The 288,358-nt window shown below is 35.3% G+C and overlaps 1 protein-coding gene and 1 pseudogene across 5 annotated transcripts; one reads left to right on the forward strand and one right to left on the reverse strand.

The window, feature by feature from the left end:
* Window positions 1-80,782: 80,782 nt before the first annotated feature.
* DSEL (dermatan sulfate epimerase like) lies at window positions 80,783-219,330 on the forward strand. 5 transcript variants are annotated; one of them, XR_012513064.1, is made up of 7 exons: window positions 80,783-80,873; window positions 81,701-86,232; window positions 90,013-101,802; window positions 119,759-119,881; window positions 188,937-189,055; window positions 196,354-196,433; window positions 216,548-219,330. XR_012513064.1 is itself a non-coding variant. In XM_074383277.1 (3 exons), exon 2 carries the CDS (start codon window positions 82,555-82,557, stop codon window positions 86,221-86,223), a length of 3,669 nt encoding a protein of 1,222 aa, XP_074239378.1. In that variant the 5' UTR covers window positions 80,783-80,873; window positions 81,701-82,554; the 3' UTR covers window positions 86,224-86,232; window positions 114,437-116,248. The 5 variants fall into 5 exon arrangements, 3 of the variants coding, with proteins under 3 accessions (XP_074239378.1, XP_074239377.1, XP_074239376.1); XR_012513065.1 differs by lacking the exon at window positions 90,013-101,802; XM_074383277.1 differs by lacking the exons at window positions 90,013-101,802; window positions 119,759-119,881; window positions 188,937-189,055; window positions 196,354-196,433; window positions 216,548-219,330 and adding an exon at window positions 114,437-116,248.
* On the reverse strand, window positions 196,669-196,830 carry LOC120361765 (U2 spliceosomal RNA; annotated as a pseudogene).
* Window positions 219,331-288,358: the final 69,028 nt, after the last annotated feature.

Below are 288,358 nucleotides of genomic sequence, written 5' to 3' on the forward strand. Positions count from 1 at the left end.
TTCCAAAAATTATGATAGCGAAAGAGATCTGACCTAACAAATCCCCACCTTGCCTTTAACCTTCAGACTGCCATAAATCATTCCTGGAATTGGGCCAAGATAACTTTGGGAGAAATTTAGTTTATATTTTAAATGATAATAGCCCTTTCCCAAAAATTGCCTTTGTAAAACTAGTGAAAGAGACCACCAGGTTAGGAGAATGAGAGGAGCTATTCTGCTAAGAGGTAGTCACAACTGATTACCAGCTGATTCCGAGGTCACAAGATTTGCAACTTCCCCAATCACTCCTGCAGAGAACACTCTTGTAGAACCTCAGATTGGCTTTTTGAGACATCTTTTCAGGCTTTGGCATTTCTGAGAACCAGATTACCCACCTGTCGCCCCCACAGAAGTGGACTCAGCACACTAGAACAATTTTCCACACCTCTGTGTTTACATCGTATTCCTGGGCAACCCCTGGCCACTGCCAAACTATCTTTTTAAAACCCTCCATATTTTGGAGGAACCTGATTTGAGTAATAATAAAACTCCAGTCTCCCTCTTAACCAGCTCTACATGTGTAAAACTCTTTCTATTGCAATCCCCCTGTCTTGATAAATTGGCTTTATGTCAGCAACAAGCAAGATGAACCCATTGGACGATTATACTAGACAAGAGAAATAAATAAAAGATACTCAAACTGAAAAAAAGTCAAATCATCCTTGTTTGCAAACCATATGATCTTATATTTTGAAAACTCTAAAGACTCAACCATAAACAAATTCAATAAAGTTTCAGGATACAATATCAGGATACAAAAATTAGCAGCATTTCTATATGCCAACAATGAACAATTAGAAAAAGAAACCAAGAAAGTAATTCCATTTACAGTAACTACAAATAAAATGACTTAGCATAAACTTAACCAAATAAATGAAAGATCTCTGCAATAAAAACTAAAAAACATTAATGAAAGAAATTAAAGAGGACACAAAGAAATTGAATGATATCCCATGATCATGAATTATAAGAATCAATGATTAAAATGTTCATACTAACCAAAGCACAATTGAATAAATGGGCTCACAACTAGCTAAAAACCTTCTGTACAGCATAGGAACAGTCAAAAAAGGGAAGAGACAACCTGCGGAATGGGAAGTATTTGCAAACTAGTCGTCCGACAAAAGATTGAAAACAAAAATTAATTTTATTTTTTTAATTGCATTTTAGGTTTAGGGGTATATGTGAAGAACATGCAAGATTGTTGTATAGGTACACACAGGGCAGTGTGATTTGCTGCCTTCCTCCCCATCACCTATATCTGGCATTTCTCCCCATGCTATCTTTCCCCAACTTATAGATACTTTATATATTATTAAATATAAAATGTATATTATTAAAGTATCTATAAAATATAAAATATATAATTTCTTTTCTCCAGATATACATATATATCTAGAAGGAAATATAAAGGAAGGAAATAAGTATATGGAAAGAAAGGAAAATCAGTACATTGAGAAAGGAAAGAAAATCAGTATATTGGAGGATATACTGGAAAAGGAAAGAAAAGAAAGATAGGAGGGAAAGAAGGGAAATCAGTGTATTGGAGACATATTTGCACTTCCATTTGTATTGCAGCACTGTTCACAATGGCCAAAATATGAAATCAACCTAAGTGTCAATCAGGAGATGAATGGATAAAGAAAATGTATATGGACACAATGCAATACTACTTAGACATAAAAAAAAAAAAAAATGAAATCCTGTTATTTGCACCAACATAGTGAAACCAAAGAACATTGCAGTATGTGAAATAAGTCAGACACAGAAAGACAAATATCAGATGTTCTCACTCCTATGTGGGAGCTATAAACAAAATCAAACTCATTGAGATAGAGAGCAGAATGATTACTAGAGGCTGGGAAGGGAAGTAGACAGGATAGAAATGTGATGAGATAGGTATGAAAGTTCAGTTAGAAAGAATAAGGTCTAATTTTCAGTAGCATAATAGGGCAAATATAGTTAATAATTTATTGTATATTTCAAAATAAATAAAAGAGTGGAATTTGAGTGTTCCTAATACAAAGAAATGATAAGTACTTGAAGTGCTGGATATCCCAATTGCCCTTAATCATTACAAATTGTATGCTTCTATCAAAATATCACGTGTACCCCACAAATATTTACAACTAATATGTATGTACAATGTTTTTTTCTAGAAAAGTAAAATGAAATGAAGTTAAAAGAGTATATAGTATACCTGGTTTCCGTCGGACAGTCCAAATTTGCACTAAACTTCAATCGTTATCAGTAGCATTTCCATTTATTCTCAGTAATATCCTGGTTACCCAGTGAGTTAAGTCAACACTTAGTTATTAAATAAAGAATACAAGAAAACAAACTGGTGATAGCAAATGTAGATGACTTTTTAAAGAAGCTTTTTTAAAAAAGAAAATAGAAAAATAGCTAAGTATGACTTGCATCAAGAGAGGCTCTTTTTGTTTATCCTTTAGAGGTGAAAATTTACTGAAGTATTTTAGGTTGATGGATATGCTCATGTAGAGAAGGAAAATGTGATACTGCAGGATAGATAAGAAAGTTTCTCAAGCACTGTCTTTTGGTAAAAAGGAAAATATCTGTTGTTCAAATGGAGGAAGGGGCTCACAGAGGAATGCTATTGATTTAAGCAACTGTGTAGAGGGCAGAGTTCATTTCTTAGCTGAAACAGAAAACACATTTGAGAGCTAAACATGAAAGCTAAGCATTCTGAAAATAGAAGACAGGGAAAGGAGATGTCCAGGAAGTGGTGAAAGTGAAAGAGATGGGGGAAGTAAAGGAGCGTTGCTGGGTAGCACTATGGGCCACTTTGGTCCAGATCATAAATTATTACAGAATTACCCAACCCTCTCATGTAAAACAAGAATGGAACAAAAGAGGTAAAGAGGTGGAAATGAATTTAAGTGCCTTTCCAAAGATGATTTTGAGGGCAATGAAGGAGAAAAATCAAAGATTCCTCCAAGGTTCTTTGTGTTATGAGAACCGCAGACCCTGTATCTTAAATTTATGAAAGACAGAGCTTACATCAGGTAAGAAATTTGATTAAAAAAAATTTACTTTGCACTATGCTTCATATCTGTAGAAAGTTGTGTTAACAGTTGCAAATGTAGATATAAAAATTTGGTAGAGATTAAGATAAAGAACATAGGCTTGACGGGCTCAAAAATGATTTCCAAAAGCTCAAAAGTGAATATTACTTGAAAAAGAAGAAGTTATACATCAGTTATAGAATAGAATGCTGAAGAATCTGTAAAATTTAGTTATATCCAACATGTAGCATAAACTCTGGCAAACAATAGACATCCAATAAATGTTGATTGAATAAAAACATGAATATATCCATCTGTACAGATAATAAGAACATAGCATGAAAAAGTGTGTTGTAAAGTCTTGCCTCTCAAGGGGTTTGATGGCTAAATGACATAAAAAAGGGAATATTGTGAATATAATAAGCATGTTTTTATTAGTGTGTTTTTAGAAAAAGTAATATTTTAATATGGTTGACAATTCTTGATTTCATTAACTACTGTCTCTTCAGAGATTTTTAGTAGATACATTATAAGAACAGATATATGAATAAATTTATCTGAAATGCAGACGAAGAATACAGAAGATTATTTTAAACAAATGTACCACTGGATTTGATTTTAAAACACTTCCCGCAATACAGAGATCATGCTATCAACCTTGTAAAGTGAATACTAAACATTGTTATTTATAATTAAACTTATACATGAATCCACAAAAAACTAAAGTTGCAAAGGGATATTACATCACTATATATTAAATAATTGACACAATTTATAATCATATTCAAAACATATGCGTCTGTGTTAAAAAAAAAAAAAAAAAAAAAAAAAAAAAAAAAAAAAAACTTAAGCTGATGGTTATTTCAGCAGAGACCAACCATGATTTCTCATTTGGGTAACTTCTAACAACTGTTTAAAATAGGTTTAACACTTCACAAATTTTAGCCAGTTATTATTCTCTCTTATACAGAATTTATTTTCACGTTCCACAAGGAGCCTGGCTCTGACTGGCACAAATGATTGAATAAGCTTTAACTACACCCCTCCAAGCCTGAGTGGTTCTATAACTGCAACTTAAGAAGAGTATATTCTTTCATCCCACAAAGACTTGTTTAAAACTTCAGAGAGGCCAAAGAGCATTTTGTGTAGGACTTGCAACAGGAAAATTTTATTTTATTTTTAAGCAAAAGATTCCTTGGTTCACTACATCTCACTTTTCCCCACTGTGTTATTTTCATGTTAATAAATAACTAAAATTTCATCGCAGCACCTTTTCCCTTAGACTACATAAGAACAGTAAGGTTCTCCAGAGAAAGACATGGCCTCAAAACCTTTATAAAGTCATTTTTGGCTCTGAGGGATGAGCATTAAGAATTCCCAGAAGAAATGGGAAGACAGTCTTGCTCTCCTATTCCAGCTCTCTTGAGAATCCGAACCTCATCTCTGAAATTGCCTGAGGACCTATTTGCCTGACTGAAGTATCCATTGCTTCTTTTGAACTATGTTCAATATTTTGAGAAGTGTATTTTTTTCAACACTTTTTTTTGTTTTTTTCACTTTTCCTGTATATTATGTGATTATTTTTTATCTTACTAGCACAACCAAGTGAAATGCACTTTAATACTAGTCTTTGAGTAGCAAGGATCAAAAGGCAAAACAGCGACAAAAATTCTTCTTTGATGTATTTTTTATGTTTCTGAAGGGAAAAAAATATAGTGAAGCTGAAATAGATTATTACTCTCCAGTCCTAATCTCTGACAGGCTGCCTTTTTCAATTAAACTCAAACATGGAGTTACAACAAAGATGGTGTACCGAGGACATTGAAATGGTCTCAGTTTTCCCCAGGGATGTCTATACACCTTACTTACTCCTATCAGGTAAGTAGCAGTGTTTGCTAACAAACTTTAAGATAAACAAAAAATAAAATTGCAATGTAAATTGATTTTAAGTAAATATTTGTTGTTAATTTCAGCAATTGTGAAAGGTTATAGTTAAAATACAGATTGAATCCAGCCTTACAACATCTATCTGTGCATTCTTATGGCTTCTCAACCAGGAAGCAGAACTGTGACACAGCCGAAAAACAGCTCTTTATTTGTCCCATTGGGCCCACTGGAAAAAAAAAAAATCTCGTCAAATAGGCATATTTATTCCAACTTTGGTGCCTGGTCCACTATAGAGACAATCTATGCAATTCCTAATGCATGTGGTTTCAGAAATAAACTGGATTTCAAGTGATCATGACTCAAAAGAAAAAGCCCCCTCTATTCCCCAAAATTTACTTCTTTGTGAGTCAGAGCTGCTAGACTCATCAGGAGCAGAAAGTCAGACAATGTAACAAGAGGCAAGACTGAACCATCCTCTTTCCTAAGCATCTCTTCATTTCACTGCTTTGAAAGTAACCCTGGAAACCCAGAGTTTTCGATTTTCTCTTTCCGTTTCCTCAGTCTCCTTTGAAGAGGTGTTGGCAAGCTGGCAGTCTAAACAGAAGAAGTGCTAACTGTCAGAGAAGGAACTTTGTGTGGGCAAAGCCTAATATACAAGGTGAAAAGATTAATTCACAAGACAAATGTCTCTAAATAGTTAGGAATGTTCTTAATTGCATAATGAATCTCAGGTGTTCACATTACAATGAGATGAGAAAAATTTGTAATAATAGCATTATTATAGTAGAACATAGGACCATTTCAATATAGAAAAAAATTCATTTATTGTCTTCTCTTATAATTATATTGCAAAAATAACAGTAATTATTTTTATTAATAGTACTTAATTATAATTGTACTTACTTTATTATTCAGTACTATTACTATTATTGCTAGTACTTACTCTGACCCAGGTACTATGCTAAAGTCATTTTATATATTATCTCATTTGATTGTCAGAATAATCCTGAAATTAGGTACTATTGTAGTCATTCCATTTATAGACCTAATTTTATAGAGCTATAAGAATTTCAAGTTAAGTAGCAGATTCAAGCTTGAAATTTGCATTAGCCAAAGTTAAAGAGGTAAGGAAGACTTTATTTAAAGCTCTTGCAGTAGGAGAGGCCAAAACTAAGTCAAACTGAATTCCTGTAAAACAAAGCGTGGGAGTGTTTTTTGCGAACTGTCCTGAGAAACGAGTCTTATGCCATTGTGCTTTCTAACTAGCTTTACTCAAAAGAAAGGTAAACTGCCTCATATCTCCATAAAAACAGGTAGTTTTACAACTTACAGTAAGGAGACTTCTGAAGTTAGGCTTCTACCTTCTCACAAAAACTGAGAGATAGGGGCTCTGTCTTCTTGGATAATTGTACAGTCATGCTTCACTTAATGATGGGGATATATTCTGAGATTTTCTCTCTGTACAGTGTACTTACGCAAACACTGATGGTATAACCTACTAGACACCGAGGCTGTAAGATGTAGCCTATTGCTCCTGTGCTACTAACCCATACAGCATGTTACCAGTGAATACTTCAGCAATTATAACACAATGGTAAGTATTTCAACATGTCTAAACATAGAAAATGTACAGTAAAAATATGGTATAAAGGATAAAAAGATGGTACACAGGTATTGGGTACTTCCTTTGAATGGTGCTTGCAAGACTGGAAGTTGCTCAGGGTGAATCAGTGAGTGAGTGATGAGTGAATGTAAAGGCTCAGGACTTTATACTATTGTAGACTTTATAAACACTGTAAACTTAGGCTACATTACATTTATAAAGAAATAAATTGTGCTACCACATGATGACAGGTACAATGTCACCAGGTGACAGAAATTTTTCACGTCCCTTATAAATCTTACAGGGATGGGAAAATCACTGTATCACATACACTGTCATAAATGTGATCTGTCATTAACCAAAGTGTCATTATGTGGTACACGACTTTATTTCAAAGGGATGACCTCCAGGTTCTTGACCAGTTCTGGGTTGCAACACTGGCAAGATGCTTTTAAAAAGGTTTACATTTCAAAGGGGCAGAGAAAGGATTTACAATTATATGTTTTCTAAAGTAAATTATCTAAGATAAGGGAGGTTAGGGCTAGAGTCTGGAAAAAGGCTGTGTAAAGTTAGTCCAGGGGTGAGGATAAGGTCTTCTGATTATTAACAGAGTCACAGCCCATCTCTACCCCCATGTATGAGAATCCATAGCAATGAGAAAAGCAACTAGCAAAGAAAAAATACTTTTAAACTTCCGGTTTATTTCTTTGCTTCATTGAGTTTCCATTCTCCTATTCTTAAAATGAGATTTATCTAGATCTGTAGATTACAAATCACACCACTTAAGCCCCAGGGATTTAATGAGCTAGGAGATACCAAAGACTGATGGGAAACTTTGATGATGGGTAACAAATTCTGATGACTATCATTTTGCTTTAAGGAGGACTGATTTATTTATAACGTTTTCAAAATGGACTTCTGCTTAAAGCTTTGTTAGAAAAATAAAGACAGAGGGGAGTTTTCTTAGCAAGAGCTAGCATGGTAAGTGCTATACAGGGTAACATTGCCTACGCCATATAATGACACCAGTTATGATCTTCCAGACCACCACAGATTCCAGAATACCCAAAGATTAAAAGACAAAAAGAAAAATTAGTAATTTCTTTATAGGAACTGCCACGTATGGATGCATGGCTACTGTAGTAACAACTTGTGGAGACATGATCCATTTTCATATATGTAACATAAAGGCACTAATGTCATAAACCTATCCTCTGCCTCAGCCCTGTACACGTACATACACACGCTCTTCTACATCAGGGTATGCCAACTATTAACCTAAGTAAAAATAAGGCACAGATCCATAGATGATCCCATCTGCCTACATGGCATTTAAAATGTATTTTTTTTCAACAAATTGAATGCATCATAATATTCTGCAGCACAGAAGATCATGAGATCAGAAACATCATTTTTTGCCAGATTCTGGAAGAATAAAATTCTAATTTATACAATAGAAAGAAGGGTGGTGAAATTCATGAAGTCTTCAAATTAAAAACACTTACATTCCTAAGTTTTACACATTGCAGCTTCTTTGTAATATAAAATACCCTCTAAAATAATTTAACTCGGCATCTCCATTTCCTTTTAATATTTCTCAAAATTAACATTCTGTGGAATATATACTATGATTATTACACTAGATATTTTTTTCACAGGATGCTGGAAGATCTCAATTATTTAATCTCTTGTCATGTTAGTAAATAAAGTTTAGCTGGTTAGAGCTCTGTAAAGACACCAATGCTCACATTTGAGCTTCTTGTGTTCAGAAAACATCTCATAAAGCAGTAAAATAAATAAACTCACAATTATCAACTCTCATGATTTCAAGAAAGCATGTCGGCATGTGGGAAATTAAAAAGGTTAAGTTATAAAAGAAAGGACCAATTTAAGGTGAGGAGAGAGTTGAATGCCAGGAATTTCTAAAAATTGAGTTTTATTGGAATGAGATCTTAGCCTTGGCTAAGATCATGGTCACCATCTTCATTCTCCATCACTGCGGAAATGCTTGCAGGCTATACCTTTTCTGGTTACTGCTATTGCTTTTAAGGATACATTTTCTCCCCACTACCCTATCATGGAAGTGAATAATTACATGTCTTTTACCTTACTTGTGGCCAGTAGCAACAAGAAATATCTGTAAAAAGGAATCTTTTTAAAAAGAGGCTATGTTTATAGTACTCTGCAATACATAGACTATTTTATGCAGCCAATTCCCTCCCCACACAAAAAAAAGTATTTTTCAGCAAAGGAAATTTTATACAAAGAGTTTTATAAATTAATTGTGCTGTTAATCTCACTCTTGGGAATAAAAAATAAAACCACTCCAATTTATAGCATTTGACAATTTCCATCCTGTAAATCATCTAATTTTTGATGTAATGTCACTGGAGACAGAGCTGGGAAGGAACATGCTGCATCCTGCAGCAGCACACCACCAGAGTTATTGGCATGTGCAAGATGGAAGGCTCAATATATTCATCCTTCACTGAGCAATTCAGCACCACGTCGCTTTAAGCAAAAAGGAGTTCATACATAGGAATTTAGTATTTGGACTTAATCATTCCCTTAGAATTTGATAACAGATGGACTTATGTTTAAATATGGAACATGGGGCATTTTAATGTGTTTGCTGTTGTTTTGTTTTGAGATGGGTCTTGCTCTTTTGCCCAGGGTGAATTGCACTGATAATTATACCTCACTGTAGCCTCAAATTCCCAGGCCCAAGGAATTCTCCTGCCTCAGCCTCCCGAGTAGCTGCAGCTACAGTCGTGTGCCACCATAATGAGCTATTTTAAAATTTTTATTTTTGTGGAGACCAAGTCCCACTATGTTGCTCAGGCTGGTCTCCAACTCCTGGACTCAAGTGACCCTCCACCTTGGCCTCCCGAAGTAGCAGGGGTACAGGCACTGGCCACTGCATTCAGTCCAATGTTGTCGGGTTTTTATTAGAGAAATGCCTTTGATACCTTGATGATAATAGCAGTATGGCCAAAAATGATTTGGAAATAGAACAGTGAGTAAAAGATCAGCCTGATAATAGAGTAGCCTAGGAGTTAATGCACACACACTGTATGTACTCCAAGTACTTATTCTCCTGACCCATTTCAGAGGCGTCTCTGAGCAAAACCTAATTTTCCACCCATTATCTGAGTAAGATTGTTTGTGATGGATCTAACCCATGAAAGATAAAAGCAAGACTGTTTTGACCCAGAACCAATTTCCTCCCATGAGGAACAAAGTGACCTTCTGAATGACTTTTATTTAGATCAATAGCCAAACCCATTGGTTAAAGGCTGAAACAGTTTGCTGTGGAATGTGTGTTTTCAGCAGACTCCTTACCCCTGGTTTTAGGTCTTTAGGTTGGCTTACTGCCATTAGGGTATCAACACTCTTTCCAAGTTACAACAACCTTCTTAGAGGTAACTTCACACCTCTCCCCAGAACAGAATGGGACTTATCTGGCAAGAACGGCTGGCTCAGCCTTCACTCCCAGACTACGGAGATGTTAAATTCCTCCTGTCTGCTCCCTTGGTGACTTGTTAAATGTACTGAAGCTGGGTCTGCCCTGCACCTTGGAACGCAGCCATATGGGTGCTAAGCACAACTCAAAAGAAAGTTAGCAAGCTCATGTATTTGCACTATCAAAACTTCTCCTCCAATGTGTCTTTTCCTGTTGGGAACCTAATCCTCATCCTGCCACTCTCCTTCAATAGTTCTGAACTCCAGTTAGGAAGAGATATAATTGATATTTCAAAATGCAGTCACCTTTTTTCATTTGCCTTCTCTGAAGTACTTTTTAACACCAATTCTGGTGCCAAAAGTATGGAGGTTTTTTTCTTCACACCAACCAATTATCTGATACCAGCTGGTTGTCCTACAATTTAAATTCTGACTACCCAGAGTAAGCATTGGGCTCTACACGTTTAAAATCTCAGGCAATAGACTGCCCTGACTTCAGAGGCCAATTGCAAGTAGTGGGTCTCCAGGTTACCCACACTTCTGCCCCACTTGGCTACAAGGTCAGGGGTCTCCATGACTTCTTGCTTAGTTTAGATAATTTGCTAAGATGGCTCACAGAACTCAGCAATACACTATTTACTATCACAGGTTTATTATAAAGAATACAAATGAACAGTCAGATGAAGAGGTAAATACAGTGAGGCCCAGAAGGGTCCCAAGTATAGGAGCATCTGGTCTGTGCCCATGAATTGCAGTGTACCACCCTCTGAACACATGAATGTGTTCACCAACCCAGAAGCTTTCTGAACTCCATTCTTTAGGGGTTTTTAATGGAGGCTTCATTATGTAGGCAAGATTGATTATTAAATCATTGGTCATTTGTGACTAACTCTGTCAGGTCTCCATATGCAAGCCTGGAGCCTGAAAGTCTGAAGTCCAGCTTGCCTCGACTAATTGTCTCCCACCCCCCACCCCCCTGCATTTGCCATTGTCCCTAATTGGAGCTTCCCCGACAAGCCCCTTACTTGACCCTGCCATCTTAAGTGTTATTATGGTAATGTGACTACTCCTCACCCCACCCTACCATCTTAACTACTCTTATCCCGTCCACCATTGTAACTAAACTTATGGTAATGTATTCTCCTTGCCCCTACTCCCACCACTGTAACCAATTTACCCTGTAACTTTCCACTGTCCACCCAAAACCTATAAAACCAACTCCTATCCCTTGCTAATAGCCCTTTGCTAACGCCCGTTTCGGACTTAGCCCACCTGCACCCAGGTAAGTAAACAATCATGTTGCTCACACAAAACCTGTTTGGGGACGGGGGGTCTCTTCATTCAAAGTGTGCATTTTTAACAGACTCACTCTCTAGTCCTTCTGCCCCCAGAGAGGCTAGGAGAGGGGACACAGAAACATAGGGCTGAAAATTCCAAACCTCTAATCTCATAGTTGGTTCTTCTGGCAATCAGCCTGTATCTTGAAGCTTTACTAAAGGGCCCACCAAGAATCACCTAATTGGCATAAGTAGGGGTGAAAAAAGTGGCTTATTAGGAATACCAAAATGCCTTCCTCACACCCCTGTCAGGAAACTTCAAGGATGTTAGGAGCTCTGTGCTAGGGAAGAGGATGAAGATCAAATATGTATCGCTGATTATGTCGCAAGATCACAATTTGTTTTATGAAAGTGTTCTCTGTTATCTACTTATTTTAATGTAAGTATAGTTTTGGAAGGAAGTAAAGATAGTAGCTTACGTTCAATCTTCAGTTTAACCTGTCAGTTTTGTCTCTGATAATTGAAATACTTACGGAACAAGCACATAAAAAAAAAATAAGAGCTTGATTAAGCATTGATGGATTACAGCTGATTAAGTTCTACCTGTATATGTATTTTTTGAAACGTTACCCTAATAACTGCATGCATTTTTAGTTTGTTCTTATTACTGCTATAAAGAAATACCTGAGACGGGGTAATTTATAAAGAATAGAAGTTAATTGACTCACAGTTCCCCATGGCTGGAGAGACCGCAAGAAACTTACCATCATGGCAGAAGGCACCTCCTCACAGGGCAGCAGGAGCGAGGAGTACCAGCAAGGGAAATGCCAGACGCTTATAAAACCATCGGATCTCACGAGAACTCACTCACTCTCACGAGAACTCACTCACTCTCACGAGAACTCACTCACTCTCACGAGAACTCACTCACTCTCACGAGAACTCACTCACTCTCACGAGAACAGCATGGTGGGAACCACCCCCATGATTCAATTACCTCCCATTTGGTCCCTCTCACTACACATGGGGATTATGGGATTATAATTCAAGATGAGATTTGGGTGGGAACACAAAGCCAAATCATATCAATGCACAACTCAAGTTGTGGTCCAGAAATGGCTTCATCGTCATCAGCATGGATGTTTCTGTTAAAGATTCCATAGCAGTTAATGATACGAGGCAGGAGCCAGTAATAATTACTTTCACTCAAGCACTCCAGGTGATTCTTACCTAATACTTGTTTCTATAGGGGCCGGGCAGAGGGGACGGGGTGGGGAGAGAAGAGAGATTCTTAAATTACACAGTAAAAAAAAAAGGAAGAAAAAATATGTGGCCTAGAAATTAATGATAAAATGGTAAAGGCAAAAAGTGATTTTATGAGAATTCTACCAGCAAAATAAAAGTTCTGGTTCTGAAGAAAGCACTTGGCAGGCTGATCTTCCGCTCTTCCATTTCTTTCGTTTGATCTAGTGGCTCTCAACATTAGCAGGCTTCCAAATCACCTGGAGGGCTTGTTAAAATGCACGTTGTTGGCCCAAGCCCCAGAGTTTATTGGATGTCTGAAATTTTGCATTTCTAACAAGATCCAGGTGATACTTATCTGCTGGTTAGGGAACCTCACTTGAAAATCACTGCTCTAGTACTGCCGCCCAAACCCTAGCTTTCAGTGGTACGAATAAACGAGGAGAATTGAGAATGCATGGATTTGGAGAAGGGAGTAATAACTGAGATGAGAAGAATAATGTTTTAGTTAGCAAGAACTGGGTCATCTAACCGGAATGCATTTCTTCCACTTACATATTCATCAAAAACATTCCAAAGATTGTGCTATAAAAATAGCAACAAACACTGTTTCAATGTCATTATTTACATTCATTTAAAAAGATCCTATTTTTTCAGAGTGTTTTCACAGGCATTAACTCATTGGATTCTCACAAGGATACTTTGAGGTTAACAAACGTGTTATATTGTACTTATTTCCATCCAGATAAAAGCTAAAGATAAATGAGTCTATGGTTTTCCAAGTTCACATCACTAAGATGCTCCAGAGATGGAACTATTACTCACGTTTTGTCCTTTCTAATTTAATGTTCTTTCTACTGCATCACTCTGGCTTTTAAATAAGGCAAACATTCAAAATGTGCAGCTACTCATATGTATAACTGAGTGCCAGTATATGAAAGCAATAATCCCTCATGGTAGGGCTAAGATTAAAGTAAGGCAAGTGAGGTACTCACCTTGAGCACAAAATTTTGGGGTTAACAGAAAACAGAATAATCAAGAAAGCAATAATTAAATGCAATATTTTAGAAAGTTAAAATTAACGTAAAAATCAATGATGAATAAAACATACAAAATTTTGAATAAGTACAGGTTATTTGTTTTACAGTAGTTATTATGGTACAGTGCAAACAGTCTTTTGACCTTGTTTTATGCATTAGGACCATTTTTAATCAGCCCTTGGTTCCCGGACCCACATGACTGTTGTGTTCCCAGCTGGGTAGGGTTATGAGTGTCGACAACAGTCTGTGAACAGATTGGGTGACATGGGGCTTTATATATAGTCATGTCTTTTGATCATAGAGCTTACATTATAATTTCTACTGGGTTTAAAATATATGAGGATATTCTGGTAAATGTATATGGGGCCCATATTTTCCCTTTTCACTTCCTGAAAGGCAGTGTCTCATGGCTCAATGCTTGATATATTGAGGACTTCTGGAGTTTCCAGCAAGATCTGAACAAGAAGGGAAGTAGTAATTTATCTCTAATGTGAAAGAAAGACTTCAGTTATATGTCCACTTTAATAGTATCAGTCTCAAAGTGGCCTAATTGCTTTAAAACCTCATTTGCCTTCTCAGCAACGGCAATTGGCAATTCAAGTTTACAATTCTAGAAGCTCAAAGAAAAGAAGTGGCTAAGGTAGGAAGTTTTAGGCAGCAGGGATCTGAGGCATCAAAAATATGTTAAATATGTTAATTTGGCTCCCTCCTGTAATTGACAACAAACATGGCATGATTGGTTGACTCAAATCTTTTTTGCTGCAAGTGGTTTCTTTGACTATCCCTTATGAAGCTCATTTGTAAACATTTTTCTATGTTAGCATAAATGATTTTGACACAAAAACCTGCATAAGGTTTTTTAATTCTCTGAAAACTTTCCCCCACCACTTCAAATATTCAATTTTGTGAATAATCAAGGTAATTACAACTGTCATTGTTAGTGTCACTTTAATGAGAAAAATAATTGTATGGGAGTTTTTAATAATGCATATTTCCAACCTTCATTTCTACGTATTCTAACTCAACAGGCCTGGCATAAAGACAAGTCATTTGCATTTTTAACAAGCAATCTGATGATTTTGATATAGGTGGTGGCCTACAGGTCAAGGTCCTTGGGAATCAGACTCTAAATTAAAGATTTGCTTATAAGAAATTTATTGGAAAATGCAGGCCAGATCAATTCCTGTGGTGAAGGGGTGAGTGAGCAGAGAGAGAGGATGTATAATAGCCTCAGCTATCCTATGAGGAGCTCTTGAGAAATACTGAGATTAAATTAAGAGCCTGGAATCTTTTACCCTCACTCCCATCAAGTAGTCTGAAGTCATTGTACACAGGCTGGTCCCTAGGAAAGCAGCTGTATCCCTGAGGAGGGAAAAAGAGACTTCCACATCTAGTCTGCACCATTATACCTCCCAGGCAAGATTCAGCTGAGGCCATGTGACTAGCACTGACCAAAGAACTGCAGTTAGAAGTGATGCCTTCATTTCACTTCTAAGCTAGATAGTATCAGAGAAGGCTTGTGGCCCTTTAACCATCTGTTCTGAGCCATAAACAAAGGAGGCCACATATTCTAGATAGTACAGCTACAATACTGTGGGGGTCTCCATGACTCTGAGTTCCTGAGCGCTACTGCAGAATGAGGCCCTTAAGCCAATTGCAATGGCAAATAAAGCACAAACTAGAAGGAAAAAAATGTTTTTAATCTACTAGAACTCTAGTATTAGTTTTATAGTGCAGCATTATCTTAACCATCCTTACTAAAATAACGACCACATTTCTGTTATAAACTGCATTGGATCAGTCTTGTCTAGTGACATCTGTGATTAGACTGAACTGCATCTCAAGGCTCTTATCAAGCTTGGCATTGGTAGAATTAGTATCTTGGAAAAGCAGATAACAATCCCCAAATGGCAAAGGAAAGGTGATCTCTTACTGGTTATCACTTTGGTGTGTGCCCTCCCTTGCTATCTGCTATAAAAAATGATGAAGCATTCCCCTATATATATTCAAGACATGATAAAAGGAAACCATATCATTGTGCTGCCCTGAATAAGAATATATATATATGATATATCTTATATCTAAATGATTTATATGTAATTTATATGTATTATTTATATATCAAAAAATATAGAAATAAATATATATGATATATATATATATATATATATATATATATATAATATTTTTAAATGAATTTTCCCTGGTGTCAGATGAGGAGACTTGCCACCTTTCTCTTTGCTTAATTTCCTTTTGAAAATTAGTAATTGTAAATTCTTTCTCTGTCCCATAGAGATGTATGTAAACATTTTTAGAAAGCAAAATAAACCTCTTACCTGTCTCATAACACAGTAATGTTTGTTCTTGAAGACCTTGGAGCCATCCCTTTGAAATGGAAACATCAAGGAAAACAGCATCCCAATCTGTCTGTCTCTGAGGGATTTGAACCTAGGCACCTGGCTCCACATTGTAACAACCTGCTTTCTAGACAGATGTGAGACATTTTGTTTTTCCTTCAGATAAACACAATTAACTAACACAGGTGGCCATTCCGATTACTACCTGAATTTGGAATAAATTACCTGTATCAATAGTGCTGCCAAGTCCTCCTACTTGATACTGTATTTTACCTTGAGAATGTGTGTGAAATGAATTGGATCTGCCAGGTTATTTACAAATTAAAATTTATTTATGTCTTCCTAACTTCTGAGTGGATTTCCTGTTATGTACATCACAGTCTGGTTAATGGTAATTTGATTTTTACAAAAGAACAAAACCCTGTCTGATTCTTTTATTCATTCGTTTAGAGGATTCAGTGGCTTTTACATGTATTTATTTATTTTTCCCAATACCTCCGATATAAGAATAAAAATGCCTCCTGATCAATTATTTTAAAATAAATTAATCACTGTTTTTTACATCACCCAAAATTTAACCGATATAATGTCTTGGTCCATTTTCCATTGCCTATAACAGAATACTAAAAACTAGATAATTTGTAAATAAAACAAATTTATTTTTACAGTTAGGAAGGCTGAAAAACCCAAGAGTCAGTGTCTGCAAGAGGTGAGAGCCTTCTTGCTGGCGAGGGCTCTGCAAAGGCCTGAGGCAGCTCCAGTCATCACACAGTGACCGGGCTGAGTGCGCTAGCTCCAGTCACTCCCCTGATACCCCATGAATCCATTAACCCATTAGTCTATTAATCCATGAATGAATTAATCCATTCATGAGGGCAGAGTCCTCATGACCCAATCACCTCCTACAGGCCCCACCTCTCAATACTGCCACACTAGAGATTGAGGTTTGACATGAGTTTCACATAAAACATTCAAACCACAGCAGTGAGCAACCCTGTAAATCAAGTGATCACATACAATCATACAGGAGTTAACAGTGCACCCAAATTGCCTCATAGAATTCCTTATTGTGTTTGCTGTGCAAAAATTTAAATAGTAAATGAGTACTTCAATGAGATGATTTTTATGGTTGTGATAGATAATTAATATCAACCTACATTACGTTTTTCCAGATTAGAAAACAATCATTTTCATTCGGTCATAGAGTACAGGAATTTAGAACTTTGACCAATTTCACATGTCACTCCCTTAATAGAAACAGAAGGGAAAACAAAAATTAGAATTACCTGTGGACATTTGCTTTGTGGACTTCTTTGTGAAGATAAAATGGCCTTCTATCCAGGCCTACATTTTCAAAAATATCTAGGGAGCCCACTATCAGCCTGTTCTGATCACTTCTGATCACCCTACTGGTAAAGGAGGAATCCCACATTGGTAAATAGTATGAGGCATCCAAACAGGACACCAACTGTGGTAAGAGGGGACAGGTGATGTCTTATTAATTACATATACTCACAGACTATGGAAGATGGATGCTATATGCTGTGCAGAGCCACAAGGTTCACTCAGATGCAGAATGAATCATCAGAGCTATGGGAGGCAGGCTTTGTAGTAACAAGGGGGTGACATAACCCTTGATTCAATTAGGAGAATGAAATTTATTTATTTAAAGAATTGTATATAATGGCAAGGAAGTGAAACCCATTTTGTTGAGGACCAGGTGAGATATAGTTGATTGAGCTGGGTGAGGAGTCTGTCCTGTTGGGGGAGGGAATGCCTAAGGAGAGCAGGAAAACTCACGGTAAGGCCTCTGGGGCCCAGTGGTGCTTACAGACATCAAAGAAGCACTTAAAATTTACGTCTTACAATACAAAGTCCTAAATTAAAACAAATTGTGCAGTTTGAACATCTAGTATATCACAAATAATGTAATCAAAATCATGGTTTCTGATGTATATAAAATTATGATTAAAAATATGGTTAATGAGGATTTTTTTAAAAAATCCTCTTGCTCATTTTACCTTATGATTAGTTGAGCTAGTAAAATAAATAGATGCACATACTTATATGTATGTGTGTGTGTACATACCTACAGATAGTAATTTATTTTATTTTATTTTTTGAGACAGAGGTTTGCTCAGTCACAGCTGGAGTGCAATGGTGCAATCTTGGCTCGCTGCAACCTCTGCCTCCCGGGTTCAAGTGATTCTTCTGCCTCAGCCTACCGAGTAGCTGGGACTACAGGTGCATACCACCACGCCTGGCTAATTTTTGTATTTTTAGTAGAGACAGGGAGGGTTTCACCATGTGGTCCAGGCTGGTCTCAAACTCCTGAGCTCATGATCTGCCTGCCTCAGCCTCTCAAAGTGCTGGGATTACAGGCGTGAGCCACCACACCCGGCTTATTAATATATTTTTTTAAACTCCATAAAGGAGAGTAACAGGACTTTGGTGCCATTTAATTCTATTTAGCGATCAAAACAAATTGTATATTACCTGATTATTGGTCAAAGGCTTTTGAAGAGTTAGCTGGGTCAATCAAATTTTGATGGTTTCTGAGTTATTTTCAAAATTTCAGTACTATTGCAACATGACCAAAGTGAAAATATATTGAAGGAGCTAATCTGCATAAGTGAAGCATGTTTCAAATACAACTGGCTTTAAAGCCACCTCCGTCTTCATTATTACATATAAAAAGCAGATTATGTTTCAAAGATCACTGCTTTTGTTTCCATGGCATTTGTAAATGTATTAATTACTAAAAAAATTATAATACCAAGAAAAACTTTTTTCAACAAAAAATTTACTGTAAAATGCATATAATTTTTAAAAATATACTGTAATAATGTAACTTCTATAGGTAATTTAGGCTTCATACAAATGTGAATAGTTTTTTGCATTCAAAAGTTTTAGGACCAATTTAAAGTGCCAAGTGAGTAAATATATTGGATTTCATAAAACAAAACTTCATTAGATTTATTTTTGTTCTCCAATAATATGTTTCAGGATATAAAATTACTGTGGTTTGTGATTTGCACCACCTGATAAATAAAACACTTATTATCCAACAACCACAGTGTTGTGAGAACTTTGTAAGGCTAGATCTATGAGATATCACTGAAAAATATTTAAAAAATTAACTTATTAATTTTTTTTTTTTTTTTTTAGATATAAGGTCTCCATGTATGGCCAAGGGTGGTCTTGAACTCCTGGGCTCAAGGGATCCTCCCAGTTTAGCCTGCTGAGCAGGTGGGACTATAGAAGAGGTCCATAGCACTGTACCATCTTAATAATTTACTTTTTTGAAAGGTGATAATCTTCTTTGTACCAATAATCATGAGAACATCTGTTCTAAAATACATATATTATCACTGAGTTAACCAAGCAAACTCCTACTTAGAAAGTAATATGTCAAATTTATAGCACAATCTGAAGCTTGATTAAATGAATAATTATATCACTATAATTATATCACTTTTTCTTGAAAAAATTCTGCTTGGATGATTTAAGAAAAAAAGAGTGAATACAAAACCATAAAAGGAAATTATGTTATACAAAGGGAGTACAAATCTTGGCTATAGCAGCTAAATTCCAGCGAGATGATGTATTCCTTTTGGCAAATCATAGCATGATTTGGTTACATATGTGAGGTTTAGGGTCCCTTATGTTTTCAAGAACTAGAAAAGAATTTGGAATTGAAACACATTTAACTGGAAAATCCAGGGTAATTGCTACTTTAAAAGGATAACAAGAAGTCCCAAAAATAAAAAGAGGAACACAAATAACCTGATAAAATCTTAGCCCATGGTAGAACACCATCAATTTATGAATTAAATACAAATGAGAATAAGGTGAAACAAAATCAAATTCAACATGGATCATGCAGTGAGATAGGCTTGATCAAATAGTAGTCCTCCTTAATTCAGAAAGCTATTTTAATTCACAGATATTCCAGTTTGTGAGGGAGGCTGGGGATGATGAAGGAAGAAAGATCAACTTAAGTGGTCGTATCAAAGCTTATAACCAACCAGTGGGCAACAAATGGGGCAGCAAAGATGGTCCCATGTCCCTCTGATGTTATATGTAGATTCTGGGAGTATTTCTCAGTAAGAACAAAAAGGACAAAACTTTTGAATTACAATAGGAAGAGGAAAATGTATTTAATTTTGAACAGAAAAGCCAGCTTAAAAGTTATCACATATGTAATCAATCTTCTTTAAAAAATTCATTGAAACTAGCCAAGAAGCAGAAACTGTTCAGTCTTAAACATTATAGCACAAAATTTCTACTAATTCGATACCAACGTCAGCATCTGACCATTTTGAAAAGCAAAATAGAGGATTTTAACATGCCTTTTTTTTTTTTTTTAAGACAGAGTCTCACTGTGTCACAGAGACTGAAGCACAATGGTGCAATCATAGCTCACAGCAGACTCGAATTCTGAGGCTCAAGTGTACCTCTTGCCTCAGCCTCTTGATAGCTGGCACTATGCCTGGCTAACTTCCTTCCCTCCTCTCTCTCTCTCTCTCTCTGTCTCTGTCTCTCTTTTTCTTTCTTTTTTGAGGTGAGGTCTCACTATGTTGCCCAGGCTGGTCTGGCTGGTCTTAAACTCCTGGCCTCAAGCAATCCTCCCACCTTGGCCTCCCAAAGGGATTACAGGTATGAGTAACTGAGTTTGGCCTCTAACATGCATATTAATATCACAGTTCCACACAGGTACTCTGTGTTATTGAAACAGAGTAAAGAAATTACTATTATCAATGACAACCTACCTGTTTCAACAAGAAAACACTTATACAACTGCTGACTTTTCATACTAATATGCTGTCCAAAAGCATGACATTTGAAAATACAGTTGACCAAGAAATATCAACTGCAAAATGAGCTCTTCTTTGATGGTATGCTTCAGCCAGATCTACTTAGTTTGTGTATATACCTATAGTGTGCATATAGCTTGTACACAGACACACACATATTATATACATATTTAAAACCACATGTACATATAGAAGTATGTGACTACATATATAAATGCATACATTACATGCATATATATATATATATACTGAATATATAACTATGTATTTATATCTATCTCCCAAATGATCTTAATGTAGCCTCAGCTAGAAATAAATTGTGGACTCTTACCTTTACTCGTTGTTCACATTTGGTAAATAAGTTCAAACCCCTAGGGAATGTTTCTTAGATAACATCTTCAATTGAGAAGTCAACAACTTAACTGTAACTTATTTTTACCAGGTAATTGCCTGGTAACATTTTTTCCTTCCAGCTTGTTCTTTTTTGAGATCAAAGGGAGCCTCTTTCATTTTATAATATGTTCCACATGAATAGCAAAGCACTAAGTGCATATGACCGAAACACTCATTTTAATTGAAAGAAAGAAGGAAATGAGAGAGGCAGAAAACAAGCAATCAAAGCAGGTTAGAGAGCTTCAGGTCATTCGTCTCTAGCCAAGGCCCATCAGACATAAATACCTACTAGGCCCTAGACTAGGATAAACCTATACCTTCAGGAAAAGCAATCAAACAATGCTATATGACATCTTCCCAGACGTTTGTTCAGTCTCTTAGACACTGGTGAGGAGAGAGAAAATACGGTATCAGGATCAATAATTTTCCTCATTGATTATAAAAAAGAACTTAAGCTATTTAGTGGGGAGAAGAATCTTTTCTCTGTAAGAATACATTCCTAACTCTATAATCAACATCTTCCTCTTCCACAAACCATATTTCCAAATTCCCATTTGTCTTTATTTACATTTCTCTACTCACTGTGACTTGAGGTTTGAGCAATTAACATTGTAAATGTGTAATATAAACTCCAAAACAGTCTTACCAAGTTTTCTATTAAAACCACAATTACTTTTGCACCAACCTAATAGTTCCATAAAAGGTACCATGTCTTCTTTGAGTGTCTCACGAATAATCATTGCCTTCCCATTAAAAACAAGAACTAGAAATAGTTCTGCAGGAAGTAGAAAATAGATCTGCAATACCAAACCTAGGCAGCACTGTGGGTCAGAACATGCATGTAAGAGGCAAATTGGGTGAAGCAGGGGTGAAACAGTGATCAGTATCAGGAGCATTAGACTTCACATCAAAGTCACAGCCTGAGCCGCAGCTCTCTTGGGAGGGGTTTCAGTCAACCTGGGAATGTGGTCTTGTACTTCATGCAAGCAGCCACACTACAAAAGGACTGAGGTGAAAAACTCATAGGTTCTTGTTTGATGTTATTACTCTTCCAGGCCAGGGCCAACACATAAAGGTTGAAAGCCTAATAGAATACGGAACAGTGAAGTTTTGTTTCTGGCCTGTTATATATAGGCCAATGCAAATTGGTTTTCCTTGCGTTTAATTAAACTATTTGATCTATAGCAACCAGTGTAGTTATGAAGAGGGGTATTCACCTGCTTGATTCATTCAATTACTCATCAAATATTTACTGATTATATGTGCAAGAAATTTTGCCATTGATTCTAAGGGATATGTAAATAAAGCAGATATATAAACTGTTTTGTATTCAAATTCTCAGAAGGTAATATATAAACACAAAAATTATAATGTATTTTTAATAATACATACAAGAATATATACTAATTATAATACTAAGCAGATCTATGTAATATAATTAGTACAGATTAAAGCATACAGGATTTAAAGGAGGATTCCATAGTTTTCAGTTTAGAAATATAAATTCAGGTTTATGTTTCATGTGGAATTTTAGTTAAGGAGAAGTGTTCGCATTAAGTTTTATTTTTTAAAAAGATATTTCAGACATAAAAAACATTGGATAAAAAAGCACATGGAAAAATTTCACCTTTGAGCTGTAATATTTTATAGTTGAGTACAGCCAGTGTCTGTTCCATATAATAGCAAATAATGAGAAAAATAATTAAATAGATTGTTCATTCCAGAGATGAAAAAATGACTGACATATTTGAGCATTATTCTGTAGGCAAAGGGTAGCCAGTAAATATTTTTGGCTCCTCTCAAATAGAGAAGTGATACAATAAGTACTGGTCTTCAGGAAATTGATCTGGCTGTCAATTGATCTGGTAGCTCCGGAAGTACACTGAGAGTGTACTCAAAGCAGGAAAGGATGAGAGCTAAGAAAAACTATGGGGACACTCCTGTAGCTTCCTCGAGTTTCTGACATTGGAATTAGGATAGTGGAAGGAGAGAGGCTGAGTAATTTGTAGATGAATAACAGATACTGTGAATGTAGAACAAATAATATTTCACCAGCGAACAGAGATGGGACTAAAAGAAAATTTTGAAAGATGATAGCTAAACAGATGACAAACCTGCCTTCAAGAGGCATTTGTAGAAACAAAAGATTCAGTCAAAAGAATTGTAATATTCCTGGAAGATAAATGAGATCCATTATGTCACTGAGACATTTGATATAAGGATTATACTACATTTTTCAAAAATTCATTGCTGGCTTTTAACAAGGAAATAAGAGATCTATTCGAAATGTTTCGGACCTCTGGTTTTCTGACATTAGAAAAATAGACATAATTGTGCATACATTTTTTTTTAAGATGAGATGGAGTTGGGTATGGAAAAGGAAAGTTTGATTTCCCTTCTACATAGAAATTCAAATCCTCAAAATTTTATCGGAATGACTGTTAGACGAAGCTACTATTCAGTTTTGTTTTTTCATTGGTTTTCATGCTTGGGTCTGTTAATTTAGTGGCTTAATAGTAGGTTGAACTCAGTCTGTGTAAAAGTGAGGGTTACTTTTGGAAAGCATCCAGAGTTGCTATGCTCTTTTTTCTGCAACCTCTAAAGAGGTTCCAGATACTGATGTCCAACTGCCTACCAACACTGTGGGCTTTCATGTTGCCCTTTGGTGATCCAGCACCCTTCTCTCCACGGTTCGTTTTGTCCTGTATTCTCCTTGAAGATTTAATTCTCTGGACTTTTACTAAGTACAGGTCTCTATCAACATGTATCTAAGTGCTCTTCCAGACTTCCAGGGCCTGGCTTCCTGTGCAACGACAGCTAATTACTAGGAAAGTCCAGAGTTTAACCATTCATTAATTTAAAAAAAGAAAAAGACTAAAAAAATATATCTCAAAATGTTAAGACTGGTTATTGCTGGGGTAGTAGGGCGTAGAACCTGTGTATGTGTGTGTGTGTGGGTGCCTGTGCATACACACATGTGTATGCTGTGGGAGCTGTGGGGAAATTCAAATGCACTAACTCAAAAATCAAATAAACTAGTTTAAGAAAATACTAGAGCAACCTAGAAAACATATGAAGGAAACCCAGGCAGTATTGGCGTGTCATAGCTTTGGCATAAGGATTATGTTCACTAGCTTTAGAGGCAACAGACTGGGAATTCTGTTCTACCCTTCATTGACTGTGATGTAAGGCAAATTACTTATATTGAATAGTCCTGTTTATTTACAATATAGGTAACAGTATCAATTCAAACTTTTCTTTAGGAAAAGGATCAAGTTATAGATATTTTGCTCTGAAAGACACTCGCCAGCATATCAAGAACTCATTGATCATTGAGTTTTACTGTTATCATAGTGGACTGATTGCTTTTATTTTCTTTTCCTTCTTCTCTTTCCTCCTTCTGGCCTTCCCCATCTTGTAGTAAAGGATTGGTTTTGTGTCTTATGTCCTCACAAATTCTCCCTTATGCCTAAATCATATGGTTTTGACATAGCTGAGACTGTCCCAGTCTTCTAGTAAAATTTTTCATCATAGAACAAATAGATCAAAGCTAATTGGCCCCTAAGGGATTTCTTTTTCACAGCTAAATTATATGGCCAAGTATTGTGATACCTATTTGGGTTGTTTTTTTTTTTTTTTTTGGCAAAACAAATCATTATAGATGCTCATTTGAGATAACAACAATACAAAAACACATTTGATACAATTTTGTATTTTAAAATTAGTTTAGATTTGTGTACACTAATTCCTTCCTATGTGTATATTCAATATATATACACATTATATTATTGTTGATAGCATTTTCCCTTCTACAGTTAACCTAAATACTTTATTCATTTGACTGCATGTTAGATGCTGTGGAAACACATTCTTTTTATGTGTTCTAACACCTGCCTCTCTATTTGCAGCCACTATGCTTTCTACCAAACACTTAACTTTTAAAAAGACAAAAAACAAAACTCGTTTTTCTGTCTTTCATTATTTTCCCCATACACATGCAAATCACTTACTTGTGTATACATGTCATTCTTTTGTTATTGTTTTATAATTATTGGAATACACTATATGTACTCTTCTCTACCTTTCATTTTTCTCACTTAATACATTATGGAATTCCCATGAATATCATGGTTCTAGTGCATTATTTTTAATGACTGATTAATCTTCCATTGTCTAATTGGGCCACATTTATTCAACAGATTTAATAATGTACCCTTATATAACTTTAATTGTTTTGTGTGTCTGCAAATAATGCCACAGTTCTTAAAGATACCACACATATGTCCTGAGTTTCTGTTTCTACGAGAAGCATTACTCTGACTAGGAATCTGGATAAAATGATGTGTTTTATGTAAATACATATTTCTGGCTTGCTTCCCTCCCCCCATAATAGTTGAAATAATTCACATTTCTACCTTGTATCAATGCCATGCACTCCAAATTTGAAAGAGCAAGAAATATTACTTTATTTGATCTTGTCCATCTAACTTTGGAGAAATTGCATTTTATTCTTATTTGCATTTGCATTTCACAAGAAACACAAAAGGTTGAGAATAATTTTCTTTTTAAAATTTCCTCTTTGGACTTGCATGTGTGCAAAAGTTAAGTAAGCATATCTTGTACTCATTTTGCTATTTGAGGGATGTTCTTTTATTTTATAATAGTCCTCTGTATTTTAAGGACATTAATACTTTATCATGTATTCATTTGCAAATATCCCAATCTTCCATTTGTTTTTTGAGTTTGTGTTAATATTTCCAAGTTCATTTATTTATTCATGTATTTATTCCTTTATTCCATCATTTTGGGAAGTCAAAGTTATCTATAGATTCCTTTATAGCTTCGGTCTTACTGATTTACTTAAAAGGGCCTTGACACCTAATAAGAATGTTCCAACAATGAGGAAGAGGTCAGAGTGACTGGGAAGGAACTGAATGAGGGCAGATGGGCAAATGAGAGTATTTTTACAATTATTATTTTTGCCTTCCTTGTCTGTAAAGTATTGCATAAATTTATTACATATTTTAATAGAAAGTGTGTCTCCACCTTCCTGATTTGAGTTTTTTCCTTCCTTTTTTCCCTTCTTCCTTTTTTCTCTCCTTCCTTCCTCCCTCCCTCCCTTCCTCCTTCCTTCCTTTTCTCCTTCCCTCCTTCCTTTTTCTTTCTTTTTTCTTTCATCTTTCACTCTTCAGTGCCCTTTGAAGAATAGAAGCTCTTAAATTAAATGTAATTCAATTTATTACTACTTTTCTTATAATCTGGCTTTTAATACTTTCATTCCATGTGATCCTAAAACTTTCTAGATTTTAACCCAAAGTTTTTATAGTTTCTCATTTCCTGTGTAAATGTGTAATCTACTTGGAATACATATTTGAGCATGACATATAAAGCACAGGAACATTTTCATGTTTTTTCTTCTTTGTGGATAAATAATTGTCCCGGTTTCACTTACTGAAAAATATTTAATTTCACCTGACTTATTTTTTTCATATGGGCATATTTCTTGGATTTCTGTAATCTAAACTGACTCTGGCTTTGTCTTCTTGCCACTGAAATTTACAAAGTCATAAAACCTCAAGTTCATGTTTTTTAGTTCAGCAAATGTCTTCAATGCCAAATCAGCTTTGATGTCTTCAGTTCCTGCTTTTATCTTATTTTCAGCTGCTTGCTTATATTTTCTCTTTTAAAAATAATGTTTAATTTTATTTACTTTTTAAATGACAGATAAAATTGTATACATTTATTAGGCACAACATAATTTTTTGAAGTGTGGAATGGCTAAATCCTAATTATTTCAAACTTTTTTGTGGAAAGAACACTTAACATCCACTCTCAGTAGTTTTCAAGCATTATTCCACTTCTTTCAATGCATTTATGATGATATTTTATATGTTTCCATATATTTTGCCTAGCACTATTGTCCATATTGAGGCTAATTCTGATACTTAGTACTTGCACCCATGGAAACAAACACTATTTTATTTCACATATATAAAGCATTAATGAGCATAGAATTTATTCTTTTGGACCAAGACAAATAGAAATTCATATTTATTTTCTTTAAAATAGCTTTGCAGTTTTATAAAATACTGTGTTATCTATATAATTAAATGCCTCTCCCCCTGACACATACACACATAAACATGTAAAAACACACCTAAACATGTGACATCCATTTCTTGTCTAATTCCTTGTCTACTTAGTTCTTGATATGTTACACCATATTGTTTATTTTTAAATGTCAAGTAAGACTAATCTTCTTCATAATTTTCTGGACGTTTTTGATATATCTTCTTTCACATGCACCATAAACTAATGTCCAATTGCCAAAACAACAAAAATAAGAACAAATTCAATGAGAACAGAACCCTTAGGATACTTCTTCTAAGTATATGAAATTAATAAATTGATTTTGCAAGAGCTGACATATTTATTTTATGACTTCACAATCAATAATGTAATATTTCTGAATATCATGTTTTATATGCTCCAATGATATACTACAATTTTATTCAATTAGAGTTTATTTACTTTTATGTTAAATCTATTCTTAAATATTTTATTGTTTTTCTTTCATTTTGAACTAGCTATTTCCAGCTAGCTAACACTAGTATAACTCTTTAATATCACTACGACTAATGATTTTGGGGGTACTATGCTCTGTCACTTTATCACAGTTACTTATTAACTCTGTTAATCTTTAGTAGAGTCTTCAGGCTTTCCTAGGCACTCATTGTTACAATTTATGATTAGAGTACTTGTCTTTTTTAATATTTACTGAAATCATTACTTTTTATCTCAATTTATTTTGCATACCTCATACAATAATTGGAAAATGGTGATTGTATTACTTTCTTAATTATCATTTCTCAGTTTTGAAAGATCCTTGTTATTGTTTTGTGTTAAATGATTTCACCATACTCAAAATATATCTTTATATTTACAGTTCACTTGGGATTTGGTAAATAATTACTAGCATATATTATTATAAATATGTGGCTTTTATATTTTAATTTACTGGATACAATTAAATATGTAATATATTTTATGATATTGAAGAACACTAATCAACTAAGAATACAATATTATGTTCTGTTATTTTCCTGCTTGAACTGTGTTTTTCTGTATTTGATTTGGGCTTTGAGATATAAATACTTAAGGAATATTGGGATATATCTTTCCTCTTTTACTTCTTAATCTTTACAGGCTTTCCTATTAAAACTATGCTTCCAAAATAAATTAAGAAGCTTTTTGTCTTTTCCCAGTATCTAAAATTTATAATTGACCACTGAGTTTTTGTTAAGAGTAGATACAGCTCAACAATAAACTTGTGTCAAATGTTAGGCCTTTAATCAATTTTTCAATTATTTCTATATATTATTTTCTATTTAATACTTCTTCATTGATTCTTTATAATAATTTATAGCCTTCCAGTTAACAGTTATCTAATTAATTTTTCTTATGCAATATCTAATATTTTTGTAGCATTCTATATATTCTCTACCTATGGTTTTGCTTCATTTTTCATTTCAAATATTGCATGTACTTTTCTATATACTTATATATATATTTGTTATTAATAATCTACTATATTTAAATATTTTAACTGTATTTTTTCTTTCATAGACTGTTTAATGTTACCAGACATTCTAATAAATTTGGGGTCAATTTCTTACGCAAATTTAAATTGATATTTCTGAAAGTTTAGCATATATAAACAAATATTGAGTTTGATATTTTTTAACTGTATTTATTTTATTTGCTTTTTCAACCTTTTTAACTGCTTATATTGAAAAAAATTTAAAGAAATATTGGTATTTCTTCTTACAAATGGATGATGTAGAAATAGCTAAAATAGGGACTTAGAAAACTGAGGTCCATATGGTCTACTCAGTGAGAAAGAAAAAACAAATGTATATTTATTACATAGAAAAACAAACTAATTATAATAGATTGTTCAATCCAAATAGCAGATGAGAATTTGTACTTTTAGCCTCAACATTTCCATTTCTGTTTTTGCTAAATAGTTGTTTTTATAATTTCTGGCAATAGATTCATTCTCATAGACTTTTATCTTGTGCTTGGAAATTCAGTAAACATTGGCATATATTAATCTCATATTACTAGAGATTACAAACACATATTGTGGGTTGAATTGTGTCCCCTCAAAAGATACGTTTGATCCTAAACCCCAGGATCTGTGAACATTATTTAGAAATTAGTTATTTGTAGATGGAATTAAGTTAAGATGAAGTCATGCTGAGTTAGGATGAGCCCTAATCCAGTTTGACTGGTGTACTTAAAAGAAGAGTAAAACAGTACCTGAATACAGAGACACACAGGCAGAGGTCAGTGCAATGACAGAGGCAGAGACTGAAGTGGTAAGCCAAGCTGTAAGCCAAGAACTACCAAGTGTTGCCAGCAGCCACAGAAGCCAGAAGAGAAGTAGGGAAGAGACTCTCCCTAAGAGCTCTCAGAAGAAACTGAGCTTGCTGATGCCTGGATTTTGATCCTCTAGCATGCAGAGCTGTGAGAGAATAAATTTCTGTTGATTTAAGCCATCTCGTTTGTGGTAATTTATGAAGGCAGTCTTGGGAAACAAATTCACCACCAAATAAATTCTAAAGTTATAGAACCAAAGAAAAGCACTAATTCAAATTTCACGACGAGAAGAATGGTATCTGTCTGGGTTATTGCATATCGTTAGCATTTGTCACAAAATATGTGATGAATAAGTATATTTAAGAAAGTGAATATGAATAAAAAGTATTGTTGCATGTTACTTTTATGGAATAATAGCTGAGTTGGAGAGAAAAGAAAAACTTTCTGAAACAGCCGAATATAGATAAATAAAGATTAAATAATAAAATAGATAGAATAATGCTAATAATGACTTTATAAAACAATATATTCGTTCAGAAGAAGTATCTTGGAAGAAATCTATCTTGAATTTTTATTAGAAACATTTCATTTACTTATCTTTTACCAAATTATTTACTATTTGTTTACTGAATGTAATATAATGATGAATATGGCTAAAGAGGAGATAGAGTAAAATCAGTAGGCATCAAAAAACAAAAAGGAAACAAATATTGCAGATAATGGGAGAAATACAAAGCCCATAATGGCTACAATAGAACGACTCAGAAGGAAATCTTTGTGAAACAAGTTAATATTGGCCCTGAATACCATATCAGAATAAAAAGATAGTCATTTGTGTTCTCTGTTCTCATATTTTTACGGAAGAGAATATAAAGTGAATGATATTAATTTTTTGAAAAAGAAGAGTCTCAAGACTTTTTCTGGAAATATATATGAAACAGAAAGCATATACACACTCTAAGAGACTTAATGTCATTGATGATACCAAGGATATTGGGGAGATTGGCAATTTGCTGTGGTGATGGGTAGAAAGGGGTGGATGCTAAATTTACTTTTACATGTCCATATGCAAGTACTAACAAGTTAGAAATCTGGTAGAACCTACATTGATTTCCTATTGTTGCTGCAAAAACTTATCACAATCTTAGAATCTTAAAATAACAAAAATGTTTTAGCCTATAGGTCTGGAGATCAGAAATCTTAAATGAGTCTTATAGGACTAAAATCAAGAAAACAGCATGCCTGGTTCCTTCTGGAGGTTCTAGGGAAGGAATCTGTTCCATGTCTCTTACAGCCTCTAGAGGCTGCCAGCATGCCTTGGTTATAGCCCCTTCCTTGCCTCATTTCCAACTTTTGCTTCTTTGTTATGTCTTATCACCTACTATTGACTTTGCTACTAATTCATAAGAAAAATTGTGATTACACCAGACAAATCTGATGAGTTAGGTTAATCTCATGACTGCATGATTCCTAGCTTAATCACATTTCTAAAGTCCCTTTTACCATGTAAGGTATCATTCATGAGTCCTGGGCATATTTGCTGGTCCACTGTTCAGCCCACTATAGAGCCCAACAGACAGGTCTAAGGATGAGACTGGAAAAGGGACAAAATTCCTAACTAAAGCTATTTGTTGGTACAGTGTTAAAAAGCATGTAGCTTCACAAAGAGCTACAAAGTATTTCCAGCCTGTAGAAGAAAATATAGAAAATGGCTCCATCCTGTTTGCCAATAAGAGTAAATATGTATTATATTTAAATCCAAATTAGAGCACTTACTAGTTGTGTAACTTTTAGAAAGTCACTAATATACACAGATTCCCAGGACCAAATTATTAACTCTTACTTCCAATAGCCTCTCTGATTTTATAAGTAAGTATTTCTTGAACTGACTATAAGATATCATGCAGCACACAGCTATATGGCTCTAATCTGAATGTACACAGCAGTACAAACTTAACAAAATTGGATCAAAAGAATGCAGACTCATTTTTGGAAGAAGCACAAAGGGAGAACTGTGTTCATTCTACTCTGGCTCTCTTCCTTGCCATGCCCTATTACATGGAATGACATTCATCAAGCTGGCACCTGGGGGGCACAGTCTGATAACTCCATTTTAGTATCCTCTGATATCTATGCAAACACCTAGTTCTGTAAAATGCACTTCCTGATTATTCTTAGACTTCATTGGCATGCATCCATGTAAACTGCCACTATTCTAGTTTAAAGGCCATTATTCCCTACCTAGGCTATGGAAAGCACTCTCACATCCATTCTGGCTTAGGCAGGCTGAGCTTTTGAAAATTTGGCACATCTTCAAAGTTTTAAAAGTCTTACCCCTTGCCTCCCTACATAACCACTTGCATTATTCTTTAGTGTAAAAGCCAACATATTGGACATCTCCTAAAGGGCCTGATTCTAGATTGTATAATGGGTATCATCATGTACAACATTGCCTTCATTCCCCCTGCTCCAAAACACAGGGCACTTCAGGTCCTTGGTCTTCTGGCTTCCATGTTCTCTTCCTGGATTGACCTTCCCTCCTCTTTCTCTAGTTAATTCGTCTTCTTTCTTTATAACTTAACTCAATGATCACTCCTCAGGCATCTGGTCCTTGACCTCCCCACAGTAAGCTACGTAACTTCAATGTATCAGGCATCTCTCACTTGTAGCATTACTGATGGTTCAATAATCTATTGTGTAATTTATGGTTTCATGAATTACACAAATAGGCTCAAATTTCCTTGACTGCAGAAACTATCAATATTTTATCTCGGAATTTTGTTTTCAGTGTCTTAGACATATCTGATGATAAATGAATTTTTTTGAAAGACTGAATGTCTCAAAAAATAACTTCTAAGTGCAGTGAGAGATAAGTAAAACATTTCTAGTCAAAGTAAGAACTGTCATTTCTAGCTAGTGCAAGGGTCAAAGAAATCTAATTAAAAAGAATAAAAGGAGAAATTGTTCATAGACACATACCACACAATGGAGAAGTGTACCTGAAGCATATGGCAGAGGAATAAAGGTCAGTGAGTACAGATTTTATTCATATTTGTCAGTGTATGAATTTTAACATCCCAGTTTGGAAAATTACCTCAAAAGTCTCTGTTCCAGAGATTTATCTATTTAGCTAATAATTCTTAGCACAAGGATCCTGGAATCCTAAGGGCTTAAAGTAGAAAAAAGAAATTAAAGTCCTTGCACAATCTTTCATTTAAGATAAGGGTATTGAGAACCAAAACATGGCATATTTGATGAAGGAAAGTGGCCATGTAGTGGAAGGGTAGATATATCTTAAATGCAATGTTAACAGCTCTTTAAAGTCTGAGCATCTTTAAGACTCGACTGAATTATAAAATTAATAGTTTGTAAACCTATTATTGAGATAACTGAAACATCTGCTAGCACTTTTAAAGCAATTATTACCTGATGATATTTTCTGAGCTTATTGACCAAAGGAACAGGCTTTCTAAATGGACCAGTATTGGTATACTTAGAATCCAGCCAGGAAAATACTAAGAAGCCTTGCTGCTAAGTTTCCTTTGCTTCAATTTTTAATGGTTATGTTTAAATGTATAAAATCAGATACATTTACAAGTGTAAAGAGTTCTAACTTTTAAAAATAGCAGTTTATCTACATCTTAGCAAAGTGGATTGATGAAAAACTTTAAAGACCTACATTTATTATTATTATGTTTTACTAAATATATTTTCATAGGCATAATTTGGAGGGAGTATTAATTAGTAAATCAATTTTCAATGTCAAACAAATACAGAGAAAAAGAGAGAGAAAATATCTATCAATATTTTAAATTTTAATTGGCAAAAATTGTAAAGTATTAAAAGTATTAAAATGTAAAATAAAACATAATGACACTTCCTGTATTAAAATATATAGCTCTAGGAAAAAAATTTTATTTTGTAATTTGAACTTTTATTCCCATTGTAGTCTTTGATGCATGAAAATAATAATAATTATAACAATCACAATCCCCTTTAAAACTTTTTATACAAAAAACCTAATTTTATAGTGAACAAGTTGTAATATTTTTACTTTTATTCTTTTGAGATATTGAATAGAGAAATCAAGTGTAAAATAACTGAAATAATTTACAAAAGACATAAATATGTTAAATTAGTAAAAATGAAGAAAATCATTTTATATTCTTCATATTTGTAACAAAGAACCCAAGATTAGTTAGCTAGCTTTCAAAGTGTGTATTTTTTGTATAAACTTAAATATATATTATTCATATTATAAATAAAATATACAAAGATAGTTGCAATGTAAATTTTAAAACCAGTATATTTTGACATGAAAAATGTACATATCAAAGTTAATAACATGTACTCCTTATCAAGTCAAAAAAAATTCTGTCAAACTGAAGAGTTTCATTCCTAGATAAGGAAGCTCCAATTCAATAGTGATTAAAAAGAATAAATCATTTGCATGATATATTCATTCAATATAATTTTCACTTTCAAAAGAACATGGATATTCCAGAAAAATTGTCAAATGAAGCAGTCTTGGGAAGGTTGAGATTTTCAGCTGTATATGTCTTATGTGATCATACTTACTTAATAGATCAATGGGGTATATAATGAATGTAGGTGCTAAACATGGGCATGCTTTTGGAATTTTTAGAATCATAAACTTGGTTTCTCATCTGGCAGGTATTTTTCCCTTATTTTCATATGTGTTTAGTGAAATAATTTAGGACAAAAACTGAAATCTGCTCAACCAGATTTTTTCTTCTAAACTGCACAGGAAAATGTAGTTGGTTTTCTAAAACACAAAATAAGAAACTGTTTTGAGAAAACTGTTGCCGAGGAATACCTGATTACTCTACATCTCTCTGCTTATGACTTCAAATACCAGGTGCATAATAAACTCGAAGGTCAGTTCTAAAAAAATATTTGCAAATATGGTTTAGATGGTACTTTTCCTACTTTATATTTGCATAATAAAGAGAGTTTTGAAGATTAAAAACCTTTTTATTCATTCACCACATTAAATGTCCAATGCCTGATAATTTAAAGAAAAAATAGTATTCTGATTACTCCCCTATTAGAAGGTTGCCTTTTTCAACAGGATGAATGGCAAGCTCCTTATGTTTACATGCAAGAGCCTTCACTGTTTGTCCCCATCCACATGATCTGCCTGTACCCTCTTACTGACATTTGCTCATGACGATCTTTCAGTTCCCTAAATTGCTATTCTTGGATGCAAGTCTTGATTGAATCTGTACCCTCTGCTAGAATTTTTCTGAATCCCTAAACCGTGGATGGAATTGACACCAGATTCTGAAGGTTTGATTGAACCTGAGATAAAATTTGTATGGCCCCATCTTGAGAAATAGATGCAAAGCAGGATAAAAAATCAGAGAGAAGACATATTAGGAAACTTGTCTTCCTAGATTTGGCCCCTGGTTTCACTACTGGGAGATGGCAGCACAATTAGGATATAAACAAGAAAAGGCAACTACTCTACATTTTCAAGAAGAAGGGTTTCAACACAAGGGATTAATTACATAGGTGATTATAAAGTTAAAAGTGCAAACGGGACAAGGAGATGACCTAGAAATTAACAAAGAAGCTGCTACCATCCCTGGACTAAAAAGCTGGAATTTAGAGAGTGTTGATCCAGTGTTCCAAGGACCAAGTAGAAGCTGACATGAAGGCACATCTGTCCATCAAGGCCTGCAACAGCATGAAGACATAACTGATTTTACAGATGCTGCAAACTACAGAGAGAAGCTAGTCCCTTTCTCCCATTTTAGGACTTTCTGTTGTTCCCTTTTACCATATTTAGTAATGGGAGTTATGCTAAGGTTCAGCCTTACTACAATACAGGAGAAAAGACTGTATCTGAGAACCAAAAGGCCAAGATTGGAGACAGTACAATATACATGTAATGGCAAAAACCACAGTTACATTTGCATCAACCTAATATTTGCTATTTAGATTCCATATCCTTTATCTTATATATAAATTCTCATATGCCTTATGCGTCTGTCTGTCGTGAGGCAATTGTCAATTTAATAGTCATCTCTTAACAGTGGTGCTGAGGCAACTGGATAACCACATGCAAGAAATAAAGTTGGACCCATACATTATACTACACATAAAAAAAATTAATGACGATTAACCTGAAATTATACAATTTGTAGAAGAAAACAGAGGAGTAAGTCTTTGTGCCCTTGAGCTAGGTGATTTCTTTTAGATATAACACTGAAGGACACAAGCAACGAAAGAAAACACGTAGATACTTTGCTTCTAATAAGAAGAAAAACTTCTTGCTGCAAAGAATATCATCAAGAAAGTGAAAAGAAAACACCCAGAATAAAAGAAAATACTTGCAATCATAAGGGAAATTATATCCAGAATATAGAAGGACCTCTTAAAACCTAGTAATGGAAAGACAAATAATCCAACTAAAAAATGGGCAGACATTGGATTTAAGGAGTCTGTCCATTTTTTAGTTGGGTTATTTAAGGAGCTTAGAAGTCACTGCTCTATTCCCGTAATTAAGAGGCTGAACAAACTGAAAAATTAACAGTTATTCTTAGGAAGGGCAGGAAAGTGAGGTCACAATGCAAAACCACTGCCATAAAATTTGGAGACACAGACAGGTGAAAACAGAGAATCACAACTTTGCAGAGCAGAAATGCAAGAGAAGCAACCTCCTTGGGAACAGGTGCTGGGGTAGGGAAATCTGAATTGTAATTGATGATTTGCTGGAGGCTTAGCGTGAACAAGTTTGAGAATTTAAAAATCTTGCGGGAACTCTACACTTATTATGAGTTTTACTTCCTGGAACATGACCTGGTTTTTGCAGTGAATACTGGAGAAAAATCCTCTCATGTTTTTAGTAGGAGTAAGAAAAAAGAAACCATTTTGAAATTCTCCAGAACACTCTGTTTTTCTTAAGAATGCCTGCTCTCAGGAGAAAATATTTCAACAGAACCTAAATTGCAGGGGTTTTTATTAAAGCCTAACTGGCCTGGGGGAAGGAATATACCCAAATCCAGCCCTCTCTAGCCTTTATGCAGGGGAAGGGAAATAAAACACTCCTGCCCCCTCTAGCCATCATATCTCTCAAAAAGAGGAAAAAACTGAGAGGTACTGGTGAAGGTCTCAGCCCAAGAGCACAAGCTCACCAAAAGACTAAATCCTAACATAAGACTACAGAATACTTCCCCTTCCACCACACATTGCTACTGCATTATAAAGGACCATTTGCCACAATTTCTTTTACATTTGATCTGCCTTTCAATAAAAATTAAAAGGCATACTAAAATGAAAAAAAAAAGTTTTTTGAAGAAACTGAACAAGCACCAGAATCAGAGTTAAATATAGCAGAAATGTTTGAATTATTAGACTAGTATTTTAAAAAATAATTATGATTACTGTGCTAAGGGCTTTAATAAAAAAATAGACAACATGTAAGCACATAAGTAATGTAAGAAGAGATATGAAAATTCACAGTAAGAATAAAAAAGAAATACTAGAGATCAGAGATACTGTTACAGAAATAAAGAATGCTTTAATGGGCTTATTGGTAGACTGGGTATGGCTGAGGAAATAATCTCTGGGCTTGAAGATATGACAAAAACTTTCAAAACTGAAAACAAAGAGAAAAATGAATAAACAAACCAGAATACCAAAAAATAAAACAACAACAGAATATATAATGTATGCATAATGAAAATACCTAAAGAAGAAATAGAAGCAATATTTCAAGCAATAACAATGCAGATTTTCCCAAAATTAATATCAGACACCAAACCACAGATCCAGAAAATTCACAGAACACTAACAATGATACATGCCAAAAACAACTATACTTTAGCATATTACATTCAAGCTTCAGAAAATCAAAGATGAAATTGAAAGTCTTAAAAAGAAGTGAGAAGTTACGTACAGAAACAAAGAATTATGTCTGACTTCTCAGAAAACATGCAAGCAAGAAGAGAGTAAAATGTTCAAAATGTTGAGAGAAAACCCACCAACCTAGAATTTTGTACACTGTGACATAATCCTTCAAAAATGAAAGAGAAATAAGGACATCCTCAAACAAAACAATGAGTTTCTTACCAGTAGAACTGCCTTGCAGGAAATGTGAACAGAAATTCTATAGAGAGAAGAAAAATGATATAGGTCAGAAAATGATATCTACATAAAGAAGGAAAGAACATCATAGAACGAATAAGGAAAGGAGAGAATCAAAGGAAATACTTTCTAACTCATTCTATGAGGTCAGCATTACTTTAAGATCTAAAACCAACAGACATTAAAAGAAATGTATTCTCATGAACCCACAGATGCAAACATTTTCAGCAAAATATCAGCAAATTAAATCTAACAATGTATAAATAAATTATATACTACAACCAAGTACAGTTAACTAATGCAACCTATCACATCAACAGGTTAAAAATGATAAATCACATAATCATATCAATTAGATGCAGAAAAAGCATTTGATAAAATTCAGCACCTATAGTAAAACTCTCAGCAAGCTAGAAATAGATTAAACCTTTTCATCCTGACATAAAACAATTACAAAATACCTACAAATAACATCATACCTAATAATAAGGAACTAGAGACATTCCAACTAACATCAAGAATAAGGCAAGAATATCAGTTTACCGTATTTTTCAGCCATTCTAGAAGTCCTAGTTAATACAATAGGACATGAAAAGGAATGTAAAATTATATAAATTAGGAAGAAAGAAATAAAATCATTTTTGGTCACAAATGACATAATGATCTACGTGAAAAATCTAAAAGAATGAACAAAAAACCCTCCAGGAACTAATAGGTGATTGCAATAAGACTACAAGATATGTGGTTAATACACAAAAGTCAGTCATTTTTGTATATATCAGGAATGAGCAAGTGTAATTTGAAGTTAAGAACACTTTATCATTTTCAGTAGCACACAGAAAATAAAATATTTAGATATTAATCTACTAAAATCAAGACAAAATGAGGAGATCTACAATCTCTGATGAAAATATTAAAAAAAAATCCTGATAGAGATATAGTCTGTACTGATGGGTAGGAAGATCTAATGTCAAAATGTCAGTCATTATCAACTTGTATCGATTTGATGCCATCTTAATTAAAATTGCAGCAAGTTTTGTTTGTGGGTATCAATAAACTGATTCCAATATTTATATGAAGGAGAAAAAAAAAAACAGAAAAAGCAATTAAAGAAGAAGAACAAAGTTGGAGGATTGATGCTATTTCACTTTAGGACTTACTGTAATTCTACAGTAAACAAGACAATGCAGCATTGGCAAAAGAACAGACAAATAGATCAATGGAACAGAATAGAGAGCCCATAAATAAATCCATGTAAATATGGCCAACTGATCTTTGACAAAGAAACAAAGGTAACACAATTGAACAAAAATTTTCAACAAATGGTGCTGAAACACCTAGATATACTATGCATGTGAAAAAAGAAGTGAATCTAGACACAGACATTACACCCTTCACAAAAATTAATTAAAAACTGTGTTAAATGCAAAATGCAAAACTGTACAACTTCTAAAAAATAACATGGAAGAAAACCTAGAAGATCTTTTGTATGGGGATGACTTTTTAGATAGAACAACACAGGCAGATCAATAAAAGAAATAATTGATAAACTGGATTCATTAAAATTAAAAGCATCTTGTTTGCAAAAGATAATATCAAGATAATGAGAAGACAAACCACTGACTGGAAAAAAGTATGTGCAAAAGATAAATTTGATAAAGGACCATTATCCAAAACATACAAAGAACACTTAGAACTCAATAACAAGAGAATGAACAAGCCCATTTTAAAAATAGGCAAAGGACCTGAACAGACACCTCACCAAAGATATTCAGATGACAAGTAAGCATTTGAACACATGTTTGATATCGTATGTCAGAGATACCTCTGCATGTCTATTAGAATGATCAAAATTCTAAACACTGACAACACCATATACTATTGAGGATGTATAGAAACAAGAACTCTCAGTCATTGCTGGTGGGAGTGAAAAGGCATCAACCTGTTGAAAAAAGTTTGGCAATTTCCTACAAAACTAAACATACTTTTACCATAAGATGCAGCAATTGTGGTGTTTGGTTCTTACCTAAATGAAACAGAAACCTGCTTCCACACAAAAATCTGCACTTGGATGTTTATTAAACCTTCATTTGTAATTGCCAAAACTTGGAAGCAACCAAGATGCCTTACAGTTGGTGAGTGGATAAACTATGACACACACAAACAACAGAATATTATTCAGTGCTAAGAATAATCAAGTTTTCAAGCTATGAAAAGACATGGATGAAAGGTAAATGCATATTAATTAAAGAAAGAAGCAGTGGCCAGTGCGGTGGTTCACACCTGTAATCCCAGCATTTTGGGAGGCCTAGGCAGATGGATCACTTGAGGTCAGGAATTCGAGACCAGCCAGGCCAACACAGTGAAACCTTGTCTCTACTAAAAATACAAAAATTAGCTGAGCATGGTGGTGCATACTTGTAATCCCAGCTACTCAGGATGCTGAAGCAGGAGAATCACTTGAACAGGGAGGCAGAAGTTGCAGCCAGCCGAGATCAAACCATTGCACTCCAGCCTGGGGACAGAGCAAGACTCCATCTCAAAAAAATCTTAAAAAGCAAAAATGAAAGAAAGAAGCAATCTGAAAGGTTTGTATACTAAATGATCCCAATTATGTGACATTCTGGAAATTACAAACTGTGGAGACAGTTTAAATGTAAGTGGTTGAGAGGGTTTGGGGTGAGGGAGAAATGAATAGCCAGAACAGAGAAGAATTTCAGACCAGTTAAACTATTATGTAGTATATACTGCTATGGTAGATACATGTCATTATACATGTGCCAAAAATTATAGAATGTGAAACACCAAGTGTGAACTCTAAAGTAATCTTCGGATTTAGGTGAAGATGTGTCAATGTGGGTTCACTGAGTTTAACAAATGTCAAAAATATACCACTCTGGGCCGGGCGTGGTGGCTCAAGCCTGTAATCCCAGCACTTTGGGAGGCCAAGGCGGGTGGATCACTAGGTCAAGAGATCGAGACCATCCTGATCAACATGATGAAACCCCGTCTCTACTAAAAATACAAAAAAATTAGCTGGGCATGGTGGCGCTACTCAGGAGGCTGAGGCAGAAGAATTGCCTGAACCCAGGAGGCGGAGGTTGTGGTGAGCCGAGATCGTGCCATTGCACTCCAGCCTGGGTAACAAGAGCGAAACTCGTCTCAAAAAAAAAAAAAAAAAAAAAAAAAAATATATATATATATATATATATATATATATATATATATACACACATATATATACTACTCTGCTGTGGGATGCTGGGGAGATTATGTATGTGTGGGGACAGGGAAAGTATGGGAACTCTCTGTATTTACTGTACAATTTTTCTATAAATATGAAATTGCTCTAAAAATTAAAGTTTATTAATTTTTAAAAGGGCAAATTATTTGAAGGATGTTGTCCAAGTTATACACATAAGACATTATACTACAGAGAATGTATAGCATGATACACAGTAAGCACATTGATACATGCTCAATATCATTAGTCACTAGGGAAATGCATATTAGAACCACAATGCAGTATCACCTCACATGCACTTAGATGGATAAAATCTAAAGGCCGTCAATAACAAGTGTGAATGAGGACATGAAGAAGTTAGAACCCTCGTACCTTGTTGGGAGAATATAAAATGATGTAATGAGTTTGGAAAACAATTCAGTGTTTCCTCAAATTTTAAACATAGTGTTACCATATGACCCAACAATTCTACTCATTGCTATATACACAAGGGAATTGAAAACGGAAGTCCCACATTTATAAAGGCATGTACATTAATGTTTATAGCAACGCTATTTATAATAGCAAAAAAATCTGTTTTAACTGAGAAATAAATAATTGAAATTTCATATATTCATATAATGGAGTATTATTTGGCCATGGAAATAAATGATGCATGGATACACCTTAGAACATGAATTGACCTTGATGATATTATGCTAAGTGGAAGAAACCAGGCAAAAATGAGCACATATTTTATGATTCTATTTATATGCATTTTCAAGAAAATGCAAATGTACATAGATTAAAAGGATATGATTTTTTAAAACTGAAGGGAGGAATTGAATTGGAGTGGGGTTATGAGAAGTAACTACAAACGGGCATGACATTTCTTTTGGGGAAGTTGAAAATGATAGTAATGATGGCTACACAACACTGAATATAAAACCACATGGTATGAGACCACTAAAAAGCACTGAATTACATACTATAAATGGTGACTTTCATAATATATGCATTATATTTCAATAAAGCTATTTAAAAAGAGGGCATTTCGTTTTTCCAGATGAACAAAAGAATGCTCTTTTGAACCCCCTCCATCAATAAGTTACTGTTCATGCTTCAGTCACCTAACAGAGCTAAGATTGTATTTTGAAAACCATGGCAAAAGCAGATTAAAACAAAATATTTGATTTTCCCAAGTACACATAGCCTGTGAGGATGGGCACAGTCAGAATAGGCTTGTTTAAATTCTCACCTATAAGATTTCCATGAAAATCAGCCAAATTAATGGGGAGAAAATGAATGTCGGTGTCTGACTCAACACATTGCTATGTATTAAGTCATTTATCAGGTGTCTATCTCTATTTATTTTTATAAGTCCTCTCCATTTCCTTCATGGTTAAATTGCATGATATGTGTCGTTCTGCTTCAGGAAAACCATCTGTTGTGTAATTATCACCAGGGGCCAACCATTATCTCAAGGTGCAGAAATTCAGCATTATAGGTAATATGAATGCATAATTTGTCATGCTTATGTACCTAATTGAAAACCCAAATATATCCAGTTAGAACTCCAGTTGATCAAGAATGCTGTGTTTTAAAAAATGGCATTTTTCTCAAATTTGTGAACAAAATAACTTTAAACCTCAAAATTTACTGAGAAATATTTTTAAATGGAAAATTTCTTTAAAACTATTGCACTTGACTCAAGAAAAATTAAAGGCATAATACTAAATTTTATGGAAAAAGAAAATGTTGTTTTCATTGGCATATGGTCATGTGTGACTTTGAAGCTTTTTTTTTTTTTTTTTTTTTTTTTTTTTGAGACGGAGTTTCCCTCTTGTTACCCAGGCTGGAGAACAATGGCGCAACCTCAGCTCGCCACAACCTGCGCCTCCTAGGTTAGAACAATTCTCCTGCCTCAGCCTCCCGAATAGCTGGGACTACAGGCGTGTGCCACCATGCCCAGCTAATTTTTGTATTTTTAGTAGAGACGGGGTTTCACCATGTTGACCGGGATGATCTCAATATGTTGACCGGGATGGTCTCGATCTTTTGACCTCGTGATCCACCCGCCTCGGCCTCCCAAAGTGTTGGGATTATAGGCATGAGCCACCGCGCCTGTCCGACTTTGAAGCTTTATTACCATTTGGGAACATAGGACAGGCAATTATAATAATATGTGACAACGTCAATCAGAATACAGGGCAGTGAGCCTCACCATAATGTTTTTTTCTGAACAATTGCACAAACTAGAGGGAAGAATACAAATCATAAAAAATAACGAAGATAACAACTACTGAGGATAGTTTAGGTTATATCATAGCCTCATTTTAATCCCTAGACACAGGTTTCTCTATCTACTAGGAAAATTGTGTGTCAATAGAAATGCTTCATTTTCATTAGGGAATCTCACATAGATATATAAACGATTATTTACAAAAAATTTAAAAATAGGGTATATTCATCTTCATCTGTACATGTCTTTTAATATATTATACCTGTCACCATAAATTAGTTTCCAAAAATTATAAAATTTATAAAATTAATACTTGTATGCAGGCTCCAATTTCTTCTCTTGGGAATTGCTGAAACTTGCACTAAATAATAAAATCATTTAAAAGTTTTAGTTACTGTGACATGTAATACACCCAACAGGAACATTTCTGGTCTGTTCTTGCTTTGCTTCTGAGTTCTGAGAGCGACTATGAGATTGGACACGTCTGGTTCATATACAGAACCTTAGAATTCCTTGAAGGAATTCTGTAACCCAAGAATTCACATAAATAATCAAAGGTTTAATTGAAAAGTAATGCACAGTTAAGTTTATTTATTCAAAAAATACAGAATTGCTGACAATTTATCCTGTACTTTTTCAACTGGCTTTCAATCCAACATCAAGACTGAATTTGTGTCAGGCATGGTGGATCATGCCTGTAACCCCAACACTTTGGGAGGCCAAGGCGGGCAGATCAGGATGTCAAGAGTTCTAAACCAGCCTGACCAACACGATGAAACCCGGTCTTTACCAAAAAAACAAAAATTAGCTGGGTGTGCTGGCATACGCCTGTAGTCCCAGTTACTCTGGAGGCTGAGGCAGGAGAATTGCTCGAACCCAGGAGGTGGAGGTTGCAGTGAGCTGGGAATGCACCACTATTCTCCAGCCTGGGCAACAGAGCAAGACTCCATCTCAAAAAAAAAAAAAAAAAAAAAAAAAAAAAAAAATACAAACAAACAAAAAAACCTGAATTTGAGAGAACGTTAACCAGCATTTACTCAAGGAAATGCTTATGGTGTAGTAGTCCAGGGGTTCTCAGTGTATGGTCCTGGGACTATCATTATCAAGGTTACCTGAGACTTTGTTAGAACTGTGGAATCTCCTGCACGACCCCAGGCCTTCTGAATGGAAACTTATGGGCCTGTGCCAAGCCATCTGTGATTTAACTAGCCCTGAAAAGGAATCCATCATGCACTCCAGTTTGAAGACCAGTAGTCTAGTTTGTGGTGACTGCTCTGATCTTTCAGTTCTAGATTGTCTTCTGGACAAACTTTCCATGAACGGTCATTTTCTTGTGTCAGGAATTAGCTGACCATCTGTTATACTTACTGGCTGGCATCTTTTGAACATCTCCTCAATATTTTGATAGTTTTAATACATTGCACATCCCAGACTTCCAAAATGATTTCCAAATGCTAAATTTCTCCCACTTCCTTGTGGCTAGCAAGTGGGTACATGGACTAGGTTATACCAATTAGAAGCACTCAAATGAAAACTGGATGTGGAAGGGGCAGCATAGCCACAAACATGTGAACTGATCTTTGGTTGAGAACAGTGGTGGAGCTATCTAGTTCTTTGGGGGCTGTGGCAGAACTTCTGAAGTTCAATCAATATCCTTGTCAATGTCCGGCAGTGAGCTATGGCACTTGTGGTGTTTTTACTAGAATATTCTCACTACGTTTTTGGGTGCAGCTCCTGGCTCCATTGTTTCCAGTTGAATAGCACCAAGCCTGGTTCTTTGACTCTCCTGAAAATTCTGCGAAGTATCTCATTTCCTTTAATAAACACTTGCATTCAATCCTGCTAGAGTAGATTCTGTTGTTTCCAACTGAGAATGCTGAATGAAAAGAATATTTGGAAAAGATTATTTGTTATTAATTACTGGAAATTCTCCATGTCTTCATCTATATGGAGCAAATGAGTTTTTTAATTGGCATCAGCTGCACTTTTGAGCTCTAAGTGCTTCTCCCATTAAAAACACAATGCAAGTGCTATGTTCACACTTCAGTGACCGCTGCCAGTTACTCATTACCAAGGAAGAGCTTCTTTGTACTTGTAATGTGGTTCACATTTCTGCTCTGCATCCTCCTCAGCAGTCTGTCATCTCCCTAAATACCTGTATTTCTTTCATTGCATTGTTTATTCTCTTTGGTTCAGTTCCTTCAGTATCGTCCTTGAGTGGTACTTTGTTGGTGGGCTGATTTTATGGTTCTTGGCTTTTGGTCAGGCACAGCTTCCAAAATGAGCCCGACCTTGATGCTGCACTGATCAGAAGTCCATGTACCTTTGATTACTTCCTAAATATACAAATTCCTCTTTGTCCTTCCCCCCTTGCCTGCAGGTATTAGGATTTCATAGTTTAATCATCTTATATCTGCTTTGGGTAGTGTGCAATTCCAAGAATGAAACTTTTTTATTGAAAAATTTGAATGAAATAACATTTAATAGGATGTAAAATAAATTTTTAAAATGTTATTGTTTATTTTAGAAAATAATTGGTGAGTTGCCTCTAATTTTGAGAACAGGAGGAAGAAAATAAACCAATATCAAAAAATCAAAAAGTAACAAGAGATAAATAGAATGAGATCAGGGAGAGTTAGCCTCATATTACCCCCCAAAATTACAATACTTTAAATGGCTGACTTCAACAAACAGAGACATTTTACTAAAGTTTTGAAAGATAAATCTATATTTCAAAGGATTAACGCATTAGTGGGAAAAACAGAGGCAGGGGATATAGAACACTAATTTGATAAACTTTTTCATGAACCAACAAGTAGAGATATAACATGAGTCTAATAAGTAATTTAAGTAAGAAGACCTGCAAATCCAAATATGCATCTGATATTGTAACAGCCATTAATATTATAAAAGATGTAGAGATGTCTTATCAAAATAAATTAAAATTATTCTTTATAACAACCAATAAATTAAAATTATTCTTTATAACAACCATTAACAGTATCAGAATTCGTGACTCTTTCTGTGGTTAATGCTGTTTTTTCACTTCCTTTATGCTGTGGCCAAAGAGTCACAAAATACATTCACAGGGTTCTATTGTATAGATTATTTTGTTTCCAAATCCATGGTCTGTTTATTAAATAAATAAACATTACAGGATGTGGGAACATCAAAATAAAATAAGCTTTCCAGTAGTTCCAAAGGCAAATTTCATTAAAAGTTTGGAAAGCCTGTGTCCCTCTAGTAAGCAGCACTATCAGACCATCCAGGCTTGCCTTCTGGCTCAGTAAATCAACAATTAACATGGAATGCTTCCCAGTATTTGAATTTGTCATCATGTTTCTTCCTTTAAAATTTCCTAGTATAAGAACATCATCAAACCTTGTAATTTATTTTAAAATATTGACACTGCAAGGTGTGTATTGCCATATCTTTGATTTGTTAAGGTTTTTCTTTTTTACTAAATTGTATGTTTCTTTAGAATAAAGTCATTCTTCTGTTTCAAAGCAGGCATAAGTCTTTTGGTACAAGAGAGGTGAGGAATAAAAAAAGTATGAGTTAGGGCAGTGACCTAGATGGGAGAGGATTTGGTTTAGAAATGGGTGGCAAAAAGGTAGGATTTTATGATCGATGGGGTGAAATTAATGCGTGTAAAGTAACTATTAATACACATAGATGAGAATAAAAGAAAAAAATAAGGTAGTATTTGAATAAAAACAAAGAGCAAAATGGTAGAATTTTTACAGTGGGAGAGACTCTATGCTTACATGTTCAGAATAAATAGCTGGGGGGAGATGGGGGGCGGAGGCGGGGGGGGGGAGAGAGAGAGAGAGAGAGGTCAAAGGTAAAATAAGAGCTAAAATTTACTAAAGTCTCCTCCTAAGTACTTTATAAGTATTTCATTTAATGCTCACCAAATGCGTTACTAGGGAAGTTATATTATTATCTTATTTTACATCTGAGGAAACACAGACACAGACTTCTGTGTGTATATGTTTCGGAGTTTTCACTCTTGTTGCCCAGGCTGTGGCACGATCTCGGCTCACTGCAACCTCTGCCTCCCGGAACAGACTCAGACTTCTAAATAATATGCCCAAGTTCACAGAGCTAGCAGTGATGGAGCTAGACTAAATCCAGGTTCTTAACAAACTAACTGGAATTTCTCACTGGAGAGAGAGAAGAAAATTGATGAAGTCCCAGAGGAAATGTGATTGAGCAAGATCTCAGATAAAGGTGTACACTGAAAAGAAGATTCTCTGGGACAAGAAGAGATGGCACAAAGATAGAGACAGATGCAGATAATGTTTTAAACGAAGTTAGATAGGAAGTTAAAATACTTTGTGTCTGCCAGCTGCAATTTACCTGAAGAAAGCAAGGCTGTCCCCCAAGTCTACAGCAGAGTGAGTATTAGCAGTTTACATTTAAAATACTTGCAGAAGGAATAGCGACTGGAATGTGTGAGCAACGACCAGCAAATTTTATTCTATTTCTAATTATTTCCCCGAACTAGAAACCTGAAAAGATCATTAGAAAATGACCCTGTGATATTAACACTGCATAGAAAAAGTAAGAAAAATGGGGATGCTTTTACTAGAAATTTAGGCTGACTCAGAGTAATACAGACTAAATGGTTACCTACTTCTGAGCTACATCATGTAAATTTGATTTAAAAAATCTCAAATAACAAAAATTGGGTTTTAAAGATTATAAAACAAATATAAGAAATTATACCTTCATATGCTAAAAAGTAAATCCAAATAACTGTAGAGAAATGTGTGTATATTATTAATTAATATAATTCCATATATCAGAAAGGGATTTTGATATTATTATGATCCAAAGGCTTCACTTCTCAGAAGGAGAATCTAATTAAGGGCATGAGTAGCATATGCCTTGTCAAATCACATACAGTTCATTGCTAGGAAAGCCAGGACTTTTTTTTACTGCAATCTCTTTCATCTTTCATTTGGTCAGAAGAAATGCCATATCTCATGTTCTTTCATATCTCACGTTAATCTCGTGATTACCACGTAGAACACTGTATGTATTTAGCATGCAACTTGACAAGTTAGGGGATAAGCACATATACACACCCATGAAACTACTTCTACCAACAAATTCACAGACATTTCCATCACCTCCAAAAGTTTCCTCCCATCCTTATTGTTATTAGTTTGTGATAAGAATACTTAACATAAAATCTATCATCTTAGAAGTAATTGTGGCTTTTGACATTACTTTCAATGGTAAAATCACAATTGCTTTTGCACCAACCTAATAGTATTATTAGCAATAAGCACTATGCCATTAAAATATCATATACATATCTCCAGAGCTCATTTTCCTGAATAATAGAAACTTTGTACCCTTTCACCATCATCTCTTCATTCTTGGCCCCACTGGCATATGTCCTGGTAACCACCATTGTACTCTCTGCTTCCAGGAGTTTGACTATTTTAGATTTTATATGTAAGTGAGAGGATCTGCTATTTGATTTTCTGTGTCTGATTTATTTCACTTAGCATAATGTCCTCCCTGCCCATCTGTGTTGTCTCAGATGAGAAGATTTCCATTTTTATTGTGGAATAATATTCCATTTTCTATTTATGTGAATACACACACATATTTTCTTTACCCATTCATTTACTTATTGATATTTAGGTGGTTTCTCGATCTTATCTATTGCAAATAATGTTGCAAAGAACATGAGACTGCCGGTATATTTTCACAATTTTGATTTCATTTTTTTCCTTTTGTTGTATTATTTATGTAAGTTGACATCTTCCATAATTGATGTAAAAACTATTAATTGATCCTGAGGGTCAGGATAAGGGAACTAACACTTAAGAATACTCACTCATTGCAGAGAATATTGCTGAGCACTTCTCTTTGGACTTTGCACTATATAATTACCCTAAGTCTTAACTGATGAATCCCTCTATTTTCACAGAGAAAGCTGTCTGTAGGAGGCTAAACAGCTCACAGGAAATCATTCATAGTCATTTGTTTCCACTGCACTGTGATATGGCATCATGCCTGCACCTTTAAATATATGAGTTTTATTTTTTCCCTGTGCAACTTTTGGTATTTTGTACTTTTGAACAATATCAGCATTATCCTGGAAAATTCACTCTTTTATTTAGATATAGATTATACAGAGTAGGTACAAATTAACTGCTAAAAAGAAATAAAGTTTAGCAGCTATCACCCTTGAGTACCTCCAAGGCAAGGGGACAGTAACAGCAGAATCTGTGGGAGAGAAGTACATGACAGAACATAATTATCCATTTGACCTTATGTAAGAAAAAAAATAAAGAAAACCTTCAGAAATGTATGAGTCTATCTGTAGTTTGGCACTAAATACCCCAATAGCCTTTAGGCCCTTATCTACTTTTTGGCCCTTACCTACAAAAGTAGGTAAGGCAGAAAATTGCTTTAGCCATCTATCTTTCTAAATCTCTTATTCTGTAGTTCTGACCAAGTTTTTAACTTTAATATTCTCTATCTGTACATGGTTTAACATAATTTGTATGTGAAAGATGAAAATACATCATTAATTTTTGGTCCTAGGTAAGTAATTATAACCAAGTAATAGAGACATTGAGGGACTATGGTGAACGCTGTGAATTCTGAATCATACAACATACCAGTGTAGAGAAGTACATCAAGAGAATTCAACATCTATTAAAAACACAAGATTCCCACCTATATATCATTTTATCTGATAGTGGAACTGGAATTCAGAGACACCAAAAGTATTTCCTCCAAGTTCAACAACTAATAAGCAGTACACTACCGAGGGTGCATCATTGTAGACTAAGCTAGTGTGTGCCAGAAGGAATCTATAAAGGGATTTTAGAAAGTTCACTGGATTGTTAAAGGACCGAAGGAATAGATTTTTCACCTGAGGTTTTAAGGGGAAAAAAAAACAAAAAAAAAAAAACAAAAAAAAAAACACTTTCCATATATGCCCCCAGGGGAAAGACTATGCCTGTCACTCACCTCGGAACTCTGCTGCCTCTGCCTCTCTGTGGCTACCATCATCACCTCAGGAGCTTGCTACTGTTGATAACCTAGAAGGTTGCCTCATGCCCTATTTCCTCATAAACTTGCTAGCAAATATGAGTTTATAAGGGAACACTGGTTTAGCATAACCAAAGTCACATGCGTAAATTCTGGTGACAAAGAAAACTGGGAAATGCAATTTATTAGATTCCCTGCAGGATATATATGAAAATCTCTCAATACAAAAAAGGATTGGAACATATTTTAAGCATTCCAGTCTTTATAATCCACTCATAAATTTTTCAGTATGAACAAGCAGCCCTTTTCCATACTTGAATTTTCTAGCAACAAAAATAATAGGCTCCACCATCTCATCTCAGGAAAACACAATTTCACCTATAAAAATGAAAACACGTTCACATTCTTGCCAAAACAAAATGTTCTCAAAACCATCAGCTTCTATCTCTAAAGATATCTCTTCCTCATCTAGCTCAGTCATATAAGCATTTTGATATTCTGTAACATGAAAGTAATTTGAAATTTTATTTTGCCTGTGAGACTTCCCATACTTTATACTTTTAAATAATATCAGCATGGTTGATATTACTTGAAAATACAAAATATGGGAAATCTCACAGGGAAAATAAACTTCACAAATACCATATATAAAATAATTAGGGTAAGAATATCGGGTGGATGTTAATTAATGTACATGAGTAGATACATGACACTACAAAACAATTAGAAAATCTAAATAGTTACTACCATTCTGATTTCTCCAATGAATCAGGAAATCACGATTGTGATTTGCAATATAACTTTTCCACCCATCATTTCATATTGCTACTTCCTAAATTTATTACCCCTAATATATTTTAGTGCATGATTATCCAGCCTTTCTAAGGTTGTTGTAGTCTTACATTGCCTGTTAGCACTGAACATGGCAAATTGAGAGGCATTCTTAAAATTCCCTGATTTGATGGCATACTTGTTCCTTTCCCAACAGCACAGCAGCAACCCTACTACTTTGCTTCAGGTTCCATATAGCATTTCTGAGCAACTACAGATACCCCAAGCAACAGTGGGGCCACCAGTGTAAGTGGCCCAAGTGTCTATGATGCATACATTATAGCTTGGACTAGCTTAAGAACTGTCTCTTTCTTTTAGCCTTACTGGTAGATAGGCCTACTAATTTGATGATAAATGGGTTTGAGTAGTACAATCAAATGCTGATATAATGTTTCTTCAAGATTCAGTGTGATATAGTTTGGATGTTTGTTCCCTCCAAATTTCTTGTTGAAATGTGATTCCCCAGTTTTAGAGGTGGGAGGTGTTTGAGTCATGGGGGTGGATCCTTCATGAATAGCTTGGTGCCCTCCCCATGGTAATGAGTGAGTTCTCTGTTAGTTCATGCAAGATGTGGCTGATGAAATAGTATGGGACCTCCCCACTTTCACTCTCCTTCTCCTGGAAAATTATCAGGGAAATGCTTGGTCCCCTTGGGCTTCCGCCATGATTGTAATTTTTCTGAGGCCCTCACTAGAAGCAGAAGCTGTCAGTATGCTTCATGTACAGAATGCAGAACTGTAAGCCAAATAGATTTCTTTTCTTTATACATTACCCAGTGTCAGGTGTTTCTTTACAGTAACTCAAATGGATTAACATACAGTGTGACCCGCCAGTCTTCATGTACCATTATAAGTGGTAAGAATTATAAGGACTTGCACCTTGTCTTTAACTTTGGATGGCAGATCCTGGATAGGTTCCTGAAATTTTATGTTTCATGCACTCCAAATCAAGATGATATACTGTAGTGGGTCAGTATAAGATTCTGTAGGATGCTGAGAAAATCAAGTCCCTGAATATTCAATAATGGCATGTGAAGTACCGCCATTTTCTACAGGAGTAAAATTGCTGCCAAATTGACACAAGAAACATTTTATTTTCTTAGTCAAGATGTCAATGTTTTCAACAAGCAAGTTGATTGTAATAATGTTTTATCTATATTATTTTTGCATTTTCAAAACTGATTTCTTTTCTAAATAAGTATATGGCAAGTCAAAAGAGTTATAATACCTTTTTTATTAGATCACTGCTTGATCTTAGTGGAATATGTAAAATTAATATATTGCAATATCTATCTTCCATTCAAATTCTATCAAGTATATATCTTGTTTAAGTAGTACATACTCCTCTGAATTTTAAAATGAATATTCATAATGATGGTTGCAAAATAAATATCATGGTGCATTGAGTAAATAATTTCTATATACGTTATGAATACGTATTTTAAATACAAAACTGGCTATTCAGATTTTCAAAGATAGTTTTCAAATTAAATTTGTTCTGTAACTCAAAATTGGCCTAGATATTTTTATTCAATTCATGTAAACCTTATTTAAAAAGTGCCAAATCAACATAAAAGTTAGCCATTAGACATAACTTGTCTCTGATGTTTTTGAAATATCAGAAAACAATTAATAATGCAGTAGTCAGATTGAGTAGTAGTTATAATTGAAAATTTAATAAAATATGCTATATATATAAAACGTAATTTATATTGCTTGTTATGCATGATTGAATGATTAGAATTACTTAATCCAAAATCTTTTTCATTCCATAGTGAAAACAATTCAGTTAGATTGGTAGTTTAAATTAGTGAATCAATTCAGTTAAAGTTAGTGAAGCCCATCTAGAATAAAGTTGGAGTATCCAGCTTCCATGAAACTTTCTGGATGTTTTTTCCAAGTGATTTAGCACCTCAAGTCCAATATATTCAAACATGGGTAATTTTATACACCAGTCCAACACTAAAGACACCTAGTAGATGCTTAATAGATATTGATGGAAATAATGACTAATACATATACCTCTTGTCTTTGACATCCTAAAAGAAAAAAAATTCACAGAGCTTCTATAGCATTTGTCTGTATCTTATGGGAATAAAAAGAAATATTTTACAAAGTGTTATACAAATGTTAAAAACCATAAAATGATTCTGTAGGGATATATGAAGTGAAAGTATATCAAATCTTCTAATCAACATCCTGTATATTTCTGCAACGTAACATTCTTTTTTAGAGATTATGTTTTATGTTTATTATCCATAGTTAATTACTCCCCATCAAATGCAATCTTGTTTTTAAAATGTACTAGTGTTTAGATCAGCTGATGTTACTTTTGTTAGCCTCAGAATCACTTCACATACATGATTATCCTACCATGGATAAATTCCAGTTTTGACATTGCTGGTGATGTACTTCAGGTCCTTGCCAACTTCCAGAACTCTAGCTGCAGTAATATCTCTTTCTCACAATTATTGCTTGGTCAAAACCCACTTACCTAGATATCTACAAATACTGAATAAGAGATAGTATTCTTATGGAAAAATAGCAATAATAATTAGGATAAAATCAGTAATTCTAATCAAATTGCAATTCTTTCTCTCTGTCTTTATCTATCAAGAGAAAGCTACTATTTCTCTGTAACTTTCAAGATACACAAATGGCCAAGAAACATATGAAAAAATGCTCAATATCACTTATCAGGGAAATGCAAATCAAAACCACAATGTGATACCATTTTACTAATGAAAGAATGGCCATAATCAAAAATTAAAAAAAAAAAAAAAACAATAGACGTTGGTGCAGGTGCAGTGAAAACACTTTTACACTGCTGATGGGAATGTAAACTAGTACAAACACTATGAAAAAGAGTGTGGAGATTCCTTACAGACCTAAGAGTAGAACTACCATTTGATCCAGCAGTCCCATTACTGGGTATCTACCCAGAGGAAAAGGAATCATGATATAAAAATGATACTTGTACATACATGTTTGTAGCAGCACAATTTGCAATTGCAAAAACAAAAACAAAAAAAACAAACAAACAAAAACAACAACAACAACAAAAAAAAACAAAAAAAAAACGGAGCCAGCTCAAATGCCTATCAATCAATGAGTAGGTAAACAAATTGATACAGATAGATAGATAGGTAGACAGATAGATAGATAGATAGATAGATAGATAGATAGATAGATAGATAGATAGATACACACACACACACACACACACACACACACACACACAATGGAATACTATTCAGCCATAAAAAGGAATGAAATAATAGCATTTGCAGCACCCTGAATGGAATTGGTGAACGTTATTCTAAGTGAAATAACACAAGAATGGAAAAGCAAACATTGTATGTTCCCACTTATAAGTGGGAGCTAAGTCATGAGGATGCAAAGGCATAAGAATAATATAATGGTCTTTGGGGACCTAGGGAAACAGGTGGGAAGGGGATGAGGGATAAAAGACTATAAATTGGGTACAGTGTGTACTGCTCTGGTGATGGGTGCACCAAAATCTTACAAATCACTACTAAGTAAATTATTCATATAAACAAACACCACCTGTTTCCCAAAAACCTATGGAAATAAAAAAAATTAAATTAAAAAATAAGATGCCAAGCTGGCCTTAGATCCTATTCTCTCTGTGTATTTGTATTATGGTACATCTCTGCTTCGGTATCACCCACTTTTTCCTGCTTTCTCCCTTGCTGACTTCCTCTCTCTCTCGTCTGGTAATTCTAGCTGATTCTTTTCCTGGTCTTAATTTTTGATATCTAAGTTTGTTTCCTCCTTAATCCCTAGTGTCTCTCAGAGTCGGCTCTGAGATGTTCAGAAAACCAAGCTTCTCTAATACAGGCATTGTAATTCACTCTTAGACCTCAATAATTCAATGAATCTCAAAAATCTATGTGTAAACAAACACAGTTATGACTCATTTTCATGATGTAATTTAAGAATAAATATTAAAGTTTTATTTCTATTCTGTTTTAACATTCTGTGGAAATCATATCAAGAAAAATCCTCTTCCAGAAAAATTAAAATATGTAAACTGTGTTAGAGACAAAATAGAAATTTTATCTAAGGAGAGCAGCTGGCTGCACCATGGTCCCTAGTCTTGTTCTCAATTTTGCGGATCCAGTGAACTAATGTACCAGAAGACAGAATTCAGGAAAATTGAATCACACTCTTTCAGGAATCCTTTCGGGGACACACACACACACACACACACGCACCCACACACACACGCACCCACACGTTTGGGATTACTCCACCCTAACAAGGTATTTCGCATTGGTATGCATATTAAATTTGTTAACTCTAGATGTTTGAGGACTGATTTATTAGCATTTTGATAAATAATGATAATAAGTATATATTTTTAAATCCTTCAGAATCTACAACCTCATATTTCTTTATCCCATTATAGAGAGAGGAGAAAGAGAGAGAGAGAGAGAGAGAGAGAGATTATGGTTCATTTCTTTCTGACAATGTTCACAAGGGACTGATACCCTTAATGTTTCCACAGCCTTGATACACTTTGTACAAAACAGGTAAAGTAGGAGTGTTCCAATAAGAGAGTAAATCAAAGGACCAAAGTAGCTCTCAGCAATATCTTCCTCCCGGCTCTATCACACCCCTTAGACCTACTTTTGAGGAATTGCCTAGAAGTTACCACTTATGTACATAAAAGCACACACCACTAGTACTAAATCTGCTTCTTAACCCATGCTGTTTTTCTGCCAGACTTCAACATCAGAGTTTAATAGGGGTATTGAGCTCAGTAATGTACTATTTTTCCTCAATATATTTTATCTGATTTAATTATCTGATACAAACACACCCAAAATGCTCACTGATTATTTTTTCCAAAATAAATAAATAAATAGGCAGTATGGATTATTTCCCCTAAATATAAGCATCCAATCTGGATCCTTTATACACTTCTTGAAATAGAAACAGTATTTTAATTAACATGTATTCATCTGTATAATCATTTTTTTCCTATATTATCAAACTAAACTTTTATTTTTCCTCAGAAATCAGTTGTTTCTCTAAAATTACTTTCTTCACTTAATATTCATGACCTGTTGTTATCTTTGTCAGAATTCTAGGATTTTGACCTGCATTATTCTTCTCCCTGGGAAGAAATCACCCTTCTTAATTTTTTTATTGAATATATGCCCCCACTGTACCACCGATAGTGATTTACCATACAAATTACCTTACCACTAAAGACTCTAGCACTCTGTAAGTGTCTTGGGCCTCCTAAAAGTCTCTATCCAGGAAAATCTTTTTATCTTCTACATTAACATCCACCCCTAAAGGCAGAAAAAAATTCCTAGAACACTGATAGTCAAAACAATTTAACTTATACAAAAAGATGGTAGTACACCCTCATTTTACTACAGGTGTGTTTCTGGGTTGATTTATTTTTTTCAAGACATATTTAATCTGAGTCTTAAGCCTGAGTCTTCATTAAATCATCCTATACAGAGGTAAGTGAAAGGCTCAGTTCAAGCATAGAAACAGGATGAGCAAAGGTAAGCTCTCAGGTAAATCACCAGTATATTGGAAGCCTGGTATTGTGGGTAGATGTAGATAGAGACTGGAGGGCACTGGTAATCCACTTTCATAAATTCCTTCCCATTCAGAAACATCCTTCCTCAGTGTTCCTGAAGTATGTGTGCACGTCCAAGACAGATTTCCCACCACATACTGTATTACTTATTGTTAGCATCTGACTTCCCAGGTTTAAGGATAAGAACATTTGGAAAGCTGGCCCGTAATCACCAAGTTCATTATGTCCCCAAATCACCCAATTTCTAGTATACAGTACAGTAAACATTTATTGAATTGATGTGTGAATAAATTTGCTTTCAAATTTCCATAAACAAAAAAAATCATTAATATGTATTTCTACCATTGTGAATACTAGCAACATAATTTCATCCATAATCCCATTATTAATATATGTAAAATCTTTGTCACTATACCAAATTTTAAAACAAATAATAGAAATTTATAATACTTTTAGAAAGCTGTATGACAGTGATGTATTAATTGTTTTGTGTTCAATGAAACCAAGCAGCATTTTGACTCACTGAAGAACTGAATTAAACTGGGTAGGTTTTTTTGCTGTTGTTATATTCTATAGACGTCTTTTTTCAAAATGCCAATTCCCATTTCCTAAGATAATTTGCTGAATACAAGGTTTTAACTAACTTTCTTAAACACCTAATCAACATCCTGAATAACTAATGCTCCTCATGTTGAAATCTTCATTTCCATTTCCTTGGGAATCTGATGGCTCAGATTCCTTGGTATTTTCAGGACACTGCACTGTAATCAGATGTTTCAACTTTTTCACTGATGGATACTTGATAGCTTTCTCAGATATGGTAAGTCACCTATTTTCTAGATTTCAAATTTATGTTTTTATTATATTTTCTTTAGTTCTCCTGCTCTTGTGGTTTTAAAAAATCCATTTCTAAACTCCAATAAAACATTAGGTGGGAGCAAATAAGACATTTGTATTTAATCCGTTTTACTTGGTATTATTCCCTGTGATAGTTTTTCAACACACAATCTAACATTATTGCAAACATTCATATGGAAACTAGCCTTCAACTTTTCTTAAAACACATTGAACTATTCAATACCAATGATTCCCCTTTCTTTATTTCTGTTGATAAAGCCAAGTGGAATCTTTGCATATGGTGTTATGTCAGAGTTTATTTTATAACATGTATAGTATTTAAAATTTTACATTCTGTGTCAGAATAAAAGAATTGACAGCTCACTGGCAAAATATTGCCATTTAGTTTGGCCAGCACAGTATTTGAAAAATAATACAAGAATGTGAGAATATGTGCTCTTAGTACTTAGACCATTTACTTATCTGGCCACTGGAAGTGAAGTCTCTAAAAAGGTTTATCAAGAATGAAAAAATGAATTAGTGAATAAATCATGCCTAGTCAACTGCTTTCTGTCCCAAAATAATAATTTTTGATCTTTTTTTTTCTTTTATCTATACATTTCTTTGGCTAACTCACTTTGTTCCTTTTTTTTTTTTTTTTTTTTTTTTTTTTAAGAATGATTCACCTTTTATTCAACAAACATTTACTGACTTTATTTTTTCAGTTGTACTTTGGGCTCTGGGGTACATGTGCACATCCTGCATCCTGCAGGATTGTTGCATAGGTACATACATGCCATGTTGGTTTGCTCTCTTTCGATCTTTATTCACGTACAATAATATCTATATTCAGCCCCTAAACACAATGATTAACTCAACACTTCAAGTCCCAGCTTTTTAACATAATGTTATTGCCATATATTGTAATTATTTCTATCTTTGCTCAATAGATTGTGACTTTTTCAACGACAGCAACCATGACTTACTTATTTGCAAAATCTCTCCTCTATTCATAACAAACTTACAATGCTGTATGGAGCATCTAAAGCCTGCAATAAATATTTGTAAAATCAACTCAGTCAGCTCTCCTTGCGCCACCCTATCAGACATTAGCAGACTGTAGTTTTGTTTAACGCATCTGACTAGAATACACAGTTATATAGATAGCTTCTCTAGAATACAAAAACATTTGGTCAATTTGGTGAGAAAAAAAAAGTTTCCACTATGGATGCAGACTTGCCAACGTCTTCTTCCTTTTTGTCTATTTTCAAAAGATAGTTCTGGTATTATAAAAATAGAAATAAATACTGCTGTGTCAATCAGAGGACAATTCCTTTAATCTCACACAGCAAATTGATTTGCCTTGCTCAGAAATGGACCTGCTATTTAAAAAATATCACCAGCCTCACAATGACTCTGGAATTTCATACATATAATAATTAGCATAACCTCATTTTATAATTCAATTAGCTATAAAGGTACAATTTTCTATAATATATTCACCTCTATTTTCCCTAATAACATTAACCATGAAGTATGTCATTATAAGTGAGTTCATGGCTTTTTCCATAAGCACTTTCGCTTTGACTTTAAGATGGATGAAATATGAGAGGGTCTGGTATATGATTACTTTTCTTAAAGAATCCTTTTCTCCTTTTCTGCTTCTCTCACCCCAATGATCTGTGATGTGCTATTTACATGACTTATGTACCGATTCTCCCTAATCCCTAATAGTTGCTTAGCTAAAAGTTTATTGCTGCTATTTTTTCACAATCTGTTTTTAATCCCTTATATTTCAAGGGCATCACTTAGAATAATACTAGTTTAGAATTTTTGAATTATATGAAAAGATTAGAATCAGCAAGTGAAGCAATGATCTTTTCTCCAGGACAAAATGAAGAGGTAGCTTACATTACCACTAAGGTCCTTTCCTGTTCTAAATTTGAGAATCAAGGATCAGCAAGAGTGCTAGGGCTGCTACATAACCCAACTCCTGGAAGGGACTCACACATACAGGCCTGTATTAAGAGGGTCTTCAAACAAATTATAATGCTTTTGACCACAGAACCTTGCCCGATTGACTACAGCTGACTGATCAGCAGAGTTAAAGTAGGACTTTCATTAAGGTGGTGGCTACAAGAGCTCCCATACAGAAAAACTCAATTAAATCTGGTGCTTGGGACTTTCCTATGAACTATTACAGAAGGACTAAGTGAGTTTCTAGCATTCAGAGTAACCAGTCAGTGGAAGTGAGAATTGTCCAACTAGGTAAGTACCAGATCTTTAAAGTCTTTTGAACATAATTTCAGTTTTCTATGGAACTGATAAAATACTTTCTGAACTTCTGGATATATATATATACATACACACACACTATAACTAGGATCATAGCATTTGAGGTAATTTGCATATGTCCATTTTTTAATGAAGTAACGATTCAAAATAATCGATATATAAAACTACTGATTTTTAAAATGTCCTTATATAACAACACATAGAATAGAAAATATTTATAAATGTTTAACCTCATTTTGATTAGATAAAATATAACATTTTAATGATTCATATTTAGTATATTTAATTTTAGATGGCTTTCCTTTTAATTTCATTACCTGTACACTTTTGAAAAAAATAGTCATAGGATCCCAACCAAATAGCAGAATTACACAAAAATGCTTTTAAAAAATCAAATCTATTAACACAAAGCTCTTTCCTTTAGCTTCCAAATAATCTATATGGTTGTAGAATACACAGATAGTCTTAAAAATAATGTTTTGTTTAATTTTTTAAAAAAATATATGTATGGACATATTTTTCTTCAAGACTTTCTGAGGATTTTTTTGTTTCCAACTTACCTAACTTTGAAATCTCTTTTAATTTCACTGAAATCCAAAACTCCTAGATCTCACAAGAGTAAATGATATAATTGAATCAACAATACAACCATATCAAGGTCATTTAAATCAGTTAGATTACAGATTGGCAAGCCGTTAATATAGGGGAAAAAAAGAACATATGTATAGAAAATGGGCAAATTACTTTCCCCCTTTGCTGCAGTCTTGGAAATTTTATCATACTAAAAGTTTTAAATTTTAAATAGCAGTTAAATAAGCCAGAATAAAATATCTGAAGCTAATGAACTATACTGTCTAATGCTTTAAAAATAATATGCATTTAAGAAGGAAAAAGGAGTCTGAATTAAATGGACATTGAATAATACTATTCATACCAGTATGAAATGCAAAGATATTTCATTATTCATTTCATCTGGAATGAATAATGAAAATTCAGTTCATTTGATGAATGTAAAAGAAATGACCATTCAGATCTGTTTTTAAATTCCCCTAAGCATTTTTAAAAATTATATATTTGAGACATTTTTAATTCATAATTTTAAGTTACTTTCCAACACAGGACAGTTTAAAGGAAAAAGGATAAGAATAACAAGTTCTATCTTTATTTTAAGAAATGTACTGTTTTGTTCTGTTTTGTTTTGTTTTCATGAGGCACAGGAATTCTGTAATTAATAGCACAATTCACAAGAAATGGTCCCCTGCTAGTGCAAAATTCTTCCCATGGTAAGTGCTCTTTACTTTTCCCCCCAAAATAAGAGAGGTTTTATAAGTTGCCAAAAGATAACCATAAAAAGAGATACATAAAAAATAATCTCAAAATGTAGAATTCACACGTGACTTCTTGTTTCCTCTTGCAGACCTCACCATCCAGAGGTTCTCATCGGCAAGCACTCAAAGCTACCATCAGCACTGCCTGAGCATAATGTGAAACATTAAGTTCTGGCAATGGCGTTAATGATAATTAACTGCAGGGCAAGACAACTTCCTTTTCATACATTAATCAAACTTTGGTAGTCTTTGTATCTTTTTGGTTAAAACTGGTATTTCTATCCCTTTTAATGGTATATGAAAAATCTTTAAATGACATTAAGAATAGTATTAACATTGAGTTTAAGGGAAACAATAAAAGCTAATCTACATGAGGTTGAGCTCCATTTTTTACAAGTAGCATTTTTTACTAAAGAAAAAGTTATTCAACCTATGTATCTTTAAAAAAAGAAACAGAGTTGAATTAAATTTTTGATGTTTCAAATCTAATGTTTGTCTAGTATGTGCAACGCTTATATCAAAAATTATTTTTTAAATTAATACATAGTATTTTATACACTTACGGGGCATATATATTTATTACACACACACAATGTTTGATGATTAAGTCAGGGTATCTGGAGTATCCATCATCCGGACTAAGTATCATTTCTATGAATTGAAAACAATTCAAGTCTTCTCTCCTAGCCACTTTGAAATATATAATACATCATTGCTAACTATAGTCACTGTACTCTGCTATGAACATTAGAATTTCTATCTTCTATCTAACTCTGTTTGTACCAATTAACCAACCTCTCTTTAGTCCCAATTCCCAACCATACACTCTTCCTAGCCACTATTGTCTGATTCTATACCACACTACTATGATACCAACTTTTTTAGCTCCCACATGAATGAGAGCATGTAATATTTGTCTTTCTGTGCCTGCCTTATTTCACCTAACACAATGACTTCCAATTGCCTCTGCACTGCTTCAAATGACAGAATCTCTTTCTTTTTTGTGGCTGAATAGTGTTCCATTGTATATGTACATGTTTTCTTTATTCATTTGTCCAATGATGAACACTTAGGTTGATTGTGAATCATGCTGCAATAAACATGTCAATGCAGGTAAGCCTTTGATATACTAGTTTCTTTTCCTTTGTATAAATACTCAGCAGTGGGATTGCTAAATCATGTGGCAGTTCTATTTGAAGTATTTTGCAAAGTCTCCATACTGTTTCCCATAGTGGTTGCACCAGTTTACATCCACACTAATTGCATATAAGAGTTTTCTTTACATCCTCACTAGTATCTGTTATTTGTTGTCTTATTGACAATAGCCATTCTAACTAAGGTAAGATAATACCTTGTTGTCCTTTGGTTTGCATTTCCTTGATGATTAGCAATGTGGAGCATTTTTCATATACCTGTTGGACATGTTTATGTCTTTTTTAAATAATTGTCTTTCCAGGTCCTTGGCCCACTTTTTAATGGAATAATTAATTTTTTATGTTGAATTGTTTGAGTTTCTTGCACATTCTAGGTATTAGCCCCTTGCCAAATGAATAACTGGCAATTATTTTCTCCCATTCAACAAGTTCTTTTCTCATTCTATCGCTTGTTTACTTTGCTGTGCAGAAGTTTCTTAATTTAATATAATCCCATGTGTCTATTTTTGTTTTTAAGCTTTTGGGGTATTACCTATTACACTCTACCACATTCTGTCCCACAAGGTTTCCACTGGGGACCCCACCATGATTCCTCCTCACAGGTGAAATACTCCCAACCAATTTCTGCACACTTCTGCATGGGTGAATCTTTCACAGCCTCTCAGCTCCTTGAACACCACTTTCCAGTAAATTTATCCTCTACTCCACCTCTGGTCATGCTCTGGACCTTTACATCATGCAAAATTACTAATTTCTACATCCTGCTTGGGTTTTCCTGATGATACCTTTTTTTTTTTTTTCACCATACCTTATTCTTCACACAGTAGTCAGAGAAATTTTTTTTGAAATAGTTCATATCTTGCTGCTTCCCTGCTCAAAGCACTCTAATATCTTCCAAACACACCGAAGACACAATTTAGTATCCTTACCAAGGAACGCAGGCCATGCATTACCTGGTCCTTAGTTACCTCCCCAAATCTTCATACTCCACATCCTCTAAATGCTTTCCAGGTGCACTGGTTTCCTTGCTTTTCCTCAGTCTCACTAAGCACTCCCATCTCCAGGCCTATGTCTCAGCTGATCCATTTACTGAAATTCTCTTGCCTTGTTCTGTCACTTCATCTGGTCCTGGCTGTTTCTGTGGCTTCTTAATCTGCTTTATTATCTTCCTGTTGTTGCTATAAAACATTATCTTTTTTGTATATGTAGGTATTGTATGTTAACATTACATAAAGGTAAGCCTCCTAGGCATCAGGGGTTTTAGTTATTTGGTTCACTAGTCTATTTTTAGCACTGAGTCTAACTAGAAATTTTAAAATGTGAATGCAAGAAAAATAAAAAAAAGAAAGAATTGTGCTGTGATTAGGCTTTGAGTCCCCACTCAAACCTCACATTGAATTGGAATCCCCATAATCCTCATAATCTCCATGTGTCAAGGGAGAGACCAGGTGGAGGTTACTGAATCATGGGGGTGGTTTCCCCCATGCTGTTCTCATGATAGGTAAGTTCTCATAAGATCTGAAGAAGATGCCTTATTTCCTTTTCCTTCTGCCATGATTGTAGTTTTCCTGAAGCCTCCCCAGTCATGCCAAACTGTGAGTCAATTAAACTTCTTTCCTTTATGAATCACCCAGTCTCGGGCAGTTCTTTATAACAGTATAAAAATGGACTAATGCACTTGTTCCCTTAAAACACCTCCTCTTTCTGCAACTTACTTTACAACTCTTTCCCTAAGACCAGTTGTTGGTCACATCAGAAATTCAATACACAAGTTTGCCATATTCATAGTTCCTTCTGTACACAGTTAGATTCATAGAACCTCATTTCAGTAGCACTGCTGCAAATACCACAGTCTCCTTGTGCTGTCTTCAAGGTGAAACCTAATCTTGGATTGACTTTATAATCTGCCTTCTCCATGAGTATAACCACACAATTCATTGCTACTGCAGAGAATAAGAAAGTACAGCAAATGCCACTCTTTTAAATATTTAGAGAAAAGAACTAGCTGAACTTGGTGAAAAATAAACGATGAGATGATGGAAGCATAAAGGATGTTGGCATTCTGACTTATGTGACACTTCCCAAAATACAGGGAATTGAAATGGATCAGGTTTAGAGTAGGAGGAATTTGCAAATTTCAGTCTGGCCATGTGAATTTTTGGTTTCATTTGTGAGAAATTCCACTGGCACTACTGAAAGAACATTTGATTACCTTAACTTGAATATGTAAATGTAGAAAGTTAATCTAAGGATGGCTATTAATGATGGGGTCGTATATAAGATTATACAGTGAGAGGACAGAGTAGGAAGGAAATATGGTCCAAGAGCCTTGAGGTTCTTTGAGGTTCCAATAGGTAACGACTGCAAAGGAGGAAGAGGTGAAAATGAGGAAAGTTACTCAGAGGCCAGTGTAAATAATAGCTTCAAAGACATACGTTGAACAACAGTATCATTGGCTGCTGAGAGGTCAAATAAGATGAGAATTGGAATAGTTCTATTGAATAAAACGACATAGATGTCATTGATGTCCTCGGAAGGAGCCTTTTCAGGAAATGGTGAGGGGAGACAGGACAATGCTTTGGGTTGAAGATAGTGAGAAGTGATAAAATCTGGGGAATAAATGCTGGGCAGAGACAAGAAGATAATTTTCAGGATCCAAATCAGAGGTGGATTTATTGACTTAAGGTTAAAAGAGAGATATCTCTCATATTGTAATCTCAGGAGGAAAGAGGCTTTGTGCAGATGTAGGTAGATTTGCAGGTTTGATAGCTGCACAATAAGGGAGTTCCTGTCTATTGATTTTAGTTTTCAAGGAAAAAGAACAATGTCTCCTCTAGAAATTAAGGAGAAACATGTCTGGATGTGCAAGTGGGGTCCTAGTTTTTAAGAGAATGTAAAGAGTATTTACTAGTCATGGAGAGTGGGAGACTGAAAAGGTCAGTCGAAGAGTGGTTTATGGAAGGACTACAGTGCAGAGTTGACAGCCCATTTCTCCAGTTGGGTCCCATCCATCCATCTTCACTGCTATCAGTCTGATTCAAGCAACATATCTTGCCCGAACTACAGCAATACACTAGTCTCTTTTGAAATACCTTGGTAATTTATTCTATGCAGTATAGCCAGGGAGATATATTGCAAAACACAAATGTGATATTCATGTTATTTTATATTTAAAACCTTTACCAGCTTCTTAGTGTTAAGACAAAGACCAAAATCTTAACATATGTAATGTGATCATGAAATATATCCTCCAAACCAAGAAATGTTTGAGATTAGCAGAAAGCACTATCAGTACTTGAGATGGGAAAGCTAATGTAAACCCACACTACCCTGGGCAAAATCGAATTGATTATAAACCTATGTATTAGATCTTACTTGGTTGAATATCTTTTTTTTTTTTTTTTTTTTTTTTTTTTTTTTTTTTTTTTTTTTTTTTTTTTGAGATGGAGTTTCGCTCTTGTTGCCCAGGCTAGAGTGCAATGGTGCGCACTCGGCTCACCGCAACCTCCGCCTCCTGGGTTCAGGCAATTCTCCTGCCTCAGCCTCCTGAGTAGCTGGGATTACAGGCACATGCCACCATGCCCAGCTAATTTTTTGTATTTTTAGTAGAGACGGGGTTTCACCATGTTGACCAGGATGGTCTCGATCTCTTGACCTCGTGATCCACCCGCCTCGGCCTCCCAAAGTGCTGGGATTACAGGCTTGAGCCACCGCACCCGGCCTGTTGAATATCTTTAGTCTTCTATCACATTGCATTATCCTCAGCTTTCATCTACCCAGATAACCAATTGTTTTTGTTTCTCTTGTGAACCTGCCTCCCTCCCTCTACAGGCATTTGTCCTTGCTATTCCATCCACATGAAGCTTATTCTTCTCCCCACCCCTTACTAGGAAAACACACCATAAGTTTGATTTTTTAAAAACAAAAGTGTCTCAAGTATGATAGTTGCACTGTAGGAACTATTGTTGGTCAAGGCCGGGACCACCACACTAAGTATCCCCACCTGTAGAAAGAGAACTTTCCACCGACATGTGAGTATAATCGAGGTTCTCTTCCATATTTTCCCTGTGTCCTGTAGGGAAGATGGCACCCCATGACTCTCAGAAAGCAATACTGTCATTCCACAAAGCTCATTGAGGGTGGGAGAAGTGGACCTTGTGATTATAAGCTAGTAAATGTTAAAATAATTATGTTATAGGAGGTCTGATAACATATATTGAAAGAGGCCATTGTATTTGTCCAGAACAATATTCACATTTATAAAAAAAGACTATTAATGAAGCGGGGGATTAAAAATTAAAGGCATTTAAAAGGATAACAATATTTGCCTGAGGTAGCAAAACATTCAGAATCTCTTTGTAAGTTGAAATTGCTTAACTTTTAGAAAACACGGTCCAAAGTTCAATAGATCATGGAAGGCCTGATTTTTTTCCAAGCCCTTCCCACAGTTTAGCTCAAGGAACAATTGCCACTTTCTCCAACAAGGCTTCTCTAACTATGCCTCCACACTGCCTGTCTATGTAAAACAGTATAAAATATTTTTTTCACTTTAACACATCTTTTATTTATATATGTTTTAGTGTCAATAGAACGTTTTTCTTGTACTAAGGCACAAAGTCCATAAGAACTACAACCATGTTCTTTATTTCACTATTTTATACCCATTGCTAACTACTCAGATTGGCACGTACTCAGAACTGTAATACAATCTGTGGAATAAACAAATGAATAAACACAAAAATGTGTTTAACTACATAATTTTGCATATTGTTTTGTAACATGGATTATTTATTGATTTATTTATGTATTGATATTGAGTCTCACTCTGTTGCCCAGACTGGAGTGCAGAGGCATGATCTCAGCTCACTGCAACCTCCACTTCCCAGGTTCAACAATTTCTCCTTCCTCAGCCTCCCAAGTAGCTGGGTTTATAAGAACACACCACCACACCTGGCTAGTTTTTTGTATTTATAATAGAGACAAGGTTTTGCCACATTGGTTAGGCTGGTTTCAGACTCCTGACCTCAGATGATCTGCCCGCCTTGGCCTCCCAAAATGCTATGATTACAGGGGTGAGCCACTAATGCCCAGGCTGTTTTGATATAGTGATAATCCATAATGTTATTTTAGAATTTGCCTAATGATCACATAGGAAATTAATGAAAAGAAACTGCCTTTGTTTTCTTCAACCATGACTTTTTAATATCAAAAATAATGGAAGTGTAATAATGACCAAAATAAATGAAAAATAAATCCAACATTTGTTCTTCCTCCAATAAGCATTACTTGAATCCTAATCTGGAAGAAAATGTTCTTGCTATGTTTTTTTTTTTTGAAAGACTAATGCTCATCATGCTGAGGTGGCTTAACTTAGGTGTCCTGGACTAAATGTCTTGCTTCTGAGGAACAGAGTAATGTGGAAGTAAAAGGTTGTGACTTCAGAGACAAGGCCAGCGAAGGAATGTAGTTTCCTCCTTGCTCTCTCTCTCTCTGAAAGGCTAACTCTGGAGGACCTCAGGGGCTATACTGTGAGGACAGTCAAACCACCTTATGGTGTCGTCCATGTGAAGAACAGAGGCTTCATGCCAGCAGCCCCTGGGTGAGCTCTATAGAAAGTAGTTGTTTCAACCTCACTCAAGACCTAAGAAAATGTAGCCCTGGCAAGCTGTGATACAGTTTTTAAAATGCTATCTAAACCATTGTGAGACCCTAGCTAGTCTGTAGTCAGTTTTTCTTGGGAGACTAAGTCCAAATCCCACCCTTCCTGGGCTCTTACACTCCAGGCCACTATATCTCAACCCTAATGATTCAGGGCCAAGTACCAGGAAACCACTATACCTCAACCCTAATCATTCAGGGCCAAGTACTAGGAAACCACTATACCTCAACCTTAATCACTCAGGGCCAAGTACCAAGAAACCAGGAACAACCCATATGATCAGAACCCATTGAACATACTCAAGCCAGCTGATTGCATGCCTGCTTATCCTGCCTGGCCTCCTCCTTTCTGCAGAAAGAACAATAAGGACATTTGCCCACCAATCCCCTTTCTACCTCTGCCTCATGACCAATACCCATTGCTTTCCGTGACCAGCATTGCACGGCCTGCTATTTCTTCCCAGTGAGCTGTGAATACAGCACAACTGTAGGAGTCCTTCCAGTTTCTCCCTCTGTCTTTCTAAATGATAATAATAATAATAATAATAATTAAATGATAATAATAATAATAATTATTATTATTATCATTTAGAGATGGTCTCACTCTGTTGCTCAGTCTGGAATGCAGTGGCCTGATCATAGCTAACTGTAGCCTCTAACTTCTGGGCTTAACGGATCTTCCCATCTCAGTTTCCTGAGTAGCTGGGGCTATAGGTACACACTACCATGCCCAGATAATTTTAAAAAATATTTCTTATGGATGAGGTTTCACTATGTTGCACAGGCTGGTCTTGAACTCCTGGGCTTAAGCAGTCTTCCCACTTTGGCCTCCTAAAGTGTTCATGCCGGATCCAACCATGCTCAGCTATTTCTCTTTTTTTATCTGCATCTGGCCTTGTCATACCCTACCCAAGGTAATATGGTTAAAATACAATTATATTGGCTATAACCCTCTGAGTGGCCCTGACCAGGACCATCCTGTTAATTAAGCTGCTTGGATTGTTAATGCTTAGAAATTGTGTGAAAAATAAATTGTTGTTTGTTTACAGCTGCCAAGTTTGGGGATAATTTGTTATACAGCAATTCGATGACGAATAGCCAAGATAACATTCTTCAAAATTGGCCTCAAAGCTATTTTTCTCCTCTCTCTATCCCTCTTTGTCTTTTATATATAATAAATATGTAAAGTATACATCAAATTTCACAAGTATCATATATACATATATTTGCCAGACAGACATATCTGACAGGAGAATCATGCTTGTAATTCAGAGTGAATCATAGAAATTATATCTTTGAAAATGATTCCTCTATACATGTGCTTCAGAGATTTTTATATAATTAAAACATTTGACCTAATTTCATTCCACCACTGTTCAATTCAATGAGTTAACTGAGTGGAAAGTATGTGTCTAAAATTCTGGCTGGAAGTGATCGGAAGACAAAAGAGGGATAGTGCCCAATTTCTGTCTCCAAGGACAGAATGGTTTAATTCGCTCGTTCTCAATCTTTTATTGGTAAACCTGATAAAATGCAAATTTTCATGCCCCAATCATAACTCTGTTTCAAAAAGGATCTGTAATGGATATAGATACTTGGCTTTTAAAAATGCTCCCAGAAAAATTTTGGGCCCTAGAAAATTCTTTGAAAAACTGCTTTACGGTAAGCTGCACATAGAATTGTTATTTTATGAGTTATTTTTTTTAATATCAGAAAAAGCAACTTTATGCATTACTGAGTATGCTTAAAAACAAATAGTATTGTCATGGTACGGCTGCAGATGAGTAGAGATCTGTGTTCCGGTCCAGCAGTGCCTCTGTCTGCCTCGCACACCGAGCTCAGACTCTTCACCAGTAGAATGAGAGAACTGCACAACATGTTTCCTTTGACCAGACTCAGTCTTTAAAATTAGATAAGTTCAGAAAGCAAGTTGGTAGACACTGGTGTGGGTAACACCCCCATGGGCACCGAGGAAGGAGAACCATCCAGACCCCAGGCACAACTAATGCCTGAAGAATATTTTAGTTTATAGTGTTATTGCTCAGCTGTTTCCTTTATATAATCCTTCATATATAATCACATATTAGTTTATAGAATTAGTGCTTGAAGTATAACTTACTGCTAACATATATCTAGTTCATACAATCACACTTAATACTTATACCTAGCATACTTAGTTCTATATAATCTTTCTATATAATCATATAGGCATTGTAGTCGGAGCTGTACTGACACATTTAGTGCTGATTTATATAATCCTTCTATATAACCATATAGTAGTTTGTAGTAGGAGGAATGCCTAGAGCAGTCACAGAACAGAAGCAGTACATAGGAAAACAGCCAGACAAGGACAAGAATCAAAGATCCAGGTGGTTGCATCCCTGCCTGAAAGGGCATATGCTGTATGGCAGGCTTGGAGCAACTGCCTCTCCTCCTGAAAAAGGAGTTGCAGTACCTTGCATCCAGTTCCTATGGAAAGTAGGCCTCAGGCCTGAGATCCTGGAAGTAACCGAGGGAGAAGAACCCTTCTGGTGTGACCAGTCATGGCAGCTGTACACCCTGTCAGTCTTTTCTGCTTCTGGGGTAGCTCAAATCATCCTCCCATAAATATCTTAAGAGAAGAGCACAAGTCTGTCAGCTCTCGCTGCATTGGCTTATAGTATCCTTCTATTAGAAATCCTTTGACGTCTCCAGCCCCCAGATAAGAAGTGTTGCACACGACACCTGCTGTACACAGCCCACTTCCTTGCCTCGGTGACCTAATGGAGGTGGACCCCTTTTCTCTGGGTCGGCCTGGCCCCCTGCTGCGCACGGCCCACCTCTCTGCCCAGGTGACATAATGGGGTGGTCCCCTCGCTGTGACTCACGTGATTATGCATGCCCTATTACTAAGCCTATAGATGATGACCTCATGTACAACCCTGCCCCACACTAGTATCTAATAAATACAGATGCTCTGGAGCATTTGGGGGCCATGCTGATCTCTGCTCACAGGTGGCATGGCCCCCCAGGTCCAGATGCTCCTCACCAGCTCTTCAGTGTCCTGTCTCTTTACTTCTCAGATCCTGCACCTCAGCACAGCATAAGGGACACTCCAAGACCCTGTGGGGCCCCTACAGCCCTACACACTGATATACTATTTTTGTCACACTATCCTAAGTTATAATATTTTCTATTCCTAATTTCTCTTTCTCAGTTCTTTAGCACACAAAATTGAGTAAATAACGTTTCATATGATTATTAAAAAGACTACATGAAATAAAGTACGTAAAATTGCTTTTACAGCATAACAACCCTTAAAGATCTATACTAAGAAATGTACCTGCCTCTTCTCATTTGATCTTCTCAAATACTCTACACAGTTAGTAATATTTTAAATCCATTTTACAGGGACATCTATATTCAGAAAAGTTAAGTAACTGGCCTAATAGCTCATGGAAACTTACAATATAATCTCAGAACTTGTATTCAAACTCAGGACCATCTCATTCCAAAATCCAGCATGTAACTATAAACCTGTAAGAGTGGACCAGAAGTAAGCCCAAGACAACACACAGCAGGTAACTCAGAGCAATGCCATTACAGGGAGGGAATCATCTTTTACCCTTCTACTTCAGTACTTCCTAAATTTCTCTGATGATGCTAACAACTTGATGCGCCTGCCAAGAACATAAAATTCTAGACTTGATCCCAGACCAAGAAGTCTGCATTTTCAGCTCAGGGAATTATTAAGAGCCTTTTGTGTGTGTGTGTTTTTTTTGTTTTGTTTTGTTTTGTTTTGTTTTGTTTTGTTTTGTTTTTATCATCAGGACTTTTGGAAAACATGGCTCTGTTTACTTCTTTTCTATGTATTATTTTTAAAATGGTTACCAAAGAGAGATGACTTTCATCTTGCATTTTGAGTTTGACTGAATCCCATGACAAAAGGCTCTGGCCCATAGTGACACACACAAATGGTATGCCCTGTTCTTTCATACTGATCCTTTTCAGCAGCCTGCTTTGTGGCCAGCTGCAGAAAAATGGCTCAGTCTCATCCCCAACGGCTTCTAGAGAAATAGCCAAACTACTAAGTTCTTTGTTTTTGAATTTCCTCGTTGTCTATAGGAAGTCTCTGGCTAGCTGTGCTGGAAACTCTGGAAGCAGGTCAGCAAGAGAGGATTCAGCATTCCTTTCTTCAGTAGTCAGCCAGCTTGCTCCGTGCCTGGCTGGATTCCAGGTATGAGAACAGAAAGAGTGCACTTCTGAAAAAATGCAAACATCCTAGTGATTTCTTACATTTGGGTTTTCACCTATTTTCCCAGCTCCTGAGTCATTACTAATCTTCCGTCCTCATCAATTTAAACATGATTTTGAAAATAACTGAATCAGGATATAGATGAATCTTCAAAGTCATTTAAAAATGATGAAGTAATGATTAAAACAGAAAAAAATGAAGTAATAATTCATGCCTTTTGTACCTTTTCTATCCACAGTTTCTAAGCTCCATTTGGTGAAGAATGTTTTCTTCCCCTTCAGCTTTCTCTGTGTCTGGCATAGTGCATTACTGGGCACTCGGTAAATATTTATCAAATTAAGGAAATAAAATTTAATACACATCTGCAGGAATAATGCTTGAATATATCACCAGTCTTTGACTGTTCCAGACTGAGAGGAGTTATAGCAGTAGATAACTTAAAAGAAAGGATAGCACTTTTTTCCCAGAATTCAGATGAAAAGTTGAATTCCTGGGGTGTTTAGCTACCATATGCAAAATCAGGAAATTTATTTTCATGCATCCAACTTCACAGTCAGAAGTTAAAAACCTTGAAGTTTATGATTTGAATCCATTCTATAGATATATTTTATTTGGCATTCATAGAGTTTTCAAGACAATTTACGCCATTATAAAAATCAGATAATTTCCCATATGAGTTCAGATTTCTGGCTTTCTTTGCAAAATCAGGTTGTCATGTGACATAGGGCCTTACATTCTACATGGTAACAAGCACCTGGCTGGCTTCACCCACATAAATTACCTAGCAGGACAGTGTGGTGCTACCTCCCATCTTTATCAAACTTTATTCTCTGAATCTGAAACAAAATTATGTTCTACCATAAGTAGCTGGCCAATTATCATTATTATTATTTTTAATCTACAGGTAAGGCCAAGTGTAGCTTTTCATACTTGTAATCCCAGAACTTTGGGAGGCCAAGGCGGGCAGATCACCTGAGGTTCAGAGTTTGAGACCAGTCTGGCCAACATGGCAAAACCTTGTCTCTATTAAAAATACAAAAATTAGCCAGGTGCGGTGGCATCTCCCTATAGTCCCAGCTGCTAAGGAGGTTGAGATAGGAGAATCACTTGAACTTGGGAGGTGGAGGTTTTATCGAGCTGAGAGTGCACTGCTGCACTCTAGTCAACAGTGAGAGACTCTGTCTCAAATAAACAAATAAAATAAGAAAAAGAAAATAAATTGACAGGTAAAATTATAAGTATTTTTCACATAAAATATGTTTTTAAGTATATGTAGATTATGGTTTGACTAAATCTAACATATGCATCACATATAGTTATCGTTTTTGTGATATTGGTATATCGAATAGATACTGATATATATCTCTGCACTGTCATGTTCATAACAGCTCTTTTCACAATAGCTGAGCTATGGAATCAATGTAAGTGTCCATCAACAGATGAGTGGATAAGGAAAATGTGGTACATATACACAGTGGAATATTATTTAGCCATTTCAACAATATCAATGACCTTGGAGGACATTATGCTAAGCGAAATAAGCCAGGTACAGAAAGACTACTACTGCATGAACTCACTCAAATATGGATAATTTTTAAAAAATATTGATCTCATACAACTAGAGTGTGATGGTTATCAGGGGCTCGCTCAGGTGTTGGTGGCAGCAGTGGGTTTAGGGAGATGTTGGTAGCTGGCCGTATTTTTAAAGGTTATCTAATGGTAATTTGCTAATTTTGTAGGATCAAAATAGAATCTGAAAATTCGAGTTTCTTACATTTCCTTCCTCACTCTATTTTCAAGTTGGGTCTTGGATCTCATATTTTGTACTTTTAACAAGCAATTTGAGGTGAATCTTCTAATTAGGTAAATTTAATACTTTTGCCAAAAGAAATGATTTTCAGGAAGTAAGAAAGAAGAGTCAGCCTGTTTGTGATGTGTGGGTATTTTTTAAACTTTCCTCTAACTCAGTCTTTCACTATCCCACCACACCTCAACTTCCAGAACGTCAACTACTCACCACCAAATACACAGCTTTTATGTGCATCTCTGGGGGTGCATGAGTCTCTGGTATGTCATTTTATAATAGATACTTTTAAGGTATAAACTAGCTCTCTCTTCCTAAGATGACTGATACCCTGAACCCACGAATGTCAGCCCCTATAGCAATATTTGAACTATATGACCCTGAATTGCTTTCCATTGCTGTTGAAGTCATGATGAAACTCTGACTCTGGTATGAAACCATCTTTTCTGAGAATTTGAATTTGAGGTTCAAAAAGGACAATAAATATCTGCCTGATGGTAGAGTCAAGGCGATATAAACTTGTGCTGAAGGATAGCCATGTTGAGTTGTATCACCATGAAGGAGCAGGTGAAACTGATCCTCAGAAAAAGAGAAGCAAGTAAATGCTTAGGAGCAGAGAAAGAAGAGACAGATGGAGAGAGGAATCCTTCAGTGGCTTTCCAGCAAGAAGCTACTCAGGAATATGGTACTCGCTGGATCTGAGTAAGATGCAGGTGCTGATGGAGGGTTAGTGGCCAAAACTCTACAGAGGAACCTGTCATTTCTGCTCTACCACTAAACTCTATTTTCTGGACAATGAACTCCTCTGTTAACTGCCATTTAATCAATTTGTCCCCCAAAAATGCAAGTTTCAGTGTTTCTAGGTTGTATTTTTTTTTCCTTGTTTCTGTTTTATAAATCTTATTTGCCTGTATTGGTTAACTCTACTACTTCACTCCCTCACATATGAACAAACAATTTAAATGTAAGACAATTAAACCAGCTGCAAAGTAGCTACATACATGTTTCTGAGTTATTCTGCAACATTAGTTCCTAATCCTAGTTAGTCCTTATGCTTCTGCCAGACTGAGAATGTTTCTGTTATGTAGCCAAACAAACCCTCAGACACTGGTGTATGGGCAAGGGGAAAAGAATGAGAATTACATTTGAATAGTGACTCTCAAAATTTGTTAGGCGCTTGAGGGACATTTTAAGGTATAGAATCCGAGGTTATGCACTGAGATTCTTAATCCGTAAGGCTGAGACAGATTTGTTAACTGTCATTTTTAACAGCACCATGAATTTTATGGTACTGGTATTCTAAAAATGACAATTTGAAAAACACTGTTACAGTGGAAATAATCAGATACTAAAGGTAATTGGGATGTTTGATATGTAAGGGGGTTGGAGGTAAAAGGACATTCTCTTATTAATATCAGAAGGGTATTCCGAATAATCCTAAAAGACACATCATTCTAAATATTATTTGGCAGTAGTTAGTTTACTGCAAATTATGCCTATAGGCATAGCTCAAGCTTTTATGATAGGTGAGACAGCTGGGTTAGAAGTGTCTTAGGTCAAATGAAGAAAAATGAACCCCATATCTGGTAAACAACAAAAAGTCATCTGTGAATAAATAGTAAGAGTTAGTGTCTTAGTCTGTTCTTGTCACTATAACAAAATACCACAGATAAAGTAATTTATATATAGCAGAAATTTACTTCTTAGAGTTCTTAAGGCAGGAAATTCCAAGATCAAGTTGCCAGCAGATTCTGTGTCTGGGGAGGGCTTACTCTCTGCTTCCCAGATGATATCTCTTGCTGAATCCTCACAGAGTGGAAGGGACAATGAAGAAATGGACACTGTGTCCTTATGTGGAGGAAGAGATGAAAGATGCTATGGTCCCAACGTGTTCCCCAAAATCCAAGTGTTGGAAATGTAATCCCCAATGCAATAGTGTTTGAAGGTGTGGCCAAATGAGAAAGCTCTTTACGAAGAATGGATTAATGTGCTATAAAAAGGGCTTGTGGGAACAATCGGTTCTCTCTTTCTCGCTCCTTTCTGCCATGTGAGGACATAATGACCTTCCTCTCTGGTGGTCGCAGCATTCAGGTGCCATCTTTGAAGAAGAGAGTCTGGACCCTAATCTGCCAGCACCTTGATCTTGGACATACCAGTTTCCAGAACTGTGAGGAAATAAATTTCTGTTCATTATAAATTATCCAGGGTGAGTTCTTCTGTTACAGCAACACAAAATGGACTGAGATCAAAGGGCCGAAAGAGACTAGGGCACTCCCTTCAACCTCTTTAATAAATCACAAATGTCATTCATGAGAAAAGGACTTTCCAAAGGCTCCATCTCTTAATATTATCACGTTGGTTCCAACATACACGTTTTGGAGGAACACGAACATTCTAGCCATAACAGTTGGCTGTAAAACAAACTACAACTAGGGAATTGGCAAGCTAAGGGGACAGTTCAGGACTTGATTTGAACTATCAACAATTGGTTCGTAATTCATTTTTGAGTCAGTGGAATGGGTTACAGTCTCTCATTCTCAGCAGTAAGGACTTTCCGAGCTGGATAATTCTTTGTTTTGTGAGTCAAGAGGGGAGAGGAAGTTGTCCTGTGCATTGTATGATATTTAGCAGCATTCTGACCTCTATTCACCAGATTCCAGCAGTCCCTCCCACTAAACAACACCAATATCAAAATTTCTGCAGACATTGCCAAATGTCCTGTTGAGAAACACTGGTGTAAGTAGACCAGGCCAGGGGAAAGGGAGGGAGGAAGAGGCCCGGAGAAACCATCTTATGATCCCTTTGCAAGTTTTACTTTGTTTAAAATTTTCTTTCCTATCAAAAGCCAAACTGTATTTAAGCAAATATGGTAGCAATAAAGCTTCTCATTTATGAATTCAAGGCTTTAGTAGACTTATGGGAAATTTTTTCCCCAGAATTTGGCTTTGGTATTTTTAAGTTTTAATAGATCTAGTTACTGTCATACTGACTCTTGTACATACAGCTGGATAAACAAATTCAAGAAACACTTTCAGCCACATCTTCATGAGCAACTCTGCAGGCAAAATCCCTGTCATTTTGAGATGTTTTATATTCAAAGCAATTGTGGGAAAAAAAAAAAAAAAAAAAAAAGAGTATTTCCAGATTCTACTGCCTGCTTTAAATTTGTGGTTTCATCTTTATTATTGGTGTGGCGTATTGCTGCTGGCCAATTGAGCAATTAAATTTGCAGCTTAAATTTGGTGTCTGTTTCTAAACAGTCACAGCTGTACTATCTCTAACCTCTGGGGCAGATACTAGTTCAACTATTGCTAGTGGATCAATATAATATACATCTGACCCTGGTAAGTGGTTCAAGAAATCTGCATCTGAGCTTTCAGGGCCACAGCCATAGTAAAGAAGAGTTACACTATCAGAATAACATAGCTGTCTCCATATTCAAATGCCTATGCTGCATCAAAGCCCAGGTATTGGAGACCTGTACACATGAGTTGATTAAAGCACAAAAATTGGTTCTTGAATGTGTTGGCCCCGTTTTTTTAAAAAAACCACCAGAGTAACAGATCATGGACAAATGTAATTTTAGATCAGGGACTTTGTGTAGTGCCTAACCTTGTGTTAACACTGGTACTTTATCATTCTAAGGCTCAGAGCTTGAATTTGCCTATCTTAACATATGCCTTTCATGCAGAAATTCTCTTGCAAATGTTGTATGACTTTCCAGTTTCATGTTTCACTTGAATTAAATCACCTCAAGGCATAGCTCCAATTACGGGTTTTGTGGTAGGAGGCTTCTCAGCACAGTCAGGAGAAAGAGTGTGTGACTCTGCTTAGAAGGTAGTAACCCACGTTAGACCTTTATGCCTTTTTCTCTTCTGTTATAAAATGGGAGTGATAATTCATTTCATGTTTAACATTCATTACACACATTCAATAAAAAGTGCCAGGCTCTGGGATAGATGATGAGAAATAAAATTTTTTAAAAAAAGAGAGAGAAAGGAAGGAAGGAAGGAAGGAAGGAAAGGAGCGTGAGAAAGGCTTTTGCTTTGAAGAATCTATTCTAGATAGCATTGTTTCTGTTGTAAGATAGGTGGCTGTGGGTAGATTGATAGATATGCAAATAAAGAAAACAGATTTTCATAAGTACTTTGAAATCACAAAGTTAAAATTTCATGTAGATTTAAGATCCTTTTATATAGACAGAAATCCCCAGAGCAAAAGACTGTACCGTTCTTCACTTACATTAAAATAAGATACTGCTTCAGGATTTTGAATTTAGCAGCTGTTGGTACATGTGTCTCTTGCCACACTCATAAAGGTTTTTAATGTACAATAACATAGCATATAGCTCATCCCTTCTATGGTTGGATGCATTATTTATAATTAACTAACTTTGTACCATCTTCACGTGTGGAAGGAGCAATAATTGGAGCTATCCGTTTTTAGTTCACAGGAAACAAGACTCTCTTCATTTTTAATAGTGCCATTTACCTACCACCCTTTCTGCCAATGATTTGAATTGTTCAGTTGTGGCTCTTGTTTTATTTTAATGCATTCACATTTTACCACTATGAAAAGATGTCTGTTCAAGATGAATTAGCCTGAAAGCTCATCTGAGAATGCTGGGAGGCTAGCTGCATCCCCACTGCTTCAGCACAGATGCATGGGGCAGAGCTCAAAGGCCACAATGCCTGTACCTGAATTCATTCATCTGAAAAGTGAAAATGGTCATATTGGTATTTCATGATCTGAAAACAATATTAGAAGGATATTTGCTTGGCAGATGTTTGTCCATTAATTCTGACTCACCTTACCCTGGCATCATGAGACACTTTGGATCCATAGAAATAAATAACTCTACCCACACACTTTGTTTTGAGAAATATTTTGAAACTCACGAGTTATTTACAGAAGAATTTAAGTATATGAGTTGAGACTAGGATGACCAGATAAATTCAGTAGAAAAAATTTAACTAGTAAGTGGGGTGGTTGGGTAAAGGACACTGTGAGGGAAGAAACTGAATAAGCATAGTTATAGAAGCTCTGAAGCAAAAGCAAGTGTGGCCATTTGGACTTGGCTACAATTACTACAGTGACAAAATAGAAGAGTGATGAAGAGTTAGAGGCCACATTTCACCTCAGCATTAAATGATTTGAAATTATTCTGCTAGCAGTAGTCTCATGTTTGATTTTCACCAGTAAATGATCAAAGCAAGACATTTATTTTTAAAATGTTAAAATTATATCTTATTAAATATTACCGGCCAGGAGAGGTGGCTTAGCCGGGTGCAGTGGCTCATGCCTTTAATCCCAGCACTTTGGGCCACTGAGGCAGGAGGATCATGAGGTTACGAGTTCGAGACCAGCCTGGCCAACATGGTGGAAACCTATCTCTACTAAAGATACAAAAATTAGCTGGGTGTGGTGGTGCACGCCTGTAACCTCAGCTATTCAGGAGGCTGTGGCAGGAGAATTGCTTGAACCCGGGAGACGGAGGTTGCAGTGAGCTGAGATTGTGTCACTGCACTCCATCCTGGGAGACACAGCCATAGTCCATTTCAAATAATAATAAATAAAAATAAATAATTTATCAAAATACTATGGGAAATGAAGAGACTGAATGTGTTACTAATCTCCAACTGGGAATGGAATTGTTCATTTGTGAAGTTTGTATTTCCCTGTATTCCTATTGCTACTAAGTTATTATTTGTGACATCTGAGGTCAGACCTTGGGTTAGTTTACGCCAAAGTGTCATCTCATCTATGAGAAGTTCCATATGTGAAGTACAACAGTATTCCCAGTGTGCCCTGGCACTGCACTTACATGTCATAGTAACCGGGCACACTGCCTTCTCCTGCCTGCATGTAGGTCTTTACCGAATACCAAGTCCCATTTTTAAATAAGAGGCTCCTTCTACTTGTTTGTCCCATGCTTCCCCTATTTATACTGCCTGATAAATTGTTTTCCATCAGTAAAGTTGATTAGTCTTTTCTGTTTTCCCCTGGTCTTTGCTAGCATCTGGGCTACAGAAGTTATTCTGTATTAATCTGAATATTTTGGTTTTACTTTTCCAAAGGACAGCAAGCTTAGCCAGGCTGCCTCTCAGTTCCAAGGGAGTGCTCATGCCCTCCCTCCCAGCCCTTGCTCTTTCCAAAAGGATGATTCCTCTCATCCCGGTGCGTATCCCTTCCCACTCCAGCTCCTCCCATCAGCCCCCAGTACGGCTCTATTACACAATTGTCCTGTTTCCATAACCAAAAGCTTTTAACGCCAGCAAGGCAGCGTCTCTAGACACTCGCACTCCCAAACTGTCCCCTCCTCCAGCTCAACTCCTCCGGGAGCGCGCGGCCTTCGCTGCAGCGCAGACCGCAGAAACCCCGAGCTTCCTCTGCTGAGAAACCCAGGGCGCTGGCCCCGCCTCGGCTCCGCCCCCTGCTGTCGGCCCCGCCCCCGCCCGCCGCCGGTCCGCCCACGCCTCCTCTGGGCCTTCCCGAGGCCCCGCCTCCGACCTCAGCCCGTGCGGTCTCTGTCCCGCCCCTCGCCCGCAGGCCAGCGTCGCCGTCTCTCGGCCTCCCTGAGACCCCGCCTCCAGCCCCGCCCCGTCCCAGCTCCGCCCCGCCCCCGCCCGCCGGCCCGGAAAGCCGCCTCTCACCCTACCCGGGCCGCGCTGCTGGAGCTGGCACAGTCGAGCGGCTGCCGCGGCGACGACACCTCCTGGGGACGCGGGCGCCGCGCTGGACGAGGCGCCACTGAGACCGTCCCCCGCCCGCGGCTCTCCGTCCCGGGGCCAGGGGTCGCCTCCCCCGAGCGCCCGACGTTTCCTGAGGGCGGGCGTGTCCTGGCGGTGCGGGGCGCGGGGACCGAGCGCGGCTGAGGAGACCGGGCTGGGGCCGCCGCCCGCCAGAGCGCCGGGGGCGCCCGGAGCCCCGCGAGTCTCGGTGCGGAGCAGTTTTCCGGAACTCGGCACCTCCGCCTCCCTCGGGGCCCGGCGCGGCGCCGAGCCCCCGCGGGGATCCGCCTGAGGTAAGCGCCCTCGGCGGCTCGGGGGTCTCTCGCCCTCCGGCCTCAGCGTCGGGGCGGGGAGCGGAGCCCGGGGGCGGCAGGGTCGGAGGACGCCGGCGAGGACATGCAACAGGCGGGGCGGCTCGGGAAAGTCCTCGCCGGCGCGTTTCCTGCGGAGGGGAGGCTCGGCCAGCGCTGAAACTTGCTGAGGCTCTTCCAGCCGCGCGCGGGCGCGCAGAGGCGGCCCCCGACCCCGCGCTGCGAGCTCCCCCTGGCGGCTCCGCGGACGACGGGACGCGGCCACAGGTGAGCGCCGGGCCGGGAAGGAAACGGCCGGCCCGCGTAGCCTCCTTGGGAGGGTGCGTGCTCGGCCCGCGAAAGCCAGACCTCCCCGGGATGCTTAAAAAGGGCCTTTCAACTTTTACTCTTCTGCCCCTCGGGCCTGGGGAACGAGATAGAACAAAGGTAGCAGGACTCCTGTTTGTGTGAGCGGCGTTCGAATGGACACACTTTGGAGTGACGGAAGCCACGTGGGTGGCGTTCAACTCCGGAAACTGTCGGGGGGGCTCGATCTTGGAGCCTGTGTGTTTGGGGTTGTGAGTTGCGTGCCGTCTGCTGACGGTCGTTCGGTCGTTCGGTCCCACACAAGTGCATTTAAAGGGGTGAGAAAAGAAAACCCGTCGGGCTAGCTTCGGTGACGGGAGAGAGCCGAGATCAGAGCCTGGGAGGTTTCACTGTGACGCTGAGATGTGTGTCGAGTGACTGCAGAGAGCTCCAGTCCTGAGCTGACGTTCGCCCTCAGCGTACCTGGAGCCTCAGGGAATTTCTGTTTTGTCCCCCACCCCCAGAAAAGAGTGTCCTGAGAACGGAGCGGAAGAGAGACCTCCCTGTGGCCGACAGGGGAATGCTCTTTCCCGGCTGGACGAGAGGCACCTGGGTGGCCCAAGGGATTCCGTTCTCACGGCCGTGCGGAGGACGCGGATGGAAGAAGATGTGACGGTGATTTCTCTTGGTCATAATAGGCTGATGAGTAAGTAAGCCTGAAAAACGTTTGAAATGAAGGCAGGAATTTCGAATTTTTTGAGACCAAGTTAAGACTTTGACCACTTGTTGAGGATGTTTTTTTTCTCATAAATGGAAGAAAAAATTCACAAGGCAACAAGTACACAAAGTTGAGAGAAATGACAACTGAGTCCACTCACTCCAGGAATGTCAGTAATTCATCCTCATCTTGGGGCAGACATACACAAATGGATCATACATGCGTGGAGATTTTATCACCAGTGATGGTTTTCTGTGGTAGAAATGACTCTTAATTTGAATTTTGGAGTGCGTTTTCTCTTTTTTTTTTTTTTTTTTTTTTTACAATGTGGTCCCAACTCTTTGTGTTAAATAGATTTAAGTAAAGGAAGTAAATACTTAATTCGTCGTGTTTTTTTAACTGTAACACTTCCCTGTGTATTATGGAAAATTTTGAGATTTTAACGTTCTTTGAAGTTTTACTGAAAGCAAAACTGTGCCAGGGACAGAGATACACAATGTAAATTTTCTCTTTTTGGCAACTGCACTTGCTTAGAATGAACTGAATGTCAGCTGAATTTCACAGCATATCAGATTTACAGTCTTTGTTTTTTTCAAGGCCTTTACTGTACATTTTATACTAACCAGATGGGAAACACATTGAGCATCATATCTGACATGTATGCCTAAGGAAGGAGCACCCCCATGGATCATGGCGGTAATGTTTACAGGACATTTACTATTCTTAGCGTTATTGATGTTTGCTTTCTCTACTTCTGAGGAATCTGTGAGCAATTACTCTGAATGGGCAGTTTTCACAGATGATATAGATCAGTTTAAAACACAGAGAGTGCAAGATTTCAGACCCAACCAAAAGCTGAAGAAAAGTATGCTTCATCCAAGTTTGTATTTTGATGCTGGAGAAATCCAAGCAATGAGACAAAAGTCTCGCACAAGCCATTTGCATCTTTTTAGAGCTATCAGAAGTGCAGTGACAGTTATGCTGTCCAACCCAACATACTACCTACCTCCACCAAAGCATGCTGATTTTGCTGCCAAGTGGAACGAAATTTATGGTAACAATCTGCCTCCTTTAGCATTGTACTGTTTGTTATGCCCAGAAGACAAAGTTGCCTTTGAATTTGTCTTGGAATATATGGACAGGATGGTTGGCTACAAAGACTGGCTAGTAGAGAATGCACCAGGAGATGAGGTTCCAATTGGCCATTCCTTAACAGGTTTTGCCACTGCCTTTGACTTTTTATATAACTTACTAGATAATCATCGAAGACAAAAATACCTGGAAAAAATATGGGTTATTACTGAGGAAATGTATGAGTATTCCAAGGTCCGCTCATGGGGCAAACAGCTTCTCCATAACCACCAAGCCACTAATATGATAGCATTACTCACAGGGGCCTTGGTGACTGGAGTAGATAAAGGATCTAAAGCAAATATATGGAAACAGGTTGTAGTGGATGTAATGGAAAAGACAATGTTTCTACTGAATCATATTGTTGATGGTTCTTTGGATGAAGGTGTGGCCTATGGAAGCTACACAGCTAAATCCATCACACAGTATGTTTTTCTGGCCCAGCGCCATTTTAATATCAACAACTTGGATAATAACTGGTTAAAGATGCACTTTTGGTTCTATTATGCCACCCTTTTACCTGGCTTCCAAAGAACTGTGGGTATAGCAGATTCCAATTATAATTGGTTTTATGGTCCAGAGAGTCAGCTAGTTTTCTTGGATAAGTTCATCTTAAAGAATGGAGCTGGAAATTGGTTAGCTCAGCAAATTAGAAAGCACCGACCTAAAGATGGACCAATGGTTCCTTCGACTGCCCAGAGGTGGAGTACTCTTCACACTGAATACATCTGGTATGATCCCCAGCTCATACCACAGCCACCTGCTGAATATGGTACTGCAAAAATACACACATTCCCTAATTGGGGTGTGGTTACTTATGGGGCTGGGTTGCCAAACACACAAACTAATACCTTTGTGTCTTTTAAATCTGGGAAGCTGGGGGGACGGGCTGTGTATGACATAGTTCATTTTCAGCCATATTCATGGATTGATGGGTGGAGAAGCTTTAACCCAGGACATGAGCATCCAGATCAGAACTCATTTACTTTTGCCCCCAATGGACAAGTATTTGTTTCTGAAGCTCTCTATGGACCCAAATTGAGCCACCTTAACAATGTATTGGTGTTCGCTCCGTCACCCTCAAGCCAGTGTAATAAGCCCTGGGAAGGTCAACTGGGAGAATGTGCACAGTGGCTTAAGTGGACTGGTGAGGAGGTTGGTGATGCAGCTGGGGAAATCATCACCGCCTCTCAACATGGGGAAATGATATTTGTGAGTGGGGAAGCAGTGTCTGCTTATTCTTCAGCAATGAGACTGAAAAGTGTATATCGTGCTTTGCTTCTCTTAAATTCTCAAACTCTGCTAGTTGTTGATCATATTGAGAGGCAAGAAGATTCCCCAATAAATTCTGTCAGTGCCTTCTTTCATAATTTGGATATTGATTTTAAATATATCCCATATAGGTTTATGAATAGGTATAATGGTGCCATGATGGATGTGTGGGATGCACACTACAAAATGTTTTGGTTTGATCATCATGGCAATAGTCCCATGGCTAGTATACAGGAAGCAGAGCAAGCTGCTGAATTTAAGAAACGGTGGACTCAATTTGTTAATGTTACTTTTCAGATGGAATCTACAATCACAAGAATTGCATATGTCTTTTATGGGCCATATATCAATGTTTCCAGCTGCAGATTTATTGATAATTCCAATTCTGGACTTCAGATTTCTCTCAATGTCAATAATACCGAACATGTTGTTTCTATCGTAACTGATTACCATAACCTGAAGACAAGATTCAGTTATCTGGGATTTGGTGGCTTTGCCAGTGTTGCTGATCAAGGCCAAATAACCCGATTTGGTTTGGGCACTCAAGCAATAGTAAAGCCTGTAAGACATGATAGGGTTATTTTACCTTTTGGATTTAAATTTAATATAGCAATTGGATTAATTTTGTGCATTAGCTTGGTGATTTTAACTTTCCAATGGCGTTTTTACCTTTCTTTTAGAAAATTAATGCGATGGATACTAATACTTGTTATTGCCTTGTGGTTTATTGAGCTTCTGGATGTGTGGAGCACTTGCACTCAGCCCATTTGTGCAAAATGGTCAAGGACGGAGGCCGAGGAAAGCAAGAAGTCTTTGTCTTCTGAAGGGCACCATATCGATCTTCCTGATGTTGTCATTACCTCACTTCCTGGTTCAGGAGCTGAAATTCTCAAACAACTTTTTTTCAACAGTAGTGATTTTCTCTACATCAGGGTTCCTACGGCCTACATTGATATTCCTGAAACTGAGTTTGAAATTGACTCATTTGTAGACGCCTGTGAATGGAAGGTGTCAGATGTCCGTAGTGGGCATTTTCGTTTACTCCGAGGTTGGTTACAGTCTTTAGTCCAGGATACAAAATTACATTTGCAAAACATCCATTTGCATGAACCTAGTAGGGGTAAACTGGCCCAATATTTTACAACGAATAAGGACAAAAAAAGAAAATTAAAAAGGAGAGAGTCGTTGCCAGAACAAAGAAGTCAAATGAAAGGCGCCTTTGATAGAGATGCTGAATATATTAGGGCTTTGAGGAGACACCTGGTTTACTACCCAAGTGCACGTCCTGTGCTCAGTTTAAGCAGTGGGAGCTGGACGTTAAAGCTTCATTTTTTTCAGGAAGTTTTAGGAGCTTCGATGAGGGCATTATACATAGTAAGAGACCCTCGGGCATGGATTTATTCAATGCTGTACAATAGTAAACCAAGTCTTTATTCTTTGAAGAATGTACCAGAGCATTTAGCAAAATTGTTTAAAATAGAGGGAGGTAAAGGCAAATGTAACTTAAATTCTGCCTATGCTTTCGAGTATGAACCATTGAGGAAAGAATTATCAAAATCCAAATCAAATGCAGTATCCCTGTTGTCTCACTTGTGGCTAGCAAATACAGCAGCAGCCTTGAGAATAAATACAGATTTGCTGCCTACTAGCTACCAGCTGGTCAAGTTTGAAGATATTGTGCATTTTCCTCAGAAAACTACTGAAAGGATTTTTGCCTTTCTTGGAATTCCTTTGTCTCCTGCTAGTTTAAACCAAATATTGTTTGCCACCTCCACAAACCTTTTTTACCTTCCCTATGAAGGGGAAATATCACCAACTAATACTCATGTTTGGAAACAGAACTTGCCTAGAGAGGAAATTAAACTAATTGAAAACATCTGCTGGACACTGATGGATCGCCTAGGATATCCAAAGTTTGTGGACTAAATGCTGCAGGTCAGCAGAAATTTGCACTAATACTTCCCAGCCCACTTTGCAGATATGAATTAGAAGAGTTTGTTTATTCTTGTAGTGTGTGTGTTTGTGTGTGTGTGTGTATGTGTGTGTGTGTGTGTTCAGTGTTATTTGCACAGAGAGATTGTTTTAAAAATTGGCACCATATTTGGACTAGCAGAATTTATTTTTATGTTATCACCTCCCTTGCCTTTGTTTCTGAAAATTTCGTCTACTAAAATGTTTCTGCTACAGAGTGGTAGATGAAGTTATATCATGGAGGTCGGGGAGATGGGAAAATTTTTAAAGGTTTTTGTCTAACTCTCCTTCATCAGTAACTGTGCTAATCTATCTAGGGACCTCAAACACTGCTAAAGGCCTTGCAATTGCTGCTTTCCCCATGCATCTCTTGCTTTCAAGATGGACTACAAAAGTTCCTTATCCTTTTGAAAAGATCTTCTGACACACTTATCTTGCACAAAGAAAAAGAAAAGAAGAATTTCTTTACTGTGTATAAGGTTCAGTGATATCACTGAGGAAATGGTGCAAGCTCCTATGAGAACTATAGGATTTCTTCTGGGAAATACAGATGGAAATACAGAATGAGTATGTTTTTTTGAGATCAGAAACTGACTTGAAAAGCCTCCTTTAAGTTTTTTACTTAAAAATAATAAGGAATAAGTCTTTGAACAATCTGGGTGCCAAGGGCTGGTAGATTATTTTACATGTGATTTTCTGTGAAACTGTCCTTTCACTTTTTTTCCTCCCTGAAGCTACAGCTGTTCGCCGTCAGTTACTCCCACCCTATCCTTTCTGTCACTGTCAAGAAAAACAATCAGAAGTTACTAATTGCTAAACTCCCAATATTTGTGTGGCATTTTCCCTCAGATGATTAGTTTTGCATTAAAGACTGACACAGACTTAGAATCAAACTTATTTTGATGGAATTAACACTCTGACTCAAAGTAATGCCACTGCAGTGTCTTTTAGACTGGAAACAGAATTGGAAAACTGCCTGACTTATCTTGCATCCCTTTGAATGAGTTTACAGACTGCCAGTGTCTGCAAAAGTTGAAAGCGAATGGGAGATGATGTCAGAGGCATCTGTTTCCTTTACCATCTGCATCTTATTATAAATGTAGTCGTCACAAAATGTGGTTTATTTTATTTTGGTAGGCTCTGAAATCAAAATGCTATGCCATTATAAGCCAGTGGAGTGATTACAGTGTATTGGATGAAAACATTAGGCAGTGTCGAGACTTGATGAAAATCTCTGTACAGATTTCAGTCTTCTTCCTGATGTTTCAAACCATAGTTCCCCCAAGCTCTCTAACACTTGAGAGTCTGTCATTCTGACCTAGATAAAAGTGGTTCTTTCTCAGTAGTTTGTTATCATGTCAAAATGTGCCTCCAGAGTGATAAAGCTGTGGATATGTTACATTCCAGCTAAACCTAACTTGGCTGTCATTTTTCTTCCATTACAGTGTGAATGGAGACTGCTCCCCCTCCCCCACATCTTTCTTCCCATATCTCTCATGATCTTCCTTCTATAATGTCAAAGTGAATGAAAATCATGTGAATGTAGGTTGAGAGGGCACTGAAGGCCTGAATCTACACTATTATTCACAAGCAAGTTATCTGTCTATCAGAATTACTGGCAAGCATATAAAATGCTATTTGGATGATACGTACATGAATATTGCATGGTACATGGATGATAACACTATTTCCATTATTGGTCAGAGTCTCAGTGTTTACTTTCAATTCCCAGGATATGTGACCTTGAATCAGATCACATATAAAAAATCTGGACTGTCAGTAGTGTTAGGTCTGATCAAGGTAGGAATTACAACTATGTGCAGGTAGCAAACAAGAAAGCAGAAACTATTACTGCCTTTATTTTAATGTACAGAAAATACAGAAATGTACTCATGGGCAGGAGAAGGCCAGATGGAGTGTGTGGAGTAATAGGGGAAGAAGAAATACAGAAAATGAAAAAGAGAATGAGTTACATTGAGAATGAATATGGGGACATGTTATTGATAGCAAAAGGTAGGTACAGGCTTACCAAAATGATCTTTACAATGTATCCCAGGTTTCACCCCCACATGGCAATGCAGAGTTGTATTTGCCTGTTTCTATATTACCTACTCACATCCCAAGGGAAAATTTTGGACATACATCTTACTATTTAGTTAATTCTAAAATAGAAAGTTTGCTGGAGAAAGCATCTACTCACAGATTCTCCTATAAGAAATGTTATGTATGGGTTAGGGGGTGACACATCCATTGGATATGTATGCATGTGATCCTGCCTGAGACCCCTGCCTTTTTAACTGAATTCCTAAGGGTACTGACTGTCCCAGCACATTCCCAGGTCCTGCGCTTAGGGTGATGTAGGAGAATTTTAAATAGCTTCTACTCTTATTTTTTTTTCTTATCTTTAAAATAATAAAAAGAGGGATTATCACTATCTGACACTTCCGAAAGAAACATAAAATTTTTTAAATGTAAAATCCATATTTTTCTACATTAACTTCCCCAAAGATAGACCTAATTGAGATAAATGCTTTTTATTAAAATAATAGGATTGAAATTTTAAAATTTTGAAAGGACTTATTAATTTTGCTAACTAAAGTAACACAATAATGATAATTGGCTTTTTAAAGTTTCATACAACATAGATTTATTCAGGATGAGATAAAAAGGCCATATTCAGAGTTTATTTACTGTAATGAAAATTCAGAGAGAATAGGAAATAGGAAAATCTGCTCAGGAGAAATAACCTAAATCTACATAAATTTAATTTGTAGAATTTAATTTAAATTCCAATTTTAATAAGCAGATGACATGAGAATATGTACATATTAGATGTAGACACCAAAATATTAGACATTAAATAATAAATACCTGACAAGAATGGGACAATCCTTCCTTATATCAAAGTTCCCAGGTCTTGGTACATTGCCCTCTGCAAATGTACTCAAAGAAGAACCTCCTCCAGCACTTACTTTTGGTTGGCATCCTTGTTCAGCAGTGATTTCTGTACATCACCAAATATCCTAGACATTCTTGATATGCAAAGTATATCACAATTATAAGTGAGTAAATATTAATGATAATTTTTAAGTTGCTTTATTTGGCTTGATTAACTCTGATCAGAAATAGAAAAGTTTTCATTTATTAATTTAGGAAAAAGTGTAAGTAGAAGGCGGTATAGCACCACTTCCAAAGATAAGTCTACCTAACTTACTAAGAGCAAGACAGTTAATTTCTGGGCTATTATCTGCTCATTTAAATGTTGATCAAATTATCTAATATATCTGATTAGTCATTATTTCACTTCATTTTGGAAGAAAAATTATCTATATAATTTTTAAAGACCCAAATGACTTTGGATTTTTGCATAGAGGATAATAGACACTTTTTAAACAATAGATTCTGGCATTCTCTGAAACACTTGAGATGTTTAAGCTACCATTTATATGGGATTGTCTTGTATTTCGTCTAAGTAATACATACATGTTTAATTGATTCTGTTTTCAAAGACAGATTCAGCTAGGTCTTCCAAGCAATTAGTAGTTTTTGTTTGTTGTCGTTTTCACGTCACACGCTATCCAGTTAATGCAGCACTCACTGGAAACAGACTGAAGATCATAAAGTTTATGACTGAAAATCATAAGTTTATCAGACCTATGTATAAGACTCCTGTAATACAAAAATAAAAAGCTAAAAGCAACTTGTCTATTATTGGGATAATTTTATCATACCCCTTTTCCTTAGGTCTTTGGGTAATGCTGTTAGGATTTTGTATGGAGCCGAGGAACCAGCAGTTGGAAAATGGAGGACAAATTGAATACTGTTACCCAAATCCACAATTTTAGCAACTGAGCTTGGTCCTTCTCCACCTCCTCCAACCTCCAATTCTCGTGCCTCTGTTCCCCTGACTTAATTCCAGGTTCTGACTGCAACTTTCTAAATGGCGAGGATGTACCTGTATCAAGCATCTGTATTCTACATCTGCCCCTGCTGCTACTGGTAAGATCTTCATTCAGGCATGGTATCACTAAAAGAAGAAACTGTACTAAAGTGATGTTAGCATATTGAAGATGCTTTTTTTTAATAGCATTATAACACTACTTCCAGAGGTAAGGCTCCCTAACATTCTAAGATACTGAGACAGTTAATATGTGATCTATTTACTGCCTGCTTAAATGTTGACTGAATTGTCAATAATTGGTTTACATTGGGTAAGGAATCTATCATGAATTAATCACTTAATATGTGCTGCACATTGAATCATAAGGTTTTTATGTATCATTACAATACTTACAACAACTCTAGTAGCTATTTCGCATACATGTTTGAAAATCATCAAGTGATTTGTCCAAAGTAAATTAGCTGATAAATGGTATGGCCAAGATTTAGGCACATTTTGTTTCAATTCTATAGTTTTTTGAAGGAATTGTAAATGAATTTATAATTCATTGTTAATTTGCTTATTTACCATATTTTTGGTGGGTCTACTGTCCAGATACTGATTAGCATAAAGGAAGAACATAAAAGTCAGTTGACTATGAATCTGCTCTGTGAAGAATTGGCAGTCTCTCTAGAGCAGGCGTCCCCAAACTTTTTACACAGGGGGTCAGTTCACTGTCCCTCAGACCGTTGGAGGGCCGCCACATACTGTGCTCCTCTCACTGACCACCAATGAAAGAGGTGCCCCTTCCTGAAGTGCGGCGGGGGCCGGATAAATGGCCTCAGGGGGCTGCATGCGGCCCACGGGCCGTAGTTTGGGGACGCCTGCTCTAGAAACTTTGAAACTATTATGAGTTCATGAGGAAGAGAAGAAGTGAGAGGAGGGGCATGCAAGGTAGTGATTACCATCCAAGGAAAAGCACCAAGAAGTGGTACCTGTTCTATAGTAGACATGGCTTATTTATTTGTGAAACAGCATCGTTAGAGGAAAAAAAATAATTTATTGAGTTAGGGGGGATTATGATAGGTAAATTTGAGTAGAGATCACTGGGTTTTGAGTCTGTGTTTCTCACAGCATGTCTCATCAATGAATAGCTCTTCTAAAAGAGATTCTGGGTTATCCGTAAGTGCAAACAGAATAAAACTACTGTAACTCACTCTTGGAGTTTCCACTCACTCAACCACCCCAAGTTTGGTCTGTATTTGAATATCAAGGAATGACCTGAAGAGCAGAAAAAAAAAAATACCTGAGTGTGGTCTGACTGCCCTGTGTGTGGACCACTGCTGGTAATGGCGGTACAAAGTACAACTCATATATATATATATATATATATATGTTTTTTTTTTTTCTTTTTTCTTTTTTTTTTTTTTTGAGACGGAGTTTCGCTCTTGTTACCCAGGCTGAAGTGCAATGGCGCGATCTCGGCTCACCGCAACCTCCGCCTCCTGGGTTCTGGCAATTCTCCTGCCTCAGCCTCCGGAGTAGCGGGGATTACAGGCACGCGCCACCATGCCCAGCTAATTTTTTGCACCTTTAGTAGAGACGGGGTTTCACAATGTTGACCAGGATGGTCTCGATCTCTTGACCTCGTGATCCACCCGCCTCGGCCTCCCAAAGTGCTGGGATTACAGGCTTGAGCCACCGCGCCCGGCCTAACTCAATATATTTGATTCAGGCTCCATCAGGCTTTGCTTTTCCTACTCTTCCTACTCTCCCCGTAAGTACCTCCAGATCCACAATGCCAGGCACAGCTCTCAATCCTGGGAATGCAATCGTAAACAAAGCATACATGGGCCCTACCTCCATGGAGCTGACGGTTTAAACATTCTTTTTCCACTTTTCACACATTTCCCAGCAAGCCTACACCAAGTAGAAGCGAGAATGTTGTGAATTCTGTGACTAACAGTTGATCAAATATATTCAAATAGAGTTTGTTTTAGGGAAAAGCAAAAATCTGTTGTTCTTTTCCCTGTCTTGTAAATAATGACAGAAGAAAGGAATCGAAGGAGGGAGGGAGGGAAGGAGTGAAATGGGAAGAAAGGAGAGACCCTAAATCTGAACACAGAAAATAAAGTACTCAAGGAGAATCATTCCCATAACAGTGGTGTTAATTATTGTATAAACTGTTTAAAAGACTGAAATATTAGGGTAGATGAAACTTGAAAGAACAGAAAGGTAAATTATAATCAGATTAAGTCGATACTGTTTCACAGTACGTGACAATTGCTCTTTCTATTTTATATTATTTAAATGATTTCTGTATTGCTGACTCTTGAATGTAATTTTTCTTTCAATGTCTCAGGCTTTCACATGTCCTAGATTACCATTAAAAATGTTATATACATCAACAAGCTTACATTTTATGTGATCTTTGGAATTAGAAATAAGTGCAAATTCCCCCAGGCAGTATCTATCAGCTCTGAGGTCTTATTATCAAGTGCATTAACACTGATACTGAATTTCACCTAATGTCTCAGGTTATCTAGTGTCCTAGGTAAGCAATTTCTCTATTTCTGACTGTGGGATATACATACATTATTCTTTATGGTTTAAAGGCGGAAATATTCATGGTCCGCAACATCTTTAATGCTCCTTGTTTCTCTTTTTGGAAGTCAATTTGGCTCCTACTACTGTCACTTTTCTCATTTGCTAAATGAGAACTATAAACTCATCAAATCTTTTATTAAAATCTGATACCCCTCAATAAACTATTTTTACTTTATCCATTGCATGATGCAAATAACGCTCCAAATTCTTGTACTATACTGAAAAATTACTGCCAAGTTTTATTAATTTTTGTTCGTTGTTTTAATGGTATGTTCATTTATTCATTCCTTCACTTTGTTCCAAAAGATTACTTTTTCTATAGGTTTGTTTACATGGCTTTCAACTTTAAAATATGGGTATTTGAACTTTATTGGACCAATTTAATTTGATACTTCAATGCAATATTTCACGTAAAATTGAAGGGAGATTTATACATAGAAAAACACAGTACCACCAAGAAATGATGAAATCGTTTTGATGAGATACTCATTAAAATATAAGTTCATATAAAGGATATAGCTAATAAAAGTTGACCACATATAAACAAAACAAGGTTTTTACTATTATTTTTAAACTAACCTGAGCACCCTGGCTAGTTCAGTGCTAACTGGAGCACAACACACTTTCAGTTGGCTTATGTACACCAACTAACTTCTGATTATCTCTCTAGATTTACCGAAATAAACTGAAATGTACTGCCATTGTTATTTTGACTTTTCCCAACAATAACTATAAAACTATTAAAAAGATACATGCTTGTATGCACACACACAAAATTTTATTACCTTAAGAGACAAGGTTTTCTCTGTACAACCATCAGGTTATACTGGTGAGTTTTTCACAAGCCTTGTTTTTACCTTTCCTCTATTTCCATCCTTAATTTGAAGGGAGACATTACCATTGAAAATGTTGTGTACACAAGAAGTTTATATTTTATCTGATCTTTGGAATTACAAATAAGTGTAAATCCCCCAGTTAGTATCTACTAGCTCTGAGGTCTTATGCAAGATTCTTAATTTTAAATCTTCATTTTTCTATCAGTAAATTCCTGCAAAGTTGACACAAGGATTTTCCAAAAGTATGTAACTTAATGGAACAGTAATTATTTCCTCTTTGTGACCATCTCCAATATTCTTGTTTTACTGATGAGAGAGAGGCAGCAGAGGTATCTTTACTTTCATTCTCCTACAGTATATGCCCGAAGGGAAAACCAATATAAAATGTGATGCATCTGTTTTTAAGTGAGAAAATACTTAAAATATTTTCAGGTAATTTGGGCATATATAGTAGATATCTATACTAATCAGATACCTATTTTAGTATTTAGTATATTAATTGAGTTGCACAAACTGGGAAAATAAAATACCCAATATGTTGATTTAGAAATACTGCTTTGTTAATGTTCATATTTCAACAAACAATTTTATTCAACCTTTCATTTTTAGTATCTTCATTTACAGAGCCATATTTTGACTTTTCTCAAAGCATATTTACTTCTGAGATTTATTGAGATATAAACATTTCTGAATTCATGTTTGCTGCTGTTACTCAGTTTTATTCCATGTCACAAATGCTTTTGTTTTTTCTTTTGAGATGGAGTCATCCCAGTTTGTCACCCAGGCTGGAGTGCAGTGGCATATTATCAGCTGACTGCAACCTCTGCCTCCTGGGTTCAGGCAGTTCTCATGCCCCAGCCTCCTGAGTAGCTGGGATTACAGGAGCCTGCCATCATGCACAGCTAATATTTTTGTATTTTTAGAAGAGATAGGGTTTTGCCACATTGGTTAGGCTGGTCTTGAACTCCTGACCTCAGGTAATCCACCCCCTCATACTCCCAAAGTGCTTGGATTGCACGCATGAGTCACCCTACCTGGCCACAAGTGCCATTTGCATAACGTTAAGCATAACTGTGTTCATACCTTCATTTGATAGATATATATTTGTGATTGTCTACATTGTAATTATTGTATTTTTTCCATTTCAATTTTTTCCACTTAAGTATAAATACAGCTCAGCATATTTTACAACATTACATTTACCCCATTGGCTATGATGGAAGAAATAGAAACCAGTTGGAGGAAGTGTATTCAAATTACATATAAATGTGTATCTATATATTATTACCTTAACACCATACATAACAGGATTATATCAATATAAAATTATTAAATCTACCTAGAGTGATCTTTTCTGTTAATTCACAGGATATTCACACATTTTGGGGGTTGTGCTTTTGGTTGGTGCTTTTTAAGTTTGGATGCTTTCTTTTTCATGGCTTGTATATTGGGACCCAGGAGCAAATTCTGGAGCCTCCAGTCAGAAACTCAGCCTTTCAGTGAGGAAAGTGGGAGTGTGCACTTCTGAAGTAGGACTGAGTGTCAGTACTGTGATAGTGAGGCACATGCCCTCAATGGAGAGTAAGTCCTTGTGTGTGATTGTTTATTTTGGGTATTGCTGCCACATCCTTGCATTAGTTGTCTGTAAGCAGTTATAAACCACTATTGTGCTGATCCTTGCATGTATGAGCTTTATTGTTCCTCTTTGTTGAATTTTATGTATTTGGATATGCAAAATAGTTTCATATGTTGACAATGAAAAGATGCATTTACCCTGGTTGGGAAGTTGGAAGCCCTCCCCTATGATATCCATAAGTTGTTTTGGCCAGAGCACCTGGGATTTAGATTTAGAATTCATATACTCACACATTCTACAAAATGTTATGAAGCATGTTTAATATGAAAGATAGTAATAAAATGAGCATGAGTGTACACATTAACCTCGCTAAGAAACATGCAGTTAATGTTAGTAGTTAAGCCCTCCATCTGACCTTCCATTTTCACAACCTCTGCTCCCATAAACTCCCCCCCCCCCCCCCAGAGGTTAGTTCTGTCCTGGATTTTGTGTTTATAATTTCCTTGTTCTTCTTTATAGCTCCACCATATATAAGTCTATTATTATCAATCAACATACGGTATGATTTTGCATGATTGTGAACTTTATTTAAATACTGACTGTATTAGGGTTCTCCAGAAGGACAGAACCAATAAGATAAGGTTGTTAGGGAGAACTGGCTTACAGGATTACAAGGGAACATTCCACAGTAGGCCGTCTGCCAGCTGGGGAAAGAGAAGTTGGTAGACTTGCTCAGTCTAAATCTAAAACCCTCAAAACCAGGGAAGCCAACAGTGCAGCTCTCAGTCTTGAGACTGACAACTGGAGAACCCCTGACAGGCTGCTGGTTCAAGTCCAAAGGCTGAAGGACCTGGAGTCTAATGTCCAAGGTCAAAAGAAGAGGAAGCCAAGTATGTGGCATGGCAGGGAGAGAAAGAGAACAAGCCAACTCAGCAAGCAGTTTGTCTATCCCACTTCTTCTGCCTGCTTTGTTCTATCCTTGCTGGCACTGTATTAGATGGTATCCAACCCCTCATTGAAGGTGGGTTTTCTCCTCCTAGTCCACTGCCTCAAATGCCAATCTCCTCTGGCAGCACCCTCACAGATGCACCCAGGAACAATGCTTCATCAGCCATCTAGGAATCCTTCAATCTAGTCAGATTGACATCTAATATTAACTCTCACATTAACATATTGTATATATTAGTATCTATCTTGCTTTTATTTTTTGCTCAAAATATTATTTAATGTATCTGATATTTGTAGGTGGAGATCACATATTTTCACCAAGGTAGTGATTCATTATATGAATATGCCATTGTAGGAACATGCCATACCTTATTTATATTTTAGCTGCTTGATAGATTTTATGGATATTTCTAATTTTTGCAAATTCAAGCAACTTTCTGTTAAAATTCTTAAGTATGTTTCATACTATGCAAGAATTTAGTTTTTTTGTTACTTTGTTTATACTAAGAGCCTTCCCTCTCACAGCTACCCAGTCTTCTTTTTTAGCATATATATATATATATATATATATATATATATATATATAGCTGAAAGGTTCTGGATTCATATGATATGTACATCCTCAACTATTCTAGACAATGCCAAATTATTTTCCAAATTATATAAGTTAGCACTGTAATATAGAAGAGTTTCTGTTGTTCTAGATTTTCTTCTGTACTTGACATTTACAGGATTTTTAATAATTTCCTGTCTGGTGGGATAAAAGGATGTCAAATTATGGTTTTCATTTACATTCCTCTGATTAGTAATGACTTACAGCATATACACACAATTGTGTGTTGCACATGTACACATATACCCACCCACCCATCCAAACCCACACACCCACCCAAATTCACACATAGTCTTTATTTTTGCCTTGTGTGTTTCTTTTCTGGAGTGAAACTGGGGTCATTTCTTTTACCCCTTTTTAAATTCAGGATTTTTTTATTGACTCACTGAAGTTTACTATATATTATGAATACTAATCCTATTTTGGTTATATGTATTGTGACTAACTTTTTGGCTTATGTTTTCTTGATTTTTGCAGAGTGACCTTTATGATAGCTTTAGATATACAGATGTTCTTAATTTGAAAGTAATCAAATATGTCAGTTTTCCTTTATTATTTATATGTTTTTGCATCTTACTAAAAATTTTCCCCAAGATGTTGGCCCTAAAAATCTTTTCCTATATTTTCTCCTGAGCACTTTTTAAACTTATTTATTGCTAACAATATTTTCAGAAACCTAGTGGCTTGAAACAACATATTTTAATTATCTCACAGTTTCTATGGGTCAGGAATCAATCATGACTTAATTGGATACTCTGGTTTATGGTCTTTCACAAGGCTGCAATTAAGTTGCTGGCTAGGGCTGCAATGTCATCTGAGACTCAACTGGGGAAGCATATGCTTCCAAGCTCACATGATTGTCAGCAGGATTCAGTATCTTATAGATTGTTGGACCTGATGCTTCAGTACTTTTCTGGTTGTTGCCTGGGGTCCGCCTTTAGTAGCTTACCATGTGGACCTCTCTGTATAGCAGCTTGCTTCCTTAAAGCCAGGAAGAGGGTCAATAGAGAAACTCTGCCTACAATGTAGCCTAAATTATGAAAGTGACATGCCATCATCTTTGCAGCATTCTATTGGTTGAAAGCAAGTCACAGGTCCCACCTATATGCAGAAGGAATGGGCTACATAAGGACATTAATACCAGGAGATGGGGATAGTTTGGGGGGGGGTGATATTACAGTCCATTAGCCACAGATTTTGTCTTTCATATATAAGTATTTAATCTACTTTATATTAATTATCCTGTCTATTCTGACTTTTTTCCTGTATGAATAATCTATTGTCCTAAATTGAAAAGATTGAATAATCTTTTTTTTTTCCCACTAATCTTCAATGCCATCTCCACCAAATATCATGTCTCTGTATTGTGTAAGAGTCCTTTTTGGGCTTTCTCTTCTATTCTGCTGGCAAATTTGATTACATCAATGATGATATCACACTGTCTTTATTACTGTAGTCTTGTTAGCCTTAAAATCTGGCAAGATGAGTCTTTATTTTCTTTCTCATTTTTGTCTTGGATTTTCTTAAGCCGTTGTTCATCCATATGCATTTTATAATTAGTTTTCACAGTTCCTCAAAACAAACAAAAGAACAATGCATTTTAATTTTAAGTGCATTATATGAGTTTTGGGAGAGTTGACCTCTTTAATGGGAATGGCATGTGTCTCTTTTAATTTAATACCTGGTAATTTTTTAGTAGATTTAAGTCAAAGCACTTTATATATTGTTATTACTGTGAATTATGTTTATTTTTAGTTATATGTTGTAACTCTTGCTAGAAAATGCAGTTTATTTTTGTGTATTTATATTACATCAGGGAACTTATTAAATCTTCTTATTAATTCAACAATTTGCCTGTAAACTCTTTGGAGATATTTATGTATATGGTTCGGTAATGTGTAATTACTGAGAATTATATTTCCTTCTTTCTAATTTTATAACTTTTTAATATTCTTACATTTGTTAGGACCCCCTATGAAATACTGAATAGATATGGTAATATTTGTAATGGGTAGTCTTGTACTATTTATAATGTTAATAGAGTGCTGCTAACATTTCACTGCTTTCCAAAATGGATGTTGTGTGTATTTCATAGGTTTACCTGATATGTGATATTCCCTTCTATTCCTAGTTTGATACATGACATTTTATCCTGAATGCATGATGAAATTTATTGAATGTTTTTGCTTAATCTTATGAAGATTCTCATGTGTTTCTTGCCTTTATCAGTTAATGTAATACATTATGTAAAACTCTTTCCTTATTTGAGATTCAGTCGAACTTTGTTTGCTATGATAAAATGAGCCTGGGAATAATTCGTTTTATTTGTATAGTTTGCTGAATTTTCTCTGTTAATAATTCATTTAAGATGTTTACATCAACAATGATAATTGTGATTTGTCTGTAATCGTCTTTTCTCATATTGTACTTGCCTAATTTTGAAGCCAACATTATACTTGTCACATAAAATAAGTTGGAAATCTTCCATTTTTATGTTCTTTAGAAGAATTTGCATAAGATTAAAATGATTTAATACTAGAATGTTCATTAGAACCTATTGGTAAAGTCATCTGACCATTGTATTTTGTTTGAGGGAAAATTTTTAACTATGTATAAAATTGTATTTCTTGCTTATAGGCTTATTCTATTTAGCCCACATAGTTATTTTGTAAGTCTGTTTTGGCAAACTGTAGTTTTAAGAATTTGCCTTTTTTGGTCTCATTTGGTTACGCAGGCTGCATTGTGTGGCGTGACCTTGACTGCCTGGGCTCAAGCCATCTCCCACCTCACCCTCCCGAATAGCTGGAACTTCTTGTGCATACCACCAGAACTTCATATATATATATATATATATATTTTTTTTTTTTGTAGAGATGAGGTCATGCTTTATTGCCCAGTCTGTGTCCTTTTCTTTTTCACATTTATTGACCTAAATTTACTCAAAATGCATTCTGTTGCCTCTTTAACTCTTCACCCCCTACATATTTTTTTCTATCTTTAGTATTGAGCATGTGTGCCTTATTTTGTTTTATTACTTAATTGGAGTTTGCCTTTTATATAAGTCTTTTTGAAGGTTAACTTTTAGTTTTAGTTTGTTTGTAACTTCTATTTTATGTACATTTGCTGTTGCATTAACTTTGGCTCCTGATTTTACCTGTTTCCTTCATTCTATTTTTTTCTAGTTTTCTTTTGATGTTGTGTTTTGTATCTTCTTTAATTAGATATATGATCCATTCTTTTGGTCAGTGTCCTACTGCCAAAATTCGCCAGGAATAAGCTGGGTTTATTGCTTATTGCAGTGAGAGAGATTTAAGAAGTGTAGCTTTTCTCTAGATTAGCTTCTGTCAGGAAGTAGGAGTAGTTGGGTATCTGAATAAATCTAATATAGAAGAGAGATGAGTACAGAGAGGCTAAAGCTATAATTGATGAAAAAGTACCCTTTGCATATATTAACTTGGAGACAGGAATGTGCACTAATTTGTGGTTTAGCAAATGTTTATACATTTCCTGTATTCAAACATGATTATGAAATAGTGTTGTCTTTTTCTTGATCCACTGTGGGAACAGAGTGGCTTTGTTCTGTGAAATATTCATGGTTACCAGGAGGATATTGGGCCTGGCTGATGGTAACAGGCCAGCTCCTCAATGTCAGGAGCTACTGTTTTTCCATTTGCATTTTAAAATTTTTATCATTTTTACTATTCTAATTTAAGGCTATTAATTTATCTTTTGAACCATATTGCTTATATTCCACATATTTTGATACGTAGTTTATCCATTAACCTTTCTAAGTGTTTTGTGAATTCCAGTGAAACTCATGGTTGAATTATTCTTAAATTTATATAGTGCTATTTATCTTTTGTTATTATTTTTATCTTAAGTATGTTGGAACTTTTTTTAGCATTAGTTTGACATGTAAATTTTCATTTTGATATTATCAAACATTTTGTGGTCTAATGTTTTTAATATACATACTGTAAGTAGATGATAGCAGGATTTTTACTCACATTCTAACAATCATTGTCTTTTATCTGAAGTGTTTATATCCATGTGATTATTGATATTCATGAATTTATTTATAATTAGTATGTACTTTCTGTCTATGCCTCTTTTAACTATGAATATATTCCTTTTTAATTTACTTTCTTGAATTATTTTAAGATGATTAATGCTTCCCTTCCTTTTATTAAAAGCAATGCATTCTACTCATTTATACATCCAATATTTATGTATATTTATTTCTATGTTTATGTTTTTCTGTACCATCATACTGTTCAAGCCTTTTTTCTGTGCTCATTTTTTCTGCCTTAAGTATATCTTTAATATTTTCTCAATTTTTGTTTGCCTAAAAGATGTCTTTTTATGACATTCATTCTTGCAAGGTAAGTTGGCTGTACATAACAGTCCTAGGTTTATAGCCCTTTTCATATATTATTCAACTTACCTCTTTTTACTACTTCCGTTTTTTTCAGTGAAATAAGAGGCAGAACAGTCGATGAGAAAAAAGATGGGGGAAGAGGTCTTGGAGGCGGAGAAGAGAAAAGGAGGTATAAAGTAGGCATAGTCATTTAGGAGAGCAGAGAGTAAGGGGGATGAGGAGTGGGAATTTTGTACCATTGCTAGACAGCTGTAATGGCCTTCTTTGAAAGTAATGGCTGTTCACTTAATGTAAGAAACCTGGTTTACCTCAGCTAGTTAGATTGCCCAGATTGTGTTTTCCCCAGGAGTCAGCAAGATGACAGAAGAAAAAAAAAATTAGAGATAATGTTGCATGCAAAGGACTGTTTATTGAGGGTAAAGTGACTTGTGAGAATATGAGGCTTAGGAAACACTGTAAAAGGGATTTTAGATTCTGGTGGCTTCCAAGACTGTTGGATTGGAGGTACTAGCTGGTAAGATAAACTGAATAAATCAGTTATTGTTATTTTCAAAATTGCCTCGTGAGCACAGAAGGCTAGGAGAGCTCAAATCATCATTGCTGCATTTCAGGAAGTTGGAAGGAAGAAGAGAAGAACAACATCCCAGGACTTTCTCTTCTGAAAAGAGCCTTTCAACCAACTTCCACTTTCTTGAGGTATAATTTTGTAGAAAAGAATTTCTGGAATTACTTGAGTTGTTAAAAACATCAAAGCAGATACCTCCACAGATTCAGATTTCCATGGCCTGGAGGAGAGGGTAAAATGGGTTACCAGCATCTGCGTTTTTTAAATGCTCACCCTCCAAGGGATTCCACTGTCATGGAGGGAAATCCACTGCATTAGGCAGGTGAATAGTCCAATCAATTACAGTTGTTTCTTGTTTTCTGCAGTCCTTATGTGATATAACATTGTTGCAAACACTGAATTAGTAAACAATACCCTATTGGTCCTGTGGAAATACAGTGTTAGGGTCCTGGAAGCCTTTGGTCACTGAATTTTTATCAATCAGTCAATAACCTTGGTTCATGAGGGTTTCTGTTTAAAGACACCTTATATAATAAATATTGTTGATTGCTTTTCAACATTGAACTCACAGCCAACAGTGCTGTAACTCCTATCTATATGAAGTTTATCTAACACTTGTGTTTTCTTCGTAAGACATAACACAGACAGCCTTCTTGAGCCTAGGGACACTAGACAGCCCTGCAGGTCTACACTTTGGGGCCAATTTAAACAGCAAACTCACTAACAGAAATCACACAGAAAAGTGTGAAAAACATGGCATTAAATAAACCCTGAAAAGCACACTTGTTTATAGCATGAAAGTGGAAACAAGCAGGCAAAGTACTACCTTGTTCACCCTCAGCTGGGAATGTGCTCTATCTTCAGGTAACTTAATTTTTTTGCCACTCTGCATATATCTGCAAATGACCATTGACAGTGATTATTGATTTTTGAGGTAACATAAATATTAGCAAGAAGATAAACTTGCAAATGCAAATCTGCACACCGTAAGGATCAACTGTTCCTGAAGTTCTTTCCTCTCGGTATCTGATAGCTCTGGTTTTTCAGAGATCTCTGCTTGAACAACAGCTCCCACATCCACTCTCCCTTCTGTCCACCTGTGCTCTCTCTGTCCCACTTTAACAAGAATTTTTCTGTCTCTTTCAACCATTTACAAAAAGTTTTGTTTTAATCATCCTTTCACTCATTTTCAGCATTTTTTAAAGTAATATTATTTGCTCTCATTATAGTATAGTATTGTGGAAGGAGAACATCTAGGAAAGTCCTTTTTTGTATTAAAAATAGGTATGTTTTGAAAAATGTCTTTAAAAATAAAGAGAAATATGAGGGGCACCCCAGAAATCTTCTCTGAGAAATATTTACTAGCATTTTTCTGAATGTCCTTTCACTTTTAGGTTTAGAAAGGTACATGAATAAATAAAGTGATCTGAATTGGGATTAAAAGTATAATCTACTTTTCAATAATAAGGTAAATATATATCCAGTAATATTAATTCTCATACAACTCTTGAGCTAATTGCTAATTTATTTGGGTATATTTTAAGTTTATTCTTCCCAGTAACTTTCTAAAGTACTTTATAGTATCTCCAATTCAATAATTAATGGGTGAAACATATTGTGCACAATAAGAACTAATCTTATTTTTCTCATGTGCCCTAAAATATATTTCAAGTGGATTTATGGTTTAAATGTAATCACAGGCATTTCAAATTACTATGAGGAAATAATTGCTTCTATAATACTGAAGGTAAAAGAGGTAGGACTAACTAGTCATTAGACAAAAGCCAGGAACCATGTAAAAAATATTGAAATGTTTACATACGTATTTTTATATCTTCTCTATATCCAAAAAACAACAGTAACAACTAAAAAAGAGCATCAAATTAGAAAACATGATTATACTATAAACTGGTAAACATTTAATATTTTTAATATACAAAAAAGTTTATAAATCTTTAAAAGAAAATTTTTAACTTACAAAGAGAAATCAAAGTGATAAAATATGTTTAAAACAATCTGTTTTACCAGTTCAGGTATGCATACTGTTACTTTTCTTCCACTTTATAATTATTTCTACTTAATGTCTTCCTCCTACTACTTACTAAATGGAAGAAAAAGACATACAGGAAAAAAAAAAAGTCTAAAATTTCTTGGAATTTAATCAGAAGTTTTCAGGACGAATTCCAAACAAAATGAAGAACAACCTAAAATCCCATGTGGACAAAACTTTCACTGCTTCTCACTGGTATAAAGTATCACTATAGAGGACTGGTTCTGCTCACCTAAACAAATGACAATTGTGTGTGAGGGCCAAAATTGCATGCTTATACCATTTCGTGCAATTGACATTGGTGGTACATGCAAAAGGCCAGTTCATTTTAGTTCACCTTGTTTGCTTAGTTTGTTGTTTTTTAAAAGGTCAACCTAGTGGATCATTGTTAGTAGAGCTAGAAGAGCTGCCTACGTTAGGTACATATTACACAGAAATCAGCCATCTTCCCATACCCTTAACCCCTAAAAAACCATTAGGAACTTCTATTGAACTTAAATTATCAGCCTAAAATTTCCTCTCAAGTTAATTTTATTTCAGGTGTTTTCTTGTTCTTTCCTACACACAGACTTGTTTTGGGGTCATGCTTTCCAACTTTCAAGGCCTCTCTACATTCAAATTCGGGGAGGGAAAAAAGGGGGGTGGGGATGGAATTGGTTAAAAGTCACTTCAGTTTCAAAAATGTCCTGGGCTCCTTCAGTGATCAGTGGTCATCACAGAGACCAGGCTGGCATCTCAAGCTATAGATGAGGGATTCATTTTTCTCAACCCTCAAAACATTCTTCTCTCAAGCCAAGAGGCCCAGCTTAAGTTAAAACTAAGATTACATTAAGGCTATGTCTCTTTTGCTCGTTCTTGGTTTAGACAGTAGGGGAGAAGTAACATGGCCAAAAGTCAAAAATAAGCACTTAACAGTAAACTTAGAAAAATCACTGTTGTTTGTTTATTTGTTTGTATTTTAAGTATTGTGAAAGAGAAAATGTAGTATATCAAAATGTAGGTTATCAGCTATTGTCATTTTTGATTTCATATTCTGTGTTTTGTATAGAATTATTCTACTATCCTAGCTTTCCATTTAGGATGATGGCAATTACCATGAAAATGATGGGAGTGAGTACTCTTCAAGTACATCCTGTTTACTTCTGAGTGCTCCATTTCAGATGCTTTTAAGAAGGGCACACTGTGACAGATCTACACATGGCCAGTACTGACTGCTCTTAGGCACTTACATTTTCTGTTTTCTTCAGGAAGTAGAGCATGCCCACATGTCTAGTTCCTTGAATAGTTCACTAGAAGAGGAGCATTCTTTTTCATTGTGATATTTACTTTAAATCTGGCTCCGTGGAAGTGATGGTGTTTAGGATTTGGATTTCAAAACCCTAAGAAAGGTTGCTTAACTCACTCTTTCTCTTTCTCTTTTCTTTTCTTTCTTTCCTTCTTTTTTTTTTTTTTTTTTTTTTTTTTCCTGAAGGCTGGATTTTTTATTGTATTTTTTTATTATTATACTTTTAAGTTCTAGGATACATGAGCAGAACATGCAGGTTTGTTACATAGGTATACATGTGCCATGGTGGTTTGCTGCACCCATCAACCCCTCAGCTACATTGTGTATTTCTCCTAACGCTATCCCTTTTCTAGCACCTCGCCCCTCAATAGGCCCCAGTATGTGATGTTCCCCTCCCTGTGGCTATGTGTTCTCATTGTTCAACTCCCACTTAGGAGTGAGAACATACAGTGTTTGGTTTTCTGTTCCAGTGTTAGTTTGCTGCGAATGATGGTTTCTAGCTTCATCTATGTCACTGCAAAGGACATGAACTCATCCATTTTTTATTGCTGCATAGTATTCCATGGTGTACATATGCCACATATTCTTTTTCCAGTCTATCATTGATGGGCATTTGGGTTGATTCCAAGTCTTTGCTATTGTGAGTAGTGCTGCAGTAAACATATGTGTGCATGTATCTTTATAGTAGAATGATTTATAATTCTTTGGGTATATACCCAGTAAAGAATTTGCTGGGTCAAAGGGTATTTCTGGTTCTAGATCCTTGTGGAACCTCCTCACAGTGGTTGAACTTAATTTACACTCCCACCAACAGTGTAAAAGCATTCTTGTTTCTCCACAGTCTTTCTAGCATCTGTTGTTTTCTGACCCTTTAATGATCGCCATTCTAACAGGCACTGGCATGAGATGGCATCTCATTGTGGTTTTGATTTGTGTTTCCTTAACTTTCTAATAGATTTGCCGGGGCTAATATAGTGAAGAGCCAAGAAAAAATCCAAACGTAGTTATTTCACAAGACATTCATTATTTTCTTCATTTTACACATCCATTTACCTCTAAATCAAAGAAAGGTAAAAGAAGAAGAATAAAATGGACACATTCTCAGCTAGCTTCTGGGTTGTTAGTAAATTTGCCTCATTAGTAAATCCAAGCATTTTACAGCCAGAAATAGAAATAGTATTAGCAAATCATTAGTATTATAGCTGATGGGTTAAACCAGTACTGGAATGCTATCACTAAAGAAGAATAGCTAACATGGAAAAAGTTATAAGTAAGATATAAATTCTGGGAAAACTAATATTTAAGGGGAAGGCAGAAGTTTAAAAAGGTAATTGAGGAGAAGCAATGCTTTAATTGCATCCTATACGTTTTGATATGTGATATTTTCACTGTTCAGATTATGTTCTATTTTTATTGTTATTTTTATGCATGCTTTAAATTTATCACTCATAATTTCCAAATACTTAGGGATTAGTAGTTATGTTTTTTGATAGCACTGTGATAAAAATATTGTATATTATTTTAATACTTGGAGATTTTTTTTTTTTTTTTGAAACTGACTTTATGGTTCTGCATATGGTCAATAATTGGAAATTATTTATGTATCCTTGAAAACAAAGTGCATTCTGAAATGTTTGGGCGTAGTGTTTTCTATATGTCCATTAGGGTATCACATTATTTAAATTGTATAAGTCATCAACAACACATTGGTGAGTGTCTACACACACAGTTTTTTCTAACTTGGAGAGATGCTTTAAAATCTCCTACTAAGATGGCTTTGTTTCCTAGTAGTTGTGTCAATTTTTGCTCTATGTATATTTCTGCTCTTATATTTACTTCTCATTGATGTAGTCTAAATACCTATGAGTAGAATGCCAGGGTTGTGTTATGTGTGTGTTGAATTTTTAACATTTATCTTTATTAATTTTAACCTGAAAGCATGCATGAGGCGTTGTTAATCATAGGTAGAGATATTAAATAATAGGTGTTCTCCTCCCTTTGCCTTAGTTCTTACCCTTAGACTAAGGCAATGGGATGAGAAGTAGGCCAGTTGTCCTATACAAGTAGCTAGACAGCCTAATAGCTAGGGATAAAGAAAAAAATAATTTTTTTCTGCTTATAAAGGGGAAGGAGGCAGCTGCATTCCCACCCCTCTGAAAGGGACTCCTTCGTTCAGCCTTTCAGCATGCATGTGTATGAATATCTCACAGCCAGCCAGCCCCTTGTGCCCCAGTTTTTATGATCTACAGATGTGTCCATATTCTTGGAGCCCATTCGCCTTTGATATGTAAATAGGAAAGTAGCTGCTCTTTTTTTTTCAGGTACCTTGGACTCTAAACCTGGAACCTAGTACAACTGTAACCATTTTAATAAAATGAGAAGTTTGACTCTCTCATTAGGTCAGAACAACTAAGTAGACAAATTAAAACAGATCTAATTGAAATCTCTAATGGTTTGTGAAAATATTTCTAGGAGGTGAGAGCTTTTTACAGAAACAGCGAAAAATCTAGGAAAGTTTTATTTCCCTCTATGTAGTATGTTTATCTGTTGAAGAAACTGAAAAACAGTTTTCAAAAGTGTTTATACCATTTTACATTTCCACCAGCAGCACATGAGAGTTCTAGTTTCTCCAAATCCTTGCTGATACTTGATGGCAATCATTCGAATGGATATGAAGTTTGCTTTTTTTTGTTTTTGTTTTTGTTTTTGTTTTTTAATGGAATCTTAGGTAATTGATTTTAAAACTATACTTTGCTAAAACAAGAATTTTCAATTAATTATTTTTAAGTACTTACTAGACTTTATCCAACAAATTTTTATATATCTTGTTTTTATTTCATTCAATTGGGTATATATTTATACATCCTATATGATGTATTATGCAACGATAGGATATTTACAGCTGTATGTTGTTTTAAAATATTTAGTTTTCTGTCCTTCTGTTAATTTTATAATTTAATTTCATTGTGCTTTGTGTGATTTCAGTTACTGCAATTACTGAGCATTCTTTGATGCTCAGAATATGGTCTATAAATGTGTCATAACATGATAAATGTACACAAGCACTTAGAAAGGATGAATATACTGATATTTTTAGGTATTATACTTTATAATTTTCAATTAGGTCAAGCTAGCTGACAATATGTATCTCATTATTAATTTTCCTTCAACTAGGATAATTTCTTTAAAATTTCTGTAGTACAGGTCTGCTGTCAAGGTATTATTTGCCTCTCACCCAAGTAGATGCACTCTCTAGAAAGCACTTAGAATGAATATACTGATACTTTTATGTGTAGCACTTTATAATTTTTGATAAGGTCAAGCTGGCCAACAATGTGTATATCATTAATTTTCCTTCAACAGGAAGATTTTAAAATTTCTGTGGTACAGATCTGATGACAGGACATTATTTCCCTCTCACACTAATAGACACACTCGCATTGGAAAATATTTTCATTTTGTTTTAAATTTTTGAAAGATATTTTCACTGGAAATGGAAATCTTAGATTGAAAATATTCTAACCTTTGAAATATTATTACACTGTCTTCTGGTTTTTATTGTTTTTGATGAAAGTCAGCAAACATTAATATTATTGTTCCCATGTACATAAAGTGTTCTTTTTCTCTTTCTACTTTGAAGATTTTCTTTTAAGATTTGAATTGAAAATTTGATTATGATGTGTCTAGGCGCGGTTGTTTTTGCACTAGTTCTACTGCTGTTAGAACTCCCAGATTTGGGTTTGAATATACAGTGCAGAGTAAGTCCAACACTGGCACATCAGTTCATAGGAGCAGAGAAAACTTTATTCGATTTGGCCAAAGCGTGAGAGTGGGAGAGGCAAACTGTCAAGTCTGACCTGCTTTTGAACATAACTAGGGGCTTTTATGAGTAAGGAAGTTGAGTGTGAGTTGAGAATCTTCCGTGATCAAAGCTGTTTGCCTCCCTCCTCAGACTGAACTTCTAGATGCCATCAAAGAGGTCTGTTTGACCTAAGAATCATTGTTGTTTAAAAGAAAAATAATTTCATTAATCTTGCAGGCAACCCCTGGGGGCTTAGAGTATAAAGCTAATCAATTATTAGTGACTACTCTCTATCGAAATAACTACCTGTAAGTGATCATGCATGAAGGAAGAAAAGGACAAAGAGAAAAGAAAAGGAAACACCTTATGATTTCTACGATATAGGATCAGTTACACTAATTAAGATTGATGAATTTCTTAAATTTGTAAAATTGTGCCTTTCTCAACTTAGGGAAATTTTTGTCCATTAATTATTCAAATATATTTAACTTCATATTTTCCCTCCTTTTCTTCTAGAATGATATTTATGTGATATTTAACCTTTTGTTTTGGAAGGTTAACTTGGCTAAACTCAAGGTGCAAACTGAGTCCCCTATTGTTGACAGCAGCCGAGATGTATTTTCAGTTCTTTTAGCTTTGTCAGTACTGCTTGGAATCTGTTGCATGCAAGTGTAGTTTCTGGATCTGCCAGAGATTCAGTCAGAGTTTATGTGCAGAATTTGGTGCTACCTTTCTGTGGTTTTCTCTGTGCTTTTCCCCATTTAAAAATTTTCTGATTTCAGTAGTAGCAGTGACATCTGTCTTCTCATTCTTTAAGAGAGTCAGATTACAGGTTTCTGGCTATTTTAGCTGCTCGATGTTAAGCCAACTTGCTGAGAAGGCCACAAAGATTTTCAAAGATAAAATATTTCTTAAGTAGGATGATGAGGACACCTTCTCTGTGTGTCGATTTTCCATTTGTATTTATTTGTGTGTATTTATTAATTTGTATATCTTTATACTAAAGAGTTTTCAATTTATTATACTGTAGTAGATAGCAGACAATCTTCAAGAAGAAAGAACTTTAGAGTACGAAGGAATCTTTGTGATCACATAGACTGCGTATGCAGAAAATTATACCTAGATAACATAACTGATGTTTCTTATTGGCACACTATTAATGACAAAATTAGTATGGGAAAACCTCCTGAAAGTTCCCCCAAAGCTTACTGTTAAAAAAAAAAAAAAGACATGAATATCTTAAATGGTCTTGAATTTATTTTATTACATTATTTTATTTTAGATAACAAATCTGTGTTTAAACTCTAGATATTTCTTGAACAGAAGGGCTTAGTACTGCAAAATGATGGACATCCATTGTGAATTGGAATATTGGAAATCTACAGTTTATAGGTAAACCTAGAAAAACAAGTTGAGTATTCTGTCAAAATTTATTCTCACTAGCAACAAACTTGAAAAAAAAAAAATGTTTCTTTATCATTGGTTCTCAAGTTTCTTGAAGCAACAGGATTGTCTTACTAGCAGTGCCCCCTGGATATTATTCATCAGTTTTTCATTTGACTGCACTCCTGTAATACTTCAATAACCTTGAAATAAAACTCAGATCTCAAGATACACTTTTCTCTTCCAAACAGAAAAAAACCTGCAGATAAAAGAAAACAAAAACTCCCAAAGACACTTTGGAAGGTTTTTGATATGCTAATGTAACTATTCACAGCTTTTAGAGACCATTCAGCATAGAGACTCATACCCATTTCTACAGACTCCAGTTAAACAAGCATCCTTGAAATTACTGTCACTTTCAATAAAGAACTGGGACACTTAATGCAAAAGAGGAGGATGGATCCCAGTTCTCAACATTCTTGTTTTCTAGTTCTTTTTTATCTTTCTTAGAAATATGTAATCCTCAAACTGAATAACAGAGGCTTCATGATGTGTGCATTCACTCCTCAGCATAGGTCATTATTGATCAAATAATATTTTGTTTGAATTGTCCATAAAGATATACCTTGGTTATTTGCTATTGGTGATTCTGATGTATCTCATGGTCACTGAAACTGTCACCTTTATAAGGCATAGTACTTATGCACTTTACTCTTCAGATAACAATATAAGAGACTATTAAAACCAGATTGACCTTTTCTAGCAAGTGTCAAAAATACTCATTTTTTTCTTAATGAAATAGATTATGTACTATAAAATAAGAATTTTTGGAAAAATGAGTGTTTGAGAAAGCATTAGGTTAAAATTTTTCTAGCTAGAATTATCTAATTACTTTGGAAATTTGTCCTCAACCTGAATATAGGATAAGGCTTTCTAACTATAACAAAATTTACATGCTTGGGTTTCACTCCTGGTAAAGGACAAGTTAGCTACCATTGAATCAACTTCCCATAGATAGTAGCTATAAACTCTAGAGAAAATACAAAAATGAACAAACAACTGCTGGAAGACACTGGGGAATGATCAAAAGTTAGCAGAAACTGGCAAGTAAACCACCGTTGGCAAAGGGAATCATGGGAGTGATTTTCATATTTTCATCACTTCTAGCCTGAGGCCACCCCTTGTCTGAACCACACATGGAAACAAAAATAATTAATAAAAATAAAAATAAATCTTCACTGGGAAGTGGAAGATGAAACAGGAAAAGGAGAGTACCTGGGATTGGAGGCAGAAACTCTCTGCATTTGATCTGCTTAGCTGGCAGGCTCACCACAAATGCTAAAGACAGAGTCTTAGTAGGCAACATAATAGAATAACTGAACCAAGACTTGGCCTGCTACTCAAGACCATAATTACAATTTGAGAAAAACCCAATAACAGAAAATCTTGACACATTTGACAGCATAAAACTTTAAGAAGAGAATAACTGAGTAGGAAAAAACACCAGAACAGAGTCAAGAGACGTATGGAAAATGGAAGAATATATACCACTGTATCACTGATAAAGGGCTGATATCTTAATCATAGAAAACTCAATATGAGAGAAAAAGTCACAAAAAGCTCATGACAATGGATTTAAAAAAATAGACAATCTACCAGAAACATATTTAAAAACCTCTTTGAGCATATGGAAAGATGTTCAGCCTCTCTGATAATCAAAAGATACACATAAAAACCATCATAATATCAGAATGGCAAAAATTAAGATGCATAATAATACACTGCTAACAAGTATATAAAATACTCTGCTTGCAAGCGTATGTAGAAACAATACTTTCTTACATATCTAGTAGGAATGCAAACTGGTAAATCTTTTTTTTTTTTTTTTTTTTTTTTTTTTGAGATGGAGCCTCACTCTGTTGTCCAGGCTGGAGTGCAGTGGCGTGATCTCAGCTCACTGCAACCTCCTCCTACCAACTTGAAGCATTTCTCTGCCTCAGCCTCTCCAGTAGCTAGGATTACAGGTACTGGCCACCATGCCCAGCTAATTTTTTGTAATTTTAGTAGAGACAGGGTTTCACCATGTTGGCCAGGCTGGTCTTGAACTCCTGACCTCGTGATCCACGCACCTTGGACTCCCAAAGTGCTGGGATTACAGGTGTAAGCCACAGCACCAGGCTGGTAAAATCCTTAATGAGGGAATTTGGAAATATCTTTAAAAACAAAACAAAACTAGATACTATATGTGTTAACCTTTCATCCACAGTCCAAATTCTAGGAATTTACTCTGAAGATCAAACTTATTCAATGTATATATTTTATAAATGTTTCATACGTTGATGTTTTGTTTAATATCAAATATTTCATATTCTGTATTCTATATTTTCTTATTTAAAAATAAAATCAAACCAATACCTATTCATAAATTTGAAGATAGAATTAAGTGAAGGAAAATAGCCCTCTAAAATAAACTTCTAGTTGTGATTCTGCCTTCTCTTTATAGCATGACTAGCATTTATTTTTTTCAGCAGAATGATCACATTATATTTCTAATCGAAAAATGTCTTTTTTCTAAAACTTCATTTGAACATTGTTTCTACATACGTCTCTGTTTCCATGCAACTCTTCTTTAGAGGTGATGTGGACTTTAGGTCTCTGGGAAAGGGCACCTGAGGATATTACTGGTCTTTGTGACAAATAAGTGTGGTCAGAATATTTGGTGGCTGTGTGTCAGGGGCTTGGGCCTCTCTGTTATGCAAATATATCACTCTGAGGCTCTCTACTTGAGGAAATGTTTGTTTCTATTTTTAATCATCCGGAATGAGATGCTGAGGGTGGTTTCCCTTTGTTTTCTCACAGACCTTCACTACAGTCTTGTTAAAGTTCTCTCCAGAGTACCATTATGCTTTGAGGAATGAAGGAGGCCTGCCTGTGTTCCAGTTGTAGTGGTCGTGTTCTCAGCCTGAACGCAAAATAGGGCATGTCAGTGGTCCACATGCCACAGAGAGTGTCCCTAGTACAGTGGCAATGTCCCGAAAGTGGTCAGCTTTGGATGTAGCACTGAGACAGTCTGGTAAAGACGCAGGTGAGAAAGGGGATGAGGGATGAAAGGAGAACACGTGAAATCACCATCAGGAATTTGAGGAATTTACCGGGACTAATTTAGGGCACTTAGACCACCATATCCAAATAAAGTCAATAATATGGATATTAAAATGAGTGTAATATTACTATTATTTTCGTTTTGGAAATGTGAAAATGGAGACATGAGGCACATGACTTGGAGTTGCCTACCGCATACTCCAAATTTAAAGCCTCGTTGTAAAATGAAGTAAATGTCATATACTATTGTAATAGGGTGGGACGCCGGAGGGCCCAGCTCCCTCCCCGATTTGATGTGCTCGACGTTCTTGGCCTCTCTTTGCCCCAAGAAGTGAGGGAAGGGGCCTTGGAGGTGCGGTGAGCTTCGCATTCAGGTAAATGTCAGACCCAAAGAGTTAGCAGAGAGCGAGTTATTAAGCAGAGAAAGAGAGAAAGAGATGGAAGCAGAGAGAGCTCTGGCGCTGCTGTGGGATGGGAATCCGGAGGGGATATCCGCACTGGAGAGAGAGTGAGAGACAGCTCTCATGCAGTTGTGGGAGGGATCCCAGAGAGGAAAATCCGCACAGGTAACGGGCAGGGGGATTTTAACCCGGAGTTATTCCCACCCCATTCATGTTCTCGTTCAATGAGAGTTCATTCAAACTTCCTCTGGAGTGATTGATGGGCTCTGATCCCAGATTGGTTGCTTGGGCCCACAACGGAGCCCCTCCTCCCAGGGCTTTTGGCCGGCTTTCTGATCAAAGAAGCTCACCTGGAATTTCTACCTAGCCTGGGCTTGGGAAAGTCAGACAAATAACTTTACATATGAAGCCCATCTGGTCCCCAGATGGGGGTGTGGACGGAGGTATGGCGCTGGGGAATTCCTGCCTTTGAAACACAGGCAATTTTTCTTAACACAGTCCCTCACTATTCCATAATATAGACAGTTGCATTTTAATAGTAAGCTATTAATATGAACATGGTCATGAAACGATTTCTCTCAAAAGGTTTTAGTTAAACTTGAGGACCTGAGAAATGAAGGATGCTTCTTGTGTGGCTTTCTATGCTGCCTGCTTCCTTTGCAAACTTAGACTCAAACTGCTGCCTACCTACGTGGAAAGTGTTCAGTGTTGTTTTGTTTTGTATTGTTTCATTTCTTCACAGAAAAGGGAAGCCAAAAGGAAACGAGAAAAGGGAAAGAGACACAGAGAAAAGAACAGACTAAGCTTCTCAGGAGTAAAGGCAGACAGACTTCAATCCCAACACCATGGAGAGTAGGGGAAACCAGCGTGGCCCAGAGCTGTCACTCTTGTTCTCTTGCTTGGACAGCTGCCAGTATCCAGAATCAGCCTGTCTTGTTGCCCACTGAGCTTCATGCTTGCAGACAAACACATCGTCTGTGCCAAAAACCTTTCGCCCAGCTCTGACACTTCCACTTTGAATCCCATTACTCTTCTCCATTATACCACCGATGGTCCAGGACACAAAAAGCCCTCAGTCCATTTGATTTAGGATTTGAACAATGGAGAGATGATCATGATCAGAAGAAAAATCCTTTATTCTTGACAAAGGCAGAAATAAAAATCCAGTTTGAAATTGACTTTTGAGACTGGAGAATAATGGGATACTTCACCCATGTTACCTTCTGTTTTGCAAAGAAAGTGTCTTTTTGTATTAGAATTTTCAGGAGCCTCATCCACTAACCATAATGTATTTGTGCATGCAATTAAAATCTCCAGATTTTTCTTTTTAAGGAGCTACTCCAAAAAGCCTTCCTTTCCTTTGAAAGTATACCACTGAGTTTTGAAAAGTACCAGATTTTGCATGAGTTCTGTAAAATGTTGTCTGTGTTTCTACATAGCATGACAGATGGTCAAAACCACGTTTTCCCTTGATTTTGTGTCTATTGAGTTAGTTATTACTCCTAGCTTGCTGCCATCTACAAATCTTAAAAACATGCCCTTTATCTGTCTTCCTCCCGGTTATTAATTAAAATTTTAACAAGGCAGGGCTAACAGCCAACCCACTATAGAGCTTTGTTAAAGAATATTGTACTTTGCAGTTTACTGTTTATTAACATACTTTGGCCACCTAGCTACAATATAACTCAATTTTCTGTGAAAAACTATTAATCATCCTATTTTTTTCCTTGTTTTTGATATGAGATAAATTTTATAGCGCTGTTTCTCATACCATCTGTTGTCAGGGATAGTTTGCTTTTTAATTTACAATTGTCAAAGACTTATGCTTTTGTAAAATACAATTAAAAACAAACATAAAAATAAAATTATTAGAAAAATGAAATAAAAGAAATGAAACTAATAATTTTATTATTAGATTTAACAGATCAAATATTTCAATACTCAAATGTACAATAAAGGATTGCAAAAAATGCACACATTTTTCATTAAAATCATTTTTATAGCTAATTTATATAAAAATATTATTACAGTTACAACTTTCTATTGTTCCACAATTATAATCAAACAAAGGTTATAAGTGAAGTAGCAATCCCAGTACTAAACTTCTATATGGGCATTTTGAATCAATCATATGTATGTCAATGAAGTGATAAACTTGCTTTTTGGTTGTTAATTTATATAATCTAGGTTGGATAAATAACAGTGTCATTCATAGGGGATAGTGTCGATCTTAAATATTTATGCATTGATTTCATAACACTCAGTGGAGAAGCTAGTCTCAGATAGGCATGTTGCTTAGACTGGAAGAAAAGAATTTGAAGTAATTACAGTAAGCTGATGGAATTCACTTTTGTCTATTATAAAGCAAGTGATTTTGTATTTTTAAAATTTATCTTCAATCCTTCATCAATAGTAATCTTCAGTAATCTAGGAAGAATAATACTACATCTAACCATTAACCTTATAAATTTAATTATATTTTAATAGAATGGATTTCATATTTTTCTGGTGTGGATCTTTGATAAGAAAATAAAATTCAAAATATTCAGTTAAATTTGGAGGTGCCTGGTGATAATTTTTCACAGATGTATAATAAGATCCATTGAAGAGAGAGAGAGAGAGAGAGAGAGAGAGAGTGTGTGTGTGTGTGTGTGTGTGTGTGTGTGTTTTCCAGGCATGAAAATAGTAAAATGATTTACAAAAGACATTAGACTTGCTGTTTATTTTGTGCATTTTAAAAGTTGGGGTCAAGTCAGTTTCTTATATTACAGAAAGTTCTTGCAGAATGCTCCATTCAGTAATTCAAACATTGTCAATAGAACTTTTTAAAAAACCAGAATATATACTGCATTTCAGCATGCTCTAAAAGTTGTTTATGATGAACTTCTGTATTAAAACATAATGAGAATAATCTAGGGAGAATAATACATATATTTATGTAGTATAAAAGTTTTACAATATCTCCAAATAAACTGTTTAGTTCAGTTGATTTCATATTTTCATTCATAGCAAGTGTTTCTGATGAGTGAAGCAGTCTGGTGATTCACAGTCTGATACAAACTTCTTTATCTGTGTAGCAATTCCAGACCATTTTCTTGTCATTAAAATCATGCCATCAGAACACATTCCTAAAAAATTTAAAATTCAAAACACAGACTTTGTGATGAAAACACAAACTTTCATAGTTTTATACAATTTAGAGCCAGTTGCATTTTTGACAATAATGAAGCTGTAAACAAATTATTTATAACACCATCATTTTCATATAGCAACAGATGAGCAAATAGTGACATTATTAGTAATAAATAATAAAAAAAAAACTATGCATTTTTAAAGTTCCAAGAAAAAATACTTAGCTAAATTTATGTGTACTATAGGCTGGTCTTCAGCATTATCTCCATTTCCTGAGTAGAGTGAGCTCTGATATCTTTGGCCATTTGTTTAATCAACTTGTTTTTTAGAAACTGCAAGAAAAACACGATACTATCAATACACATATGTGTTGGTTTTAGTAACCTGAGGTGCTAGATTATAAGAAGCAAGCAAGCCACTAGTGCTCACATGTCAAAACTGAGTATTTGCTGCTGTTGGATTTTAATTTACTACACATTTTATCAACTATTTTGTGTCAATATATTTGTAGCCAGTATAAGTATAACTCACATACTGTTAAACTTACACTTTGTAATATATAGTTCTGTAAGTCTTAACAAATTTATCCAGTTTTGTAAATAGTGTTACCATCAACATACAGAACAATTTCATTACCCTCCAAAATTTGCTTTTGTTCTTTTGTTGTCAATATCCCCACTTCCTCCGTTTCCCAGGTGTCAGCAAATACTGATGTGTTTTCTGAGCCTATAATATTGTCTTTTTCCGAAGGCCATGTGTATTGAACAGTACAGTATATAACCTTTGAATTTGCTTTTTTCACTTACCTTACTGATTTGAAATTCATTCATGATGTTTGTGTCAATACTTCTTCTCACAACTGACTAGTATTCCATCGTATGGAAGAACTAGCATTTTACTGGTTATAGGACATTTTGATTATTTTTGGGTTTGGTGAATGTGAATAGAAAAGATATAAACCTTCATCCACAGAACTTTCTGTGAATAAGAAAGTTTATTTTTCCTGTATAAATAGCTGAGACTAAGATTTCTTAATTGTACTGTAAATATATGTTTAATAAAATTTCAGAATATTTTTCAAAGCAAATGTATAGTTTTGTTTTCACACTACCAATGTATGAACTCTGTATAATTGTCAACACTAAGTATTGCCAATTTTATTTTTAATTTTAGTTTTGCCATTCTAATATCTGTATAGTGGAATCTTACTGAGGATCATGTTTGCATTTCTCTAATAACTAATGATCTTGAGTATATATTCATTTTTTTGCCATTTATGTATCTTCTTTGGCAAATGTTTGTAATATTTTGCTGTTTTTTATTTAGTTGATGTCTTAAGGTTTTGTTAGTTCTTTAAGTATCATGGATATAATTCTGTGTTCAAATATGCATTTTGAAAATATTGTCCCAGTCTGTGGCTTTACTTTTTATACTCTTTTATCTTCAAAAGAGGAGAAGCTCTTAGTTTAGATAATATACATTTTATTTATTTAAGTCTACATTTAAGTATATGTTCTATTTTGTGTTAGGTTACATACATGATATGAGGTTTGGGTTGAGGTATACGTGTGTGTGTGTGTGTGTGTGTGTGTATATATATGTGTATGTGTGTGTGTGTGTGTGTGTGTGTATAAATAAATAAATATGTGAGTGTCTCATATTCCAATACTGTGTGTTGGAGATAACTTTTTCTCCATTGAATTAACTTTGCACTTTGTCAAAAATGATTCTCCATATGCATATGAGCTTATTTCTGCACTCTGTATTCTGTTATATTGATTTATATTGCTACTTTCACTTATCCAACACTGTCTTGATTATTATAGCTTTAGAGTAAGTATTAAAATTATGAAGAGTTAATCCTTCAAGTTTATACTTTTTCAAAATTGTTTTAGTTTATTTGCCTTTCCAAATAAATTTTAAATTTCATGTGAATTTCTCCCAAAAAAGTCCTGTTGTGCTTTAGTTGAAATTGCATCATATTTTCAGATCAGTTTAGGGAGAAATAACATAATAACATTTCATTATAAATGAAAATAACTCCATTTACTTAGATGTTCTCTGATTTCTTTCATTACTGTTAGAATTTTCAGCATTCTGACTGTACATATTTTTTAGATTTATGCTTAATAAATTAATTATTTTTGATATTGCAAATGTTACTTTTAATTTTTAATTGGCTTTGCTGTTATATAAAAATGGAGTTAAATATTTCTATTAACTGTTCATGTGATTTTGCTAAACTCAGTTATTAGTTATAATGGCTTTGTGGATTTTGTGGAAATTTCTACATAGCTAATTGTCATCTGTGAATAGTGAAATTTTCTTCTTTCTTTCCAAACATAAATTTTATTCCCTCCATTATCATGAGTGTACTATAGATAGGTTTGAAGTGATTTCTTTTAAGGTGTATTTTTCTGATAAAGTCTTTATTTTTCCTTTGTTCTTGATATTTTCTCTGGGCATATATTTTCAAGACACAATGAAGTGCGTTGAATAAAGAAAGGTGAATGCTATATGGTTTGCATTGAAATATTTCAGTTGAGCCACTTTCGTACACACACAGACTGTTGATTCTGTTTCTCTGACTATTCCTAACTAGAATCCACCTGAATATTACTATCAGGATATAGTGCTGATCTGAATGATAATGTATATATATATATATATATATATATATATATATATATAAATGTAAATATATATATATATATGTTATTTTCTTGTTTTCCCCTCTTCCTTCGTAGCAAAAATTCTCCAAAGAAAATAAGTCTTTTTGACAATTAGAACAATAAACTCTGCACATCGTCAAAACATTAGAAAATATGTCTGCACAAATGAATAATTTAAAAATATATTGTCAATAAAATGGGGATAAACATGGTAACATCTTGGCATGTGTACTTCCAGAATTTTTTTCTTTGTTTTTTAGATGGCGTTTCACTCTTGTTGCTCAGGCTGGAATGCAGTGGTGCTATTTCAGCTCACTGCAACCTCCGTCTCTCCAATTGAAGCGATTCTTCTGCCTCAGCCTTCCGAGTAGCTGGGATTACAGGTATGCACCACCATGCCCTGCTAATTTCATATTTTTTAATTTAATACTTTAGTGTGCTTTAGGTTTTGGGGTACATGTGAAGAACATGCAGGATTGTTGCATAGGTACATACATGGCAATGTGGTTTGCTGCCTTTCTCCCTATCACCTATATCTGGCATTTCACGCTATGTTATCCCTCCCCAACTCCCCACCCCTCACTGTCCCTCCCCTAGTTCTCCCCACAGACCTCAGTGTGTGATGCTGCCCTCCCTGTGTCCATGTGTTCTCATTGTTCAACAGCTGCCTATGGATGAAAACATGAGATGTTTGATTTTCTGTTCTTGTGTCAGTTTGCTGAGAATGCTGGTTAGAGATGGGGTTTCATCATGTTGGTCAAACTGTCTTGGACACTGACTGCAGGTGATGCACCTGCCTTGGCCTCCCAAAGTGTTGGGATTACAAGTGAGCCACGGCATCTGGCACTTATAGAATTTTATCTGTGAGTAATTACCCATACCTCCCCATAAAAGACAAATTTTAATATGCATTAGGTCACATAAAATATTTTTCATAATCTATTTATTTCACATAACAATGTATAATAAACATCTTCTTCTGACACTAAAATATCTATATCAGCATTTAAATATGCAGGAGTATTTTTTAATTTTTAAGTCCTTGGTACTAAATAACTACTACTCACTCAGTTTCCCTTTCACAGCTTACAGAGAAAAGACTGTAGCAAATTATACCTTTCAGTAGGTACAGAACATCGAGAAATATTTTTGAATTTCATAATTATACTAAGATATAAATTACAAATCTTGGACACTGATAGACGTCTACTCATATTAATTTGGCCTGTGTACTTATATAAACAAAATAAGATAATATTTGGGAACACATTTCAAACAAATTTCTACTTTATCAATAAATTGAAAATGTGATCACCATTCATTTGAAGTAAAGGACCATCACTTCAAACCATGTAAAGGAATGATTGTAAACTTATGATATTTAACTGTGACTTTAGTCAAATATGTTATATTTGGTTTTAAAATTTGGATAATGTTCTGTTCCATAACATGCATCTGTCACCACTCCATAGAAAACCTTTGTAAAATCTAGGAAAAGATGTCCTTTCTGGATGGATAAAGCCCTGAAATGTGCCTGACTTGACAAGGTGACACTCCTTCCTCCATATGGGGCAGGTACAGCCCCATGCCAACCCCAGTTTAGTTAAGTGTAACTCAGGCTGAATTTCTGCTCCTGTTCTCCTGTCAAAACTGTATGTGGTACCCTGACCAGCTGCAAATACGAATGAGAGATTCAAAGTAAAATTAGTATTCCTTACTATATTGTCTTACCAAATTCTAAAATGTAACTCTCTGCTAAGAAACATTATTTCAATATTTCATATGCAGATATTTAGGTTGATTCTCCAACAAACGTCAAATTTTTCAGTCTGTCTCTGCACTTTAAAGAGATAATCTTCAGGGTGAAAGCTGTCACAGGCTGAGTCACTAATGTATTTTGACTTTACACTAGAAGAAACCATTTCACATCTGGTATTGAAAAGTGTTTGTGTTTCTTGCCTCTTGTGACAGTTCTTGGCAGAATTTGTTAAATCATGATGTTTATTTAAACATGTTTTAAAAGATGTGCCCAAATTGTTTTTATGTCCTTGTAGTTTAATCATAACATTATGTGCCACTGAAGACCAGAAGATACATGACTTATACAAATTATCCACAGATTGCTGGTTGGGTGTGATGGCTCACACCTGTAATCCCAGCACTTGGATGGGCCAAGACAAGAGGATTACTTGAGGCCAGGAGTTCAAGACTGGCCTAGGCAATATAGTGAAACCCTATCTCTACCCCCCAAAAAAATATATATATATATATAAAATAAAAATAAAAATAAAAGAAAGAAAACTAGCCAGATGTAGTGGTGCATGCCTGTGGTCCAAGCTACTCGGGAGGTTGAGGTGGGAAGAGGTTGAGGCTGTAGTGAGCCATGATCCTGTCACTGCATTCCAGCCTAGGTAAAATAGTGAGACTCTGTTTCAAAAATAAATAAATAACATACATACATTATTGCTACTTGAATCTAAATCCTTTAATATCTGATGTACGATGAGGCTTGTATTTGTGGAACTCTCGATAAAATCATACCTAAAAATGATAGAAAATTTCTACTCATGAATAATTTTTAATTCAGACCAATGTTTGTCTGCATCAAAGCAGAGCTCTACCTTCTGTGCTTTTGTAAAATTTTGACCATCCATGTATGTATAAAGTTATCTCTGCTGTAACAAGTTACCATAAACTTAGTAGCTTAAAACAACAGAAATTTATTATTTTACATTTATGGAAATCAAAAGCCTGAAACGGGTCTCATTATGCTACAATAAAGGTGTTGTTAGGTCTGTGTTTCTTTCTGGAGTCTCTAGGAAAGAATCTGTTTCCTTGCCTTTTTCAGCTCTTAGAGGCTGCCTGCATTCTTTTGCTAAATCCTCACAATGATCGCCCCTTTCCGCGGGAGAGTTTAGATTGTGTTACAGTTTTGAGGAGGCAGTATCGCACTTCTACTTCCCTGCTTATGTTCTTTCTGATCCTGTCGAGGGAACAAAAGATCAGAGATTGAAATGTGAGCTCTATTAGTGAGAAAGACTAGGTTGAAGAATGTGACAAAGATGAACTCCCTAATACTTAAGACCAGATTTAAACAAATTTTCTGACCCAGCCCCAAGTGGTGCTGGAAATCGCACATGGAAATCTGCCCTTACAGTACTCTTAACCTGCAGGAATAGATTAGAACACTTAATCTTACTCTCATGTCAGGCTGATTCCCAAGAAACATCAGGACTGGAGTCTACACTATTTGGCAGTTCCCCTCTAGATTTATCAGCAGGTAACTTTGCCCCTGTGGAAAGAAGTAAGAGGAGAGCCAGTAAAAACCACTCCTCATGGAAACCACAGCAGTGAGGTTTTTTTTTTTTTTTTTTTTTTTTGAGGCGGAGTTTCGCTCTTGTTACCCAGGCTGGAGTGCAATGGCGCGATCTCGGCTCACCGCAACCTCCGCCTCCTGGGTTCAGGCAATTCTCCTGTCTCAGCCTCCTGAGTAGCTGGGATTACAGGCACGCACCACCATGCCCAGCTAACTTTTTGTATTTTTAGTAGAGACGAGGTTTCACCTTGCTGACCAGGATGGTCTTGATCTCTTGACCTCGTGATCCACCCGCCTCGGCCTCCCAAAGTGCTGGGATTACAGGCTTGAGCCACCGCGCCCGGCCAGCAGTGAGTTTTAAACATTCCTCTCTGCTGTCCAGCAGACTAGTCATTTCAGTAAACATCCAAATCAGCCAATTCATTAAAAATACCAAAACCAGCTGTGGATTAAGACAGACAAAACATTGATCTTTGAATAAAATACACATTTTTAGAAATTTATTAAAGTCAGTTGTAAAAACTGGTAACATTATATACTAGTTTAGCTATCTCAAAGTAAAAATTTCTCTTCATGGAAACCATAGCACTGAGTTGGAAACATCTCATATTATGTTAGGAAATAGATGCAACATACACCAGTAAATTGAATTGTAGGAAGTAATTCTCCAAATAACCTGATCCACCGTTTCTTCACATTTAAATTTCAAACTATTTATTTTGATACAAGCTGCCTTACATATTTTGGAATAAATAAAATCTTGTTTTAAACTATGCAAATTCTTAAGGGAATAATAAAAATAATTATCTGACTATAAATATGTTAAAATATCATTTTTCTTTATACTAAGATCTATAAATTGCAAAGTATGTTTCCATGGGAACATATTATCTATGGTTAACCTGAGTTTTAGAGAGGCTTTTTACTTTAGAACTTTCTTTAGAATTATGTGCTCTTCGAGATCAGGGATGGAACTGGGCTAACCATTATAAAATATATCACCATGCATTCCTTGGGAGCACTGTAAAACTTTGTTGAGGTAAAAAAAATAAGCAGGAAATTATTTCCACTTGGTTGGAGCCAGACTTCCTAAGTTCAAATCCCCTTACTACAATGTACTCATATTGCATGACTTTAGGCCAGTTTCTTAATATTTCTGTGCCTCATTCTCTTCAAGATGTAGAAGGATTATAATAACAGAACCTTCCATAGGTTTGTTGTAAAAGTTAAGTTTAATGTGTAAAACCCATAGAATAGCAGCTGGCAAATTGTAGGCTATTATAATAAGTGTTCATAGTAAAAGAAATGGAGACTCAGAGACTTGTCTCTTGTCACAGGGTTAGAAAAATCCAAGACTTCAGCCCAGTATTCTGACTGATTCTGGCTCTGTATTTAATATGCCAAAATTATCTTTGTGATATATATTCATGGGACTTAAACATTCCAATTTTAGAGCTAGATGTTTGGGTATGGATGAAGATGTTCCTATAGTGAAATTCTTGTGATATCCAGTGTTGTGGGGTTATCCATTTCTAAAATGCAAATGCATAATTTGACTTCTGATGCCCTGTAACACCTGTGATATCAGAATTTCTTTTGATTTTCTCAGGATTCCCACAGGATTCCAGGTTGCAATGTGGCCCCTCTTCTGCCTTCACTTTATCACTATTGCTAATTTTTCTTGTGCATCTGCATCCTGATATTTTCCATTTCATGATTTGTTTCGAATTTGTACAAAAATCTTCCCTCAATTCTCCGATAAGCCTAATAAAAGATTGTGATGGGATATAATCTTTTCTTTAGTTTTTGAGTATATTTCAGAAGAATTTTAGCATGGAACAGGTAATAATTTAAAATTTAATATAAGACTTTTTTGTTGGCCCCGAATTACTTGCTCCTTACAGAAAATTTATTCCCATCTTTTCTCTCCCTGGTGTGCCAGGAAGCTCAACATTCTGGTTTCTTTTGCTTGCCAAACAGAGAGCAAAATTAGCTAACCTCAGAACTACCACTTTTCATTATACATCCTTAAAGAAAATTATTATTAATGTCATAAATTAAATTTGCTCTTGAAACCTTAAGCATAATCATAATAGATGATCTTTTCCCTCTTGAAAATTAACTTTAAAATTTATATTTTTATTGAATATAGATTTTTATGGTTAATGATCATTTATTTATATAGTTACAGAGTAATATTAAGCAATTTTAATATGAGACAGTCAAACCTTGGTATTGCAGTATGACAACCAGACTGAAGAAAACTAAGATTTATCAAATGGTTTTTTACAAGGGTGAAATATGTTTTAATCTGAAAGAAATGTTTATGTACAGAAAAGACTATGTAGAGAGTTAAGCTACCATTGTTCTTTGAACACATCATAAAAACGCCTCAATTTACTTTTAAATTCAACTAAAAAAATCATTAGTCTATTTATTTTACTTATAACAGTAATTATATCCCTTCATACATTTTAAATTGTAGTTTCATATATAATGTATTCAATTTTATTTTTAAATATTTTACATACGCAAAAGGAAAACTTTCCCAAGATTTAAAGAAATCTTGTAAATCTAATAATAAAAATTAAGTGTAGTAAGTCTTAAGTTCATTTAAAAATTTTCAACAGTCATTAAAACATTGTTAGGTTGCTGTGATGCCAAGCTGCTGTCACAACTTAAAGTCATTTACTTAACTAGACATTTTAAAATTGAAATCTTGCCAGGCGCGGTGGCTCAAGCCTGTAATCCCAGCACTTTGGGAGGCCGAGGCGGGTGGATCACGAGGTTAAGAGATCGAGACCATCCTGGTCAAAATGGTGAAACCCCGTCTCTACTAAAAATACAAAAAAGTAGCTGGGCATGGTGGCGCGTGCCTGTAATCCCAGCTACTCAGGAGGCTGAGGCAGGAGAATTGCCTGAACCCAGGAGGCGGAGGTTGCGGTGAGCCGAGATCGCGCCATTGCACTCCAGCCTGGGTAACAAGAGCGAAACTCCGTCTCAAAAAAAAAAAAAAAAAAAAAAAAAAAAAAAAAAAAAAACCTAACTAACTAACTAACTAAACAAATAAATAAAATTGAAATCTTAAATCTGATCTTTCAAAATCTCTGCAGTGATAATGTTTATGAAACGCTGTGGGACTTTCAATGCCAAATAGCTGTAGGTTGTTCTAGTGATAAAACCGTATCCCTTACTTTATCATGAAATAATTAAATCAGTGAGTTTATTTGCTTTTATCTTTTTAATTAGCTATAAATCTTTCCAGGGTCGAAAGACAAGTTCAGGAAATAATTTTTGTTATTTGAAAACAGTTGTATGTCGGAACTGAAGACTAGAATGTTGAACCTGAGAGCAATTTATATTCAGGGTGACTTGACTTGCATTAGAGATAAACTGTGCTATCTACCAAGTAAGTATGAATATGAGACTTTAAGTTAAAACTATATTTACAAAATACATGAAGTACACTGTGATGTACATATGTATTATCTGGTACAGATTCAAGTTGTACTTTTATTCAATTATTTTCCTTCCGTGGGTCGGAGAATTTTCACACCCTCCTGCCCTCAGTGTGTGCACATACACCCACACACACTGCAGCTAACTTGCTTCTCTAATCTTATTATAATTGAATTGTATATTAATAGAATATTATTTGTGTCTAGCCAGACAAAAATTCACATAGCTATTTTAATGCAATCTGAAAGATTCTGCCTATTTCAGATCTTTTTCTGGCTATGCAGCTCTCACGCCACTAAAGTCAGGTTGATGAAACATTTATGTACATAATGTGTTCCTTACATTAAATGATTTAAACTTTCTAAATTCAATGAGGCATTCTGTCTTCAAAACTTAGGAGAGTGCCTCAGAAAATCTAAATAACTTAGACTAAGTCATAAAGCCGTTGAGCAGCAAGCTCAAGTTGATCTCATATCACAGTCAAGTTTCTATTCACTACAATATGGGGCTTCATTTTTTAAATAACCATCTTTACAATATTATTGAAATTCTATATACCAGGCATAGATTTCAGGGAAGACCTGAGGGATTCATAGTCTGGTGGGAAGTCTTGTGGATAAACTGGGAGTTATTATACGATAGTATCTATGAGAGCAGAAAGACTGTGGTTAAGTGAAAGAGCTGTGCAGTTCATGTTAGTGTGGGTAAATTTAGAGAACTGCATAGAGCAAATACATCGTATTAAAATTTAGGAATATCTGACTCCTAAGACCCACAGTTGGGTCTATTTGTAGTGTGACTTGGGGCAAGTCACTTAACCATTCTTACATTTTTATTCTAAATATGACTGATGCAAAGAACACATTAAATATGCTTTTCCATGTGTTGGAAAAGTACTTAAAATTATTTCAATGAAGTTCACAAATTCTTTCTTATTCAGTATATATATTCACTTTTGTGTATAGTTTAATAAAGCAATTGTTATTAATTTACACATTGAAAATAATTTTGTCAATACTAGTTTCCTTAAAATGACAGGAATCCTATACTGTGATTATTATTGAGAAATTATTGAGCAAGGCCAATCTAAATTACTAAGAAGTTAAAAAATAAAATATGTAAGTCAAGCTTAATATTGCTCTCAAATACAGAATACTTAAAACTTTGAAAAATTTTGTCTTTATTCTAGGACCAAGTCACTTTCTCACACCCAATATACCTATTCTCTTTCTCTCTCTCTCTCTCTCTCTCTCTCTCTCTCTCTCTCTTCCATAAATATTTCTCTGATACATTCATTAGTCCTTTCCTTTTCTGAACTTTAAAAATTTAGTGTAGCTGGTATTCTAATTCTGAATCAAATGCATGTTACACATCAGGGTACCATAATATACTGATGTTTTTATAATGTGTTTTGTTTGTCCAAGGCAGGTCTTCAAAAGCATGGTAATTTTCATCCAAGATAATTATGATCCTAGACGAAAACCTTGTGGTTTTCTTTGTTCCTCAAAAATCTCTTTTTATCAATAACTGCTTGGTTTTGATGGAAATACAGAAAATAACTTTTATGAGGCGAATTGTCTTCATGACAATTTGCTTTAGAGGAATCTACAGTTCAATTTTTCCAGCTTAATCTACTCAATAGTTGTTTCTGTCCTCAAAAAGTTTCCTTTATCAATAGAGCAGCACCACGTGGTACCATACAAAGGTGAAATAGAAGTACACAGAGCACATGCAAGGATGCGTGCCCCTGGTCCCCACATATTCTCACCTGCTTTCCTCTGATGTCTGAAGTAATACTGTAAAGGGAAAAGTGATAATCATAGCTGTAATTTCAACTAGGTTAAGCAATATTTATGTTTAATGAAGAGATCTATATTGAGAATTTTACATCACCAGTATAATCAGTGTTTGCTAATGTTAAAGTTGTATGTCCTAAATCTTGAATTTACATAGTTCTTAAAAATTCTTATATTTTTAACTAGCTCAGTAAGTGCCTCTTATTTACTGGTGGCAGTAAGTTGGCTGATTAGGGATTGTATTGTATCACATTCTAAAGAAGTTAAGTCTCAGCTAATAGAATTTTTTAGTATAATTTAAAATGCTCTTTGGCACATTTAGTAACATACATATTCAATTATCCAGTACGTAACTATAGTTTAATTTGATAGCCTTTGTTACAATGAAATAAATGTATTTCAGTTCTCTTTATTTAGCTTATATCAAGTAACTAAAAAAAATGATTATTATATTTCTCTTGAACTTTTAACTATTATTTGTCCAGGTTAATTCTTAATTTTTGCACATTTTTGGTTGAGCAACTGAGATAAAATTAAATGTATTTGTATAAATGTATTATGAATGAAAGATTAGACTTTTAGTTAAAGTATATTCTTGAGACTCTAAGGCAATGAAATTCCTAGAGTTGAATAGGAATATGTTCAACTTAGGGATATATATCTGTGTGTCTGCATATGTTCTAGAGATGTTGAGTTCTTATTGGTAATAGCTTGGTGCCAGTTTATTTATATGGGTAGGGAACAATAGAAACAGAGGGAGAGAATAGGACCATGAAGCAAGGATTCCTGCCAGAAAGCTAGGCATGGATCTTACTATTTGTTTAGTTATGTGATATTGACCTAGCCACCTAACTTTTATGAATTTCATTTTATTTCCTAAAATGGATATAACAATTATATTTACCTTTGAGATTATAAAAAGATAAATATGTAAAATGGCTCTAAATATTCAGTCAAATCTAAGATCTGGATATACTTCTAGGCAGAGATTAGTGATATTTCTCTAACATCTAATCAAAATGAGGAATGGATTCCCAGTAGATCACGAAATACAGGTGTAGCAGGCTTCACCACTAGGTCAGCAAAATGACAGGCATATTTGAACACCTGAGCATGGGGTGGGGTTAGTGAAGAGACAAAGTTGCTGATGAAAGCTACATTACAGGAAGGTAATGGGGCTCCAGAAGAAGAATCCTCGTAGTTATGGTGTGTCTACTGCAAGATGGAAGAAATGGTAGTTATGGGAAAAATTTAGCCTATAACAAAACTTACTTTTTCCAAGTTGTCTGTGGTTACCTTCCCAGTTTTGAGATTAAAAAGGGCTATGAACAACTATATATTTAAGACCCAACATTTCTAGTCTGGGTTTTTCTCCATAGAATAGTTGAATATGAGAAAGGGAAAATGTTTCCAATTAAGTGGAAAATGAATAAAATACCTGAAATATGCAGGCTGGGAGATTTGAGTGAAACATCAATGACAATTAGACACCGACAATTAGAGACAATGGTGGGAGAACAAGCAAATTCACCAATAAGCATTAAAAATTAAAGAAGGATCAAATAACAGTGTGCTGGATCTCAGCAGAGGGTTTTTGGCTTATGAGACATATGGGGCAATAAACCAATGAGGAGAATGGTAATGTGGAATTGCCAAGGGAAACAGGGAGAGAAGCTTTTCAGTTCAGAAAACAGTGGAGGTTTAGGCAGGATTGGAGAGCATCTCTCTGGTAAATCCTCCCTGTGTGGGACTTCTAGTGACATCTCAGAACGGAAGCATAGCACAGGTCCTCACAGTTGTTGTAGGCAATCATCGATACAAAGAGTTTTAGGATGAACTTGCAATTAGTTTGCATAGGATTCAAGCTGATGGACACTTATACGTTTTTGTTTTATGTTTTTTAACATTTTAAAGTTTCAACATTAAATAGAACTTGCAAAATATTTGCTATGTTTTAGAAATATTTTCATCATAAATTAATTAAATTTTAATAATTTCATTTATTGTGACCTAAATGTTCAATGTTCCATCCAAAATTTGGATGATTCTATTATTCAAAATCACAATTGCTATGTTTATGCATAGTAAAATCAAAAGGACATTTCATTTTATGTAAAATGTTTCTTTTAACTTCACACCAGTTCTTTCATAAATTCCCTTAAACCCATGCCAATTCTGTGTCACACAACCAATGGCAAAAGCAAAGCCATAGCTTGGAATATTTTAGCTTTGCTTTCTCAGTGAAGAATAAACTTTATATCAGCCGGAAATACTTCTAGCCTCAAGTAATAGAAATCTCAAGCAATGGCTGTAACATATTTGATTTTTTCTTTCCTGAGACAATAAAAAGGAAGTTGCTAGTACTGGTTCAGCGGTTTGGTGATGTCAGAGGTGGATGCTCTGACATTCTCATGGTAACAAAATAACTGCCAGTATTAAGACATTACATCCACAGTCAAGATTGAAGGAAGAGATAATGGCAGCAGATGCTTGAATCTCTTTACCAGGGAAAGAGAATCTTCCCACATAATTCTAGTAGAATAGTCATTATGTCTCATTAGGTGAAACTGTAACATGTGCCATTACCCACCCCTACTTCAAGATACACCAAAATTGTTTTAAAAGTATGTTTGTTGAATAAACACAGTGTGAATGTGAAAATTTTGGCATCTCTTTTCATTCATCTTGCATATTTAAGCCCTTCTGTATGAATTATTGAACCATAAATGTTCCTATTCCATTTCCTTCACTGTCAAAATCACTCTATTGCTGTGTGTATGTGAAAGGGAAAGAGATAAAAGCAGGGAGACAGAGTGGGAAAGAGACGGAAATTGATTGACTTTTGACTGTAGCCAAAATTAAAAATATAGTCATATTTCTAATATCCTCATTTACTTCAGTTTATCCCATGCTACCTTTAAATTGTACCTCGTATTTCTAGGTTGCTGGCTTGCTTGCTTTTTCTTCTTGAATGTTTTTTTAAAAGGATGTCTGAGTCCTCTTTCCCCTCTTTTACCACCTGGAGATTTCCTAATTATCCTCGGAGTACCAGAATGACTGCAATCTTCTGCATGAAGCATTTCTGATTCCTGATTTTCTCTTGGCAGTGCTGTCCGCCACCTCCATTGTGCTGTGAAAACAAATTCCACATGCCTTCTCAGCATGTAATACTTATGTAACTTATGCCTCCTTTCAGCCGAAGGTGTCTCCTTATGTCCCTGAGAATATAGAGAGGAGTAAATTTATTTGTTTTGCACATACAAAATGAATATAATATATATATATTTTTAGTGTGAAATGGTGAATACAAGTATTTGCTGCCCAGAATAAGAAATGGAATAGAGTAACATAGCACGTTGGAAGCCCCATTGCACTACTAATCATCTGCACTCTCATACCAGCCATGAAAATAGAACCCTTATCTTGACTTGTGTTAAATTTTCCTTCTATTTTTTTTTTGTTTGTTTGTTTTTATTTTGTTGAGATAGGGTCCTGCTCTGTCACCCAGGCTGGAGTGCAGTGGTGTGTCTTGGCTCACTGCAGCCTTGACCTTCCAGGCTCAAGTGATCCTCCCACCTCAGCCCCCTGAGTAGCTGTGGCTACATGTATGAACCACCATGGCCGAATAATTTTTTTAATTGTTTGTAGAGATGGGCTCTCCCAAAGTGACCCAGGCTGGTCTCAAACTCCTAGCCTCAAGCTATCCTCCTGTCTTAGCCTCCCAAAGTGTTGGGATTACAGGCATGAGCCACTGTGCCTGGCCCAAATTGTACCTTTTTTTTTTTTTTGCATTTTTTTAGCTGTACATGTGTGCTTATTAATAATGATAAATATATCATTTCCTATTTCATAAGATTTTTTGAAGACTAATTGAATTTTATAACACCTCAAAATTGAGACTCAAAAATTTATACAAAGAATCAATAAAACCAAAAGTTGATTATTCAAAAGAATAAAGAAAATTGATAGACCACTAGTTAGATTAAGAAAAAAAAAAAAAAGAGAAGATCCAGTTAACCATAATCAGAAACAAAGGTGACAGTACAATTGATCTAACAGAAATACAAAAAAATCTTGAGACTATTATGAACACCTCTATGCACACAAACTAGAAAGTCAAGAGGAAATGGATAAATTCCTGGAGACACACAACCTCCCAATATTGAATCAGGAAATTTATAATGTGAACAGGCCAATATTGAGTTCCGCAATTGAATCAGCAATTTTAAAACTACCCTACCAACCAAAAAAAGGCCCTAGACCAGATGGATTCACAGCTGAATTCTACCAGATATACAAAGAAGACTTGATACTAATTCCACTATTCCAAAAAATTTAGGAAGAGAGTCTTTTCCTTGCACATTCTGTGAAGTCTGCATCACTGTAATATCAAAACCTGGCAAAGACAGAAAAAATACAGTTCAGTATCCCTGCTGAACATAAACACAAATATCCTCACCAGAATACTAGCAAGCTGAATCTAGCAGCACATCAAAATTAATTCACTATGATCTAGTAAGCTTAATTCCTGGCATGCAAGTTGGATTCAATATATGCAAATTAATATATGTGACTCACCACATAAACAGAATTAAAAACAAAAACCATATGATCATCTCAATAGTCATGGAAAAAGCCTGTAATATAATCTACTATCCCTTCATAATGATAACCTCAAAAAATTAGGCTTAAAAGGAATGTACCTCAATAAGAGCAATCTATGATAATCCCACAGCCAACATCATATTGAAGAGGCAAAAACTGGAAGCATTCCCCTTAAGAACTCAAACAAGACAAGGATGCCTACTCTCACTACTTCTGTTCAACATAGTACTAGAAGTCTATTTTTGGGTTGGGTCCAGGTCTTTGCTATTGTAGACAGGTCTGCAATGAACATTCGTGTGCATGTGTCTTTATAGTAGAACGGTTTATAGTTCTTTGTGTATATACCCAATAGTGGAATTGCAGAGTCAAATGGAATTTCTATTTCTAGATCCTTGAGAAATCGCCACACTGTTTTCCACAATGGTTGAACTAATTTACACACCCACCAACCATGTCCTATACATCCTCTCCAGCGTCTGTTGTCTCCCGACACAAAAAAAAAGAAAAAAAAAGAAGTCCTAGCCAAAGGAATCAGACAGGAGAAGTAAATAAAAGGGATCCATAAAAAAAAAAAAAAGAGTCAAACTATCTCTTTTTGCTGATAATCTAATTCTACATCTAGAAAACCCTAAAGACTCCACCAAAAGGCTACTGATACTGATAAATATCTTAAGTAAATTTTCAGGATACAAAATTATTATACAAAAATCAACAGCATTTCTATACACCAATAACATTCAAGCTGATGATCTGCACATGTACTCCAGAACTTAAAGTATAATTTTTTAAAAAAGGAAAAAAAAAGCTAAGAACCAAATCAAAAATCCAATTCCACAAAAAAAATAAAATACCTAGGAGTACATCAAACAAGGAGATGAAAGACTTCTGTGAGGAGAACTACAAAACACTGATGAAATAAATTATAGATGACATGAACAAATGAAAAAAAAATACATGTTCATGCATTGGAAGAATCAGTGTCATTAAAATGGCCATATTTCCCAAGGCCATCTATGGTTTCAAAGCTATTCCTATAAAACTACCAACTTTATTTTTCACAGAATTAGGAAAAACAATTTTAAAACAAGTATGGAATCAAAAAAGAGGCTGAATAGCAAAAGCAATCTGAAGCAAAAAGAACAAACCTGGAGAAATCACATTACCTGACTTCCAGTTGTACTATACCCAAACCATAGTATAACCAAAACAGCATTGTACTGGCATGAAAACAGACACATAGACCAATGGAACAGCGTAGAGAACCCAGAAATACAGCTCCACACCCGTGGCCATCTGACCTTCACAAAGTTGACAAAAATAAGCAATTGGGAAATGACTCACTATTCAATAAATGGTGCAGTACAGCTGACTGGCCATATGCAAGAAAACAAATATGGACCTTTACCTTTCACCACATACAAAAATTAAGATGGATTTAAGATTTAACTATAAGACTTCAAACTGTAAGTATCCTAAAAGATAATCTAGAAAACACCATACTGGAATCAACCTTGGTAAAGAATTTATGATTAAGTCCTCAAAAACAATTTCAACATAAACAAAAATTGACAAATGAGACCTAATTAAACTAAAGAGCTTCTGCACAGCTAAAGAAATTAACCACAGAGTAAATAGACAACCTACGGAATGGGAGAAAGTTTTTGCAAACTGTGAACTGACAAAGGTCCAGCATCCCTACTCTATAAGGAACTTAAACAATTCAACACACAAACAAACAAAAATCTCACTCAAAGTGAGCAAAAGACATGAACAGATACTTCTCAAAAGAAGTCATACTCTTAGCCAACAAATGTGGAAAAGTACTCATCATTGATAATCGTCAGAGAAATGCAAATCTAAACCACAATGAGATACCAGCTCACATCAGGCAGAATACCTATAATTAAAAAGTCAGAAAACACCAGATGCTGGCAAGGTTGCAGCAAAAAGGGAACAGTTATTTACTGTTAGAGGAAATGTAAATCAATTCAGCCAAAGTGAAAAACAGTTTGGAGACTTCTCAAATAACTTAGAGCTACCATTCGACCCAGCAATCTCGTTACTGTGTGGTGTGTGTGTGTGTGTGTGTGTGTGTGTGTGTGTGTGTGTGTAAAATGAATTGCACCATCAAAAGACATATGCATTTGTATGTTTATTGCAGCACTATTCACAATAGCAAAGACATGGAGTGTCCATCAACTAGTGTCCGTCAACAGAGGATGGATAGAGAAATGTGATATCTATGCAACATGGAATACTATGAAGCCATAATGAAGAATGAAATCATGTCCTTTGCAGCAACATGGATGCAGCTAGAGACTATTATCCTAAGAAAATTAATGCAGGAACAGAAAAACAAATGCTATGTGTTCTCATTTATAAGCAGGAGCTAAACATTGAGCACTCATAAGCATAATGGATAACTAGGTACTACTAGACAGGGGAAGAGGTAGCAGGGATGGTTTGAAATTCCGGCTATTGAGTACTGTGCTCACTAATTAGGGGAAGAGGTCACTTGTATCCCAAACTTCAGCATCACACAATATACCCATGTAACAAACCTGCACATATATCCTTGAATCTAAACAGATCAAATTGTTTTTTAAAAATAAGGATAAGCAAAGGAGAGGGTTTCCTAAGGAATAGGAGAGTGAAAGCGCTTTAAGCCTTGATGTCATGAGATGTATCAAATGACATAGTGGATCCTTAATATTTTAACTAATTTTTTTCTTTATATTTACATATTTCTCTCTAGGATAGTAAAAATTTATCTTTATAAAATTACATTTTATTCCAGTCACAACCTTAAGTTTGCACTCCCATTTATGCTAATTAAAAACAAAACCAAACTCCTCTAGTTCTAATTCTGGGCAGTGGGTACTTGTATTGACTATTCTACATTTAAAAATATACGTATTTATTATATATGTTAATTATATAGAAGTTATCTTTTGGAAATAGTTTCAATTTACCTCAATAGGTGTGAATTATGATGTAATTTGGTAAACTCAAAATATATTTTTCAGAATCTTAGACACAGAAGGTAGAATTCAGAGGAAAAGATTATATGATGCAATATGTCATATATTCTGAATGGCCATAATTACACATTATTTAACTGCTTAAATGTTTATTTTTCTCTTCTAGAAGAGTACATTGTTCCAATGGATCATAATAATCACCATGCTCATTATATTACTCTGTTATTTCCATCCTAATATGACAATGCTAAGAAATAGGAAATTCTGCCCAAAAAATAGTAGTGAGAGGAGTGTTGCAGATAATGAAAATGTACATTTTGCAAAGCAATTTTATTAGAATTTTAATAGCTTTTTTTACTATCTCTTATTTTAATGAACAGTTCAGGTCAAGAAAATGTGGTTCATTAAAAATTAAACTAAACTCAGATACACAAACATATTTAGTCAACAGCCTGTGTATAAAGACATAATAGTTGTGTCTGCTGTCATATGAATGCTTTAGGAATTAACTTTTACTTGGAGTTTTATAAATTTCTCAATGTTAAGAGATTTGACCTTTTCCTCATCTTCTCTTTGGGTTTTGAGCCAAGACTAGATGCCTAAAATGACAAAGTACTACAAGGAAAATGTCTTGTAATTTTCTGGCAGTTGCCCAGAATATAACATTGAAAGTAACTCTCCAAAGTACTTTCTATGAGGAGCCACTGAAGCAATAATTTTTTAGATGTTACCCTAGTGGCCTGAGAGACATGATGCAAGTTTAAAAAAAGGAAAAAGAAAAATATCCTTGTGCATCTAGGGAGTAACTTACCAACTGATGCATCAGTTTTGAAATTGAGCAGAAAAATAAAAAAAGTGATTTAATCTTTATCTCTTAGGGAACTAGAGGTCATTTATTGCAAGTATGTCCTTTTTGGCTCTTGATATAAAAGTTTGAAAATGCTTTTAGTCAACACACATGTTTTCTTTATATATTATAGGCATAATCCATATAATATAAAATTGATATTCAAATGTCTATGTTTTTTTCATGTTCCCCTACATGAAAAATTTAGTTCCTATGACTTTAGAATTTATGTCAGTGTCTCCTTTTATTTTTAACTGTTTGGGATTTATAATTTCCTTCAGTTTCATTTATCACAAAGCATTTCAGAATAAATTTGATTATATTATGACATTTCTTACTGTTAGAAGGATTTGAACCAGAGCAATTCCTTTTTGAATAGGAGCTGGATAAAATGAGGCTGAAACTTACTGGATTTCATTCCCAGATGGTTAGGCAGTCTAAGTCACAGAATGAGATGGGAGGTCAGTATGAGATACAGGTCATTAAGGCCTTGCTAATAAAACAGTTTGCTGATTAAAAAAAAAAAAAAAAAAAGGCCAGCTAAAACCCACTGATACCAAGATGGCAACGAGAGTGATTTCTCATTGTCCTCATCGCTACACTCCTGCAGCACCATGACAGTTTACAAATGCCATGGCAATGTTAGGAAGTTACCCTGTATGTTCTAAAAGGGGGAGACATGAATAATCCACCCCTTGCAAGCATATCATCAAGAAATAACCATAAAAATGGGCAATCATACCCTTAGGGCTGCTCTTCCTATGGAGTAGCCATTCTTTATTCCTTTACTTTTTTAATAAATTTGCTTTCAATTTATGTACTCCTCTCAACTTGTTTCTTACCCAAGATTCAAGAAACCTCTCTTGGGACCCCTTTCCCATCACTATTCTACTTATGTAACATGACTAATATTGTACCACTTAATGATTTTTGCCTTGAATCATGTTTACATTGCCTATAATGTTACCTCTATTATTTATAGTAAGTTTGTATATGACTTTTAGAGGTTGCATGATGATTATTTGACCCCATCAGTCAAGAGTCTCTTATTTCTTGTTTGTTGTTTGATTAGTTTTAAAATTTTATTTGCAATTGTTGTTATAACCTGAACATTTGTCTGTTTTGTCCCCTGTGATTTGTTAGTATTTGCTTTGTTTTGTCCTTTGATGTGCATATTTTGTTTCCTGCCTCTCCCCATCCTCTTGGACAAAACCCTGGCAGTGTTTTGGAGGATGTTTTGTTTTAAATTCTACTTGTGGTTTACTTTTTTATGATTAAGTTCAAGAATGAGATTTTAAGTCCTTGCAATTTGGAATAAGAAGTTAGCCCATCTTACTGTAATTTCTGATGTAAAATCCTGATTATTGTTTTGAAACATTGTTTGAACATCAGCATGATTTTTCAGAATACTTTTGACATTTTATTCAGTTTAGGAATTATACTTTCCAAGAGTTATTTTAAATTACATTTATTTGAACTAATTTCAAAGCAGCTATACCTCAGTTTGATAAGATTATCCAAAATAGATTTTTTAAAGGGACAAGGACAACGATACCGTTTTCGACCCATTCTAGATGTAAATCCTTAAAATCATAAGATGTTTCTTGTGCCTTCACATAGAAATAGTTTATTGGCTCTATAAACTTTTTCTTAGGCCATATTTTCATGCAAATTTGAGAATCTGTTTCATTTTTATATTAACCAAGTGGATTTTTACTTGTTAAACTTTCTACACAACATCTCTTCAATTATTTTACTCCAATTTTATTCAGAGGCAGTTTTATAATCAAACTTATTTACTGTTTTCACATATTCATCTAGTCCAACAAGAAACGAGTAGTACACATAAAAGAGGTAATTGAGGAAGTGAGGGACTGTTCTCAAAAGTATGGGCTAAGAGAAACCAAAAAGGGAAGCCAAGGAAGGAGAGGCATTCCCGCTGACCCCTTTGAGAGATGAGACTGTAGTTGAAGGACCATCTGACCGGAATTTTCTACCTTTGTAAGCAGTTATCACTTCCAGACTGTGGCCAAACTGTTAGAGTCAGAGAAATAAGCATTCGGATATCTCCTGCTGGTACTCACTGGCCCCACCCAACAGGTATGCCAGGAGAAGAGGGAGCCTGCTAATACCTCCCACTGTGATCTGCAATCAGTGGGCCCACGAAATAACTCTAATAATAAGATGAAAAGGAAAGCTTAAAAACAACTAAGTGTAATTATTTTCTTTTCTTGATAAATGGGACCAATGTTGTTTGTTCTCTTTCCCACTTTCCCCTCGTCCTGTCTAGAAAGCAGAATGAACCAAAGTCCCTGAGAGTAACTTTAAACAACTACAGCAGCTCTGAGTTGCCTACGTTTGAATTTATTTTCATATGAGCAAAAGCAGACCTGAATGTTATGTTTAATATTCCTCACTTGTCATCTCTATTGTATATTAATTCTCTTGATCCTGTGTTTTCAATGTTTGAATATAGCTCTTCTCATTTCCAAGGTATGCTCCCTATATGACATTTTATTTTAATCCTAGATAATGATAACAGGTTATTAACTGGCCTTTTATTTTATAATCTACAAACTCTAAACTGTCCTGGTATGGATTGAATTAATCTTTCCAAAACACCCCTTTGACCATAGTGCTCCCCTGACAAAATCCCAGTAATTACTTTTATCCTATAGAATTAATTGCAGTGTACTCCATGGACATATGCTATTTGGCTCTGCTCTACCTGTTGGATCTTATCTCTTAATACTTCCTATGGGTAGATGATACTGTGACATAGCCATTTTAATGCCAGGTATACTTTGACAGTTTACGTTGATGTTGCTATTATAAGGAGGAACAAATTTGGTTTTGCCAGAAAACAAACTGCTCTATGTACATTCATTTCTTTTTTCTTTTCTTTTTTTTTTTTTTAGGTTACAACTCTAATGAGTAAAAGAGGCATTGTAACCCTATCCTAACCCCATTGTCAAGCCATCTCTGAGCTTTATGCCCTACTCTCCTGTATGGAAAAAATTTATGAACATAGCTGACATGGTGTTTTCAATTGTTAAAATGTCAAAATAAATCCATGCCTATGATAGTATTAACTACAGTAAACAAAAAAATTAACAACATAAATTCTCCTATGAACAATTTAGTTTAATGAAACAGATGTAGAATGTCACAGTAAGCATGATAAAGGTTCTTCTATCATACTTAACACCGCATGAATGTTAGTCTGTATCATTTCGGGCTGTGTTGTTTTGGTTCACACTCTGCAGGAAACAACTCTGCTTAAGGAGATTCCTCACGGTTTGCTATTCACAAAAGAGGTTATTGCTGCCACTTTTAAATTGTTGAAATTTTACATTCTTTCTTTCTTTCTTTTTTTGAGACAAGGTCTAGCTCTATTGCCCAGACTGGAGTGCAGTGGTGCAATCACAGATCACTTCAATTCTCAACTTCTTGGGTCAAGTGATCTTCCTGCCCCAGCCTCTCAAGTAGCTGGTACTGTAGGCATGCACCACCACACCACTCATTTTTTTGTAGAGACCAAGTCTCACTGTGTTACTCAGTCTGGTCTCAAACTTGGCCTCAAGCCTGCCAAAGCAATGGATTAGAGGAATGAGCCACTACACTCAGCCAGAACATTTTATTCTGATAAACTGTTGTAATTTTTATAACTCATGAATTCAACAATTCTAGTGGAATATAAAAAACTAAAACCAAGAACAAAAAGACAACAAAGTTTGGATATTATAAACATTTCTTTAATGTATCATGGTGTCAGCATCACTACTTGTGGGAGTCTGTCTTATAGAGTTTGACATTGCAACGAATGAGTAAAGTACACTGACACACAGATATTATGTGTTGCTAGTCTGGCTGAGGATCTGTGGTTGCTTACAGACTCCTTGGAGAGTGCTGTAAAGAGATAGCAGCTGCCAGCCTGTGCTAGCTAGTGAGAATTGTGTTTATTTAGAAAAGTTTAATTGACAGTTTTAAGTCAACACTACTAGAGGTTGAAAGATTAAAGGACAGGTTCTGATGCTTAAACGCTATTAGAGGGTAAGTTCTTTGTTTGACAACTTCTTGAAGGAGGCATCCTTCTTAAAGGTTAGTTTTAAGATTACATGAATAAACAAGCTAGTTAGATAAACTTCTCAACATATCTTAACTATTTGCTTTACTTATTAATGAAATGTAAAGGAGATTTGGGCTGCTTTCAGCCAAGAACTATAGAAAAAACCTTTAGGGCTTCTAAAAGGGTTTGAGACTATAATCTATAATTTTCTCTTAGATTTTTCATTTAATATTTTTGCCACCCTCTGGAGTGAATTCCCACATCATGGAAATAAATCTTTTGAATTTATAAAAGGACAGAAATTGTGCACATCTTTAACTCTTGTGGTCAAAATAGACAACTACCAAAGTAAGATGAAACTCTATTGTTGTTTCTTGGAGGAAATGTTGCAATAAGAAGTATTTATATAAAAACCATATTAGATTTTGTGGAGATGTTGTTGATATCATGACAAAGAGAATTTTTAAATTATTTATTTATTTTTACAGACAAGGTCTCACGATTTCTGAAACACACACACACACACACACACACACACGCACAAAACTACTCTGTGGAGTGCAGTGGAGTCACAGATCCTGGGCCCAAATGATCCTCTCATTGCAATCTACTGGCACTACGGGAACAAACCGCCATACCCAGCTAATTTTTCTTATTTTATAGATGTGGTGTGTGTGGGGGGCAGTGTCTCCACAGGCTGGTTTCAAATTCCTTGCCTCAAGCAGTCCTTTTGGCTCAGCCTCTCAAGTAGTTGGGATTGCAGGCATGAGCCACTTTGCCCAGCTAAAAGCCAGTTTTTAGTTTTAGCTAACATGAAAAAGTTAGGTTTTTTAAATTGAGCATGATTTTCCATGCTGTTCTCAATTAACTATATATAGATTATTCAACAAAAGATGTAAATCAAGTAAACTACATACACTCCTGTCTTGATAAATTGTGTATTTTTCTAAAAATACATCAAATAATACAAGAGAGGATTAAATAATAAATCTGAAGGATTGAGAACTGAAATAGAAAGTTAAAATTATAACTCAAAGGGAATTATGTAATGAAGAATTAGAAAACAATTTGAAAACTGATTTTGACCTTGTATTTCTTTTTTTATGATACTCTGTTTAATTTTAACCTATCTTTTTTTTACAAGATACATGTATGTCATACAAAATTATATCCAAGAGATGTAAAAGTACATATTGTATTTTCTTTCTGAATCTACATATTTTTCATTTTATTATTATACTTTAAGTTCTGAGATACATATGCAGAATGTGCAAGTTTGTTACATAAATATAAACACACCGTTGTGGTTTACTGCACCCAACAACCCATTATCTACATAAGATATTTCTCCTAATTCTGTCCCTCCCCTAGCTCCTCACCCCCTGACAAGTCCCACTGTGTGATGTTTCCCTTCCTGTGTTCGTGTTTTCTCATTGTTCAACTCCCATTTATGAGTGAGGACAGGCAGTGTTTGGTTTTCTGGTCTTGTGTTAATTTCCTAAGAATGATGGTTTCCAGCTTCATCCACATCCCTGGATGAAAAAGAGGAGGCGGAAGAGGATACTGGCCTATTAAGATACAATAGTATTTTTATTTTAAGCAAAAAGGCGAAGGTCAGGTGCAGTAGCTCACACCTGTTAGCCCAACACTTTGGGAGACCAAGGCGGGAAGATTGCTTGAGCCCAATAGCTTGAGACCAGCCTGAACAAATTGGTGAGATCCCCATCTCTACAATTATTTTTTCTTTTAATTAGCTGGGCATGGTATATTACTCCCTGCTAATTGGGATGCTAAGATGGGAGAATTGCTTGAGGCCCAGGAGGTCAAGACTGCAGTGATCCATGTCATACCACTGCACTCAAGCCCTGGGCAACAGAGTGAGAGACCCTGTCTCAAAAAAAAAAAAAAAGAAAGAAAGAAAAGAAAAAAAGCCACAAGTACATTGTAACTGATTTTGAAAGAACAATAAAAATTTAGATGTTCAGTAGGAAATTTAGCAGAATTAGAACTAACAAAGATTTAATTATTTAGCTTAAAAGTTATTACTATTTTCTCATGTTGGTATGCAAATCCAGTGGACACTTATAGGAAGTAGCTATGGGACTTCAGTAAGTAGTTGAATAAATTTGAAAAACTTTCAAAATCTCTTTGTCAAATGAATAAAAAAGCTTTAATCATTTTCCTTAACTGCAATATGGAATAAATTATTCTGTCACATGAAATAATTCTCATATCTTTCCCAGTGTTAGGTAACAACTCTGGTTTCAGAATGCCATTTATGCTTAATTGTGGCGTAAACTCAGTAGACTAGCCTTGCAAAAGTTTTGACTCTATTCATTTTTTTTTTTTTTTTTTGCTAAAGATTTTGGTATTTACATTAACCACCAATGAATTTCACACATGACTATATTTACACCAGATTTCTCATATATTTTGTCTTGTTCATCAATCAAGTTCATTTTCAACAATCAAGTTTTATCTTAATCCCTGGAAGATACAATTTGAAACAGTATTTCCAACTTTATTTTCCACCATTTGTCATCAGCAATTTAATGCAGCCTCTTGTTGACTGCAGATTATAGTTCTCATTGTTTAATTTTGAAATGTAAATATTTTAATATCTCACAAAGCTGATTAACTTCAAAATTCTCTTTGCTTTCCTGCTATCATGTCAGTGAGAATGAATACACATTAAGTTTATTAGTTATCCACTGACTTCAAGAAAGTGAAAGTGGTTATGATTACTCAATAATTTGACTAAAGGTAGAAATGTGTATGTATAATTTTATCAAGAAACTCCTATAGGTGGGTTTAATTTTCTATATTTTTGTTTAAATATACATTTATTATTTTACTATGTTAATTTCAGAAGGCAATTAGTCAAGAAGTCTATAATAGCATTAAGGATCCAAGATTTCTGTTAATAAAATGAAAACATGGTGAAACATACATAATCTGACTATTTTGACCAAAGCACGTAAAAGGTAAATTATTGCATCTTCAACTTCCCACAATAAAGCATGAAAGCACACTGCTGGATAGATTTCTTTGAGTTTTGGAGTAAACATGTTTCATCCTTAAGAGTGTGCCCCAACCTGTATACTAGGTGACATTAAAAGCTTTCAGCTTTCAGTTGAGCCCAGACCCAGAGGTACTCTGTGTCAGGTTTGGACAGCTGCTGGGGCCATATAGCTGACTCTGTGCTATTAAAGTTATTAGTGATGAGAAGAGATAACATATGTAGTTTATAGAAAAATTTAATCAAATAATCACACTATTAACCAGGAGGGTTTTTTGACCTAGAACATGATATCTGCAGTAAAAAATTATACACCTTTTGCAAAATAGCTCCTGGCATACTGTTGAACCCTGGAAAAGACAGAGATCTTTGACTCTAGGACATCAAGTGATCATATAATTAAAGCTGCCAATTATAAACTGGATTTTCTCAGACCCACTCAGTCATACAGTTGCAAGGCCTTGCAAGATTTCTTTTTAAGATGAAAATGAGCATAAGCAGGACTTGGAAGCATAAACAAGTTTCACAATCAGCTAGCCCAGACCCTATATGAGCTACTGCTGAGGAACTAGTGCCCCTTCCTGGAAACAAACCTGTAATTGCAATGGGGATCCCTTACAGCAGCAGCAAAGGAGAGAAACATGGAGCTTTGTTCACAGATAGATCATCACAGAATGCAGGTGCAGTTAGAAATGGATGATAGGTGTACCCCAGTCTGCCTCAGGAGTGACCTTGAAAGATAGTTGATAAGAAAAAATCCTGTCTGTGGACAGAGCTTCAAGTAGTATTCCACTTTGTGAGAACAGAAAATGGCCTGAGGTAAGAATGTATATCAAATTGCCACCTGCTAAAGCTTGGCCAGCTGATTAGAAGCCTGGAGGGCTTAGGAAGTTTAGACTAGAGGCATATTAGCTTATGAGGTCTAGAGTAGAAGCATATGTTCAGACATATGAGAGTAAGTACAAAGCATAGAGATATTAATATTTCATGATAACCACCAAATAAAAGCTGGTACAGTGGAGGCATGACAACCACGTAGATCAAAATGACCGAGCAAGATCTTGTCAGCTAGCCTCTGTCATTGACCACTCCATTACTTTCTCAATAAGAACAGGAATGAAGTAGCACGTATGGGATCTGATGTGGTTTGGCTGTGTCCTCACCCAAATTTCATCTGGAATTCCCACGTGTTGTGGGAGGGACCTGGTGGGAGGTGATTGACTTATAGGCATGGGCATTTACTGCACTGTTCTCATGATAGTGAATAAGTCTCATGAGATACTATGGCTTTATAAGTTGAAGTTTCCCTGTACAAGCTGAAGTTTCCCTGTACAAGCTCCTTTTTTTTTTTTTTTTTGCCTGCCACCATCCATGTAAGATGTGACTTACTCCTCTTTGCCTTCTGCCATGATTACGAGGCCTCCATAGCATGTGGAACTGTAAGTTCAATTAAGCCTCTTTCTTTTGTAAATTTCCCAGTCTTGGATATGTCTTTATTGACAGTGTGAAACGAGACTAATACAGGGTCCTAGGTGGAGGTTATGCATAGGTCCAACAGCATGGGCTCTCATCTTGCAAGGTTGGTCCAGCTGGTGTCAGTGCCAAATGTCAAACCTGCCAGCAACAAAGAGCAGCTTTGCACTTCCAGTATGGCATAATATGTTAAGGAAAATAACATCACATTTTAAGGAAAGTTGGCAGATTGGTCTCACTGGACCTCTTCTTCCCTGGCCTTCAGTGGTTCATGCTGATAGAATGGGTACATATTCTGGGAAGAAGCTTAACTTGCCTTCCTGCAGGGTCTGAGTCTGTCTCATTCTCTGAGGGCCTACAGTAACTGATTCACATGCATGATATCTACATCATGCCACACAGACCAACAGATGTCACCTGGCAAAGGAGGGGCATAGTGGGCCTATGCCTAAGGAATCCACTGGTCGTAGTGCACCCTACATTAACTAGAAGGGTACTGGAACAGCCTTGTAAAGTGACAGCTGAAGTGTCAGCTCAGAGGCAATACCTCATAAGAATGCTGAAGCATCTTCACACATAGAAACCTTAAATTAAAGTTGTTTTTATGGTGTACTTCTGAAACATAGAATGCATTGATCCAAGACCAAAACGTGGAGGCAGGAATGGCTCTGCTTCTCTCACTCCTAATGATCCAATTCAGGAATTTACACATCAAATCTGGACTCTGCATATTTCAAAGTTTTAGTTCCTGATGGGCAAATACTTCATACAGAGCATGAAGTATTTTTTAATCTCTCCAAATAGTCTGAAAATATTTGTTATAGGACCTTCTCCCCTAATTAACTGTAGGTTCATAAAGGCAAACTCAATATCTCATTTATAACTGTATGATTCTGTATGTATATATGTATATGTATGTGTGTGTTTGTATGTGTGTGTGTGTGTGTGTATACATATAAAATGTCTTATGCCTGCTTGAATGAACGATTATGAATAGCTACCATTTATTGGGCACTTATGTGTCAGGTAATATGCTGAGTATTTTCTACATAATAATTATTTAATACCCACAGGATCTCTACACATCATTATCTTGATTTTACATATATCAATGTGCATGAAGCCACTGACTAAAAGCACATTGTTAATGAATGGCAGAGCCAAGATTAAAACCCATTTGTCCACTGCCAAATATTTTGCAGCATTTCTTGTACATTATCTAAATGAATATATATGAATGCAAAGAAATAATAGATAACCTAAACCATGACCACAGGAACATGAAAGATAGCAAGAAGTTTGGGGGAAGTGTATGGATTAGGAAAAGTGAGTGGTTAATAACCAAGATTGTGGGAGTGATTGCTCATTACATTCTTTCTTTTGTATCTCCCCAACCAAGAGGTCTCCAACTTCATTTCTATATGTAGGTGGTAGGTGCATTAGTCTGGGCCTGTGCTGCTAATGAAGCCATACTTGATACTGCATAATTTATAAAGGAAATAGGTTCAATGGACTCACAGTTCCATATGACTGGGGAGGCCTCACAATCATGATGGAAGGCAAAGTAGGAGCAAAATCATATCTTGCATGGCAGCAGGTAAGAGAGCATATGCCCAGAAACTTCTCTTTATAAAACCATCAGATCTTATAAGACTTATTCACTATCATAAGAACAGCACAGAAAAAATCTCACCCCCATCATTCAGTTACCTTCCACATTGTCCCTCCCATGACATATGAGGATTATTACAATTCAAGATGAGATTTGGGTGGGGACACAGACCAAACCATATTGATAGGTTAAATTAAACAAATCTATACAGTAAAGATAAAAGAGATGGCAAGAGCAAGGAAGAAAATAGAGGGAGGAAGAAGAAAGTAATTGCTGGGGATTGAGTCAGATTGTATTTTTCACATGTGGGTGCTGCAAGACCTCTCACTGTATATGTGTCTTATGAGCTGGTTACATCACGTCTTGGCATCGTAAACCTAGGTGGCCCTTTGTGATTTCCTTGATGTATGGAGTAGGCTAGAATTGATGTTCTGTGACTTCTGAAGCTAGACCATACATTCCCATGCACTTCTGCTTTGCTTTCTTGTGAGGCTTGTTTTTGGAACCCACACACCATGCTCCTGCTCTGAGGATGCCCAGTCAGCCATGGGTGCCAATCCCATGGGCACAGTTCAAGTCCCACATACTCTTCAGTCATGTGAGTGAGCTTGAAAGTGGATATTCTAGCCCCTGTTAGGGCAGTCTTTAATAATACTATGAGGAGCAGAGAAGAATCATTCCAACAAAGCTCTCTTCAAATTGCAGATTTATAAGCAAAATAAATGGCTGTTGTGTTAAGCCATTAAAATTTGTGGTAATGTTATGCAGCAGTAATTAACCAAAACACAAATCTTCAGAAATATCGCCCATTTCATTTCATTTAATTTATTCAATTTTAAGGGAATCCAGCTTTCAAAGTGTCAGAAAATTTCACCATGCATACATCCCTTTGAAAACAGTTTAAAATATATAATAATGTATTTAGACTAAGAAGTAATACCAGAGTTGTAATGCTTAAGCAAGAGGCAAACCAGAAGAAATTTTTTGTAAAAACTTTATGACATAAATAGATTAATCAAAGGTTTTTCAACTTCTTCGTTGTTGTTTAATGAACATTTTTGATTATCTATTATTATATTCTATACTCCAAACAAATTTGGCTATGAGGAAATATCTCAGTTAATATTGTGGGATATGTTTTACTATTTCTAAGTTATGTGATAAAATCCTATTTGTTCTATTGTAGTTCTTCAGCTTTGATGACAATCCTCAAAATAACAACCTCTTCCCTTGATAAGTAATTGCTATTAATAATTTTCTAACTCACTATGCCAATATAATGACAATTATTTTTAAACCCGTCTCTATTTTATAAATATCCTTAACATTGTAATATATCATTCACACTCTGGTGTCTTGTTAAATCTGTACATCCCTTAAACTGTTTTTTAAATAATCTTCTGTGAGAAGAAAACTCAGAATCTAAAATGTTTTCACTTTTCATAGTAATGATACCTATTTATTTGGTAGGTTTTTGTTTGAATTCTGTTAAGGAAGCTGATCAGAAACTGACTCCACTACCAGTTCCAAGGATGAGGCATCATTGATCCAGAGTTAATTGTACCACTACGATCACTTTGATACAAAGATTGATTCTGAGGTTGACTTATGACCCTATTCACACACATGACATGATGAGTTTTGCTGGAAGCTTCTGGAAAGAAATAGTTTAGAGCATGAGCCACAGAAAAAGAAATTCTCCTAATCTCTGGGAGGACTAGTGTGTGGGAAGCCTGAAATTCCTATATGCATTTTACCGCTATGAAAGAGGCTAACTTCCATATGAAGCCAGCACACAGAGAAGGGGCCAGATGAAGAAATCAGGGAACAATGAAACTGGGTTAGGCCTGAAGCAAAGCCTTCCCTTTTGACATGGACTTCCAGCCATGTGAACCAATTAATACATGGTATACAGGAGACTGAATTGTGAATCCTGTTACTTGGTCCTCAAAGACAGACAGAATTCAATAATAAACCCACATTTGATAGTGGCATGGTTCTGGGACCAAACCAAGGGACAGGCTGCGTATTCTCATGGCCTAATAATAAGATGCAGATAAACTCTGAAAGAAGAGAGTTTATTTCTGTAACCAGGTACAGGAAGAAGGCTGGGAAAATGTCACCAGACCGACTCAAAATTGCAAAGCTTTGCAGAGCTTATACACCTTCTAGGCTATCTATCTATGTATAACTGTGGATTCATCTACAGATAAAAGTGACTGCCTTCTAATCTATAACTAAGATCTGAGTCCTGAAGACCTTCCTCTGGAAACTCAATAAATTTACTTAATCTAAGTGGTTCCAGGTACCAGAGTAATTACCCTTACCTTGTCTCCTACCAAACCATGGAGACTTGGGGAGTTCCTTTTGTTCCCAATAAAGCTTGTTTCTGGAGGTTTGGGGAGGTCCTTCAGGTCCTCAGTAAAACCTGTTTAATCGTAAATGGGTTCTGTTCAGAATTCCTTCATTATCTTGTCAGGCTTCAAGGCCCAAGAAAGGCCTAGGCAAAACTCTCGATGGGATTTTGTTGCATTTCAGCCTATGTATGAAAGCACTAGCTCTGTCAGCTTTTAATATTTAACTTAACTACTCAGTCAGTGCTGAAACAGTTGTCATGGAATCCTGCCTGTTCAGCTCTTCGTGAACCCTGGCCTGCCATAGAATCACCTAAAGTAATAAGAAGAAAGAAAGGGACCTGATATATTTAGAGTGTGATGGAGGAAAGGACTTATGCATGCATATTAATTTTTTTGTTTGTTTTATTGAGATGGAGTCTTGCTCTGTCGCCCAGGCTGGAGTGTAGTGGCACCAACTCTCGGCTCACTGAACCTTCTTCGCCTTCCGGGTTCAAGCAGTTCTCCTGCCTCAGTCTCCTGAGTAGCCGGGATTATAGGTGTGTACCACCATGTCCAGCTAATTTTTATATTTTTAGTAGGGGGGCGGGTTTCACCATGTTGGCCAGGCTGGTCTCAAACTCCTGACCTCAAGTGATCCACCAGCCTTGGCCTCCTGAAGTGCTAGGATTATAGGAGTGAGCCCCCAAGCCTGGCCTAATTTTTAAAATATATAATTATCTTTAAAGTAAGTGACCAATCATTTCACATTAATAACGTATCATTTGTCTTAGACCTTAATCCCCTATACCCCTATCTCAAGCATTTAAAAAGAAAAATCAAGATCTTTATTTATTGCCTAGAACAATCTTAGAGACTAAGAGGTAGAAATTTGTTCTTCTAAAATTTGTTAGTGTATCAGAGCTCACAGGGAGAGAGCTCTGTGGTTCTCAACCGATTCTGAGGACTTAGGCTGTGGAAAGCCTGCATCACATATCAGAGATAGTATTTACAGTACATAGAGTCCTGCTTAGCCTTAAGAGCAAAATGGCTGTGTATTGTAGCCTGTTTGATTGACACAAATTCTTCATAGAAGTCAATTATTTTCCTAAAATGGATTTCTGTTAAATAATATTATCCATGTGAGTTTCTTACCACATAAAATCTTGCCTATGACCTTGCACTACAGACTTTTAAAGATTGATTTTGTAAAAAAACAAATGAAGTAGATCAAAAGTAAGAGTCCACCAGTGTTACTATTATGTACAGTCAAAATGTCAATGAACAAAGAAAATGGTTTCATTACTTTCTGTTAAATTGGCTAGTTTAAATACTTAAATAGTAGATGCTGGTTAAAAGCATGTTAAAGTTTTCTCCTGGTGTATGGTTTGATGATCATCATTTTTCTGTATAGAAAAGGGAATTATCATGAAAGAAAATTTAGTTATCCTTATGGAAAAATTTCACAGGTGCTAGTTTAATATGAAATTTCCTCTAGGCAATGTTAAACTTTTAAAGTGGAAAATGATTGCTAATAAACTATGATAATTTCCTTTTATGCTTTATTACAGGGAAGAGCTTTGGAGGAACACAATGGTCACCATTTCAATGTTATCAATTATTCATTTATGGCAATGAATGTTAAAAGTTGAATTCTGACATCAACTATAGGGCTTCATGGATATATGAGCAGTTTAGATACAGGGGCTTAGAAACCATTGTCTACATTGTGATTACCTATCAATTAGAGGTTAAAGAAACGTTAGAGAAATTGTGTCTCTTTTTATTCTATGGAAAATGCCTATAAATATATTTGATATAGTTTGAAAATTACTTTGTCCATTTTTATTATACTTTAAGTTCTGCAGGTACATGTGCAGAATATGCAGGTTTGTTACATAGGTATACAGATGCCATGGTGGTTTGCTGCATCCATCACCCCATCATCTGCATTAGGTATTTCTCCTAATGCTACCCCTCCCCTAACCCCTAACCCCTGCTATCTGTCCTCTAGCTACATGGCCCAGTGTGTGATGTTCCCCTCTCTTTGTCCATGTGTTCTCATTGTTCAGTACCCACTTATGAATGAGAACATGTGGTGTTTGGTTTTCTGTTCTTGTGTCAATGTGCACATGTCTTTATAATAGAATGATTTATAATCCCCTGGGCATATACCCAGTAATGTGATTGCTGGGTCAAATGGTATTTCTAGTTCTAGATCCTAGAAGAATCACCACGCTGTCTTCCACAATGGTTGAACTAATTTACACTCCCACCAACAGTGTAAAAGCATTCCTATTTTTCCACATCCTCTCCGGCATCTGTTGTCTGTTTTTTTAATTTTTGTTGTTGTTGTTTCTTTAGGATCGCCATTCTAACTGGCATGAGATGGTATCTCAATGTGGTTTTGATTTGCATTTCTCTAGTGACCAGTGATGATTAGCTTTCTTTCATATGTTTGGTGACTATAAATGTCTTCTTTTGAGAATTGTCTGTTCATATCCTTTGCCTACTTTTTGATGGGGTTGTTTTTTCTTGTATGTTTGTTTAAGTTCTTTGTAGATTCTGAATAGTAGCCCTTTGTCAGATGAGTAGATTGCAAAAATGTTTTCCCATTCTGTTAGTTGCTGGTTAACTCTGATGATAGTTTCTTTAGCTGTGCAGAAACTCTTTAGTTTGAGTAGATCCCATTTGTCTATTTTGGCTTTTGTTACCACTGCTTTTGTTGTTTTAGTCATAGAGTCCTTGCCCGTTTTGTTCTTTAGTAAAACTCAGTAATATATTTTAAAATTTGGAGAAAATCTTTTATATTATAATGAGACTCAGCTGATCTGCAGTCTTATTTTGATCAGTCTCTTGATAAAGGTGCACTTGGCTTAAACAATCCTGGGGTTTATAAAATAGTCGAAAATACTTTAATAAATTCACTAAAGTATAAACTAATACTTTGATGTACAATAAATAATTGCTTTTTCAATGTATACTTATTTTTGTTAAATTGGAATTTAAAATGGCTTAAATGGAAAGAGAAACATGTTACTTCTTCCTTTGTTTCAGCATTTTGCTTTGATGCAGACTCCAGTATTGTTTATGTCACATGTGGCAGTTTTAAAGTCATGGGACAGTTTTCTTGGTAGTGTGACTGTCACCACTAGCTGTTAGAATGAAAGACATCTTTTCTGCTATTGGGGACTGGAGAAAGAATTATTCTTAACCAGAGGTGCACATCAAATTATAGTGGTTTCTGCTATTGGGGACTGGAGAAAGAATTATTCTTAACCAGAGGTGCACATCAAATTATCAAAATCATCATTTAAAGAAGATTTTTTAAAAAAATACTCAGTGTCTTACCTACCATCTATGAGTCTGATATCTTACATATTACATGAATACAGGTAGAAAATAGAAGTCAGTAGAGTAGAGGATGGAAAATTCAAATATACATTTCAGATATTTACAATATTCTGATACTTTGTTTCTTCAATTGCTAACCACTGAACTAGATTTTAAAAATTCATGCCTGGTGCCTGTGACATAGCCTGGAAGGAAGAGACAAAAATGCTTGTTCTTGGAATATTTAACGCAGATGAAATATGTCAGGAGTATTTTTTATCCATCTGTCTATCCTACCCATACTATATTAATCCAAATCTAAACAAATCTGATTCATTCAATATAAAATTACTTAACAACAAATGTGTTAGAACTTGTTAAAAAGCAATGGTATTGATAGTTTTAAATGTTCTTGTATGCAACAATTTAATATATTTTTACCAATATTGGCTTACAATTTTGAACAGCAGGGTGATATGATTTTGTTTTCCTAAATTTAGATTCTTGCAAATAGCTTTCCTGAAAGTCAGATATAAATTGGCTGTAATTGATTTTCTTAAAGTGGCAGAAGCTTTGGCAGCTAAACAGAAGTAATCAGAAATGCATTAATCTAATTCTGACTCAAAAAATATTCTACACTCACTAGAATTTTCAAAGGTGGGACTTAAAAACGGAAATTTATTTAAGATACCAGAATATATTCAAATATCATCATATATAAAATATGTCACAGTCTCTGAACACAATGCTTTAAACTTCTAAAACTTTCATTCAGATATTTAAATACTTTTTTTTTTTTTTTTAATTGCAGGAGAACTTCAAATTCCTTGATAAACTCTTTATTTTTCCTATCCTCTAAAACTTCAGTTACTCTCTTGGCAGAATGTTCATTTTTTTTTTTTTTAATATCACTGCTACACGTTCCTGAAAATAATTTTATTCATAGATCAATATAAAGTTTTCCTTTTCTTTGTGTTGGCATAAAAATGATTATGTAACCAGGCGGTTTGGTAGCATTATAAATTCAAGGGTTGCCACTTCAATTGGGCCCTCAAATGCCTTTTTTGAAAAACATCATGCTATATAATTTATTATGAGCCTTCTCATACTTTATAACACCAGCCTAGTAGTGTATTTGTCCTCACAAAAGTGCTAGGTAGTAAATGTCCTCACAAAAGTGCTAGGATCACTTTAATACCAGTTCTGTTGTCTTTTATCTCACTTTTTAAAAGTTTTACTTGACAAGTAAAAACTGGATATATTTATCATGTTTATCATAATATTTTGAAATACCCCACAGAATAGCTAAATCAAACTAATTATCATACACATTACCTTAAAAATATCTTTGCTTGTTACCTCAAATAAATCATCAGAAAAGAATTAATTTCTCCTCAACAAATCTACAAAAGTAACTACAACTGTACACATCTGATTTTGCTACTACTCTGGTCTCCATGTGAAGTACTTCCCAAGGGTAAATCTTCTGGCTTGTTTTATATTTCCACCAACCAATTACCCAATTTACATGAATCGGCATGCTCAGCTACATACTTTTCTTTCTCTTGCTCTCTCTCTCTCTCTCTCATCATCATCATTATTATTATTATTATTATTATTTTCTAGTGAGCCAGCTTTCCCATTGAAAACCCTGATTTAGATTTCCGTGCTTAACCTTTATAAGAGCAGAGTTCTGTGGGAGTGTTCAGACTTGAGGGTAAATTTTAGCGTATAATGTAAGCAAGACCATTTGTCTACACCCCTAAGCCATCTTCTCCAATGTACATTTCTTTCTTTCTTTCTTTTTTTTTTTTTTTTTTTTTTTTTTTGAGACGGAGTTTTGCTCTTGTTACCCAGGCTGGAGTGCAAAATGGCGCGTTCTCGGCTCACCACAACCTCCGCCTCCTGGGTTCAGGCAATTCTCCTGCCTCAGCCTCCTGAGTAGCTGGGATTACAGGCACGCACCACCATGCCCAGCTAATTTTTAGTATTTTTAGTAGAGACGGGGTTTCACCATGTTGACCAGGATGGTCTCGATCTCTTGACCTCGTGATCCACCCGCCTCGGCCTCCCAAAGTGCTGGGATTACAGGCTTGAGCCACGGCGCCTGGCCAATGTACATTTCTTACAGATAAAATGGATGTTTAAATCTCTATTCTCTTATGTTACCATCTGTGTGTGTCTTTCAGTTGCTTCAGAGCTTGGACAAAGAAAAGAGACTTATTGACATTCCTAATATCCAAGAACCTCCTTGCTGACCATAATTATGTTATAATGGAAATCTTATTGTTCCACTGATATAAGCCTAATACTTCACTGTGGTCAGGATGCCCCATCTCTGCTCTAAAAATTCATTCATTTGATTTATCTCAGCACATTTTTTTAATCAAATTCTATTTCTCCCAGGCTTTTTCTATCAATATTTAAATATAACTAACTCACTTCACTTTTTTTAACATTTAAAATTTATGTTTTCATTGATGGATAAAAATTGTACATATTTACTGTGCATGACCTGTTTTTGGAATATGTATACATTGTGGAATAACTAAATTGAGCTAAATAACATGCATTATTACCTCACATGTTTATCATTTTGATAAGAACACTTTAAATAGTAGAACTACTATTTTATCAATTTTTGAGACTACAATACATTGTTATTAACTATAGTTACCATGTTGTACAATATATCTCTTGAGCTTATTCCTCCTATCTAGTGAAATCTTATATCCTTTGATGGAAATCTCCTTAACTCTCCCTTCTTTCAGCCCCTAGTAACCACTATTCTATTCTCTACCTCTATGAGTTCAACATTGTTAGATTCCACATCTAAGTGAGATCACGCAGTATTTGTCTTTCTGTGCCTGACTTATGTCACTGAGCATAATGTCCTCCCGGCTCATTCATCCACATTTTCAAAGTGGAATATAAAACTAAGCAAATTTCTTCAACTGGTATCTAATCTCTTCCCTATCTTTTCAAAGCCATTCTTTTGAAAAGCACTATTTATATTCATGATGTCTATTTTTTCCTAGTTCTTTTGACACATCACTGGATGGTTGTTTGAGTTTTTTCTTCATTAATTACTCCACTGAAATTGTTCTTCCCAAAGTCATCAGTGTAGATACTCTGAGAATTTTACCTGTTAGGTCTGCAGTATGCACCAAATGCTGAATGTGCATCGACCTTTAATGACTCCCTTCTTATGTCTTTGATAACTTTGTTTTCTTCTGATTTTTCAGTTACACTTCTGGGTGCTCTTCTTGATTTCTTTTTCCTTCAATGATAGTAATTCCTGTTCTTCATCTTAGTTCTTCTCTCATCTTGCAGTCTCTTCTTTTTATATGATCCCCATTACTTCCAGAGATTTCAGTTACTCACCATGTAGTTGTGATGATAAGACAACGTACTGAAAATTTTTACTTGGCTATTTCACAAAGACTTTCAATACAACATGTCTAAAAAAGAATGTCATCATTTTATTATATTCATGAATGCTACCATATTTGAATGAATGTATAACTTATTATCCAAACTGTAAGACTTATGAAGTTAATGGAGGGGTTAACTGCATGGGGATGCCCACATGTAAGTTAGGACTCTTCTAAGAAAACTGGAAGAACGTGTTACACTGTTGCTCATGGGCTTGCTGAAACCAGAAGCCTAGGATTCATACTGGTAGGATAATAAGATTGTCACTGAACATCTGAAATGAGGAAACAGAAGGCACAATTTTATGCCTTTTCTAGAAATGGGAAGCAATGCTGGTCAGGCACAGTCTCTCTTAATGGAAGGCACTAATGACTTTATATGAGTATAAAGGAAGTATGAAGGTAAAGACCGATGTATCTTCAAATGAGTAGAATCATTATTACTCATGTGAGTCTATTTAATGTTTGATATTCTGAAATGTCTTTATTGGAGTGAATCCCTTCCTACCTGGCTGGCTTTCAGAAGGAAAGGACTATTGCTGACTGGCTAGCTTGCAGTAGAAGTAATGTTTACTAAGGAGAGATTTTGTTTGTTTTGGTTTGGTTTCAACGGATAGATCACTTTAATACTAGTTCTGTTGGCTTTGGAACAATATCAGTCTTTTCTAGAATATGTGAACTTCCAAAAACTATTGTGTCTTTCTTTTGGACCTCCTTCAGCTGATGCTTCAGAAAGTTCATCACGGCTTGTTCAGATCTTCATGTTGTGGTTCTCATTGAAGAAGTGGTTCTGTCTTCAGGAAATATTGTTTTCAGCTTAAGCATGAATCAGCAGCATTTTATGCTCTTTGTTTTTTCTATTTGAAAAATTTGTTGAATCATCTTCTGGTAGGGTTTAGAGACAAGACATTTTATCTTAGGATTACAGACATTAAATAACTGTGAGACAAGTAAGTACAACTAAGATTATTATAAGAAGGGAGAAGTGAAGACCATGATTCTGGATTTCCCACATCTGATCAAGAAAAAAAGTGACTTCAAAGTGAAATTAACTTCCTAGATCTTTCGTGGCAAGCCAGATTGCCTCTTCTCTTAGACAAAAAATTGTTTTATCTCACCTGAATTAACATTATATTGCATATTATTTGTTACATAAAGTATCATTAATGGTGCAGGCTACTGTTAGTTGGTTAAAAGAAAGTTAAAGACTATGTTATTATTAATTACTACTTGGCTTTAGGAAATTTAATGTTTTTTATTTATAAGTCTGTTATTTACTATTTCAACCAAAGAGAGAAATAAACTTTGGAAAGCACTTAAAATTCTACAGTTACTGTGGATGAAATTGATATCTTTCAATAGCTGTTCCCCCAGTTATTTATTTAACCAAAAAATGTTTTATCACTGTGGACTTTTTTTTAGGGTACCGGAAGAACTAACTACTAATTCCATGAAACAATTATTCTTAATCCTAAATTGGCTGCCAGGTTCATACCTGTAATGCCAGCACTTTGGGAGGCCGAGGTGGGCAGATCACCTGAGGTCAGGAGATTAAGACCAGCCTGGCCAACATGGCGAAACCCTGTCTCTACTAAAAATATCTCCCCAAAATTAGCCGGATGTGGTGGTACGCTCCTGTCGTCCCAGCTACTCGGAGGCTGAGGCAGGAGAATCACTTGAACCCAGGAGGCAGAGGTTGCAGTGAGCTGAGATAGTGCCATTGCACTGCAGCCTGGTTGAAAGAGTGAGAATCTGTCTCAAAAAAAAAAAAAAAAAAAAAAGAAAAAGAAAAAAAAAAAAGAAAAGAAAAGAAAAAAAAGAAAAAGGAAAAAACAAAAACAAAACCAACCAAAATTGGCACTGAAGAGCCACCAAATCTCCCATAGAGGTAATCCAGAAGCTGCAAAAGATATGCAGTTAACTTTATTGGAGTCATCATGACAAATAGTAATTGCTGATTCTAAGAATCAGTGCATTCCCCTTATGCAGAGCAAGGATATTTTTATTTATGTGTATATTAACTCAAAAAAGTGTTGTCTGGTTTGAATGTTTGTGTTCCTCCAAAATTCAGATTGAAACTGAATCCCCAATGCTTTCCTATCAAGAGAGGGGGACTTTCAGAGGTGATTAGTTTATAAAAGCTTTACCCTCGGGGATACAATTAGTGCCATTAATAAAATGGGGATAAAGGGCCAAATAGCCCTTTATCCTCATCTAGATGTGAGGACACAGTAGGAAGGTACCACCTGGAGAGCAGAGAGCAAGCGCTTACCGGATATCAAATCTGCTGTAGCCTTCTTCTTGGACTTGCCAGCCTCCAAAATTACAAAGCAAATTAATTTCTGTTGTTTATAAATTTATCCACTTGATTTTTATTAGAACAGAATGGACAGACTAAGACAATCACCATTATTAGTAAGGTTCGTAAAAAGTAACTGTACCTTGTTTTTCATATTGGCTGCCGGCAATGGCTCAGGAAAGTTGAATTTGAATAGTTATTTTCTATATTAAGCCTGAAACCTGTTATTACTATTAATAATGTAAAAAAGAGCAAAGTCGGAAGCATATAGAAAAAGACAATCTGTATTCTTATAGATTTTGCTCCAATTATTCAGTCTATTCTCCATTAGTCTTTTTCCAATAAGGATTCTGGAACTCTGGGTAATTCTTTGTTAATTTAATGTTTCATATATAATGTAAGTATTCTAATTTCTAGATCAGCTACAATCTGATTATGTGTAGATAAATGAGACTTTAATACATTTGATCTGGCAGCTCTATTTGCAGAGTAGATTATACTTATTAAAATTTTACAGATCGTGTCACAAAGAAGAAAGGAATGATCTTTGATAATAGTTCCTGAATGGATGGTATGTGTTAGAAGTTGAAACTGTTTAGAATTACTAGAAATTTTCATTACTTGAGTGATTCCAGTAAACTAGAGAAAATAAAGTAAATTGCCCTTCAAGCTTTCTACAGCTAACCATGCATAGAAGTTTGTCTTTTATTATGTCTTATATTTTCTGTTACAACAAAATGTTTTACTTTAAAACAAAATTGTTCTCCTTTTCCCTTTATTCTTATTATAATTTATCTACATTCCTATTTATTTCAAACAATCTTAACATTTCCCCTTAAGAATACACTGTTTCATGAGGTGGAATTAATTGCAGATAGAGTGGCTGTGTTTATATGAGTGTGCTGTCACCTATGTCCATTTGTAGACAGTGCTGCTTTGGGAGTTAAGAAAAATGACAGGGAGTTTTTGCAGGACTATTTTATTTTTAATGTGACATAATTGAACAGTTTTTGATAGTTATTGTTGTCTCCTATCAATATAGTAAACAGGAACTTCCACAGCTGTTTGCTTACAGTGAGTTTACATGTACCATCCTCTGTCAGTTCTTAAATATTAGAGAACAGAGGAAATTTGGTTTCATATTTATTTTGGAGGCTGGCTCTTTTCTCTAGATTCAAAAGTCATTTTACTTCTTTAGATGGAGCTCTACAATTTGATTATAAAAGCATAGATTTTATATTTCAACTTATAGTTTTGACTAAATTTCTTATTTCCCAACATTTGAAGCCATTTATGAAAAGAAAGTACATAATACACTTAATCAAGCTGTTGAGTCTGCCTGAAGTTTGAACCTATGTAAATTCTGCTTCTCTTCTTTGCTTAGTTTACATTTTAAAATCTTTGACTGGTCTTTTCTTTTAAAAAAGCCTCTAAAATTGCATTATGTATTAACATTTTTGTCCATTTAAGGCATAAAATAATTTTAAAGAATTAGATTAATCTTCCTATTCTATGATGCTGCTTTTTAACTTTTTTTTTTTTTAAAGGGTCTCATTAACCCAGATGAGTTGCTACATATTTGTAGCCTAGGACAATACATGTCTAATAAAGTAATTCTATGGCACATTTATGTATTTCTTCTTGTGGTTATAAAAATCTGTAATTGCAGTCCTTCATTTGATCTGATGCCCTGAGTTCAAGCAGCCATCTTACATCATAGAATAACCCTGGTCAAGTAATCCAAATGCTAAAGGCATCAGAGAAGAAAAATAGAAAATTCCTTGTAGATTCTGGATATTAGACCTTTGCCAGATGAATAGATTACAACAATTTTCTTCTACTCTGTAGGTTGCCCATACACTCTGATGATAGTTTCTTTCACTGTACAGAAGCCCTTTTGTTTAATTAGATCTCATTTGTCAGTCTTCACTTTTGTTGCAATTGCTTTTGGCAATTTAATAATGAAATCTTTGCCCATGCCTATGTCCTCAATGGTATTGCCTAGATTTTCTTCTAGCATTTCTATAGTTTTGAATTTACATTTAAGTCTTTATCCATCTTGAGTTACTTTTGGTATAAAGTGTAAGGAAGGGGTCTAGTTTCAATTTTCTGCATGTGGTTAACCAGTTCTCCTAGCACCTTTTATTAAATAGGAAATCCTTCCTCTAATTTCCCTAATGAAATGAAGACCTCTTTCTAAAGGAATGTTTTTCTAAGATTATAAATAGAACATGTCTGAATATTTTTTTTAAAATTCAGTGTTTTTAATGTAGTTGAAAAATAAGGAGAACTTAGCAAATGCTATTCTTAGCAAATGCTGCAGTATACACTATGTGCAATCCACAAATATTCCCTCCTCCTTCTCTTCCTGCTTTTTTTTTCTTCATTATTATTGCTCATTTTCTTAATTCAGTTGTACAATTTGATCTTCTTAGACCTGTAGCTTTCTTCACTGTTAATTACAGTTTTGGATAAGATCTTTGTGTACTCTACTAGTTCTGGCCTTTTATATTATTATACTCCATATCAACAAGTTTGTGAAAGGATGTTCATGTCATAGAAGTAATAATTACAAAAATTTTTTGAAGATGTATAGAATGTAATGGAAATTAAAATATTTCTAGCCATTAGTAATTTATAATGAACAGTATTATGGTACTTTTTCAGATGGGTCAGTTGTTTCTGGAAATCTTGAAATAAATGTAAATAGATTTAACTGAAAAATATCAACTTCACAAGCTCTTTAATACTATAGGTATATGCATATGCTATACAATCTATATATACTATGTTGTATATATGTATATAATATATGTGTGCTATTTATTATATAATACATTACATATAATTTCAAGTTGGTATTCATTTATTAACAAATAAAAATACTCCCTGAGCACCCAGTAAAGTTCTAGACATATTTGTTATTTCTGTGACAAATAACAGAAGTAAGATAATTTTGCAATAATCTCTGAAGAGCTGTCTGGACTTTTCTCCAGTGGGAGAGAGATTGAAAGCCTTCTCCAGTCTAGATTCTCACTTCCTTCTCACTTCTGGGCAGATTACTCCAATTCTACTTACCAAGACACATTTCTGTAACCTTTTATTCACTTTCTGAAACAGTTTCCGTCCTCCTAGTCATGTGAAGAATATGCATTATCTATTATTCTATAAAGAAAGAATATCAGTCTGGACCAGGTGTGATGGCTCATGTCTGTAATCCCAGCACTTTGGGAGGCCTGGGTGGGTGGATTACGAAGTAAAGAGGTTGAGACCATCCTAGCCAACAGGGTGAAACTCTGTCTCTACCAAAAATACAAAAATTAGCTGGACATGGTGGCATGTGCCTGTAGTCTCAGCTACTTGGGAGGCTGAGGCAGGAGAATCACTAGAATCTGGGAGGTGGAGGTTGCAGTGAGCCAAGATTATGCCACTACACTCACTACACTCCAGCCTGGTGACAGAGCGAGATTCCATCTCAAAAAAAAAAAAGAGAGAGAGACTATCAGTCTGTTAAGTGCATCATCAATGATCCCACACATATTTTTGATCAGCTTGGATGAGAGAGCTGATGTTCTATTCAGGTTCTTTTTTCTTATTAATCACTATGAACACATCAATAGTATATAGTACTTTTTATAAATCTAATAGCACAAAATAAAGACAGGTAGCAGCATCTTAACAACAGTGCTACTAAATGAGCAAAACAATAGCACGTCCCTGGTTTCATAGACAGCATTCCTAAGGAATCGTTTTATCAAAAATTAAAATAAATGACTTATCTATTTAAATTTGTTCTTGCAAGTTCTAATCTCAGTCTCTTCTGACCAAAATGCAGAAGTGAAAATATGAATGAATAAGCAAAGTGTGAGATATATATATATATATATACAACAAAATACTATGGATCCTTTAAAGAAAGGAAATCTGACACACACTACAACATGGATAACCTTGAGGCCATTATACTCTGCAAAATAAGCCAGTCACAGAAGAACAAATACTTTATGATTTCACATATATAAAGTTATCAGAAGACAGCTGTTTCCCCTTATCTGTCGGTGTACTTTCAGAGGTTTTGTTTACCTGTGGTGAACTACAATCTGAAAATATTAAATTGACAGTGCATTAGTCTGTTCTCATACTGCTAACAAAGACATACTAAAGACTGGATAATTTACAAAGCAAAGAATTTTAATCAACTTATAATTCCATGTGGCTGGGGAGGCCTCATAATCATGGCAGAAGGCAAAGTCATGTTTTACATGGTGGCATGCAAGAGAGCTCATGCAGGGGAACTTCCATGTATAAAATCATCAGATCTTATGAGATGTATTCACTATCGCAACAACAGTATGGGGGAAACTACCCCCATGATTCAATTATCTCCACCTGGCCCAGCCTTTAACACGTGGGGATTATTAAAATTCAAGGTGAGATCTGTGTGGGGACACAGCCACAACCTACCAGATAGTTCCAGAATAAGTTTCAAGTTGCACACCATTCTGAGTAGCCTGATCAAATCTTGCATCATCTTGTTCCCTCCTTCCTGGGATCCGAATCATCTCTTTATCCATGCTGTATATGTTATGCACACCTGTTAGCCACTTAGCAGCCATCTTGGTTATCAGTTCAACTGTCCTTTTTTTGACATTTATTTTAGGTTTGGGGGTACAGGTGAAGGTTTGTAACATAGGTAAACACATGCCATAGGGGTTTGTTGTACATATTATTTCATCACCCAGGTATTAAGCCCAGTACCCAATAGTTATCTTTTATGTGATGCTGAAGTAGATCAGCTGTCACAGTATCACAATGCTTGCATTCCAGTAACCCCAACTTAACTCAATCGATCAATTTTATTACTAATAATTGTTGTTAATCTTTTATGGTACTTAATTTGTAAATTAAACTTTATCATAAAAGGAAAAAACATATTAGAAAATGGTTTCAGAACTATGCTTAGTTTCAGACATCCACTAGGGAGCTTGGAACAGATAAGAGAAGACTACTATCATCAAAGTCATACAGACGAAAAGTAGATTGATGGTTTTCAGGGCATAAGGGGATGGACTACTGGAAAGTTGGCATTTAATGGGTATAGAATTTTAGATTTTCCAGATGAAAATAGATGAAGATAGATGGTGGTATTGGTTGCACAACATTATAAATGTATTTAATATCACTGAACTGTACACTTAACATGGTTAAGATGGTAATTTTTATGTTATTCATATTCCATCACAATTTTAAAAATGGAAAAACAAGAATGTCAGGGTTGATGTTTGCATTTGTGTGTGTGTGTGTGTGTGTGTGTGTGTGCGCGCGTGCGCGTGCGCGCGCATGCATGAAAGTTGTATTTTTGTTTTGTTTACATTTTTACACATTATGCCAGTCTCACCAGATAAAAACACCTAGGGAATTTCTAGAATTTCTGATTTTTGAATTCTTAGAAAAGAAAGCAAATCATTCTTTGAAAGTGGTTCATTTCTTAGTGAATTTTTCATGTTCATTAAAATTTTATGTTCATATTAATGTTACTAATTTATAGTGACAAAGTTTCATAATTTATTCATTTCAAAGTGCTATAATTTAAGTAGTATTTTTCCTTAATATATAAGAGATTGTTAAGTCACAACCCTATTAACATAACAGTGAATCTTCAGTTAAAAACTTTCCCTAGAAGATCTTATCTGTCACTTGCTTTAGTTCTTACATAACTTCCTAATCTTGTTTCTTTTTCTTTTTAAAAGAATAGGCTACCATTCTAAAACACACCAAAGTGGCTTTAATAAAACTTTGAAGATTTATATATTATGCCACTATTATACCTTTTATATTACAAAGCCATTTTTTAAAGGCAGTAATTTCTAACAGAAAATTATTAGGGTTTGGACTGAACTTGTGACTTTCTGCACTATTGTAAATATGTCTTTATAAACAGTCAGGTTTCAACAGTCTCCAGGAAGTAACCCAGTCCAATTAAAATTAATAAGCAGATTGCATTGGATAACTGCAGTTTTCAAAGTTCTCCGTACCAATGCTTTTGGGAATCCCATATGACCTGTATCATCAGGCCAGGTGATTGCCTGATGCTGCATGTCTGCTGTTTAATTCCCTACACCAGGCTGTTGTTTGATTCCACAGTTCTGAGCAACAGATGTAAAATATAGGTTCAAATCCCTGCTGATCATTAAGCCTACCAAGACTTTCTATCCCCGTGACATCACAGACTGACCAAAACTATGGCAAATTGAGGAGGAGAATAAATCTCTTTCTCTGTGTCTCTCTATTGAAAGAGTTACACAGTGAGGATATTGAGGTGTCAGACATCATATGAGGCAGTTATTTTAGATTTGCCTTTGTCTATTTTCCCAGGATGCATACATACTTCTGAGGCGACTGTGTTGGAAAGGGTTCAAATAGCAGTAGCTAGGTTGTTAATATATCAGACTGCCTGCTGTTCCACAAGGTTTATTGCTCATTCTTCCTCACTGCAGCCAATTTCTTGCTTTATAATAAAATATTTCTTGAAATTTGGGTTCTGTCACTCTGCTTCTTCATTTTCATAAGTGTGTCCCAATTACAGCTGTAGTCCTACATTGCCAATTTAATTTATATATCTCTTCCTCTGGTGTGTGTGTTTGTGTGTGCATTTGCTTAATACCTTTTGTAAGACAATAAGAATCAAAATCTTTTTTTTTTCATGAGTTACCTATTTTATGTAGGTATAAATGTATTTATATGTGTATCATGTATTCATATGTATATGTATGCATTTATATATTTACTTATATACTATTTAAAAGTGTGTGTGTGTGTGTGTGTGTGTGTTTGTGTGTGTGCTCCTAGGAGAGAAAGAGACAAGACAGTATTAGGTTTTAGTTTGTACATTTTTATGTGTGTGTTTTTGTATGTGTGTGCACATGTGTGTTTTGTTATTCTCTTTGGAGAAAACGTGCTTTTCTTTCAAAGAAAAACCAACAATAATTAAGTGCAGCAGTTTTTAAATTTTGCTGGTGGTAGGGTATTGCTCTAAAATATACATTATATTTGGCTTACACATGTTCAAATCCAGTTTCAAGAGAAACTTACAGTTCTACATGACAATATTTATAGTTTTCTACATTCTACTTTCTAAAATTGCACCCCAAAATCTAGGTGTATTGGTTACTCTAGAATCATCTCATTATACATATGCACACAATTTTTCCTGAAGTTGTTTTCTAACAATAGATTATATATATAAAAAAATCAGTCACCAAAACCAAAACAAGCAAAAGAAAACAAACCATTGTTTTTTGTTATTACATAGAAATGATATTTCCATTAAAAGCATTTATGTCTGCCACCAGATGATTCACTATATTCTGAGTCCCTATTTAAGATTAGCCAGTAACCACATTGAGTGCAAAAATAATGAAAGATTTTGGTCTAGCCTGATTCTTCATTGTGAATCACACAGGTATAAGCTCCCCAGTTTATACCCTAAAATTTTCACTTTAGAGCAGTCACAAATCCTCAGAGAAAAGAAAGGATACTTCCCAAATCCGTTTGGAAGATCTGTGATTACAGGCTATTCACGACTCTGTGAGAACATTAAACCTGGCTCCTAACACTGAATCAAAAAAACTCCAGGTGATTCCATGTCCTTCATGTAACCTAGCTTCCAATGCAGACTTGCCTAGGCACATTTTGAAGACCCAAGACAACTTACCTCACAGACTTTGTATTTCAATACCTTTTCAGGATCCCTGAAAAATAAAATCTACTCTCTCCCTAGAAAACATACAAGTAATATTTAGATTAATAAAATAATATCATATTCTTCGAATGGTATAAAAATACTGATGAGGAGTGAGGACACAGAAGCTATTCTGGTTTTTTTTTTTATTTATAACTTTGATAAGCAGTAGCAATGGTTATGTAGAATCTCTATGCTTGGATGTGAATGCAAACTAAATGAGTAAAAGCATATTTTAAAATATATTAGCTTGACCAACTGCTACTATTGTTATTAATAATGATTTAAAGTTCTGGAATTAAAGATGTTACACTTGACTTTATGAGAGTAATGATAATTATAATATTTGGTGGAATGAATACTTGGAACTGTATTGGATAGTTTACACAAAGCAATGGGCAAGGCCAAGGCTTTCATCCCCTAAGTTAAGTAACGGGAATGATATTTAATATCATTATTTATTAATATCATTATTTAATATCAATATTTAAACTGGCTCAATCGTTCCAAAAAACTGATGCTTATGATTTCTTTGGAATAAACACAGAAATTGACCCTCCCAGTCTTGAAACTTGAGAAAGTTACTTTTGTCTTATCTGCGTTCTGTTCTCAGGAAACCATCAGTCCTCCAAGATAGTATCAAACAGCTGAAACTCTCCAGATCACCACATACAGGCAATGAGAAACCAGACCCCATACCTGTCATGACAACCTAAGCAACCATCTGCTTCCTACTGATCAACTCGTCTTTCTAACCCCTCCCCAGTTCCGGTTTTCCCATACATGGTTACATTTCTTCCCTGCCATATAAACCCCTAATTGTAGTCTATCGGGAGACTAATTTGAGACTGATCTGCTCCCCTCAGCTGAAGCACCCAAATTAAAGCCTTCCTGCCTGAAAAGCCTCATTGTCTCAGCGATTGGCTCTCTGTACAGTGAGCATCAAAACCCTGCCATTTTGGTAACAATATTCCATCTTAAGCTGCTGATAATGTCAATAAATAACTAAACATACCAGAATAAAAAGCAAGCCTTTATGGTGTACCTGCTGCCAATATTCAGGATGAGATTTTCTGAAGCTTGAAAAATCAGTACAAAAAAAACCTGACAAAAACTGGTAAGGTCATTTGCATGCTTATGCAAAGACAAAGGGAAAAATGAAGTCTACTCTTAAATCTGGGTAGAAGGCATGACACAGACTCATAATATCTCAATATGAATTCTCTTTGAACATGTGGAGAGAATAGCCAAGCTGAAAAGTGGCTGAATTTGCTTTGAAGGATAATTCTTGGGAAGTGGTGAGAGGACAATGAAAGGAGTTACTGAATGTGAGAATACTAGGTGAAAGGCAAGAGCGTGTCTGGTGGATATGAGGATGCACTGGTGGAGACTTTGGCAAAGCCACTGGATAAGAGATTTGGATAACAGCTGAGACAGAATTATTAGATAAGTCATGCCTGGTGTTACATACTGATCTAGAGACAAGCATGTCTGTGGGAGCAGAGGTTTACCCTGCGGTTAGATCCTTTTGGCTTTCGGAGACTTAGACTCCTTGGGAGATTTTAACACAAATTACAACTTAAACTTGAATTCTTTGGACAATACAACTGTTCCTTTAATGTAGCCCAGATGTCACTCTGATTCGCTGTTCCTGTGGATTGACTGAAAACAGGCTCTTCAATTTACATAGTGAAAAAAATATTTGTGTGTGTGTGTGTGTGTGTGTGCATGTGTGTGTGTATGCATGTGTGCAAGGTTGTTTTGAGTTGCTTGTTTTCTCTCTGTTTTCGCTCTTTAATAGCAAACTGGAAAGTAAAAAGTAAAACCTCCTTCCTAGTTCTTTCCAATCAGAGAAATATGTACATACTCATGGTTGGTGAAAGGAATGAGTGTATTATGAACAAATCGAGGATGTCCTCACTAACCACTTTTGTACATTTGCATGGGAATGTTAAAAAATTTACTCTCCCCCATTTTCTGTATTGTATGCTAGAGTACAGTTTTGTGTGACAATTATTTCAATTATTATACCCGATTTTTATACATTCCAGTAACAATTAATACTTGAAAATAAGCTCCCCATACCCTAAGCCATTTTTCTATCTTTGGCCATACCTAGTACAATATTTAGACAAATGCCTTTGATAAGGAAATACAATATTGCAGAGATGGATGTGTTTAACCATAGAAATTGAAATTAATTTATCATTGTAGTAATATGCTAATGCCGATTTTTTTTTTTTTTTTTTTTTTTTTTTTTTTTTTTTTTTTTTTTTATAAACATGTGGCCCTGCTTGCTCTTTTACTTTTGGGTATATGCTAAAGTCTCTTGGATTTCCTAGTGCATTGGCTACTGCTAACAAAGTCTTGCAACATAGAAACTTTCTGGTGTTAGTAGCCTTGCTGTTTCTGCTGTGGTATTTAAAAACTAAAAGTAAGAAAAAATAAGTGATGTTACTGAAATTTTTCACGGAAGTTGAAATCATTTTTTTTATTTAAGAAGTTTTGCAGGAATATTCTGTTTTATACTTCACTAGCATTGCATTATGATACTTTTGCAGGGCATTTCAAAGCATATATTCTTTTCTGAGACTTTGTCTTTTTATGGACTAGCTTTAAAAGACTGGTTTTATCTTACAAAAACTCAGACAAGACTGGAAAAAGCCTTAAAGAAGCCACCCTCTATGAATGCATTGTATCCTTCTTTGTAGTTGAATGTTGCCTTTGAAGACTTTTTGCATCTTTGAACATAGACCTTTCTAATACACTTGTAATCAAAAGAGATTGAAAATGGTGGTTGTCTTTTATCACTGAAGACTGTCTACTAATAATACACTTATTGACACTATCTACAATTGATAGTTTAAATTTCTATTTGTACTCTAGATTTCTTTTTAAAAAGTGATTCTTCCCTTTTTGCCTGTGGATAATGCCAGTTTATGTAGGCATTATTTTGTTTTATTTTGCTTTTCTGTCAAATATTATCCTATCAATCATTATTTTATTAATTCACACAAAAATATTTGCAGGAGTTACTTTATGTTAGAATATTTGCTGAAAATAATGAAAAGAGATATGAGTGATAGTTGTAGTAATAGTGGTAGTTGTTTTTAACCAATGTCAAAAAACAAAATTACAACACCTTTAGTTACAGATATATTGGCTTTTACAAAATACAGAGAGAGCTCTCTGGGCAATATCAGAGCGGTGGGTTTTGTAAGGTTGAAACAAGTAAACAGAACAACAATAGTAATAAAAATCTCCTGATTGTTGACCTTAGGTTACTTTAGGTTACCCTTTTGTAATAGTTAAAGCAGAAGGGAATTCTTTATTATCCTGACTCAGGTAGACTGTAATCACCTGGTTTTAAGAAGATCTGATCTGTTTTGGGATCTGCTTCCTTAAAATCTCTGATGATATGGCATTTAGTGTGAGTGACTCCATTTTGGTTTGGTCAGCTCTGTCAAGGCCTAGTGTAAGGACTGAGTGTGAAAAATGGCTGCCTCTAATTTTTGTTTAATCTCATAGGAACAGAAAATTGCAAGAGTGTGTAAGCTTCACTGGATTAGGGTATGTATAGGATGCTATAGGAATACAGAGGAGAGAGGAAGATCACATTTCCATACTGAAGAAGATTTGAATGTTGAGAGACCATTCTCCATGGGTGTCGCAAGTTGCTGTAGTTGTGGAAAAAGAAGTCCTGACTGCCTTTGTTCTGGATTGCCTTTTAATCATGTTTGTATAGCAAACGGCCTTGGAAGATAGAGACAGTGATTCCCTGTGGAGTAAAGGACAGACTTGTTCTCTGGCTACTGTAAGAAACACGTTTCCCTCCAGAACAGAGGTCAGACATGCTTTCTGCTGATTCTAAGATTTAGGTTCTCTAAATTCAGGGTCTTTGTGCTGTGATACAACTCACTGGCTGGTGAGGATATCATGTGAACCTATTTGCTTTACTCTGCCAGAACTGGACTCGGGGAAAGAGTGTAAATGCTGATATTCTGGCTACTGCTTCTACTTATTAAATTAGTCTTTATATCTGACCCTGTGGTCTCATGTCTTTGATCAGTAGCTCTGAAACTTTACCAGGCCAACTTGTTAGCTTGCAAGTAGGGTAACATCACAAATCCTTCACAAACCCTTCACAGCTTTTGATAATGAGGCAGCATTCTTGAATTTAGATACCCATAATCGTATCTATTATTGAATCCCATCTACTATTGTGAGTATTGTGTTATGTATTTTTTAAAGAAAATAAACTGGGTGTGAATAAATAGCTTTCTTTTTTCTCACTTCATAATCTTTGAACATTTGTAACTTAATTTGAAAGATATACAAAAGGGGCATGATTAACATTAAGCTTAAACCCTTTAAGTTTTAGATACCCCTATTTAAAAAGTTTCATGGCATGTAACAAGGAATGAAGGCATTGGTTAAGCATCAATTTCCTTCATTTTTTATTCTCACCGTGGTTAACAACTTGGTTTTTCTTCATGACTCCTTTTTTACATTGCTTTTACTTTTGGTAGAAATGTTAATCATGTTGTCTTTTTGAAATTTGTATTATCAGCTTTGTAACTGAGGAATAAACTGCTGATTTCCTTGGATGTTGGCATTCTCAAGGAATTAATTCCTTATTGTTCAGAAAATCTAGAATAATTTCTTCATTCCTGGCCTTGCTGTGACCTGCCCGATCAGCATTCTCTTTTTAATGATGTAACTATATTATCATTATTTTTTTATTGCATTTTAGGTTTTGGGGTACATATGAAGAACATGCAAGATTATTGCATAGTTACACACATGGCAACGTGCTTTGCTGCCTTCCTCCCCTTCACCTATATCCGGCATTTCTCCCCATGTTGTCCCTCCCCAACTCCCCACACTCCGCTGTCCCTCCCCTATTTCCCCTCAACAGACCCCAGTGTGTGATGTTCCCCTCCCTGTGTCCACGTGTTCTCATTGTTCAACACCCGGCTATGAGTGAGGACAAGTGGTGTTTGATTTTCTGTTGTTGTGCCAGTTTGCTGAGAATGATGGTTTCCAGGTTCAACCATGTCCCTACAAAGGATACGAACTCATCATTTTTGATGGCTGCATAATAATCCATGGTGTATATGTACCACATTTTCCCTGTCCAGTCTATCGTCGATGGGCATTTGGGTTGGTTCCAGGTCTTTGCTCTTATAAACAGTGCTGCAGTGAATATTTGTGTGCATGTGTCCTTATAGTAGAATGATTTATAATTCTTTGGATATATACCCAGTAATGGGATTGCTGAGTCAAATGGAATTTCTATTGAGGAATCGCCACACTGTCTTCCACAATAGTTGAACTAATTTACATTCCCACCAACCATTATTTTTAAAAATACCAGCTACCCACCTCTTCCCACTATTTTTTCTTTAAGTTCTCCACATTGTGTTTAAATTGTTTTTAATTCCAAATTAATAAATGACACATTCAGAATTTCTTAAAGTTTAGTTTGCATTTACTTATTCTGATAAGTACAAAAAGGAAAACAAATTAGAATCTGAACTTGTTTTACTTATTATAATAGAAAGTTGTTATAGCCCAGTACAAACTATTCAGAAGCTAATCACAAATTGTTTTGCTTTCAGTGTCGTTAAACTTTATCTTCCTGGTGTAGGAAATACAGTTGAGCTAATTTGAGTCTGGTTTCTAAAATGAGTAAATAAGTCAATGTGAACTGATTCCTCCTATTCCTGTTGTAAACTATTTGACAACAACATTTAGCCTGTGCTTCTGAAAACAGAATTGGGTCAGGATGGAGGGATGATACCATCTGTGGATGGAATGCTGATGACATAGAGTGACATTTGCTGCTGTGAACACTCTGCTGGTTTTTATGAGACTGTGAGCACTACCTAAGGTGTTTGTTTTTTTTCATTTTGAATAACCACCAAAGACTTGGTCCTAAAGGTGTTACTAGCATCTTATCAAATACATAAAGTATAACACCTGAAACTAGAATCAGGGGTGTAAAAATAAAAATCTGGGTAGTTGGTGCCACTAGTTCCTTGTTTGTTGTTTTTTTAAAATTTAATAAGCAGCCATTTCTTTACATAAATCATGGGAATAAAAATGTTCAATTTGATCAATATATAGATTGTTTCAGGAAAAATATACCCACCCACACATATATGTGCATGTGTGTGCAATGTATTATTACATACACACACACACACACACACACACACACTTTTTTTTCTTCTATGATGGTAACAGCTCTATTCATAAACTCAGGGATAAATGGCACATCTAGGATACCTACACCTGTATTCCTAGATGCTCTGTGAAATAATTCTTACATTTAATTATATTAGTACCACCTTGATCTCTCTAAGGGCTCACAGGTCAAAATGGTGTCATGAAAAAATGCTGATAGATTAACTTTATAAATGCTATTGCCATGGAAACATGTGCACACAGGTGACACGACAGTGATACCAATGACAATTACTTTTTGTGATTTGTTCTAAGTTGAATGTAAAAATTTTATCTTATAAATTAGCATTTATTTTCCTTTTCTTTTATTTCTTTTCCCTTTAATTTAATTCTTGATTAAGTTTTCTTATTTTGGTATTGTTATGTAGTTGTAAAAGAGTGTCTAAAACTTTATTCTTAACCTCAAATAGTATATTTAGCCCTTGATACTGCTTTCAGTATTTTTGTGCCAGACTATCATGCTCCATACCAAGTTATTAATCAATGCTTGATTACTGCACTGCAAAAAAAAAAAAAAAAAAAAAAAAAAAAAGAATTTCAATGTAGAGATGCTCTAATGCTTATTCTAGAGATGTACCATTGCATAGCTGTGCAGAACAATCAATAAATTCTCAGGGGCAAAGGGCAATTTTTAATTCAGAGAGAGGCTTTGCTTATGGTAACTGCTGTATTTGTACTCAACATCAGGTTGAGTAGCATGGTATCAATGACATAGATACATGGCTATTTTAAGTGATAATGAGGAGCTCATCCTTGATGGGATCCCACAGATGACATCCGTGGACTTGAGACCACTGGTGACAGAAAACTGCTTCACTGTAGGCATAGGCTAGTTATGCATTTCCAAAATGCAAGGACATCAGGAACACTGTATCCACTGCTAAACAAATCATTTTTATCCCCTCTACTGTCAGTTGTGAAACTACTTTTAGTCTTCTTCATTAAAAAACGGTCTAATGGCCTAGATTAGTTAGGAGTCATCTTGTAATGGGAAGCAGTGAGATTATTGAAAAGCAGGTGTCTTCTTATTAAATATCAGAATATTGGCCAGGTGCAGCGGCTCACACCTGTAATTCCAACACTTTGGGAGGCTGAGGTGGGCAGATCACTTGAGGCCAGGAGTTTGAGACTAGTCTGGCCAACATGGAGAAACCCTGTCTACTAAAAATACAAAAATTAGCAGGACGTGGTGGTGCATCTCTGTAGTCCCAGCTACTCAGGAGGCTGAGACCGCAGAATCGTTTGAACCCAGGAGTTAGAGGTTGCAGTGAGCCAAGAGTTGTTGCCACTGCACTCCAGCCTGAGCAACAAAGTAAGACTCCATCTTAATGAAATATTAAAAAATTATATGTATATATGTATACACACACACACACGCATACACACGTACACACACACCCACGCACACACACATTAGCCCAAGGCCTGTTTCTTCCTGCTTGGTGAAAACACTCTTGGTGGGATGTGCTTTCACTGCTCTTTGATCATCACTTTCCTTGTTTTCAAGGCTCAGACTGAACATCGTGCACAGAGATGAGAGCCCTCACTGCTATGCTTCATTAAGTACTCTGTTCATTTCCTTTGCAGCACTAATTACAATTACTAATTATTTTAATAATTAGAAATGAATGAATGCCCCACCCATACACACAAACAGACAGACCCTCCCACACACTCTGAAATGTAAGCTCCTGTGGACAGGAGTCATCCCTTCGTTCTTCTTCATTCTCCCCAGCGCCTGCAGAGGTGTCTGAAAACCCATTATGTGTTCAGTACATGTGTATTGAATACTTGGATGAATGAAACACCTTTACAGTGTTTTTCTATTTTAATACTAGTTGACATTTTAATATAGTAGTTTGGTTCCCAAATTCATTAATCTATCTGTTCCTCTAACTACTATTTTCATTAGGAGATTTATATTTTTGTAAGTGAGGCTATATTTCTTGTTTTCTTGACATTTCTGCTGAATTCTCTGTTTCAGGATTCTACTGCTATCTGGTGATTTTACTGCAACTTAGAGGCACAATTTCTGGTTAGGGGACTTAGACCACAATTACCTCTCTCTAGAAAATTTTCCATGCCTGGCCCAATGAATCATGCATTTCAGTTACTGGATATAAAATGTGAACATTTATATCCAACAATTTTTATCCATTGTTGGGTATAAATGTTGTTGATATTAGTAAATATTTGGTAGAACATATGATTAAGATAAAGCGTGCAAATTAACTACATGAAAAAGATACCTTGTATTTTCAAAATGAACTCATGGCTGGGTGCACTGGCACATGCCTGTAATCCCAGCACTTTGGGAGGCTGAGTTGGGCAGATCACCTGAGGTCAGGAGTTCAAGACTAGCCTGGCCAACATGGTGAAACCTTGTCTTTGCTAAAAATTCCAAAATCAGCCTGACATGGTGGTGGGCACCTGTATTTCCATCCAGGTACTTGAGAGGCTGAGGCAGAATAATTGCTTGAACCCAGCAGGTGGAGGTTGCAATGAGCCGAGATTGTACCACTGCACTCCAGCCTGGGTGTCACAGTGAGAATCTGTCTCAAAAAATATTCAAAAAAATAAAAAAATAAATAAAATGAACTTGTAAATAACAGTAAGCTCCCACAGTAAACATCAGTGTGCTTGGAAAATAAATTCTTATTTTTAATGAGTATAGTGAATTAAAATCTGTCAAAACAGATTCATGCCCTTTATTTTTGTAACCAATCCACAGCTCATATAATATACTTTTCATAGCGGGCACCTTACCAAAGAAAGTGCTAAATAATTGCTACAAGCCAATCCAGAGAGCTGATTTCCTTCTTGGTTTAAATGCATTCTATGAAGCAGAATGCCCCATTCCATTTGCCTGATTCAGTAAGTTCAAAGTATTATATTTAAACAGAGATAACATAAAACCATCTGTCAAGCCAGTCAATTTTTTTTTCTTTTTCTTTTAATCACCACATAGGAAACATTTAGAACAATAAAAGTGGTAGAGATCAGTTTTTCAATCCACAATGTGGTGATTCAGTGAGCAACAAAATTGAAATCTGACATTGTTGACATTTAAGATTACTGGTGGTCAGCTTGAGGGGAAAAAACAATATGTAACATGTTTCTCTACCTGACTTATGTTTCTAGTTCTGGTAAAATGTCAAATTGAAGGTGACAAGGAGCAAGCTTTCTGCTTCAAAATGTAACAAGAAAATGCTCAAGCATGTGGTCTACGGACTTGCTGAACATCATTTTTACTGACAGCTAAACAGAGTTTTGTTTATTTCATAAAGGCAAATCCAAACAAACCTATTGAATTTTTATTACATTTGCTATAAAAAAGAAAGCCAAGCTTAGTGATAATATCTTTTTGGGATACCACTGTTGTTCTGTATTAACATATATATGAAGTATTTCCTATATATAAAGACCCATCTGATACTGATTTAACAGACTGTAAGGGTAGTAGTAGTTCAACAATTTTGGCAAAGGATTTTTTTTTCAAGGTGGTGTAGGATGCATTTCTCCTAATGTATCATTTACTTATTCATCTGGAAAATAAAATGAGTAACTTGCTGTGTTAAGCTTGGTGTGTAGCAAAAAATAATAAGATGAAATCCCTGCCTTTAAGAAACTTACTATTTGTTTAAGGAGAAATGCCATCATAATGCAAAAGAGTCAATTCTTAAGCAAGGCATATGGGAGCACTGAGGAAAGATGCAAACCTCAGTAACGTGTAAGGGATGGCTTGCTGCAGCAGGTGATGCCACATTTGCAGAGAGACCATGAGCTCTGCCAGCATAACAGCTACCTAAATAAATTATTCCCCACTGGCCTAGGCATGCTTTTCCTTGTACTTATTGAACATTTATTGATTTACCAGCTATATTTTGACAACCTAATTCACTCTATTATGAACCAACAGAAAATCTGAAAACTTTTGTCACACAACAGATTTGAGGGATTGCCTTTTTAGTTTTGTCTTTGAAAAAGACATATTTAGGTATTGAAAAAGGAAGGTCACCCATCCAGCTAATGAAAATCTTTTAAGTTAATCTAAATTTTATTGTTACGTTTCCATTTTGAGACTGATATTTTATTGGGTTGGAGACCATACGTATATTTTTTCCCTTTTTCAAATAAATGAAAACTATTTTATTTGGTATTAAGTTGTAGAATATATAAATATCCATATCTGTGTCATTCACCAGGAAAGACTTTTCCTGGGTGAATGGCTTTTATTAGCATAATGTAATAGAACGATTACAGGACACAAAATCTACTCTTTTATACAAATTATGAGATGCAGAAGTGCAAGCACATCATGCTTCAATGCCTACTATATATTTACATGTAGAAGCAAAAACTACACTGAATCAGCCTGAAGAGTTGCACCCAAAAGGTCATATTGGGTTCCATCCTCACTGCGAAGACTGCCAACTCTAGTAGATGAATTGCATGAGATCTCAGCCCCAATGAGACCAAGTAGAATGATGACTGGTACATGTGAAACCAAGAAAACCATATAAGTGTCAGTTCTTCACCCCTCTTAGATACCCCAGCTCAGGTTACTGAAGTATATGACCTTTAGTTCCTGGTTGGCACAGAGAGACTTTAGATACATCTTTAATCATCTATCCCCTTTAAGTTTCTGAGGCAGAAATGCAGAAGGAGGAAGGGGTTGGGGCAGAAGAGGAGAGAGCATCTTTGTCTAGTGAGATATGTGGATTTTACTTTCATTTACTATCAGCAGGTTGTCTGCTTGCAGTTGAACAAAACAATATTCAAATGCTTTTGTTGCACCCAAAGGTACACACATATGTGTGTGTGTGTACATATATATATGGGGGAGGTAGGTGGCAATGTCATCATTCAAGACATTGTGCATTTACCCCTCAGGCATCTCTTTACCCACCTGTCACAACCAAAGGCACAGTGCCCTCCTTCTAGGATTACAGGGTTTGCTCTTTCTGGCCACTGTGAGCTTGGCTTTCGCTAAGTTCTTGGGGGAGCCCACCTTAATCTGAGAGGCATTCGTTGCTCCATTAGCTTAATGATATCTCATAAATTCATGCTTGGTGTCAAGTTAAGTACAAGGGAAGTTTCCCAGAGTAATCAGATTGACTGTAAACATTTATCTATATCTGTGGGGTTTCATTTGCCAATGGTCCACCTTCATCAGCCTTGTAAACACAATCTAGGCCACTAAATGCCAGTATACTAGTCAATGCATCATCAATGACTTTACACGGGAATTCATCTGTTTCTGAGAAACCTTCCTGAGAAAGCTGAAGTTTACATGTAGTTTCCAGTGCTCACTTAAAAGCAAACAAACAAACAAACAAAACAACTCAGGTTTTTTACTGTCATTAGCAAAAACATCAAAGCTTGGTGTCATAGATTCCAGAAGTGGCTGAGCTGTAAGAGTGCTCAGCTCTTGCCAATGTTATGAAAACATAACAAGGGTGAAGCACCTCACACTCTCACTTTGCAATTGATCTAATAATGTATTTTGTTATGCCCATAGGCTACAAGTTTTCATCTATTCTCTCTCAGTATAGGTGCTCAGCTGTTTAACTTTTTTTTTTTTTTTTTCCTGAAACGAATTGGAACCTTTTTGCCCTCCAGGACAAATCTTAGTCCTGATTGTTAAGATGGGTAGACACAAGGCTGACTGAACCCCTGAATGGAGTTAGCAGCAAGCCAGTCAACGTTCAGGCAATTGTCTCTGAGCCTACTTCTTGGTAGGTTCAGCCTGCAACCATACCTCCAATCCACTGACAGAAGGACGATATATTACTTGGTTGACCATATATTTTAGTCAACATGTTTATTAATTCTTATGGACTTTCCTCATATCATGTTAATCAACTCATGAGGTTCCCATCCTTCCTTTTCCAAAAATCCATGTTTCTCTCAGCAACCCATCTTTATTATCAGAACTGTTAAGAATTATGAAAAGACAGAGATTGTTTTCCTTATGTGCAAGCTAACATATTAGCCTGCTGCAGTTTTATGAAAGCAGAAGATAAGAGACTCCTGAGTTAGAGACAAAGGATTTTATGACTCACACCAACAGTCATATCCACTCTATCAGCTTTTATCATGTCATATCTCAGAGCTCCAATTCCCACAGGGTAACATGAAGAGGGCTAGGTGACAGACACCTTATGTACACAGTGGATTGTGTTATATAAGAAGAACCCTGAACCTTTTATAATGGTGATTAAGCTTGACTGTGCTTTGCTCCAAAGGGAGTTGTTATTTTTATTATTCTGGTAAGTAAACATGCTACCCTTTGCCCCAGAAGATACTACATCTATCTTTCATAATTGGCTCATTCTTGCCAATTCAGTGCATTACTGAGCAATGTTCATTCCTTCTCAATAAGGGTATCATGTATTTCCATAATCCACATTCAATTTAAGGTCATCTGTCACACCTAGAATTCTCTATAGAGGTTAGAGTTTTAGTAGACCATATTTTTCATTAACATTGACTATCATGTCTTGAGACAAAAGTTGTAAAATGATGCTGATTTCAAAATGTCTGCCTAATATGGTAACTATTAGCAAATGCAATTAGACTCTTCCTTTCAAAATGTGTGTAAAATGAGAAATACAAAGAAAGTTTGAACCTATAGTGGCAGTAAAACAAGAAAGAAAATACAAAAGAATATGCACAGATAAAACATGCGAAAGCATTTTGAAATATTAGTTTATGTGTGTATGAGAGAGAGAGAGGACAGAGAAGAGCAAGAAAGGAGAGAAAAAAAAATCTTCTGATGTGAGAAAAGTTAGAGAATAGAATTCTGAAACTATGTTGAGCCTTTGAACCTTTTTGGTTCCGGACTTTCACACACATTAGACTCTGTGAAAAGAGGGGTTTGCATTACAACAAATTTCCTCAAATTTTGGTCCTCCCCGTTATCCTTTGAATGATCATCTGTTATATGATATTATATAAATAAGTCTGTATTTCTTAGAAGGAAAATAGCGTAATGTTGATGAATATCCTAGGATTACCTTGCTTTGCATGGCTCTCTTTGTAAAATTGTTTTAGCAAAGCAAATTTTACTGGGGGCTTTAAAGCAGAGTTGGATGGATTTGTCTATATCACATAGTTTTTACAGCATATACATTAAAAAGACAGTTTTCAGAAAGTTTTTTATTTTTATTTTTTTTCCCAGCCTTTGGGGAATACCTGAGTAAGGTTGTATGTTGGAAGGGTCTCAGGTTGGACAGGAGTGGACCAATGCTGATAATAATCCTGCTCCTGTCTGGTCAGTCTTCGGCTGAAAGCAACCTGGGCTTCAGCCTTTTGTGGAGACCGTCGGTCAGTTACCACCCAGCTGCAGTTTATCTTGAAAGGCATCTGAATGGAGGCACTCCATAGCCATCCCAACCTACATGGCGTGCTTTTCTTACCCCAACTTGCTTACCATATTAAAACTTAGCCTGCATTGTGTTATGTTCTGGCCTCTGCTTCTCAATTTCTGGGGATGTCATTTTCTTGTCTCTAACTACATTGACCCAATATAAAGCTCAGCCTTTAATCAGCTTCAATAACAGCTACAAAAATCACACACACCAAGCGTACTGGGATTTTACAGACTTTAAAACAAAGCATTTATTTATTTATTTATTTATTATTTATTATTTTTTTTTTTTTTTGAGACGGAGTTTCGCTCTTGTTACCCAGGCTGGAGTGCAATGGCACGATCTCGGCTCACCGCAACCTCCGCCTCCTGGGTTCAGGCAATTCTCCTGCCTCAGCCTCCTGAGTAGCTGGGATTACAGGCACGCGCCACCATGCCCAGCTAATTTTATTGGATTTTTTTAGTTGAGACAGGGTTTCACCATGTTGACCAGGATGGTCTCGATCTCTTGACCTCGTGATCCACCCACCTCGGACTCCCAAAGTGCTGGGATTACAGGCTTGAGACACTGCGCCCGGCCTAAAACAAAGCATTTTTAATGATATTGAAGAGGGTTTGCATCTCTTGGCTATGCCCATGGGACCATCCCCCTGGCTCCCATGTCTATTTTCTACATCTCTACTTTTGATCCCCACCTTCCAGGTTGGAGCTGTACATTCTCCCACCTCACTTATCTAGATAGCCTTCTTTTCTCATTGGCAACAAATCACACAAGGACCTAGAGTGATGCTCGTATTCAACCCAACGCTGTCATTCAATAATGCTTTCCAGGAAATATTTTGTTCCCTATGAGAACCTCTTGACTAACGCAATATACTTTCATTCACCACAAGAGACTTGTGACTTTAGAATTTTAACCATGCCAATAATATTCATTCTGTAGTTTGTTAAGTAGCATGGCTAATTCAAAATCTTATTCAGAGTAGAGGTAATTTCAGAATCCAAGAGTCATATGTAATCAGATAGAAGTGCACTTTTTGGCTGTTCAGGTCAGACTCTGAAATAATTATTCCAAATAACATATATTCTAACTCCCTAATATAGAATATCTACTACTGCTGTTGCTGCCCCAAACACGCATCGTGCAAAAATCAGTAACAACAAAATCCTGTTGCTGTGTCATGGCAGAGAGCAGTGGCCCACTCTAGTCACAGGAGATTTATAAAAACAGTGTTGTTGATGGCTCTCAGTTGCTTGGTAACCATCTTGATGTTGAATCCTGCATGTGTGGTATGCTGATGTTTCAGTTGTTCTTTTACCCAGAAAATCTCTTTACTGGGTGAAGCTTTAGAAATCCATAGTTTTGCAATCCAAGTGAATTACAAAAGAAAGTCATGAAGAAAATGTTTTTCACCTTTTCCTGTTGCTCTTCTTAAGAGACTAGAGACTACTATCGTCAAAGTAAAAAACTACTGGTGACAACGTAAAAAACAAGCAGATTTAGTGACAAGTGGTGGGAATACTTTCTGCATCACACCGTTGACCTGGCTTCCCATTCTGCTTTACAGCAATGATTGGTAGGGCGAGACTGTACTTAGCAGACAGAGTGACAGTGACATGCTCTTTAGTCAGCTAACTGATAACTAGAACCAAAGGTTTTTATTTGTAGGATGGGTGAAGAGGACAGGTGCTTGGTAGTTGGAAGGAATCTCTCCTGACCAGAAAGAAATAAAAACCTATTACGCTTTACTCTTACTATCTCAAAGGGGATACACTAAAGAAAATACAATATCTTGGAACATTGTACTTAAGAATATTTTAAAATAATTAAGGTCTCTGTTAGTAATGTTTAGCAAATTCACAGCAAGTTTAAAAATAGTAACTAAGGTGCAGGTATAAATTGCAATACTGATGTTGGTGACAAATTCCAGTTGTCTCTTATTGTAACAGCAATTTTTTTCTCCTTTTCCTCCTTATTAACTTCTCATGTGAGCAAATTACCATTAGCTTAAAATAAAGTTAAACACTACTGACATTTACCTCAAAATTGAGGCCTGATTAGAAATACAGGCTCATTCATGTAGTTAACATACATCAATACCTCCATTATATACCACACATTAAAATCTTAAAATGGAAATTTAAAAATCTTTCTAAGAATGACTGTTACAAGTAAACCTCAGGTATTGTTTTGTTTTCTGTTTATATGAATACATAATTTGGTGCCACCACAGCTAAACAATGTTGGAACATTTAGCACATATTTGGATGTCTTCATGCTGCTCTGAAATAATCTGTTTTTCATATAGATTTCCCCACTGGCTATGGGGTAAATGTTAGAAAGGCCACAGCCTGAAGATTGCTTTTCTTTTGGAGATGCAGAATTATTTTTATGCATCTGACTCCTCAGAGTAAAAATTTCAACTGTTTACTCCACATACTACTCTCTAATATTCACTTACTGCAATAAATGGCATATTCTCTGATATGAGCTCTTATCTGCTATACATTTTAAGCACCTCCAAATCAGAGTACATATGTCTATTTTGGGTAGTGGAGCAGCAGACTTGAGACATGGTTCATATTTCGTGCAACAGAGAAAGAGTGATCTGGTGAGGAAAGGACAGAGCTTGTACTGCACTGGGGTAAAAATGAACATGCTTGGACCATAATTTCAGACCAGAAACCTTAACTATCTCGTGGCTCACTCACTCACTTCAGAGGAGAGGAAAATGAGACGGTTTAGAATCAAATAATTGACCTGAGCCCATTATACGTGGTTATTGATGAAAACGATTAGAATCTGACTCCTTGACTCCACTGAAGAACTAAACTCTAAGTACTAAGGCAGGCGTCCCCAAACTACGGCCCGCAGGCCTCATGCGGCCCCCTGAGGCCATTTATCTGGCCCCCCGCCGCACTTCAGGAAGGGTCACCTCTTTCATTGGTGGTCAGTGAGAGGAGCACAGTATGTGGCGGCCCTCCAACGGTCTGAGGGACAGTGAACTGGCCCCCTGTGTAAAACGTTTGGGGACGCCTGGACTAGGGCCATAGCACATGTGGGAAAATGGCATATTCTATTTGTAAATTATTGGATTACTGTATGATTAATTTGTATCAGTTCAACAGTACTTATTGAATTCTAAAATGCCAAAATATGTTATTTAGTTTCCAAGAGGGGTTGACATTCCCAAACTTCAGCAACTTGAAACTGGCTTTAGAATCCCAGAGGTGTGGGGAGGGTGGCATATTAGGGGCACAAGATGAGGTAGAGTTTGCTATAAATGCAATAATTTTTATGGAGAGGACAAGAAACAATATATATTAGAACAACAATATAATGGAATCAATGATAGACATTGAGGTTAGGGAGTGGGGAATCACACATTGGGACTAAAATTGATAGAATAAATGGAGAAAGACTTAAGTAAACATTTTGCCAGACTGTGGTACAGAATTTTTTTAAAAATAATAATAATAGGCTGTGCACAGTGGCTGGTTCCTGTAATCCCAGCACTTTGGGAGGCCGAGGTGGGCAGATTACCTGAGGTCAGGAGTTCGAGACCAGCCTGGCCAACATGGTCAAAACCCATCTCTACTAAAAATACAAAAATTACCTGGGCTTGGTGTGACACTCCTGTAATCCCAGCAGGGTAATTGCTTGAGCCGGGAGACAGAGGTTGCAGTGAGCTGAGATTGTGCCATTGCACTACAGCCTGGTTAACAGAGTGCTGATCTGCCTCAGTCATCATCATCATCATAATCATCATCATCATCATCATCATCATCATCATCATCATTATCATCATCATCCAAGCAATTAAATACTGTTGTTAGAAAATCTACCATATAATGCTTAATGGAAAAATGATAAAGACATTACTCCCATTATTAGTCAATACTATTCTAGAAGTAGAAATAATGCAATTAATAAGGATAATAGATATTGACATAAGGAGAAAAATAATCATTTTGTCTGATAATATAATTGCTTACTGGAAGAAATAATACAAAACAATTAGAACTGAAGACAATTTAGTTGTCAGTTATAAATTAATTAATAAGTAAATACAATTTTCCTCCAAATTCTTCAAAACTTAATAGAAAAATGTAGCAGAAGAAAGCATTTCATTTATCCTAGATATAAATATAAAAACACCTAAAATAAACTTAACATGAATAAATGGAGAAAATATGTTGTTCAATGATATAATTTAATATAATATGCATCTAGGTTAGCCGCAAGATGATATATAAAAATAATGCAATTATTTAAGAATCTCAAAAATAATTTTAAATACAAAAATGTACTATTATCAGATTGGCCAAAATTTCAAACACAACACTAAATGCTGGCAATAGGTTTTCCTCCATTGTCGGTGGGAACATAAAATGGTACAGCCACTGTGGAAGATAGTTTTCCAGGTTTTTTAATTAAAACATATCTTATTCTTATCATAGGATCCAGTGGTTTTGTTCCTTGGCTTTTACCCAAATGAACTGAAAACTTATGTCCACCCAAAAACCTGCACATAGATGTTTATAGCAGTTGTATTTATAATTGTCAAACCTCGGGCACCACTAAGGTGTCCTTCATTGCGTAAATGGATAAACTGTGGTACATCCGTACAGTGGAATCTTACTCAGCACTAAAGAGAAATCAGATACTGAGCCATAAAAAGAGGTGATGCAAACTTAAATGCAAATTACTAAGTGAAAGAAGCTAATGTGAAATGGCCTTATACGATGTAATAACATATATATGTGTCTAACTACATGGCATTCTGGAAAAGGCAAAACTCTGGAGACGGTACATGATCTTGGTTGCCAGAAGCTGGTGGAGGGCAGGACAAAAAGGTAGAGCATAGAGGATATTTAGAGCAGTGAAACTATTCTGAATGGTACAGTGATCTATGCATGTAACAAAATAGCACTCGTACCCCATAAATTTATATAAAAAAAGAAAAAGGAAAAACAATTTGAAATCTCTTATAAAAAGCTTTAAAAATGAGGCCAGACATGGTAGCTCACATGTGTAATCCCAGCACTTTGGGAGGCTGAGGCAGGCAGATCATCTGAGATCATGAGTTCAAGACCAACCTGGCCAACATAGTGAAACATGTCTCTACTAAAAATACAAAAATTAGCCAGGCATGGTGTTGGGCTTCTGTAATCTCAGCTACTTGGGAGGCTGAGGCAAGAGAATCACTTGAACCTGGGAGGCAGAGGTTACAGTGAACTGAGATCATACCACTATACTTCAGCCTGGGTGACAGAGTGAAACTTCTTCTCAAAAAATAAAAATAAAAAAGAAAAAGAAAAAGCTTTAAAAGAGGATATGAAACAATTTTACAAAAGTTTAGCTCTTGTAGCTTTGTTTGTAAGAGTAAAAAAGAAAGGAAATATAATTGATATGGATAGATTAAATATATATTTCAATAATAAAAGAAATGTAATTTATCAATTATAATTTTTATTGTATAAAGTGTTAGGAAAATAATTATGTTTCCAGAATATGTAATTACTATTCCTTTTTGTAAAACAAACAAACAAAAAAAACCTAAAATCTAAATACTGTTATCCTTGGTTTTAAAAATTATATGTGTGAAGTTTCTTTCTTTCTGTTTCCTGATATGCATATTTTCTTCTCCCTAAATTAAGCATATACTACTTTTGTATTAAGTAATTCTGCTATTTATAATTAAAAGTAGTTTTATCCGGCTTAGCTCTTGGGAAGCTATGTGAGATCTCTTGAAAAGTTTTAGGTACTCACAGAAGAACTGATGTTAAAGAAAAAAAAAGTGTTCATGACCCAGAGATGCTGCTTCATATTACACATGAGAAAGTGGAAAAAAAAATGCTGAATTATGAGAATATGGTGAGGTCAATAATATTAACAGGAAAAAAACCCATCATGATTAAAAGGGGTATGTGCCCCCTTTAAATCTGATGTTGTATTACAGTCTCCAGTGTTGGGAGTGGGGCTGGGAGGGGGGCCTAGTGGGAGGTGACCAGATCATGGGGGTGAATTTCTCACGAATGGTTTAGTGCCATCCTCTTGATGCCAACATTGGCGATACTGAGTGAGTTCTCATGAGGTCTGGCTGTTTAAAAGTGTGTGTCACCTCCCCACCCTTCTCTTGCTCCTGCTTTGGCAAGGTGATGTGCCTGCTTCCCCTTCACCTTCTGCCATGAGCAAAAGCTCCCTGAGGCCTCCCCAGAAGCCCAGTGGCACCATGATTGTACAGCCTGCAGAATCATGAGCCAATTGAACCTCTCTTCTTTATAAAGAAATTACCCAGTCTCAGGTATTTCTCCTGCAAGAATGTCCCAATATAAATCTTAATGGGTATATTTTGTCAATCAAATTTGAGATATAGAAGCTACAATACAATACTATAATATGCATGGTGAAAGTTACTTCACATAAATAAGACAATATGTGAAGATGTCTCTAATTAAACATTTGTATCTTAACAATATAGATTTGGGTAAATAGAATACTAGAATATGACAAATAAGTGAATGTATCAATAGAAATTAAGTGTGTCAAGCTTTATTCAAGAACACTTAGATTAGAAGCAAGCAAGCAAACAAACAAATAGCAGCAGAGTTCATAAAAACCCTGGGATTCTACGAATTCAAGGATAGTATTACTACTTCATCTTATCACTGATGTTAATTAAGTGCCAATTACTCTCTTCATTCCTATTTAAACCTAGGTTTCATCAAATACTGATTTATGCCACCTGCAGCCTAAATCAAGCAATTCTCTGGCAGCAATCAAGCTTCTGTCTTTTTGAATTCAAAACAATTGTTTCTGCACTGGAAATAGCTGTTTAGGATAGGGCTGAGAATAGGGTGAAGCAAATGAGCTAGTCATCTTGAGTACAAAATTTTAAGGGGCATCAAAAAACTGAGAAATCAAGATACATGATATTTCAATGCAATTTTAAGAAATTTAAATTAATGCAAATATCTATATTGAACAAAATATCAAGATTTTATATAAATTATTATCTGATTATAATTTCTTATAAAGCAGGTAACAAAAATCTATTATTAAAATTAAGTCGATAAGTGATCAAATCGCAAAATTAGCAATTTAGCTTCACTGTTTTATACCGATCTCTTGAAAATCTTCTGTAATTTAACTTTTTTAAACTTGACTTTATGAAAGTTTTAAGAATAAAAAGCAAATGCTTGAGAGACACATCTAAGCTATTAATTGGTTGATCAAAGTAATAATTCAACAAATGAATTATTTGACAAGGAAGGTCAAGCTTCAAAATCTACCACAAGCAATAACGAAAATGAGACTGACCACCACCTGTCAATCAGTTCACCAAGTGGCAACAGAATCTAATTAAAGTGAATGACTAGAAATATGGGAGCCTTTGGAAACAGTAAAAGGAAAATTAACTTACAGTCACATTACTTTTTACCATTCTGAGAAATGTGTGGTCCATGTATTGCCACCAAACATATATTCATTACTTCAACTGTGGGGAGTTACAAGCCTTGAGTATAACCTATGGTTCGGAATTTGAAATGGAGTTGGGTCAGAGCATGAATCACTGGCACTAGATCCGAGAGTCCTCTCACTTGCTTCAGTTGCTTTCACTTTCGTTTGTTGCTGAAAGAGAAACTGACAGCAGAAGGATGCATGAGCTAGAGCTGCCAGTGACTGAATGGAGATAGCTCCCTACTTCCTTTCATAAGAAGTGTGTGCATAGGAATGTATACAAACACACATGGATAAATATGTGTATGCTCATATAGGCATACATACACACATGTATACATGTATGTCTGCCAATATATGCATACATACACGCACACTTTATATAGCAAATTATATACTTATATATTTATAAGCACATGACTCAACATATGTAATTTTTATAAACACAATGTTATATATATATGCATACACAACAGGGAAATCTGAACAATAATTTAATAAATTATTTTTAGTTATCGTGTATGTGTGTCTGAATAATGATAGTATAACAGTTTTTAAAAGATCTATCTTTTGGTATATTTGCAGATGAAATTACATATCTGGAATTTTTCTACCTATTTTGTGTTGAGGAGGTTAGAATAAAGTTGGCATTACAGATTTAACATGACTCGCTAGGGGTTGGTAATTCTTGAAACAAGGAGATGGGAACATAGAAGTTTTGTATACTAGTTTTGGTATCTGTATCTATTTGAAAACATTTTTAACATTTTTTAATCAAAAGATAAAATATTGTTTTACTTATTTATGTCTGCATTAGTAATATGTTAGCTGTTGAATGGGGCTACATCAATGGATACAGTGCTTACAGTGGCCGGACCCCGAGCTTACTCACTCATACACCCCTCGCCTCTCAGTGCCTGGCTCGCCCTTGGCAGGGGTGAGATCTAGGCTGGTAGTACAAGCCAAGCACAGTCTTCTGGGCCGAGTGGGCCAGACGAGCCCAGTGGGCACAAGCAAAACTCAAGCAGAGACGTCACCAGCCACAGAGGTTTCCGGCTGGCGAAGCAACACCCTGAAGATCCTGTGACAGTGTGATGTTTTCTTACAAGGCAACTTTGATTTTTAAATAACAAAGCTTTCCCTATTTGCTTAATCTCTTTTTTTTTCCCTTAAATGTGCCATTTACATAGAACTAATATTAAGATGGGCCCTCTTTTATTCAAACATTAAAGAATGAGGTTAAGAGGTTGTTAAGAGTGGATTAATTATACACCATTTCAATTTAATAGCCGCAAAATATGATTTCTGAATCAGCCAGTCACACTCGTGTTATAGACCATATTCTCAGAGGTGTAAGTGATAAGGACAGAGGCTATCATCTTTTCTTCAGTAAGACATTTTCATTCATCTTTGTATGACATAGATTAGACTAAAAAATATGTCAATCAGCTTATGAAAAATATGTTTCTTACATAAATAGGAAGTTAGAAATGCAAATAGTTTATTTTTTCACCTCAAATATCACATAATGCCATTTTCATTTTGAGGATGAGATTCCACTGTTAAATCATAAAACTGATGCTGCAGAAAGTACTTTTCTAGATGTTTTAAATGTATCCAGTGGAGAATGTTAGTGAGGCTGACTAGATAACATAGTGGGGTCAGCCAGGCACGGTGTCTTACGCCTGTAATCCTAGCATTTTAGGAGGCCTAGGCGGGTGGATCACCTGAGATCAGAAGTTGGAGACAAGTCTGGCCAACATGGTGAAACCTGTCTCTACTAAAAATACAAAAAATTAGCTGGGCATGGTGGTGGGTACCTGTAATCCTTGCTACTCAGGAAGCTGAAGCAGGAGAATCCCTTGAACCGGGAAGTGGAGATTTCAGTGAGCTGAGATCTTGCCTTTGCACTCTCCAGCCTGGGCAACAAGAGTGAAACTCCATTTCAAAAAATAAAATAAAAAGAATAAAAAGAAAAGAAAACACAGGAATGCTGGTGAGAGCATGGAGAGTAAAACCTGAATTTTCTCTCTAGGTACTGACAGAGGAATCATTTTGTCTGACCTGTTGTGTTTCTTCAGCAAAAGAGGACATACTGAAGAGTTGTATTGATTCAGGAATGATGCACGTGGTCATCAGGGCATGAGATTGTAGGTAGGTTGTAATATAACTCTGGGGAGAAAGAATATGAAGATAAGAGATCCCTATTGGGAGAGTATTCAGGCCAGATGTGGGTGATCTTCAATAGAGCTAGCCCTCAAATGAAGGTTGGGCAGAGCCCTTGGGGACAGTAGTACCAGAGTCAGAGGAAGCTGAAGAAGAGTATAGAAGAAAAGATGCTAAGCACTGTAGGTGTCCTACAATGTGACAGCTTGGGAATAAACCCATTTTTCTATTGTGTGTAAGTATTGTCTTTAATCACTTTAATGTGCTGAAATAATTAAATCAATTTTTGAAAAGTAATATTTTAGAACACTGGTAAAATATGTATCTGTAAAATGTATAGGAAAATTATGAAAACCTTAACCATGCTATTTATTTAATGGTAACTTCTTTGCAAATGCTGCTATTAAACAGTTAATTAAAATAACTTGCAAAGGTTAAAAACACCAAGCAGTTATTATATTAAACTAAAAATTGATCTACCATCACTCTTTGTAAACTGCAGGCTTTTTACACTGATGATAAAGAAATTTATCACTTAAAGTCTTTTATTTATCTTTTTTTTTTTTTGTAGTTACTGTATGTTTTTTATCCTTGCAAACTGTAAACAATTTTATGAACTCAAAGTTAAATACACATTGTTTAGTCAGAATATTTCTTTTCTAATATAACTTCAGGTTTTACGACAAGTGATGGAGGAACTGAGCTTGCTCTGTCTGGAGAAGTTTTTGTGACATTAAGAAAAACTGACATACTTTTATCAGTTTCTGTGTCATTTTTCCAAAACAGCTGTTTCAAGAAATATCAACTGAGTTCACATAAAATATTTTGCCCTCTAGCTTCAGAAAGCAGCAGGTGGATCTTCCTTTGTCGGCGTGCATTACTGTAAAAATAAGAACTAATGCCAATACTCCAAGGAAAAGAACAGTATCCTAGGGATTGGAGCCAATAATCTCATCTTATCCCCATTATTTAGAGAAGTAGAGAAAAACTACACTCAAACCAGACAATAGTTCAATATTCAATAAGCGGATAGTATTTTACCATACATACCAAGTACATATATCATTAAATAGCAACAGAAACATCTATCACTATGTTCCTGGATCTGACAGCGTCAGCCTTTGGATATGTGTTCCTCCCTCCAGAAGCTTTGGATACTTGATTCTTGATGTTGTTCTACACTCAAGAATTCTGCTTGCGAAATCCCAAGCCAGACAAAAGAGTCAGTTTCTAAAGTCCAATAATGTAAAAAGGTACTTACACAAAGGATAAAATTATAAGGTTCTATTACAAAAACTAGAGATAATTGCCCATTTAGTTTAAGCAATCTCTGAATAATCAGTACAGTGCAGTACAACACACTCAATTATATAAACCAGATTCATGTAATTTCCAAGCCTTCACAAATACAAAATGTTATCTTATGTGGTCAGAAGCCAAAATGTAAAGCAAGTTGGGAGAGTTTGTTCCAAGAATTCCAGAGGAAACATATTCTCCAATTGCTGAAATGAAGTTTCTTGAGCACTTCCTGCTTATTCTCAAAATGCAAAGGAAAACTAACAGGTTTCAAACTACCTTAGAAAAAGTAGCCTACTTTTTAATATCAGCAGAAATACAAGCAAAATATATCTCCTTTTTCCAAAGAAAATAGTAATCCAGTGTTCTCACATTTATAGAATTTTTGTAATGTTGTCAGTCCATACCTTAACTACAAACTCTCTGTGGGTGAGTCAATTCACAGAAATTTTTATTTGGCCTCTATATTTTAATTTTATTGAATGAGAATGTCAAACATCAGTTTTATATATGTCATTTAACAAGAAAATGAATTCATAATGGACAAACAGACTTCCAAGAATTTACCTTGTCTAATTATCTGATACTCAAGATTCTCTGAGTGTTTGTGTTTTTTTAGAGCTACGTCTCCTGCTGGGACAATAATTTAACACATTTTACCCTAATTTACATACTGACAAAGAGATGAACTGTTACCACGTGTGTAATGATAACTGCAGTAGGGTTGTTGAAGCGTCTTGTGACAAACTCTACTTTCTTAGAAGTTTTTTATTAATTCTGAATGAAGGCATCTGACTTTCAGCGTATTATTTTTTGTTGTAAGATGAATTTGCTTTATTGATAAAGATACACATGTACCACGTATGTTTAAACTGAGTAGAAGCAAAATGTTTACGACTACTGAAAAATGTAAAGCCATTTGTTTTTATTATGTTGTTATCACCATTGAAATGAGACAATCTGGGTGAAATAAAATTTCAGACAAGATTAAGAGCCCACTTTATAGATATTAGACACTAACTTAAAATGGAGAACAGAGAGATCAGGATGTATGCATACTTTGCTACCATATTTATGGCATTACCTGTTAAAAACCATTGAGATATACTTCGTTTTTCATAAATAAAATCATGTTAGTCTCATATAATTATTTTTGTGTAATTTTCAAATTTGAAATCTTGAATCTCTAAATATATGAAGTGTTACTACTCTGCCAATTTTCCTAACACCATGGCTTAGTCTGTTTTGCATTGCTCTAACAGAGTACCACAGACTGGGTAATTTATGAACAACAGAAATGTATTTCTCACAGTTCTGGAGGCCAGAATAAAATAAAGGTACCAGCTGGTTTGGTGTCTGGTAAGGGCTTGGCCTCAGTCATTCAAGATGGTACCACATCTCCCAGAGAGGAAGAACACTACCCCTCACGTGTTAGAAGAGCAGAAGAGAGAGCCCTCTCCTGCAAGCCCTTTTTATAGTGGCATTAATCAATTCTTAAAGGTGAAGCTTTTATAACATAAACGCCCTCATTAGGCCCAGCCTTCCAACATGGTTGCATTAGGGATTAAGTTCTCAATGCATGAGTCCTGGAGTGAACAAAGACAATCAAAGCATAGCACACTATTTGCCTGGGGATTGCTGCACAAAGTTCCACCCAATAATTTTCTACTCATGTGGTAAATATTCACTCATTGCATATGTAGGCAGCATCTCTTAAGTGTCAAAAGCTGTGCGAGAAAATGCGAAGTAATGTTGATAAAACAGCCACAATCCTTACTCTTGTAGATCAGACTCCTGTCATCTTTTGTTCCAATTGCTCACACTTGCTTTTCTTTTATCATATAGGTAGACAAATGACATCCTTCAGGATGCCTTCAAAAAGGGTATTTCGAGATTCGAATGTCAGAGAATGTAGAACGAATCATTTTTGAGGATAGATTTAAGAAAGTGTCTACCTGCGGTCCTGGAAACCACTCCTCCTTTCCAAATCTTGGTTATTTATTTATTTATTTATTTATTTTTCTGCTTTTGGAAGTCATTCAAAGCCACCAGTCCCATTTCCATCTCTCTATTCACTTCTCAGACTTGGCTATATGTGGCTTGGCTCCAAAAATAGACAAACGTTGAGTAACTTACCAGCAACTATCTGAGCGACACCAGAGGAGCAAGTTTTTCTGTTGTGAGTGAGGTGCTAATAATTAATATGAGAACTTCAAAAAAAAAAAAAAAAAAAAAGAAAACCACCAGGTTTGAGTAGTGTGTTAGTGAGATGTTCATAAAACCTGGCTGTAGATTAGTAAAATTAATACAGGAAAGGGATAAATGAAAAGTGCAAATATAATAATGCTGGAATGAAGGAGAGTGGAAGACATGACTTTCTTACTACATGCAAATCACAGATAATACTTATATAGAGATGTATTTATAGAGCATATTGTTGCAGTTATCTTATATTGCCCCCCCAAATTGAGGGTTGTTTGTACTATTTAATTACATATGCATAGAATATGTAGAATACCTACATATATATGATATTTATCCATATACCTTTATATACCTACTTGTCAAGTAAAAATGAGCATGATAAGCTGCATTAACATTCACAAAGCTCTTTCAAAATACTTTGAAATAGTCAGTTCTCATAATTGCCCTTTCATGCCGTCAGATTTCACCCTGATGCAAGGACAACATTTTCTAGCACCAAAAGAAAAATACTTGTCAAATGTTAAATTACAAGATCAGGAGGCGTTGAGCGATTATTTACAAAGACTTTCGAAAATGGGCTGCCCATTAGCTGGAAGTGGTGCTTTGAAGATGATTCAAACATAAACAGGGAGCCTGGCATCATAACCTTCCCACTCCTTCAGAACATTGTGATTCTCTAATTATCAGAATGATGTCTTTGTTCATACCCCTTGGCTCTGCATCACTGTGAGAGTGTTAAACTCACTAATTCTACTATTTGCCAGATGGTACTCAGGGGCCATTTCCTAATTAACCTGGTTCTTAGCATGGTATTCATTCATTTTTGGTATTACTGACATTTTATCAGCAAAAACACATTTCCTACTTACACAGCTTATCAGCTGCATTTGAGTCAAACTGGTACAACAAGGATAATGTTCTTAACCTGTAATGAAGGACTTATAACATTTTTTGGTACTTTCATTTTACTCTATTTAATTGCTGCAATGATAAGGCAAACAGTTTGTGTAAAGCTTTTATATTCTCAAGATCTAAATAACTTAGATTATTAGTCATGAGCATTTTTCTATTTAAAACAAATTAATATTATTGAATGTTGAAATTATCACTCTTAAAATTGCATGGATAGTTTAATTCAGCTGAAATATAACAGTGAACAAGGGAGAGGGATCTGTGAAAACATCAGCACTCCACAGAAAACAGTGTAGTTTAGTGGTCATGGCCTTCACATACTCTGTGTCTTAGATCAAGTTATAAAACCACATTAAAACTCGCTTTTAATTCTTCGAATGAGAACAATAATAGTGCTTTTCTCACACAAACATTGATGGTATTAGTTGAAATTGTGCAGTTAAAATATTTAGTACAGTGTCAGATACAACAGTAATTAATCAATAAATGATACAGGACCAATGTCCTAGAAAAAGAAATACAGAATCTTGTATTTGATCTATATCTCAAGTGAGAATTGCTTTCCAGAATTAACACACAGGTAAGTCAGATCTTAGTTGGGTCATTTAGAAATAGAAGAAATGCCATGCATAACCCCCAAATGCTACTGCACTATCCTTTCACAGAGATAAGTTTGAAAAACCCTGTGCAAGCAGAAGTTGGTCTTCCCTGAACATCAGGAAGAGGATTTTGCAAGCCAGAGACCTACCAGTTTTGATTCTATCTCTCACCTCCCCAGGCATTTTCTCAAAATGACACAAGTCTTCTTGGATAGTCAGAGAAGTCACTGGTGTTGTGCTCTACAAAACCTAGTATCTGGAATCATTGTGCACTTTATAGAGAATAATGCACAGGAATTACCTGTGAATACTTTTTAATAGGAATATAAGGAATCTTGTAGTCAACATCACTGAAATGATCATAAATGACCCAGTGGGACCCTCTATAGATACTGTAGACTCTCTCTGTCTAACTACAGAATTAAAAAAATAATTCTAACTATAGGTTTATGTATCATAGAATATCTTTAACAAGAAAATCCCACACTATATTTTCTTAAAAGTACCACCTTTCCAAAGCATATACTCTAGTGGGAGTGTGTAGCACATCATTAAGGGCTGTAATTAACAATCCGCAAAGGCCTAGCTCTCCTTCCTGCACTGTTGGAACAGGCAGATGACATTTTAGAAATTTCCAGTCTTCAAGACAGAAAGTAATAATTCATCTGGACTAATTTATTTCAGAGCAATGTCGTTTTTCTAAATATAGTTCAGTTACACATCTTTTTGTTGACATTGTAATTGAGTAACCATCAGATGTAAGAATTTTTAATTTGATTTAAAAATAATTTTAGATTATGTTTATGGAAAGCAGACTAAATAACAGTGAATTATATAGGAAATAAGGAGCATTTATGAAGATGCTGTGGAAGCCCTGCTGAGTTTTGACTAAAATGTTATCTTAGTCATTCACTGACAGATATTGATCAATCAATTAAATTATTCCTTATTCAGTGAGAAATTCAATACACACACACACACACACACACACACACACACATATATAAAAGAATGTTCAAGTATACGACTTGGTAAATAATTCCATAGGTGCCAATCACCATCACTTATCATACTAGCACTATCCAAATGCATGTGGATGACATACGGTGAATTCTTGTTGTATGGTATAAAGGGTATGCATGGACTTTAAAGTCAGAATATTTTTATTTTAAATTTTAAGTTAGTTTCTTTGCTCTATGACCTAGATGTTTACTTTATCTGGTATTGAGTTTCCTAATATGTACAACTCAGAAAATAATTCTAATAATGCCACTGCAATAATGGTCCAGGTACCAACACATTATGAAAGATACATAGAATGTTAATCTCAGTAACAACCCCAAATGTATTAAAAATCCAACTGAAACAATATATATGGTGCTGGAAGACAATTTCTCTGCAATATGATGCTGCACTCACTTTTCAGTCTTAGGCTATTCATTTAAATATTTTCTTCATCCTTTCACCCCATGTGGGCCCCATATGTACGCATCCATTTTCATCATCACCTTCATTTACTTTGTTTCAGAGCTACCTATCTCTTCAGCACCACCCAGTATACATATACACATCTCTTCACATTCATTTTACCATGGCTTACTTCTTTTACATAAGGCTGTCCATTCTATCAGACAATAAAGGCCAACATTCTAGCAAGTCTTGGCACTTGCTAGCCTCTTAATTTAAGGTTAAAAGTATATAACTGACAAAAAACACAATGATTCAGAAGCTGTTTAAGAGTCACACCATCTGGAATTGCTTGCAGATTGGCTTTAAGGGGTGAAGAAAAGAGAAAGATTAACAAAGACTCTGTGGATTCAAAACTATGTAGATGGTGACACTATTTACTGAAATGGGGAAAACCAGGAGACAAACAGGTCTGGATGAGGGGGTGAAATTAGGAGCTATAGTCTAGACAGAGTAAGTTTGACAGGCCTAATGCGTACACAACTCAGAAAAGGTTTGCAGAAAAGAAAAGATTTACAGTACAAGCAAAGATGCTTTAGAAGTTAGCCTGAATAAAATTCATGAAGGTCTAGTATTGCAATCATTATCAGGAATCCTCATTATTATCAATTGTTAGGAATCCTCATTCCTAAATAAAGGAAGATTTTGGACCAAAAGCTATACACCTTATAGGAATCTAATATAATACCAAAATTTGCTTATTTAAGCTGTCACTTATCAATTTTGCTTTATGAAAAAATGTTTATTTTTTCAATTATCACTGCTTTACTCATTTAATGAATATCTGTATTTCACCTATTTGTCCAGGAACTAAGAACTGGGAACAGGAAAGATGCAGCTCCTGCCTTCATGGACTGTATTCCAGTAGAAGAGTCAGGAAAAAACAGGTAAATACAAATAAAATAACCTGAAGAAAAAAAAATTAGAAGACTGACATCACTAATACAGGAGGAAACATTCTTTAGTAATTTAGAAAAGGCCTTTGTGTGGATTATATTTGTGTTGAAAAACAACTAATGAGAAGAAAATAGCCATGCGAATAGTGAGGTTTCATAGCATTTAAGGAGGAAGAAACAGTATGCCAATGGCCTTGAGTTGGCACAAAACTGATCATGATCAAAAAACTGAAAGAAAACCAAAGTGGCTTTACTGTATTTCAATAGGTTGCATGAATGCATAATTTAGGAGACACTGACTAGAAAAAAACTTAATATGAATGTAGGTACTTTAGGTAAATCGTAGTTAATTCTACACTTGATCTTAGCCAAAAGGCCAAGAAGTGATAATCATAGTTAATTCTAAAAGCAATAGATAGTCATTAAATGATTTTAAGCAAGAAAGCAATACTTCCTCATGCGGGTTTTTGTTTTCTTTTATTATTATTATTATTACACTTTAAGTTCTGAGGTACATGTGCAGAGCGTGCAGGTTTGTTACATAGGTATACATGTGCCATGGTGGTTTGCTGCATCCATCCCCTGTCATCTATGTTAAGTATTTCTCCTAATGTTATCCTTCCCCAATTCTCCCATCCCCTGCCATACCTCTCCTAGCCCCGAACCCCTGACAGGCCCTAGTGTATGATGTTCCCCTCCCTGTGTCCTTGTGTTCTCACTGTTCAAAACCCACTTATGAGTGAGAACATGTGGTGTTTGGTTTTCTGTTCTTGTGTCAGTTTGTTGAGAATGATGGTTTCCAGCTTTATCCATGCCCCTGCAAAGGACATGAACTCATCCTTTTTAATGGCTGCATAGTATTCCATGGTGTATATGTGCCCCATTTTCTTTATGTGATCTATCATTGATGGGCATTTGGGTTGGTTCCAAGTCTTTGCTATTGTAAACAGTGCCACAATAAACATACGTGTGCATGTGTCTTTATAATTGAATGTTTTATAATCTTTTGAGTACATAGCCAATAATGAGATTGTTGGGTCAAATGGTATTTCTAGTTCTAGGTCCTTGAGGAACCACCACACTGACTTCCATAATGGTTGCACTAATTTACACTCCCACCAACAGTGTAAAAGTGTCCCTCTTTCTCCACATCCTCTCCAGCATCTGTTGTCTCTTGATTTTTTAAATGATCGCCATTCTAACTGGTGTGAGGTGATATCTCAATGTGGTTTTGATTTGCATTTCTCTAATGAGAAGTGATGATGAACTTTTTTCCATGTTTGTTGGATGCATAAATGTCTTATTTTGAGAATTGTCTGTTCGTATTCTTCACTCACTTTTTGATGATATTGTTTGTTTTTTTCTTGTAAATTTATTTCAGTTCTTTGTAGATTCTGGATATTAGCCCTTTGTCAGATGTGTAGATTGCAAAATTTTTTTCCCATTCTATTCTTCGTTGCCGATTCACTCTAATGATAGTTTATTTTGCTGTGCAGAAGCTCTTAAGTTTAATTAGATCCCATTTGTCTATTTTGGCTTTTGTTGCCATTGCTTTTGGTGTTTTAGTCATGAAGTCCTTGCCTATTGGGTTTAAGATCTGTTTTGCAGATATGTAGAGACTACTTTCAAAGATGGGAGGAGAGAAAGTGGGAAACCAGTTACTTTCAAATTATACTTCCCATGAAATATAGTATATATACTTCTATCATACTATAGAGCTGTAGAATTGGCATACAATAATCCTAATTAATTTGATTACATACATTATTTTTCATATTGTTTTATTACTTTTTCTTAAAACATACATAAAGTGGCCTTTGATAGAGAAAACTAATTAAGAATAGATGTGATTTTTTCTCACTAAACATTTCTTTCTTTTGAGTATGCCTCTTCTCTAGGTTGATAAAATAATGTTATCAACAATAGGTGTGCCCTATGTGATTGTTTTCTTATTGTATGTAAGTTTGTGCCTCGATTTAAAAATTATTAAAGTTATTAAGAAAATAATACTCGTCATCTTAGCTGAATGGTCTTTTCTTTTTAATGAAAATTTGAAAACTCTTGTATTCAGCAAATAGATCTCTGTTGCTTACTTAAAAATAGATTAATATTAAGGTATTAATCAACACATCATGCCAAGTACGAAGATATTTTTCATTATTGTATTACTCAAGATATATCATGTATTAGAAGTTCAGTTCTAAAATGTAATGCACTTGAACTTAACTATAGTGTTCATTATTAGCAATGCTTGGTTTAGACATGAATATTCCATTTGGCTTTCTCGGTAAATACTTTCTAGGCTGTCTACACTGATACAGGCAATCATTTGGTGCATTACAAATGACAGAACATTCAAGGCACTGTTCTCTCCAGGTGTCCCTCTTCCAGATGCTAGTTCTAATTTAATAATATCATTTATTAAATAACACAAACTATTTAAAAGTATGCAGATTTCTTTAAGTGTTGCCATTTGATTTGCTTTAATGATGAAAATCAGAAGTATTATGAAATAGTGGAGAAAGGATTATTGGAAGAGTTTATATGAAGGAGGTTGCAAAGACAAGAGTCTGAAAATCTGTGTCTATGGGGAAGCCGCTTCCCAACATTTTCTTAATTGATTGATCAGTTAGATAAATAACACACTTCTATATACATACTAATGCAGCAAGTGGTAATTTGGAGGACTTTTTAATGTTGTGTAATGGTAAATCACAAAATGTACTTGCTATGGTCTAAAAACTGAAACGAATGAAATGAATATGCAGTAAAACCAAGAGTTGTTAGTGGTAGGGATAGGTGTTAAACAAAACGTCTCAAGGCAGTGAGAGCGCTTAGTGGTAAAAACTTTACTAGTCTTCTAAGCTAGACTGCCTGGATTTGGATCTTTGTTAGTGAAGTGATCTTGGACAACTTAATGTCTCCACATTTCAGTTTAAAAATCTATACAACAAATTTAATACTTGTACACAATTTTCCAAGTTTGGTGGGTGGCTAAACAAGTGTTAATATGTTTAACACAAACAAGAACTGTATCTAATAAGTTCTATATATGTTTCAAATATTCTTACAGATCAGAAAGCCCTTACATCCTATTTAAGAAGTTTCATGCATTTGTTTAATGTGAATATTTCCAGATAGTAGCTGTGTGATGAATTCTGCTTATTTTGTTGTCTGCATGAGTTTCGTTGATGAGGGGAATGATTTATTCCAGTGTGCTACTACTGCGTTGAATAATTATAGTGATATTGTGCAACATAATTATTCTTGACTTTAATGGAATTTCTTTTAATATTTCATCATTAAGTATTTTGTTTACAGAAATTTCTGGTAGATAATTTTCAGCAAGTTGAGAACATCTCTTTCCATTTATAGAAAATTAAGAGATTTTTTCTTGTTTTAATCAGAAATGAATATTCAATTTTAACAATATCCCACTAGTAGGTCCACCTTTAAATCTCTCCAATGAGGATGACATTCTATTTATATACATCTTATTTACATATTCAGATACAATTTAATTCTATCTTATCCCCACTTAATAACTTTTTCCACTTTTCTCACTGGAGTACTTTTCCATAGAAGTAGATTATGCTCCTCTGAATCACAGTACATGCTTTTAATCTTGCCAGAGTGTGACTAACACATTTTTTGTGAGTATGTAGCAGGAACCACAATTGCCAGGGAGATTAAAAAGGCACTCTCCCTGCAAATTTTGCTTCTTTCTTTCTCTCCGTGTGTGTGGGCCGGGTGGGAGGGCTCATAAATTTTACTCAAGCAAAAAATTTTTAAAAAGTGGTCAACTGGATAATCCATCTTCTGTTCCACACTGTCTTGTCTACTCCATGTACCAAACACTAAGCCTCCTACTCACCAGCTAGCGTCTGATGCTTCTCCTCAGAAAATATCTTAAGTGCTGGTGTTACTTAAAGGAAGAAAATAGAAATAACAAAAAAAATTCTGAATTTTACTTTTCTCATCATTATATCTTTATCACATTCGTGGTCCTTGTAGCAGCAACATCCCACAAGGGTAAAAACCCAGAAGTCAATATTGAATTCTTCTCTTTGTAAATTCTCAGCAAGTCCACATCCCTTTATCAGTACATGAGGAAGTTGGGTAATTTAACTCTAAAATGTATACTGAATCGAATCACTTATTTCCCTTGCACTACGACTTCCTCCCAATCTGATCTATTTCATTTGTCAATTCCTCTCCACTGTCCCATATCTCACCTGGACTCCTGAGATAGACCTAGCACTGGTCTTCTTTGTCGCCTTCTCATCCTGTCTATACAGCAACCCAAGTCATCATTTTAAAATTACACATCAGCTGATGTCTAGCCAGCTTAAAACTTCTCAGAAAGTCAAATATGATATGTTCTGATTTATAAATAAGCTAAATAATATGCACACATGGACAACCAGCGTGGAATGATAGGTAAGGGAGACTTGGAAGGGTTGGAGGGGATGAGGGATAATAAATTACTTGATGAGTACAATGTGGGTTATTTGGCTGATGGTTACATTAAAAGTCCAGACTTCACCACTATGACTTATATTTGTGTAACAACACTGCATTTTTATTCCTTAAATTTACACAAAGGATAATTTAAAACTTTTCTTACAGCTTATAAAGCATTTCATAACCTGACTTCTATGTAAATCTTCAACTTCATTTCTTGTTTCTCACATTCATTCCATTTTAGTGACAATGTCAGTCAGTCTGTCTTTTCTCAACCTCAGGGAGCTAATCATAGTCTTTGGTGTATTCATGTCACCAAATTAAATTTGCTTTGTTACATTTTATTTTCTATTTTGTTCCCTTTACCCTGGTCTTACTCTTCAGCACAATCCCCTTACCCCCGCTTCTTATATGTTATACTTTCATCTGTTTTTACCTTTTAAACTTAATCTTATATATTTGAGAGCTGTTTATATTTATCTTGGAATACTGAGCTCGTTACTTCTTTCACCATGCCCTATTTCATCATTCGTACATGGCAGATTTCATGGTAAAACATGCTTCTAGGTCATGCTCTTTCCTAAGTCAGGACCTCTGCATCTGCCTTTCTCACTTCTGGATCTGGCTTGTTCAGAGAGACTAATTTGGTTAAGAGAAAGATCACTAAGTCAGTGATTTCCATCATCAAATCAAAGATGATGCACTGTCAGGGGATAATTTCAAAAATGTTTAAAATATAATCCTAATATAAATGCTTATTAATCAATTAATTATATTACTTATAGTAATTGATATAAATTAATCTTATTGTATATATTACTTTAATAATGTAAAGTAATGCATGTTACACTTATATATAATTAATATATGTAATATATAGAAAATAAAATGTAACAAAGCCAATTTAACATATGTAATATAAATATATAATTAATATATGTAAGATTATTTAAAGTAATACTTTATATTATCATTTAAAGTAATATTACTTTACGTTATATAAAGTAATAGGTAATACTTAGTTAACTACTTGGTAGAGTGGCTAACATCTCACTGGGGCCGGGTGCGGTGGCTCACACCTGTAATCCCAGCACTTTGGGAGGCCAAGACGGGTGGATCACGAGGTCAAGAGATCGAGATCAACCTGGTCAACATGGTTAAACCCCATCGCTACTAAAAATACAAAAAATTATCTGGGCATGGTGGCACGTGCCTGTAATCCCAGCTACTCAGGAGGCTGAGGCAGGAGAATTGCCTGAACCCAGGAGGCAGAGGTTGCAGTGAGCCGAGATGGTGCCATTGCACTCCAGCCTGGGTAACAAGAGCGAAACTCCATCTCAAAAAAAAAAAAAAAAAAAAAAAAAAAAAAAAAAAAAAAAAAAAAAAAATCTCACTGGAAGACAGTAAAGTTGCTGTATGAAGAGGAGTGAATAGAAAGTGAGGTAATAAAAGCATATTAAAAACACATTTGAGAAATTTTCCTGTGAGAAAGAGGAAAGAGATCTGAGGACAGCAGCAGGATTATGAAGGGTTAAGGAAGGGGTTTAGTTCTGCTGCTTTCCCCCCTTAGTCGCAGTGAGTTTAGGAATAAGTGAAAGGAACTGCTAGAAATGCACAGGCTTAAAACTTATGAGAGATAAGGGATATACTTTGGGGTAAAATTTACGACACCTTTATGAATACCAAAAATGTCACAGAAGATATTACTTAAGAACTCTAGGGCTATGTTTTTAATAATCTCTATTATACATATTCATTTGTATATTTCAAGGCTAAAAATTCAAAATGAAAAAATTCATCTTCACTAGGTTTGCTTACAGAAATTATAATGTGAGTGAATTGTATTTCCTCAGGTTTGTTAAAGTTTATGCTATCCAGAAAGTGACTTTCCTTACTACCTACTATACGAATGGTTGAAGCCATAGAAAAGATCCTATGCTAGTTTCCTGGGAAGCGCCCTGATCCCAGAAAGGACTACAATAATGTTACATGATTATTGTTATCCGTATTATTGTCAGAAATCATGTCTGATTTTCATATGAAGTTGATTTTAAATATGATCCCAAAAGTAGGAACTTTGCTGTGCAATGTATTTGTCTACCTATAAAGTGGCAAAAATAGGGTTGCTTTTTACCGAATGCATGCAGATAACCACATTGCTTTTAAAAGCAAAATCCTTAGAAAAAGCATTTTTTTCCCTAAATTCTGTGGCATCAGTGAGAAAAAGATTTTATTCTAGAAGTGTTGCATTTCAGTTTATACAAGAATAGTCTGCTAAAGTTATGGTTAGAAATAGCTGAAGAGGAATGTAAAACGTCTCTTTCATATGCCTATTAGCATATAGACAATAGCACAATAACAACAGTATTCCAAAGCAGATGCCAAAATTATATTCTTTTATTAAGTGTGTTTTTTCTTCCATGAGTTCCTTTTTTCCTGTAGGGTCTTAGATACATAGTCATATTTCATTAAGTCTTGTTATTTGGGATGAAAAAAGAATGTTGGAAATCCATGTCTATCTCATGAACAAGTCTGACCACTGTTTAGTGGCATGGTGATGTCAACTCCAACGGAAAAGTCACTACCCAGGAGTCTGTCACTGGTAGTATTAGCATTATGAGTACTTGGTAGGTTCCTTTACACTAGTCTAATAGTGCCCTTTATCACTTGGAAAAAAATAGAGGTCACATGTTGATGATAGAATGGGTTGTTCTAGTTAATTTATTAGAGTGATTAACTACCTCAGTGGAAGATAGTGAAGTTTCTGTATAGAGGGAGTGAACAGAAAGTGAGGAAATAAAATAATATTAAAACATGTTTGAGACATTTTGCTGTGAGAGAGAGGAAAGAGATCCAAAGGTAACAGCAGGATGATCAGGGATCTGTTGTGCTGTTTCCCCAACTTAGTTGTTGTGAGTTTAATAAGAGAAAAATAACTATTTGAAAGGCACCGGCTTAAAATAAATGAGAGATAAGGGATATAGTTTTGGGTAAGCTTTATGACAGAGAGCTACAAACTCCTGAGCAAAGGGATTAGCCTTTCATTGGAAGTAAAACTCCTCTACTTTATCAGGTGAGAAGGAAAATAGGTTTCTAAATTTGGTATCAGAAAGTGAGAGCATTCCTTTCTGAAGCCATCTGTTTTCTCTATGCAGTGAGAAGTGAGGTCATTTTCTGTGAAAAATAGATGAGAAGGTTTACAAATTTGAGAAGAGTAGTGAAGGTTTCAAATGATCTGTTGTGATGCTTGCTGAGTGAACTGAAAAGATAAATATCAGAGAATCACAAAGCAGCATGGAGACCCAAATGTATTTTGTGATTAAGAATTTTCAAATGCCCATAAAATATTCACACATGTCAATAGTAAATAGAATGTAAGATAGCAAAACAAGTCTCAATATATTTAAAAGTCTAAAAATGTTTCAAAATAAGGTATTTGACCAAACAATTAAATTTAGAAATAAATAAATTATATGTAAGAATAATGACATATTTAGAAATTAACATAATTTTAAATATCACATGGATAAAAGAAAAATTCTCAAAGTAAATTATAAATATTTTATTTAAAAATAAAATTGAACATATGAAAATTCATAGAAAGCAGCTACATTAGTGTTTAGAGGAAATTGGTCTATTCAGTGCTAATATTAGAAAGAAATCTTTAAGATTTGTTTTCTAAATTTTAACCTTAAGAATATAAGCAAAGATAATAAAATTAAATGCAAAATTAAAAGCATAAGGTAATAAATAAATTTTATGGCAATAAGTTCAACAACTTTAAAGAAAATGAAAAAAAATCTTTAAATAGATAAAATTTTTAAATTGACAAAAGAAGAAATAGAAACTCTGTATATCTGTATATCATAAATAAATTTTTAATGAAAACCTTCCAACAGTGAAAATTATGGAACCCAGTGGCGTCACTGATAAATTACATGAAACATTTAAATATATAATACCAAGCTTACACAAATAAATTTAAAAATTGTAAGGGTGAACACCCCTCCTCAGTTATGATGCTGCCATATCTAACTTGAAAAATGAACAAATAAATATAATATAGAAAAAGATAGCTATAGAAGACTTTCCCCATTAACATGCGAAAAAATTAATAAATATTAACAAGTGAGATTCATCACTATAAAATGAGATAATCAATAATGACCTAATGGTGTTTATTCTATGTTTGATTTACATCTGGAAATTAATAAATTCAGCTCACAAATTTGCACAAAAAAGCATTATTTTAATAAGAAAAAGCATTAAACAAAATTCAATTCCCATTTATAGTAAGAATGATCAAAATGTAAACAAAACAAAACAAAACAAAAAAACCTTATATATGAAAAGGTGCTCTTAAAAAATATCTTACAAAACATACTGTGTTTAATGATAAAAGACTGAACCCTTTTTCCTCAGATCAGGGATATTTCACTCTGTTCTTGCGTTGCCGTAAAGAAATACCTGAGACTGGGTAATTTCTAAAGAAAAGAGGTTTAATTGGCATATATTTCTTCAGGGTATAGAGGAAGCATGGTGGCTTCTGCATTTGGGAAGGCCTCAGGAATCTTCCAATTATGGTAGAAGGCAAAGTGGGAGCAGGTGCCTTACATGGCAAGAGTAGGAGCAATAAAGAGAGGGGGAGGTGCCACACTTTTAAACAACCAGATCTTCCAAGAACTCACTATCATGAGAACAGCACAGAGGAGATGGTGCTAAACCATTCATGAGAAAGCCACTCATCAATATAATGACATACTATACTATCACTAAAAATACCACATAGTAATATTTAAAATGTTTAATGAGTGGGAAATGCTTACAAATATTAAGCGGGAAATGCTTACAAATAGCAGAATAAAAAATCAGTTAAAAATACACTATTGTTGATACGAATATGCATTGGAGGGTAATTATTATATTATCTCTTGCCCACCAAGAACTAAGTGGGGTGAATAAAGAAGGTAGGAAAAAAATCATCAATGTCCAAAGATTTTTAAGTCAAAGGATATCTAATATTTAATTTGAAGTCATTTTTGTATTTTTCTTTTTACTCAGGCAAACTTTAATAAAATCTACTAGATATACTATTAGTGGTAAAGAGAGAGAGAAACAAAGAGAGTGAGAGAGAGAAAGAGAGAGACAGAATTTGATGCAATCCATGTAATTCATTTTAAAAATCATTTCCTGTTAAGGAAATGTATGTCCAAAAGGTTCTTTTTCATCAGTATGTTGGTTAGCTATTGTATTGGTTTCCTAGAACTGCTGGAATGAAGTACCACAAACTAGGTAGCTTAAAGAACAGAAATCTATTGTCTCACAATTCTGAAACTTGGAAGTCTAAAATCAAAGGATCAGCAGGACCATGTTTTCTGTGGCTTGTTCAATCTCTAACTCTGTTTTTGTGTGGCATTTTTCCTCTGCGTATCTGTGTCTCTGTCTCTTCTCTTTATAAGGAAACCCATCATTTTTGTATAGGTTGACCTCTTTGTAACTTAAATAATAAGTGGAATATGGAAATTATATACTATAACTGTGCTGACATATATTTTACCTTCCAGTTTTCTTATGTTTTGGTGTTCTAATGTTGGATTCACATACATGTATAATTGTTGCATCTTCTTGGTTAATTGACCCAGGAATGATATATCATCATTCTATAATGTCTTTTTTTCTTCTCTTGTGATAGTTGTTGACTTAAAGTTTATTTTACTTGCTGAAAGTATAGCCACACATGCTGTCTTTTGGTTATCATTTGCACTGAATGTATTTTTCTATTCTTACACTGTTAACAGATACGCGATCTTAAATCAAAAAGAGTCTCTTATGGACAGCATCTACATGGATCTTGCTTTTATTTCAATTCAGCTACTCTATATTTAATTCATTAAATTTAATCCATTAGAAACTATCTGGGACAAACAAACCTTAAAACACAACATCCCAAAATTAATGGGAAAGAACAAAAGCACTACTAAGTGAAATCTTCATTAAAATGGAAGAAATGTCACAAACCACTTGACTTTACACCTCAAGGAACTGGAAAAAGAAACACAAACTTTGAAACTAGCAGAGGGAGGAAATAATTAGAATTCCAGCAGAAATACATAAAATATAGAACAGAAAAAACAATTTTAAAAAATCAAAGCAATGAGTAGTTTCTTTTCTACAAAGATCAATAAATTTGTTAAAACTTTAGCTAGATAATTAAGAAAAAAGATTCAAATGAACAAAATCAGAAGTGAATGAGGAGACACTGAATTCATAGAAATTAAAAGAACTGTAAGAAACAACTATGAACTCAAGACTTAAAAATAAGACCTAAAGCTATACAACCCTAAAAGAAAACAGAAGAAAACTTTACAACATTGGTTTTGGCAGTGCTTTTTTGGATATGAAACGATGTAAAACACCAACACCAGTATATATATATATATATATATATATATATATATATAGAGAGAGAGAGAGAGAGAGAGAGAGAGAGAGAGAGAGAGAGAAACAGGTAACAAAAGTAAAAATAGGCAAGTGGAATTTACATCAAATTACAAAACTTCTGCACAGCAAAGGATATAATTTGAAGAGTAAAAAGGTAACCTATAGAATGTGGGAACATATTTGCCAACCATATATCTTATAAAGAATTAATATAAAAATGAGGAACTCTTACAACATGATACAAGACAAAGAAACAATCTGATGAAAAAAAAAATGGACAAAGGACTTGAACAAACCTTTTTCAAAAGATGGCATACAAATGTCCAGTAAGTATGTGAAGAAATGTTCCACATCATTAATCATTAGGGAAATTAAAAGTAAAGTCACAGTGAAGTATTAACACTTATTAGGATGGCTATTATCAACAGCAGCAACAAAACAATGTGCTGGAGAGCATGTGGAGAAATTGGAAGCTTTGTGCACTCACGGTGGAAATGTAAATGTTACAGCTGCTACAGAAAACAGTATGGAAGCCTCTTAAAAATTACAAAACCACTTGATCTAGGAATCCAGCATCTGGGTATACAGTGAATAAAACTGAAATCAGGATTTTGAAGATATATTTGTACTTCATTTTTATGGTAGCATAATTCATAATAGCCAAGAGGTAGAAACAACATTAAGGTGCATCAGTGGCTCAATGGAAAAAGAAAATGTGGCATGTACATAAAGTAAACTATTACTCAGCAATAAAAAGAAGGAATTCCTAGCAAATATGACAACATAAATGAACCTTGATGATATGCAAAATGAAATAAGCCAGTTACAGAAGGACAAATACTGCATGATTCCGCTTACGTGATGTATGCAAATAGGCAAACTCATAGAAACGTAAGAGAGAATAATTTTTGCTTGGGGTGGTGGCGGGGAATGAGGAGTTGCTGTTCACTAGATATAGAATTTCAGTCATGTAAAATGAAAAAAGTTCCAGAAATCTTCTATATAACATTGTGCTTATAATTAACAATACTGTATAGTTAAAAACTGAAGAGGCTTTTTTTCATGCTGTGTGCTTTTTGCCACAATGGAAAAGTAAAAAGAATATGCAATTTGATTAATGCCAATGCTGTGTTCTATGGGCAAAATCCATTTCATTTTTCTTCAAAGAATATTTTAACTCTTTTGATGCTTTCAAGGGCATTGTGTGTATTGCATTTTGCTTTCAATATTATTTAGTGAAAGCAATGGTTTTCCTCAAAATTTAAAAGTAAATATTTAAAAATATATTTCTTATATAATTTATATATTTGAAAATATCATTAATAATTTCTAAACAAACTTAGCATGCAGCCTCTAAATAATTGTTCATATGTACATACATGTGCACACTGGGGAGAGAGAAAGGGACCTAGTAACACTAACCTTAATGACCCATTGTGAGTTGACATTGGTTTCAAATTTTTCTTTTCTAAATCTACTTGCAGTATATAGGGAAATTTCAGTGAAACTGAAAATACTTGTATCATTGTTGAATAAAGTAAACTTTGTACATTTTCAAGGCAGATATACGCTTCTTCATTTATGCTCAAACTTAAATAATGCCCAATAAAAGTAATATAGGATGACATAAATTTTAAAATATCTTCTATTGCAATTTGTTAGGATTAGGATTCACAGCTATGTCATTATCATTTTCATGCACTCTCAAATAAGTATTGCCTGTGTTCAGGTTTGTAAGAAGTGTTTTTAAATGTGATAATCCTCTGCAGTTATTGTCTTTGGATATACCCTTAAAATATTTTCAATTATAAATATTTTGGCATCTGTAAACCCCTTAATAAGACAAGAGCTATTATTTATGTTTCATGGTTTACAGCCATGTGTTTAAAATAGTTGCTTAATATTTAGCATTTCATAACTTGCTCGAAGTAATTTTATTCATCACTTTTTTAATTATTTGTTTTATGTTTCTTCCCATAATACATCACATATTTTTGTTGTTGTTCCCAGAGTTTATCATCTTTGTAAATGATATGCCATATTTTTCTTATGTATTGATAATTTTTTTAAATTACCGTATCATGCTCATCAAATTTCTTGGACAACTCTCTCAGCACTAGATATTTTTTAAGCAAAAACTAAAATATGCATATCATGCATTTGACAACAAAATAGCAATTTTTCTTATTAAATACTGTTTTTATAACTGACAGTTATATTTTTCCAACAAGTTTTCAGTTTGAATGCTTAACACTATTGTTGAGGTTCATTTCATTTTCTTCATTGTTAATATGAATATATGATAAGTAAGGCTGAGCTTTGCAGCTAACCTCATTCTTCATTTGATATTTTTTCATCTCCAAGGCATAAGCAATATAGACAAAATGCATAACCTTTTAAGTTAGTAGTCACAATTCAGTTTTTTTGTACCACTGAGAATAATTTGTGTGTTATAAACTCCTATTCCTACTTGTATTGATTTTTATTCTTGAATACAACCAAATCAAATTTCAATTATTTTTCTCAACTGTTATCACACTGGCTTGAAAATTAGTACACCTACGTAAGCAAGCAGGATGTCTACTTTTTCCCTTGTGTGATTCTGTAACTAAAATGGGCAAATACCCTGGAGTTACATAGGTCAAACAGAAAGCCAGCCAATATTCATAACAGATAGTAAAGAAAAATTCTAATTAGCATATGAATGCTATTGATGTCACTATTTCTGATTATTATAAGCAATTGCCAGAAAAGCTTATTCTCCATACTTGAATAGAGGCATCTATTCTACTCTACAGAAATAGTTGATTGGTTCAAATTCATGCACAATTATATTGTCACCTGCAAGAACAAGTGTCTAAATTCCTTCAGAATTAATTTCAGTCAAGTGTGTTTTTATTTAAATTGGCAATATCTCTTCTGCCTATTCCATACAGACCAGTCCCCCTGAGCCATCAGCCACTCTAAGAGTGCTATTATTTCACATTTCTATTTTTCCTATTTCTAATTTAGGGTGCACTATTTTATCAAGAGTGTTACCTTGCTAGTATTCTGGAGGAAAAAAAAACTATTATGTTTATTGCATTACTGTGGCACTGGAACTTCTTGCAAAAAAGAAAAATAAACAAAAATATAAGAAAATGAAGGAAAAATAATTGATGCTTTAAATAGAAAGATCAGGGAGAAGAATACTATGTCAGGAACACTGCACAAAACCGTGGTTTGCGAGGTTCGCCAGTTGTAACTAATGTAATACTCTGGTGGGGGAAGTTGGTAATGGGAGAGATTGTGCACTTGTGGGGCAAAAATTGTATGGAAAATGTCTATGCCTATCTTTCAGTTTTTCTGTCATCCAAAAACTTCTCTAAAAATAAAGTCTATTTTTACAAAAATAAAGTTTTGAAGGTGGATTAAAAAAAAGAAACGATAACTTGAAGGAATGAGTCAACAAGTTAAATGTTATCAATTTCTGTCTTAATCCATTTCTACAGGCCTTGTATCCAAATATTTTTCTGCTGGGAGTAAAGTGACCTGGGATTTTCCTGCTGAAAAGTGACCAGATGACTCATCTTTCCTTTATTACCTGCACCGAAAAGGGGCAGAGAATCAATACTGTTACATTACCTGTTGCATTCATATGCTCCACACGCCCGCTCAGGAAGAAGTGTACAAAACAAACCTCAATATAATCATACCTGGTTTTTTTCCTCTTAATTATTTTCTGACCTAGAAAAACATTCTTATTTGATTATATATAGTATCACATAGTTATGTTACTCCTACTTCAGAATATTCCATTTCATTTATTAAGACTCTATTAACAATTTGAATATATATTTTATTTGGGGATAATTTTTTCTCTAAGAGAGTACAGTCTCCTAGGTGATGTTGGGTGACACAAACCACCTTTAGTGCTCAGTTTGATAAAAGCTAGGTGTAATGTCAATTGGTAGGAGACGGCTCCACATGTGTCTTTAGAGACCAAGCTCCTTTCAACTCATGGTTTTGCTTTCTAGGGCATCAGAGTACTCCATTTGGTTCCCTGTATATGGCCAGAGAGAGAAATAAGAGACAGAATGGAGAGGGCACTTTTTCTTTTCCTTAAGTGCCTTGGCTTGGAGATGAGACAGTTCACTTCCACTCATATCGCCTTGATGATAATTGTTTACTTGACCCAACTAAATGTAAGGGAGCCTGGAAAGGTGGTCTAGCAGTGCATCAAGAGACGGCAGAGCACTGAACGTGAATGCAGTTGTGGTGTCTGTCACAAATTTTCTTTTCATAAAACAACTGAAAACTAAATAACCAGACAACACACCAATCCACATGTTAGTTCTCCACCTAGAAGAAAGCTAATCACTCTCATCACAATGAAAATCTTATTAAGAAAAAGATAAGAAACAATAACAGTAAAATATCTGGTGCTGCAACTTCTTGCAAAACAGAAGAATAAGTGAAACAAGAGCTAAAGCAAAGGAAAGGGGCAAAAATAAAATACCTGCACACCCAGTAATCTCATTCTTGTCCTGCACATGTCATGAAGAATAAAGGAAGGATAACTTTCTAAGGTCCTATGCTTACCCTCTTACTCCTCTAATTTATCTGTATATTATTCAATTCATTCCTTGACCATTCATTAGCTTGACTTATCTTAGCAGTTCTGTGCTTACATCGGTGTCTTAATTACTAGGGTTTTCTGAACTTCTTGATATATTTCTTTGCAACAACTTGTCAAATTTTACAAGAAACCCCATTTTAACATAAAATCCTTTAAGTTTGTTGTTTGATTTAGAGAGAATTGATGATATCATCCAGTCAATAGCCACAAAATATTTATTTGGGTCCTGTTTTAAGAATTTCAATAATATTTTTGAATTCTCTTTATAAACACTGTTTGTGTGTTTTATTAGATTTATTCTGAGGGATATTGGAGTTTTTTGTTATTTGGCTAAAATTTTAATTTTTCTACCAGTGTTAATCACCAGCACAACACTGATACATTATGCTGGTGCATCACTATAAATTTGTTCATTGTTGGATACCATTTTATTTAAATAGTTCTAAAAGGCTTTTGCATTTCCTTCATTTTTACAATGTACATGACCAATAATCTAAGAATCAAAATGTTGGTTAGTTCTACATACATCTTAGGGTTTCTTTTTTCTTGTTTGTGTTTGTTTTCCCAAGGACCACTATAAAATTTTGAATATCAGTAACATTTTTGGTATGATTGACTTTAAAGATAATGCTCTAAATGTTTTTCTAGTAAGTATAATGTTTTATGTAGATTTTCCCCCCAGTATGCTTGTATTAGTCCATTTTCATGCTGCTGATAAAGACACACCTGAAACTGGGAAGAAAAAGAGATTTAATAAACTTACAGTTCCACATGGCTGGTAAGGCCTCACAGTCATAGTGGAAAGCAAGAAGGACCAAGTAAGGTCTTACATGGATGACAGCATGCAGAAAGAGAGTTTGTGCAAGGGAACTCCCCTTTTTTAAAACCATCAGATCTCATGAGACTTATTCATTATCACAATAAAAGCATGAGAAAAACCTGCCCCCATAATCGTTACCTTCCACTAGGTCCCCCCAACAACATGTGGGAATTCAAGATGAGATTTGGGTGAGGACACAGCCGAACCATATTAATACTCTATCAGGTTAAAAAATTTCTTCCTTTCTATTTTCTGGGGAGGATCCAAGATGTCTGAATAGGAAGAGCTCCAGAGTGCACTTCCCAGCAAGAACGATGCCGAGGGTGAGTGCTCACCACATTTCCAAACAAATTTGCATTGCTCACAGACCAGGAGATTCCTGGGCAGAAAAGCACCATGAGCTTTCAGCGGTTTCAGCTGGTGCTGAGTTGGCACACAGAAACTCAACAAATCTGGGCAGCCATTTCAACTGGCACCAGGAACACCTGGAAGACAGAGCTGCCCGTTCTACTGAAAGGGAGGGGGCAGAGACAGGGAGCCAGGTGATCTGGCTTGGCATGTACCAACCCCACAAAACAAGCAATCTGAAACACTCTGGATTGAGATTTTTGCAGCAAGTGCAGCTGGTCCAAGGACGGTTCAGCTCAGTTGGGGGGAAGGTCGACCACCACTACTGAGACAATCTGCTAGTACCGCAGCAGTTCACACAGCAGCTTGGAAGAACCTGTGGCAGCTCAGCAACACCTCTGCTGGAAGACTGTGACTAGACTACTCTGTGGGGCAGGGCATCCATGAAAAAAGGCAGCAGCATGACAGGAACTTATAAGTAAAGCCAGCCTTCCTAGACAGAGCACCTGGAAAAAGAGGTGGTTATGAGTTCTGCTGCAGCAGACTTAAAAGTATCTGCCCAGCAGCTCCACACAGAGCAACGGAGCTCCCAGCACAGCACTTGAGCTCCTGTAAGGGACAGACTGTCTCTTCAAGTAGTTCCCTGACCCCCATATAACCAAAGAGACACCTCATAAAGGAGAGCTCAGGCCAACATCTGGCAGGTCTATAAACGTAATCTGCCACATAAACAGAACCAAAGATAAAAACCACATGATTATCTCAATAGATGCAGAGAAGGCCTTTGACAAAATTCAATAGCCCTTTGTGCTAAAACCTCTCAATAAACTAGGAATTGAAGGAACATATCTCAAAAGAATAAAAGCTATTTATGACAAACCTACAGTCAATATCATACTGAATGGGCAAAGACTGGAAGCATTTCCTTTGAAATCTGGCACCAGACAAGGATGCCCTCTCTTACCACTCCTATTCAGTATAGTATTGGAAGTTCTAGCCAGAGCAATTAGGCAAGGAAAAAAAAAGGAGGAAATTCAATTAGGAAAAGAGGAAGTCAAATTGTCTCTATTTGCAGATGATGTGATTGTATATTTAGAAGGCCCCATCGTCTCAGTTCAAAGTCTCCTGAAAGTGATAAGCAACTTCAGCAAAGTCTCAGGATTCAAAATCAATGTGCAAAAATCACAAGCATTCCTATACACCAATAACAGACTTCAAGAGAGCCAAATCAAGAATGAGCCGCCATTCACAACTGCTACAAACAGAATAAAATCCTAGGAACACAACAAACAAAGAATGTAAAGGACCTCATCAAGGAGAACTATAAACCACTGCTCAACGAAATAAGTGAGGACACAAACAGATGGAGAAACATTCCATGCTCATGGTTAGGAAGAATCAATATTGTGAAAATGGCCATACTGCCCCAAGTAATTTATAGATTGAATGCTATCCCCATCAAGCTACCAATGACCTTCTTTACAGAACTAGAAAACAACCACCTTAAACTTCATATGGAACCAAAAGAGAGCCCACATAGCCAAGTCAATTCTAAGCAAAAAAAGCAAAGCTGGAGGCATCAAACTACCTGACTTCAAACTATACTACAAATCTACAATAATCAAAGCAGCATGGTACTGGTACCAAAACAGATATATAGACCAATGGAACAGAACAGAGGCCCTCGGGGCAATGCCACACATCCACAACCATCTGATCTTTGACAAACCTGACAAAAACAAGCAATGGGAAAAGGATTCTCTGTTTAATAAATGGTGTTGGGAAAACTGGCTAAAGGTGTGCCGAAAGCAGAAGCTGGACCCCTTCCTGACACCATACACTAAAATTAACTCCAGGTGGATTAAAGACTTAAACATACGACCTAACACCATAAAAACTCTAGAAGAAAACTTAGGCAAAAGCATTTAGGACATAGTCATAGGCAAGGACTTCATTACTAAAACACCAAAAGCATTGACAACAAAAGCCAAAATAGACAAATGGGACCTAATTAAACTCCAGAGCTTCTGTACAGCAAAAGAAATAATCATTAGAGTGAACTGGCAACCAACAGAATGGGAAAAAATTTTTGCAATCTACCCATCTGAGAAAGGGCTAATATCCAGAATCTACAAAGAACCAAAACAGATTTGCAAGAAAAAAGCAAACAAACCCATCCAACAGTGGGAAAAGGATATGAACAGACATTTTTCAAAAGAAGACATATATGAGGCCAACAAACAGGAAAAAAAATGCTTATCATCACTGGTCATTAAAGAAATGCAAAGCAAAACCTGCAAAGCAAAACCACATTGAGATACCACCTCACACCAGTTAGAATGGCGATCATTTAAAAATCTGGAGATGACAGATGCTGGAGAGGATGTGGAGAAATAGGAACACTTTTACACTGTTGGTGGGAGTGTAAACTAGTTCAAACATTGTGGAAGACAGTGTTGCACTTCCTCAAGGACATAGAAATAGAAATTCCATTTGTCCCAGCAATCCCATTACTGGGTATATACCCAAAGGATTATAAATCATTCTGTTATAAAGATACATGCAGATATGTATGTTCATAGCAGCACTGTTAACAATAGCAACTGTTAACCAACCCAAATGCCCATCCATGATAGACTGGACAAAGAAAATGTGGCATGTATACACCATGGAATACTATGCAGCCATAAAAATGACGAATTTGTGTCCTTTGTAAGGACGTGGGTGAATCTGGAAACCATAAATTCTTAGCCTGCTGACACAAGAACAGAAAACACTGCATGTTCTCACTCATAGGCGAGTGATGGACAGTGAGAACACATGGACACAGGGAGGAGAGCATCACGCTCTGGGGTCTGTTGGAGGGTCAGGGATGAACAGCTGGGGAGTGGGGAAGTCAGGGAGGGATAATACGGGGGAGAAATGCCAGATGTAGGTGACGGGGGGATGGAGGCAGCAAACCACATTGCCATGTGTGTACCTATGCAAGAATCCTGCATGATCTGCACATGTGCCCCAGAACCTAAAGTACAATAAAAAAAATTTCTTCCTTTCTTAGTTTGCTAAGAACCTGCAGCATTAATGAATGGTGACATTTAGTGCTTATTTTAATATGCAGCCATTGTAATAATCAAAGATGTATTTTCTCTAATCTGTTAATGTGTTCTAATACTTTCAAGTCTTTTCTTAAATCAATTTCATATAAGGTAATTACTGATATATGTTTGTATTTATATGTATTATCTTGCTATTTTTAAATTTTTTGTTTTTAGCTTTTGACTCGAACTTCTCTCTTAGTTTATTATTCACAATTCTTGTTTTTATTTTAGAGTAATTGCCATAGGGATTATAGTACATATTTTTCGTCTGTTACAATATGTTTTGAATTAAAATTAGACCATTTTCCATATATAGGAGGTCCTCAAATAACGTCATGTTGTTCAACATAGTTATGATGCTGATGAGAAAAAAAAAAAAAATCAACTTTCTCCAGGGGCCACTGTCTGTTGGAGTTAAAATTCTCCCCATGTCTGCATGTCATCCAGGTAATGGTTTCCTCCTACATCCCACGGATGTGCACATGTAGGCGAACTGGTGTGTTTTTACTGACCCAGTAGGAGTGACTGTGGCTGTGCATGGGAGTTGTGCCCTGTTGTGGAATGGTGTCCTGTCCAGCCTTGGTGGCCTTGCATCCTGAGCTACCTGAGTAGATTCCAGCCACCTGCAACCCTAAAATGGAATTTACTGGGAAAATAATGATCCTGCTTGTTTTTTTATTAATCTTTCTTAGATGTATGCATAGCTTACATTTATTTTAGTGATTAGTATTAGAAGTGTTTTTGTCTTTATTTAGAAGTTTGGTAATGTATTTGTGACTAGTAATATGCTGTAGAAACTTAATTCTTATTTTTATTCATTAACCTACAGTAAAATTGGTTTCATTAAACATTGTTTTGCTTAAAACTGCAGTTTCCAGAAATCTATCAATGGAGCTGAATGAAACTTACAATGTATAAGAATCTTACTACAGTATATTCCATTTATCTAAAAAATATTTATTTTTACTTTAAAAAGTAAATTACCTAAAGAAATGAAAAACAGAGTTTAATATTTTATATTTATCCCCAAATTTATTATTTCTGAAACTATGCAGATATTTAGCATTATTTGAAGTAAACTGCTGCTGATGATTTATGCTTTTGCCTAATGTTTATCTGAAAATATCTTTGTGTAGTCTTCATTTCTGAAGGATTAAATAATATTTTCATAAATGTTGACAAGTTTTTGTTTTTAAGAACTTTAAGTATGACTTATTGTTTTCTGGCTTTCATTATTTTCTGTGGCAAATCAACGGGTATCCATTTTATTGCTCTTCTGTATGTAATGTGTCATTTTCTATATTGCTATTCTTAAGATTTTTTTTTTGTCATTGATTTTGACACATTTTACAATTGTAAAAGGGTAAATTTAATGAAAAGATATAAAACTCTAAATACGTCTGCAGCAAATAACAGAATTACAAAATGCATGAAAGCAAAACTGACAGAGCTGAATTTAAAAATAAACTCAGTTATAGTTGGAGATTCAGTTCTCCTTATTCAGTTATCAATAGCACAAGCAGATAGAAAATCCACAAATGGGGGCCAAGATGGCTGACTAGAAGCAGCTCGTGCACGTGGCTCTCACGGAGAGGGTGAGTAAATAAATATTCGCTCAAGTGCACCATCCAGGTGGACACAATGGGATTCAACAAGGAAACAGCTCGACCCACGGAGAACAGAGAGGAGTGAAACAGGAGGACTGTCCACCTGGGAATGGCATGGAGCTAGGGGAGGACCCCCAAACTGTGGGGAATCGGTGAGTGAGGGAGAGTCCCTGGGGACCCACACTTTCACCAGGAACCCTTGCAACTGTAGGCTCCGGAGCTCCCCTGTGATCCCGTCCCATCTGGGCCTCCAGACTGACAGGGAAGCTGTGGAGTGCGACCAGAGTTGCTGCTCAGGTACCTATGGAGTCAGGGAGGAGCCTTGGATCGCCCGGTGTCCCAGCATCACCGGCTGAAGCTCCGGGAATGGGGCTGAATCCACGGGGCTAAGAGCAATGGACCACAGGCCTCACTTCCGTGCACCTCACAGGATAAGGCCACTGCTCTGTGACCCTAGTGTAGCCCAGCCCTGCCTGGGAAGGAACTCCCTGGGAAGGAACTCCCAGGCCACTGTCTTTGAGCCCTCTCTGCTGTTGCCCTTAGCCTCTGGGGGATGTACGGTGGTTAAGAACTGGTACGGACCCCCAGCACAGCACAGCTGTTCCTCCGAAAAGCAACCAGGCTGTTTCTCATGCGGGTCCCCATCCCTACTTCTCACTGGGCAGAGCCTCCTGGCCTGGGGCTGCAGCACCATGACCCTGCCCCACCTGATCTTCAGTGGGAGGCGGCTGTGTCTTTCTCTGAGGAGGAAATCCCAGAGACAGCCCACCATTCCTCCACCATTGTAGCTGCAGGCGTGCCACCCTTATCCCTCAGGCTTGAGAAGGAACAGAGGGCCTGGCCGCAACACTAGAACCTCCAGCAGCCACCATAGGGAGAGGAGTCCAGTCCCACTTCCCTGCGACCCCTCACCCCAGACCCTTCACCAGGCAGAGCTCCTGGCTCCAAATTAAAGAACACCTGCCTCACCCCCAGCTGAACACATCTACTGAGAGTAGCTCTGTGTCTCTCTGGGCAGGAACTACCAGAGGCAACAAACAGCCCCTCTGCCACAGCCAGGCAGCTGTTCTGCCCTGCTGCCCTCTGTCTGGGGAAGGAGGAGCTGGGAGAAAGAGCCTAGCTGAGCTGGGGGCTCCACTCAGCCGTACGGCTTCCCTCCAACCCACCACTTAATGTGCCCATTGGCATCAGTTCTGCATCTCTGAGGTGGAGCTCCACACGCTGCAGCCACCCTACCCTGGGCTGACGGCACTGATTGATAATAGCTCTTTATCTCTCTGGGGTAGAGCCCCAGGAGACAGGCAAAGGCCGTCTGCCACAGCCACTGCCAAGGCCTTTCCCCATGCTGCCTCCGAGGGGGTGAGGGAACATAAAGCCTGAGCTTGCCCCAGAGCTGCAGCTTTCCAAGCTGAGGAAAGAATCCCAGAGCTTGAAGACTGTTTTTTCTAAGTCAGAAAGAAAAAAAAAAAAAAATTAAGAAGAACAAATGAAACCTTTGTGAAATATGGGATCATGTAAAGAGACCAAATCTGTGACTCATTGCCATCGCTGAAAGAGATAGGGGGGAATGCAGGCGACTTAGAAAACTTATTTCAGTAGGCCAGGCACGGTGGCTCAAGCCTGTAATCCCAGCACTTTGGGAGGCCGAGGCGGGTGGATCATGAGGTCAAGGGATCGAGACCATCCTGGTCAACATGGTGAAACCCCGTCTTTACTAAAAATATTAAAAATTAGCTGGGCATGGTGGCGCGTGCCTGTAATCCCAGCTACTCAGGAGGCTGAGGCAGGAGAATTGCCTGAACCCAGGAGGCGGAGGTTGCAGTGAGCCGAGATTGTGCCATTGCACTCCAGCCTGGGTAACAAGAGCGGAAACTCCGTCTCAAAAAAAAAAAAAAAAAAAAAAAAAAGAAAAGAAAACTTATTTCAGAATATCGTCATGAAAAAAGTCTCCCTTAACCTCACTAGAGAGACCCATATTCAAATTCAGGAAATGCAGAAAGCCCCTGAGAGATACTACCAAAGAATACCATACCTAAGACATATAATAGCAAGATGTTTCCAGCGTCAAAATGAAAGAAAAAAAAATATTGAAGTATGCTGGAGAAAAGGGACAGGACCACACCTATAAAGGGAACCCCATCAAGCTAACAGCAAACCATTCAGCAGAAAACCTACAAGCCAGAAGAGACTGGGGACCTGTATTCAGTATCCTTAAACAAAAGAATTTCCAGTGAAAAATTTAATCTCTAGCCAAACTAAGCTTCATATGTGGAGGAGAAATAGGATCCTTTCCAGACAAGCAAATGCTAAGGGAATTTGTAATCACTGAACCTTCCTTACAAGAGGTCCTGATTGGAGCACTATAAATGGAAAGGAAAGACCATTACCAGCCACTACAAAAACATACTTAAGTACACAACCTATAGACACTGTAAAGCAACCAAGCAAATGAGTCTGCATAATAACCAGCTAACAACATGATGACAGTACATATCAATATTAACCTTGAATATAAGCAGGCTGATGCCACAATTAAAAGTCACAGAGTGGCAGGCTACATCAAGAAACAAGACCCAATGGCATGCTGTCTGCAAAAACCATCTCACATGCAGTGACATCCATAGGCTTAAAGGGATGGAGAAAATGCTACCAAGCCAATGGAAAACAAATCAAGAGTTGCGATTTCAAATTCTGACAAAACAGACTTTAAATCAAGGAAGATAAAAAATGGCAAAGAAGGGCATTACATAATGGTAAAGTGTCCAATTCAGCAAGAATTCTAACTATTCTCAATATATACGCACTCAGCATAAGAGAACCCAGATTCGTAAAACAAATTCTTAGAGACCTACAAAAAGACTTCGATTTCTACATAGTAATAGTGGGAGTCTTCAACAACCCACTAACAGTATTAGGCAGACTATTAGGGCAGAAAATTAACAAAGATATTCGTGATATGAATAAACACTTGACCAAACGGGCCTAATAGAGATCTGTAGAACTCTCCACTCCAACACAACAGAATACACATTCTGCAGCATCACCACATGGCATGTACTCTAAAATTGACCACACAATTGGACATAAAATATCCTCTTCAGATTAAAAATAACTGAAATCATACCAACCTCATTCTTGGACCACAGTGCAATAAAAATAGAAGTCAATACTTTAAAAATACTCAACACCGTAAATGAGATGGAAATTGAAGTACCTGCCCTGAGTGACTTTCGAGAAAATAAGGAAAATAAGGCAGAAATCAAGAAATTCTTTGAAACTAGTGAGGACAAAACACAACATACCAGAATCTCTGAGACAAAATCAAGGAATTATTAAGAGGGAAGTTGATAGCACTAAACACCTACTTCAAAAAGTTAGAACTGTCTCAAGTTAACAGCCTAACAACACACGTACAGGAATGAGAGAAACAAGAGTAACCTCAAAGCTAGCAGAAGACAAAAAATAACCAAAATCAGAGCTGAACTGAAGGACATTGAGAAACAAAAAACCATACAAAGGTTGATCATTCCAAGAGTTGCTTTTTGAAAACATTAATAAAATAAACAGACCACTAGCTAATTCAAAAAAAGATAATGAAGATCCAAATAAACCCAACTAGAAGTGAGAAAGGGAACGTTAACACGGATCCCACAGATACATAAAAGACCCTCAGAGACCACCACAAACAATATGCACACAAACTATAAAACTAGAAAAAATGCATAAATTTCTAGGCACAAAGAGCCTGCCAAGACTGAATCAGGAAGAAACTGATTTCCTGAACAGTTCAATAATTAGTTCCAAAATTGAACCACTAATGAAAAGCTTATCAGCCAAAAGAAGCCCAGGACCAGATGGAATCCCAGTCCAATTCGATGAGATGTATGATGAAAAGCTGCTACCATTCCTATTGAAACCTTCCAGAAAATTGAAGAGGATGAATTCTTCCTTAACTCATTTTTTGAGGCCAGCATCATCCTGATACCAAAACCTGGCACAGACTCAATACAAAAAGAAAACTTCAGGCCAATATTCTTGATGAACATAGATGTAGAAATTCTCAACATGATACTAGCAAACCAAATCGAGTATCACATTAAAAAGCTATGATCAAGTAGGCTTTATCCTTCGGATGCAAGGTTGGTTCAACATATACAAATCAATAAATGTGATTCATCACATAGGCAGAACTAAAAAAAAAACACATATGCATCTGAATAGATACAGAAAAGCCTTTTGAAAATTCAACATGTCTTTGTGTTAAAAATTCTCTACTAACTAGGCATTGAAGGGATTCTTTTTTCCTGAACATACAGTTGCAAAATTATTTGACATTTTCATAAGTATATCTGGAAACAATATATTTATCAATGTTCATGACTTTTATGATGTAATACTATAATGTTATAATGTAATTTAGTAATTTATTCAATGAAAAACCAATATATTATACAATTTAAAGTAAACAACATACATATTTGTGTGGTTTATAAAGTATGCTTATGACTATAACTTTATTTAATAATACTAAATCCTTTGAATGTAATATCCTTATTCCAACTTAAAAAAATGTTACAGATAAGGATACTGATGGTAAGCAATATTATTTGTCCAAAAATCAATCAGCTGTTACATAATAGCTTCAAAACTAATTTTCTTCTCCTTCTATTAAAGAATGATGCATTTTTATTGACATATGAGAAAAATTTCTAAAACTGTATATGCATTTCTTGCAAGTCAGTAAGAATATTATTAACTGCATTATTCTTAGAGTTCAAAATTTATTAAAACAAAATATTTAAATCCTAACCTATTAAAAAATATTATGCTAAATGTAAATTTATATATCTGATTTAAAAGTAGTGAATAGCAAATATGTAATATTAGCATGTAATGATAATATATAGTGAATAGGTATCTTTTCAAAATATATATCTGTGGTATGAAATACTAACATTAGAAAAGAAAAATCACTTCTATTGAAAAATTCACTTCCTATAAAAAGATATGCTGTATTTATTTTCAAATACCCTTATACTTACATTTAAATGATTTCCAATTACATATCTTACATTAATTGAGACAATAAGGTCTTTCTTTACAGATGTTAAATTATCTACATTTTCTTAAGTAAAAATGTAATAAAAGAAGCCAAGCCTCAGAAACAGCAAACTAAAATGATTTTTGCTTGCTTTCTCCCCTAACTTTATAGCTGTAACCAGCAACTTCTACTTATTATTTGCAGTAACTTTTTCATGCTACAATAGAGGGACATTTTGCAAAGGCATCAAGGGCTGTGTGAATATTTGATATGTTGAAGACCTGGTCTGAAACCTTTTTGGTGGAAAATTCATTAGCAGTTGCTTAGCAACTGAGGTGTTTGGATGTACTGAGAATTGTTTGACATGTTTTCAGTGGAAAATACTTTCAAAATGAGTGAAAATTTGGGATTTGGGATTTGTCTGTAAAATTTGAAAAACATTAATTGTGCCTTATGAATAAAATATTACATTTGGAAGACATTTTGAAAGGAAGATTATTAGGACTGCATCTTTAAAAGAAACACAACCAAAGAAAGTAATTGTCAAATTAAAATAAGATGTACTTTTCTGCTTTTAAACCTCTGGAATCTAAATAAAATATCTCAAGTTATTTTTATAATGAATAATGCTTCAAAATTTATAATATATTTGGAAATATTTACTGGTTTAGCTAGCTGATGACAGTTATTTCATATAAAATTAATGACCAACTAAGAGGGAAGATCTTTCAGTAGATATTACATAAAAAGGAACTTTATTGTCAGGAAATAACATTGATTTAAAAAATATTTGTTACTTAAAGACATTATTATGAAAAACTACTGTGAGAATAGAAATGTAAAATTAAGACTCTCAACTTGGAAAAATGTAAGAAATATGGAAGTTCATTAAACATTATTGTTTAATTATTTATGTAATTGTGGTAAAAAATAGTTACTATTTTAAAACACACCTTTTTAAGATAATTAATTGTGATGTTACTAAGAAAAGTCAGATAGCAATTTATCCTCCTTTAAAACTTAAGAATTTTATATCTATTTAAATTCAGTGAAAACAATTATCAGAAACAATTAATGGCAATATAACCAGTAATCATTCTCATGTATTTTCCTTAGTGTTTATAATTGGCAAATTTTATGAACACAAACTAATGTATGGAAACCAATAGTATTCTTATATATAAACAATAACCACTTAGAGAAAATAATGTTAGTGATTCCATTTCTAACATCAATAAAGATTATTAAATACTTAGGAGTAAAATTTATGAGAAATGTACATAATGTATAGGAGGAAAACATTAAAACACCCCTAATAGGCAAAAGTAGAGTTGAACAGTTAGAAAATCATGCCTGGTTCTTGAACAGGAAAGTTTCACATGATTAATAGGTCATTTTCCCAAGTCAGTTTATTAATACTTAATATCATTCCAATAATCCATACCAACCAGGTTCAATAGGAGAACCAGAGTCAGTGAGAGATTTGATGTCTATGTTTATGAGTCTAAACTCATTGCTGAAAGTTCGTGCTTGGTTTTCCCCATTTCACAGTATTCTCTCTCTTTTGACTACCTGCTTTGCTGACTTCAGTCCCCAGCATAAATACAGAAGCATAATCTGCTAACACAGACTGTTTACTCCATTCTCACCATTGTATGAAGTGTAATCATTTGACAAGTCCCTTTTTATATCTCAGACATAGTGATTCTGCTCTTCTGATCAACCCTGATTGACACAGTCACAGAGAAAATGGAAAGAGCTCCTATTCATTAATTAATTTGAGATTAACATTGCTTTCAGTATTTCCAAGGTATGCCGATGTCGACAGGACACATTTGAATATTCCATGATAGCCATATTTTCCTTATGAATTTGTAAATTTAAACTGTATGCCTCTTATGGTGCAGATGGTAGTGATTTTTTTCCATATCAGTTTATTCATTTATCCAATTTGCATTTTGTCTGTCTTACGGGTTTGTACCTGAATTATAACTAATATCTTTCCAGTATTTCTCAAATAACATTTTTGTGATATAAAGTATTACTTAATTCATCATTACCTAGCAATCAGATTCTGAGTAGGAATTCCTAGAAAGATATAAAGCTGATATTTTCATATCTTTTATGAATTTCATTCTTTGGAATCAGTCTTTTTCCAGAATTTTAAAGCGGATAATCTAAAATTCATTTCTTTAATATTATCCTTAACAAATAAGAAATATGTAGCTCTAGATTATGCATAATAATGAGAGTTATAGTTACTGAAATCAAGATAATCCCTTAATATATGTTTATACATTATTGTATCATTCTAATGCTTAAAAGGGTAGAATAAGAAATCTTTTCACAACCAGAGACTGCTTTAAACTCTCCTGCTATCTTACGTTATTTAACAATCCACATAATTCCTCAAGCAGACATTGTTGTCCTTGCTGTACAGATGATTGAACTCAGGCTTAGAGAGAGTAGTAAATTGCCCAAGATGAGAAAGCTAATAGGTAGTAAGTTTGGCATTTGAGCCAAGGTCTGACTCTAACACATACTCTTAACCTCTTCAGTGTAAAGCCTTCTTATAAATGGATTTCAACCCTAACGCCAGTATACAATTCCTTTCACTCAAATAACTTCGGTAACATTCTTTGTTAGTCAACACCAATTGTTAGAAAATACTTTCATGTAAAATATGCTTTCCTATAACTTCTTCCTGAATTCCTTCGACTGCTCTCTGAAGTGACACCAAATCAACACTTCTGCTTACCCACATGTGGACATTCCTATATCTGTGGGGTTCATTATTGTCTCGCTTTTATAAATTTTTACTCCGTTCTATAAATTTTTACTCCCTTCACATGTTCATTTTCAGATGGGCAGCCTCCTAACTGTAGTTTGCCATTACTCTTCTTAGAAATGGAATGCCCATAGCTGAAAATAAATTGACAAAACTTCCAAGCATATTAGTAAGAAAAGTAGCAATAAACAAAAAACAATAATGTAATGCTCACCAGTTGTCCTTTGGCATTGAAACTGCCACTGTTTTAAACTGCACTAACCTGCTTGGAGATATTATTGGCATTACTCACTTGTGATCATCAGTGAGGCATGATTTCCCTGATACACTCATGAGAACCTGGTCCAGAGTGGATATGCACTAATTATTGTGTAATAACTGAGTATACATAAAACAAAAATTATTTCTGAAGAAACTTTTCATTAGAAGAGCTATATCCAATAGAATTTCATTTCCCATGGTTTGGAAGTCTTTCCTGTATGGACATCATGTGTTGGTTTGGGATTGTTATTTAGAGCTAAAGTAGTACTCTCTTTATCAAAATGACATCATATTGTCTTTTAATTATCTCAGAGTATAGCTCCAGGCACCATCACCCTTCCTCTTTTAAACACTCTATTTCTGGTATTTTTTATGTGGTTTCTGCTCAATTGTCTCTCAATGGATTTTCATAATCCTCAACATTTTTTCCCATAGCTCTGGAAAACTATCTATGAAATCATACCTAATAAACACATCAAAGCTTTGGAGTTACTCTTACCCCAACACCTGAATTTATCCTGGGCATTTGCTTGGTGAAGCCTAGTAAAGCCCGTGCAACTGCTATTGTCTGAAAGAGTGAGTCTAACGTGTTAAAATTGCTACACTTTAGTGTTCTGAGTGCATCCATGTGTTCCATGATATTCACAAGAGAGTAAATCATAAGATTCTTAGAAGGTGGAGAAAGCACTGCCTTCTGACTTACCTAACACATTTTTTTCATCACCCCTTTCTGAGATTATAAGGATCAGGAGAAACAGAGTCACTTCACAAACATATTAGTATAGTATTTTGGTGAGAACCTCCGAAGATTTTAAACTTTGAAAGTTCTTTTCACTTGGAAACAACCCAAATGTCCATTAATGATAGACTAGATAAAGACAATGTGGCACATATACACCATGAAATACTATGCAGCCATCAGATGAGTTTATGTCCTTTGCAGGGACATGGATAAAGCTGGAAACCAACATTCTAAGCAAACTAACACAAGAACAGAAAACCAAACACCACATGTTCTCACTCAGAAATAGGAGTTGAACAATGAGAACACATAGACACAGGGAGGGGAACGTCACACACCCAGGGCCTGTTGAGGGTTGCGGGGTTAGGGGAGGGATAGCATTAGGAGAAATACCTAATGTAGATGACGGGGTGACGGATGCAGCAAAGCACCGTGGCATGTGTATACTTCTGCAACAAACCTGCATTTTCTGCACATGTACCCAAGAATTTAAAGTATAATAAAAAATAAATAAAGAGAAAATCCTTTTCAAAGACAACCTTATGCTGAATTGTGAAATTGCTGTCATTACAATTCTTGACTCTTATAGGTCTTTCAATCATGTTTCAAACATTTATTCCACTCTCCCTGGCCACCCAAGGTGCCCTACAGAAGTTCTATATCTGACACACAGTTAATGCTTTAAATTCAAAACATCCCTTTATAACTTGTTCCTCATATTTGTTTTCCTCATGACTCTACTCCTTTCTTGGAATTTATAGCATTATTTAGAGGTAATGTTCCTGTGAAATCATGTCTAAAGCAGTTTTTGACTATGGTAAAGTCACCTTAATTTAAATTTAAAATTAATGGTGTTTTGATGTATGTATACATTGTGGAATCACAAAATAAAATTATACAGAGTAAATAAATACAATTTTATTTGCCAATTTAAAAAAAATAGCAAATGAATGGTGAAATGCTGGTTCTTGCAGGGAGATGATGGGTTTGTCCAGGATGCCAAAGTCTTAGAGTATTTCTCATGGCATCCTTTACAGATTCAAGCTCTACTCTATGCATACTTGATTTTGTTAGTGCTTTTATCTTAAAATGATTATTGATCACAATCATACTTTATTATTCCATAATTGCTGTTCTCTACATAATGAACCATAACTCACATGCCTTCTTGCAAGATAAATTCAATCTCTCACTTGAAGAGTGTACTATATTATTTTAACTTAAATTTATCCTTCTTTTTGCCTTTCTGCTTATACATGAGAGTCTGAGGATTAAAAACTTGGCTGTCCAGTGACACTCATCCATTTAAGGAGCAGTGATCAGATTGTTTAATGACACTCTTTGTTTCTAATTGCTTGTTGTTCCATACACTAATCAACCTTTGCCTGAAGACATTTTTCATGAACTCCCTTGGCTCACTATCTTTTCTTAGCTTTAGCTTTGGTTCCTGGCCTCAGGTTTTTCAGTCCATTACCTCCTGAAACTACTTGTGACTTGCCACTTTCTTTGTCCTTCAAAGTTTTATTCAACTTCAATAAATTTTTTTTAATATTCATTTGTTTGTAAGGTAGTATTTTTCTACAGCTCTGCAAGCTGTTTATGTTTTAAGCTATCTTACTAGAAAAGAGTAGAATAGTCAGAAAAAGCTTTAACATAAAAACATTCCAGTAAGCTAAGCAAAATTTGTTACTGGAGAAATAAAAAATATTTTATTATAAATTTAGTGTAGCCTAAGTGCACAATATTGTATTAGTCCATTCTCAGACTGCTATAAAGATACTACCTGAGACTGAGTAATTTATAAACAAAACAAAACAAAACAGATATAATTGACTCACAGTTCTGCATGGCTGGGGAGGTCTTAGGAAACTTACAGTTATGGCAGAAGGCAAAGGGAAAGCAGACACCTTCTTCACAAGGCGGCAGGAAAGAGAGAGAGAGAGAGAGAGAAAGAGAGAGAGAGAGAAAGAGAGAGAGAGAGAGAGAGCGCACCGGGGAACTGCCAAACATTTTTAAAAATAATCATATCTTGTGAGAACTCACTCACTATCAGGAGAACAGCATAATGGAAACCACTGGCATAATGCAATTGCTTCCCACTAGGTCCCTCTCTTGACATATGGTGATTACAATTTTACATGGAAACACAGAGCCAAACCTTATTAAATGTTTATAAAGTCTACAGTAGTGTACAATGAGGTCCTAGGCCTTCACAGTCACTCACCACTCACTGACACCCGAAGCAGCTTCCAGTCCGGCAATCTTCATTCATGGTAATGGCCCTATGCAAGTGTGCCATTTTTAAATTTTTTCATTCATACTTCTACTGTCATTTTTGTGGGTTTATGTATGTTTAAATACACAAATACTTACATTGTGTTGAAGTTACCTACAGCATTCAGTGGAGTAACATGCTGTACAGGTTTTCAGCCTAAGAGGAATAGGCTAGTTGTATAGTAGGCTACACCATCTAGGTTTGTGTAAGTATACTGTATGATGTCCATACAATAATGAAATTGCTTGAAGCCGGGCGCGGTGGCTCAAGCCTGTAATCCCAGCACTTTGGGAGGCCGAGGCAGGTGGATCACGAGGTCAAGAGATCGAGACCATCCTGGTCAACATGGTGAAACCCCATCTCTACCAAAAATACAAAAAATTAGCTGGGCATGGTGGCGCGTGCCTGTAATCCCAGCTACTCAGGAGGCTGAGGCAGGAGAATTGCCTGAACCCAGGAGGTGGAGGTTGCGGTGAGCCGAGATCACGCCATTGCACTCCAGCCTGGGTAACAAGAGTGAAACTACGTCTCAAAAATAATAATAATAATAATAATAATGAAATTGCTTGACGATGTATTTCTTAGACTGTATCCCATTCTTGAATTATGCATTATTGTATTTGTTTTGTTTTGCTTTATAACTTTGGAAACTAAACTGTGGTAAAGAATACAACCTCTAGGAATGTAGTTAAGTGGATTAAGAAACTTGACTAGAATGTTTCATAGTTGTCAGATATTTGGCTTTGTTGTTTTGTACATTATGTACCTCAATATCCACTTTGCTCATATAATTACACCTCCAATTAATTTTTAGAATATTTTCCTGTTATATATTTTATATATATATATATATATATATATATATATATATCCCAAATTAGAAAAGTTCATGAGGTCATATGATCAAAATTCCTCCAATTAATCACCAAATGATCTTGAACGTGACAAGGATGCCTACTTTTATCACTAGTATTCACCATATTACTAAATGATGCACAGAGTCAGAGCTTGTTGTTTTATTCACCATATTACTAAATGATGCACAGAGTCAGAGCTTGTTGTTTTCTGGCAGGTCAGGTATTTATACTAATTGAGGAAATGACACATTCTTGGGCTCTCTCTTATTCTATTCATTTACAGCTGCATCAGCCACATTCTGATGAGTCATACACATATGTATGTGTGTACATGCATATGTCCATGTATATATGTAATACTTATCTATATGTGCTTATAGGGTTTCTAAATGGGTTTTAATCCACACTTTTTTTTTTCAAAACATTGTAGAATTTTTTGATGTTGTCCAAAACATATTTAGAACTTTAGTATATAGCACTATTTAACTCCAGTTTGCAATGCCACTATGTGCTTGATGAAATATAAATATGTTTATAGCTGTACTTTTCGAAAACATGTTTATAAGCAAAGAAACATTTCTAGTCACAAAATTTTACCACTTTCAAGCATGGCAAACATGTTAAAATTTGCCCTCATTAAAATGTAGTAAGAATCATCTTTTACAAAATTTACTTCACACTTCCTACTTAACTATTATGGGTAGCAAACAGTTATAAAAATAAATTCTGAAAAAAAAAATCAGGTTATTCTGAGTGCCAGTTTTCAACTTGTTTCTAGTACTATTTGGCAAATTTTAAGATATATTCATAAAAATACCTTTTGAAAATTTAAGATATCTAACTAAAGACAAATGCCTAAATGTAATACAGGATTTTTTAAAACATGAAATAGAATTGTTTAGATAAAATTTTTTTTGGATAATTGGCATCCAAGTGATTTGTACTTGAGGATAGTAGTTTGCTGGTGGCTTAAAGTAGGGGAGAATGGGGATAAAAAGGCAATGAAGTTTCGCAAAAGAAGACAAAAGTTAATAAAATGAAATGGTACATATAAAATTGAAAGGACATATATAACTGAAGGGACATATACATAGAAAAGGCTATGACATCAGGAAATTTTTCATCTGAATTCTAAGATTCTTTACAATAAAACACTGTAAATTTCCTTTCTCCCTTCTAATTATTCTATAATAGTTTAAATATTTTTAAGGTGAATAAGTTTCTCAGTTTTACCTTTCGGGAAAGAAAATTCAAAAGTAATTCCACATGCTTCACATCTAGAAATAAAATGTATATATGAGAAACCATTTCTGATGTGCAGTAAATGGTTTATGAGTAAGGAGAATGAATACAGCTTGATTTCTCCTGGCTCAAAATAATATCTAAGGCTGACTTATAAAATAACTATTTTTGAAGTAAAAAATAATTAGGTACAGAATAAAAAAATGAAAAGAACTGTATTTCTGGAATTCATATATATATCCAAAATAACCTAAAATAAAATTCATCCTTGTGTGAATCAATAGTCAAATTTCAAAATTACCCCTGCTCTATAATAAGAATCTGTAACTAAACATTTTTTTGTGAAGCTGAAGTAAAATAGAAACACTTTTATGTTAATTCCACATTTTAAAAAGTGACTTAGTGGAGGTAGAAGAAAGGCCAAACCACAATAATATGAGAATCTCTAATTAGGCTGATTACCTGCCATATCTTCAGTGTCCTCTATAATAAACACTTTTGTTATGGAATTAATATAGTTTAAAAATTTTTTATCCTGACTTTTTCAAAACTCATTTTTATAATAATAAGAATTACTTAAGAGCAGAATTTGAATCTTTCATTCCAAATAAACTTCAGCACTAATTAAATGCACTAAAGGTGATTTACAATCTTCCTCTGGAAGTGACACTCTTCACTTCCACTCAAATGCCATTCACCTGAGCAAGTTTTGAGACAACCTTCCAAGAAAAGGGTAGAATAATCCTCCTAAGTGCACAATAATCTACCATATTGTCTTTGTTCTTTATTTATGTATTCTTTCCTTCCATTTTGCCACACACAACTTCCACTTGCTTTCTGATAATGTGGTCATAAAAAGTAATTTTTTTGAGAGCTTTTCAATTTAAAAGTGTCTTTATTCTAATACGTCAATAGGGATTTGGCTATATAATGTGGAAGTGAAATCATCTCCCCTCAGATTATAAAGGAATTTCTCTAATGGCTTCATGCTTCCATTGGTGTTCTTGTGTGGCAGCAAGTTATCTGATCCATAATTGTGATTTGTGTGTAGCATGAATTTTAATCTGGTAGCTTTTAAGATTTAGTCTTTATCTCAGGTCTCTTGAAATTTCAAAACACTGTACTTTCTCATGGATCTTTTTTCAACTCTTGTTTAATGTATGGGCTTGAAGAGTTCATGGAGGCCTCCAAATATCAGTCGCTGGTGTAGCTTTTCCCTCAGGCTGTTGACTTTCCACAGGGAATTCCGGAACCTTCTGTCAGCGTTCTTGGAGCTGAGGGTAACCTTGAGATTGGGGGGCTTTAATTCCTCAATTAGCCAATTTGAACTGCACAACTTTTAAGTTTGTTTTCAGTATTTTATTTCTATCTAGTGCTAAGTTATGATTCATGTTCCTGAATTTTGAGCCTCACTATTCACGTTTCTGAATAAAATAATTCTGCAATCTCCAGCATGGTTAAAGCAACTATAATTGCATAACTTAGCAGAATTTATTTATTTCCGGCAAAATTCTAGTAATTATATATGTATTTTATGTTTCTACATATTTCTTATATGGATTTTCAAAAAAATTTTCAATTTCAGCTTCATGGTATCCTACCTTAGAGGTGTATGTCACCGTTTATGTTTTTTCTGAGAATTGGTGACTTGAACAACCTTGCTGTGTCTCTTATCTACTTCTGTTCTTACAGGACTGCTCAAATGTCACTAGCGAGCTGAATCAGCAATCATTTATTCATTTCATTTTAATTTCCAAAATTTCTGGAGATTAATTTATTTTAATAATTACACATAATATTTTTATTATAATGTCATCTCAGTATACTTTTCTAATCATCTGTAATTAAATTTGTAAATATTTGTGAATCATGTAGTATAGGATCTGTTATGTTTTTCCCGTGAATAAATGATTATGTTAATACCATTTATCAGCTAACTTTTACTCAGTGATTTTACATACCTTATTTATCACATAGTTAACTTCTCTTTGTAGGTTTATTTATTTGTGCTTTTTCTTATTTCAATGTCACACCTTTTGAATACTATAGCTTATTAATATATTTTAATATCTGGCTAACCTCAAAACAATTTTTATTTACTGTTTCTAGAAAACTGTACTACATATCTACTACAATTTGGCCTCCAAATATCATAATTCTATGAAATTTGGCTCTAAGATCTAATTAAGTAAAACTTAATTATTTTTAAAAACCCTATATTTAGTAAAGCATTAGATGTCTTTTAAACTATTTTCTTCCTTCCCATTGATTCTTCTCATTCCTTTACACCACTGCTTGCCTAATCTCATTATTTATTTTATCTCTGTTAGTTATTGCCAGAAGATAAGTTCTATAGGACATTCTTCATCACCATGAATCTTATTTCCATGAACTCTCAAATGGTGCTTCATCAATGAGCTTCTCCTCGACCACTCTGTTTAAAACTGCAAGTCCTGAGATAGCATCCATCCTCCTTGTTTTATTTTTCTCAATTGCAGTTTTTTGTTTGTTTGTTTGTTTATTTGTCTTGCATTTGAAGCATGGGTTAATATGTTTATATTCTGTCTTACCCACTAAAATAAAAGCCTTAAAAGGACAGACACTTTGGCCAGCTTTAGACCCTGCACCTAAAAGGTATCTGGCTGATGGTGGATGCTTAACGCATGTAGGTTGAATAAATATCTCTATTTATGACTACATTAAAAAGGGTTCTACTATAATGGCACCTATTATTAATAATAAGGGCTCTGAATTTTTCCTCATTTTTACATGAGTTTTCTCTTTCTAATCAGTTTCCAGGTGTACAGACCTATATCATCAATTGCCTGGTGTTATCTCCCAGTTAGTCATGACCTAAAGCAAACATGACAAGCTTTCTTTCATTCTCATCAAACTAAATATTTCTTGAGAGTCCTCACTACATTTTTCTGGACCTCTTGAATCCACATTCTATCAAGACCCCTGACTATTGCTTTACTTGAAAGCTTCATCATCTTCTGTGTTATCTACTGTGTTGTCCTTCTAAATTTTCTTCACATCTGTTTTTCACCTTTGAAATCATTCTCCTGTTAGCAAGAGAACGTTTATGTCATAGCACTCATCTACTCACAACCCTAAACAGATTATTGGTGTATTAGCAGCCATTTAAAAGTATAAACTGTGGCCCAGGCATAGTGGTTCATGCCTGTAGTCTCAGCATTTTGGGAGGCTGAGGTGAATGGATCACTTGAGACCAAGAGTTCGAGACCAGCATGGCCAACGTGGTAAAATCACATCTCTACTAAAAATACAAAAATTAACCCGGCACAGTACTGCATGCATGTAACACCAACTGTTCAGGAGGCTGAGGCAGGATAATCACTTGAGCCCAGAGGGCAGAGTGTGCAGTGAGCCGAGATCACACCACAGCACTCCAGCTTGGGTGACAGAGTGAGACTCTGTCTCAAAAAAAAAAAAAAAAAAAAAAAAAAGTATATGCACAGTGCAGGATTATACTCAAAGCAGTAACTTGTCTAAGGTTATTAAAGTTTGTGACACACTATGTATGATATATATTCCTTGAACATCCACAATACGTCATCATGATATACTGAGTCATGATTTGGCAAACCATTTATATGACATGGATTCCAATAACAAATAAAATAGGTAAATAGGAGAAAACTTAAAATGTGTAAACTCAGAAGAAAGAGATTGAGATATGAAAGTGTCATATAGGGAGTAGAAGCAATGCAGAGCTGTGACTGTGGCTGAAACCTTTGGCCTCTGGGCTAAAATGCAGGCAGCAGAAGCTGGAGGTTCACATCCTATGGAGTAAACGCTGTTTCTCTTGAGAAGCACAACTAGAACCTAATTCAAACCTTGGAGGCAATGGCTGGAATGGGGCTGAGAAATCTACTACTAACTCATTCCCTTGAGATTAGGTTTTATAACAAGACAAGATCATGATGAGTAAAGAACACAAAAGCTCATTCTTATCCATCAGAAACAAATCGAGCCCCCTAGGGCTGGCATCTGGATCCGTTAAACCCACCATCTTTTAGCACGAAAGCTCGGAGATGGTGTTATATTCAGGGAGCTGAGGATGTAAATGAAAGAGGCACAAAAGGACTAGTCAGCAAAGGATATTTGAAAGTGGCACATAGTGAAGATAAAAATAATGAACAAAACATTCATTTCATCCAAAAAATCCTGCCAACCAAAATTTCAGAACAAAAAAGGAGAGAATTTAATATAGAAGAGACTTAAACAAAGCAACAATCATCCATTAACAATAATTTGTAGTGAATCTAAATATGCCAGATATTGCCCCAGAATCTACAAATACAGACCAAAGATAATGCCTTAAATAAATAATCAGCCTTTCTGGGAATTGCATTTTAATGGACATGAAGTGAATCCAGAGAAGATTAATTTTATAAAACAATTCTAAAATAATTATAAGTGTGTTTAAGATGTTTAAACATATTATCAAAAGAATCATTTTAATTAAAACTAAATTAAATTAAACTAAAATGTAAGGACAGAGAAGGCAGGGATCTTTATGTTTAGAGATAGAATCATTTCAGTACTCCTGCTACATGAAGGTATGCATTTAGCATAATAAGCACTCAATAAATATTTTTGTACCAATGTGTAGAGTTTGAAAAGTAAGATGTTATGGAGAAAAAAACAGTATGCTACAAAAAAGAGGCATGATTTCTGAAATATTCTGCAAAAACAAGTAAAATTATATATCTCGTTGAAAGTATACTCTCTAGTATTGCGCAAGCCAAAGGATAAGTGAAAAACTAAACACTTCACAACAGAAGTAGAGATTCTCAGGGATAATTAAAATGTTTTGTAATAATCAGAGAAAATGCAAAACACCTAACAAAAAGATTGACATCAACATTTTTTATCCATAGGAATAGATAGGATGCTATTTGCAAGAGAATATAATTTTAATCTAGCTAAACTCTTATTGATAGCACAGATTTTAAAAACGTATTTGCAGAGATATAAGGATGAAATCCTGGTTGGGCGTAGTGGCTCACACCTGTAATCCCAACACTTTGAGAAGCCGAGGCGAGCAGATCACGAGGTCAGGAAATCGACCCATCCTGGCAAACATGGTGAAACCCCATGTCTACTCAAAATACAAAAATTAGCACTCCAACCTGGTGAAAGAGTGAGGCTCTATTTCAAAAAAAAAAATTCTATGTTGAGACCTAACCTCCTATGTGACAGCATTTGGAAATAGGGCTTTGGGAGGTAATTAGTTCATGAAGGCAGAGCTCTCATGAATGGAATTAGTGCCCTTACAAAAGAAACCATAGAGCCCTTCCTTCTCCCTTCTCCCATGTGAGGACACAGAAATAAGGTAGCATTCTCTGAACCAGACTCTCACCAGACAGTCAATCTGCAGGTGTCTTGAATCTTGGAACTTCCAGCCTCCAGTACTAAGCAGAAATAAATTTCTTTTGTTTTTAAATTATCCAACTTATGGTATTTTGTTGTAGCAGCCCAAATACACTAAGAAAGTATGAGTAGATAAAAGATAAAACTTCAAGGAAAATCAATAAATATGTGAGCCAATTAAATTAAAATTTGACTGATATTAAGTTACAATTACTGGTAGCCAATCTCTATCATGACCCACAGTCATTCTTTCCTCTTAGTATTTGTACATTATTGTTATTCCTTTCCTTTGAGTGTGGGCTGAACTTTTATTTCTAAGAAAAAATGACTGAAGTGATGGAATGTCGCTTCAGAGATTAGCTCACAAAAACAGCTGTGGCTGCTGACTTAAACATCTTCTATTTCTTGTTCGCCATTGGATCTCACCCTGGAGAAAGCCAGCTACTATGTTCTCAGGCACCCTACGGACAGCCCACGTGTCAAGGGACCAGGATCTGCCAAGAGACATGTGAGTGAGCTTGGAAGCAGATGAGTCTCAATTGAGACTTCTGACAAAGCCAGAGCCATGAACAGCAGCTTGCATGTTCTTGAGCCAGAGACACCCAGCTAAATCACACGGACATTCTTGACTTACAGAAACGCTGATATAATAAACCTTTGAAGTGCTATGTTTTAAGGCATTTTTAACAGAATAAGCAATGACTAATATGATCATAATAACTATTGAAAATATAAAATTAACCTTTCCAATTTTAACAAATAAACAGTATGCAGTGGGCAATCATATGATACAATACTTGTTACCATCAGGAGAAGATAAGTTTTGGATTTGGAAAAAAAAATTACTGATGAAGAATTCATGCTAAAAAATTAAGGGTAACCATTAAAATAAAAAAAAACACTCTAAAGTTCACAATATATACTGCAAAACTTTACAAGTAAAATGTAAGAATATAAGTCATGTAGAAAGTGTGCAGTCTTAATAAGAAATTATTCTAAAAAAAATACTCCCAAAGAAGTATGTATTAAAATCGATGGACGGGCATGGTGGCTGATGCCTGTAATCCCAGCACTTTGGGAAGCTGAGGAGGATAGATCACGAGGTCAGGAGATCAAGACCAGCCTGGCTAACATAGTGAAACCTGACTCTACTAAAAATACAAAATAGTGGCTGGGCGTAGTGGCACGTGCCTATAGTCCTGGCTACTCTGGAGGCTGAGGCAGGAGAATCACTTGAACCCAAAAGGCAGAGGTTGCAGTGAGCCAAGATGGTGCCACTCCACTCCAGCCTGGCAGACAGCAAGACTCCGTCTCAAAAAAGAAAAACTACATTTTTTTTTTCTGAGTAGCCTTTTCATTATGTTAAGACTAATATTAACTGTGACAATATAACAGACTCCTTTTGTGCCAGTTCTATATCTTGTGGGCCAGCTTGGACTTCAGGATAGCTGGAGGGGTGGTTCTTTGCACACACAGTCTGCCTCCCACATTGCTGCTTTCTGGATCACTTGGGTTTTCGGCAACACAGTTTTCTCTGATGTCCAAGCAGCTTTCTCAACAGTTATTAAGTAGAGAAAGTTAATATCCTTGAAGTTAACCTCAGCCAACGAGGGACAAGATGACATGGATAAATTTGCAGTCTCTATGCTGTGGAAAAACAATTGTGAGTTTGATTTGGAGGAACATTTGTCACAGTGAGCAGTAGTGGCTCAGTGATAACCAGCGAAATAACTACTCTGTATGGATCCCTCCTGCTCTGCCACACTCGCCCACCTCTTCCCTTGCTGCATTCACAGATCACATCCCAAATATCCTAATTGTTCACACGTCCATGTCTGGAGTTTGCTTTTGGAGAAAACCTAAGTCGTAATGAAAGAAATGTCTCAAATTTTCCATAATAGACATTGATTATAATCATTTCTTGCAATTTTCAGTAGGATCTCCAATTGGTAAAACTATTCTGAGCTGAATTCATTACCTTTTCATTAGTAGTTTCACAGAGATAAATTAAGAAAAAAACTATTTAACCTATTTCAAAATATTTTTTAAAAGACAGTTTATAAATTATCAATTTTGGCTGTTGTCTTCCTCAACAGCCAAAAAGATATGCTAAATGTAAGAGCAGAATTTTAAAAATTACCTTACATAAATATTTTTTTTTTACTATACATCATAGCAAAAGAGGATTCTTCAACTTCAGATTAATTAAAGGGATGCAGAGTTTCAAAATAAATACATTCTCTTCAAAAGATATAAAATAATTATTATATTATATTTTAAAAGCAGTTAGATTGTCTATGTTAGTATATCAGATAGACTATATTGGAAGAATGCACCTGCAAACATATTTATGTGTTTTTTTGTCTAGTTTTTTTTCAATTTTTCAAGGAAGTTCTTACAAAAGGAATTTTATAATAAGGTGGATTACAATTTTTGTAGTTAGTTATTTTAAAACCCTAAACTTTATCAATATTCTGTTATTTTCACCATATGTTATATATATTAATTCAACAGTGATTAAAAATATCCTCAGGTTCGAATAATACTGTGTTCTACTTCTCAGTATTTTTAAGAGCAAAGCAAAAGAAAAAACAAATTATGACATAGGTAGTTTACAGTGATCGAAAGAAAATATGACTGTTCCTAAGACGATTATTTAATTAACTATTTTTGACTTTTTATTGCAGTCATTGTAAGTGTGAACTTACTTTTTAAATTATCCTCTATTTTCTGAGTAGAACAGGACTATTAAAAACATGCGAATAAACAATTATCCTGGAATTTAGAGTATGCAGAGTCATTTATTTATGCATATGTAATTTTATCAATGAAAAGTATTTAAAACCATTATCAAACATAATTTTTGACTTTATCTTAGTTATAAATACATAATGTCATATAAGTAAAGTCTACTGTGTACATTGTCACATTACACACAGAATTAGTATTGGAGTTTTGACATATGTGGTATAAATAGTTTGGACATAAGATTTGGAGAAATTTGAAAGCAATTCCTTTCATATATATATATATATATATATATATATAGCAAGATATATTCATGAAGGGGAGATAATATTAAAATCACCAAGAAATTAAAATGGAATAACATATAAAGGAAAATTGTGGTGACAAGGAATGGAAAAATAATCACAAGGATTAAACTTCAGGTGGCCGAAGAAATGTGTAACATCATTGGGAAGAAAAGCGTACTAATATCGTGTAGTCTTGACCTTTGCAAAGAATTCTATCAATGGAAAATCACTCTTTTATATTGCAAATACTGGATTTTCTCATTATTAATGACATTTGCCAAAAAAGGAACATTAAAAACTTATAAACAAAGAGTCTCCTGTTCAGTTAACATTGAAATACAATTTGTAAAACTTATAAAAAGTTTTATTGAATACCTATCTTTAAATTTATTTTCTGGTTTCCTGCTCTAAAGTTACCCTCATATTCACCAGAATTTAAACACATTCTCTCCAAAAGACACAGAAAACCTCGGTTTTTTTTTTCTTCTGAATTTCCAAGAATCGTCACATCACATGCACTATTCACATTGAACACAGACATGTAACAAATGCTCTATCCTTGAATGAACTGTTGTTATATTGTATATAGAATAATTTTATTTAAATGCACATAATATATTGAATAAAAAATTGAACTTGGAAATAGAATTCCTAACACTAAAATGTTCATTTGCATCCCTTATGGTGAATGTGGGGACAAGGAATTGTCCTGTACTGTTCTTGATTGGAGGATTGATCCTGGTTCTTTGGTTTATTTCACTTTCCACATCGTATTCTTCAAACCATTATCTGATGAGATTTTAGAAGTATGCTCTCTTTCTTTAGTTTCACATTTATTAGTAGTCTTTTTGCAATGAATTATTATTCCTTAAGGAAAAGGAAAATAAAAAGATACATTGCAAATCATCTTCAAAAGACTCAACATTCCTTTCTAATTTTTGTTTTTTGCTTGAAGTACTTCTAAATATCCTCATCTCCTGCATTCTCAGCCTCTAAATTTATTGTCTGCTTCCTCTAAGTGGTGGTCACATAAATTATCTGAAAGTGCTGTTTCTGCAAGAAGGAGGGAACATTTTCTCTCTCGGGAGAATAAAATTCTGACCACACTTTCATAAACACAGTGAAAGGTTTACTCAGTGAACAACTTGTTTCTAGTGATTTCTATGCCTTGGCAATTCCCAAAGACCACTCCAATTTCAGGACAGAGTTTTCAGGCATAAACCATTTTTTTACTCTGTAGGTGCCATGTATTATTCAGGACATTGGCTGTATTCTTCCACAGCTGCTTGGTAGCTCTTCAATCACATGGAAACGAAAATTCTGTCATGACCTAAATGAGTCAGCATGGAATATTTCTCATTTTCCAAACGAAGTGACCTCTCTGGCTTCCAGACTGATTCCATGAGTCATTCTCTGAACAGACACACAGAGGTATGGCCCTGAGTCAGACAGTAATCTTAGAGCCTGATCAAGTCTCAATATTTAGGACAGGCTATGAGTTTTCTCTTCTCAGACACAGTTTTTGAAGTAAAAATATTATTACCTTAAGTAAACTTATGAGTGATAACAAAAGGAAGCAGAGGGTGTACACATAATCTAAGAGCAGTAGTGAGTTCCAGAAGCAAAGGCTGAAGGGTAAATTAGAAACTCCACAAAGGATCCTTATGAATACATTCTTATATAACAATATAAGTCAGATGCTACTCCTAAAGCATTATTCCTGTATGTATTATAGCAAACCAAACTAGAAATGTAAGAAAAGGCAAGTCCCACTGTATTAGTCCATTCTTACACTGCTGTAAAGAAATACCTAAGACTGGTTAATTTATAAAGGAAAGAGTTTTAACTGGCTCATAGTTTCATATGGCTGGGGAAGCCTAAGGAAAGTTACAATTATGGTGGCAGGTACCTCTTCACAGGACAGCAGGAGAGAATGAGTGCAAGCAGGGAAAATGCCAGATGCTTATAAAACCATCAGATCTTGTGATGCTGGCACTTCATTATCACAAAAACAGCATGAAGGAAATTGCCTCCATGATCCTGCCCTTCACACATGGGGATTACGGGGGTTACAAACCAAGGTGAGATTTGGGTGGGGACACAGACCCAAATCATATCATTCTGCCCCTGACCCCTCCAAAATCTCATGCCCTCACATTTCAAAACACAGGCATTTCCAACATCCCCCAAAGTCTTAACTCATTCCAGCATTAACTCAAAAGTCCACAGTCCAAACTCTCATTTGAGACAAGGCAGGTCCCTTCTGCCTATGATCTTGTAAAATCAAAAGCAAGTTTGTTACTTCCTAGATACAATGGTAGGGGGCGGGGTAGGTACAGGGACTGGGTAAATACACCCATTCCAAATGGGACAAATTGGCTAAAACGAAGGGGTTATAGGCCCCATGCAAGTACAAGTCCAAAATCCAATAAGGCAACCATTTAACCTTAAAGATCCAAAATGATCTCCTTCGACACCATGTCTCACATCTAGGTAATGCTGATGCAAAAGCTGGGCTCCCACAGCCTTGAGCAGCTCCACCCCATGGCCTTTCAGGGTACAGGCCCTCTTCTGGTTGATTTTGCGTGCTGGTGTTGAGTGTCTGTGACTTTTCCAGATACATACTTCAAGCTGTTGGTAGATCTACGCTTCTGGGATCTGGAGTATGGTGGTCCTCTTCTCACAGTTCCACTAGGCAGTGATGCAGGGGAGATTCTGTGTGGGTGCTCCAACCCCACATTTCCCTTCTGCACTGTCCTAGCAGACACTCTCCATAAGGGGTCCATCCCTGTAGCAAACTTCTGCCTAGACTTCCAGGCATTTTAATAAATCCTCTGAAACCTAGGCAGAGATTTCCAAAGTTCAATTCTTGACTTCTGTGCACCTGCAGGCCCAAGGCTATGTGTAAGCTGCCAAGGTTTTGGGCTTGTACTCTCTGAAACAATGACCAGAACGGCACCTTGGCCCCTTTTAGCCCTAACTGGAGCTGAAGCAGCTGGGATGCAGGGTGGCATGTCCCAAGGCTGGACAAAACAGGCAGGGCCTGGCCCTGGCCCAGGAAACCAACTTTTCCTCCAAGGCCTCAAAGTCTATGATGGGAAGGGGTGCTGTGAAGGTCTCTGATCTTGCCCTGGATACATTTTTCCCATGGGCTTGGTGAGTAACATTTAGTTTCTTGTTATTTATGCAGATTTCTCCAGAGGGCTTCAATGTCTCCCCAGAAAATGTTTTTTTCTTTTCTTTTAATTTTTCTTTTATTTATTTATTTACTTATTTTTATTTATTTATTTATTTTTAAGTCTCACTCTGGCAAACCAAACTAGAAATGTAAAGTTGTAGTGCAGTGGTGTGATCTTGGCTCACTGCAAACTTCACCTCCCAGGTTCAAGTGATACTCCTGCCTCAGCCTCTTGAGTAGCTGGGACTACAGGTGCATGCCACCATGCCAGGCTAATTTTTGTATTTTTGGTGGATACAGGGTTTCACCATGTTGGCCAGAATGATCTCAAGCTCCTGACCTTGTGATCCACCTGCCTTGGCCTCCCAAAGCCCTGGGATTATAGGCATGAGCCACAGTGCCTGGTCAAGTTTTTCTTGTCTATCATATTATCAGGCTGCAACATTTCTAAACTTTTATACTCTACTACCTCTTGACATTTTGCTGCTTAAAATTTTTTTCTGCCAGATATTCTAAATCATCACTCTTAATTTCAAAGCTCCACAGATCAAGGACAGAGGCAAAATGCTGCTAATATCTTTGCTAAAGCGTAGCAAGAGTGACCTTTATTCTAGTTGATAACAAGTTCCTCATCTCCATCTGAGATCACCTCAGCCTGGACTTTAATGTTTATATCAATATCAACATTTTGGTCAAAGCCATTTGACAAGTTTCTAGGAAGTTCCAAACTTTCCCACATATTGCTGTCTGTTTTGAGCCTTCCAAAGTGTTCCAACCTCTGCCTGTTACCCAGTTCCAAAGTTGCTTCCACTCTTTGGGTATCTTTATAGCAGCACCCCACTCTCTGTGGTACAAATTTACTGTATTAGTTTGTTTTCACATTGCTATGAAAAAATACCCAAGACTGGGTAATTCACAAAGGAGAGGTTTAATTGATTCACAGTTCCATATTGCTGGAGAAGCCTCAGGAAACTTACAAGCATGGAGAAAGGCATTTCTTCACAGAGTGACAGGATGAAGTGAGTGCAAGCAGGGGAAATGCCAGATGCTTTTAGAGCATCAGACCTCATAAGACTCACTCATTATCCCCAGAACCGCATGGGGGAACCCAACTCGATCTAATTACCTCTACCTTGTCCTGCCCTTGACAGGAGGAGATTATGGGGATTACAATTCAAGGTGAGATTTGGGTGGGGACACAGAGCCAAACCATATTATCTTTCCTGAATACTAGCTGATATTGGACATGAAGAAGAGGCTTTGGGGGAGGAAACTGCATTTCAGCAAGAAAATGGGTTAAGAATGCTAAAATCTTTAGATTGTCTTTACCACAAACTCAGCATGGAAAAAATATTATACAGAAATAAGGCCAGAGTAGGGAGATTCTTATTGATTGTAGTCTGGAAGTTGTCTGAAAAGCAAAAATCCCTGATTAGATCCAATTAGTGTCAGAGAACTAAAATGCAATTGAATAAAATTGATTTGTTCCCATAATATGCTACATAGTCTGTATTTCACCTAAGTAATACACATATTACACATAGTTCACAGAATGTTTAAGCCCTATTTTCACTAATTTAGGAAGGCTCTTTGATAAATAAGTGGATTGTCTGGAAGAGCAGGTTGCATCAATACAGATCGACCTTTGTGCATAAACTCTATTTGAAAGTTAAAGATTTTGGGAGGATTTGCAGCTTTTGGGAGGATAGTAAATTTGCAGCTTTTGGGAGGATAGTAAAATGTTCAGAAGGAGAAATGCAGTCTAATCTTAGTGGTCTGTTTATTTAGGGAAAACGCTTGATTAGGCTTCTCCAAATTATAATTAAAATAGATCATACTAAATGAGATGCAGTGAATAATATTTCACAGGCAGTAGGATTTCCTAATAGCAGTTATTAAATATGCTCTCAATAATAAAATAGCCCCTCAGAAGCTAATATCCATTTTAAGCATTATTGTAAGTATATTTACATGGATTTTAAATACTTATTAGACTAAATTAATATTTATTTAAAAAATCTTACTTTCTGGGAATAGGGTGTAAAAAAATTAGTTTCTGTTAGCATTTTCAATGGTCTGAGTTAGTATTCATTAAATCTTAGGTGAATTTGCAATTAAAATCACTGTAAATTTTATTAGCTTTTGGTTAAACTGTTTCCGTTTAGTACAGAATGCATTAAACTATCCTCCGCCTAAGTCTTAGAAGAATCAATACAAGATGTAAATAATGTCCTCAAACAAAATTTGGTCAGTGCAATTACCTCAAGTTTAGAATCCCTTCTAACTGAAATTAATGACACATCTACAGTATCACCTATTCTGTAACACATGTTTTCATGTCTTCGATTTTGATTAAAGTTTAAAGAATAAAAAATAAAGTACAAGGTAAGTCTCAGTTATGTTATTTAGTAAAAGAAAAAACTCTCTTTTAATGGATAAAAATAGTTTTTAATTAAATGATTTCCTAAGCTGTTTCCTACAGTTTCATTTCCTACCTAAATTAACTGTGAGCTCAAAGTCTGAGTAATTGTCATGTATACTTAAATTTCACATGACATAAATTTATAACATTTCTATATCTAAAACTTTTGAACATTGAAATTCCTTATTTCAATATTTTACTGATTTCTCAAATATAGTCAATTTAATATTTTCTGAACTTGACCTTAGGAAAATATTTGTGTATATTCACATTCATATATACTCAAATAACATTTTAACAGGAGGGTAGAAAGTGGAAAATCCTTTGAAATCAAGGACTTATTAGTAATTTTGAAAACTATTTGGAAATTAGAAACAAGAGTAATTGCACAAATAGTAAACTTTTATCTCTAGGTAAAGAGATTATGTTGTATATTATTCAAGTACTAGAGGAATGCCCTTTAAAAAAATAAAGCATAAAATGATATGTTTAGAACCCATTAGAAGATTAATATCAATTCATTGAATGATAAAATTATGGCATATATAAGTAAAATTCACAAAATAAAATAATTTCATTCTGATCTTTAAACACTACTGTCAATCACTTTTTTGGTTAATTATTCTCTTATTTAGATGTTGTTAATAACTTATTTAAGCAATTACTTTTTAAAAATTATCTCCTCAGGTTTTAATATTCCACATATTCCTTAATTAATCTACATGAATATTTTCTCTCTGATATTAGTTTGAAACTTCTATATACTTAAAAATTTAATTACAGATGAAGCACATCCCTCAAAAAATTGCTATTATATCTACACCATATGATAATAAACTTATCTATGATGGGAAATAAAAATTGAACAAGTTGCTACATAATAGAAGAGCATTTTAACTGATGTTAAAATGGTTAATATTTTATGTCAATGAGGAGTTGTAACAATATCTGCCTTTAGCCATCCTGTAGAATAATTTTATAAGGTGATAACATATGCAACTCTACTTTTATATTTATCTGAAATAGTACGTGTACACATGGCTTTAAAATATCACAAAACATTATGATTGATGGAAAATTATGAAAAATCCTCAATGAGACACCACAACAGAAAATCTATTGACATCTATCTGGCTATATTTGTATCTATGTATGTATGTATCTACCTGTCTATTCATCCATCAATCTAAGCATTTGTGTGGGAGTGTGTATGTGTGTGTGTGTGGTGTATTTACAGCATACATATTACGAAATGAAGAAAGGTGTTTGTCAATGTTATGAGTGAAGAGAAACATCATTAAAGCTATAAATAAACTTATTTTTACTTTGAAGAAGTTATTAGAAGGAATGATTTTTTTCCTATAGATATAATTCATCATATTCAAATATTTTAAAATGAAAAAGAAAGACTTCATGATTTAATGTTTGAGATTTTGCATAACTGTAAAATTTACAGGTAGTAAAATATCAAGGCTATAATTAATAAATTTAAATAATATACCAAAGATTATATGGTTATGCTAAAACAGGAGCATTAATTTCAATAACAGCAGGTAAATTTATGGACATGGGAATTTAAAAATTCATGTTCTCTAATATGATTCTATACTCACAAGCCCTAAGGACTCTGCCAAAGGTTATTAGAACTGATAAATAATTTTAATAAGGTTTAATGATACAGAATCAATGTACAAAATCAGTAGCATTTCTATCAATCATGTCTAGGCTGAGAGTTGAAACAAGAGCACAATCCCATTTGCAGTAACCACAAAAATGATATACTTATGAATACTGCTAATCAAGAAGCTGAAAGATTTATACAAGGAGAACTAAAAGCATTGATGAAAGAAATCAGAGATGACACAAACAAACAGAAAAAACATTTTATGCTTATGGATTGGAAGCATCAATATTGTTTAAATGGCCATTCTGCCCTAAGCAGTCTATATATTCAACACTGTTCCTATCAAACTACCAATTTCATTCTTCACAAAATTTTAAAAAATGATTCTAAAATTCATAGGGAACTAAAAAAGAGCCCAAATAGCCAAAGTAATACTAAGCAAAAAGAACAATGCCAGAGGCATTACACTACCCAATTTCAAATTATACTATGAGGTTATAGTATGTCACACAAAACAGCATGCTGCTAGTGTGAAAACAGACACATAGACCAATGGAAAAGAATAGAAAACTCAGAAATAAAGTCACACACTTAAAACCATCTGATCTTCAACAAGCCTGACAAAAGCAATGGGGAAAGGACTCCATATTCAATAAATGGTGCTGGGATAACCAGCTAGCCCTATGCCAAAGAACAATTTATTTTTCACCATACACAAAAATCAGCTCAAGATGGATTAAAGATTTAAAAATAACACCTCAAATTATTTAAAAAAAATCCTAGATGAAAACCTAGGAAACATCCTTCTTTGACATTGATCTTTGCAAAAAAAATTTTTACTAAGTCCCCAAAAGCAATTGCAATGAGAACAAAAATTGACAAGTGGGACTTCATTAAACTAAAGATCTTCCGCATCGCAAAAGAAATCATCAACAGAGTAAACAGGCAACCTAGAAAATAGGAGAAAATATTCTCAAACTATGCATCTGACAAAGATCTAATATCCAGAAACTTCAATAGATTAAACACACAAAAAACAAATAACCCCATTAACAAAACTGGCAAAATACACAAACACACATTATTGACATACAAGTAGCCAATAAACATATAACAAAATGTTCATTTCCTCCTTGCTGTTCTCATGATAGTGAGTGAGTTCTCACAAGGTCTGATTGTTTAAAAGTATGTAGCACCTCCCTCTTCTATCTCATCCTCCTGCTGGAGCCATGTGACATATGCCTTTTTCCCCTTTGCCTTCTACCATAACTCAAAGTTTTCTGAGAGCTTCCCAGTCATGCCTCACTGTACAGTCTGTGAACTGTGATTCAATTAAACCTCTCTTCTTATGGCTGCATAGTATTCCGTGGTGTATATGTGCCACATTTTCCCTGTGCAGTCTATCACTGATGGGCATTTGGGTTGATTCCACGTCTTTGCTGTTGTAAACAGTGCTGCAATGAACATTTGTAGGGACATGGATGAACCTGGAAATCATCATTCTCAGCAAACTGATGCAAGAACAGAAAATCAAACACCGCATGTTCTCACTCATAGGTGGGTGTTGAACAATGAGAACACATGGACACAGGGAGGGGAGTATCACATACTGGGGTCTGTCGGGGGGATATAGAGGAAGGACAGTGGGGGATGGGGAGTTTTGGAGAGATAGCAGGGGGGGAAATGCCAGATATAGGTGATGGGGAGGAAGGCAGCAAATCACACTGCCATGTGTGTGCCTATGCAACAATCTTGCATGTTCTTCACATGTAACCCAAAACCTAAAATGCAATAAAAAAAGAAACAAAGAAAATACCTTTGCATGCCAACAACAACAACAACAACAACAACAACAACAACAACAAAAACCTCTTTTCTTTATAAGTTACCTAGTATCTGGTATTTCTTTATAGCAGTGTGAGAATAAACTAATATATCTTAATATTTCAAATGCTATATTTAATAAATAGTTTCAGTTATATGTTTAATTAACAAAATGAAAGTTAATATATGAAGTTATACTTGTTTACATGCTAACTGGTAAATAACAAATCAATATTCTAGAATCAGTAGAAAAAAAGAAAAAAATGTAATTTAAATTCAGCAAAAAATAAAAATGAGTCCTTACATTATTTAGTATTTTATTATTTACTTTTATTTCCAGATAGGAACATAATAAAAATGATTACATTTAAGGAACAGTAAATATTTGTATGGTGTTAAAAGCATTACTTGTGCAAAATATTGTTATATTAACATAGGTATACTTTTATGATGAAGATGCTTTCTTCGATAATCCATTATGAGAAAATAACATGATAGACATGCCCTTATAGATTTGTTTAATTTTCTCTTGTGGCTCGTTTCTGTACATCTTTTAAAGTTTACAATTTTAAAACTAAAGCAATTTATTTTAGAACTTCATACAGGCTGGGTGAGGTGGCTCATGCCTGTAATCCTAGCGTTTTGGGAGGCCAAGACAGGAGGATCTCCTGAAGTCAGTAGTTCGAGACCAGCCTGGCCAACATGGTGAAATTCTGTCCCTACTAAAAATACAAAAATTAGCTGGGAGTGGTGGCAGGCCCCTATAATCCCAGCTACTCGGGAGGCTGGGGCAGGAGGTTCACTTGAACCCGGAAGGCTGAGGTTGCAGTGCTATTATACTCCAGCCTGGGCAACGAGAGTGAGAGAGTGACGAGCCAAACTCCGTTTCAAGAAAAAGGAAAAGGGAACTTCATTATGATCTGCACTACTAACTTTAAAATCATTGCAAAAAAGGCAATTTTATATAACTATATTAAAGACACAATAAGTACTTCTAGATCACATTAATTACATATAAATCCTATAAAATACTGATTTATTATTGCACTATTTTAGAATCATCATTTTAACTGATATCATCAAGTAGACAACTGCTGCACAGTCTCATAACAGGTAATTAATTGATCCTAATTAAAAAATCATAAAGGAATCATTCAGGTTCTATTTTTCAAAAACAATGTTTATCTACCCATAGTGAGAAAACAATCAATACTTTATTTGAAACTCTATTGCATTTGCATAGGTTTTAGATTATTTAGTTAAAATGGATAATATTTTGAATATTGGTTTATGTAGTGTTGCACTTTGCTGACTATAAAGATTGTCAACAAATTTGCTGACTATGAATACTGTCCAAAAATAGAACCTCTGTTACAATTCTAAATCATTATTTCTTCATGTTTGCTCCTGGACAAACATTACTTTAATGATTGTTCAATAACGGAATCTCTATTTTGCAAACAAACATTTTTTAACAACAAAATCTATTTATAAAAAGTCATTTTTTGTTCAGCTCATTGCCAGCCATGTAACCTCTGAAATAATCATGGGAATTTAATCACATGAAGGATTTACTTCCCTTTACCAAAAAGAGAATGTAATCATTTTGGCAACTGCATTTTTTGATTAACGGAGTGGGGTAAATGAAATGACTTTCAAATTTTGCCATTTATCAGAGTTTACCAGATAGGGATCTAGGCATCTACATATTTCTTCCAGCAAAAACAAAAGACAACCCAAAGGAAATTGTAGTTATTGCAACTTCAGGAAAGAGTGAGTATAAGATACAAAGACAAGGAATTATCTAAGAAATCAGCAGGTACAAATATGGCCCAGGAGTAGCACAGCACCAGTAGCAGACTTGCTTGATGGAGAACGGCCAGATTGCTGTATTGGACAGGCACTATACTGAGCCCAGATGCTGGGGTTGCGCTGAGTCCCAGCCTTGGGGTTAATTTAGTGTTTCAAACCGTGAGGATCAGGAAGTTACAAGGACAAGGAGAGATGCCAGATATTTCAGTCTAGGTACTTTTATTAATGGGAAAATAGTTAAAGAAGTATTTAATCAAGCTTTAGGGTATACTGTGAGGGAAATATATAAAAATGATGCTTTATACAATTCTGATGATTTATAAAGAGTGGTGTTTTTCAGCAAAAAAACAAAGGGTAAACACAAAACACGTGGCATGTTCTAACACACTTCCATTAGTTTTGTGTGCTTAAAGATGAAAACGTACTATTTCACTGCTTAAGAATAAATTGTGTAATGACCAATAACAGACAAATAAATAAGTTAAGAAAAATAAAATTAGCATGATTGAAAATGCAGCAACTTGTCTATCAGTCTTTTTTTTTTTTCCAGAAAAGAAAAAGTTATTTAAATATATCTTATTTTATGCTATCTTTGAGAAAGTCTTTGATATCGCTGGTAACTAACTTCGGTTTTACAATAAGCAATTATATTCACAACAAAGATCTTTTTTCAAGTAGCTTGCTAAACCAATGCTTTGAGGATATGTCGGCTTTTGTTTGTTTATAAAATCAGATAATATCATTCCTCAAGTTTTACACTCTGTATGTAGACACTGACATCGTTATTTATGAATTGACTTTTTGTCTTGGCCTTATTAAAACCTTATAATATCAAATGTGATTTTAATAAATGAATATAAAATACTGGATATTTAAAACAAAGACTGTTTTATATTCCTATAACAGAACATGAAAGCAAGAAACATTGTTTTCATAGGTGAGGAATTTTTAAAGTGTTATCTTGCCCTATTTTAATACAAGAAATACCATAAATAAATTACTAATATCTAACATCTGAAGATATCTTCCTGTTTCCTTTCAGTCTTGTCCTAGTTTTTATTTTTTTGGGTTAATCCTGCATTAAAAATATCTATTCTTTATTTCTAAAGCATTTTGAGTTGACATCAGCATTGTACATAAACATCACAAGGTCTACACAGAAGTCCTCATTGTGTATGTTATATGACCTGCTGCCCCATTCATTGATGTAGCTATTTCAGAATAATTGATCAAATGTCCTTCATCTATTCTCTTTTGAAAAAATTTTGATTTTTCTTTGTTTTAAATTTCTCTCACAAGTAATAATGTAATAAGCATATTTAAATCATTTTCTACATTATTTTGTAGGCTCTGTTGCTGCAAGAACTAGTGCCCTCTTTTAGGACTCATTTCATTTACTAACAAATTTTTTAACCAAATGTGGAAATCTAGAACTCTCATTCTAGAAGGTCAATATCTGAGAGGAGGATCTTGCCTCATGGTGTTCCCAGACTCTAACATGTAGAAAGAAGTCATTAAATATATAGGAAATTTATAAATGAAGGAGTGACATAATGGAATGTATAATGTTAATATTATAATACCATAGATATTACCAGATACAAAAAAGGTATCTTCTGTGATAATAAATGAAAACATTCTAAATTTAAATTTTAACCCATTTTATTAATTATTTAAAATATGGTTTTGTTTATTAACTAGACACCTTTTTGTATATATGTGTGTGCATATGTATACATATATACATATATGTGTTTTCCTAAATCACAACTTTTTTGCAATTTGTTTATGTATGTACATAAATTAGAAGGCTTTGAATATAACAATAAAAATCTAAAAATAGAAATTTTAATAGGAAAGAAAACAGTTTTCATGTTTTGAGGAACCATATGCACTCTGTATCGTGGCTATGGGTAACAATAATTATTAAGATAAGGATAAATGTCAATAGAATATCTTGCTAATGATAGTAACTTTGCAGAAAAAGAAACTGTTCATGTTGAGCATGGTTATATAATATATATCATGTATTATAATATTTCATTTTTTCTTTTTGCTGACATTTTATTATAATACCTGAGAGACATTTATGGGGAAAAGTATTTCTCATATTCATATGAAAAAAACGTACTGTGCCATTGCATGTCCAAATATGTTCCAGTCCCATCTTTACCATGGACTCCTACCCTACTTAATTCATTTTAAAAATAATCTTAAATATCTAGTCTTAAATATCTATTGAGTTAGATAAGAATAGATCCAATAAACATATCCATCCTTTTACTTATTTTTGGTTACAAAATTTCATCTATAATTAAGGTTCTGGATCACTTGCTAAAATTATACCATGATGAATAAAAAAGACACAACCTCTGACTTTTGAAGGTAATAACCTAAAAGAGAGAATAGGATTTGTCAAATCCACAAAATTAGATAGGAAAAGAAGAAAAGTTGATAATGAATACTGCAAAAGAAATTGCAGAATATAATAGACACTCTAACAGGACAAACTTAATTAGACGAAAACTGGAGGAGGTCCTATTGAGTGAAAAGTTTGATGAGACATGCAATTAAGAAGAATTGGGACAGAGAATACCTATAAAATTAATTTTCTTTTTTTTTCTGTCTACCTTGGTTGAATATAAAAAAATAATTTTCAAGACAAAATAGCATACTCAAAAACCATCAGGATGGAAAGATTTTATTAATTAAGAAACTGAAAGGACATCGGAGTGGCTAATGAGAAGGTTACCACATTAGAGAAGAAGCCTGGGCGGGACTAGGGGGTGGAAAATCCTGTTTACCATATCAACAACTTTGCCTTTTATTGTAAGGAAAAAGAGAGGCCATTGAGGGGTCTTAAAAGGAAGATTATATGATTTAATTTTTATACTGAAACCACATTTTAGACAAAAATACTTTTGTCTTAAACCATTCTCCCAGACTTTAGCTTCTCTAGAGTATGATTTAAGACAAAGGAGCAAAAGGGAGCCAAGAATGAAACTGGAAACACCAGTAAAGTTGCTATTATAGAGGCCTAGGCAGGTGAGGTTGGCTTCAACTAATTCGATAGAGACAGAGTGGTACAGTAGAGAAATTTGAAAATGAATGTCATGATATATCTTGGTTATATTCATTTTTGTGCTTAAATACAAAAGGTGGGGGAAGACTAGTAACAGTGGGTGAGAATGAGACAAATGTGAAGGAAGATGATGAAGGAAGATGATCAGTGTGGGGACATATGTGCCTTGGAAGATGTTGAAGTTTAGTCTGCTAGAGGAAACTAAAAGATTTCAAAATCAAAAGCAAGAGTTCAGTTGTGAACATGTTAGCTTTGAATTTCCTGTAATATATACAAGTAGTAGTAATGTCAGTTTTGTGGTTATGTATAGAGATATCAATTGGAATATGGATAACCTTTAAGCAAATAATGGGAAAAAGTATGAGAAGAAAGGCAAAAAAACTAGTTTTGGAAAACTCTGTTATTTATCATCAGAAAGACAAGAAATCAGCAAAAACCAGATACATTGATAGAGTTAGTGACATAGATGTCAAGAAATAGTGCTTCAGTAAATACATTATTAATTGTATGGTATGTGTATTAGTCCATTTTCACACTGCTGATAAAGACCAGATACTTGGCAATTTACAAAGAAAGAGGTTGAATGGACTTAGGGTTCCACTTGGCTGGGGAGGCTTCACTGTCATGGTGGAAGGTAAAAGACACGTCTCACATGTCTGCAGAAGAGAGAATAACAGTACCTGCACAGGGAACCTTCTTTTTATAAAACTATCAGATCTTGTGAGACTTATTCACTATTATGAAAACAGCACAAGAAAGACCTGCCCCCATGATTCAATTACCTCCCACTGGGTCCCTCCCATAACAAATGGGAAGTCAAGATGAAATTTGGGTGGAGACACAGCCAAACCTGAGAATTCAAGTAATATGAGGCCAAAAACTTGCTTATTGAATTTGTAGTATGGTGAACTGGTAAAGCAAGAGCAATTTCAGTGGGTCTCCAGGAATAGGAACTAAATTTGTTAAAGGATACAAAATTACAGCTAGACAGCAAGAGCAAGTTCCGGAGTTCCACAGAACTGCAGGATGACTATAGATAATAATACATAGTTTCCAATAGAAAAAGGAGGACTTTTTTTCCCCAAAGGTTTTAGGGAGACTCAACTTTTTCCTTGACAAATCCCAAATTAATTATTAGGTTATATTTCTAAGGGAACAAAAAGAGAGTTGAGAACTTCAACTTACAGATACCAACCTGGGGAATTTTCAACAGCATCCGTGTTTTTTTCTACTCTTGATAACAAAAGTAACAGTTAAATACTAGATACAAAAAAAAAAAAAATCACATAGAAATAATCATTCTCTACTGATTAAATGACTTTCCTGGAACTGTTTAAAAGATCTGAGGCACTCTCCTCTCAGAGCAACACCCTCTCCCAACTGTTATATAATATACAAAGAAAGATTAGTTGACTAGCTTCCCTTTTTCTCTTCCTGTAATTAAATCACATCTTTCTTTTATTTCTAAGAAGAGTGGCTTTTTATAATCTTTTCTTTCTTATTTGGAGCATTGAGAGAAATTTCTTTATTATCATCTTACAGAGTTACAAATCAAAAGAACTTTCATGATAGAAAATTTCAGAGTTTACTTTTTTTCCCTTATTATCATGAAAAATTTCTCAAGAAATTAGGGGTTCCATTGCGATAGAGACAGGAGACAGGCAAGGGTCCCCAGCAGAACCCCAGCTTCAAGCCTAAAGCAGCCTGAAGGCTGAAAAGCCAGACTGCAGATCCTGGATGAAGCCCGCCCCTTCCCATCTGATTCTTTCCGAATGATACCCACCTGCGCACTGGGAGGATACGGTGGACCCTCAAGAAGTTTGGGACATTTGCAGGCCGAGGAGCCTGGCGTCTGCTATTCCTGGGCGGTGACCTGGGATTCAATCTGTGAGGTGGGAAACCTACTAGTAGGACTCTCTTTCGCTTTGCTGAGAGTTATTTTACTTTTTTTCCTTTTTGCCCAATAAATTCCATTTTCCTCTCCCTTTTAGGTGTCCATGAGCCTAGTCTTTTCTGGCCATGCGATAAGAACTAAGGTGAGAGTTCTCCAACAGTTGGTCTTGATGCACTATATTTTCCTTGTTACAATGAACAAATTTCCAAGTGCTCACAGATGATGGAATTCTTGACATTTGGTAAATGGCCCGGGGTTAAGCAGGACACTTAATCTAGTTTTCTCTGTTGTCTTTCTAATCATTATTATTGTTTAGCTCCAGTCTGATTATATAGCAACTTCACTTTGTTCTGGTCTTTTTGGCAATTGTTGTACTTCACCAAAATATTTTCTAGTGAGTTCATCATAAAAATTTAACTGGAACAGGCCAGGCGCAGTGGCTCATACCTGTAATTCCAGCACTTTGGGAGGCTGAGGTGGGCACATCACAAGGTCAGCAATTCGAGACCAGCCTGGCCAATATGATAAAACCCTGCCTCTACTAAAAATACAAAAATTAGCTAGGTGTAGTTGTGGGCGCTTGTAATTCCTGCTACTCAGGAGCCTGAGACAGGAGAATCGCTTGAACCCAGGAGACGGAGGTTGCAGTGAGTAGAGATTGGGCCGTTGCATTGCAGCCTGGGCAACAGAGTGAGACTCCATCTCAATAAATAAATAAATATATAAATATATAAATATTTAACTGGAGCTTCTGCATTCTAGCTAAAGATGATAATTACTTGGCTTTGCTAGTGTACATAGATGAACTAAAACATATAAAACGTATTAATTATTGTAAACATTGGTAGCATTTCTACTGGACAGCCTACATTCATTTAATTATATTTTTCTTTTTTTCACTAGTGAACAGGGTTTTTTTTTTTTTATTGTGTGTGTCTCTTTTCCATAATTAAGCTTAACAAAGATTGCGTTATTTAGTTTAGTATAGTATAAAACTGTATGAAACAGATAGTCAGAAAATTTAAAAAAAGAATGTGTGTCAATCTCACAAAAATGTTTTCAAAAAAAAAAAAAAAAGAGAGGAAAATTGTAGAGGTAACCTGCTGGTTAAATTGCATTTTATATATAATTATCGTTATGCAAGAATGAGAAACAGACACCTGACAAACTAGGGGAATGTCAACCATGAGCCTGCACTCAAGGAGAATCAAAATTTGGAAGAAGAAGAGATCTGTTCATGGAACCATCAGAAAAGTGATCAACTTGGAATTTAAGAAACCAAGTGAGAACTTTCTAAGGAAAGTGTAAACAACTCTGGTAGCAGATCTCTGAAACATAATTATGTAATGCATACTTAATAGGGTCAGCACAAGGTAAAGATGAAAGCCTCATAACTTCATATGTTTAATCAAATTTTAATAAACAATTGAAATGTCTTTGTCAGGTAACCTATGTATTACTCAGAGGCTTCTGGGTTTCACGAAGTGCTATCCAGAGAGATAATCACTTTCTGGATAACTTCAAACTATTGCTTCTTATAAAGATCATGGATAAATTCTAGGTGTCTTGTTTATAAAAACCTAATATAAATATTATTTGGCAAGGGTAAGGATATAAAGATTTTTTTATAACAGGTATGCACACATGCATATCTTTGAGTAAGTCAATTAAAAGACATTTGCCTTTAGAGATAAAATGTTAATTAAAAACAGAATGTAAATCTCATCACTCTGGTCTTTAAGATAGAGTTAAAATTTTTAAAGTGAATCTTACATGGATCTGTCTACTTGAAATGTATAGCTCTTACAATCTGACAGATGATACATTGTTAAACTTTTTCCCCTAAATAACTTCAATATTTTTACCACAAAAAATGATTCTCTGAAAAAGATATCAACAGTGCTAAACTGAAAACCATTTCATTTGTTTTAATTTATACAAAACTGAATTATATTTTTGGCTTTCACTTTGTGAAGGGTCATTAGAGTGTAATTGTCCCATTAGTGACAGTCTGAAAATGTAGGCAGGAAGCCATAAACTATAAATCCATTTCACTGACCCTGTGTGGTTTGCTTTAATGCATTATTGTCTGTCAGCTTTTCAATAATGTTGCATACTGCAGACAAAGATAAACCTGGCTTTATTGAATGAAAAGCAATGATGATGAGTCATATTCACAGTAAATTATCTTTTTTCAGTTGGTTCCCAAGTGAGTGGTTAATGTAAAAATGGTTCATAGAATTTTATACTTAGTATTATAAAGGTGACATTCTTTATTTTTTTTTCTCTCCAATGTCATTTTTGCCCAGATGTAGTTGCAGGAATAATTTTAGAAAAAACATAGAGAATATTTAAGAAAATTATTTTTGCTGAAATCCCTGAATATTGTCTATTTTGCTAGCTGACATCTCTCTGGAAAATAATAAGTAATATTGTAAAAATGAGATGTATTAGCTGTATAGAGCACAGGAGCATGTTTGATCTGGAGAGAAATGTCTGATATTCACAGTGGCTGATGTGTTCATTCCCCTTCTGAAAGAGTGACCACCAGATGTTGTTTACACATAGGATGCTTTGCTTTAAGTGGTGCAGCCTGGCTGCCTGGGTCACAGTGGACAACTAGGGGATTAGTCCTTAAAATTAAGAGGAATTATTTTAGTTTATATAAGATGGCATGAAACCCTTGCCAAAATACACACCCTACATTGATTGTAACTAATTAGACCAATATGATCCTCCTCTTCAGGGATCTTGGCAAAAAGTGTACAGAAATACATACAAAAGGCAAAGGAGACCTGAGATGATGGAAGCTGTGTTCCCAAAATATCCTGAAGTAGGAAGTAAGGAGAAGCTGCGATGTTGTCAGGGGTAGACATAAAGGGAAGAGAAATAGAGAAAAAACTCATCCCAAGAACCCTCAGGTCAGTAACGCAGAACTGCCATTCAGCAGGTGCCCCCTGGTACGGCCAGATTGCTAGCCACATATTGCAGTAAGTTCAAGATGCTTGGTAAAAAGCTGCTTTTGTGAGGCACCTGTGCATCTGTCTGTCACCACTAGCTATCTTGGCTACTCTCCTATATCCAGAAATCAATGTTAAAGCCAGAGAGGCTTTCATTCTGGTTTATTGAGCCCTGAGGCTTCCTGGCGGCCAAATATTTGAACTTTTATCCATGCAGAGTAAGGTACTATGGAAGCCTGCCCCCGAGAAAATAGGATTCTGCTGCTGTGATCTGAAAGACCAAAATAGATGGCCCTTAATCAACAAAGACAAGCCTCAAGGTAAAGATATATAAGTTACCTAAAGGTCAAGGGTTCGGGATTCAGCTGGCATTGCACCTTCCTGAGTCCTTATGGCTACAAGGACAAACGTACTCTTGAGAAACTCCCTAAGAAGAGGAGCTATTAGGCAAAATGACCAGATTTACAACACAGACCACGACAGCGCCCATCAAACAGAGAATGGACCTTGCAAACATTCTTTTCTTATCCACAATTGCAGACTTTAAATTGGCTTCAGCAGCTAACAGAGGCTGTGCACAAAGTGCCTTTGTGACCTGCAGTTCACTTTGTGGTCACTTTTTGATGTACGGAGTCAAATTCTACCTCACTGTAATGCTAAAACCCTGTCCCAAAGTGAACCTGGAATGGTGTTACATATGTTTGCGCATTGCACCTGTGCTCAGCTTCCCTCATAAAATATAGATTTCTCCCCAAACCTATGGAATATGTGTGTCTCTATTGTGTAACAAAGACTCTGTGAGGCCTAAACCCCAGCCTGCCTTCTCCCTCTGTACATGCTGGAGACTGTCTCTTTGCACTTTTGAAACACTCACCAACAAAGCTCTCATTTCCACTATTGAGCCATCCTGGTGGTCTTTTGCGCCACACTTCCATACTCTAAGTCAGGGGTCCCCAACCATTTTGGCAGCAGGAACCAGGGACTGGTTTCATGGAAGACAAATTTTCCATGGACAGGGGAGTTGGGGGAGAGTGTTGGGGTAAAGTATTAGCATTCATATTAGGGTCCACGCTCCTGTAAGAATCTAATACTGCTGCTGATCTGATGGGAGGTGGAACGCAGGCAGTCATGCTCCCTCATCCACCACTTACCTCCTGCTGTGTGGCCCATTTTCTCTTTTTTATTTAAATTGCATTTTAGGTTTTGGGGTACATGTGAAGAACATGCAAGATTGTTGCATAGGTACACACATGGCAGTGTGATTTGCTGCCTTCCTTCCCCTCAGCTATATCTGTCATTTCTCCCCATGCTATCTCTCCCCACCTCCCCACCCCCCCGTCCCTCCCCCATTTCTCCCCAACGGACCCCAGTTTGTGATGCTCCCCTCCCCGTGTCCATGTGTTCTCATTGTTCAACACCCACCTATGAGTGAGAACATGCGGTATTTGATTTTCTGTTCTTGTGTCAGTTTGCTGAGAATGATGGTTTCCAGGTTCATCCATGTCCCTACAAAGGACACGAACTCATCGTTTTTGATGGCTGTGTAATATTCCATGGTGTATATGTACCACATTTTCCCTGTCCAGTCTATCACCGATGGGCATTTGGGTTGGTTCCAGGTCTTTGCTATTGTAAACAGTGCTGCAATGAACATTCATGTGCATGTGTCCTTATAGTAGAATGATTTATAACCCTTTGGATATATACCCAGTAATGGGATCGCTGGGTCAAACGGGATTTCTATTTTTAGGTCATTGAGGAATCGCCACACTGTCTTCCACAATGGTTGAACTAATTTACACTCCCACCAACAGTGTAAAAGTGTTCCTATTTCTCCACACCCTCTCCAGCATCTGTTGTCTCCAGATTTTTTAATGATTGCCATTTTAACTGGTGTGAGATGGTATCTCAATGTGGTTTTGATTTGCATTTCTCTAATGACCAATGATGATGAGCATTTTTTCATATGTTTGTTGGCCTCCTGTATGTCTTCTTTTGTAAAGTGTGGCCCATTTTCTAACAGGTCATGGACCAGTACCAGTCCATGGCCGAGTGGTTGTGGACTCCTGCCGTAAGTGACATTACAGGGCCTCCGAGAGTCTTGATTACTAGATCACCTCATGTGCTCCTTTACTCCTCTGATGTATTATCACAATACATTTCTATATTTAAGCAAATTTTTGTTCTTTCCAGTCAGACAGAGCATAACCATAATATAGGTCATTCAGAACATAAATCTGATTTTAGAATCAAAGAAACCTATTTAAATATGGAAGACTAAGAAATATGGCTTAACTGATTTTATATTCTTAGCTCTACTGATAGTAGGTATAGAAAAGTTCAGTACACCTGGCCAGGCTCAATGGCTCAAGCCTGTAATCCCAGCACTTTGGGAGGCCAAGGCAGGTGGATCACGAGGTCAGGAGATCGAGATCATCCTGGCCAACATGGTGAAACCCCCGTCTCTACTAAAATACAAAAAATTAGCCAGGTCTGGTGGCAGGCACCTGTAGTCCTAGCTACTCGAGAGGCAGAGGTGTGGGAATCACTTGAACTTGGGAGGTAGAGGTTGCAGTGAGCTGAGATTGTACTACTGCACTTCAGCCTGGCGACAGAGCAAGACTGTCTCAAAAAAAAAAAAAAAAAAAAAAAAAAAACTTCCAAAAATCCAAAAATCCTGAGAACTAGATGTACCATGCCTACTACTTATTGTTCCACTAGTAGTTGGATTAATAATACTGTAACATAGTGCATCATCTTAAATAGATAAATGATTACAGAAAAGTGAAATATGTCCCCCTATTTTCTGATTATTTACATTAGTCATAGTATTCATAATGAAGATTAGCCCATATAAACATAAACATACATATCTTGTATATACATATATATATGTGTCTTTTGACTTGCATATATTGACATCTTTAAATATCATACAAATAAATGTATGTATTTGTGTAATATGCAATGCTGTAGAGACTGCTAGATCACTGAAATCCAAATTCTCTTCTCCTTCCTAGACACACAGCTCGACTACACTTTCTAGTTCCCTTAGAGGTTAGGAGTGCCCACCTGACCAAGTACTTGCCTGTCTTTGAAGTAGGAGCAAAAGTGTTACGTGCCACTTTCATGAATGGCCCACAGAAATTTCCAAGCTCTTTTGCCTTTCTGGATGACTGAATTGAAAACAACTTCCAGAGAAAATGTTGAAGCCATGAGTTAAAAAAAGAATTCATGGCACAAAGCTACCTTGTTAGATTGTTTACCTTATAGTAGTGTTATACGAAGAAAAAAAACTTCAATAGTATTTTTAATAGCTTTGAATCTATTCACTATTGTAACTAATATATCCTATCTTGCCATACACAGTAAACCTAAAAAAAGAAGTTTGTGATTAAAAACAGCTACTAGAAAATAAAAAATATATATTTTATACTACAGGCTGGTAACATGTTTGGAACTTATCATTCATAAAATAGGACGAATTTTGTATTTTTACTAATTTTCTATATAAAGAGAGTAACATTTAAAATTGTTGATGTTACTAGGCTCTGGCTAAGTGTTACTACAGCAGGAATTGAATCTCTGTAAGAGCAGACTTTTCATTGTCTACATTCATCTGATGCGTTCTTTACACACAGTAATTTATTATAAATATGCATTAAATAACAAAGCAAAAATCACATTTAGTAAGTTGATCTATTACTTTTCAGACATTTTTTTTAATGTAACTTTTTAAAAAGTATACTTTAAGTTCTGGGGTACTTGTGCAAATCGTGCAGGATTGTTACATAGGTAAACATGTGCCATGGCGATTTGCAGTATCCATCCCCCCCGTCACTTACATTAGGTATTTCTCCTAATGTTATCCCTCCCCAACCCCGCAACCTCTGCTATCCCTCCCCTTGCCCTCCACCCTACAACAGGCCCTGGTGTGTGATGTTCCCCTCCCTGTGTCCATGTGTTCTCATTGTTCAACACTCACTTACGAGTGAGAACATGCAGTGTTTGATTTTCTGTTCATCACTGGTCATTAGAGAAATGAAATGTTATTTTTAAAATATATCTGTTAACTGTATTTTGCAATTTTCCAATATGGCAAAACTAAAATTGGTGAGTTTGAGGAGAGTATTTAAAAGTAACATTTCATGTAAGGTATGGGCAAGGTAACAACAGTGCAAAAGAAATCCACAGTGACCAGTGCACTAAACCAGGTAATTAGTAAAGGTAGCAGACTAGTAAACCTGAAAAAATGAAGGAAGAAAGACATTACTAGAACCAAGAAAGAGGCTATATGGAGAAAGTCATATAGGAACTGTGATCTCGAGTTTAGGGATTTAGCCATTGTATAGCCATTCTACAAAAATAAACAAAAGGAATAATTACGCCAATGCCACTGCCCTCCCTCCTCCAGTTCCTGCTTATGTTGACCATTGACTGAACCCAAATAACTAGTAGAAAGCAAGGAGCCCATTAATGCAGTCTCTACCCATTAGGCTTCTGGGATGAGGAGCACACAGTACAGAAGACTGGGGAAAGAATACAGAGGGGCCAATCAGTTATCTAACCATCTCACTAATAAACGGCTCCACTTTTATTAGTGGTCACTGCACTGTAAAAGAAATCAGTCAACAGTATCTGGTTAGGGTGTGATCTGAACATAAAACACTCTGATCATCTGTTTTGTTTATAGATACGATGATTCCATACTTTGGAATATTGGTTTGTTTGACTTTGCCAAATCTCTCATTGAAATCTTGTCCCCTGTGTTGAAAATGGGGCCTAGTGGAAGGTGTTTGAGTCATGGAGTCAGATGTGTCATGAATAGCTTAGTGCTTTCTGGAAGTAATGAGTGAATTCTTGCTCTGCTTGTTCCCACAGGAGCTGGTTGTAAAAGAGAGCCTGACACCTTCCTGTGCTCGCTCTCTCTCTCTCTCTCTCTCTCTCTCTCTCTCTCTCTCTCTCTCCACTCCGCTCTCTCTCCCTCTCTTTCTTGCTTCCTCTCTTGTCATGTAATCACTGCACACTTCCTCCGCTGTGACTTACAGCACAGTGGACGCAGCCGAAAGCCCTCACCAGAAGCAGGTGCAGGTACCCTGCTTCTTGTATAGTCTGCAAAGCCAGGAGCCAAATAAAACTTTTTTCTGTCAAAATTGTACAGTCTTAGGTATTCCTTTATTGCAACACAAATGTACTAAGAAAAACTATATCTAGGTGTCTTTAAAAACCAATTAAAGATGAAATTCATAAACATTGTATGGATGAAATTAATAACCAAATAATGTTAGACCTGGAAGTAATGTAAGGGTCATCTTATAATTTTCGAGACAAGAACTTTTAAACATGATAGGAAAATAAACATATATAAAAAGAGACAACACAGTGTGTGGTCTTAGGTTGATTATTCACTCCTGCCTCAACATACAATCCAAGTTCTAAAACATTAAGATAAAAGATGCAGAATAAAATAATAACAGAATTCAAAGTAGTTTCTATTGCTGGTAAAGCCATTCTGAAAGCCACAAATTGGAAGTGACCACAATTTGCCTTCTTACTTCCTCTTCCAGGATTAGCACTTAAGAAAACCTGGCGTGAGGAGAGATTGGCTGAGAAATAGTGTACACACCCAAAATCGTTTCTTAAATGTCCTGAGACCCATAGGTGTGGATAGGAGAGAGTGACTCAAAATTTCCTAGGAAAGAAGGGCTGAATCTGAACACTCAAAAACAGGAACTGGAGGAAAACATTCGCCACCTCAGGCTTGCAGGTTTAAAATTTGAGTAAGAATTTCAAGCCATCCCTGCCCATGCTCAGGACTGTCTTTTCGGACCTGTCTTTTTTATAATTTAACCTCTCTGATATATCCAAGAGTTGACCATATCCTCCTGGAAAACCTTCCTTCTGTGACATTACTTTTTAAAATTCTTTTTCCTTCTGCCTTTTTAGTTTTTATAACTCAGTAAGTTTGGTGTCAGCTTCTTTTTAGGATTTTTGGTAGTTTGAGTTACTCAATTTTGGTCTTGATTGACATTTTTTAATCTTAAACTGTACTCTAACCACAGGCCACTCCATTCTATCATGGTGGACTCAGATACCAAACTTTTATCTCTGAATTTGTATCCTCAAATATTTATCTGATATTTCAATGTCTGGGTGAATATGTTAAAACTACGCTCATGATGTTCCCGTAATCCCAAACACTATTAATTTCCAGACATGGAATTTTAACATTTCATAACAAAGTAATTTGGTTAGCTTCATGTCAGTAATCTGGAGTAGGGTTGGCACCACATGCTTCCAACTCCCATAGTTGATGACTCATAATATTTTATTGAAAATAACTTAAAATAGACATGTTTTGTGAAAATTCTGCTTTATTTCTCCACTTATTCAAATAAAAGAAGAAACAAAATCATGGATGAAATTTAGCTTATTTCAGAGATGAGCTCTAAGAGGAGGTGAAACCTCATCAGCGTCCTCAGTGAAGAGAGAAAGAGAGTCATGAAATTAGATATGCAAACTTTTGCTTGGTTTTGTCTTTGTTTTTCAGGCAGAGAGAAGAGAAAGAGGTAAAGATCCTATGTAGGTTTAAATTAGAGATACAATGGAAGCCAGTAGATTGGAACAAAATGAAGAAGGCTAAATTCATAGGACAAAACTTTGGAGATATGGAGAAGATAAGTCAAATTTTAAAGTTCTTGTTATATTTCAAATATTATAAAACATATTATATATTATATAGTATATTTATATACTATATAATATATATGTACATATATATTTTAAAACAGTATGATTTACATTTTTACGTGATTACTCTTGTTTCTTTTTCTATTTTGAAATTAAAAAAATTTTACAACAGTTTTAGATTTATAAAAAAATTATAAAGATAAGAGAATTCCTGTACACTGCACCCCCAGTGTTCTCTATTATTACCATTTTATTTTAATATGGAACTTCGATTATAATTAAGACATCAATGTGAATACATTCTAATTAACTAAAGGCCATAATTTATTTAGTTTTGCAAAGTTTTTCTCAGTATCCTTTCTCTATGCCAGAATATCATTTAAGATACCACATTGCATGAAGTAGTCATATCTTCTTAGGCTCTTCTTGCCTATATTTTTCTCTGAAATTGTTTTTGATTACCTCAGTTGTACTGAGGAATCTTCAAATATTTTGTAGAATATTACTCAATTAGCATTTACCTGATGTTTTTCTCATGATTCGACTGAGTGCATGGGTATTTGGGAAGAACACCAAGCATGTAAACTGAGTTTTCTTTTCTTTTCTTACCTTAATGCACCAACTAGATACTCCAGCAGAGTACTGAATAGGAGGAATAAGAGAAGACATTATTGCCCTATTGCTGATATTAAAAATACATCCAGTTTCTCACCATTAGGTATGTTGGTAGCTATAGGGTATTTTATCAAGTGGAACAAGGTCCCTCTAGCCCAAGATTTCTGAGCAAGTATTTTTTAAAACTTTTGTTTATTGGTTTTTAATCATAAATGGATGCTAAATTTTGTCAATGCTTTTTCTGTATATATTAACACGATTATATAATTTCTGTTTTAGTTTGTTAATGTGTCAAATAACATTGATTGATTTACTAATATTGGACTTGCCATGCATACTTTCATACCATAAATAAAGCTGAATTGGCTGTGCAAAATTTTTAAGTAAATTGTTTGATTCCATTTGCTAATAGTATGTTGAGAACTTTTGCAACTATGTTCATAAGAGTTATTAGTGTGCAATTTTTCTTTCACATTTATTTATATATTTGCTTATTTATTTTCATGGTTATGGAAGTAGTGAGTAAAATATTTTTTCTTTCTTGAAATGTCTTTTCCTGGTGTTGGTATTAGGTTAATGCTGGTCTCATGGAATGTTTCTATTTCCTGGAAAAGACTAAAGGTAATTACTACCATTTCTTCCATGAATGTTAGAGAAAATCCACTGGTAAAACCATGTGGTCCTGGATGCTATGCTTTTTACAATGTTATTGGTTGTTTATTTAATTAGTTTAGTATGTATTCTGTTATTTAGATTATCAATTCCTCCCTTTTTTGAGTTTTAGTCATTTGCGTCTTTCACAGAAAAGGTCCATGTGTTCTTTGTTTTTCTTTTAAAGATAAACTTCATTGCGCATATACAAGGTACATAACGTGTTATAAGATATCTATATATATATAGATATAGATGACACAGATACAAAAACTGACCATGTTGAAACAAATAGACACATCTATCATTTCATATAGTTACCCATTTTCTCCTTGTGGCAAAGGCAAACATAAACTACTTATTTTTAAAAGTCTGGAATACAATACACTTTTATTAACTGTAGTTCTCGTGTTGTACATTCAATTTTTAAAATTGTTCTTCCTATATGTCTACAACTTGGTATCCATTGACTTACAACTACTCATTTCCTCACTCCCACCCAGACCTTCGTAACTAGTTTTATTCTCTATTTCTGTATATTAGACCTATTTTTTATATAAATGTAAATATTCCATGTAATACATATATATGGGCCGGCTACAGTGGCTCATCCTGTAATCCCAGCACTTTGGGAACATGAACATGAACTGTTACATGAACGAACAGTACCACATTCTCCCCACAGCTCCCCATTTGCTGTACCGTGAGAGAGGGAAGGAGAGGGAGCTGTAATTGTCCTTGGGGCTCAGACCTTGGGACTCCCAGGCAAGAGCTGTAACACCCCATTTTTTAGTGGTTTGATCCAGCTGTTTAGAAAAATAGCCTATTGGTTGTAGAGTGCCTAGCATCTGGACCAACACTCCTAGCCCTATATTCTTTTGCTTATGGATATAAAGCTTGAGTGGCTTCCAAGGATTTGGCAGTCCCAGAGCAAGGGCTGACATAAACATTTCTATAATACTGTCAAATACCTGTTGGTATTCTGCTGTCCAGGGCAGGGAATCTAAGTCCAGCCGTTTTAAGGCCTCATAAGAGGAGCTTAGCCATAAGTCCAAAGTTGGGGATCCAAAACTGGCAGAAGCCTACCATGCCCCAAATCACTGTAGTTGCCTTGTGTTCTCAGAGGCCTTCGTAGTGGCTACTGGCTAGTTCCTACAGGGCATTAGGCCCCTCTTCCCCTGCTTTAATTGTAATCCAACAGAGGTCACTTCCTGTTTACAGACTTGAGCCTTGTGGAAGGACGCCTTTTACTCACATTGTGTTAAATGATTTAAAACCAAAATAGTGGTGGACAGACTTTGGTCTTAGTTTGAGCTTGCTATCAGGAAGTCATCTACGTATTGTAATAGTACTCCTCTCTCTTCATAAGCTTAAGTTTTTTTTGTTTTGTTTTGTTTTTTCGGTATTTCACCATAAATGATGGGTAAAATTTTAAATCCTTGAGGCAACACTGTCCAACAATATTGGAAAGTCGTATTTTTGTCTGGGTCTTGCCATTCCAAGGCAAAGAACATGTGGGCCTTTTCCTCAATTTGGATGCAAAAGAGGGCGTCCTTTAAACAGTTAGTAAAGTCAATTGTACCCAGGACTCCTGTGGGAAAATTTTAATTGGCTCTGAAAGATTTAGGGTATCCCCTGGGAATCCTCATTCTTTGCAGGGGTCACAGTCTTGTCCCCCATCTTCCAGTGGGCCTTCTCCCTGGCATGCTCTTCTTCTGGCTCTTGAGTCCTTTGCTTTTAGGGCCATTGAACTTCCACTGATGTTTCTCATTATGCACACTGTAACCCAAGGCCTTACCTCGATTTCTATCCTTTCTTTTGTGTTGGGTTTTTCCCACCGCTCCTAAATATACAGTAACTGACCTTAACTTCTTAGCTTCTGAAGAACAGTATGTACTGAAGACAGTATCTACTATCTGGGAGGGATCCATCCCCAGAGTCCCCTCTTGATTTTCTAATTTCTTCTTTATGTCAGAAGCACTCCGCTGGATAAAGGTCATGGAATATGCCATTCTCAAATTTCCAGGGGTCTCTGGGTCTAAATCTGTGTATCGTGGGTTTTTTTGTTTTTTGTTGTTTTGTCTTTCAGACAGGATCTCACTGTGTCACCTAGGCTGCAGTGCAGTGGCACGATCATGGCTCGTTGTAGCCCTGGGCTCAAGCAGCATTCCCACCTCAGCCTCCCTAGCAGATGGACTACAAATTTACGCCACCATGACTGGCTAATTTTTTTTTTTTTAGTGTTTTTTTTTTTGAGACAGGGTTTTACCATGTTGCCCAGGCTGGTCTTAAACTTCTGAACTCAAGTAATTTGCCCTCTCAGCCTCCCAGATTGCTGGGATTACAGGTGTACACCACTGAGCCTGGCTTATATCTGCATATTTATTATAAACCAGATAAACACATTCCAGTTATTTAGAAGTGCCAGTCTTTGGATAATTGTTTGAACTTTATTTAAGCTTTTTTGTTTTGATTCTGTTTTTCTGAAAGCTGCTGGGATGAATGTCAGGCTACAACCCTATGGTTGTAGTGTTCTCTCCCTAAAACGAGAGAGAAATTTGGAAAAGTATGGTCTAAAATTTATTTTAAAGTTGAAATACTTGTTTACACTAAGCCGCCCAACCAAGCGAATTGATCAGTCAAGTTTTCAAGATAAACAAGAACTAGTCCTTAAGTAAGAGAACTTAACAGTCTTTGTGGCCTCTGAGCCAAGGGGACCTCAGAGAAACCTCAGAAATACAAAATTTGTAGCCATCATGGGAATGGGGGCTGGACACATTGCATCATACATCCTCCCCTTTTAAAGTTTAGGCACAACTGACCAGCATTTACACTAAAATGGAAATCACAAGATGGACAAAGCAGACTCTCTGTGGCAATAAAATACCAATTCCAACCTGACTCTGGTGTAGCATCACAAGAAAAATAGCAGACCCTAGAGGAAATAAAATATATTTTAATCTGAAATGTGTTTCTTTGACATATTTTAAAACGGTTCTGTAAAGCTGTCTTTTTTAGAGGAAACTTGCATCTGTAGAGAATCTCCATTAATACAGCCAAGACTTTCTAGAATCCAGGAGAGATTGACTCCTAAGAGTCTAACATCTTTTAACCTCTATAAAAATATATTAACTATCTATTCTTTTGGTAGATTGGCACCTGCAGGCTTCATCTACATAACAAAAAAAACTTGGCTTCTACAGACCCCCCCCCCACCCTTAACTCAAATATTTCTTTCTACTGACTTCAACCCCTTGACAAAGTTTAACTTTTTCAACCAATTGCCGTAAGAAAATCTTTCAATTCACATGCCATGGTGATTTGCTATGTCCATCACCCCATCATCTACATTAGGTATTTCTCCTAATGCTATCCCTCCCCTAGCCCCCACCCCCCACACAAACCTGCACATTCTGCACATGTACTCCAGAACTTAAAAGTATAATAAAAAAAGAAAATCTTTGAATTCCCCCGTGACTATCCATAACACCTCCAACATCCCCCCATCCCACCCTGATCCCATTTTGATATGTCTTTCCTTTCCAGGCCACCAAGCCTATATATAACTTACATGTATTGATTTATGTCTGTTTAGAATTCTGTCTCCCTAAAATGGAGAAAACCAAACTGTAACCCAACTGACTGGGGCACACGTGCTCAGGACCTCTTAATATTGTTCCTCAGGCCATGGTCACTCATACTGGCTCAGAATAAACCTCTTTAAGTATTTCACAGAGTTTGGTTTTTCCATTAACGGTACCTAGTTGTTCTCCTTCATAACACTCAATCCAATTTTAACTAGAAAATGTATATAGGGCATTTTCAATGATCTCTATCCCCCAATGGACTACAAGCTTTATTAGTTCAGCAATTATATTTCTTTTTTCACTTCTCTTTCCTCTTCACCTGGCACAATGAGGCATACTTGTTGAATGAGTAAATAAAAGAATGAAAAAAATATTTATCTTGGCCACTGCAGGGCTGCTTAAAGCAACCATGGGCAAATATATTGCCCACTTATTCCTGTGCAAACTAAATGTACATCCTTTAAAAGTCAGTAGTGATTGAGAAAATAATGAAGTCACTCTATTCAATTAAAACAGAAAGGTGTTTTTTTTTGCTTAAAAGAGTCGTTATGCAAATATATCACATAAACATGCTAGTAATAGCAAATGCCTTGTGACAATTAAATTGACTTTTGCATCTCATTGATTAAAGTTAACATTGCCTTCACACATCATTGAGTTCTTATGTCATAAACAGTATTTAAGATATTAATCATAGGGATTTTCAGATGGTATCAGTTGTTTACATGTTTCTTTTTCTTTTTTAAAAAATTAAACTCACCTTCTTACATTTCTAGTGAGAATCACAACCAATATGATCTGGAGATTAAATACACCCATATAATCATTTTCATAAAGTCTATTATTTAGGAGTGTTCTTTGTTTTCATTTAGGTCATTTACTTGCACAGCAATAACTTATAGTGTAACCCATAATAGCTCTTCTGAAACTAAATACTTTTTTATGTAATACTATTATTAGACATAGTAATGCAATTGCTTCTATAATTAAAATTATTTCTTACTTGCCAAAGGGAAGACAAACAATAGAAACAAGAAGAAAAAATAAATTTAGAACTGGATAGCTTCATTTCAAACAGTATCACATCTGAATGCAAGTTGCTTGTAAGTTTTATCCCATTATGGATTCTCAGAGCAACAGCTAATTCCATTAAACAATGAGGTGGCAGCATCACTCTGTGTAATGTACAGAGACACTTGCTACCGTTGCCAAGCAACTTGGGCATCCATGCATAGAAATGTGAATTTTAGCTGGTGAAATGAAAAATTTTCAACTACCATGAATAACTAATAAAATTTTAGAATTTAAACATAAGGAAACTATATAATGTGAAAAAAATTGTTTTAAATTATTTTACTAAATGAAATAAACTCTAAACAAAGAGTATGCTATGAGCAGATTTGTGTGGTTGCTGGTATTGTTCATTTCTTTGGTTTTACTTGAGTCTGAATAAATTAATGTTTAACTTTGTTAGTTTATTATCCAATTAAAAAATAAAACTTTTGACCTGACTATTTGCAGTTTCAATGTAAAATTTTTCGATTAATCACTTTTAGCTCCTCTGACCAATAATGTGCCTATTGAATTAAATTATCTCTAGGAGTTTCTAAACAACTTTTCAGATTCTAAGGGTTGCAAAGCTGTTTTTATGTGCAGGGAAGAAAGAGAGTCGATGTTATTCTCAAAGTGAATATTAACTTAATATATGTCTGTCTAGGCAGGTACCTTCAAATCTGGGACACATTAAGTGTCACTCCAAAGAAGGAGTATTCAAATAATAAATTAACAGTTGGAAGAAAATGGAGGCACAATATAAATTAATTTTCTGAAGATTTTCTACCAAATTATAAGCAGAAATCCTTTCAATAATAGAGGTTACTATCTTCTATTACTTAATGGCATTTTTACCAAATTAATATACTTTTCTCTTGCTGCTTAACATTAATTATTTGTCTCTCCACCATTGTCTGTTCTCTGTGTCTACACTCTAATATTACAGTTTGTAATTAGGTATCAGTGAGATGGTTGCAGGCAATTTTGATTACTGCATTGTAAAAAAAAAATGAGCCAAACCTAAATTCTCTCTAGAAATACACATTTCTGAATGTTTTCAGACTACATGGATATAAAAATCATCTTCTGTGTTTCCTAAAGCAGGAAGAAGATGAAGAAGAGAAAGACAAGAAGAAAGAGAACAAGAGAATTCAATTTTAGAACTTTTGATTTTTCTTTAATTAGTGGATGTTATATAATTAATGTAGTATGAGAAGTTCTATCAGCAGAATGGCAGGAGTAATTTGCTCTAACACCAGTTATTTGATCTTAGCAAGTTAAATCATTTTCAATTTAACCATCGTTGAATTAACTGGGAATAAAATTCTTACCTCACTCAAGGAAGTATGTAATAGAAGAATCAAATAATAATAAATGTGGAATTTCTTGAAATTTCTAATACACTGGACAAATGCAGCCTAATGATGCTACTGTTGTGTGCAAATGTCCTGTTCATGTAGTTTCACACAAATTCTAAATCATTTTCTTTGCTCATATTTTCTCCTAAAAATATGAATTGCCCCATTTGGGGCAATTCCTAATCCATTTCTGTCATTCTAAACTTTTTCCAGCCTTTTTCACAGTTTTGAAAGATTTTATAATGCTTGTCGTTTCACTCTACTTCACTAACTTCCCTCTTACCAGGATATCATGGTCTCCCATGTGAAAGAGAAAAATAGAGATTAATAGAATGTAGCTCACTGGGCCTAGAGAAAATATAGAGAAATTAGTCACGAGCAATAAGAGATTCACTTTCTGTTGTGTTCACTCACCTCTAAACTCATCTACCAATGAACACACCAAATAATATTCCCCCTTAGTCAGTTATCCTGCTCTATACCTTAATCTGAATTTCTGTAGTTCTAAATCGTCTTTGCTAACCAACTATCCATTAATCAGCATATAGATTTCTCAACCTAATTAAATAGTAACTATTTATCAGATGGACTGATATATCCCTTTCAATTTCAGATTCTAATTACTTAGACTTTACAGCTCAGTTTCTTCCAGAAGTCATGCACACTACTTGTCTTCACACCCTTGCCTACTATTTTCTCTTTGTGTTAACTAGGGCTGTTTGTATGTATGTGTGCGTAACAATAAAACACAGAAAAGGTTATGAAACATACATATGCAGTTTGAATAATAATTATAACTTGAACAATCTTGTAATCATTACTCAGATTAAAAATAGAAAGTGGATAAGACTCCGGAATTCCTTCTCCAATATCTGACTCTTCCAATAACAGTTTTTCTCCATACCTGCCACTATGTTCTAGAATGACACTGTCCAATTGTATATTGCAAAGAAGCAGAGTGATTTTAGGTTCAATCTCCCTCAGACTCGCCAACAGCATGTGTGTATTTAGATTTAAGTTAATATAGATTACATTAAATTAAATGAAAAATTTAGTTTTCTCTTATGCCAAACCTCATTCCTGCTGCTCATGCATGCCTAGTGGCTAAAATATTGGCAAGCTCAGGAAACGTTTCCATCACCAGAGGAAGTTCTACTGGTGAGGGGCTATTCTAGTAATTAAACACCTTTAGAACAGAAAATCTAAAAATAAAATCTTAGATAGGGCTATTCTAGTAATTAAACACCTTTAGAACAGAAAACCTAAAAATAAAATCTTAGATAGGGTTATTCTAGTAATTAAACACCTTTAGAACAAAAAATCTAAAAATAAAACTCCATTATTTTACACCTAATGAAAAAATAAAAGAAAATTGACCAGCTATGACCAAATTTAGAGAGTTTGATGGTTATATATTTTTAAAAATATTTGGCAATATTTGAAAATAAATTTTGGTGCTCTCCTAGAGGCCTCACTAATGACATTAACTTATCTATATTTCTATCTTTCTCTCTCTCCATTATCTTTTTAATCTATCTTTTATCATACCTTTAGCAAACTAACATAGGAACAGATAACCAAACATTGCCTGTTCACACTTACAAGTGTGAACTGATCGGTGAGAACACATGGACACAGGGAGGGGAACAACATACATTGGGGCCTGTCTAGGAGGCAGAGGGATGGAGAGTACCGGGATAAATAGCTAATGAATGGGAGGCTTAATACCTAGGTGATGGGTTGATAGAGTCAGCAAACCACCATGGCATACTTAAGTAATGAATCTGCATGTCCTGTACATGTATCCTAGGAACTTAAAATAAAATAAAAGTTTGAAAAGACAAATAAAATATATGGATTCTTAAAATGTAAATTTTATAACATTTGAATGTTTAAAGAAAGCCTGAGGCGGAGGGAAGTTTAACTTAACAATATCTCTTTCTTAAATTATTAAAATGAATCAAAACAGAGTCTCCATCTTCCCTTTGTATGCTTCCAATCAAATTTCCACGCAGCAACTCAAGAAATCATTTAGGAACTAAAAGTGATCATGTCATAGTCTTTCTTTGAACAATATGAAGATTTCTCATTTCACTAAGGATAAAACAAGACACCCTTGACTACTGTACAAGCCCTGAGTGATAGGAGCCTTGTCTGACATTGTAACCCATTCTACTGACCTTACTCAAATTACAGCCTCATGTTCTTCTTCCAGTTCTCCAGGAGATCAAGCTTTTTTTTCCTTTTCTATAGAAGAGACAGATTTTTTGTTTCCATTTCCTGGAATGCTTTTTGTCCCATTTTAGTCTGTCTTAATCATTCTTCAAATGTCAACTAAAATGTCCCTTTCTCAGAAAAACCTACATCCTAAGAGTTCTTCAAGTTCTATGAAATAAATGGGCTTCCCTTTTATATTTTCTTAGAACATGTCTATTTTCTTCTATAGAATGTACTACACTTTTGAATTTTATATCTGTGTTTCGTTTACTGTTTCCTACACAATACAGATATCTATTCCAGCCTCCTCATGGGAGGAAACAGCAATCAGAACACAGATATCTGTATTGTTTACCATACAACAGCCCCATCGCACCAGTTGATATCCTGTTGATGCTTAGTGAATCTGTCAAGTGGAAAAAAAAACCCTAATATTTGAAAAATTACAATTAACACATTCTTTCTATTTCGGGTACAGAAAGCAACTCAAATATAAGGATTTTCCAAATATACAAACTTAAATTGTAATGTGCATTAAAATAATAAATCAAAACAAAACTAAACTAAAACATTTTGACTGGAAGGAACTGTCCATCTGACTATTGGTCTATTTTCCCAACATTGTAAAATATATCGTGAATTTTTAATATTGATTTCAAAATGAACTAACAAAAACCATTAGGACTATTCTGTTACTTTCTTGTCCACCTGATCGTTTTGTGCTGAAGCATCTTTTTAAAAAGTATTTTAAAATAGGTTGGGAATATTTATTTATTTATTTGTTTAACTTGAGACAGGGTCTCACTCTGTCACCCAGGCTGGAGTGCAGTAATGGAAGCACCGCTTGGCTCACTGCAGCCTCAACCTTCTACACTGAGGTTATTCTCCATCTCAGCCTTCTGAGTAGCTGGGCTACCTACCAGCAAGTGCCAGTATGTCTGATGATTAAAAAAAAATTTTTTTTTTGAGATAGGGTTTTACCATATTGCTCAGGCTGGTCTCAGATTCCTGGACTCAAGTGGGAATATTGAGGTTTGATGCAGATTTCTTGTCTTCCAAAAATGTCAAGGAAAGTTTGAAATCTTTAATTGTTTCCAATAAGCAGATATCTAAAAAGTTATAAGCCAGGATTTCTGTCATTTGCTGTTGGGTTATATAACATAGTATTATATACTCCCCAGACACCTGCCTGCACCATTCTTGGGGGGCTAGCACCAGGTAAGACATGGAGAAAGATGGCTGATGCCATGCCTTCTCCCACATGGTCTGCCATTCTTTCCCTTGTTGAATGCCTCTATGACTAATTTTTAAAAGGCTGACATTTGCTACCCTGGTCACAAAACTACAGGAAATATGATATTTTAGTCAGTTGCTTGCATTTTTCTCCCTTGGGTCATATCTTAACAGTTTGAAGGAAATTTCTGGATTGCTTACATAAAAATAAATGGCCCAAATATTTGGAATTTGCTTAGGATAACCTGTGACTTAACCATGCTTTTCTAGGTCTTAATAAAATTAACCAGGGTTGAAATAAAAGAGCATTATCTTCTCAGCACACACTCCCTCCAAACCAGCCTTGCTGAAGACAATGAGTTGCAATTACCACAAGAAATCTCTGTCAAGTGTATACAAAATAATTCAAAATAATTTTCTCTTAAAATCTTGTTTGCTCTGCTAACTATATTAGTAGTTAATACTGCTGTCCTTTTTTAAAGACCACTTTCTAATAACAGCTAATAGTTGTGCCAAGTGATGTGTCAAGCTCTGTGTGTCAAGCAAGTGCTAAATATTTTGACTACTCAGCCCATAACTGAATAACCAAATGCATGAGATGAAGTAGAATGAATGAGGTTAACATTACTGTATAAAGATAAAATGGAGCTCTATTTTTCCCTTCTTTACATCGTTGAGATTTAGTCATTATTCCTGATCCATTGTTGAAGGGGATACCATAAATTACTTCTGTTAGAAGAAGAGGATAATGAAGATGAAGGGAAATGTATTGTGTTATCTCTTACAGAAAGTAAGAGAATGCATGCTATGTTGATGAAAAAGAGTTATCAAGTTTACTTGAATAAAGATCACATGTCATCAGTTTAGTTATTCTTCAAGTGAAGTCTGACAAGGGACACAGCAGAAACCAGGCTTTCTGTAGAACAGAATTAAATAATTATATCTCTCAATTCTACTTAAAATCAGTAAAAGTTTGTTTAAAAATAACATAATAAAACAATTGGCTAATGTAAGAAGACTTTCATTTAGCATGTGCAATGTGGGGTAAAAGTGATTTTATTGCTAGGAATGACACATTGCATCTCAAAACACATCTATGTGTTACTTTTCAGGAAGATGTATACTAGAAAATTTTAAAAAATCAGACCGATGGTATAGGATTGAATATCTTTATTAATGTTATGCATTGGTTCTTATACTATGTAAAAATTTAAGATTTATACCTATTATTCCTTTATGCATAATATAAAACATTTAATTTATAAGATACCTGTATCAAAGAAAGAAAAGGAAAACATAAACAACAGAAATAATATTCAACTTTTTAAAGTTAAGAAACAAATTTCATTGCAATGAGTTGTATGACATATATTTATTATTTTATGTATAATACTCTACCTAAATAAACCACTTTTCAAAAAATAGGAAATTTTTTCAATCTCAAAAATATTAGTTTATCCTGTAATGACACAAACATTTGTTTTTAGTTGTGCAGATATATGCCTGTCATGGCCCTCATTTGCCTGAATTCAATTTTTCTCCCTTATATGATGTGAGGGAAGAGGGGGAAAACAAAAGTGGCCTTGTCTAATCTTTTAAAATTACTGATAAACAGCAAACTATTGATAATAGTAGGAGTGCAGTTTTTATCGATACAATTGTTTTAGCAGGATGGCCCCTTTATTTGAATGCTAATATTAAACAAATGTAGAATCTATGGTTTTATAGTACAAGGCTTCTTGGAAAATGGCATATAAACTATATGCTTATGTAGATGGAAGATGAAGGGTTGATAAAATAGAATACTCCCTTTCACCCGAGGTGACTGCACACGTCATTAGAGACCTTATCTTTGATCCTGGGACCAAAAGCACAGGTGAGATGTGAGGGGAAAGGACATACGGAGTCACATTCAATATCCTGGTCCTCCTGTCTTGCTTGTGAGACTTGTGAGTCAGAAATTACTGGTAAATAAGATTGGATAAGCACTGGGGTTCATCTGCATCTGGTTTGATTGTCTGATCTTTGTGAGCACACACACGCTCGTACCAACTCCGGTCTATCCAATTTTCTGTTCCTTCTATGATATTTTTTCACCTTGCTTGTCTTTCATATTAGATACTTCTGTCAAGCACCTCCCGAGTTTTGGCTATTTATTCACATCTAAGATGAGGATGTTTTAAAGCTAACTCAGAACTTTGTCTATATGTGTGATGCCTATTCACTTGTGAGCAATGGATTAGAATGATAAGTGGGATTTACTCTTGTGCAGGTCATTATCTTCCTGCACCAGCACCTCTAAGCCCCAAGAAGTCTCCTGTCTCCTACAGAACACATAATTTGGCCGTTAGTGTTCTAAAAACATGTGCAGGAAATGGGAATACAACTGTTCTGTATAAATCTCACTTAGTTTCTGTATTTTCACTATCTCTCTCTCACACACATACTTACACACACTCTCTTACACACGTACCTTCAATGGTGTCTACTCTAAGGCTGGAGAACACAATAAACAACTTCTCTAGTGCATAGCTTGTTCTAGGCAGTAAGAGGAACAGAAAGGAAGGAATGAATCTGGAAATGTATCTTTTCTTTGGAATGTGTTTCTAATCCTTCTATATTTTTAGTCCTTTCTCTCTCCCTCCCCTCATAGGTGTCTTCAATTCTGGACGCTTTCATAGGATCACAGGTGGTCTGTTAGTCTGTTCTCAAATTGCTATAAAGAAATACCTGAACAACTAGAACATGTGGAAACAGGGAGGTGTACATCATACACTGCAGTCAGTTGTTGCGGGGACTAGGGGAGGGGCAGCTGGGTGGAGAGGGTGGAGAGGGATGACGAGGGGAGAAGTACCAGATATAGGTGATGGGGGATGAAGACATCAAACCACCTTGCCGTGTATGTACCTATGAAACAATCCTGCATGATCTGCACATGTACCCCAGAACCTAAATTACAATTAAAAAAAATAATAAGAAACACCTGAGACTGGATAATTTACAAAGAAAAGCGGCTTAATTGGCTCACAGTTCTTCAGGCTGTTCAGGAAGCATGGTGCTGGCCTCTGCTTGACTTCTGGGAGGTCTTAGGAAACTTTCAATCATGGTGGAAGGCAAAGGGAAAGCAGGCACATCTTCTACGACCAGAGCAGGAGGAAGAGTGAGTCGGGGGAGGTGCCACCACTTTTCTACAACCAGATCTCATGAAAATTCTATCACAGGAGTAACACTAAGGGGATGGTGCAAAACCATTCATGAGCAACAGCCCCCAACTATTAGTAGGCCTCTTTAGTATTTATCTTGTACTTAGAAAATTTACCGAATTTTCTGTACATTCAGTAATTTCTCAATTAAGTCCGTTTATATTTTTCAGTCTGTATTTAAAATGTTTTCAAATAAAAAATTAAACTTCTTTCCCCAAATTTCAACATTTATTTTATATTTATTTTATTTGTCAGAGTAATAATAACAACTTTTAAAAATATGATATATGGTGATATCCTTTTTATAATTTTTCTTGGAATGTTTCTAGTATATTTTGACTATCTGTTTCATATTTAAATTTAGAGTATTTCTATTTGTAGAATATTATTATTTCTAAAATCATACCAAATAAATTTTGAAATAGTATGATATAGAAGAAAGAACAGAATATCATAACAAAGTATACATTTTGTGATAATTTTTATGTTCTTGATTTTTAAATTTTTCTTTGTTTTGATAATAAAGTTGTGATTTTGCAGTAAATTGAATGCCCTGCATCCATTTTCCCTAAATAGAATTGAGTAATCTTTTATTCTATACTTAGAGCATATCATATTGTTGAATTATCATTATATGGCTGTTTGTCAAAAAATGTAATAAATATAAATAAATTAACATGTAATGATACCATTGATATATGAAAAATTATTTAACAAATGATTTGGTCCACCAGATTGCTATGATTAACTACTGATGCAAATCAATTATTCAGTTAATGAAATCAATTATTGACACAAATAAAGAATAATATCATTCTCTTAGTAGATGCAATTTTCTGGTTACATCAGTTGGAAAATAAATAGAACAGAATCTGCACTTTTTCACAATTATTATTAGTTAGCTTGATAATCTAAAAAAGGCTGAAATTTAGGCAATTTTATTTTCAGTCACACAGGGATTTCTTACTAATATAATCAAGCAAATTATCAGTCTGTTGCTAAATATGATTTTTTACATACCTGTTAGTTAATGTGCATCATATAGATACCGTTAAGAATTTTACAAATACCGCCTTATTTATTTATCTTGTTATATCTTACAATTTCTGAGAAGGGGTTTAAGAAAATAGAAATGGATTAATTAGACTAGATTTACGCATAGACAGCTCCAAACCGTTAAACAAACTCTGAACTTGTAGTCAAATAATAAGTCAGTAATCAACATCTAGTTTCCAAAATGAAGTAAAAAATACAAATGTTAGAATGTGGCCTGAAAAAGCTTGGTATATGAAAAATGAGAATTCCCAAAAGCACAACAATACTTTTGTCTAAAAAGGATTATTATTGGGTCCATTACACTCTGAAATAGTCAGCTGCACTTTTAAGAGGAAAAAGGTGGTGTTTTTTAAATAAACGATATCAGGGAAAATTCTCTAACAATGTAAAACTTAGTATCATAATTAGAAAGACTGTTTCAGTAGATTTGAATAAACAGGCCATAACATCAGGGAGAATACTAAAATGAAAACATACATTCAATGTCTTATACAGTAGTTACAGATTTGATGAAATTAGTTTCTTCAGTATCAAAACATAAGCTAAAACATCTCAGATATTTTGAATACATATTTATAAATTGTCTTGATAATCAGAATGTTATTCAACAATAAATCCAGTTGATTATTGAATATAAATTATTCCAAACTTAATTACTTTAATAACTAACATTAGCAAGCAAAAGAGGATTGTTTTTTCATACTAATTTGCATGATAAATAGTGTTTTATGAATGCTTACAATGCCTCGCATGTCATAGCATATACTCAAACATCTGGTGAAAATTGCCAAATTGAGCTTGTCTGTAACTTTGAAATAAAACATCAATTTTAAGTTGCACCATTTTAATAATTAAAATAAAATTAAAAGGTAATGAATATCTTGCAAAGTTAAACTAAATCTTTACCATTGAATAGTGCATAAACCAATATTTATTAAAATATCAGTTTATCCTTTCTGCTAAAAAGTATTTTCTCAGGTCAGCTTTTTTTTTTTTTTTTTTGGCCTATGAAAGACCTGAACTAATACATAAAGGACTCAGTAATTAATGAGCAAACACATTTTAGAAATGAGACTTGAATAATTTCTTTGAATTATATTCTTTGTGAAGTTATAGCAGTTCTCATATGCCATTTGTTTATTCTATTTTACCAATTTTTAATGTTCTGATTCATACTTATAGGAGCTAGATTTATTATTTTAAAATTTTGAATAAGTTCTTATTAAATATATGAGAAACTAAAATGATAGTTGGATGAGTGCCTCTTTGAGGCTTATGTCATACAAAATTAATGAAACCCAATATTTACAGCACAAAGTATTAAAAAACATCTCAAAATACCAAAAATAATCTTTTTGGCTCACAGTTAAAAACCATATAACCATTTTTCATTACATTTAAGCAGTTCTTTAACATTTTATGTAATTAAAGATGCAGTTTTTTAAAATTTCAATAAATTCACTATTGTGTACATATTCCCATGAATCATAACTAAAGTCTGTAGTCACACTGCCCTGAAGGTGCCTGGTGTCCTCTGAATCATAGCTTAATAATTCCTTTCCCATGGCATCTAAATGCAGTTTAAACTATCAATTTGGTGAAGAATTGCCATTCTTTGTTATTTTAATACTAACAATACTCACTTTCTTGAGAGGGTATTCTATGTTTATTGCTTGTCTTTTCTTTTCTGCTATATAAATAAATCTTTTGGCAAATAAATCACATAATTTTGCCTTTTAAAATTTTCAAGATAATTGATATACATGGAGTAAATGTCATTATTATTTAAAGAATTCTTTTGGGACAGGTGAGTCGGGCTTTTACCAAAATATAAAAATTCAAATTTAAAAATTAAAAACATTTTGAATAAATATTTCTGGCATCCTTTTGACTTGGAAATCATGAGTAGAACAGGAAAGCGTTATGAAAAAAAAAGACTTTTTTGTGATGGCAATGGAAGACATTATTCTCACTGTATTATATAAATATTGTTACATTTCTGCTCAAGATATTTTAGATTATTGCATTTTCAACATTGTTTTAGTTGATTTAAATTACTTGTTTTTTCAATTCAGTCATGAGCACTATATTCAGTAACCCCTGAATTCATTATACTCAGAAATATAATTCTGCAATTTAGAAAAGTGTAAGTGCCATCAGATTTGCTTAGCTCAGGCTGCTACAACAAAATGCCACAGACTGAGTGGCTGAAATAACAGATATTTATTTTTCACAGTTGTGGAGGCCGAGAAATTCATGATTATGGTGCCAGCAGATTCCGTTTCCAGTGAGGTAAGGACACTCTTACTGGCGTGAAGACCGGCCGCCTTCTCACTCAGTCCTCATATCACAGAGAGAAAGAACATTGGTCTCTTTGCCTCCCATTATCAAGGCATTAATCCCATCATGACTTCCCACTCAATATGACGTCATCTATACCTAATTACCTTCCAAAGACCTCACCCCCAACTACCATCCTGTTGGGAGTTAGGACATCAACACATGAACTTCAGGGAGACAGAAGAATTTGGTCCAGAACAAAGGCTAAAGAGAATACTGTACTTAATATAACATCCACTAATCATAGAATAGTGAGGGATGAGAATTGTCTTTTGTCAGTGTCTGCAGCCATGGGAGTCAGGAGAACTCTTTGTTATTCGTTCTGTTGCACTGGATAATCACTTTACTTCTGTAGTCCTCAGCTTCATCCTCTGTAAAATTGAGAGATGGAATAAATTACATTAAGGTACTTTTCAACTCTAACATTTATGGGCTTCGAAAAATTTATATTGACAATTGTTGCTTTTTGTCTTAGTCTGAATGTTATTAAACATATTTAAATGTCTTGCAATATTGAAAGCCATAAATTACACACACTAAAAGCTTTGAGCTCCTGAGATAAACCACATCTTGTTTTTTATTCTCATTTTATTTCTTCTGTTATGATTTTGTTTCATGAAACTTAATCCATATGCTATTTAATCCAAATTTTGAAATAACATATGTAGATATAAATTATTAAGCTTTTTAACCATTCCAATGTTTTTTATCCATTAATAAACACGATATATTTCCAATATCTAATACTTATTTACACAGACCAAGCATTTATTTTCCCTTTAACTCATAGCAAGTAATGCTTGTGAGTCTTAATACCCAGAATGGCAGTAAGACTTGCAAAGCAATGGTAATGGCAGGTAGCAGCTTCAGAGTAGATAAGAAACAAAGTCTGTCATGAGACGTGAAAACTTTAGACGTCACCACAGTTAATTTAGCACCCATGACCAGTATATTAAAAGCCTGTGCTACAATAAAACTCTCCTTTGCTTCACCATGAATCTATCAGCTAACAGGGATTCAATCTAGTTTTTTGTTAGGATTTATTCACACTGCTTCCGCTATGACACTGTCACCAAGAATGTAGGCTTATTTACAAATTAACATTGTCTAGCACATTCTTCTTTATGCACTGATGCTGCTGTTTCTTTATTTTGCCAGATAATTTTAACAAGGTGGAAGTTATAGGACATTAGGACCAGGTTCATGCCTGTGTCCCTATTGTGCCCTATACAATAAAGATACGACTGTTCTCAGGACTTCTCAACTGCTCTTTCATTCTTGGCAGGCTCTTGGCTGAGTGTCTAAATGATTACAACTGAACATAGAGGAGAAATAGATGGTAGAAAATACAAACTCTCTGCATGGTCTCTATTGAACCCTTGTAAAGCACTCCAATTCCTGAAAAAGATTAGTTGAATTATAATTTGGGAAACGGTTATAACTTAGTTGCTGGTTTTTCCAGAACTGTTTGCTTAATACAAGACTATGATCTTAGCAATTTGGAAGGCAGAGGTGGAAAGATTATTTGAGTCCAAGTGTTTGGGACTGGCCTGGGCGCCACAGCAAGACTCCATCTCTACAAAAAATAAATGTAGCCAGGCATAATGCCATGTGCCTGTAGTGCTACCTATTCAGGAAGCAGAAGTAGGAAAGTTGATTGAGCCTACAAGTTCAAGGCTGCAGTGAGCTAAAATCATGCTACTGCACTCTAGCCTGGACAATAGAGCAAGACTGTATCTAAGAATAAATAAATATTGAAATCTGAAAACATATACAGATAGAAATATATTCTGATGTATATATATATATATATATATATATATATATATACCAAGTTATCCTTTTTCCTATGAAATATCTTTCTTTATAAATTTTCAGCTATGTTACTTATTTTAATTTTTTAAAATTATAGCAATTACTACCTCATTATAAGTTTTATTATCTTATAGGCAAGTTTTCAACTTTTCAGTGTCACTAGAAGGTCACTCTATACTATTACCATATAAATGCATCATACCAGTAGTACAAAATGTTTTATTGTATTTTAAATATATGAGCAGATATTAAAGATAGTCTATGTTTATGGGTTGGAAGATTTAACGTTGCTTCTCACATTGGTCTATGTATTTACCAACATCTCTATCAAAACCTTAAGTAACTTTTTTTTTTTTTTTGCAAAAATTGAAAAGCTGATCCTTAAATTCATATGAAGATGCAAGGAACTCGGAATAGCCTCAACAATAAGAAAGAACTAAATCTGAGACATTTTTCCTAATTTTAAATCTTACTATATTTCTTAACTTCAAAGCCTACTAGAAATCTGCAGTAATAAATTTTGTATGGTACTGAAATTGGTACATGTAGACAATAAAATTGAGAAACTAGAAATAAATCTTTACATTTAGAGTCTATTTATTTTTTACAAGGGTGCCTAGACAGTTCAATGGAGAAGAATCATTTTTTTTTTTTTCCCCAGCAAAAAAAATTCAGGGTCAAGTGGAAAGCCACCTGAACAAAGTAAAAATGTCAGACTCTTATCTAATACTATGTACAAAATCCAACTCAAATGGATAAAGACATAAATATAAGATCTTAAACTATAAAACGCTTTAAAGAAAATATAGGTGTAAATATTTATGACACTGGATTAGGTAATTGTTTCTTAGACTTGACACTAAAAGCACAAGCAACTAAAAAAATTGATCAATTGAGCTTCATAAAAGCTAAAGACTATTGAGCTTCAAAGAGCAGTGTCAAAGAAGTCAAAAGACAATTCACACAATGTCAAAAATATTTGCAAATGTTGTATATTATGAGTCCAGTATATAGAATATTTAAAGAACTTGTATATCGCAATAATAAATAGACTACCAGATTAAAAATACATGAAATGTTTGAATACACATTTTCCCAAGATGTATAATAAGTTTATGAAGATATGCTCAACATCATTAAAAATTAGATACAGGAAAAACATCCACTGCGAAATGTCAACTCACAGCCACTATAAGAGTTTTAATTAAAAAGTTGGTCACTGACAAGTGTTGGCAAAAATGTGGGGAAATAAGAACTCTCCCACATTACTTGTGGGAATTTGCAATGATGCAGTTGCTTTTTGGAAAATAGTGTATAAGTTTCTCACAAAGTTAAGCGGATACTTATTGTATGACCCAGCAATTCCACTTTTAGGTAAATACCAAGATCAAAAGGTCTGAAAACATGATAACACAAAATCTTGTACAAGAGTGTTCACAGAAGTATTACTCATAATTTTAAAAAGTTGAAACAACCTCAATTTCAAAAAGTGAGGAATGGATTTTTTGTATATTCATACAAGAGTTTTATTTTCTCAATAAAAATGATGAAATATGAATGCATGCTACAACATGAATGAAAATTGGAAACATTATGTTAAAGAAGCCAGATACAAAAGGTTATATATTCTATGATTCCATTTATATTAAATATGAAAATTGGTCAATCCATAGATTAGTGTCACTTAATGTGTACAAAGTTTTTTAAAAATTCAATTCATGGATAGGGGAACCAAGATGAAATAAAGACTGAATCCCCCAAAAAATCTAATATACAAATGTATGTCATAAGTTCACTGAAGAAAGTGAGAAGAGAAAGCTGTTCAGTTAACTTTGGAAATAAGTGAAGATTGTAAGACTAAAAAGTGTACAAGCTTTGTAATCTGGTTGTTAACGTTGTTTCTCATGGGGCCGTGGGTTAATAATTCTGATATGGCTGTGCAAGTTTACTCTGAACAAATGTAAATGGATGGTGCAGTGCAGGAGCCACATCTCTCACTGTTGGAATAAGAGGTTACAGATGAGCATGGGGGAAGTGCTACTGGGGGAAAGTTGGAATCATCTGTATGAACGCATGTTTAGTGAACACAGACACAGATGATAAAAAAGGGATTAGATAAGTGTATGACACAAGTTAGTATAGACACATATAATTGATTTATCTGTCTGCTGAGAGGCCTGGAAACAACAACCCCACAGTAGCAATGAGCACAGTTAGTGTCCATATCTTAGTTTTAATACTATCCTCTAATAAAAGTAGCCAGAGCATGTTGGATTTCTGAAGCACAAAATATGTAAGACGACCCTGGACCATCTTACAGTGACAAAATGTGAGAACGTGCCAAACAAAAAAATGGCAGTGTATCCAGGAGATACAGTAGCTGACAGAGAGTCTTCATAGCCAAATCTGGAATACTATTAACAAAAAAGAAATAAATAAATTTAAATTGAAGAATAATGAAAACTATAAATATAAATGGATTTATACTGTTATAAATGATTGAATAAGTAAATAATTAGGTAAAATATAAAAAGCTCAAGTAAAGAATTCCAAATTTTATATATATATGTATACTCCATCACCAAGAAGGCAGAGCATAACTTCACAACCTTTACATGCCTATTGTCTAATGAACGTAGTATGGAAATTTGGAGGAAAAGAATGGCTTTATCCTGGGCAAACAAAGGAAACCTGACATACCTGACCTCAGCCAGGTCAGAGTTAACACCATCAATGATGTCATGTTGATAGCATGCACCTTTGATATGATGTGATGAGAATGGCCTTTCAGCTCTGTGATCTTCCTCCTCAAACTACAGCACAAATCTAATCATGAGGAAAAGGTCAGCAAAATGCAAATTGAGAGACATTATGCAAAATGTCTGTCTAGTACTACTCAAAACTGTCAAGATAATTAAGTAAAGTAAGTAAAGTCTAGAAAACTGTCACAGCCAAAGAGTAACCTAAAGAGACATGATAACTACATGTAATGTGATGCCTTAGACAAAAAGACATTGTATTAAAAACCAAGGAAATCACAATAAAGTATGAACTTTAGCTGATAATTGTGAATGATTATGGATACACTAGTTGTGACTAACACACCATAGTAATGTTAATAATAGGGAAATCTGTGTGCAAGGTACATCTAATGTGCTGGGATATGACTGCAATTTTTCTGCAAATATAAATTTTTCCTAAAATTAAAAGTTTATTTAAAATGCTTAATAGGAGTAGGATGCAGTAATTCCAGCTACTCTGGAGACTAAGTTGGGAGGATCACTTGAGCTCAGGAGTGCAAGGCTAGCCTGGGAAACCTCATGAGACTTTGTATCTAAAACAAACAAATGCACAAAACTTAATATTAAGGAAATAAATGATCAAATACAAAATTACAAAATGATTTTAAAAATTGAATAAATACTTCATCAAAGAAGATAAATGTATGGCAAATAAACACAGGAAAGGTCATTAATCATGAGGTATTAATACAATAAAAAACCATAATGAATTACTTCACTCCTTTGAGATTGCCTCAAATTAAAAACAGGCTTACCATACTAAGTGTGAGTGAAAATCTAGGGCTAGTTGAATACTTCATACATGATTGGTGGGACTGTAAAATAGTATGACAACCCCAGAAAACAGTTTGTGATAGCCTGGAGTGTTAAATACACACCTCTCATTTGATTCAGCTATTTCACTCCTAAGTATTTACCTAAAATTAAGTAAAGCATATGCCCATGAGGATGTGTCCATGAATATTCAAATCATCTATATTTTTAATGGCCATAACTTAGAAGAAACAACTTACATGCCTTTCAATAGTTGAGTGGATGAACAGATGGTGGTACATACGCCTGATTGGATACTACTCAACACTAAGGGATGAGCTATTGATACATGAAACAGCATCTAAAAACAATTACAGTAAATGAAAGAAGCCATACCATAATATATATATTGTATGATTCGATTTATACGAAAACTCACAGAAATGCAAACTATTCTACAGAAACAGAAGCTTGATCTGTGTTTGCCTGAGGAGGGGAGGTAGGAAAAAGATGGAAAGAAAGAATTAAGAGGACTAAGAGAAATATTTCGGAGTGATGAGAATTTACTTATAGTCTTGACTTAAGTGATGGTTTCAAGGATGTGTACAAAGGTCTCAACTCATCATGTTGTACATTTTAAATATGTGTAGTTTATTTTGTGTAAATTATACTTCAATCAAACTTTTAAAATGCTTTTACAATAATACTTAG

The sequence above is a fragment of the Saimiri boliviensis genome, chromosome 13 (assembly GCF_048565385.1).
Source record: "Saimiri boliviensis isolate mSaiBol1 chromosome 13, mSaiBol1.pri, whole genome shotgun sequence".
Taxonomy (NCBI): Eukaryota; Metazoa; Chordata; class Mammalia; order Primates; family Cebidae; genus Saimiri; species Saimiri boliviensis.

What these genes read in the sequence shown, in the direction of transcription:
- DSEL (XM_074383277.1), top strand. Translation starts at nt 82,555, where the DNA reads ATGCCTAAGGAAGGAGCACCCCCATGGATCATGGCGGTAATGTTTACA.